A 288358-nucleotide genomic window follows, 5' to 3' on the forward strand; every position below is an offset into this window, starting at 1 on the left:
CTCAGATTACTTCAAGAGTGTGCCCAGACAAAATGCTATTCTAGTCACACTTAATTTTTTTAAAAAAATTATACCCAAAAGGATCAAACTATTTCCAGATAATTTATGTACTAAAACACAGTTCAAAAATATTTATAAGGCTTTCCAACTAGGGCCCGGCAGAATGGCTCCCACAAAGAAGGGTGGTGAGAAGAAGAAGGGCCGTTCTGCCATCAACGAGGTAGTGACCAGAGAATACACCATCAACATTCACAAACATATCCATGGAGTGGGTTTCAAGAAGCGTGCCCCTCGGGCACTCAAAGAGATCCGGAAATTTGCCATGAAGGAGATGGGAACTCCAATTGTGCGCATTGACACCAGGCTCAACAAAGCTGTCTGGGCCAAAGGAATAAGGAATGTTCCATACCGTATCCGTGTGCAGTTGTCCAGAAAATGTAATGAGGATGAAGATTCACCAAACAAGCTCTACACGCTGGTTACCTATGTACCTGTCACCACTTTCAAAAATCTAGACTGTTAATGTGGATGTTAATCGCTGATTGTAAAATAAAAGTATAAAACTGCAAAAAAATATATATTTATAAGAATACACAAATATCCAGCACCCCAACAAATAAAACCCACCATGACAAGATCTAATTATAGAAGCTAGAGAATACAACCCCTAATAAGTAAGAAAAATCAAATTTAAACTAACCTATAACTAGCACAAATGTTATAATTAGCAATCAATAACATTAAAATATTATAGGGCCACCTAGATGATGCAGTCAGTTAAGCATCCAATTCTTGGTTTCAGCTCTGGTGGTAATCTCAGGCTCATGAGATCAAGCCCTGCATTGAGCTCTGGGTTCATTGTGGCATTTCCCTGTGATCCTCTCTCTCTCTCTCCCTCTCCCCTTCCTCCCCCACTCCTGCTCTCTCACTCTCTCTCCTAAATAAATAAATAATTTTAAAAATAAAATAGTTATTATAACAAGTAGAAAATCCTGACATAATAGAAAAAGCAACTACAGGAAGAGTCTGAAAGGTAGAAAGAATACTAGGACTCCAGATACAACACAGCAGTGAGTTCTCTGGGTTTTCTTTTTGTCTTCCATGTATCCCAGAGGGTGCTGGAGAAGCCTGGAACCCAGAACTCCAAGCAGGCACAAAGCTCCAAGAAAAGCTTAATCTCTACTTAAAGGATGGGGGAAAGATCAGCTTAAGAGAACAGAAAATATTTTTGACAATACTCACACTACTCCAGCCAAACACTAATGGAAAAATGCACTATGGTATCTGTGGAGCCAAGAAGGGAGTTAGTCATCCAGCCTTACCCATAAAAGAAGCCAGTGGTACTCCAATTCCCCTGCCAAGCTGCTGATAGCAGGACCCACTGGGGAGCTGGGCTTACATGTCCATGCATCAGCAACAAGGAGGTACAAATTCTTGCTTCATTTTCTTCAATGAGACATCAGCAGGGCCCAACCAGAAGCTTAACACATACCACACTCCTGTGCAATGAGGCAGTGCAAGTCAGTACTTCTGTTTTGTCAGGGTAGTGTCACCAGGGCCTCTTAGGGAACTACACATTCACTCCCAACCTGGATCTATACACTGTACTTAAACAAGATGAGTGCCATTTAGAAAAAGAAGAAGATTAAATAGGATCCTGAGTCTCACAACATAATACCAAAAATGTCTAGGATACAGGTGAAACCATGCCTGATGCCAAGAATTAGGACAATCACAAACTGATTGAGAAGACAATCAGTAGATACCAACACTAGGATGAGTCAGATGTTGGAGTCATCTGACAAGAATTTTAAAACTGTCATCATAAAACTCTTCAATTAGCAATGATAAGCACTCTTAAAACAAATGAAAAATAGAAAATCTCAGGAAAGAGAAGATATTTAAAAAAACAAAGAAAAAATGTAGAGATGAAGAATACAATAGCCATAATAAAAAAAAAATCATCTCAAACAGGCTCAAAAGTAGACTGGAGCCAAGAGAGAAAGAATGCATGAACCTTAAGATAGATTAACAGAAATTACTCAATACAAACAGCAGAGAGAAAGGATAATGGTGGGGGGGGGGGGATGAAGACAGCCTATGGACATCTGGGACAATAACAAAAGATCTAACATCTACATCTGTCTATACAGAAAGAGAGGAAAGAGCTAGAGGTGAAAAAAAAATTCAGAGATACAATGGCTGAAAAATTTCTAAGTTTAGTGAAAGGCATAACCTACTAATTCATGAAGATAAGTGAGCCCTAAACAGAATGAAGCCAAAGAAATTCACACCAAGACATATCGTAATCAAACTTCTTATTACCAAAGACAAAGAAAAACTTTTAAAAGAAGTTAGTCTTGTCTACAGGGAACAAAAACTTTTCAAATGACAGCATATTTCTCATTGAAAGCCTGGAAGCCAGGGAAGTGGCATAAAAGAGGTACAACATTTTTCAAACTCTGAAAGAAAAGAACTGTCAACACTGAATTCTGTATCCAGTGAACATATCCTTCAGCAATGAAGGGAAAATAAAGTCATTCTCAGAATAAATAAAGCTAAGAGACTTTTTGCCTCTTAATGATCAAAGGGACTTCTTTAAACAGAAAGGAAGTGATAACAGACTAGAAGGAGACATGAAGGTAAGAAAGAACAAGAGAAGGGGTAAAAATAAGCACAAATAGAATAGAATCTCCTTTCTTCCCATCATGAGTTTTTTATATTATATGTGATAGACGAACCAAAAATTATAACATCCTCTGGTATGGTGCTCAGTGTACACAGAGGAGATACTAAGCAACCTGTATGTCTTAAAAATAGGAAATATAAAGGACCCAAATGGAAGTAAGATTTTCACATGTAACTCAAAGTAATAAAATGTTGATACAAGTAGAATATATTATGTTACTTGTGTATATATGATAAATTATACAATGTTGTACTGAATAACAGTAGAAGTAAGTGAAACTAGAATTCTAAAAATGTTCAAGTTATAAGAGAGTAAGAAAAGGTATACGGAGGAACAAGAAAAAGAATGAACAAACTGAAAAGATACCATAAAATAGCAAATATAGGAACTAACATTTTAAAAAGTTAACTGTATTCCAGACGTTCAAAGAAGAAAAATAAGTAGCACAATGAATGATAAGAATAAAGGTCCAACAAATATCTAAAGTTGAAAATTACAATGTTTGAGGAGAAAGAAAAATACATAGTGTGTATCTAGTGGTAGATTAGCCATTGCAGATAGAAGCTTAGTGAAGCTGAAGACACAGAAATAAAAACTACCCAAAAGGAAACAGAACAAGAATAAAAGTAAAAAAACTTAAAAAGGCATCAGTGAGCTATGGGACAAGCAATCTAATAAATGTGTAATTGGAATCCTTAGTGAGGGGGGCAAAAAAAAATATTTAAAGAAATAATGACCAAAACTTCCAAAACCTGATAAAAACTATAAACTAACAGATCCAAGAATCTGAACAAATCCCAAGCAGAACATAAAGAAAATTAAACCAAGGGATATAATCAATGTTCTCAAAAGTGGTGATAAAAGAAAAATACTTGCCCTGACCTCAGTGGAATTAAATCATAAGTAAAAGAAGGATATCTAGAAACTCCTCCAACATCTGTGAAAGAAATAATATACTTCTAAATAACCCATGAATTAAAAGAAATCAAGGAAGAAATTAGAATATATTTTGAAGTGAATAAAAATGAAAAAGTAACATATCAAATTCTGTGTGATATAACTAGAGCAGTACATAAAAATTGATAATACCAGTCACCTATATGGAAAAGAGCAGGAAAAAAAAAAATGAAGCCTCAAATGAATGGCCTCAGCTTCCATCTTAAGACATTATAAAAAGAAGAATTAATAAAACACAGTGTAAGCAGAAGCAAGGAAATATTAAATATTGGAATGAAAATCAATGAAAGTTATGAATTCTGATATCTGAGAAGTACAATGGGTCCCAAGCAAGACAAAACAAAGAAATAAATCCATACTAGACAGCTCCTAGTGAACCTACGGACTATAACCGAGAAAGAAAAATCCCAACTGCTACCAGAGAGAAGTGACTGTTTCTCTAAGAAGGAATGACAGACTAATAACATAGATTTTTATAAGCAATAACAGTTGCCATAAAACCAAAGATTAATATCTTCAAAGGAGTATGGAATTTAACATCAGCCTAGATTTTGACAGGGAGCTAAATAATCACTCAAAAGCAAAGTGCTAAATAAAAATATTTCCATAAATACAAAAACCGCAAGTGCTAACTATTTACAAATCCTGAATGAAGGAACTATATGAGAGATATACTTGCGCAAGAAGAAAAATGAGCCGAAGAGAAACAGAATGTAAGAAGCAAGAAAGAAGATGGTAAACACTGTGGAAGCAGAAATATGTATCGCAGATTAAAAAAAAAAAGAAAGGCAAAGATAAGGATGAAACTTCAGAGGATGTTTCAAAGGTGAAAAGACACTAATTAATTTTAACCTTTTCTGGGTAAACATACTTGTTTAAAATGTAAAAGAAACCACCAGAAGTAAAAAATTACATGGATAACATCTGAAGCAGTAGAAATAAAAAGAGAAATTTAAAATCTCATTCATTCTAACAGAAGTCAGAAATGGAGCAGGGGAAGAAGAAAAAAAAGGAGAATGCTATCTACTTAGGATTGAGGAGTCAGAGAAAGTGTCTCTCCAGGAAGTGATAATTGGGTTGAGATCTGAATGACACGTTACCAGGCCTGCAAAAATCCAAGAGAGAACAAACCACGTTGGCTGAGTTAAGAGCTGTAGTAAAACAAGACAAGAGTGAGCTTGACTATTTCTGGGACAAGAGCCTCCTCGAACATGGCAGGAATGTGCAGGAAAATTATGTCAAAGAAGGCAGAGACTTGGGATCTCTTTCTTTTTCCCCTTAGAAGGAATCAGTAAGGTTTGGTGGAGGAGATGGCAGTAGGATCTGGTGATGCTGCATGGGTTGGTGGTAGGCGCCACCCAGGCAAAAGGAAGAAAGGGAAACAGCTCCAAAGATAAGCTAAGTCTAATTCTGGAGCACACTCAATGTCAGCTGAGATCAGAAAATACCTTATCTCTATTGGTGGAGCATCCTTTCTAGGACTTGGACTCCCCATTTGTTCTGTGTGTTCTTATGAGTGTTTGCCCAACCCCAAATTTCTTGGTGTGAAGGACAGAAGAAAATCCTAGTTTTTTTCCTTCTCTCTAAAACTAAATGTGAAACACCATCTTCTGGGCTGATTGTTACCAGACTTCCTAGGACCCTCTTCTTGACACCTGAGGAGGCTCTAACTGTCCTTCACTCATTTTTCTTCAACCTTACCAACCCAGGTTTTTGCTTCATTATTATTTTTTTGTGAGTTTGTATGTAGTATTCCAAAGTCATTCTCCTATTTACCTTACAGAATTACAAATGCTTTAAAACAGGACTTGAGAGGGCTCCTGGGTGGCCCAGTCAGTTAGCATCTGCCTTCAGCTCAGGTCATGATTCCAGGGTCATGAGATCAAGCCCCACATCGGGCTCCTCGCTCAGCTGGGAGTCTGCTTCTCCCTCTCACTCTGTGTGCACACTCGCTCTCTCTGTCTCTTTCTCAAATAAATAAATAAAATATTTTAAAAACAAATCTTAAAAAGTAAAAACCAAACAGGATTGAGTAGTACTTATCCCAAGGAAGAATGAGTTCTCTATTTCTGACCTCAGTATATGTGAAGACCCACAAAAGTCCCCAGTAATAACATCCATGTAGAGTAAATGAGCTTCAGAAAAACTCTGCCTGCATGCAATCTGCAGTCATCTAACAGACCCATAGAACATTCAAACTATGTGCAAACTTAGAAACAAACCAATTCAACTTCTTTGTATTTACACATGAGAAAACTGATGCTTAGAGAGGAAACTGTCTTTCCTATCTAGAAGCAGAGCCTGCCTTGAAACCCACATGCTTCTTTAACATGCAGATGCCATAAGAAGGAAGAGAAGAAATAAGTTTTCATGTTAGCACCAGATAGTTTTAAAATAGGTCCAAAACAGTAAGTCCTTTAGAGAGAATTTAAGACAAACAACAGACTGGGGGGAAATATTTGCAGAAAGACATATTTGATAAAGGACATATATCCAAAATACACAAAGAACTCTTGAAACTCAACAGGAAAAAGACAATCCAATTTTTTAAATGGGCAAACAATCTGTATAGACAACTCACCAAAGAAAATAGCACATGGCAAATAAACATGGAAGATGCTCGACCACAGATTAAAACAATGAGATACTACTACAGTCCCGTGAGAATGGCTAAAATTCAAAATACTGACAAAACCAAATGCCGACAAGGATATGAAACATCAGGAGCTCTCATTCATGCCGGTGGGGGTGCCAAGTGGTACAGCCGCTCTGGAAGACACTTAGGCAATTTCTTACAAAGCTAAAGATACATCTTTGTGATCCAGCAATTGTACTCCCAGGTATCTACCAAATTATTTGAAAACATATGTCTTCAAATAAAAAACTTGCACACGAGTGATCATAGTAGCTATATTTTCAGTGGCCAAAATTGGAAGCAATCAAGATGTCATTCAATAGGTGAATGGGTAAACAGACTGGTATATCCATGTCATGGAATATTATTTGGTAATAATAATAATAATAATAAAAAACAAAGAGCTCCCAGCCACGAAAAGACATGGAGGATATCCTACACACATACTACTAAGTGAAAGAAGTCGTTCTGAAAAGGCCACGTACAATGATTCCAATTACATGACCTTCTGGAAAAGGCAAAATTATAACAACAGTAAAAAAAAGAAGAAAAAAACCCCACCATATATAGATCAAATCAGGGGTGATCAGGGTTGGGGCATGGGGGAAGGAGGAATGAATTGATGGAGCACAGAGTAGTTCTAGGGTGGTAAAACTATCCTGTATGATGTTATGGTGGAAACATGACACTGTACATTTGTGAAAATCTGCAGAATTCTATGATACAACGAGTGAACCCTAACTATGGCCTTTAGTTAAGAATAATGTTTATCGGTATTGTTTCCTCAGTTATAACAAATACATCACACGAATGCAAGGTGTTAATAATAAGGAAAAGTAGCAGGAAGAGAGAGATCTGGGAACTACCTGCATTTTTTTAAATATTTTTTTTCTTTATTTATTTATGATAGTCACAGAGAGAGAGAGAGAGAGAGAGAGAAAGAGGTAGAGACATAGGCAGAGGGAGAAGCAGGCTCCATGCACCTGGAGCCCGATGTGGGATTCGATCCCGGGTCTCCAGGATCGCGCCCTGGGCCAAAGGCAGGCGCCAAACCACTGTGCCACCCAGGGATCCCTACCTGCATTTTCTGAGCAGGTTTTCTGTAATCATAAAATATACTTCAAAAAATAACTATTAAATAGCAAAAATTAAAAAATTAAAAAATTAAAAAATAAGGTTACTCATTAATAAGCAAATCTCAATAACAACCAGGGCAGATATATTTATCATGCAAAGTATCAACAGAGATCACAGTACAGCAAGTAAGACTAAACCCCAGCACATGGCCAGTGTTTTCACTTGGGCCCCGGGGTGGCAGGAACAGGCCTCCCAGACATCACCTCACAAACCTGAGCCTCCCCAGCAGCCCCGGCCCACCCCGGCTTCCCGCATGATGTGGGCACATGTGTCAGGCAGGAAGTTACCTACACCTGTCTGGGGCCTGTTTGTAAAAAAAAAAAAAAAAAAAAAAAAAAGGTTAAACCTTTTTAACTTTATAAAGTTAACATTTTTTAAAAGAGTATTTAGAATAGAGGGACACCCCGCAGGGAGCCTGCTTCTCCCTCTGCCTATGTCTCTGCCTCTCTCTGTGTGTCTCTCATGAATAAATAAATAAAATCTTAAAAAGAAGAATATTTAGAGTAGAAAGAGTATTAATCAAACGAAAGAAGCTGGAATTCCAACACGGTTACGGCATCCCTTGGATATCTGTGATTCAAAGAGAATGAAGTTTCAAGATGGAATTTCTCCTTGTAAGCTCTTCTGCATCATTATTACCCAAATCTTATCCAGGTGGTAGGAGTTTCTTTTGGAAGTTTTCTTTTAATGGCTTATCTTTGTCTCTATCCAGTCCACATTTTGTCTGGGGTATCATATTTATCTTCTTGACACCTATCTTGATTTTAGTCCTGTAAGCCGAAGTTTAAAAAAAATAATAAAAAAAAGCAACGATCCAATCTTCAGAAATTTATAATCATGCTGTCTCCAAAACGGACAGGAATTCCCTGTTCAGATCTGCACCTCGATACTAACCACGTTAAATCACAGCTGAGCCGAGAGGAATTGAGGAAGACCCCAGAACCTAGAAAGAGGCTTTCTTTTGGGGTTTATAAGGAGAAAAAGCCCTTTCAGGCCTGTTTTCCTGACCGACCCTCTGGTGCGCAGCGCCATCTAGTGGGGGCGCCTTGTAACTAGTCTCGGTTTTCCCAGCCATGAGGTCGAGGGTCTTGGAGGCCTTCCTCTGCCTTGGCCTTCGCCTGCAGAGAACTGGAAATGGGGGGGGGGGGGGGGGGGGTGCTGCTCTGTGATGATATTGGGGTGATAAGTACAAAGTCACCAAAGCCTTGGAGTCTCTGTCATAAGTTCACAGCTTCGCCTCAAAGAGGAAAGCTCAATTTTGCTCTCAGACTCACAGAAGGCGGGGCCCTCAAGGCCTTGTGAATTTAGGGAAATGTGGCCAAAATCTATTTGTTTTCTCTCCTGCCGGGACTGTGGCACACAGCTACCTAATTAGCGCGTCTGAAAATTTATGAAGTGAGTGTTCAGAGCCCAGTAACCTTTACGCGGCCTGTGGCCCACACCAGACAATTATATGGGGTAGCAATCTTGGGGAAACCTCACAGGAGGCCAGGAAGGGGACCTGGCCCTCAGTGAGGAAGCAGACAAAACCAAATGTGGACTTCTACCCAGCACAGGACCCTGCGGCTGGGGGGTGCTCGGGCTGAGGCGCTCTAATTGGCTTTTCTTGCCTCTGGGCTTCCTTTGTCACCTCCTCTCTCATTTATATTCAAGAGCATGTGCAGAAGCCTTGAAAGATATGCAAAGTGTTTCTTAAATGTAGACAATTGAAATATAAATGTTCCTCCCCTGTGCTATTAATTATTTTACAGCTTTCCCCAAGCACCTCTTGTATAGACAGTGACTTCAGTGGTGACCATAAAATGTGAAGAGAATTTTTGCCCAGTTTTTCTGCCCCTGCATCTCAGCAGCCTCTTCCATCTACACCCATCCCTCCCCTCTCCCCTCTCAGATTTCAAGAAGGAAGAACTACATCAAAATACAATATACTTTCCTCCCTTCCTCCTTTCCTTTCCTTTCCTTTCCTTTCCTTTCCTTTCCTTTCCTTTCCTTTCCTTTCCTTTCCTTTCCTTTCCTTTCCTTCCATCCTCCCTCCCTCCTTCCTCTTTTTTTTCTTTTTCTTTTTTCTTTTCTTTCCTTCTTTAGTGAGATTGTAAAGAGCCAGAAGAACTTTCAGTATAATCCTTGCTGCTAATCACTCCTGGGACCCTAGTTAAGCTGCCTATGACTTACCTTCATCTTTGACATGAAAATAATGGTAGCTGCCTCGTGAAAAGCATCAGGCCTGCTGGGCACATCATAAGTGCTTATGAAATATTTTAAACAGCTGGGGAGGGAGAATTTTAAAAATATAAAGTGTGGCCAGTTTGCAGGTAAGGGAGAATGAGTTCAATCCAGAAGATCTATCTGTGCTCTCCAAGGAGAGAAACTCTGGAAGATTCTATGGAAGAACCTTTGACTCTAAACAATTTACTGACTTTTGTCACTGACCCCATTGCATAGCAAACGGTGCCTAATATATAGTAAGTTCTTAGTGGACATTATGGCATCAACAATGAATGTGCGTGCCATTTTGGGGGATACAATCCTCTATGGGTCTTTGTTGTATCTTATAAGACAGAGGGATGGACTCTATTTATTCTGAACTATCTTTATAAGGGTGTTTGTAAAGTAAAGACTCTGAGAAGACCTCTCTCCAAAGCCAAGGTCAGGCCTATTTCCTGTATAGTATAATAAAGATCATGAATTCTGAGGCCAAAGTTGGAGAGTTTTGCTTGCAGTCCATTATAAAATATTGGAGTGCCTACATTTGGGGTTTCTCAGATGTGCTACAAACTACTATGTACACAGCATCTCCTTGAACTGCCCATGTCTTTTCAGACTTAAGGGCCAAAGGAAACTGACATTGAGGCTCATGCTGTTTGTTGTGCCATGAGCAATGAGTCCTTTGTTTCTGACTTGAGAGACATGTGTCCTTCCCCAGTGTTCATGAAACTGGTCATTTGGTTAGCATGCATGTAGCATGTGGGATAAAAATATCAGACCCTTCAGGGCGTTGACATCATTGCTTCAAGTTTGTTTTCTAGGCCCCAAAATGAGTCTTCCAAATGGGCATCTAAGATAGGCAGGCAAGTGAGAGAACTCAGTGAGACTCTATCTCCACTTAAAAACCAGTTTGGAAAACCCAAACGTGACTGCCTCAACTAGCTATTTCATAACGGAAAAGTAATTCCTTATCTAAATTAAACAAGTGTTCTGTGTGTGGACACTTGTATATTTACCCTGAAATATTCTCGTGTGAGTCTTCCCCATCCCCCCAAAAGAGGAAAGTAAGTGTGAGGTATTTATAATCAGAAATATCAAGTCTCATGTATTCACTCTAAGTCAGGGACATTAGAGGCACATCTCAAATTCTCACAGTCTTCAGGGTCTTTCCATTTTACAGAATGTCATACTGGGGTTCAGAGATGTTCAGTACTTTGTAACGAGCACACAGAGAGCAAGTTGCAGAGCTGGATTAGGAACGGCTTTCTGCCCGACTCCATGTAGGTTCTGTTCTACCAAATTATCCATTGGATTGAGGCAGAAGAGAGGACCATCCTCAAGAGTATGAGTAGGCTTCTCTATCCAAAAACTCTCTCTTCCTCTTCCATCCTATCACCTGAAACTTCATTATTAGAGAAGACAGGCAGTGCTGTGTCATTGGAAAAAGTACTTGTGAGATTCAATGAATTCTCTTATCTTCAGGCTAAGGCTTACTGTGACTTTAAATCTCTTACCTCTCTAAATATCAGTTTTAGCATCTGTGAAATATACATAATAAAATCTGTCCTTCCTATTGAATAGGGCTTCTGTAATTTAGAAAGAAAAAGCAGAATAAGATATATGCAAAAACACTCTTTCAACTAGATTTGCTTTCATTGTTGAAATTCTTAAAGCATTCTGTTTTTTTTATCTTAGATACTTTGGTTCTTCAAGAATGCCCATTTAAAACGCAATAGAAGGAAAGTGTTTTAAATGATAACTAGTGAACATCAGAGCTCAGAAGAGACCTTTCAGAATTAAGACACACTACAGGCCTGTAGGTAGGTGGTAACAAAAGACAAGGCAGTGGGAGAGGGCCTTATGCACTAATTTGCCCTACACTCAGCATTAACCCCAAAAGGTCAAACATCCCAAGTGCACAAAGTACCTAAGACTGACAGTGAGTCAGATCCCCTGAGCTTTTCATCTTCATTTCAAATATTAATTCATTTTCCAAAGAGAAACTGGAACACTAAATCAGCTAAGAGCATCCATCTGATAAAAGATATGCAAATATCTTTATAAATATACAGTATCATCTATAATGTTGACAGGTCAGATAAAGGCACCAACTTTCCCTTAAAACTTTAAATTCCAAATTCGGGATGGAAATATGGAGATTTTATACATACACACACATACACACATAGTCTATTTTATGTGCAGTTCTACAGATGGTTACGAACTGCATATATTATTCATACACTTCCCAATCCCAACCCACCTTCACATACAAACCAGATTCAAAAGTTGGAGGAACCTCCAATGCCAAGACTTGAATTTTTAAAAAACCAACAGATTATCAGAATTGTCAAGAAACGTTCTGGAAATCAGGGAACATATCATTTCTGGATGTGTTCAGTAACAACAACCAAAAACATTTGAACAAAATAAATCTGGTTGAACATTCACCAAGCATAGCCTATTCCTACGGCTGGAACCATGGGTTCCAGCAACCATTCCTCTGTGTCTCCTTGACAAGTAACTGGGCCATGAAACCCCCCAAAGGCAGTGTTGAGGGCCCTCCTGGGGAAGGCAGGGTGACTGCACAGAGGTGGCCCTAGGAAGGTCTGACAAGTGACTGCCTCACAGCTCTCACTTGGTTCAAGCTGGCCCTGAGCCAGGAGTCCTGGAAGATGACGGATGGTTCCTCAGTTTCCTAACCAAAGTGTCTGTGAAGAGAGGCCCCAATTTGCAGTTCTTTTGTTCTTGTGTTTTTGTGAGCACCGACCTCCTCCTCCCTCCTCCTTGACTCCTTCCTCCCCTCCTCCCCCTGGCTCTCCTTGTCCACATACTTCTATAATGCTAAGAGAAAATCAGAACAAAAAGAAAGAATAATCAGGGTCGAAAGACCAGAGGGCCCATCTCTGATCTGTCCTGTGTGGTTGACAAGGCCACAGGCTCCAGAATATCTGACAAGACATCGATGAAATCAATGTGGCTAAATTAAAACATGCAGAACATCCTGTGTCTTACATGCAGCTCTGGGGAGAGAGGAGACACAGCCAGCAGGATCCGCAGGTACATGTAATGGTTGAACTGGTCAACACGGCTCCTGAAACTGGCAGACCGGGAGGCCAGGAGGAGCCGATGAGAACCTAAGCGTGCAAATACGCAGAAAGTACAATCAAAGCAGGTGGATGTTGATCACAGTGCTTATTAGTTCAGGTTAGAGAGACCTTTTAGGAAACTGTAAAGAAATGTGTTGATTTTACAAAATCTGGAAAACCCCTAAAGGGCCCCTAAAACAAGGTAGGGCATGTCGAATGGATGAATGGACCCAGGTAGCCCAGTGAATGGTCAACATCCAAGCACATTTACTGAGCTCTCACTACCAGAACTTACCTGTGTTTGGTACGCATGCTTTGCACCTCTCAGTAACCTAAGAACACAGAAGATGCTAGCAACTCAATGCCTAAAATGGACAATAACTGCTGACAGGAAGATAGTGACTGCCCAGGGGCTAATGAGTTGGTATCTTGATTGTTATTGGGCTTCAGAGTCCCTCCGAAATCTTAGCCGAAGCATTCAGATGCTGTTTGAAGAATAACTGGGATTTAAATGTTTACCTAGGTCACTGAGTGACAAATTAATTATTGTATATATTTAACAAGGCAGTATGTCCTGTCAAGTGTTTTTCCAATCCAGCCACATGCAAAGTTTTAATATCTCACTGTTTGGTTATTCAGCATTTTCTCTTCATGAAGCCTAGCTCAAAGAAATTTCAATAATACTGTTTTTAATTAGCTACTTCCTACCCAGTAAATAAACCTCATGTGCGTAGGTCCTCTCCTCCTAGTTCCACATCTCCTGTTCAAGACTAATCCTCTTGCTTTTCCCACCCCTACCTGCACCCCTCTGCCACAAGCACACAGAATGAGAGGGAAGAACCAGACGGTTCATCCACATGGCATTGTAATTATGATAATAGCTGATACTTACATGGCAATTACTATGTGCCAGGATCTGTTGTAAGTGCTTTATACACATTAACTCATTTAACCTTCACACAACCTATGATGTAGGAACTATTATTATCCTCATTTTACACAGCAAGAGGGCCTCTAGAGTTGCCCTGCTCACAGAGGGAACCGTAGGCTAAGGAAAAGAGAAGAAACTCTCAGTTCAAGGACATTTACTCAGGACTGAAAGGAAGAAGAGATGCAGACCCTAGCCATATTTTGCACTCAGCTCCTCCAGTGGTTCAGCTTCTCCTATGGTCCAGCTTCTCTTGTAGTCCAGAATCTCCTGTGGTCCAGCTTCTCCTGTGGTCCAGCTTCTCCTCTGGTCCAACTTCTCCTCTGGTCCAGCTTCTCCTGTGGTTCAGTTTCTCCTGTGGTCCAGCTTCTCCTGTGGTCCAGCCCTGTAACTAAGTGTTAAAAAGGAGACTACAAGTGAAAACTCTGTGAGTCCCCTGCAGTAAGGAATAGGACACAGTGGACTGGTGGCCAACTCTAGTCTAGGGAATACAGAAGACAAGAGATGGCTGGTGCCCAGCTTTGGAGGGAAAGGAAAAGAGAGTCACTGCTTTGTTGGGCCAAAATTGCCTAAGAGTTTCTCATGGACCAGATGTGATCCAAACAGGAGAGGGACCTGGCCAGCAGCCATGACAAGTCCCACACAAGAAAACTGCCAGGAAGGATGACGGGTTCCAGCAGACAGCGTATCTTTGAAACAAATTGCCAAAAAAAGAAAGGCTGAGAGCGGAGCAGCCAGCTGGAAGAAGTTACTGGCAGTGTGGTCCCTCAAGGAGCCTCTGAGAAGCCCACTAAAGCACACACCTGAGAAAGAGATGCTGACAACACCTCCTGGACCCAAACACTGCAAAGCTAGCTCAGGCCAGTACCACTCAAGGAATAACTTTCCAGGCCCCCTGCTCACCTCCTTCCCCATCTCCCTCCCCTTAGTCAGAACCCTACCTGAGCGATTTGGGATAGCTCAGGAATCGAGAGAAGATGGATGATGATCCCCCTAAGCAGCCCCTTCACTGGAAGAGGGCTCTTGCCTGCATCAGGCTACCATGGGATGCCTATTACAGCCAAGCTAACACAGCCACAGAACATCTGCATTAGGGAGAAGGGGAGGGAAGGATCTAGAGGGAATGGGGGGGATGAAGGAAAGGAGGAGGGGAGAACTATGCTACATCCCACCACCACAGCCAGCACTCTGCCAAGCACCGCGGAAGGAACAAACCCTTCCGAGAAATGAACTGAGAGAATCAGCGCCTCAGGGCTGCTTCTAGCAAGGGTAAGAGTCCCTAAGGCAACAAGCAGGCTCCTAAAAGCATCATGGGCTGCAAAGGGAAACATCTAAACACAACCAAAACCCTTCCATCAGCCACTCCTGTTGAGGGTTTTCACCCCTTCCCTGAAGCTCTCCTTATAATTTCTTACATATCAACTATGTACCCGCAGAAAGGAAGGTGCAGACAGGCCACTCTGCAGAGTGCAGGTGCAGGTGTCCCCAAAACATCTCCTGGCCAAACTAGAGAGTGTCTCTAGGATTATTACACAGGGAGAGCCAGTTTGGTCCCCACCAAACCAGCAGATTTAAGGTTCTCTGTGACATTCTTACAGTATCATGCTGGGTGTTACAGACTGGTTCCAGTAGGTGCAGGTGCAAACAGCCAGGTGGGAGGGGTCAATCTTGCACCCCGGGAAGTAGACAGGTGAAGCCCTGACTCCACAATTTTGTCTTTGAGATGTGACAGGCAGATAAGAGGTGGAGAAAGGAACAGGTGCTTTTCTACCCCAGCAAGGACTCCAGAAGGCAACCTGACCTAGGTCATGGGAAGCTCCTGATTTACTTCAGAGAGAACAGGAAGTGCTGCTACTGAGCATTAACTGTCCCCTGGCAGCCAGCAAACAACAGCAGCCTGATGGGGCAAGTATTCAGAGCGTGACAACGGATGTCACAGCAAGAGCACTCTTGTCAGCTGTGTGCAGGTCTCCTGTTGTAGAGGAAGAATGAGGGCCAAGGTCTGGGCAGCCAGCAGGGAACCTCATCTGCTCGCTGGGCTGCAATGAGTGGGACCCTGACTACAGGTGTCCCTTGATGGAAACAGCAGCCCTGACAACAATGTCTGAAGAGGGCAAATGAGTAGGACATACACTGTCCCCCAGCCAGGGGTACAAAGATGAGCAGCTGGACTCAAACTGGAGGCATAGAAAATGAAGGGGTGGGAAAGCACCCAGAAGACAGAGGGTGGGGGCTCTGGGGTCCCATCAGAGAGCTGCATTGATTCCAACCTCATTAACTCACTAACTTAGCCTTCTCATGACCATGTTAAGACAAAGAAATGGGATCTCTTCTCACTTAGTAGTCTGATGTCATAAACACTTCACTTAAAACTTCTGAACCTCAAATTTCGTCTTCTCTTCCCCTAAGGAGTACCCACTAGGGGTACTCTTACTGTACCTCTAACCCAGGATTAGAGAGATGACCCCAAAGGAAACCCTCTATGAAACTTGGCCCGTGGAATAATCTGCAGATTTTAGAACAAGGTTCACACAATCACCAGTTCTAAAGGAAATTCGTTCAAAGGCTGTTCCAATGTTTTAAGCTTTTAGTTTTCTTGTTTTTTTTTAATCTTCCCCAGAGAACTTCATTGCCAAGACTTCAATTCTCCCCGTCACTGTTAGCTTGTTCTGATTCAGTCTATAGAAAGTTGTCGCTGCTAATTTGTCTTTTTTGTGTATTTGAACATTCTAAGAAGCAAGCTCAAAATATCTATCTACGGTTTTTTTTTTTCTGTATTCAGCAACATTAAGCAGCTTATTTAGATTCACAAACCTCTGCTAACTCTTGCTTTTTGATTCTTTCCATCAGTCATATTCAAAGAGAAATGCTTCTTCTCCAGTCACCCAACTAATTTTTCACATTCCTGGAGACATGGCAATTGATATCTCTTGTCCTAATGAATCCCTGGCAGTTCCTCCTCCTCTTTCATTGCTGCTTCTGGTTTTCACACTCTCGTTCCAAGTGATTTGTTTCATATTGTCACTGTTTTGAATTTCTCTCAAAGTCAACAGCAAAGGGACAAAGGCAGTGGCCTCCATCCAAGAGGTAACATCCACTTCAGCCTATGAGCTCTTCTTGTAAACTGAATGAAGTCATGGGATCTTCCCTGCCCATGTGTGCTAACCCATCATCAACATATTTGAGGTCCAAAATAACCAGAGATGTTGAAACAGACTTTAAAAGTCATACATATATATGATATATATCTGATATTTATATATATATATATTTTTTTTTTTTTTAATTTGGCTTTCCGATATTTTTCCTTTCTAAGCCCAAGGCAGGGCTTTTTTTACTGACATCTCCTTATTTACAATTTCCTTTCAAAACAAAATTCACCTTGCTAAATTCTGATGACACAAAGCAGGTACAACAGAAAAAGCCCTCCTCGTTCCATTCCCTTTCTCCTAAACCCCCAGGACAAGATGCCATCCCCCCATTCCCACAACTCTGCTTGTGCCATTTCCACTTCCATCAAGATGTCCATTTCCCTTCCATTAACCCAGGCCTTCCCACTTGCTGTGTGTTGGTTATGTTCAGATTTCTTAGATTCTTATATTTTTAATGCTTAAGTTTCTCTTATTATTTTCTTATTAGAAAAATTATGCATGCTTACTACAGAAATATCAGAGAGGAAAAATAATATGAGGAATATTCATGATACTCTCTACCCAGAGTCACCTGCTGGTAATACACTGGTATATATCCTATAAATCTTTATATCTGTCTACATAGATATATAGATATAGATATCGTTATAAACCTTTCAATATGCACATGTTTTATTTTATTCAAAAGTAGGACAATATCATCCATTATGTTTCACAACCTACTTTATTTAACAAATGCATCAGTGGTTGGGCCATTAGTACACCAGATTTCTCCATTACAAATAGCATGAAATAAGAAAGACTCATTTAAAAGCAAAAACAAAGAAAAAAGCTACACAAATCCCAAGCAGAAAGAAATGCTTAAAAAGTTATTAAATTACTCCATGGTGCACCACAGTTACCAATACTAGAAAATCCTTGCTAAAGAGATATTCTTCTTCCCACCCCCAACCAAATCTTCATTTTGGCCACGTTGTTTCCAGCTCTAATTGTTTGGAACCTCAGTGTCCCGGGGACCTTCCCCAGATTTTCCAGCTATTTTGACTCTCCACTTCTACAAATCATGAGTCTTAAGGTTGGTGTGTTGACCTTATCATGTTCTGACTTGCTCCCTAGCTTCATTTTTTACCTGTCCTCAGTTTTCCTTCCCCTATTACCTGTCCTCAGTTTCCCTTCCCCTAGGGGTGCTTTGCATATGGAAAATGCTCAGTTAATGAACATAACTAAGGATCATGTCCAGTATTACCTACTATCCTTGGGATTTATTTTGAAGCTTTTTCTTGACCCAGTTTCAATTCTCCTATTGGGTAAAGGTAATTGTATTAGTCAGGAGTCTTTCATCTAAAGGATAGAAAACCAGGGAATCCCTGGGTGGCGCAGCGGTTTGGCGCCTGCCTTCGGCCCAGGGCGCGATCCTGGAGACCCGGGATCGAATCCCACATCAGGCTCCCGGTGCATGGAGCCTGCTTCTCCCTCTGCCTGTTGTGTCTCTGCCCCTCTCTCTCTCTCTCTCTCTCTCTGTATGACTATCATAAATAAAAAAAAAAAATGTTTTAAAAAAAAAAAAGGATAGAAAACCAATTCAAATTAGCTTAAGCAAAAAAAAAAAAAAAGAGTAATTTCTTGCTTCACATAATTGGAAGGAGCAAGAAGACACTGTGGACAGAGATAAGGCCAGGATTCAAATGAGTGCCCCTGCCCCTTCCCTGTCCTCAACGGCCCTTTCTCTCTTCTGTCAAATTTCCTTTATATTAGGGGGTTGGGAGCTAGGGTCGGGGTTGGGGCTACAGACCTACAGGGAGCTCCAGGCTTACGTCATCCCAGCTGGTAACCCCACAGCAAAGACTTCTTAACTGTCTCTCCCAGTGACAGCACCTAAAATCCCATTTGGATATAACACGACACATGAGTACTGTGATTGGGGCAGGCAGGAGTCACACAGCCACCTCTCTTGCTGGGGATGCATAACTGAAAGAACTACACAGAATGATACAAAAATGTAAAGCACTTTTGTATTATTATTTCAAAGAAAAAAACAACTGAAATTTGCGATGGTGTCAAAAGCCCCATTTAGCACCTTCTTCTCCGGCCATTCACATTCCTTCTTATCTAAACTCAGAGACCAGGATCATTTTGTTTTCTAGCCAGGTGAATCCTAGAGTTTTAATTCAATGCCTACCTTTGATAGATGAGAAAATGGGATCTCATCCATCTTCATTGAACCAACCAGCATACGGAAGGTCATACAGGTACTTCACCACAGGAAAGAGGAGCTAGTTTGGGAGCTAGGAAATCAACCTCCAGTCTTAGCCCCGCATGCATTCACCTGTGACTCAGAGCACTTACCTTCTCAGGCCTCAGGTGCTTCCATAAAATAAGGAGTTTAAAATCTGATTTCTAAGCATTTTATGATTTTAGGCATTGCCATTATGAGTTATAAAGATTCATTTTTTTTTGCTGTTTCCAATTATTGCCATCTTATCAAATCTTATAAAAAGAAAATTGTACTTTTTATATATTTCCCAAAACAATGAACATTCTACCCTGCATTCCATGGAAAATGGTGGAAACCTCCATTCACGTGTAAAGTTGAAGATTCATAGTTATAAGCAACATGAGCAAAACTGTTTGCCCTGGTATTTGCATTATTCTCAAGAGCCAAGGTACTTGTGATTTTTAAAAATGTAAAATCCCACAATTGCTATATATAAAAATCTATATGGAAATGCTTTCATAACATGATACATTTCAACGGCAACGTTCATTTTTAGTTCACCGCTAAGTATTCTCAACTAAGCAGAAACATGTAGAAGTGGGAATTCCATGTCGGGTAACTTTAGGAAGACTGTGAGAATGGGGAGGGTGAGCAGGCTGTCCTTTCTATCATCAGATCCCCAACAAAGCACATATGAACTTTTATTCTGAAGTCAAAAGGGAAATTAGGATGTAGGAACAGGAGTACCATGTATGCAAACCACATTTACAGCTCCTTTCTTTTTCACAAGAATGGGTAGGAGCGCGGTTGCAAAATGAGGTCATTAGAGAAGGTGAATAAAGAACAAGTTGGCATTTCCTTGCTAAGCTCAATTCTGTATGTGCCAAGAAAATGCCGTGGCTGAGACCTTAAGCAGAACTGCTTTGTGATTGGGCTGAAATGTTGAAGAGGGCCGACTACCCTAGTTGAACATCTGAACTACCGAGGGTAGTAAAATTAACAATGTTTGAAAAAGAAGAAGGAATGCTTGATCATCAGAGGTAGCCTTCAGATTGTCCCACATGCCACACAGAAAGAACCTGTGTCTCTTCTAAGCAGCCTGCATCCCCCCAGAGGAGAGTTTGGGAATTTGCTCAAGGGCCTTGATTTGGATTCAGGGAACGTAGGCTTCAAGCAACAATCTCCTGACCCCAGAATTCAGAAATCCTTCAATCCTGAAGACTTCAATGACACATATCCTAAAACAAAGCTACCAAGAGTTTTCACTCCAAGACATTCTTGGTTCATTATCTTCCAGGAAAATGTTAAAGTCTGGAAGGCAAAGAAGTCAAACAAATCTAACCAATGATAAGAAAAAGAACTACAAAATTAATACATATAATGAATCTGGGCAGGTGTGGTGATGTCAACACTACAGAAAAATTTAACCTTACCTTCAGTTCCTAATGGTGAGTCATAAAGCATTTGTTGATGTACAACCCACAAACTTAACAAACACAAGAGAATTGTGCATATGATATATATTAAGTCACCATATAGTGTATATTACTACTCTACAGTTTGTTATAGCTGGAGCTCTGTGAGGGCCAGAACTATAGCTTGTGCACCAGACCTTGCAGTGCCAGCACATTCCTGATACAAAGTATGCAAGGACTAAGAATTTGTCAAAGAAATAAATGAATAAATTGGAATAATACAGAACTAAAGAGGATGAAAGAACAACAAAGTGTCCTTTCTTAAATATGGATTAATAAAACTGTCCCACGAAGAAAACCTTCAAGATTTCTCTTTAGACAGATGTCGCAACTTGCTCTCCATTCAAGTCACACTGAGGTGTCACCATAAAGAAGATTTTGAGAGAACGGGCCCACTACAGCCATAAGTAGTTTAGAAGACCACCATTTTCACCCTCCTTTATATGCACACAGACAGTCCATACAATGCCCAGGCCTCTCAACTAAATACATTTTACCTTTTTTCTCAACTCTTTCTCAGCTATACATTCACACTGCCTCATTCTGCATATACCATGTCAACATCAGAAATTCCATTATCTACAAAATTTCAGCTTCAACTGTTCCACTTGGTGACTATCACCACCTACCTTTCTATCTTACCTGATCACTCATGCCCACTACATTTTCAATCTCCTAGAGACCTCCAATGAATGCACTGACTCCACCACTTTCACAATCTACTCCCTCTCCCATTTTCACATCCTTTTTTGAGGAGAATGGGTGACATGCTTCATCAATGCAAGAATTCTCTAAAAAAGCCCTGAATTCTCTTTCTCTGCTGTATTTTCTTCACCTTTCTGGGGCCAAACCCAAGCTCTGGATACCTCCAATAACTTGGCTTTTCCATGCTTGCAACTGAAGATTGTAGGAAAGAGAAATTACCCAACTCTCTTCATTTCATTTCATCATCACAACCTTGAAATGGACCAACAGCACTGTCAATTACTTACTGGGGTAACCAGGTAACCTCCTAGCCAGAGCATCGAACAAGAAAAATAAATTAAAAAGTTCTGAAGTAGAAAGAAAGAAGCAAAACTGTCTCTGTTTACAGATGACATGATCTTATATATAAAGAATCCTAAAGTCTCCACCAAAGAACCGTTAGAGCTAATAGGCAAATTCAGTGAAGCTGCAAGATACAAATTCAGCATACAGAAATCAGTTGTATTTCTAAATACTAATAACAAATTATCTGAAAAAGAAATAAAACAATATAATTTACAATAGCATCAAAAACAACAAAATACTTAAAAATAAATTTAACCAAAGAAGTAAAAGATCTGTATACTGAGAACTATAAAACATTCATAAGAAAAATTGAAGAAGGGCACCTGAGGGCTCAGGCAATTAAGCTCAGTCTGCCTTCAGCTCAGGTCATCGTCCCAGGGTCCTGGGATCAAGTCCTGTATTGGGATCCCTGCTCAGTGGGGAATCTGCTTCTCCCTTCTCCCACTGCCACCCACCCCCAACTTGTGCTCTCTCTCTCTCACTCTCTCTCTTAAATAATTCTTTTAAAAGAAAACTTGAAGAAGACACAAATAAATAGACAACCTGTTTTCAAGAATTAGAAGAGTTCATATTTAAACTACCCATGCTATCCAAAGCCATCTACAGATTCAGTGTCATCCCTATCAAAAATCCAACAACATTTTTCTCAGGAATAGAAAAAAAAAATCCTAAAATTCATATCAAGCCACAAAAGATCAATAGCTAAAGAAATCTTGAGGAAGAATGTAACTGGTGGCATCACACTTCCTGACTTCAAACTATAGTACAAAACTATGATAATTAAAATACCATGGTACTGGCATAAAAACACATAAACGAATGGAACAAAATCAGGAGCCCAGAAATAAACCGATGCATATATGCTCAACAAATATTTGACAAGAGAGTCAAGAATACTCAATGGAGAAAAGGCAATCTGTACAGTAAATGATGCTGGGGAAACTGGATATTCGCATGCAAAAGAATGAAACTGGACCCCCATCTGTATCACTCATAAAAATTAGAATGGATTAAAGATTAAATGTAAAACCTGAAGCCATAAAACTCCTAGAAGAAAATATAGGGAAAAAACTCCTTGACATTGGTCTTGGCACTGATTTTTTGGATTGGACCCAAAGTGTAAGCAACACAAGCAAAAATAAATAAGTGGGGCTACATATAATAAACTGAAAACCTTCACAGAAAAAGAAATGATCAAAAAATTAAAAAGGCAACCTACAAAGTGGGAGAAATACTTGCAAATCACAATCTGATTAATAAAACTAATTAATGAAATATTTAATGGCTAAATTTATTAATTATTATGTTAGGTAAATAATACGGATGGAAATTAATTTAATTAAGGCATTAATAGGCAAAACATATTGAGAACTCATATAATAGCAAAACAACAAATACTCTCATTTTACAGAGGAAAAAAGACCTGAACAGACATTTTCCCAAAGATCTCCAGATGGCCAATGGACACATGAAAAGATGCTCAACATCACTCATCATCAGGGAAATGTAAATCAAAGTCACAATGAGATATCTCCTCACAGCTGTTACAAAGGCTGTTATCCAAAAGACAAGAGACAGTCCTGGCAGGGATGTGGAGAAAAGGAAACTCTTGTGCACACAGAAACCCTTGTGCTGAGAATGTAAATTGATGCAGCTACCACGGAAAACAGTAAGGACATTCCTCAAAAAATTAAAACTAGAACTAGAACTAATAACACAATCCAGCAATTCCACTTCTGAGTATATATCCAAATCAAGTGAAATCACTTTCTTTCTTTTTTTTTATTGGAGTTCAATTTGCCAACATATAGCATAAAACCCAGTGCTCATCTCATCAAGTGCCCCCACCAGTGCCTGTCACCCAGTCACCCCCACCCCCTGCCCACCTCCCTTCCCACCGCCCCTTGTTCATTTCCCAGAGTTAGGAGTCTCTCATGTTCTGTCACCCTCTCTGATATTTCCCACTCATTTTCTCTCCTTTCCCCTTTATTCCCTTTCACTATCTTTTATATTCCCCAAATGAATGAGACCATATAATGTTTGTCCTTCTCCGATTGACTTACTTCACTCAGCATAATACCCTCCAGTTCCATCCACGTTGAAGCAAATGGTGGGTATTTGTCGTTTCTAATGGCTGAGTAATATTCCATTGTATACATAAACCACATCTTCTTTATCCATTCATCTTTGGATGGACACCGAGGCTCCTTCCACAGTTTGGCTATTGTGGCCATTGCTGCTATAAATATCGGGGTGCAGGTGTCCCGGCATTTCATTGCATCTGTATCTTTGGGGTAAATCCCCAACAGTGCAATTGCTGGGTCGTAGGGCAGGTCTATTTTTAACTCTTTGAGGAACCTCCACACAGTTTTCCAGAGTAGCTACACCAGTGCACATTCCCACCAAAGTGCAGGAGGGTTCCCTTTCTCCACATCCTCTCCAACATTTGTTTCCTGCCTTGTTAATTTTCCCCATTCTCACTGGTGTGAGGTGGGATCTCATTGTGGTTTTGATATTTATTTCCCTGATGGCAAGTGATGTGGAGCATTTTCTCATGTGCATGTTGGCCATGTCTATGTCTTCCTCTGTGAGATTTCTCTTCATGTCTTTTGCCCATTTCATGATTGGATTGTTTGTTTCTTTGGTGTTGAGTTTAAGAAGTTCTTTATAGATCTTGGATACCAGACCTTTATCTGATAGGTCATTTGCAAATATCTTCTCCCATTCTGTAGGTTGTCTTTTAGTTTTGTTAACTGTTTCTTTTGCTGTGCAAAAGCTTCTTATCTTGATGAAGTCCCAATAGTTCATCTTTGCTTTTGTTCCTTTTGCCTTCGTGGATGGATCTTGCAAGAAGTTATTGTGGCTGAGTTCAAAAAGGATGTTGCCTGTGTTCTCCTCTAGGATTTTGATGGAATCTTGTCTCACATTTAGATCTTTCATCCATTTTGAGTTTATCTCTGTGTATGGTGAAAGAGAGTGGTCTAGTTTCATTCTTCCGCATGTGGATGTCCAATTTTCCCAGCAACATTTATTGAAGAGACTGTCTTTTTTTCCAGTGGATAGTCTTTCCTGCTATGTCGAATGTTAGTTGACCATAGAGTTGAGGGTCCACTTCTGGATTCTCTATTCTGTTCCATTGATCTTTGTGTCTGTTTTTGTGCCAGTATCACACTGTCTTGATGACCACAGCTTTGTAGTACAACCTGAAATCTGGCATTGTGATGCCCCAGATATGGTTTTCTTTTTTAATATTCCCCTGGCTATTCGGGGTCTTTTCTGATTCCACACAAATCGTTTTTTTTTTTATTTTTTTATTTATTTATGATAGTCACAGAGAGAGAAAGAGAGAGAGGCAGAGACATAGGCAGAGGGAGAAGCAGGCTCCATGCACCGGGAGCCCGACGTGGGATTTGATCCGGAGTCTCCAGGATCACGCCCTGGGCCAAAGGCAGGCGCCAAACCGCTGCGCCACCCAGGGATCCCTACACACAAATCTTAAGATGATTTGTTCCAACTCTCCGAAGAAAGTCCATGGTATTTTGATAGGGATTGCATTAAATGTGTACATTTCCCTGGGTAGCATTGACATTTTCACAATATTAATTCTTCCAATCCACAAGCATGGAATATTTTTCCATCTCTTTGTGTCTTCCTCAATTTCTTTCAGAAATGTTCTATAGTTTTTAGGGTATAGATCCTTTACCTCTTTGGTGAGGTTTATTCCTAGGTATCTTATGCTTTTGGGTGCAATTGTAAATGGGATTGACTCCTTAATTTCTCTTTCTTCAGTCTCATTGTTAGTGTATAGAAATGCCACTGACTTCTGGCATTGATTTTGTATCCTGCCACACTGCCGAATTGCTGTATGAGTTCTAGCAATCTTGGGGTGGAGTCTTTTGGGTTTTCTAGGTAGAGTATCATGTCATCTGCAAAGAGGGAGAGTTTGACTTCTTTGCGAATTTGAATGCCTTTTATTTCTTTTTGTTGCCTGATTGCTGAGGCTAGGACTTCCAGTACTATGCTGAATAGCAGTGGTGAGAGTGGACATCCCTGTCTTGTTCCTGATCTTAGGGAAAAGGCTCCCAGTGCTTCCCCATTGAGAATGATATTTGCTGTGGGCTTTAAGTAGATGGCTTTTAAGATGTTGAGGAATGTTCCCTCTATCCCTACACTCTGAAGAGTTTTGATCAGGAATGGATGCTGTATTTTGTCAAATGCTTTCTCTGCATCTATTGAGAGGATCATATGGTTCTTGTTTTTTCTCTTGTTGATATGATCAATCACATTGATTGCTTTATAAGTGTTGAAACAGCCTTGCATCCTGGGGATAAATCCCACTTGGTCATGGTGGATAATCTTCTTAATGTATTGTTGGATCCTATTGGCTAGTATCTTGTTGAGAATTTTTGCATCCATGTTCATCAGGGATATTGGTCTGTAATTCTCCTTTTTGGTGGGGTCTTTGTCTGGCTTTGGAATTAAGGTGATGCTTGCCTCATAAAACGAATTTGGAAGTACTCCATCTCTATCTTTCCGAACAGCTTTAGGAGAATAGGTATGATTTCTTCTTTAAACGTTTGATAGAATTCCCCTGGGAAGCCATCTGGCCCTGGACTTTTGTGTCTTGGGAGGTTTTTGATGACTGCTTCAATTTCCTCCCTGGTTATTGGCCTGTTCAGGTTTTCTATTTCTTCCAGTTCCAGTTTGGTAGTTCATGGTTTTCCAGAAATGTGTCCATTTCTTCTAGATTGCCTAATTTATTGGTGTAAAGCTGCTCATAATAAGTTTTTAAGATCGTTTGTATTTCCTTGGTATTGGTGATGATCTCTCTTTTCTCATTCATGATTTTATTAATTTGAGTCTTTTCTCTCTTCTTTTTAATAAGGCTGGCTAATGGTTTATCTATCTTATTAATTCTTTCAAAGAACCAACTCCTGGTTCTGTTGATCTGTTCCACAGTTCTTCTGGTCTCGATTTCATTGAGTTCTGCTTGAATCTTTATTAACTCTCATCTTCTGCTGGGTGTAGGATCTATTTGCTGTTTTTTCTCCATCCCCTTTAGGTGCAAGGTTAGCTTTTGTATTTGAGTTCTTTCCAGTTTTTGGATGGATTCTTGTATCGCGATGTATTTTCCCCTCAGAACTGCTTTTGCTGTATCCCAAAGATTTTGAACAATTGTATCTTCATTCTCATTAATTTCCATGAATCTTTTTAATTCTTCTCTAATTTCCTGGTTGACTCTTTCATCTTTTAGCAGGATGGTCCTTAACTTCCACCTGTTTGAAATCCTCCCAAACTTCTTCTTGTGATTTAGTTCTAATTTCAAAGCGTTATGGTCTGAGAACATGCAGGGGACGATCCCAATCTTTTGGTATCGGTTAAGACCTGATTTGTGACCCAGTACGTGGTCTATTCTGGAGAAAGTTCCATGTGCACTTGAGAAGATGAAATCACTTTCTTATAGAGAGATCTTTACCCGCATGTTCCCTGCAGCATTATTTACAACATGGGACCAATGTACCATGGATGGATAAATGTATAAAGAAAATGACACACACACACACACACACACACACACTTACACTGGAATATTATTCAGCCGTAAAAAGAATGAAATATTACCATTTGCAACAACATGGATGGACCTTGAAGGGCATCATGCTAAGTGAAATAAGTCAGAAAAAAGACAACTACTGTATGATCTCACTTACATGTGGAATCTAAAAAAACAAAACATAACAAAAAACAACAACAACAAAAAATCCCCAAACTCCTAGAAACAGGGAATAGATGTGTGGTTGCTAGAGGTGAGGGAGCCCATGAAGTTAATCAACAGATACAAACTCCAGGTTATAAGATGACTAAGTTCTAGGAATGCAACATAGTGACTATAGTTAACAATACTGAATACTTGAAAGTTGCTAAGAGAGTAGATGTTACAAGTTCTCAACACACACATACAAACCTGTGATTGTGCAAGGTGATGAATATGTTAAGAAACCTTATTGTAGTATTCATTTCTCAATATAATCTCTCCCATCGAGCCTCCTACTTTCCTCTTAGATTGCTCTCACCTAATAACTTTTCCTATTGCATTATATAGCTGAAAATTCAAATGAAAACTCTCTCATATGTATTAACCTTCTTGTATCTCCCCAGCCCCGGCCACTGCCTCCTGCCCCCTACGGTGAGAAAATCGTTTTCTCTGCCATCTAAAACCAATTTCTCCATTTGCCTGTGGGATGACGTCCCTCTTCACTTTCCCGGGAACTTTACTCTTTCATTTACAGCCTCCTTTTCGCTATCAGCTTTCCTTCCTTGGATTCATCACCATCTTCTTATGGCTCTATTAATCTAGTTCTGTGTGTTTTTCTGAGAAAAATCAGCCCTTTGCCCAATATCCTCTTCCATCTGCCCCCTCACCTACCTGCTCCATCAATACTCCAAAAGAATTGTCTACAATTTTTGCTTTTGGTCCTTCAACTGCCATTCACTCTGCAACCCACTCCAGTGGGCTCTGTCTATGCTGCCCCATACAAACTGATAGTCTTATCAACCTGCCTTCAAGGGAATGATGGTCTAATAGGAGATAAACACAGTGCTTCTTTACCAAGTATGGTGGCCATTTCCTCATATTCAACTTGGTAGCCTCAGTAATATTTCCGTCCACCGCTGCTTTGTTGCTAAGACACTCTTCTAATTGGCCTGTGTCACCCCATACATGTATTTCTCTTCTTCTTGGGCCATTCCATCTCAGCCTCCTTGGCCTCCTCCCCTCTCCAATCTCTGAACATGGAAGTTCCCCACCAGTCAGTCTGTGTACTTTCTATTATCTTTTTTCCCCCAACACTTTCTCCCTAGGTAATTTCAACAATTTTTATACCTGTTTTATTGAAATATAACTCACATACCACAATACAGAGTTGTACAATCATGACCACTACCTAACTTTGAAGTATTTTCATCATTCACAAAAGAAATCCCATACCAGCTGGCACTCACTCCCCATTCCCTCCTCCTCCCATCCCTGGGCAACCAGTAATCTGTTTTCTGTTTCTAGATTTGCCTCCTCTGAATATTTCATAGAAATGGAACCATACATACAGTATGCGGTTTTGTGGCTGGCTTCTTTCATCTAGCATGTTCTCAAGGTTTATCCCTGTTGTAGCATGTATCAGAATGTCATTCTTTTTTATGGAGAGATAATTCCCACTGAACTATATACCTCAATGATTTATCCATTCATCAGTTCGTGGGTATTTGAATTGTTTTCACTTTTGGGCTGTCATCCATAATACTGTTATGAACATTTGTGTACAATTTCTGTGTGGACATATGTTTTCATTTATCTTGGATATATCTAGGAATAGAATTGCTAGGTCATACGGTAACTTTGTGCAACATTTTGAGGAACTGCTAAACTTTTCCAAAGCTGCCTGAACTATTTTACAATCTTACCACCAATGTATGAGGGCTCCAGTCTTTCTACATCCTCATCTACAATTGTTATTGTCTATATGTATTCTTATAGCTATCCTAGCAGCTTTGAAGTGGCATCTCCTCAATGACTAATAATGTTGACCATCTTTTCATGTGCTCATTGGCCATTTTCCTATATTCTTTGGGGGAAATGTCTCTTCAGATCCTTTCCCATTTTTCAATTATTTGCCTTTTTATTGCTCAATTGTTAAGTGTTCTTTGTATTTATTTACACTTTAGATATAAGGCAATCATCAAATATATGATCTGCAAATATTTTCTACCATTAAGTGGATTACATTTTCATTTTTCAGTGGAATATTTATAAGCACAAAAGTTTTTCATTTTTATTTAGTCCAATTTATTTTTTCTTTTGTTGTTTATGGTTTTGGTGTCATAGCTAAAAAGCCATTGCCTAACTCATGGTTACAAAGATCTCCTCCTACATTTTTTTTTCTAAGCATTTTAAATAGGTTTAGCTTAGCATTAAGATCTATGATCCATTTTGAGTTAATTTTTATGTATAATGTAAGGGACAGCTACAACTTCATTGTTTTGCATAGGCTATCTAATTGTCACAGCAGCATCTATTGAAAAGACTATTCTCCTCAGCCCCCATCACCAATTGGATTTTCTTGTCAAAAATCAATTGACCATAAATTAATGATTAATCTCTGTATCTTCAATTATATTCCATTGATCCCTATGTCTATCATTATGCCAATACCATATTGTCTTGATTAGTATAACTTTGTGGTAAGTTTTGAAACCAGGAAGCTTGATTCTTCTAATTTGTTCTTTTTCAAGATTGTTCTGGGCATTTTTGGTCACTTGCACTTCATTAATTCTTATCCTCTAATTACCTCTTACTAACAGAAAGCTCATGAGATTAAATCTCCCAAATCCTTTTCTGCAGCTGTGACTCCTATTGAAACTTGCCTTTAATTGGCAGTCCTAGTTTACTATCTCATAGCTATCTCAAAGTGTCCAAACTAAACTGAAAATTCATCCTCATAACTCCCCCCAAAATCCTATTTCTTCTTCTGTCTCTTATGCTTAATCATGGCAACTGTTCCCACTCCATTGCTCATGCCAGAAACCTGGAGCCAGTCTTTATCCCCAGCCCCTCTTCCCTTCCAGGAACACTATCATTAAGTCCCATCCATTCTTCCTACAAATCAAACTTCAAATTCATTCACTTGTCTCTATATTCACTTTCAAAACCTTAATCCAAACCACAATAATTATCTCCTAGATGACTAATTGCTCTCCCTGATTTTACCCTAAAGGTCCATTTTTTTTATACCAGAAACAAAGTAATAATTTAATAACTTAAAGCAGATCATTTTGGTCCCCTTCTTAAAAGTGATAACTTATGGTCTTTACACTTAAAATGAAATCTCAAATCTTCTCCATGGCTTATAATGTACTGAAGGATTTGATTTCACTTGCTTCTCCTGCCCTATCTTTTGAGGTTCTAGACATACCAGCTTTCAGGTTCTTGCACAAAGCAACCTTTTCTCCTGGTTTGAAGTCTTTGCACATGCTGTTCCTTCTGACTATAATGTCCCTCCTGCCCTGTTAATGTCATACTCTTCTATGCATAGCTCCTTTGATCCACCTTTTCTTGGCTTAAGCATCATCTCAGAGAACTCTTCTTTGGTGACTATATCTAAATTAGGCCTCTCTCCTGTATCCTCTTTCACTGCACACAGTGGGTTTTTTCCAAATATGTATTCAATTTTATAGTTATTAATTTAATTAATAAATTAAAATAAGTTATATGCTTGCTTATTGTCTGTCTCTAAGATCCATGCAGGTAGGAACTATGTTCTGTTCAGTGGCCGATCTTCAGTGCTAGGTATACAATAAATACTGGTTAAATCATCACTTAAATATCTCTTTTTTAGCCATTTTGGAAAAATTAATAATAGAGAATAGTTTCATAATGCTTAGTATAGACCAGGCACTGCACACAACCTTTACATAGAATAATTTTATTAACTCTCACATTTAAATCTCACAACTTTATGAGGAAATTCCATTCTATTATTTTAGAGCAAGAGAGGGGTACAAGGAGGAGAAGGGAGAGAATCTTAAGCAGGCTCCACGCTCAGCCTGAAGCCTGATGTGGGGCTTGATCTCACAGACCAAGTCAGATCATGACCTGAGCTGAAGTCAAGAGTTGGATGCTTAACCAACTAAGCCACCCAAGCACCCAACGGTAATTCTATCTCTTTTTTTGTTTGTTTGTTTTTTGTTTTATTTTGTTTTTTAGAAAAGGCAAGAGTGGCACAGAGAAGATAAGCAACTTCCTCAATGTCACCCAAGAAGATAAAAGCAACCCTGGAATTAGAATCCAGGCACTCCGGCTCTAGCACCTATGTTCATAACCACCATGCTATACTCAAGAAGGCATGAGTCTTCTGGAAAAGGAGGGAGTGGGCTTTTGGTTTGACTTAGGGAAGGAAGTGAGTTAACATCTTCCCCCTGACTGCAGACTTTGGGAGACAGGATAGAACTACCTGCATGACAATCTCAAAAGACTGTGAGGTAGAAGAAAAACACCTTGTGGCAACTCTGAAATTCTAGGTTCTAGGACTCAGGGAGTATTATGGGATGGAAATAGGTGCCTCCCAAGAGCCCCACGATGACAGGGAAGTAGCAAGCACCTCAGAGTAAAATAGGCCTGAGGAAATCTAAAGTATAGGCTGGTGATCTAGGATCACTGCACAACACAGGACAGGTGGCTGAAACTGTAAGCTTTTTCAGGCAAAGTTGTTGGTCTTAGTGAAAAGCAATTAAGCCCAGGAGTATGTGAAATTAAGAGTTGCAGGTGAATCGAAACCACAATTAAGTACTACCTCACACCTGCTGGATGGCTTTTATCAAAAAGACACAAGATAACAAATGTTGGTGAGCATGTGGGAAAAGGGGAACCATGGAATGGGAAGGTAAATTGGTACAGCCATTATGGAAAGTATGACAGTTCCTCAAACACTTAAAAATTGAACTACCATATGATCCAATAATCCCATTTCTGGGTATTTATCCAAAGGAACTGAAATGAATATCTTGAAGGGATATCTGCACATCCATGTTCGTGCAGCCAAGATATAGACAAGATCTGGACACACATTATTCACAACAGCCCAGGTAGGGAAACAACCTAAGTGTCTGACAACTGATGAATAGATAAAGAAAACATGCTGTGTGTGTGTGTGTGTATATATATATATATATATATATATACACACAATGGAACACTATTCAGCCTTAAAAGGAAGGAAATAGGGATCCCTGGGTGGCGCAGCGGTTTGGCGCCTGCCTTTGGCCCACGGCACGATCCTGGAGACCCGGGATCGAATCCCACGTCGGGCTCCCAGTGCATGGAGCCTGCTTCTCCCTCTGCCTGTGTCTCTGCTCCCCCCCACCCCGTCTCTCTCTCTCTGTGTGACTATCATAAATAAATAAAAAAAAAAAAAAGGAAGGAAATATGGTCATTTACAACAACATGGATCCACCTGGAGGGTATTATGCTAAGATAAGTCAAATGAAGGAGTAATATTATATAATATCATTTTTTGGTGGAATGTATAAAAAGGGGGGGGATTGATAAAAATGGGTTAGAATGGTGATTGCCAGAGGCTTGGGTGTGGGGCATTTGGGAAGATAGTGCTTAAGGGTATAAACTGATAACTGTTAGACAAGTTAAGTTGGGAAGGGAGAGAAAATCTTCACCTGAAGTGAGAAAAGAGTTACAGTAGTCCCCAAATACCAATTTGGATTTCTCCTCTCATTACTTAAGAAGCATAGATTTACAGGGGTGCCTGGGTGGCTCAGTCTGTGAAGCCTCTGACTCCTGGTTGGCTCAGGTCCTGATCTCAAGGTGGTGAGATGGAGCGCCCCCACCAGGCTGTACTCTCAGCGGGGAGTCTGCTTGAGATTCTCTCCCTCTCCCTCTGCCCCTCCTCTCTCTCTCTCTCTTTCTCACTCTCAATAAATAAATAAATCTTAAAAAAAAAAAAAAAAGGAAAAAGCAATTTGCAGAACTGGGGCTACCACTACCACGCTCGTTGTATATAAAAGTACTAAAGGGGTTACCTTTTTGAATGGAGCGCGGGGCGCAAAGAGAGGTCATCCTCCTCCCTGGGCCCAAGGAGGTGGTGCTTCCTTGCTCCAGGCCCCCACGGAACTGCCCGGACTTTCGCAGGTGTCCAAACTTCTGCTCCGATTCTCCAGTCTCCAGCATTTTCTGAATTGCAGACTCCAGCTCTCAAAGAGTGTATAGACTTAGGTGAAGCACCATGGTGTCTTTCGGGGTCTAAGTCTTCATAGCAAACGGAATTTGTCGCGGTGCGTGGGGCTGGGCCAATGTGCAGGGACGTGGCGACCGTCCTCAACCGCCCCCCTCGGCGGGGCCTCCCTTAGCAGCCTCCACGCTGGAAAAGCTGGAAGCGCATCGCGCGGGTTTCCGTGACTGTGACTCGGAAAGAGGTGGCGTGGCCAGGCTCGCGCACGCTCGGGCCCCGCAGGCGCAGCGGGGGTGAAGGGAGACCCAGGCGAGGCGGCCAGGGGCGGCGTGGACGCGGCGGCCCGGGGAGGGGCGGGGGCGCAGGTGCGCAGGTGCATAGGTGCACAGGTGCGCAGGCCACCAGGCCTCCGGGGCCTGCCTGCGTCCCCCGCCCCATCTGCCTTCCTGGGAGCCCGCGAGCCTGCGTCTCCTTGCCTCAGACCTTGAGCTGCTTCGGATCTCTTTTCCTGCCACCGGCTTTCCTGAGATACAACGTACAGAACAACATGGTTGTGCAGCCATCACCGAAATCGGGTTGGAAGTTTCTATTGCACGGCCTCTGCCTCAGGGTCCCCGGGTCTGCACCCCCAGGGCCTGGAAACCTCTGATCTGCTTTCTGCCTCTGAAGATTTGCTGTTTCTGGAAATGGGAAACTCATGCCATGTGGTGTTTTGTGGCTGGTTTCTTTCATTTAACGTAACACTTCGGAGGGTCGTCGGGATTGTTGCAGCGTTAAGTGGAGTCTTTGTTGCTTAATAGTATATTCTCTTGTATGATTGTATCACATTCTGTTTAGACATTCACCAGCTGAGGGCATTTGAATGGTTGCACTTTGGGGGTCATGATAGTCATGCTAGGAACATGGTACGAGTCTTTGGGTGCACATGTTCTCAATTCTCCTGTAGGTATCTAAGGGGGATTGCAGTTTTGTAAGCTAAATTTATGTCCAGGTTTTTTTTTTTTTTTAAATGCCAAATACAGATTTCTTTGTATTAGGCTTAAAAGAGATTGTTAGATCAAGAATCCAACTTAATGAAATTAAAGTTAGGGATGGAAGTTCTAATTATTATCCTGAGAATCAACTGAGAATTATTTTACCCACTTTTGAAACACTGAGCTAGATCTAGACAGACACTCTACTAACCACTCAGTATTCAGTACAGTTAACTAAACATGACTTTTCTTTGATGACTGGTAATCTCAGAAGGGATCATGATTATGAGCCTAAGTCATTGTTCAGTGCTGTGTAAAAAGAATGAAGCTGAAGGTGTAGAGGCATTAGGAGAGATTTTTTTTTTTAGTTGACTTTTTACTAAATTCCTGAAACCAATTTGGTTTACTGTTTTTCTTCTAAAAGAGAAAAAAATATATATGAGCAGTACCTAGTTATATAGCACAGAAGGTAAACTTTGATGCTCATAGATTTATTGTTGATGGCCCAAGGAAGTTGAGGTTTGGGAAATGGGGGTTGTACAAAGCTGTATGGAAATGAAAGACTTGGGTGGAAGGAATGACTTAGGTCTGAGTCTCTTGTGGTGACTAACATAAACAGACATAAAGGGCATAATAATAAGACTACGCCTTATTATTGGTTTCAAGGCAGATCATGGTGGTAATGATCTAAAGCTGAGAACTGAACATACAGCTAAACTTAAGTTAAATTCTATGGCTTATTCACTTATGGATTACTCTATTTTGAGCTTATTTATATCCATATCCCCCTGTTCAGACTCCAGAGCTTTAGAATGGTGATACTGGAATGCTAAATTAACTTCTATTTTAGAAAAATCAGATACTTTATTTGGGGAGTTATCTGCTAAAATCAGACCAGGAAAGAACCAAGACTCCTTGGAGAAATGGCTGACTCCAGGGCTGAGGCAGAGAAAGTCGATGATGAGCTTGGAACATCTTGTACAAAAAGTAAAAAGGGGCTCAAAGAATACTAGGGTATGTCAGCAGACACAGGCACCAGCTTGAAGACAAGTCAGTTCTGGGGTAACTTTACCATCAAAATAAATGATAATAGGATGTAGTGTATAATAAAGTAAAAATCCATATTAATATAAGCAAATGAAAAATTATTTGGCTTCCACCATAGTAATAACTGATTCAGGCAAGAATCCTCAATCCATGCTAAAATTGGGGTGTAAAAGTGTGGTAAAGAATAGGATATTTACACAGTTTCAAAGTGTCTCCTCATAAAACTTATGAATTACTTAGTGTAAGTATCAAATATGAATTAACTTCAGAATGGAGAAAGCTGGAAACCAGCTTATTCAAGTAATAAAAGTTAACCACCACCAGGAATAAGACATCTTGTGCCTGCTGGGAAGATGCCTTGAGAACACCACAGCATTATTTAAGTATTCTTACAAAAAATGAATCAACCTTGAGGAAACTTAATACAAACCAAAAGTATCTAACTGCTTTGTACTTTTAAAAATGTCAAGGTCAAAAATGACAGGAGAGGGTGGAGGACTAACTTCAGGTGGAAGATTGCCTTCTGAGGCAGTTCAGCTTCTCTAAGTGCTCACCCAGGTGGGACATGCACTACCCTCTGAGGTTACTCATTCTTTTTTTTTTTTTTTTTTTTAAACTAGGACTTTAGAGTCCTTTAGTTTTTAGCTAATGTCCTTTTTTCTTTTCCAGGATCCCATCCAGGTAGTATGTATTCTGTATGGTTAATAGATCAAGTTATTCATTTTGGTATTCCAGTATATTTTCTGTATTTAATTATAGATACTCCATGTTGTTTCTGCAATTTTTTTTAAATCCTTCTAAGTCTCAATCTGATTTTTTTTTTTTTAATAACAACATTAGGTCTATGTGCAAAGATACAAAGTACATGATAGCAGGTTAACAGTTACATGGATAAGATTTATTTTAACCTGTATGTTTTTACTGAATGATTTATGTCAACGCAAATATGAATATGTGGTATGATGATACAACTCCAATTCTTACAGATCTGAAGTTTAATTTGCTTTCATAGGGATTTTTAATTTACTTTATTGATTACTGCCCAAACCTTTGGTAATCCTGCTCATGAGAATCAACAAATCAATAAATGCATGAACAAATAAATGCAATTTTGTTTTGGGGGGGAATCCAAGTTTAATGGACCACATACACACACATGCACATCCTAGAGGACAGGACTATCACGACTGGCTTAGTGAGAAATGATGGCCAGGAAAATCTGATGGCCAAGACTGTGGTCACTGGATCTGAATAGTTCAACTTCAGATCCCAACTCTGCTCTCACTTGCAACCTAACTTTGGGTAGATGGTTCAAATGCCTTAAAATTCTGGAAAATGAGGACACAATTTTACCTCTTAGGACCATTATACAGAATAATGAGATAAAGCATATGAAGTAATTAGCAGGGTCCTAATATATAACAGTAAGCCCTTATAAGTAACGGAGACTGCTGTTATGATAATACATACCCAACTGAGAACTCTATAATACATAGAGCTGGGGATTATCTAACCCTAGTGTATAGAGATTAGCAAAAATCTGGTTGTATTAACACTTTATTTAGGAATATGAATCACACTCTACTTCTTTCCTCACTTTGGCAGCCCTACTCTCAGTGGCTGCCATCAAACATTTTCTCTCCCTCATTCAGAAATCTCACTCTAATACTTGCAGTACATGATCATTGTACCTGCACTTTTTAATGAAGCACTGTGTCCTCACAAACACATTTCTCAAATTCAGAACAAACACTGATAGAATATGAAAGGCAATGGCAATAAAGAAACATACAAATCACACCGCAAAGAAAGATCTCTGAACAACGAAAACAATGGAGTTTGGGGGACAGAGGAGCAAAGAGGTTGCTCTGAGCAATAGAAATTGAGAATGATAAATCAGTTTTCTTTCTCATGTAGGCTCACCACCTACCGCCAAAACACTCTCAGCAAAACCATGGCTACTGTCTATCTTTGAAGATGCTCTTTCCTCACCCAGCACCCATATTTCTTCTTAGAAAGCTTTGTCTCCCTTATAATTCTTACCAAGTTTCCACTGGATGCAAGGTTATTCATGATTAACTCAACGGTTGTCAATGTTGGCCCTTAGAGAATTTCATATTAGACCAAGATAATTCATAGAGACCTACTATAAACATACTACTATCTATGCAAAGTGTAGTGTTCATAAAGATGAGTAAGATGACAGTTTTTACCTTACACTTAGTTCAAATGGGTCAACAGATTAAGGCCTGAGAGTCAAATCTGGCCAAGCCCATTTGCTTACTGGTCTCTGGCTGCTTTTGTTCCTCGAACAGTAGAGTTGTCATTGTTGTGATGAAGATATATGTTTTCCAAAAAGTTTACATATTCACTATCTTGTCCCTTTACAGAAGAATCTTGCCAAACCTCTGAAATGGGAGCTGAGGTATAACAAAACTGCCCACCTTTACTAAATGTCAATTAAAAAACTATAAATAAAGAATTATAAGAGGGGCACCTGGGTGGCACAGTCAGTTGGGCATTGGTTTTGGCTTAGGTTGTGATCTCAGAGTACTGAAATCGAGCCCCACTTCAGGCTCCATGCTCAGCACAGAGTCTACTTGGGACTCTCTCTCCCTCTGAAAGCTACCTGCTCACACGCATGAGTGCGCTCTTTCTCTCTCAAATAAAAATAAAGAAATCTTTAAAAAATAATTATAAGAGTTCAGAAGGATCATTTCAAGAAAATTTTTTGAAGTCAATAGAAATGGGACTCAAAGAATGAGAATGCAAACAAGTTCAGAACTTCTTGGTAACAGAAAGTAGTATCAACATGTCAAGTACAGAAAAAGCAAGACAGAGGACTGAGCTTCCAGCTCATTTGGGCATCAACTCTCTTATGATTTGCACAAGTCCTTTCATCTTTTCTGGTTTTCAAACAACATGTATGTTTTACACAAACCACACTCCATGTGCGTCTGGGTCATCTCCAAATTAACTGCTTGCTATCCGGCGGATAACACCACTCTACAGGGGCAAACTCACAGATACAAGGATAGGGTGACAAACACTGTAATTAATGGCATTCTCTGAAACTGTGCCACAAATGTAACCTTCTAATCCTTTCTGTCATTTGATATTTAAAATTTATTCAGGACCAAGAGAATGTGATACTGTTTTTCTTCCAAAACAATGGCACATGACAGTGTAACACGTTAATTTGTAAAGATTATTATTGTGTTGCTCTTCTATTTTCGTATGTGCCCTTTTCCCAAAGTTCCATGAAGCAAAAAAGCTAGATGGATGGGCAGGACTTTGTCTTAAAAGACAAAAAATTATTTTGCTTAAATCAGAAAGGATGTATTACATTAACAGATCTGGTAGAGATATTTCAAAAACATTTTGAAAAGTAAGTTTGCATCAAAAATGTATTTATTGCAGAAAGACAATTTATGCTTACATGTATATGTAAAAATATCTGGGGCTAACACTAAAAGCTGCTGTTATTCTGATCTTTCGGCCAGTAATTCAGATTGGTACATTTGCATATCCTGCTTTATTGACTACAAGCTAGGAGAACTGTGGACTAACCACAGTTTTCAAATAAGGTATTCTTTAAAAGTGAGAAAAAATGACTGTGTTATTGAAGACAATTACTGAACTGTAAAAGAATGAGTCACAATTTGAAAAACTTTAAGTATTTATAGCTTAGGCAAAAACAAACATGATTGGGGGAAGAAAGAGAGAGGAGGGGAGGGAGAGACAAAACAAAAAAGCCTTCTTGACTGAGACAATCCAAATTCATAACTACTATACTGATGTGAAGAGATGATAAAAAAATAAAAGGACATTTCAAACTCGACTAAAATGTTTTACTTTTCCAACATAAAATTCTTCCAAAACTCTGATAATATGTACATGATCCTGGAATAAATTTTTCACTTCTTAGTTTATTAACAATGTATACATTTGAAAATAAATATTTACAATATTTCAAAACAAACCCTTCAAGACCGTATTTAAGCAATGACATCCAAAGAAAATGAATTCAGGCACCATGTAACATTTATGATATATAGTATCTTGAAGGTTCTCTTGTTACTCTGAAGTCTTCCTTATACAGAGGTTGCTTCTAAAGTAGTTTTCTTACAAAGCCAAACATCCTGATGTGCCCAATCCAGTTTCATTTTCTCCAGTACTACAAAAATTAAAAACAAGCAGAAAGTAATTAACTTCAATTTCACAAGGAAATTTCAACAAACAACAGAGTCCACAGTTTTAAAACATGTTTAGTTGCTGACATGACATTTTGATAGTGAAAAGCTGTAGCTTCATCCAGAGTGCACCCACTTCATTCCAGAACTGGTCTGGAATCAAATCAAAGAAGTCCTGAAAGAACAAGGAAGCCCAGTCAAGAGTTGTGTGTGGGCCAACACATTCACGGTGTTTGATATTAAAATCTCAAGTAGAAATAAAAGAAACCAACACTTTTAGTACCTATTTTGTGCGAGGCACCATCACATTTATCTCAGGTATAGCTTATGAAGAGATCTGTGTCTGCACCTCTTCATCATCTCCCCAAATTAGCACTCAGTGAAACTGAGAGAATGCTACTCAGTACTTCTGAGAACTAGCTAATACGAAAATAATCTGCAACCGTTATTGGCTGTCTTTAAAGATGTACAGATGCCACCTGTCACCACTTTCTCAGTACGGACAACTCTGATTGTTTGGGTGAACATACAATGAGTCATCCATAACTCATGTGCCATCTTGTTCAACAAAATATATGCTGGCAATATCTTAAGAGGAAATAACAATGTTGTAGGTGGGTAAAATAATTTTGTTTCTGTGAAATTCACCTCATTATTATTCTGAGAAAAAAATATGAAGGGGGGAACCTCACTGACAAATATTTGTGGATGTGTGTGTACTTTCATGGATATGGGTAAAAATGTGGAAGATGCTCACTGATTTTAATCTGATACAATTTAAAGTGGCAATTCTAGGAAGAATATGGTAAGATTCAGGTTTAATACTTTTAAGAGGAATGTAATTTCTGATTTAAGCTGTTTAGGGGCCCTAGAGTGGCTCAGCGGTTGAGCGTCTGCCTTTGGCTGAGGTTGTGATCCCAGGGTTCTGGGATCGAGTCCTGTAGCAGGCTCCCTGTGGGGAGCCTGCTCCTCCCTCTGCCTATGTGTCTGCCTCGCTCTCTGTGTCTCATGGAGAAACAAGTAAAATCTTAAAAAAAAAAAAAAAAAAAAAAAGCTGTTTAAATATTTTCTAGAAGACAATATCAGAGAAAATAAAAATAAACTTCTCAAATGGTCTTCGGCACTTATATAAAATCACACAAATTTATTTGGTGCCTGCTCTGTGGATGGCTCAGGTTCTGTGGGAGTCCCCAAGTTACTCAAGATAAAAAAAAGCCTAAAGACAAAATGCTTATATACAGAGTCCCCATTCACACACACACACACACACACACACACACACACACACACAAACACACCCAAAAGATAGGCAATGGGTAGGGAACTCATTCCAGGCAAAGAGCAAAGGATGAGTAGGTAGGGGGGCTTGTGGGGGAAATACTGGGTTGGAGACATTGCCATGGGGGTAAATCAGCAGATCTACACAGAAGGCTCTTTCTGAAGGTTGGTTGAAGATGATTAAAGTTGAAAGTGTGGATTAGAAAGAAACTGCGGAGGGTCCTCACAGACATGCGAGGAAGTCTAAATATCCTGGAAACGATGAAAACCCACACATGTGGATATATATGTCTGTATGTGTGGGAGAAACACTGCTACTGAACAGACAGACCATCTAAGTACTACAGAGCATCTCTGTCTGTGGGGAAATAAATCAGTAATACTACATAGCAGACTCAGTCCCAAAATGTTCAACTCCACATACAGTTGAGGAATTTATGTAAAACGGCTTGATGTAACAAAGGGGCAGGAAAACAAGAGTATGACAACTGACCTTCCAAAAAGCAGTTAATGAAGCAGAGAGAGAAACACTACTACGAATTACACTCAAGTGTTTGAAACCTTGCCCCGCAGAAGACAAGGAAAATAAATTTCTACAGATGGAAAAATAAACTGCAGGGCATTTTAGCTGAAAATTATGGGGCCTTCTGCTGACATTGCTATCAGTAATTACTCTTAAGACTTTAAAACTTTTGTAATGTCCCAAGTGCCTACATTATATTTTTAAACATCGTGGGTTCTAACAGCTGCTGGTGCAGCAGTGCTGACCGCAGAGCAACCTGAGAACACGTGGGGGTCAATACAATGCAAGACTGCTTTGTGGCCAATGTGCAAAACAAATGCTAGCCCACATTTATCATATTTATCTAGGATTAACTGTTCCCAATGACTCCCTTTTTTAAATCACACTCTATTGGCTGTTTGCACAGCTGATTATGTTTTCTTTTGAGGAGAAGATGAAACATTAAGGAGAGAAAAGTTAAAAGATCATTTACAAGAATTTTTTTTAAAACTCACTACTCACAACAAAATCCATTCATTTCTAATAAATTGAAGCTTAAATGTATATATCAAGAAAAACATGATTTAGAAAATACTGTCTACTTCTACAACCTAGGGTTTGGGTTTAAATCTGGCCTTTTGTTCCCTATTAGCCCTGAGACCATGACTTATTTAATCTCAGACTTGGTTTTCTCTTCTGTAAAACATGCCTGGTGATACACCCATTTCACAGGTGTGAGGATTAAATAAGGTGATGCCAAGAAAGCTCTTTATGTAATTTCTGGCACATCTAAGTGTTCAATAGGCTGTAATTATTACTATTACTATTCTTTCTTTGTTGTTGCCAATTTTTATTCCTCTTAGATCTGAGAATTCAGGTAAATTAGGAAGAGATCTGGGACATAAAATGATACAAAATAGTTTTGTATGATATACTGGTATTATGATACTTATTTAAGCCACTGGCCTGGGAATCATCTAAATCTTTAGAAAATTATTTGCTAAAAAAGAAAAAAAAAAGCTTGGTTTTTGAGAAAAATTTCTCTTTGGCTAAAGAACTGAATATTTTTTTGTTTTGTTCAATTAAATATTTTACATTGCTGTTCTTTACTCCTAATGGTAAAATAAGGACCATAAAAAATAAACTCAGAAATAAGGCTCTATTCTCTTCTCCTAGTGCATTTTTTGCATCTATGTGCTCTCAAAGTAGATCAGAGCAGAGAAGTCACAGTGCAAACATCCCATGCTGGGTTTAGGTGCTAGGGTCAGCACATAATGGTAAAACAGGAACATAAATAAAATTACTCGAGAAAGTCCTCAGAAGGCAACATATTACATATAACCATCTCTCCAAAATCTCAGGACAGGGGTTTTTCCCTTAATACCTAGGCAAAAAAACTTGGTTTTTCTTAGCAGCAGACGGGGCAAATGGATGGCCTGCACCTAGAAGCCCTGCTGTACAAAAGACCCAAGAACCTTCAATACTGGAATCACATTCAGCATGGCATGACGTCATATCATGGAAGACACTGGGATCTGAAGCATCCCTGAAGGAGCTCCTCTCACATTTATTAGGACACAGACTGTTCAGGAAAAGTATCAGAATAACCATATTGTTTTTCTTTCATTGTTTTTTTTTTTTTCTTTCTTAAATCACCACAAGTATATATAGTTGAGTTCTCTTCAGTTAAAGGCATATAATATACAGCCACACATTCATGTGCCCTTCTGTTTGGACCTGTGCTTTTCCCCCTGCTTGAACACCACAGGGAATAATCAAAGATTCTTGCCAAATGTTAATAGTAATGTGTTCTCAGTATCTTGATCTGGAATGTAGGTAAACTTTCTGAATGCAATCTGTTCTGTTTTACTCCCAGTCAACAAAAAATACATCTCCAACCCTGGTTTATCTGCCAAGATTCAGTTAATTACATTAATACACATTAAGATGAATGGAAACCACACCTCACCCTCTAGCCTTCTATCATCAATCAGTGAGTGAAGAGACTGACAGAAGAAGAAAGCAGAAACAGCAAAGAAATGGGCTACTGTGTGAGAGATTACCATCCAAAGGCCTACTTTTCGAGCAGAGTGACCCAAACTAGGTGACCTCTACCCTTCTGTGCAGACAAGACTAGAAAGCCCTTTAAAGATCATTTCAGTGGAGACAAGAGTTCTGATGATGCAATTTCAAAAACAATGATCTAAATAAATGTTTTTCAGTGGAAAATTTGTATCACTAACAGGTGGGTGTTGCTAGGCAACAAATATTGCAGTGTTTAATCTCTACCCTTCCTAGGGAATGGTATGATGGAAGAAAATAAGCCTTTTCAGCATTGCAACATAATAGTTGTATGTGGCAATTCTGTAGTCTTCTTTTAGACCATAATTTCTTTTATGCTGAAATAACTATAATTTTTGTTAACATGTATCAATCAGTTTACCTCCAGTTTTAGAAAACTGTTTTACAATCCAGTGATTAATAAGAATGCACTAAAACTGGCCTAAATCAATTAGCAGTATATATCCTTATAATAAATGCTATGAGTGACCAAAAAAACAGATGTAGGTCATCTGGAATTGCACCTGCATGTCATTTCTTCAAGTAACACTACTTAGAAAATATACAGCATTTAGAAGTGTGAGTTTCAAAGAGAAAATAAACTCCAGAGATTAGTTAAGAAATAGCTACGCTTCAGGGTACCTGGATGGCTCAGTGGTTAATGACTCAACTCTTGATTTTTGCTCAGGTCATGATTTCAAGGCCCTGGAATCGAGCCCTGCGTTGGGCTCTATGCTTAGCATGGAATCGACGTGTCCCTCTCCCTCTGCCCCTCCCCCTATGCTTGCTTGCTATCTCTAAAATAAAATAATAAAATCTTAAAAGAAATAGCTATTTTCTGTAATTTTGTAATTTGAAAAGACTTATGAGCAGTTAGAACCTTATTTATTATCTCTTGTATGCTTTAATGCCCAAACAAATGCCAATGAAATTGGTTACTTAGGTAATTCTTTGATACTGTCTTAGCTGCACAAGAATATAGGCTCAGGTGATGAGTATAGTCAGAGGTGACATGTTTAAGGAAACCTAAGATAGCATGAGCATTTTCAAGTTCATTTCTTAGGATGTAGAATATGGGATATTCTAAAAAAAAAAAAAAAAAAAAAAAAAAAGAATATGGGATATTCTGGTAAAGACCTGAATTTGATTAGCTAGGTAACAACTTTTTATGTGGCTCAGCCCTTTCTTTTTTTTTTTTTTTTTTTTTTGGCTCAGCCCTTTCATCTATAAAAGGGGAGAATGTTAAAACTCACTTTTGTGGTTATAGTAAAGATTATATAATGTTAAAAAATAGTGAAGCACTGTATGAAATACAAAGTTCAAGTAAGTAATATTATTGTTGTCCCAAACACTTACCTCTCATTATAAAGTGGGAATGCTGAGATACCTAAAAAATTTTGTCTACATAGATATTCATGCTGTACTAAGCCATCCTAGACTTTTACCTGTCTAGGATGACACTGGTGATCTTTACATTGCTGGGATCATCCAGATATTTACTGTTAATTCATATTCATGTTGCTATGGCCTTGCTTTTAGATAATAATACTATTCTGTTATCAAGTATCTACCTTAGTCCAAGAGAGTTTGTAAAACAAAGGCCAAAGTAACTTAAAATAACTAGGATTTTTACATCTTATCTTCCATTTTACTAAAGAACTAAGAAACAGAAACCTAAGACCTAATATTTCTTTCCAAGAAATATAATCCTATCAGTTCATGCTTATAAAATTATCTTTCTCTATATCTAAATTAAGAGAACACCCACCTCTACTACCAATTTATTGGCCATATTCATATTTTCTCTCTGAATAGAAAAAGTATGTGCATTAACTCTTGATTTTGAACAACTTTTGTAATTTAACCATTGGTGTGTTGAGGGTTTCTTTTAGTCTTTGCAATAGTCAATATAAACTTTATATATGGAAAGCAATTAACCTTTATGTATCTCTAACAATAGATTTAATTTATATTAGTTTTTATCTCAATAGCAATCACTTTACAGATGTGGAAACCGAGTCCCCAGAGACACTGGTAAACGAAGGTCCCTCTGTTACTACTTCCCCCAAATAATAGTGTGGTCCCTTCTTTATCTAGCCTTTTCTCTCCTCTATTTTTAATACAGAGAGAAAGAAAAACGGTGCTTCTAGGGTGCCTGGGTTGCTCGGTCGGTTAAGTGGTTGGTCTGACTTTGTTTCAGCTCAGATCATGGTCTCGAGGTCTTGAGATCAAGCCCCATGTTGGGCTCCCTGCTGAGGAGCAGGGATCTCAAGGAAGGAATCTGCTTGAGATTCTCTCTCTCCCTCTCCCTCCACCAGCCCCATGCACTCTCTCTCTCTGTAAAATAAATATATAAAATCTTAAAAAAAAAAAAAAAAGAACCATAGTTCCTTCTATTCTTAGATTCAGTGAGCAATGCAAAAAGCATGTTATATAAACTGACTACACAATTTCAAACCAAAGTATACCACTAGTTCAGGGGCACCTGGGTGGCTCAGTCGGTTAAGCATCTGCCTTCAGCTCAGGTCATGATTTCAGGGTTCTGGGATCCAACCCCATGCTGGGTTCCTGGCTCAGTGGCGAGTGTGTTTCGCTTTCTCCCCACCCCACCCCACTCATGCTCTCTCTCTCTCTCACTCATTCTCTCTAGCAATAAAAACTTTAAAACTAAATAAATAAAGTATACCAAAGTTCATTTATACCACAAGTTCATTTACAAAACTTGAAGGCTCCAACTTTAAGTTCGACTGTATTAGATGAGTGGCAGTTAAGTCTTGAAAGATGCCAAATTCAATCCCTCTCTTGCAGAGTATACACTGTCTCCTGTCCCTGAGAAGCAGGGCTGGCTGGCTGACTTGCTCTAAGAGGCCTGCTGCTTTGGCTTTCGCATTCCTTTGGGGCAGCCACTGCCATGTAGGAGAACAGCAGCCCTGACGAGAGAGCTGAACAAAGCTGCATGAATGAACCCACCTGACATAACAGAAAACAAAACAGCCATGTGGCTGGGCTCTCGCTGAAATTCTGACTGGAAAACTGTAAGTAGTAGTAAATCATTGTTTTTTAAGCTAGTGAGTTCAGGGTTGTCATACAACTACAGATAATCTGAAATGAGGTGTAAGGCAGCAGCATTAATTTTAACTGTGGGGTTTCAGCTCTATTACATACGGTGAAAATAAAGGAGAAAAATAAGGAAATTCAAGTATGCAAGAAGGAAAACTCATGAAGGAGAAAAATTTGTAAAGTTGTAGATAAGAATAGAGCAGAATAGGGACGCCTGGGTGGCTCAGCGATTGAGCGTCTACCTTTGGCTCAGGGTGTGATCCTGGGTCTGGGTATCAAGTCCGACATTGGGCTCCCCAAGGGAAGCCTGCTTCTCCCTCTGCCTAGGTCTCTGCCTCTCTCGGTGTCTCGAATGAATGAATGAATGAATGAATAAATAAATAAATAAATCTTTAAAAAAAAAGATAGAGCAGAATGAAATATAAATAACCAACTCGGATGGAAATGCAGACACAGAAGTTAAAAGTTTCTAACTTCAAGCATGTTACAACTATTTGAGATTTAAAATAGAAAAAAAAGTGTATATACAAAAAAGGAGAGAGAAAAATAACTGGATTGTGAGGGCTATGCCAGAGAAAGTTTCAGTAACTCATGACATAGTGATAAGTAAGACACTGGCAAGAGAATGAGTTTCAAAAATACTGGATATGAGAGTTAAAAAATTGGGGTTCAAGTCTTGGTTCTGTCTCTTGTTAGTCACACTAAGTTAACTAAGTTATTGTCCCATTCTGGGCTTCTATCCCCTATTGCTCTAAAATGCCCTCTTATGCTTTATGTAGACTCAGATCTACCATTAGCTAGACAAATCACTTACATACCATCTGAAACACAGTTTTTTCTCTTGAGAAGTGACTGGTTAGGATTAATAACCTATGAGCAGAACTTGAGTTGGCCCTTCTAATAAAATAAGATTCAAATTCGTGTTCTTGGAGAAGAAACTCCTTTATGTTCCTTAGATATTTTTTAAGTAGATAAGGTAGTGTGCCTATAATAGGTGAGTAAGAGATAGAGCCCCACTACCTTCAAGATGTTTGTATTTTAGGAATTATAAGTACCCAAGTATCTGTAACAGAAAGCAAAATAGAAGTGCAACTCGTAATAAAGGTAGAAGTACTGTAAATATCCAGAGGAAAATCAATCAAAGTGGCATTAAGATTAGATCTTAGAGGACAGCTTGGATTTGGTAAGTTTACCAAAGATTCATTGTTAAGAAGATGGATGTTCTATGCTAAAAAAAAAATGGTAGCTGCAATGTAATCACAGTGACAGAAAGGTACAAAATATTCAGAGAAAGAGTATCAGGGAAACACCTTGGAAAGTAGCCTGGCATACAATATTCTGGAAGGCTGTGAGCTACCAAAGATTGGATTTCACTGTTAGGCAATGGGGAAATATTGTACACACTGAAATTAAAAAGAAAAAAAAAAGGACAAAATAAAACATTATTTTGTGAAAATATATCTGACTGGGATATTTAGAAGGATAAAAAATGCTTAGAGAAAAAAAATAAAAGAATTGTTAAAGGTTTTAACTATACAATGTATCGTAACGTAAAGAACAAAAAATGGATTAGTAGTCAGAAAATGATAGAAAAGGATAAAGAAATGTTAAACTAAAAAGAATAAAGAAAAAATAGTTAAACAAGGCTTGGGGACAGTGGTACTGGGTGAAGGAGAAGGCAAAGCATACAGGCTTTGAGCTTGAGTGATTAGTAAAATTATTAATATGCAAAGTCAGGAAGGAGTGTGCAAGGAGAAGACTGTGAGTGTGTGGGAGGGAAAGAGGCCTAATTTTTCTGTTTGCTCACCATTTTCATAATCATCATTATGAAATTCATTATTAAACCAGATTTTAAACTGAGGTTTACCATCACAGGCTAGTGTGAAAAGGTTTCCCTCGGGTATTTGCATGCAAGATTCTACTAACAGTAAGTCTACAGATAGACCTTTTCAGTGTGTGGTATGCACCGTTTTTATCAGCTTCTAAACTCTTTCTTAGCACTTCACTATTTGTCAAAACCCAACAAGTATTCAAGTCTCACATGCCAACGGCCCGCATTAGACCCAATATTGTTCTCAAGAAAGATTTATCATCACCACTGACTACAAAGGACAAATATACCTATGTTGATACTCCACAATTTAGTTAACAACTAAGAAAATTTAAGTGGCATATTTTAGAATGAATAATATATGCAACATATTTGCATCAGCTGGCTGATAAAATGGCAAAAAACTCGACAAAGAAAACAGCAGAAAAGACATCATTAGCAGGAGAAAAGCGTGACTCTCTGAGGACTCCAGGGTAGTATGCAGAGAGGCTGAGATAAATTGCACTGCCTTTGGAGCACTTACCTGGGCAAACTTGTGAATCTGCTCTACCACTGCAGCAAAGAGAGCATGAACACTTTCGTCAATCAGACTCTGCATGTAATGCACCGCCTCTTCATCAGACAGGTCTAGTCGGAATTTATCCTGAACCTACAAGGTCACACAGTAGGTTAGTCTTTTGAATGAAAAATTAAAAAAAAAAAAGAACTCACTTTGAAGAGACCGATCAAATTGATAGAGATGTTGTTACAATACATTATGACCTATTTCTATGACAAAGAAGTGATTCATAACTTACAAGAAGTTTTGAATATTATTCTCTTGAATGAAGCTTATTGTTTTTGCTATATGTTCTTTATCACTCTTTTCTTGTTGGTTGTTAGGTGTTTTTTTTTTTTTTTTTTTTTTTTTTTTTTTTTTTTTTTTTTTTTTAATTTTTATTTATTTATGATAGTCACAGAGAGAGAGAGAGAGAGGCAGAGACATAGGCAGAGGGAGAAGCAGGCTCCATGCACCGGGAGCCTGATGTGGGATTCGATCCGGGGTCTCCAGGATCGCGCCCTGGGCCAAAGGCAGGCGCCAAACCGCTGCGCCACCCAGGGATCCCTGTTAGGTGTTTTTTAAGAAAAAATAAACAGGGGCACCTGGGTGGCTCAGTGGTTTGAGTGTCTGCCTTTGGATCAGGTTATGTTCCTGGGGGTCCCAGGATCAAGTCCTGCATCAGGCTCCTCAGAAACAGGAAACTGTTTCTGTCTCTGCCTCTCTCTGAGTGTCTCTCATGAATAAATAAATAAAATCTTTAAAAAAAAGAAAAAAGAAAAAAAGAAATAAACATGATTCTGTTAGATATTGCAAATATAAAAAATTAAAACATAAATTGTTCCTTTTAACTCAAAAGTGCACTTTGGTTTTTTTGCCTTTCTTTTTTTCTAAAGTTTTATTTATTTAAGTAATCTCCATACTCCACATGGGACTTGAACCCAGGACCCTGAGATCAAGAGTCACTCGCTCTTCTGACTGACCCAGCCAGCCACCCCTATTTTTCTGCATTTCGAAGCTAGAACTACTATATAAAATTTATTTTAAAATGTGGCATATTTATTAATAATCTCCCACATTGTCTCAATGCCTGTAAAGAACAGGAACCATGCCAATAACTGGCAAAATTACATCTTTCAAAATGTCTCCTTTCCTATAGTGATTCCTCATACTTCTGCAAAGAACTACTTCAATTGGTCTGTAATTTTCAGAGGGGAATTTTTCTTTACTTCATATTTAAAGTTACAGTTGATTCCCAATAACAATAAGGTTTAGAAAAATTAGTAGAGATATTCATGAGAATGGTTCCTAAAAACTAAAAGCCAATATTATTGAATGACTACTCTGTGCAAAACACTTTATATGCAGTATTTCACCTGACTCTGAGATTAGCACTGAGGTAAACAGTATCTCTACCTCTACATATAGACACTGAGGCAAAGAGAATTTATGAAGCCAATCAACCCAGAGATCCTTAACTCATGCTTCCAGACAATCTCATGCCACTGCACACAACCTTTATAACTCTACTCCTTTCTCCCCTTGTAAGTGACCCAAATATACTTCTGGGGAAGCAGGCAAGAAAATGTTTCCAATTAAATAAAAAAGTGGTCACATTTAGTATTTCCTTTTAAGCATAGAAAACCAAGAAGGAAGAGTACAACAAGCCATGGCCCTGGATCCGCACTAATCTCTTCACTAGATTGGAGGTATACCCAATGATCCAACAGCTCTGCAGCTTCAGGATGGGGAGGTATAAGAGAGGAGGATATAAAAAGTGAAGGACAGTTCTGTGGAGAGACATCTGAAGGAATATCTTGAATGAACTAGCTCTCTCATTTCTGAATCCCAATTAATGGCAGATCTGTTCCTTGAGTTTAATCCTTTATTTTCTCTGACTTAAAAAGATGTCTGACAGGTTTGGAACTATTTTTAAGGACATCAAAAAACTATAGGGCAGGAGAATAAAAACTTTAGCTAAATTTATCAAAACTTACATGCTTGTATAAGTGTTGAAACACAAAATATATGTATTTGGCATATAAATGTTATTTAACAACTATGAAAAAAAAAATCATCCTTAACTGCATATAAATGGCTGATCTGGCATCATATATACTGAGCAGGCTACTTGTTATTGTTCTGTAGGTCCTCAAGCTTCTAATCCTTTTTCTACAAGCTGCATTCTCTCTGCTCTTCAGGTTATAGATGTAAGCTCTAATCACGTGTGCGTGCGTGCACACACACACATTCTCTAATATTCCAATTAGTTCTAAATATTAAGTTTTGTCTTTAATCACATTTCGATGTACACTCTTCTTGCATCCACATTCTCAGGTGTGTAGAACTATTCCCCACACAAAACCCTGTAACACATTTCTAGACTAAACTACACTGTCTTCCTTAAGGAGCACAGTGACTTCATTTATACCTTATCTTTACCCTTTTCTTTCAAAGCTCAAAATACATCATTACAAGACTAATTAATATTCATTAATAAGGAAGACTTCTACTTAAAATAATTTAGTGTTTAGCATCTCTGAAATAAGAGTAACTTTTATTAAAATAATAAAAGCAGACATTCCCTATTAAATATTTTTAATCTAAATTATTAGAGCTTAAAAAAAGTTTTTCCTTGTACTCATTTCCTAAGAATTTAATCACAGAAGTGATTACAACAAAGGAAAATTTTTCACTCATCAGAGTGAAAGGAAGAGTTTTAATGTAAACAGTATTTCCTTGCTGAGTTCATTTGATTATCTGAGCTGCATTAGAATAAAAAAAAAATTCCCTTACTTGAATAAAAACCAAAATTTAAAATAAAGAGTAATTAAAAAGTAAAGTGATAAAAACTGAGCCCTCATCCAAATAACTGCTAAAAGAGAATCAATGCTATAATTGTTTGTAATAAGACACAGGATTACTAGAGAAAAATAAAACCTACATTACCAAAATTCAATTCAATCAGAGTGGATGTTATGGCTTGTATGTTTTAATAAACCCTATAGGCACCAAAGGTAATTTAATTATACAGGTCATTTGAAATAGATCTTCAGACAATTTGTAGCTTCTTATAATATATAGATACATATATTTCATTTTCTTAAAGATTTATTTATTTTTAGAAAGAGAGAGAGCAAGCATGGGGAGGGGCACAGGGAAAGACTCTTAAGTAGACTCCCCACTGAGTGCCGAGCCTGACATGGGCTCGATCTCAAGACCCTGAGATCATGACCTGAACTGAAATCAAGAGTCAGATGCTCAACTGACTGAAGCACACAGGCTTCAGCACACACACACATACACACACACACACACACACATTTGTATACTAAAAGACAATGCCACTAAGGTAGCTGTAACAAACGGGCACTGTCCTTAAACAATAAAATCAGTGATTTTCTAAAAAAGAAACAGAAACAGAACAAAATATCTAGTAAGAGCAAGAATGACATAATTAGCAGAAGAAACTGGAAGACTCAGTTTAACAAATACCATTAAGAGAACTTTTATAATTAACTTCTGAACAGGAGTGAAATCAGGAAAAAGTGCCTATATGACCAGAGGTAAACAGATTGAAAGTACACAAGTTCTGAATATATCATTACAAAAAAAAAAAAAAAAGAAGAAGAAGAAAGAAGAAGAAGAGAAAAGAAAGAAAGAAAAGAAAAGAAAAGAAAAGAAAAGAAAAGAAAAGAAAAGAAAAGAAAAGAAGGCAACAATGTTTAGTATCTAGTGCACCCATCAATTACATTACAGCCAAGGAAATTTTCATCAATCAATTACATTGTTTGATGAATGAGCTTTAGTCAATAAATTAAAAAATAAATGACAAAAAATAAGTCATGCCAAAAACCAGTGTGGTAACTAGTCTATTTCCTATGGAGAGAAGGGAGTTTACTGAAACAATGCTTGCTGGATAAAATAATAAACGAAGTCTTAATAAGACTAATTTTCTTAAATGGTTAAACAATAAAGTATTTACATTAAAAACCTCTCGTTATTTGTGATAGACTCAAAACTAGGTAGAAGAGATTCTTATTTATGTTTGCAATGGTATGGATATTTGTGCCCCTCTCTTCCTAAAATCTATGTTGAAATACCAATGCCCAGGGAATCCCTGGGTGGCTCAGCAGTTTAGCATCTGCCTTTGGCCCAGGGCGTGATCCTGGAGTCCCGGGATTGAGTCCCGCATTGGGCTCCCTGGATGGGGCCTGCCTCTCCCTCTGCCTTTATCTCTGCCTCTCTCTCTCTGTCTCATGAATAAATACATAAAATCTTAAAAAAAAAAAAAAAGAAAGAAAGAAATACCAATGCCCAAAAGTGAAAGATACTAGGGTAGTGCCTTTGGGAGGTGCTTAGGTCAGGAGAGTGGAACCCTCATGAATGGCATTAGTGCTCTTATAGAAGAGATCCCACAGAACTCCCTAGCTCTTCCACCAGATGAAGATATAAGAAGTCTTCAACTCAAAGAGGGCACTCACCTGACCAAACTGGCACCCTGATCTTGGACTTCCAGACTCCAAAACTATGAGAAATAAATTTGTTGTTTATAAGACATCCATTCTCTGGTACTTTGTCATAGAAGGCCAAATGAATGAGACAATGTTCAATCCAGAGGAATCTTTCTTTTTGTTTTTTTTTTTTTCTTAAAGATTTTATTTATTTGGTCATGAGAATACACAGAGAGGAGAGAGAGAGAGAGGCAGAGACACAGGCAGAGGGAGAAGCAGGCTCCATGCAGGGAGCCCAATGCGGGACTCGATCCTGGGTCTCCAGGATCACACTTTGGACTGAAGGCGGTGCTAAACCGCTGAGCCACCCAGGCTGTCCAAAGGAATCTTTCTAATAATGTTCAGAATCAGTTATGTCAAACCTTGCAGCTTTTGGGTTCCAATTATTATTTTCATCCCTCACAGAGTCTCCATCTCTAAGACGGCTACTGTCCATTAGTAATTATATACTTCCGCAAGGCAAAAAGCTATGCTAGCCTTCAAGTTCAATACTGATAATCACCTTGATATTGAAAATCATCTTATCTTTGGATTTTTTTAAAAAGTGCTTTCTATATACCACCTCCAACTCCCGCCCCTGCCAAATCAGAGAATCAGACCGTAATTCAGACAAAAATCTTCAAATCCGCTACCCTTTCTCCCATCTCTTGTTAGAATTCATGGTATGACAACTCTGAATCACTGTTCACCTACATGAAGACTATCCTTTTTTCTTTTCCTTGCAGGCTGAGTTGAAAGGCAGGTCTCTACTCTGCTGACACAGTAAGAAACCCCTGTAACTAAGGATATGGATGGGAAGGATTAAGAATGGCTCTTTTCTCCCAGTTAGGATTATAATAGTTTGCCTCTGATCTTTAGCATGCATAGCCTGGAAGTGCCAGGAACCAGATATTCTATCAGGAATATTAAAGAAGAGCTAAAAAATCTAGAAAAAAGAGCAAGGGTAATAGTAGTAAGCTTTCTCTCTAGATACAATGACCTAGTCACGTGACTGTGGGTATTATCAGAACTGGCTACAGGGACTGGAGAGGCTATTGCATTCTGAAAGGTGAAAAAATTATACAAAAGGTCTCTTTCTTAATTTATGTTACTTAAGACTCTAAAATCAGGAACATCAAGGGGAAATGGATAATTAAAACCTTAACATCCTTTATATATGAAAAGTAGACTATAATACCTGACAATGTATAAAAATTACCTTTTTCACAGTTTTATCTGGTTCAAGAGCAATATCTGGAATGTTTGCATCCACCATCAGGGAAAATAAATTCAAAATCAGGTTAGAATACCTAAAGGAGAGTGGAAAAGAAAAAAAATAGCAACATGTTAGAATTTTGCAATTCTTTCTCCTGTCAAGAATACTCCTAGAAGTAGTCATACTTGGATCTTTATTATTACTTCTACAAAAAATAGATTGTGCATAGAATGTGCCATTACCAGCTGTCTCAATGAAAAAGTAAGTTTGAATAATGATCTTATTCTGAGGTCTTGATAAAAGGCCCTTTCTAAGTCCCACACTATGGGATAAACTTTTGGAGTAGCCATCCAATGACATTCTTTTCATTCTTACAGTGAGGATAATTTCTCTAGAAGAAATCTAAGGAGAATCCATTTTATACCTAATTAGCATTTACTAAACACTGCTAGATGATGTCCAAGAATCTGCTACCTTAAGACTACCTCAATGTGTCAGAGATAAAGGAATGAAAAAGAGATGCTGTCATCCTACTGATCATTCAGGAACATCCCCTCAGGGATATAAATCACCATTTTAGGAACTATAGCAACTTGTCTGGATATAAGCAATCCTAAATGAAGGAGAAAACAGGTAATACTCTACTATATTAAGGATAGGCTAGATATATAAATAATATCATCTTTGGACTATGCTGGCCCCTATAGGAACTAAAGGTTTATTTTCACCAAACCTCAAACTCTCCTCTTCCTCTCCCTCTAGAAAGAATGGTACTATTCCAAATGTGCATTTTCAGAAGTGGAGCCTTGTGGGGAAAGGTATAAGTATATACTGGGTTTCTGCTCCAGAACACTCTCTCCTTGGGCAGTTATAATTTTTCTGGAGGGCTCCTTTTTAGCACTGCAGTAATAAAAGAAGTTCAAGTTTGACTCTGGGGGATGGATAAGAATAAAGGACGCTTTGGTTTTAGGCAATAAAGGCTTTTTAACTGATCTCAGTAATGTATCAACAAGTACCTTGCATGTTTTCTCTGAAGGTCAGACATTAGGTGATGCAGAATCTTTATTCCAGCCATCTACTTATCCATAATATAAAAAAGCACAACTTGTTACCTAAAAACTGGCTATTATTGAACTATCATGATAATGGAACTTGTAGACAAAAATGACTGTTCATATAAACCTCAAATTACCTATTTTATCATTTTTGAATTTTTATATTGTCCATGAAAATCAAGAGGGACCATAATTGGAAAAAAAAAAAAGGGACTACAATGAAAACTTATACCTTGAAGTCATCTAATCAAATTAGGCCCTAACTCACTTATATAGTAACAGCTAATCAGCTGTAACCTAGCTTTAAGTTACTAATTTTCTTGAGAGAATGGATTTTTCAAAAAAGTATCACAGATGTTATTCCATTTCTACTCATATAGTAATTGTATTTATTCAACCAACAAATACTCTATACATTGTTCTAGGCACAAGGACTACAGTGGTGAATTGAGCAAACAGGGTCCCTACATTCATGAAGTGGACATTCTGCAAGGGAATGGGGCAAGGGGATGGGAACTCACAAAATACAATGATAACATAATTTCAAACCTGGCTGACTGATAGAAAGATTTAAGAAAAAGAAAAACAAAAAATAGGGAAATGGGTCAGAGATTGATGGGGTAGGGAAAGGAACCATCAACCATCTTAGGCAGGTCTGATTTTATTCTAACTGTGCTGGGAAGCAGCAATTGAGTTTAAAGTGTGGAGCAACACACTCGGATATACATTTTTGTTTTACCCTTTTCAAGGGAAGTGCGAACACAGTCCCTCGCTAGCACAAATTATGCAGTTGAGTTTTCCACATTTGGGGAAATTGCAGGGTTAGGCACCTTTGGAGTACAATGAAGAAGGCTCACCCTTGGAAAACTACCTTCATGATCACGGTATCTCCCCTACCAGGTGAGTAGGAGATACACACATTTCAAAAGGAATGGAGTCAGGGAAACTATCTGACTGATGTCTAGGTAGGAAAGAAACAATAAAGATGTTCTCAGGCTGTAGTTTAGAGATGGAGGGGCAGACAGTGCTGATGGGTTTCAACGAAGTAGGGGGGAGAAGGCAGAGGAACTGAATGTCAAGGATTGAGCCTAAGCAATGGGAAACTATGGTTGTTCACCACAATAAGAAACAGAATGAGCAAAGAGCAGGACTTGGGACAGGGAAGCAGTAATGTTCTGTTTTAGACACACTGAATTTAAATGCCTACCAGATTCTTAGTCAAGATGTCAAGCAGACAGAGAACTCAGAGGGGATATCTGGGCTGATGGCATCAGTTCAAAACATCAGCATTTGGATCCTAATTAAAGTCACAGGTCTGGATGAAAATGCAGGGGAGGGGAGGGGACAATCCAGAACTAAATGCTTTATACTGACAATGAAACTTCTAGACAGTTCAGTACGTAAAGGTCAGACAGCAGAGTGAAGAAATCAGCAAAGCAGCAAAAGTAGCCAGCAAGGCAAAAAGGAAACAGAGGAGTGGGTTACACCAAATCTTAAGAAAGGTTTTCAGGGACAAAGGAGTGCTCAACTGTGTCAAAGATGCTAGGAATCCATGAGATTTCATATAGGTAACTGTTTATCTTGATAAAATTAGTTTTAATAGCAGAGTAGGGCTGGAAGACTTACTGGAGAAGGTTGAAGGCAGAAGAAGAAGCAAGTTAGTGGAGACAGTGAGAACAGACCTTTTTAAAAGGAGATGGGCTATGAAAGAGAATAAAGAACTAGGGCAAGAATGCAGTATCTTACTAGACTTCTACTTACTAGACTTCTTCCCACTAGAGGTCAGTGGCACTCACCTCATTGTGACAACAAAACTGTCTCTGGACATTGCAAAACGTGCTCTGGGGGAAAGAAGAGTGCAAAATAGCTCCAATGGTGAGAACACCATGGCTGTTGGCTTTACTTCAGTAACATACAGTTGCTGCACTGTACACATGAAATAGGAAGGCACACTGTTCTGATGAGAAATGAAGTAGCAGAAGGTAAGGTTATAGGATTGGATAAAAATGTGTAAGAAAGTTTAGAGAGAAAAGCAATGATAGTTTGAAGCCATAAAATTCAGTGGAGAAAAGAGAAAAGTAGGAATATCACGTAGATTTTATATGGTGGAATGCTGACAAGACTGGATATATCAATGAGGTTACAGACTTCTAAGGAATGAGTATAATGCAAAAATAAGCTGTAAGGATAGAAAACGCTGGTCAGAGAATGAAAAGCCTGAAACTGAGATTTTGGAGGGCTAAATTAATGGTACTGATGAAAGGGAGTGGACAAGGCTGGCTCTACATTGAGAAGGTGGCACTCAGATATCGGTTGTGGTTGGAGCATTCAACACATGAATGCTGAGGGCACAGCAGCAGTTGTGAAGAAGGCAACACAAGTTTTCAAAGAACAGAGCATGATGGTAGCAATGGGGAGGATATCTATTGGTGTGATCCCATGATGTCTGTGCCTCTGCTTCTCTTCTTTAAGCAAGCAAGGAAACGCAATAGGGAGCAACGAGGGCACCAAGCTTTGAGCTATGTAGGATATGGAAACAAAGAAGATCCACTTGAGAGGGCTGTAAGACCATGGTCTTAGCAGAGTACAGCCAGCTGCTAGGTCATTAAAAAAACATGCTCTTTCAATGAACCCTCAATTATTCACACTCTGCTCTGTTGACTAGACACTTTTTCCCAATCTTGCCATAAGGGAATATCAGAATATATCACAGGGTAGATTCCCAGAGTAACACAGGGAGGGAAATGCAAGGCTCAATTTTGAAAGGGCTATTTCAGAGGTTCTCAAAGCTGCCCATTAGATTCACCTGGGAGCTTCTTAAAAATATTAACGCCTGAGCCCAAGCCCAGACCAAGTAAATCTGACTGGCCCCCAAACTATTTTTCTCCCTAAAGTTCCCCCAGGTAATTCTAATGGACAGCCAGGATCTATGTTAAAATGTTTGCCTTCATGGAAGCATATGTGTGCTTCTCTTTTAAAAGGAAAATATTAATGTTTTCTGGAACATCTGTTGTTTTTAATTTAGCCACCCATGCTTCTATTATTGTAGCAAAAGAAAACAAAATGTAAATAAATATAAAATAGGATATTCTATAAGTTTAAACACCCAACTACATTATAGAAAATCTATCACTACATTAACTGTATTAATCTTTTACCTCTGTTGCTATGAACCTGCATTTTTCCATTTAAGATAGGGCATGTGACCCTAACAGAAAGTATATATTAAACAGACTAGTCATTCAATATCCTACCCAAAAAAAATAGATTTAAAGATTACTGGACATCTTTAAAAACATTACCAAAATAAAATAAAAAGTCACGTCTAAATTGTTCAGTGAAAACCTTCAACATTAGAAATAGAAATGCATTTAACTGTATCATGTGAGGTTTCCTACAGTGTTCCAGAGGTCTATTTCCCCTACAGTATATTCACTTTGCATCCAACAAATATCAAAAAAGAATCCTATTTTTTTAAAAAAAGATTTATTTAATAAGTATACTACTTGAAGGAGGGAGAACAGTGAAGCTAATGATGAAAGGAAGTATGATCAATATAACATCATGGCCATTTGGTAATTATGCAAACATTCTCAATGTAAAAACTTTCGAATGCATTCCCAATTTCAGAATTTTTACTGAAAAATTTAGGCCATCTCTGTATCCTAAGTGTCTATTAATGTTTGGCATAGACATGGGTTAAGAGAAAGAGTTATGTTTCCCTTGGACATTTAAAATATTTTAGCATTACTCTTACCATGAGACAGCATTCAAAAACCAAATTTACCAACTAATTACTGGTGTAGTGGATACTGATTCATCATGTATTTTGTTACAAGAAAATCATAACGACACCATAACATGTGTTCTGTCATCTACACAACTGCAATCATTCATTACTTAGTTCAAAAAGGACTGCTGTGTTTACACAGTCCAATGTTAGTGAATGGTTTCTTGCTGCAGAAAACGATCAGCCATTAACAAAAACCATGAAAGAAGGTGGTCTGTCATTACTACAAACCCTAATTTTAAAAAGTGCCAAATAATCTTAGCTCTAAACACAACTTCTAAGTATCAGGTTCATTCTTATGTCATAAAGCCAATTTTTTTTACTAACAAAACCATATTCTAAAATATAACAAAATATAAATATTGGGGGAACCTGGCAAATCAGTTGGTTAAGCATCTCATTCTTAGGTTCCACTCAGGTCACGGTGTCAGGGTCATGAGGCTGAGCCCTGCCATCAGCTCTCTGTGTTCAGCACAGAGTCTGCTTGAGACTCTCTCCCTCTCCATCTGCCCCTCCCCACTATACTCTCTCTCTCTTCAAAATAAATAAGTAAAATCTTTAAAAATATTAAAAATTAAAAAAAGAAATGCTGATCAAAAGATTAGGGTCCAACTTAACTATAGTGAAATTTTAAAAAACAAAAAATAAAGTTTTCATGAAGACTTAACATAAACTTACTTAGATTCATCTTAGTGATTTTTCTTAGTAGTGATAAAAGTTAACTTTGGCTCCACATTAATAACCTGCCTGTTTTCTCATTCTACTGAATTGCTACTAATCCATTATCAATGACAGTTTATAAAGCACATTGTTTTCCTTCTGCTTTCAGTAAGATAGAGCACCTGTGACATTTCTCTAGTTATCATTTCATATCATTCCATCTGCCTCGTCACTGAGATGCCATGGTTCCATCTAGTTTTTGGTAGGCTTTGACTATTTTAAATTAAAAATCCCAGATATTAAAGTGGAACTCTCATCTCATCTCTCTGAAAGTGCTTCTGTATCACCAGACAAATCAAAGAGCACTGATCTTCTCATTATTCTTCTAGCATTATTCTTTTAGCATTTCTGGTCAGTAAAACTGAGTCACTCTGCCACCTAAAGGATAGTGTGGCTATTTGTAAAATGTACGGCATAGTTTGTGACACATGGTACAGACTGAGTTAACAATGAAGGCCTAATGAGTCACTGCAAAGATGAAATCTGATTAACAGAGTACAGCCATTCTCCTAGGACCAGCAGCATCGACATCACCCAGGAACATGGTCTCATCTCAGATACGAAGCAGAAGTTCTGGAGGTTCTCATATAGATACCAAAGGTTCTCATTTAATAAACATACAGAATGTCTATGTTCTAACCACTGTATGAGTAGCCGAGGTTACAAAGACAAGACAGAGCCCACATGCATAGGCAACTTATTATGTGTCGGTTATATTTTCACTGGGAAAAGGTGAAAGAAGGTACGTCTCCTGGGCTAGGGGTTTCTGCAAAGTTAAGCTAGGTCAAATGATCCTGTCATTTTTTACTAACCATCACAACAAACATTATTTTTTTTCCCTGATGATATATGATGTTAAGTCCTAAGTAAACTAGGATGAAGAAAGCGGAAATAGAATGGTATTGGAGAAAGAAGAAGGGATAGAGAAAAATCAACTGTCTTATAGCAGGATAACTGATGAGGTGCTAAAAAGAGACAAAATTATATGTAACATTTATTCTTCCATCATTTAACAAACTTCTCAGAGCTCCTGAAGAGCCACCAAAACTAAGGCTGATAATGTTGCTACAGAATAAAAATGAATGGATTAGTATCACTTTAAACCAGCTAAATGCTTCATTCTTTGATAAAGAAGAAGGAAATGAGCTTGGGAGACGGAAAAGAACTTAATATCGTGATTATAATCCTTCAAGACTGGCTTCAGGGAGATGTGAATGGTTACGAAGCTGCTTAATCTTTTCTCTCTCCCAGCACTGGCAAAGCACACAGAACATATTTTATTAAAATGATTTTAACCCACTGATTTTGAAACCTCCATGTTCACCTAATCTTATATAATGCCAGCTTCCTATTTGGTGGGATTTAGTAATCATATAATTAGTGGGAAAGCAAGAAATTCTTTTTTCTTTTGCTATCAGACTGTTCATCAAAATAAACATTAAATGTGCATTAAGAAATACTGTTCCCTGTGTCATTCTGGAAAAGAGTGATGCTAAAGAATGTATACATTTAAACAACTCTTCTTGCTCTACAAAATGAAATTATCAAAATTCTTTACATCAAGCAAATTAACTTACCTTCGAAGGTGAAGAAAAGCTGTGTAACACTGTTTGCGGAACTCTTGGTACTGCTCACTCTGGGTGCCCCCCATTCCTTCTACCATTTCTTTATTCAGCTTCATTGGAGGAGGAAGAGGCTTTGGATCGCGACCCAAAATATATCCGAAGTCTATGTGGAAAAGTTTGCCTGGATGTTGATGAGAAACTCATTTGTTTCCAGAATTATCTTTAAAAACTAAGACGGGGATAGGTCATATAATTGGCATAAGCAGTCTCCATAAAAAATAGTAATTCATGATGAAGTCTATTAAATTGTTTAATCATCTAACTCAGGCTTGGGAGTGATCTTCAGAGTATACTACAGTTCATTTTAACTTACATTTATTCAGATGAAACTGCAGTTAAAATAATCTCAGAGTAATATTAATTTATATTCCACTTTCAGATCTCCAGAATCAAAGACAGCTGGAGGCTAGATAACTTTTTAAGGTATTAGCAGAAATTAGTATCTTATAGCAAATTTCTCATGCTAAAAGTTTACACAAACTCCATTCAAAAGCAGAAGATCTTGTCTTTTAAGTATTCCTGAGATGAATCCTTTAACTTATCACTATTCCCCTTGCCAAAACAAAATCCCCCAAATTTCAAATTACATTCTTAGCTTCATCTGAACCACTTTCAACTAATCCATGTTACTCAGTAGCTTCAGAGTAGGAAGTCACAATATTTATGTCTGTCGAGAGCTGAAGACAGCTGCAGTGCTATGACAACAAACCCTAGGACAGTTACCTAAACTCATAGACAAGATAGGTAAGAATGTGACTGATCATTCACTTTAGAGAATGATTCACCATTGAATTCATAAAGCATCTTCTGACTTACAAGTAGTATAAAAAAGTCATACATTTTAACAAAAAAAGTAGCCGCCAGGATCCCACAACCCAAGTTCCCCCCAAAGAAGACATTTATGCTCATTTTATGTACTGCTGTATCCCCAGCCTCAGAATAGTTTCTGGCAGTCAGTAAGCACTCACTATCAAATGAAGAAATTAATTCATTTAAAAAGCTATCCAAAAATCTCCCTAGTGCAATCTGCCCACTCTTGTTTGTCTTAGAATATATAACCTGTTTTATGTGAAAACCTATCCTTCACCATTGTATTTGGGAAGCTTAGGTACCCCAACCCATCATCCCCTTCAAGGGCAGCAGCCAAAAACTTTCCTTCTTCAAGTACATGTATTGACTTTGGATATACTTTTGCCATCTTGTAAAATATTTTTATACATCAATTCTATCCACTAACACATTAACTAAAACCTCTACTCTTTCTCTGAGCATTATTACTGTTACTTGTAAATGTTATCCTCCAACATTTAGTCACTGTTGGAAATATAAAACAATGATGGGCACAGAACTGACTCTAGATGTGGCCCTGGAGTCCCAAGTGAACAGTAATGTATGGCGGGCCCTCTGAGTCAGCAGTGTAACTGCTCTTGAGTACAACTGACACCTTGTTTCACTTGATCAGGTATCAGGAAACAGTCTAAATGTCTACTGTTACGGCAATTATTTCCAACTAAGCTATAGAGGAGTGTGTCAAGCAAAATAACTAAAAAACTTCGTTTAAGTCAAGAATAGTTACATCCATAGCCTTGTCCCATTTTAGAAGCTATGTCCCTAAGAGGAAAAAATCATTTTAGTCTGAATGCAAAACCAAATCAAGCTATTTAATATCTAATGACCAGATCTCTTAAAGATACTTACAAATGTTTAACTTCAATACTTCAATCACCATTTTTTAAAAAAATTAAAATGCTGAACTCTGTTCAAAAATAAACATTAATAACTACCATTTTAAAGATGTTTAAAATATACTGAACTGGTATTTACGTCTCTTATATCTGAGATCACAAGTGCGAGGAATTAAAGGGATAAGCAGTCTTATTATTTGCCACTCCTCCCAGGCATTGTTCTTACAATGAAAAACTAAATAATACAGTAAGTTGGAAATCCTATACAACTGTGAAAATGAGAAAGAACTTCAGATTGTCAAGGCCAGATAATTTTAAAAGTCCAAATTTAAGGAAAATTTAAGGCAATAATGATATTAAATTTAAGTAAAATTCAAAGTAGATACTGGTACTGTTTTCAAACAACAGCAAAGAAAACTACACTGAAAATTGTCTGGAGTAGACAGTGGACATTGTACTACATCTATGATATAAAGTTCATATGTAAAGAGAAACAACAGCTTACACATGAATGAGTATCCAAAGGTTTAAACACTATCATCATCTGGTTATAGAATAAGTGGCCATTATCAATGTAACCACTCTACTGAAAACCAGTTTTCCATTTATCCACATCATCTCCTTGTCTTTTTTTTTTTTTTAAAGCTTATACCAGGATTAAAATGTTCTGTTCAAATTGGAAAACTGATGGAAGTCTCTAAAGAACTTTTTAAACGAATGTGTATATCAAGTAGAGTAAATGACAGCTGGGGGAGGTGAGGGATAAAGAATTATAATTAGATATAGAGAGCAAGGAACCAGAAGAGAATTGAAAAAGGGCTTTGTCAACCCCCAACCTCAAACCCTCCTCCACCCCAGCCTTGCTCTCAAAATAAAAAGTAACAGCTTAGTGAAATGGTTTCTCTAGCTCACACCAGGGCAACCTACATCAGCATCCATCTGGTAAAGAGTTACTAGTGAGGCTCCTACCCCACCTATTCATATCAAAACACTTCAGCCAAGTGTGTAATGAAACTATTTCTTCATTTAGCTTTCTCCCCCAGGTTAAACTCTTCCTGAACCATTTAGTCTTATAATCAAGAATCTTGCTTTATTTTTGTATAGTACTGAAACCTAGGATAAGGCCTAGCATTCAGAAGCACTTAGTTGGACTATTTTGCACTATTCTGATAACCACTGTTATCTCAAATTCACATTTACAGCTTAGACTTTAAAAACATTAATACAAGAAATTTCCTTCTAGAAAACAGTTCTTATGGGAAGTTGTTTTGTTTTAAAATTTTTGTATGTTTATTTCCATGAAGATCTATAATAAAATTACCAGATGCTGAGTCTGGATCACCTAGATCCTTATTACTTAGTACTACCTTGTGATTTCAGTGTTTTGGACTGGGTTAGTATTAAACAACAAGGCTACTTCAATTACTTCAGGCTAACACTAACAGAAGCACAATTGGTTATACCTTGAAATTACATGACAACATCCTGAACAAATGAAGGTTATAAAGTAGTTCAAGTAGAGAAAAGTAGTTTAAGAATATTCACATGGGATATATTAATTAACAGCACTCTGAACCCATACTATACTATCTATACCATACTCATACTACAAATGACAATTTCGTGTCAATATTATTTCATCTGTCACGTTAATGTTGTTGGATTACATTTTGCTAATCTGTAACATGATTTAATTCATAAACCTGTTTTTACTTTATAGTTATAGAAGAGTAGATGCATAAGAAGTCAACATCAGGTTTTATATTATATATACTTAAGATTATAAAATGTAACGTCAATACAATGGATCTCACTTCTATTTAAAACAATTCTGTGTATTACTCATGATTGAAAAACACCATTTCAGAATTCCAAAATGGGCTTCACAGGTCCCTAGCCACAATAAAATTGATTTTGGGGGGAAATCCATAGACTCCACCAAATTCCCCAGGGAAAGTCCATGATTCCAAAAAAGATGAGAAACAATTTTTAGAATAAGGAGTTTGATAACTGTAGTGCTTACAAGGGAAGCATTGTCTCCTAATTCTTTAAAAGTTCAAGGGAGTATAAAATCACTGAATTTTCCATGAGTTGGTAAAAAGTCCCTAATCAAATTCTGTTAAGGATTTCACTGACTTCAACAATACATGTATTCTCTGTTCAGCTAAGCTAAGCACTTCATTTTGTGCTTTACTCTCACTCTAAGGTCCCACTTGTTAGACGAATACCATTCTACTCTTCAAGAGGAAAAGAGATGAGAAGCTTACAATATTATAGGTAGAGGTAAACTTTCCTTGGTTTTGTTTAATTCTTTAAATAATTTTTTGTTTTGGGGCACCTGGGTGGCTCGGTCAGTTAAGCATCTGACTCTTGGTTTTGGCTCAGGCCATGATCTCAGGGTCATGGGATCCAGCTCCATGTTGGGCTTTGTGCTCAGTGGGGAGTCTGCTTGACAATTCTCTCCCCCTGTCCCTCCCCCAACTCGTACAAGCCCTCTCTCTGTGAAATAAATGAATCTTCAAAACAAAATGTTTTGTTTCATTACCAATATATGTTTCTAATGATACATAGCACTTGAGCAGATAACCTATCTGACCCATCTTTGATTCAAAACTGATTTTTAAAAATAAATCATACTATCCTACTATCAAACTGTATCAGCCATCATACATGCCTTACTTAATGGGCTCCATCCTTTAATAGGAAACTTAGCTCCACTTTTCTCCATTTCACTACACCCATTACTGGAATTCCAATGTCAGCTCTGCATCATTGCTTGCAAATGGAGAGTATATTTCTAACCTTCTTGTAAGAAAACTCTCAAAGAACAGGATTACTCCTTAATTCTAAGGCATAAAAGATTCAATATCTAACAATGAAACCATTATTATGTTTTGCAAGTTCAAAGAGTCATGTATTCTGAAAAGAGGCTATTAATGTTTTAAGAAAATTCATCCGCGTTGATACCAAACGGAATGGTTCTTTAAAAGTTAATGTCTAAAATGAAACTTGTAATGATTTAAAACATGCACTTCATGAAATAAAAAAATGCTTAATCAAGATATTCAGGAGGTATGGGCTTATTCAAATCTATTAACAAATCTATTAACAGTCAAGAGTTAAAGTGTACATAAAACAAACTGAATGCTGGTTGTAATTGCCTTTTGTCCCTGACTTGCAGTACAAAGGGAATAAGAGGTGCTAATTAAATTTTCTTGTCATTTGAGTAAGTGACATTAACTTATCTCTAAAATTGTAGTCCAGAGTGTAGTTCTTGGGTTAAAGAGAATAGACACTGCTGAAGTAAATAGTATTTCATAGTAGAGGTTATTTTTTTTAATTTCCCTTTGTCTATCTAATAATTATATATGACCAACCTCAAAGCTGTACTTACTACATTTTTTTACACCTAAGCTTAATTCTTCTCTTTGACTCTCTTTTCTCCATAATACACTCTATTTTTTGGAAAATCCCACACAATCCAAAATTCAAATATTCTTCCCTGCCACTCTACTCTACTCTATTAACTTAAGTTTCCCACTCTTCAGTTTCTTTGCAAACAACCTGACATTTTACTATTTTTCCACAAAATGCCTGTGTTACATAAATGTTGTATTTTTCTTATGTTTTCTTATGTGGATATTGAAGTTGTCTTACCATGAAACCTAGAAACAGAGAAGATGGGGAACAACTACTTATTGATACAATGGAACCTCTATTTTTGGAATTAAAAATACTCCCTAAGATACACTCCCAATGCTCCCAATACTTATTAGTTAGTTAAGCCTTAGAATATACTTGGTTAAAGCTATTTTCACTTATAGCTAAAAGCACAGTAACAAAATGTTTTTCAGTAATAATTTTTGAGTAATGAAGAACAGTAAGACATACCTAATTATAGACTAGTATAGACATTCCAATTATCTGCTAAATATTTCATATAATTTTTTTCACATTCAACTGTTAAGATCTTAGGTTTCTTAAGAATAGGCACAAAAGAAAGCTAACTAATGAAAAGGAGGCAAACCACATTTTAGTATATGCGATTCTATGGTCCATTTCTATTCTAGAAAAACACATTTTTAAATCTTCTATGTTTTCATTTTTCCTACAATCATTAAAGCCAATGTAGGTTTTGTTCCTTTAAGTATTCTTTTCTTCTGGAGAACTATTTTAATGTCTAAAGCAGAACAGAAACCCTTTGAAGATAAACAACAACAAAAAAAATGGCCTTTGATAATGAATTCTCAAACTTTTTGTCTCAGGGACCTTTTATACTCTTAAAAACCAGTAAAGATCCAACATAAGCCTTAGTTGGGCTACCTCTATTGATATTTACTGCATTTAAAATGAAAACTGAGACCTTTTAGAGATATGAATCTAAAAATAATAAATCAACAAAATTAAAACATTTTTTTCCTGATTAATAACTATTTTCTTTTTTTTTTAATAACTATTTTCTAATACAAAAAAAAAGAACTGGTGAGATGAGTGGCACTCCTTAGATTTTTCAAATCTCTTTAATGTCTGGCTTAATAGACAGCTGGATTCTCATATTTGCTCTATTTATTATGATATATTGTTTTAAGTAAGAGAATCTTGCCTCCAAATAGATAAGGACTTTTAAGAAGGAAGGACAATTTTAATAATCTTTTCAAGTAATTATGGGTAGTTTTCTTTGCTACAGAAATAAATTCTCAAACCCTATCATATGTACTGAATCAGAAATTGAGCCTGAGGCCCAGCAATCTGTATTAACTTGCTCTCTAGATGATACTGATATAAGCCAAAGCTTGAGGACTTCTCACAGACTTTTTTACTGACAAACAGAACTCTCAACTGCAGTTAGGTCACTGCAGGGGGGGCAGGGCGGGGGGGGGGAACGGGGGACGGACACTGGCAAAGTGAATCATCTCAATGAATTAAAACTCATATTCAATACTAATAGTTACAGTTTCCCTGTGTTGTACAACCTCATTACTTTAAAATTTGACACATTTTTTGTTCAAAGGGTCACTATAAAAATGTAGTAATTTTTTACTAATCTAATTTATGGTTGCTAGTCCATGGTGGAACTTGAATGCTTTAAAGTATATCAAAATCTAATTCCTTCCAAAATTATTTATTGCAAAAGAAAACAAATACAGTGTCTACTCAGCTTTAAGAAATAGGTCACCTGATAAGAAAACTTAAAAAAAAAAAAAGTAGTATCCAATCTAGTTTTACTACAATAATTGAATTAAGCTTTGCCATATAAAAGGTGATACAAAAGGACGTAAACTGATTTGTCTCTACAATGTGACCTTAAACTAATCCAACCAACCTATATATTACTTGCAAAGGCACTGTTTATTTCAGCTTCTGAGTATTTTTACCAGAATGTGTGCTTTTTTTCCACTTGTCTGAAACCCACAGAAACCCATACATTCTTCATGACTCAAACTAAGTTACTTTCTCCATGAAGTAAGTAATTTCCAGCTCCTTAGGCACAAAGAGTAGATAGCACTTTATCATTTTTTCATTACTTCTAATGAAAATAAATAATGTTTTTTAAAACAAACTTAAAAAAAAAAAAAAAAGAAAACCTGAACCCTTTATAGAAACTATTAACATTTTCTTTATGGTAGGTTTCAGTAAACATAAGAAGACTGACTTTCTGATACTGAATATTCAAGAAACTTTCAAAAGCTCAGATTTTAAATAATGTCTAAAAAAAAAACTATTCACATGAAGGTAAGTCCTTCTCATTACCTAAGCATCTACAGTAATGATTAATAAAGACTAAAAAAGTATTTATGGATTAAAAGGGGTGGTCTTATGTGCCTGGTTCTCTTTTGCATACATCAATTGAGAAAAACCAATCAAACTGGCAAATAATACTAACATTCACGGTCTATAGGAAAAATAAATTTAGGTAGGAAACATTTTTCTAGAAAAGCTAAAGATGGGTGAAAATAACATGAAAAACTTAGTTCATTTATTCCTTTTAAAAGATTTACTGGGTGCCTAATAATTGCATAAAACTTTTTATGCTCCCTTTTCTCAAGTTCCAGGGAATAAATAAATACAGAAAGTTAATCTATAAGTTATATTTTAGAGTATATTTTACCTACCAAACTAATTAACTTAAATACAGATAGCTTAGGAAGCATCACCATTTGAATAGTAAATAAATTCTATTTTAGATTTTGAACTACTGTGCTTCCCCGAGGAAAAAAGAAACATGTTTCTTTTCAAAATATCAAGTTTAGGGATCCCTGGGTGGCGCAGCGGTTTGGCGCCTGCCTTTGGCCCAGGGCGCGATCCTGGAGACCCAGGATCGAATCCCACATCAGGCTCCCGGTGCATGGAGCCTGCTTCTCCCTCTGCCTATGTCTCTGCCTCTCTCTCTGTATGACTATCATAAATAAAATAAAAATTAAAAAAAATATATCAAGTTTACTTTAAAATACAGTAAGAATAAGATGAAATCAATAATCAAATTGACTGTGTCTCTTTTATAAGCTTTCTTATACTGGGGGATCTGGGGCACTCGGTAGGTTAAGCATCCAACTCTTGATTTCAGCTCAGGTCATGATCTCAGGGTGATGAGATTAAGCCTTACGTCAGGGTTCCACACTAGGCCTGGAGCCTACTTAAGATTCTGTTTCCCTCTCTCTTTCCCTCTGCCTGACCCCACCTCAAAAATAAATTAATTAATAAATTAATTAATAAACCTTCTTATACTACTAAAATAAAGAGCCACTTGAGACAAAAGGGAATTTCTGAAATGTGTTATTTTTTATGTCTAAAACCATGATTTCAAAAAAAACCTACATAAGCCAAAAAAGGAAAGCATTCTTAGTTTCTGGTAGTAAAACAAAACAACCATAACAGTTAGCCAGCCTTAAGGAATGTTTACTATATGCTCAGTACATACAAAAACTCTACCATATTATCTCATTCAACCTTCACACTATCACAAGAGAGGTTCGGTTATTATCTGCACAGTCAGAAAAGAGACTGAGTCACAGATATAAACAACTTACCCAAAATTACCCAATGGTGGAGGGGAAACTTAAACCCAAAAATTTTTACTTTAGAGCCTGAATATTAACTCCTATATGAGGCTGTTCCTCAGAACTAAACAAGGAAGTGAATTTCACATAAAATTAAAGAATGATACAGAAAAGTGCCCAATTATGATAACAATGACTTTCTCAACTTCAAGCTTTCTGACAAAAGGTTCAAACAGTATTTATTACTCTAAAGTGCTATAAGACAGATAAAAAGCCACCACTCGGGGTCCCTGGGTGGTGCAGCAGTTTGGCGCCTGCCTTTGGCCCAGGGCGCGATCCTGGAGACCCGGGATCGAATCCTACGTCGGGCTCCCTGCATGGAGCCTGCTTCTCCCTCTGCCTGTGTCTCTGTCTCTCTCTCTCTGTGACTATCATGAATAAATAAATAAAATCTTTAAAAAAAAAAAAAAGCCACCACTCTTCTAACTACAAAAAATGGACAACTCCATATTTGTAAGAACCATCCTTAGGACCTATACAGAACTTTCCCATTACTAGAGACACCTAGCTTCTTGTTTTCATGTGTGAATGTTTTTAAGTTACTTATAAACTAATATTAAATGTTCACCCTATTGTAAAGTCTGTATATCATAAACAATAGTTTTTCACTTATACTGGTCCTTTTTTTTCCTGAAATTTTAAAAAATAGAAACAAAAACAAAAAACTTCCCCTAGAACTGAGATAAACTCAAATCATGTTCCATTTGAGCCCTTCCACAATTGAATTACCCTGGATAAACTTGTAAAAGTCTCCTCAACAAAATAAAAGTAAGTAAGTAAGTAAGTAAGTAAGTAAGTAAATAAATAAATAAATAAATAAATGCAAACTTCCTCAAAGGACACCAACTCTGAAAAAAAAATTGCATGTTTTCCAATCCCATTCTAGAGCTTAAATTTTTAATGTCTTGCCCAGAAAATGCTATATCACTACATTAATAAGTGAAACACCATTCACTCCAAATCTGCTTCAGGAAAACAATGTTATAAGTGATCACATGGCAATACACTGACAAAGGAATTTCCTGACTTTCACATTTATGGTGGATACACATTGCCCTCTGGTGGACAAGCTGAGGATACTTCCACCAAGCTGAAGTATCTACAGCTCAATAAATACTGGCAAAAGTTTCTGGGAAATCTGGAATCGAGACTTCTATTTTGCACTTTTTCACACTATTGTTGTATACATTTTACAATTCTTTCTATGCAGTGAAACATTTTCCTTCACACACTCCTCAAATTATCAATCTAATTCTTTTGTGTCCCACCTAAATTTATAGGTAGAAGAATGTGTTGTGGGCAAATCCCCAAGAGATCCTCAATAAAATGAAATTTAGGTATCTTCTTCCTCTCTGTTCCATCTCACATACCTAGGAACTGGACATACAGGGAATGAGTGGAACTCTGATTACCATTCTAAACCACTTTCATCCCAAAGCAGAGTCATAAACACTAAATCTACTCAAACTGGCAAAACAGAAGACCAAAGGTATTTTACTTTGAAAAATGGGAGAAATGTTATTTATTATTAAGAAAATTGCTCCACTAAGACTGAGATTGGAATGTTATATAAACCAGTCTAAAATTTTAACATGTTATCGTCTGGGTTGAAGGCATAACAGATCCAAAATATACAACGGAAGGGCTTCATGATATTTGAGGCATTTTTAACTACAAATACTGAAGTGTATTTCCTGCAATGAACCTCATTCAAAAATCACTTTAAATATATAACAGTTGTCTATACTATACAAAGTCTAATTACACTGTACATAATATAACTTAAAACCTCTTTAAATATACTTTCATTTAAAAATAACTATAAACAAAAAATTAAAAAATAAATCATTATAAATTTTTAGAAGTTAAGGAATGCATTATACTTGTTTGTCTTCACATAATTGGTGTTTCCTTACATAATCTAATTTCATTCAAACTGAACTTGAAAATTAAAAACATTTATCCTAGTAAGACTTAAAATTATAACTGTATGACATAAATGGATGAAATAACTAAATAACTAGTTAAGAAAAAATAACTAAAAGGAATGTTTCAAAAGAAAGAGAATATATCTCTCACCTAGCAGTTTTAGATTTTTAAAAAGAATTTTGGAGCACCCTCTAGTGGAAAACTGGTGACAAGACACTTAAAACTTCCTGTTTCTGAAATTTTATATTTCCATTTCCATTTAGCCTGGACCACAGAAGTATATTAAATAGACTCCACTTTCCAAATCTTATTCTTAAAATATCCCTGGTCAACACACACATACACACATACGACAAAGCAATTTTCAAAGTCCAAAAGAAAAAGGTCTGTTACTTATCAATTTCAAAAGGAAAGACAAAATATGTGAAAATCACATTATAAATGTAATGCCACTCTATACAACGAACAATTCCATTGTAATTATAAAATGATTACAACACAAAAACAAATGGAATCACTTTGGTACTTTGATTCTTGTGGTTAAAAATTTAACTGAAGATGAAGAGTTAAGGAAGAATACGGGAAAACTTTTCCCAATTTACATTCTCTCTCCAAACACACTGTAATGTTTTATAAATATCCTTTGCTAAATTGGCAAATTTGGCAAGAAGCTCCATGGCATTCCTTGGTTCTCGTTACCAAAGGGACTGCCTGGCCTTGACAGAGACAGACATGTTCCCACATGCAATTTCTACCACAGATAATTTTTCACACTAATTAAAACTGAATATATTAAATTCCAGATGATGTGAATTATTAGGGTTAAGTATATATTAATAATTAGACACATCTGATGTATTGTTACATTTGATGTGTTAAATTCTTGGTATCATAACCTGCAAGAATATTAACAAAACAAAAATGTTCTTACCTGAGAGACCATTTTAAGAGTAATTTCAAATCTATTTTCTGTGGAAGGCTAAAGAAATTTGAATTATTTAGCCCAGAGAAGAAAAGACTACACAGAGAGCAGAAATATTTACTCATTCATTAAGTTAATAGTGATTTACGAATCACTTTAGCTAGGTGTTGTTCAAGGCTCTGGAGGCATGGTAACAACCTGGATGGACAAGGCCTGTGCTCTCATGGAACCTGCATCCCGAATGGGAGGAGGTGATGATGATTAGAAGTCAACAAGCTTCACAGGGACCTAGATTTGTATCTGTTCTGTTCTTTTTAGTATTCCCTAAACCTAGAACAATACCTGACACATAGTAGGTGCTCAATAAATATTTGTTAAATTTTAAATTATCTGAAAAAGAGAGCTTTGGCTAGTAAAGAAAACAAAATAACAGAGTAATGGAGAAGGGTGGTATGGCAAGCATACCATTTCAGACCAGAGTTAGAAAAGGCTATTCTAAGGATATGTCACTTGAATTTAGATTGAATAACAAAGTTGGACATGCAACGATCTGAGATAAGAGCTTTCCAGAGAGAAAAACAAGGACATTTGCCTGAGGCAAGAGTGGTCTGACATTCACACATTCAAACTGGTCAGTGTGGGCAAGCCATAACTTTATCACAGTAAAGAGTTTGGATTTTATTCAAATAGTTGGGCAAAAGATGTTGATGGCTTCAAATGGGGTCAAAGCAGTGGAAATGAAGAGAGTTGAGTAACTTCAGAATCCATTTTGGAGAAGAGTAGACCAGATTCTGCTCATAGATTTGATATGTGAGATGACACCAAAAGTAGAATTAAAACTGACTCCTTGGTGGGGCTCCCTGGGTGGCTCAGTGATTTAGTGCCTGCCTTTGGCCCAGGGCGTGATCCTGGAGTCCTGGGATTGAGTCCAACATCAGGTTCCCTGCATGGAGCCTGCTTCTCCCTCGGCCTGTCTCTGCCTCTCTCTCTCTCTCTCTCATGAATAAATAAAATCTTAAAAAAAAAAAAAAAAAAAGACTCCTGAGCCTGGGGCTTGAACAACTGGATGGATGATGCTGCAATTTACTGAGATGGAAAAAATGAAGTGAGCAGCAGGTATTATTACACAGGTAGTGGAAGAAGGGAACAATTTTTATAACTGGCCACATAATTGGGATACCAAGTAAGTGGTAAGAAATGGACTGAAGTACACAGAGCTGTAAGTTTGGAAGTTGTTTGCTTAGAGATAGTGTTAAAGCCAAGGGGCTCAACAGTTAACAGGAAGAGGGGGATGAGAACGATTATTCCATGAAACTCCAAGGGGAAAAACAAATAAAGACGGGGTTAATGTGAGTTAAGTACGGTTTGGTAAGAGAAAGAACATTCTAATGCTCTAGCTGTACAGTAAGAGACTCGACTCCTTGCATACATTATGGGCTTTACATGAAAGGAGGCATTTTCAGAAGTAAGGACGAGATGACCATCTGTAGTTACTACTAAAGTGATTCTTGTAAGGGATGGGAGTATCCTTCAAAGATACCATATAAAGGGACTTTTAAGACCTATACAATTTATCTTCACTTATGCAACTTGTTTTGTTACTAAACAGATTCCAGAGTAAACATCATTGGCATATAAAATGTATATACCTGCTAATAGCCATTATTTGTTACCTGTTTTTGTTAGCAAAAGGTTATCCAGGTGTCTGTCTCCAACTCCAAGTATGTATGTAATCACACAATATCCAGCTGCAAATAACAGTTCAGAAAAAGTAGTGAAAAACACATGCAAACCATATACAAATGAATATAAAAGAAGTCTGTGTTACTTTAATTTCAATTTGACTACTTTTTGGTTTCTCACTTAAATTCTCAAATGTGTTATCTTCTTTGAGTCAATGAAGAGTTTACCACTTAAAATTCAATATAAATTGCTATTTGCATGAGAAATAATAACCTGTAGAATTTTGTCAAATTATAAAAATCACTTATATCAAAAGTTAATTCAGGCTTCAGAAACCTTAACTATAACATGATTCTCCCACTTCTCATTTCAAATTGGACACTTGTTACAGATGACAGCAAATAAAAAGAAGTATCTACAAAAATACACATAATGAAGCAAACTATCCCACAACCCTATTATCTATAAGATAACAAAAGTAAATGCAGGGTTTAAAAGAAAAATCTTTAGATAGAGAAACAATCATGAAGTACCAGCAGACAGAAAAACAACTGAATTCACGTTGAGTGGTAATAGCACTTAAGAAGTTCACAGCACAATCTTCTAAAGTATTAAGAAAAATTACATGAGCAGGGCTAGGGGCAGAGTCACTGGCTCTAGCTTTATTCTTTTATCTTTCTCTCCTAAAAAGTCTAGAAACCTGCCATGTGTTAAAAATGATCAAACAAAATTTAGCAAATGACACCTTTTTGAAGAGTACTTTTTTCCATTCTATTGCTCCTGTTAGTAACCTGACAAGAAATAATTTGCAAACTTACAATGACTACATCAGTATTTACAAAAACATGTTTATTTCAGTTACGATACAGACGAAAGACTGAACCACCTATTAATGACCACATTAATTTCACTGGGTTAATCTTTAATTATTAATCACAGTAACAACTTATTGAAGGTTACTTAGCTTGGCACATTGCATTCATCATCTCTAACCTTTGTAATAATGCTAGTTAAGTATTATAACTACCCTTCAAATGAAAACACCTCAGGCTCCATAAGTTAACAAGATTGTCCAAGGTCACTGAACTTGGATGTGAAACTAACTATGATCCTAAAGTCCTTGTTCATGCCACTTATGTACTGTATATAGGCCCTGTTCCCCAAAGTGGCTGTTTAGATAGAAGTAACACTCAACAAAATATTTAAGCTCAAATATATTTGTTTAGAAGAACTAATCATATTCTAATTGTAGATAAAATTCTATATTATATATATTTCAAAATATATCCATATATACAGATTATAGGAAAGCATACTATCATTCCAAAAAATGCTTCTACTAACAATTTCACTTAACTGTAACAAATCAGTTACTCTCAAAATACCTGTAGTGTGACAGAACTTGTCATTTACCTATATACTGTCCTATCTGCTTCCTTAAAACAAAACCAGGATGTGGGGAGTGAGACTGTGCCTAGGAAAGAGAAGGTGCTTCCCAGCCTCGTCTGCACTTAGGCTTGGCCAGGGAACTATAGGCAAATGTAGTTTTGTAATCATTTTGAAAGATGGGGCAGACTGAGCTGGGGAGTGAGCCCTTTAGGTTATTTCCCCCAGGCTGGCTAGACTGCAAACATGAGGACTGCAAATTTGAGGACTCCATTGGCAACAGTCATTAACGACCACAGGGAAAAGGCCAAGAGAATCACAAAGATCTTGGCTGGCTCTAACCCCTGTAAGCATTTGAAATGACTGCAGTGGCATTGACACTGAGGAACTAGAGGTCATTGAAATAAATGATGAGCAAATACAGCTTGATGACCAAAACTGGGTATGTTCAATGGTCACTTCAATTGATGTTTTTTGAAGTCAAGCGAGATAGCATATGATCCTCTCTCTTTCACATTTATATAAATGGTGGAGATGTGAATTCAGGGTTAATCCTCAGAAGTTTTTAGGACACAGATAATAGATTTAGAACAGTCTGAGATGGCATAGAGTAGATCAGGGGATTTTTAGAGGAACCAAAGCTATTTGACTTCAGCAGAAATACTATACCTGTCAAAAGGATTCTGTCCATTAGTATTCTGACCCCATGTGAAATATAGAATATCGTCAAATTGGTTTTATAATGCAACTTTGATTTAAAGTAAAATACAGAGAAATATTAGACAACTAAACGACTTTCCCTTTACTTAGTAAAGATATGCGTGTAAGAATAATTAGTGTCCTCACATTTACTTGCATGATATAGACTTGACACCTTGCATAATCTGGAAAAAAATGTCACCATAACTATTATCACTTTCTTCTTACACTCTACCCAAAACTTAAAACTTTACTTTCTAAAACAAAAGTTACACATACATCTATATGATAATGTCCGACAATCAGATTCTAGGGCAAAGTGGCTAGCAGCTTATTAATCACTAACTCCTCTAATGAAAAATTCAATTGGCTTTCAACCTTCAATATAATGCTAGCCATTTTATATATAACCAATATAACAAACTCACTGAAATACAAGTGATTTTGTAACACAGCCTATTATAGACGGAAACAAAGGGCTATTCAAAATAAGATGAAGAGAAGGCCTGCCATCAAATCAATTATCAGGGATTTTATCAGGGAATAAATGTGTAATATTGGGGAACAAGAGAGGAACAAGATCCAATTTGAATTTAAGTGTCCAAGAGGTATAATTTAAATGGCTATTTTTTTACATGAAAAATCCAGTCACATTTTCATTAGGTCTTGGAAAAAAATGGAACATTATATAAAAAGTGATTTTATTAAAATTTTCAAATTGTAGTCAATATTCATAAATGATTTATGTGTGTACATATTTCAACTAGAAAAAGTTAGCATTCCTTTATTAAATAGACTTACAATGTAAAAAAGTTTAAAGTAACTAAAACTTCAGTGAAAGACACAAAATAATTAATTGTTGGAGGGCATTTGAAATATTTCATATAACAAGATATTGTGAACTAGGATAAAGATAAAAACCACAAACATCCTTTAACACCCTTTTTTATTCAAGGTGGGAACTAAAGTCCCTCCCTTTGGATCCAGGCAGGGAGGATCTGCTTTGACCAAAAGAGTATGATAGAAATGACAAATGAACAGCTTTCCAGTCCAGGCCTTCAGAAACCAATAATTTCTATTTCCGTCTCTTAGAATATTGGAACCCAGCTCTGAGATGCCCAAGCCACAGAAAGGCCATATACAGGAGACCTGGTTGACAAGCTTTGTTATAAAAGACAGTATGAGGTGTCATGTGAGCGATCTTAGATGTCCATCTTTAGATGATATGTAATTTTTTCAGAATGTAGAAAACAGTTGAAGGTCTGAAAAAACATGAAAGGAGAAAAAGGGTAAAAGGAAAGAAGAAAAGAATGAAAATAAGGCAGGGAGGAGAGAAAGACAAGAAAAATACAGAGTGTGAGAGCAAGGGGAAGTAAAAGAAAGTACATTTTCTCCGGAATGTTTCAATCAATTTTTTTTTTTAGTTCTTAAATCTACACTGTATGTGGTCATTTTTATGGATAAACATAGTTACATGTAATACATGTTATATTCTTTCAGTAAAAAATAAGGTAAAAACTCTAAAGGATTTTAATATACACATACATATTTTATTTTCATAATTTTAAAGTTCTCAGGAATATTACATTTTCTTTACACTTTCAGCAAAAAGTGCATCATCAAGTATAAATTTGGTAAGAAACTATGTTGTCTAAAATAATCTGGAATACAACCTCACAGGAACATTGTGAAAAATTTTTTAATGTCATGTATAAGAAGCAGTTTATAAGACATAAAATGATATGAAAGTTTAAATACAATTGTTCTATGTCTATAAAGCCCCTTATTTGCTTCTCCCTAACTTAAGTAATACATACAAATGGGAACAGAAGCATAAAACTTACATAAATAAGAATAACTTATTACATACTATATCCCATCCAGGGCTCAATTCTAGTGTTAACTCCTTTATTAACCCTCCCTTAAACAATATAGTTATTAAAAACAAACAAAGCAAAAACAAAAAACAAAAATAGAACCTCTTAAAATTTAAAAATAATCCTCTAGAATACAAACTTCATGAGGATAGGTAGGCATTAAGTAGTCAAAACATATGAATTCCTATGGCATTCTACCACTCACTTATTTCCAAGAAGGGATCATAAAATAAAATACCATAAGAGGCATCCTCCTAACACAGTTCTTAAGATTTATCTAAAGCATAATTATTGGCAGACTTTTCCCAGAGTCTACTTAATTGTACTTACTCAAACATAAGGAAAATCTAGGGGAAAATTAACAGCTTCCAAGAAGAGATAACTTGTAATTATAACACAGTTAAGTGATTACAAAGATACACTCATTAAAGACTAAATAGAATTTATACCTGTTACCACTCTTATGTCAAAACATTAGTGACTTCTTTTATCAGGATTTTATATCTTTTAATCATCTTCTTATAGAGCATATAAATCTGCTATGATCTGAATATCTGTCCTCCCAAAATTCACATGTTGAAATCCTACCACCCAATGTGATGATATTAGGTGCTTACATCATGAGGGTAGACGCTTCATGAATGGGCTTAGTGCTCTAAAAAATGAGAGTCCATGGAGCTTCCTAGCCCATTTGGACAGATGAAAATACAACAAAAAAAAGGGCCCTTACCTGACCATGTTGGTACCTTATCTTGGACTTGCAGTCTATAAGTCACCCTCTGGTATTTTGTTAGAGCAGCCCAAAAGGACTAAGATAAAATCCTACAATGTGCTAACTGTAAATCTGTATGAATATGGCAACATTGGGATAGCCTATTTCCTTCAGTCCAATGTGTCAGTGGAAAGTACAGCTTGAAAAACTTACCACAGCTTTTAACATATGTGTCCATAACTTCAGCACTGATCCCATTTGGCCCATTCTCACTTGGTGCATATTTTCTAAAGAAGTTCTGAAAAGATATAATTTACATGTTTACAAATTCAATACAATCCTTAAACAAATCAGACATTTTGAAATCATAAGAAATGACCAAGTGTCTAAAGTTTAGTCAATAATTATAAAATGTGGACTTTAAAAAGCATAGTCCGAGAATCAGTCAGTCTTATTACTATGCTTACAGTTAAGATAAAAAAAAAAAAGTATACTACTTTTATACTTTAGGGAAAACATTACATAAAATAAAATAAATTTACTGCTATTTCTCTATGCTCAATCTATCACTTTTTTACCTTTCTTCTGAATGTAAACAATGAGGGATTTGTTTTGGATCATTCTCCTTAAAGTGAACATGATTTATTAAAATTATCTTTTAAGTATAGTTACTGTTACCATTAACAAACCTCCAGTTATAAAACAAATGAGTCAAGGGGATGGAAAGTACAGCACAGGAAATAGAGTCAATAATATTCTTAATAACTTTGTATGGTAACAGACAGTAACTAGATTTATGATGATTATTTTGTAATGTATATAATTGTCAAACACCTCAAAGTAAGTTAATATTGTATGTCAACTATACATCAATAAAAAAAAGCTCAATTAAATTGCATCCAAATTTATAAATTAATTGTAATACAAGTGCTAATAATTCTTAGGGGAAATTAATGGAAAGATAAATATAAGAGAGATGTGAACTGAACAAAAGAATTACAGGGGAAAAATGAGTGCACTAGAGTATCCAAAGAGTCTGGAAACAGTGGGGAAAACAGTGTTTTCTTTTGTTTTTGACTACCAACTGGAACTATTACCTTACATATTAGATTTAGTTAAAGAAAAACAGTATATCTTATTTGAAAATACAAGTTACATGCTGTTAAAAAAAAAAAGTTCATCATGTTTCATCTTTTCTAAACATCCTGTAAGTTTGACAAGGAATCTATGCCTAGAATGTATAAAGAATTCCTATAAATCAATAAAAACCCAAAAGGAAAATGAACAAAAGCTGTAAAGAAGCACATCACAGAAGTAAATAGCCTATACATATATTTTTAAATTCTCAACCTTACGGGTAATTAGGGAAATGCAAACTAAACCACAACAAAATACCAAAATATAAAAAGTCTGATAATACAAAAAAAAATTTTAAAGTCTGACAATACCAAAATTATGCAAAGATGTATAGCGATGAGAAACAGTTTTTTCCAAAAACAATTATTTTGGAAAGCATTTTTTAATTATCTACTGAAGTTGAACATGAGAATAACCTATGACTCAGCAAAACTATTTACAGAGATCATACATGAAAACCAAATATCAGTATACAAACTGCCACTATACTTATTTTACAAATCATAATTGCACAGAGCAACATAATAATTGACAACTCCATTACACAATTACTTTAGTTAGAAACTATGTTAAAACTCTACATACACTTTACATCATCTTCAGAACAATCCTAGAGGTAGGTATTATTATCCAGATTTTACAGATGCAGAAACTGAGACCTGAAGGGTATGTTAGTGGGTCAAGGCCTCCTACAAGTTTGATGTGTTAGATGGAATTACAGAATCAACATACGGTTGTACCACAGCTGACCCTTATTGAAGCAAAAGTATACACAGGAGGTTCAGCGTAGGAAAAATACACGGGCAAAGTCTGGAGAAACCCATGTGTAAGCCTTCTGGCTCTCTTTTCTAAGAAGATACACTAAGCCTATTTGCTATTTTTCACCAATAATTTAAAATAAAAAAGGCAGTAATGTGGGTGCAATGTTTCTGTCCAGGGAGGCCTTTGTTAGACACTCATCACTCAAAGTTTTACTGGAAGCTGGTCATATAGACGCCCTCTAGCAACTGCCAAAATTCTAGAGGGAAAGCAAGTTGTTTGCTATAAATTACACATCACAAACTATCTAGGCACATTGAACCATCTTTATGTAGGTTAGGGGACAGAGGATCAACACACTGAAGGCCAAGTTCCCAGGTATCAGTCAAAGGCTAACCTAGCAAGCAGGGCTTTCTAAAAGAAAGAGCTTCAAGTCAGCTATGTTAACTCTACCTTGCACAAAGGGTTAATAAGCTATTCAAGGTTTACAGTTGAAAAGCTATTTGAAAAAATTCAACCCCAGGCAGTTCAATGTTCTGAGCACAAGCTATTTTCTTTTCTTTTTCTTTTATTTTGCCATCTCCCTTCCCACCCACCTTCCCTCTGGTAACCATCTGTTTGTTTTCTATAGGTAAAGTCTGTTTTTTTTTTTAATTTGTTTCTTTTCCTTTGTTCACTTGTTTTGTTTCTTAAATTCTACATATGAATGAAATCATATGGTGTTTGTCCTTCTCTGACTGGCTTATTTTACTTATCATTGTATTTCTCTAGATCCATCCATGTTGTTGCAAACGGCAAGATTTCGTTCTTTTTTACAGTTAATTGGTTGAGTAATATTCCATTGCGCATGGTGTGTGTGTGTGTGTGTGTGTGTGTGTATCCCACCTCTTCTTTATCTATTATTCATCTATTGATAGACACTTGGGCTGCTTCCATAATTTAGCTATTGTAAATAATACTCCAATAAACAAAGGGGTGCATATATCCCTTCAATTTAGTGTTTTCGTATTATTTGGTTAAATACACAGTAGTGTAATTATTGGATCATAGGGTAGTTTTAATTTTCTGAGGAACCTCCATACTGTCTTCCACAGTGGCTGCACCAGTTTGCATTCTCACCAACAGTGTTTGAGGGCTCCGTTTTCTCTAATTCCTCGCCAATACTTGAGTCTCTTTATTTTAGACATTTTGACAGGTGTGAAGTGATAACTCACTGTGGTTTGGTTTGCATTTCCCTGATGATGACTGATGTTGAGCATCTTTTCATGTGTCTGTTGGCCATATGGATGTTTTCTTTGGATAAATGTCTGTTCATTCATGTCTTATGCCCATTTTTTAACTGGATTATTTGGTTTTAGGGTGTTGGATTGTATAGTTCTTTATATATTCTGGATACTAACCCTTTATCAGATGTCATTTGCGAACATCATCTCCCATTCAGTACACTGTCTTTTAGTTTTGTTGCTTGTTTCCTTTGCTATGAAGAAGCTTTTTATTTTGATATAGTCCCAATAGTTTATTTTTGCTTTTGTTTCCCTTGTCTCAGGAGACCTCTCTAAAAGGATGTTGCTACAGCTGGTATCAGAGAAATTACTGCCTGTGTTCTATTGTAGGATTTTTATGTTTTTAGGTCTCACATTTAGGTCCTTAATCCATTTTGAGTTTCTTTTTCTGTATGGTGTAAGAAAGTGGTCCACTTTCATTCTTTTGCATGCAGCCGTCCAGTTTCCCCAACTCCATTTGTTGAAAAGACTTTTTCCCATTGCATATTCTTGCCTCTTTTGTCAAAGATTAATTGACCATGTAACTGTGGGTTTATTTATGGGCTTTCTATTCTGTTCCATTGACCTGTGTGTCTATTTTTGTACCAGTACAAAATTGATTATTACATTTGTAATATAGTCTAAGGTCTGGAATTATGATACCTCTAGTTTTGTTTTTCTTCTTCAAGATTGCTTTGGTTATTTGAGGTCTTTTGTGGTTCCATACAAATTTGAGGAGTGTACTTATTCTGTGAAAAATGCTGTTGGTATTTTGATAGGGATTGCACTAAATGTGTTTATTGCTTTGGGTAGTATAGACATTTTAACAATATTTGTTCTTTTAATCCACGAACATGGAGTGTCTTTCCATTTCTTTGTGTCGTCTTCAACTTCTTTCATCAGTGTGTTATAGCTTCCAGAGTACAGGTCTTTCACCTCTCTTATCCCTGGGTTTATTATTTTATTATTTTTGGTGCAATTGTAAATAGGACTGTTTTCCTAACTTCTCTTCCTGCTGCTTCATTATTAGCGTATAGGAATGCAACAGATCTTTACACTGATTTTCTGTCCTATAACTTTACTGAATTCATTTGTCAATTCTAGGAGCTCAGTATCTCTCATTAACATGGATGCAAAAATCCTTAAAAAAATAATAGTAAATTGAATCCAAGAATACATTAGAAAAATCATTCACCACAATCAAGTGTGATTTATTACTGGGATGCAAGGGTGGTTGAATACTTGAAAATCAATGTGATATGTCATATCAATAACAGAAAGGATGAGGATCATTAAGAAATAAAAGATCATTTCAATAGATGCACAAAAAGCATTCGACAAAGTACAACATCCATTCATGATTAAAAACAAAACAAAACAAAACAACCCTCAACAATATAGGTTTAGAAGGAACATACCTCAACATAATAAAGACCATTTGTGACAAACCCACAGCTCACATCATACTCAATGGGGAAAACTGAGAGCCTTTTCCCTAAGGCCAGAAATAAGACCACCCTTATTCAATACAATAGAAGTCCTAGCCACAGCAGTTATACAACAAAAAGAAATAAAAGGCATCTGAATTGGTAAGGAAGAAGTAAAACTTTCACCTATTTGCAGATGACATACTATATGTATATAGAAAACCCTAAGACTCCAGTAAGCCTGAGCTTTTAACCATTGCATGTGACTATTCCCTAAACCAAAAAACAGAATAACCACTTGCTTTCCCAAGAAATCAGAATAATGCTTTTCTGCAAATCTAAACTCCATACTGAATTACTGCAACATGTTAGACTGGGAAAGACAAAAAACACACTGTAGCACATATTCTCTGTCAAGTCCTTCTCTGTATTATCTTTCATCTCAGGTAAACAGGTTTTCTCTGTAAATTATATATATTTTTCTTACATAGGAAAAAAGAAAAATCATATTTAAAAAATAACAAAAGTAAACTATTAAGATGCAATAAGAACTAATCCATGTGTTTAAAGTGTAAAAAATTACAAAGATACACATGGTATAATCCTAGGCATGCTCGCCTTTTCTTATATTAAAGCAGAGTGACAAGTTTGGAGAGGAAGACAGGGGTCTTAAAAACAAAGGTACGTATGAGCAAGAGTATGTAGCACTGTTCTGAATAACAACAAAAATTGGAAATAATCAAATGTTCATTTAGGGTTAAACAAATTACAGAATTTCCATAATTTGGAGTATTATATAACTATAAACTAACAAATTTTTAATTTAATTAATTCCTGCTTCCCTATTATATGCCAGGCACTGTTTCAGGAGTTAAGCATCCGTATGCACTAACATGGAAGAATTTCCAAATGTTAGCACTGTTTACTTTGAAGGAAAGAAAAATAATGTGAGGGAAGAAGGATGGTAAAAAGAGACATTCATTTTTAAGTCTATATATACTTTTGATAAAGATTGAAAATTTTACAGTAATATAGTCATAAACTGTATAACTCATTTAAAATTGGTTCTGTACCTGAATGCTTCCCTCTGTATCAAGAACTTCAGCAACAGGAACTGACTGGATAAACTGCATGAAGCCTACACAGAAATATATGCATTGCATTAAGTACAACTATTGGTTAAGCAATAAAAATAATGGTTCTACCAAGAATAACCTTCATTTTCAAATACATACATACATCACATACCTGACCAACTTAAAGAGGTCTGTAAATAATATATTTAGACTGGCATTTAAGTCACAGGAAGTATAAGAAAACTTTTCTTCCAATTAAGCTGATTTATCAGTGTATTTCTCCAGGTCAGTTACTATTACTGTATACAAGGAAGAGAAAGTAATAACTAAGCTTCTTAAATCTGGCACAAAAATTTCTTCTTTCTGTACTTTTATAAGATATATCAATTAAAAATATTCCAAATTTAAAATCACTTTAAGAAATCTGAAATTATGTAATATCAATCACCTGCACCTAAAAGTATATTATGTTCACTGGCTTTTTTTGTCTAATATTCCATCTTCTGCCACTTCCTGGAAATGATAGGAGAAGAAAGTATAAATCCCTCAAACTACCAAAAAGAATGGGAAGAGGACATTATATGGGAGAAGAATGAGAAAAGTCTAGTAAGTCTAGACACAATAGTAGTATAAAACAATAAATCTACGAAAAAATCAAAGTTGAATTAAGGAAACTACTATATACTCCTTTAGAGTAAGAAATGCCTCATTCACTACTGTATCACAAATGGAATATTCTGCATTAATTCATTTAAAAGATACTTATTGTCTTTCTACCATGTAATAAGAATTTTGCCATTTTAAAACAAACAAACAAACAAACAAAACCAGAGCTTTGACCTTGCCTTTATAAACTATACAAGCCTGCAAATCTTCCTGGGATAAATATTACGAAGAAAAGGGTACCAGGAAAGAGAAAAGTGTAAGCAGACCTAAATCACCACAGAGAGGTGTGGAGGAAAGGATGCTAAAGAGAATAACCAAAGCATGCATTAAGACCATAAGGCTGAAAATAACATGGTGTGTCTGAGCAAACAGAAGGTGGCCCATGTGGCCAATGCCTGGGAAGCAAGGGGGACACTGGCAAAAGAGAGTCTTGAGAACAGGCACAGGAATGTGTCACAGCATGTCAGAACTTGTAGAACAAGCTAAGGCTTTTGTGTTTGTCCGAAGAGCACGTAGAAGTGAGTTAATCAATTTATGCAGGATAGTCAAAGAGCGTACGGGCATTTTTAACAAGATCATTCTGAGAGAAAAATGAGAAGAGGAATGACACCACCAAAAACCTTTGAGGGTGACCAGGGAAAGAGCAGGAAACCTAAAACAGATATTTTATTCTTCCCAGGTATCCAAGGGTGAAAAGCTCCAAGAGTAACAAGACTATGGAATTTACAATAGGCATTAGGCAAGTATTCTTAGGGAATCATCTATCAGATTTCCAGCAGTTATTCCACCTTAGAAAAAACTTAGATGCTATCGATCTATACATTAAAAACATGAGTCAATAAGGCAACATCATTTGCTGAGTGGCTTTTTTAAGCAGAGCACAATACAAAGCCACTCTGGGTCATAGTAACTCTCAAATAATGATTCAGGACCCAAATTACTATGTACGAAACTACTGTGAATTGTAACCAGTTTTGAATGCAAATAAATACAGTATAAAGGTGTTGATTTTTCTCACAGACATGCCATTTAATGAGTTCCAGAGGAAGGGAGGGAGAAAATGTGGGAGGCCCAATTGGGCTTCAGTGCTACAAAGGAGTTTGATCTCTATTCTTAACTTTCAGTTAGAGGGGAAGAAGTATAGTCACTGGACACTGAAATAAAGCACAGCATGACATGAACTCACCATGTTTTGTACTGGTGGCTAATACCTTGTAGGGTGTCAACTTCAAATCCAGATTTTCTTTCCGTAGCAGCTTTTGATCAAAAGATAAAATATGTTAACCAAATATAAAGATTGTTCTGAAATAGTTTTGTAGGCAAGTACCCTGATAGCTGAATAGAAGAGATCTAGGGGGTAAATCTAAGTCGAAGTTTAACTAAATTAGTTAATTTTACTTTGATCATCAAAATAAATTAAATTTATTAAGCACTTACTTGATGGTATACCGATTTTTTTTTTATCTTATCCTAAACCACTGTCAATAGTATTCAATAAATAGTAGGGTTCCTCCAACTCATTTGTGCAGTTCTTTCTAGTCACCAAGAATTTTAGAACTCAGAAAAAAAGGAGACGAGGGCAAATATGTTCCTTTCAAAGCCAGGGGCAGGGATACAATTTAAAGAAGAAGATCTAGTTGACTAAGAGGAAGGGAATTACTAAACCTGACATGGAGAGAACGGAACTGAGAAAAAAGTTTTAATAAAAAGAAATGCGTGCAATTTCATTTTGTATTCATACCAAGAGTCACTCTGCAGTGTACAAAAACAACTACACTTGTTCAAGGTCAAGTGGAGACCGCTGAGCTTCCTAGGATTGTACCTGAATGTTAAAAATACTTCTGGGTCCATACACAGCATATACACCAAACCACAATTTTACAAAATTAAAAAATGTTCCCTGCCAACATAAGGTTATAGTCACCTTGTCCATGAGTGAAATGATTTGAAGAATAAGTTGATCTTGGCGTAAATCATCCCCATGCTTAAATATAACTGGGTATTTGCCTCCATCTTCTGTCTTAAAGAATAACTGTGCAGGCATAAGAGCACTCTGGAAATAAAAATATGGTTTTCAAATCTGGATGTAAATGAATGCACAAAGATTTACTATATACAGGAGTAAATGCTGACCTGTACGGTAAACAAATAAGTAAACAGAACCTAAAGAAACAAGATGCACCGGCAGTAAGATGCAATTAGATACCTTGGAGAGAACAAGCTAGCTAGCTAATGGTCAGAAGATTACACGACATGAAGAGCAAGTGCTCTAGAGTCAGTGACAGATATGAATCGAGGCTCCACCAGGTACTAGCTGGGTGATCTCATACATGTTCTTTAACCTGTCTCCTCACCTGTAAAATAAAGATAACTTTTCCTCTGCACAGATGCTAAAGCGATTAGAAACCAGAGAGGATCGGGGCCCCTGGGTGGCTCAGTGGTTGAGCATCTACCTTTGTCTCAGGGCGTGATCCTGGGGTCCTGGGATCAAGTCCCACATCAGGCTCCGCACAGGGAGCCTGCTTCTCCCTCTGCCTGTATCTCTGCCTCTCTCTCTGTGTCTCTTATGAATAAATAAATAAAATCTTTAAAAGAAATAAATAAATAAATAAACAAACAAAAAAAACCGAAGAGAAACCAGAGAGGATCAAGAGTGCAGTACCATGCCTGTTACAGAGCAGACATGCTATCTATGTTTGCCATCATCACTTTATTACTAAAAACATACTGAAACAAATGAGATAAAACTACAGCATAAAAATGCACCAGACAGGGCAGGCCGGGTTGCTCAGTGGTTTAGCATGGCCTTCAGCCAAGGGCGTGATCCTGGAGTCCCGGGACAAGTCCCGTGTTGGGCTCCCTGCGTGGAGCCTGCTTCTCCCTCTGCCTGTGTCTCTGCCTCTCTCTCTCTCTCTCAATCTGTGTTTCTCTCATGAATATATAAAATTAAAAAAAAAAAAATGCACCAGATAGAAAGTCAACAGCTATGGTCACTAAGTACAGGAATATGGTTAGTTGTGCAACTTTGAGACTCAAATTCCTCTTCTACAAAATGAGAGGAGATCTTAAATATCTGTATCTTTTATTCTGGAGTAATTTTATTTTTGCCTTGAATCCTTCCCTTAACTAGATGAAATCTCTAGTTTAGTTTATATATGTGTCCAAAACAACAAACAATGAAATTAAATTCTCTTTAGGAACAAAATCTCATGAAGATAGAGTAGCACATAGACACCACTACCTGGAGAGACAAGATCAGAAAACTGTTCAGAAAACAAAAACAAAAACAAAAACAAAACAAAAAAACCTGTTCTGAGAAAGATGCCTTACTGGTTTTGATCTCTGGAAGAAATCATCTAACACCAAAATTTGGAGAATTTAGACAGGTGATGAGAAATAACAGAAAAAAAACTATCAGAAGGGTAAACAGACATGTATTAGAGCAAATACAGTAAAATGTTAAGAAGAGTCAACAGTAGGTACCCAGTTGTTCACTGTATAATTCTTTAAACTTTGTTATATGCTTGAAAACTCTCCTATAAAATGATGGGGTAAAAGGCATCAAAAATGCCTAAGTGAATATATACTTAGAACTTATAATCTCTTTTGGAGTAAAACTCTGAATTTTAAATTATCCTAAATTTGGAGTATCCTTTTATCACCCCAAGTAAAACTACATTTTGTAAATTACCTGAAACGCGTTTGTGTCCCAAAAATGATTAAGGATTACTATGACAGAGTTATGTAGTAAATGCCCTAGAACTATTAATCCTAAACTCCAACTCAGAATTTTTAAGAATGCTCATACTTTAAGAGTTGGAAGAAAAAGAAACTAAGACTGAGTATCATATCATAGTCTTATGATATTTTAGTGACCATCCACTTTGTGCATTTAAGATAAAATATAATATTGTGCACCAAGACTATAACCACATAACTTATGAACTGAATGGGTAATAGAAGTGTCGCAATTTGAAAGTTTTTTTAAAAAGCTTACCTGGAAAAAAAGTAGGCATGGCTCTAATAAAAAGTTCAAAGAATTAAAGATTAGAAACAACCCAGAGATAAAAAAAAAATATTTGACAAATTTCACATAAAAATACCTACTGGTGACAGATCTTAAATTGTAATCAATCTTAAAAGACACAATGATAAACAAAAGGTAATTTTTTAATCTAACATTTACTAGATCAAACAAAATTATACATATTATCTGCACTGCAATCATTTTTGAAGGGAGTGTCTCTGTTTTTGCTTTACAGAATTAGGTTCCAATCATATGCATTAGAGATCCAACACAATTACCTTAAATAGTGTAGCTGTTTCTGGGATTATTCCTCTAATTTTCACCTGGGGCTCTAAAGGCAATGGAATAAGTTCCACATCTGACAAGTTCATCTTTTCATTGTCTCCAAGCAATGCCTGTAGTCTCTCATTCTAAGAGAACAAATCGGAAAGAACTGACTGGGCTAAAATGTAAAAGTAGTTTATAAAACATACGGTAAGGACATAAAGACTAATTCTATTAACTTTAAAATATTTCCAAAGCACGATAAAAGTATGTGCAAAGTAAAATAAAGGAGATGGTGCACATGTAAGAGACAAGCACTGCAATTCGCCTGACAAGAGTAGTGGCATAGCGTAAAAGGAGCAATCCCTTGATGGTGAAAGCTGTATTTATACACGGTTACAGAACACGTTTCTCTTGCTGTAGTTGACAACAAGGGATACACTCATGCTGGATTTAAAGACTCCATTTCTGTCGTCAAAGGATGTATGAAGCCACAAAGAGAAACCTAATTCATTTGAAACTTAATTTTGTATGATCAAATATTAAGCATGAATTTCAGCATATTTCTCCAGTCCATGTTTTGGGTTTAAAAAGTGAACAATTCACTTGGAGGAACTGAAAGCCTACCTTTTATTGTTCACTTTTCCTAAGGTATTATCATTTATCTTCTGCAGCTCACATGCATACTGCCATTGAGCCAAGAACTCAGAAACAAAAAAAATCAAGTCACAGCAAAACAGCTTTGTCATTTAGCAGCATCTATACTGTTTGGATCAAGCCCTCCCATTCAATTTCAAAAGAACAATCTGCCTGAAAGCTTGGAGAGTCTTGCATTTTTTTTTTTTTAACAGGTGTGCTTATTCTTTAAGGGAGAAAACTTGACCTGCCAATCTTAGCATAAAGCACTTCCACTGTAATGCTTACTAAGAAGATGTAGCATCACAGACAAGAATTCTGGAATTAGTAAGGGGGAAGTTCAGAAAAACAGTGTTTCAAGGACCACTAAGATATAAAGTTAGATTTTTCTTCTACAGTATGATTGCAGTTCTCCCTCTGAATTATATATAGAAAGTGCATGTAAAGGTTAACTGAAAACTGGTATAAACTTCCACATAACCCTCATAAAAATTAGTAAGTCTACTCCCTAACCAAATACAATCAGACATACAAGTATGAAGAAATGTCAATTAACCTGAATTTCAAGTTATCCTATTATAACCAATTTCTAACTGATGTACCAATAAACAATAAAATAACCAGAAAGCAGATAAAAGAGGGGTGAGAAATGCAGCCACTTCTCACCACATCCACTGCTGTAAGCCCTGGGTTCCAAGCTGCTCTCACTTCTCAGCTGGATAACTGCAGTAGCCTCCTGACTGCTCTTCTTCAACTTTGTCTCTTACAATCTTTTACCAAAAAAAAAAAAAAAAAAACAAAAACAACAGAGCACTGCTGCTAAAACCAAAGTCAAGTCGTGTCACTCTCCTGTCCAAAATCCCCAACAACTTTTATGCTAATTCAGGGCTTAAGTCAAAGTCCTTGTAATGACTTGTGAAGATATATTCCATCTGCTTCCCTCTTATCTCTGTCCTTTGTCCTCCCCTCCTATTCCTCCTCTCCTCCACTCTCTGCTCCAAATACACCTGGCTTCCTCCTATTTCACAAATATGTCACCACCATCCCCACATACGTGCTCTCACATCAGGCTTTTGTACTTGCTGTTCCTCCGGCTGGAAAAGTCTTCTCTAGATATTGCCATGGTTTGTTCCATTACCTGCTTCAGGTCTTTGTCCAAATGGTAACTTCCTAGCAATGCCTTCCTGACTATGCTATTGAGAAGTGAAACACTGCCTTACTACTCAAACCCAGCACTTTCTATTTCCTTTTCCTGCTTTATTTTTCTGCATAGCATACATTATCTACTATATATTTCACTTATTTATTCTATTTACTTTCTCCTCCAAAGGTCCATAAGAATAGAATTTTTATATTCACTGCAGTTTCTCCAGAATCCAAAAAAGTATTTGGCATGCAGCAGGCATGCAATACATTTTGATAGAACAAATAAGTGAATGTTATCACGTACAGAATCAAAAAGGAAAAGAGAGTATTTAACAACATTCAAAATGAAAGCTTTGAGAGGCACCTGAGTGGTTCAGGGTTAAGCATATGCCTTTGGCTCAGGTTGTGATCCCAGGGTCCTGGGATCAAGTCCCGTATCGGGCTCCCCATAAGGAGCCTGCTTCTCCCTCTGCCTATGTCCCTGCCTCTCTGTGTCTCTCATGAATAAATAAATATTAAAAAAAAAAAAAGGAAAAAAAAGCTTGATTAAATTTTAAGACTTTTTTTTTTTTGAGAGAGTGAGCAAGAGCAAATGCATTGATGAAAATGTATTTTTATTTGAACTCTAATATCTAAACTTGGAGACCTCTTTCAACAGAATTCTTCCTAAACTAGAGGTCAACACAGGAAAACAATATTGCAAAAACCTTATCATTTGTTTTACCAATTTTACTAATAACTCACAGATAATGTTCCTACATATCTAACACTGCTGCATTCACCATGACATATTTCTCTCAAAACTCATTATGGAAATGGAGAGATGGAAAAGTGCTACATATAATTTTAAATTATTAGCAGTAGTTATTTCATTGTTACTAATAATAATACAAATAATGGTAGTAAAGAGCCATCTTGGCATTTCTCTATGGTGACAGGGCTTGTTCTAGTCAAACTACATTAATAAAATTGTTTGTTTTTTAACACATCATAAGAAAATGTCTAAAAAAGATTTTTGGCCAATATTGAGACTATATTCAGGATTGTCTAAACAAAATTCATTTTGGGTAGCTTTAAGTAATGCCTCGATTAGGTACACAGTTATCTTCCAGAATAGCTACAACTTAGCTGGACTCATGTGCATGACAAATAGAAGAACATGTTACACAGAGAAGAAATGGTTTAAATACATGCCCACAATGACAGTTGCAAGCACTGACACTCCTGCAGGTGGGTATGTCATCACACTTCTTCCTCACACAGCCACCTCTGGGGGGGGGGGGGGGGATGGGCTCCAGAAGGAATAGTAGTAGGGATTCAGTTATTTAACCAGTTTGTGATTTCTCACAGCAATAACCAAAAAAAAAAAAAAAAAAAAGTCATATCAATAAAAATGTGTTTCTCTTCAGCCTATTTTCTCCTTCTTAACCTTGTGAACATTATTCCTTGCACATATATCTACTAGCATTTCTCTATAAACCTGTTCCCTGCCTTTGAACTCCTGACTCCCATTTTCTACCTTTTCCTTTCTCCACTTCCCTCTCACAAGTCTGGAGAACAATAAAATGTGTTCTTTTACAAAGGTCACAAAGAAAGACTGGCCTGTAGATGGATTAGGTAAAGAGAAACTATCAAATGAATCCTTCACATCATTTGGGCTAATGATGAGGGAAAATGACTTGTGAAGAACAGATACTCATCTATTGTCATCAAGTAGAAGCCTTACATGAGAGAAAGATGTATGTACTAGCCATGAGAACAGATGCAAAGCCAATGTGTGCTGTTACTAATAACTAATTTTGTAACCCTGGTCAAGTCACAGAGGACTTTCATTTTCTCAGAGTAATTCCAGTCTCCATGATCTGTAGAGGTCCTTTGCACATCAAACAGATTATATTCTAGGATGCTAATATTCTAAAATGAGACCCAATAGAGCACTGTAAATTAAAAATATGGACTTAAAATGCCTGGGAACAAACCCCAACTGTAATACTTACTAGCTGAGGATGCTGGACAAATTACTTAAACCCTCGAACGCTCACACACTGTTGGTAGGAATGCAAACTGGTGCAGCCACTCTGGAAAAGTGTGGAGTTTCCTCAACAAGTTAAAAACAGAGTTACCCTATGACCCAGCAATTGCACTACTAGGTATTTATCCAAAGGATACAAACAGAGTGATTTGAAGGGACACATGCATCCCAATATTTATTACAGCAATGTCCACAATAGCCAAACTATCCAAAGAGCCCAAGTGTCCACTGATAGATAAATGGATAAAAATTAGGTGGTATATAAATAGAATGGAATATTACCCAGCCATCAAAAAAGAATGAAATCTTGCCATTTGCAACAATGTGGATGGAACTAGAGGGTATTATGCCAAGCGAAGTCAGTCAGTCAATTACCTTATAATTTCACTCATACGTGGAATTTAAGAAACAAAACAGATGAACATGGGAAAAAGAAGGAAAAATAAAATACAGAGGGAGGGAAGCTGTAAGAGATGTGTAACTCTAGGAAAGAAACTGAGGGTCTCTGGAAGAGAGGTAGTTTGGGGGAAGGGGTACATTAGGTGATGGCCATTAAGGAGGACACGTGATGTAATGAGCAGTGGGTATTATATGCAACTGAGGAATCACTAAATTCACCCCTAAAACTAATAATACAGTCTATGTTAACTACAATGAATTTAAATAAATTTTTTAATTACTTAACCTCTCTACTGACACTTTTTTTTTATAAGTGAGGTAATAACAGCATCTAACTTATAGAGCTGTTGTGAGGATGTGTGTGTATGTATATAAATTCATAAAACAGGATCCTGTACATAATCAGTGCTTATAAATCTTCCTATTACTATAATTACCTAAGAATTTCATAAAATATATCAACCTAGAGAGACTGTACCAGAATTCAGTATTTTGTGATACCAAGACTTCAATAGTCATAAACAAAAAGCAAAGCCCATAGGTTTACCTTTTTCTTACGATTTCCACTTTCACGCTGCACTGCCTTCATTAGATGCACCAGCCGATCTACAAATGTCTGCTGTGCAGCCAGCAAAGAACGCATAACTCTGACAGACTTATCACCCTGAAGGGATTCAAAGGGAAAGAAAATTAGTTCTGTGTAGCATAATGATCAGGGTTTCTTTAATAGCATGGGTGATCTTTATTTATTCTTCTAATAGCTACAAACTTCAATACAAAGTGAAATTGAAAAAGATTAATTATCTTGATTCAGAGATAATGAGAAAGCTGCTAGCTTATTTAAACACTGCCAATCCTTCCATAGTTGAAAATTATCTGAGTCTTCAATGAATACTAATCTATCAAAAACAGCACTTTTTTTTTCACATACAACCATGTGATAAAAGAGAGAATTCATTCACCCAAAATGCATTTACTCTTTGACTCAATAAATATCTGGAGGCCTATGATGTCTTCAGAAATGCATTGCATTTCTGCATATGGCAGAAACAGTATCATCTTCAAGGACCTAAAAATCTACTGAAAAAAAGAAAAGAAAAGAAAAGAAAAGAAAAGAAAAGAAAAGAAAAGAAAAGAAAAGCACTCAAATAGCAACATAATGCATGCTTGCTTAGTAAAATATGTCATAAAAATTAAATGCCATAAAGTCTTATGTAGTGAATTCCCAGTTCATAAAATATTATAAAATACATTTTCTCATTTAATCTTCCCATTTACAATGACAAGGGTGGCTAGGCAACTGTTATCATCCTCATTTTGAAGGTGAGGAATTTTAAGCTTGGAGAAAGTGAAATTTCTTCACAGGATGACAAAAGCTTTAAGTGACAGAACTAAGGTTAGCAGAGAAGACCAACTACTTTATCTGCCAATAAGTTAAAGGAGAGAAGCTCTGAGCTCTGAGAACTATAAAAAAGTTTAGTCTCCAAGAGCTCAGTAAGACGAGATTCAAATTTGTAAGAACATAAAACATGAAACTGCAGATAAAAGATGCTATGAAATTAACTATTTCTGTAGCAAATCACAGATGGATGCTGTAAGGGTCCTCACTGCCCCACACACCCTCTGCTGGCTGAACTGTGCCATAGCACTTTAAGAACCACAATACAGCAAAGGATACAGTCAACAAAACTAAACAACAACCTACAGAATGGGAGAAGATATTTGCAAATGACGTATCAGATAAAGGGCTAGTTTCCAAGATCTATAAAGAACTTATTAAACTCAACACCAAAGAAACAAACAATCCAATCATGAAATGGGCAAAAGACATGAACAGAAATCTCACAGAGGAAGACAGACATGGCCATCACGCTCATGAGAAAATGCTCTGCATCACTTGCCATCAGGGAAATACAAATCAAAACCACAATGAGATACCACCTCACACCAGTGAGAATGGGGAAAATTAACAAGGCAGGAAACCACAAATGTTGGAGAGGATGCGGAGAAAAGGGAACCCTCTTACACTGTTGGTGGGAATGTGAACTGGTGCAGCCACTCTGGAAAACTGTGTGGAGGTTCCTCAAAGAGTTAAAAATAGACCTGCTCTATGACCCAGCAATTGCACTGCTGGGGATTTACCCCAAAGATACAGATGCAGTGAAACGCTGGGACACCTGCACCCTGATGTTTCTAGCAGCAATGTCCACAATAGCCAAATTGTGGAAGGAGCCTCGGTGTCCATGGAAAGATGAGTGGATAAAGAAGATGTGGTTTATGTATACAATAGAATATTACTCAGCCATTAGAAACGACAAATACCCACCATTTGCTTCAACGTGGATGGAACTGGAGGGTATTATGCTGAGTGAAATAAGTCAATCGGAGAAGGACAAACATTATATGTTCTCATTCATTTGGGGAATATAAATAATAGTGAGAGGGAATATAAGGGAAGGGAGAAGAAATGTGTGGGAAATATCAGAAAGGGAGACAGAACATAAAGACTCCTAACTCTGGGAAACGAACTAGGGGTGGTGGAAGGGGAGGAGAGTGGGGGGTGGGGGTGAATGGGTGACGGGCACTGAGGAGGGCACTTGACGGGATGAGCACTGGGTGTTATTCTGTATGTTGGCAAATTGAACACCAATAAAAAATAAATTTATTATTATTTAAAAAAAAAAGAACCACAATACCAAAGAGGAGAAAATGTTTTTACAAAGATTCTAAAAACTGTTTAAGAAGCAAAAATATGAGTTACGTAGTAAGTACTTGCAATATGAACATGGTCAGATTTCTGTAAATGTATCTAGTCTTGATAAACAAAATTAAAGAAAGGGAAATAAAAGAGCAACATTAAATAAAGTCAATGAACTTCCTATAAAGGGCCAAGGAATAAATACTTTAGGTCTTGCTAGCCATACAGTTTCCATTTCAACTATTCAACTGCTATTGCAGTGCAAAAATGGCCATAAACATATGAAAACAAATGAACATGACCATGTTCCAGAAATATTTGATGTAGGAACACTGAAATTTGACTTTCACATAATTTTCATTTGTCACAAGATACTATTCTTCTATTTTTTTCCATCATTTAAAAACAAAAACTACTCTTAGCTCATGGGACATACCAAAGCAGACAACCAGCCAGATATGGCCCATGCCCAGTGTTTTTCCCAACCCCCACATGAAATGGTTACCTTCAACAATGCTTGGCTGAATCGTCTCATTACATTCAAGTACATCTCATGGGTCTTTGGATCTCTTTGTTGAGTGTCTTGATCTTCACACTCCACTATCACATACCTTAAAAATATGTTAAGTCATTCATAAGGGGCGAAATGAGATTCATTTTGTAAATATCTCTACTTTCTACTTGAACAGTTTGTATTTGCAAAAATAAATAAACAGAAATAATGAAACACATTTTTCATCACTCTTTCAAAAGTAGAAAATTAGGGCACATACACAGCTGTTTATCAAAAGTCAATTAATAATAATAATGCCTTAATTTATATAGTATCCTAGATTTTCTATAAATTTTAGCATCAAAAGAAGCATTTTTCTCCTAATCCTTTCTGAGGTACATATAGCATCACCATCTTCAGAAATCAGCGAAGCTCACTAATCTACCAAGTAACTTACAAACAATATTTTCATAACCTATGTAATCCTTTTGGTAGTAAATATGGCTCTCTTATTCCAAAAATTTCTCTGAAGCTACTTTTCATTAACATACCTCTGCAAAATGAATACAATTTTCTATTTATTTTTCCCACCCAATCTTCTCATTTCTCAAAAGTCCACATATAATCTTCCATTTGTTTATCATAAAATTGTGGTTTTAGAGGATTAAAGAAATTTTAAATAAACCCAAACTGCTTATACAATTACCAAATCTTATAACCAATGATCTAGATTAGATCACAGAGGCCAATGTTTTGTGACTGTTGATGGGAACAAGCCATACTAGACACACATTTTATATCACAATTCAGGACACTGCAGCCGCATGTGTGCACATAGGTACCTCAAAACGAAAAAGTTTCACAAAGCAATATTCTATGTTAATATTTGCTATTCTGTTCTATTTCATTTTTCTTTGAATAACAAATACTAGATTGTGAGCCTTTAGACTGATTTCAGGGAGTCATGACATGTAGTTTGAAAAACACAGATCTATTCTGACCAACTTGCTTGTTTCATCAATAGTCAAACTTAAGAGGAGTTATGTCTTACAAATGCCATTACTATTTGATTGCAGACCTGAAATCAGAGCCCAGGACTTTGGGCTCCTGGGGCAGAACCCTTTCTGTCATACTAAGCTTATACTCTCACACTTTTATCTTTAAAAATCATATAAAACTTTTCAACTTTCTAATCTGATAGTGTTTTTTCAATCTCAAGTCACAGCCACTTATTTTCTTTTATATTATTTCTGGGAAAAAGTATAGTTTGCCAACAGAAGGTGAACTTCCTGAGAGCAGAAAGCTTATCTGTCTTGATTACACTATACCCTCCGCACTTCCAGGCCTGGCTCAAAAAACTCAATAGGTTATTGCTGAATGAATGAATGACTCAAATCTCACAAATCTAACAATTATCTCAATGCTGATAATTCTCCAATATGAACCCAAAACTCTGATTTTGCATTTCTTTAAATGTCCTTTTACATTCATCCACCCTAATTTTTAAGCAGCACATTCCTTTTTAAGACACTGTCATTTTTAACAAACATATGTAAAACTGAATCTATCACACTAAATGAGTTACTTTTCTATTTTTATTGAATCTACCAATATTCCAGTCATTTGGGCTAAAAATTCCATTGTAGCTGGGTTTTCTCAAAAATTAGGCAGGAAACATAAAGTGTTTGAATCGCTTGAATACAAGAAAATAGAAGTGAGCAGTAGCCAGAGCAGAGAACATAAGTGCTAAAATCATCATTGGCGGGGATCCCTGGGTGGCTCAGCGGTTTAGCGCCTGCCTTCAGCCCAGGGTGTGATCTTGGAGTCCAGGGATCGAGTCCCACATCAGGTTCCATGCCTAGAGCCTGCTTCTCCCTCTGCCTGTGTCTCTGCCTCTCTCTGTGAGTCTCTCATGAATAAATAAATAAAATCTTCGGAAAAAAATCATTATTGGCACCTTAATTTGTGATCCATGCACATAGAGCCAAACCTAGCTCCCATTTCTCTGCCTCAAACATCTATACTCAATTAGTCACTAGACTTAATTTTTTTTTCCCTATAAAATGCCTCTTAACCATGCTTCTAGCTAGCCCCACCTAGAATCAACCAGCAGATACCTATTACCTGGCTTCTCCAACTCTGAAAAGAAACCCATTATTGCTCAATACAATCATCCTAAATTTTTCTTCTTTAAACTGTCTTCATAATGTGCTACCTCTACTAACAAAAAATCAATGGTTCCCTCTTATCTACCAGTTTAACATAGATCTGGTGGCCCCACCATCTGGTTCAAATGTCCACTATCCCCAATTTATGAATGCACATTGCAGTCAAGTCAGTCCCCTAATCATTCCTCCTATATGCACCCACTTGGTACTTTTGCTCATGCTGCAATAATGTCCAGAAATACTTCCCATCTCCATCTTTCCATATGCTACTCACCCTTCAAGTAAAGAAGACATTGTATCTCTTTCAGGAAGCCTTCATAGACCCTGACAAGTCCCTCCTCCTTGACTTCCTAGAATAGGCCTGGCCTCTGGAACTTGTGCTGTTACAACTGTTTCACATATTTAACTCTTAGTTCCCTTTATTGATTATTAAGAATTTGATGCTACAGGCCACATCTTAAAACTTTTCAGTAGCTCCTAACATATTTATAATAGTCTTATACACAGAAATATTTTAAGGGCTCTAAAAAAGTAAAAGCCTTCCTCTCCTGACTTCCCAGTGCAATGGTTTATCATGATAATAGCAGCTGTTCTAAAGTCTTAGAGCTATATAACCTAGAATTCTCAGAAAAGTGGAATGAAGAACTGAACCATGACGGTATTTCCATCATATCATGTTCCCAACAGGAATTCTAGACCAAAATTCAAGGTATTCTTGAATCTTGAATCAAGAAAGACTTCTAGAGGGACACCTGGGTGGCTCAGCTGGTTAAGCACCCAGCTCTTGATTTCAGCTCAGGTCATAATCTCAGGGTTGTGAAATCAAGCCCTGTATTGGGCTCCACACTGGGCATGGAGCCTGCTTAAGATTCTCATTTCTCTCCCTGCCCTCTCTCTCTAAAAGCAAGCAAGCAAGAAAGCCTTCTAGAGTTACAAGATACATACAACTATTTAAAATAAAATTAAAAATTCAATTTTCAGTCACATACTCTATATTTCAGGTGCTCAACAGCCATATGTGCAGTATTATGGATAGTTTCCATCACTGTAGAAAGCTTCACTGGGTAGCTCTATTCTAGACAAATAAGCTAAGAACAGTTTAAGATAAACTCTTATTTCCTATTTGCAGTATTCCAGAATGTTTGGTCATTTCAGGATATCACATAGAAATGTTAAATAGTGATTCTAAACTATAACATTGATAATATACAATCCTATTCAAATCCTATCCAGACCTTTCCACCCTTTAAATTCCTTGACTATCTCCATTACCTTAGTATATAATTGTCTTTTTCTGGGTCTTTACACAGAAATTCATTTCCAAATGAGTAATACCGTAATACAGATGACCAGAACATATAGGCTCCATCATTTTGTTCAGGTCTCCCTGACCACCAAGTAAACTCCATGGTCACAGCTATTTTCTATAACTGAGCGTCCACACTGATGCTCATGATAAAGGTCAAAAAATCTTCCAAGCCAAAGTTCTGTTGCAAAAAGACAAGTCTAAAACAAAAATGACAGCATCATCTCCAAATATGAAGGGCAAATTCAGATCAAGACTAAAAGATCTAGATCTGAATCATTTCTGAATTCTCAGTTCACAGCGGTAAGTAGATTGTACAAAGCACTCTAAGGTATTCCCTCGAAACCTATCATCTTCAAGTAGAAATGCAGACAAAACTGTCCAGGTACTCATTGTAAGATGACATCAGTGGGTTACCTACTTCCTGGCAATTTCATTTTGTAGGGTAAATAACCTTTATTACCTTGTAAGGTCTTAAAAGTTATAGAAAAACATGTCAAAGCATCCAAAGTTTACTTTCAATTTCAACATTAGCTATAAAAATAAAAAAACAGAACGATTTATAGATCTTGATGCCCAGCACTTTACAGATTGGAGACTATAACTCCCCTCTGTGGCTTAAAAGGTTGACACTATTCATTTTAAAAGGATTGTCTGCACAACGATAAGCCCCTAAGGATTCAGCTATACCAGGAATTCCATTTAAATCGCTGGAAAGGGACAAATGAAAAAGGAAATTCAAAAGGTTTGAAAGGAAATAGCACAATCAATTAAAATTTTTATCTTAATATATTTGCTACAATAGGAGTATGCTTAGAGTGAGAGGCCTTTAAATTGTTATACTTGATTAATATTTTTATACTACCCTGTCCATGTTCAAGGAAGAGAATGATCATTTTAAACCAATTACTGAAATTATTTCCATATTTTCACCCAACAATCAAAAAAGCAGTGCCTACCAATGCCAGAAGCCTACATCAACAGCTTTTTTCTCCCCATGAGTATCTCTGAATACGTAATATGCAGACTGTAAATACAGGAAAAACAACTACTCCTCAGAGAAGGAGCAGACATAGCACATGCTATTGCTTCAATGAATCAGAGATATAGCAAGAAAACACAAATCAAATCTAAGTTTGATGGAATGCTTATAAGACTGGGAGTTGGAGTTGCATTTGTTTATTGTCTATGGAGAAAACAAAGCATTCTTTCTGAATGGAAACTGTTGCCTTGCTGGAAATTGCTCATCTAATAGGTTTCCTACTGCTTAGATGCTTGCAGAATGGTCTGAAAACTCTTCCTACTTGAAATAAGAGAACAAAGGTTCTATCACAACTAATTTCAGATTCTACAATGAAATCTGGTCTATAGTCAAATCTGAAGAGTAATTTTAAAACACCACAAAATCAATATATGCACACATAGCTCTTATAATAGTGACGACTCTAGACTATAAATTCTTAGCCAGAGAAAACTTTTCATGAATATTGCAATAAAAATATCTATAAAAGAATTCTCAGTAAATGATTTAAAAAAATATAAAATCTTAATTTTAAAATACTCAAGCAGCTTATAAGTACTTACCCAAAAACTTGGCAAATTTCTGAGTGCTATGTTTTTTTTAATTTCCTTTTAAATATTTACTTAGATGTTCATGAGGAAATTTTCCGTAACACCAGTGAACAGACATACACTTAAGAATTCAGATTGGAAAATGGAGAACATTAGGAAGCAAGAGATTACATTAAAAAGGAAATAATAGCTATTGGTATTATGAGAATTGCCAAGTAAACTTTTTAAAGTAAAAATGGTGATAAACAACTAGCCAAAACATTCTGTAGGTATTTTTCAAGGACATACTGAAATTTACTGTGAGAGAAATGTAGTTTTATGAATATTATATTAAACTGCTAAAAGAGGTTATTTTTCTTTCCATTATTAGGACCAAAAGGAAAAAAAAATTACAGGTTCTAAAGGGGCAGGGGGGAAAATGACAGATTTAATTACGATTAAAGGGGACCATAAAGGTTGAGACTAAACAATTATTTACTGTATATGTACATAATGGACAACTCTTTTGGTTTTGAAAGAGCCTTCTGATTTAGTTGCATATTTCTTGGCTACAAGGGCAGTATCCAGAATAAGGTTATGTTTGGAGAGTAGGAGAATAAAATTCAGGCTTAATTTGAACTACAGGACAGTTTTCCAAACTCAGTCTAGAACAAGACAGTATTTTGTTTACTTTCTTCATGGAAAGCAAAATGCCTTATCCTTCAAAAATAATGAGCTTTCAAAATGGTATCTATTCACTTCTACTGTTTAAGTAATAAACCCAATTAATCAAGCAGTATTTTAGATCAGAAATAATTTCCACAGTTAAATATTATCAAGTATGTCAATAAGTTTAAAAATGTTTCTAAATGTACAGAGATTTCAGGTAGTGGTTGCCCAGCTGGCTCGGCCTTTTGTTTGCTAAGGCTCTCTTGTCTTGTGTTTCATCTTAGTGCTTTCTTTTATTGAACCAAAATATTGCTCATTGTGGCTTAAGTTAGTTGTCCTCTATACTTTATTATTCTGTGACAGATAAAGGGAGCCAGGCTTTATATTACTTGTGTCCCAGGAAGTCAGTTAGTTCTTCCATGGCCTTAGTTGCTCTTTCCTTCACCTCATTCAGGAAACCTTTCTCATAGATACACTTCTACTTGCCCCATTTAACTTCTTGGGGAAGAGTGAGAAAAGGTCACTGAAAGCACTCTGTAAATACCAAAGTGCTAAATAAGCCTAGAGGTCCCTCACCTGCATTTGGAGACCCTCCGTAAGGTCTCTGCTGATCTTAGTGTCTCCTGAAGAACAGAGCTCTAAATGCATGTAGACCCCCAAGAATTAGTTGCAGCTCTGCCTCCAGCCTGCAGAGAGCTATCACCACGTTCACCTTCTATGGGGTGTGGCTTCACAAGGGGAGGCATGCAGACTTTGTCTCCCTCTGTGTGGCTCGCCCTTGTTGGGTGGACTGTGCTGAGCCCTCATGTGGAGGGCAAGGGACCCCAGGGAAGGGGGGACCTTACGTAGAGACCAACGTGAGATATCCCATGAAACATGTTTTCCTGATGAATTTCTCCCTGACTGGCCTCTTAAGAAATAAAAAATTAAAAAAATCCCTATTAAAAAAACAAACAAACAAACAAAAACCCTCTGAGGTTAGAAAAAAACCCTCTAACTAATAAGGTTCCACCAAGTTCACCTACATCTTGCTTCTGCCCCAGTTTCCTCATCCACAAGAGAGGTACCTTCAAATTCCAGCTTCCTGTTTTTGCGTGATTACCAATGCCGTGGTTATAATGTGAAAATACACACTCCTGAAGGACTGTGAGGGACCATACTTACACTACTTAAAATAGCATAAAAAGCAAATAAATATCAAACTGCAAAACCTACTACCTTACCCCGTTTTATCTTACGTCCTGAAAAGTCAGTGAAAGGAAGAGAAACAGTAGTGCTAATAAGTACTTCCTTGAACACAGTTGTAAAGAAATACAGCCAGGAAACATAAATACTATATTTAGGCTTTTGATGACTTCTCATATCTTATTTCAAACTGCCTTTACATTTACAGTGTGGGGAAAAAAATAGTCCTAACTTGTAATCAGAAAATAAAAAGAAAGCTATTTCACATACCAATATAAATAATTAGCCAGTGTTGAGTTTTTGCAGGCTCTTGATATCAAGAAGGTGCAGAGATCTTGCTGAAAGAATTAAAAGAAATGTAAATTTATTACCATCTGCTATTAACAAGGGGAAAAGAAGAGAGTCTACATTTGTCTATCAGTTTTCATCTATATATCTCTGTCACAGATCAGATTTTTACATATCCATCTATTCCTCCATCCTTCCATCCAATATTTATTCTAAATCAGGCAATATATGAGAGGCTAATGACACCATGGTTCACAGAGTTACTTGTCCTACTGAAGTTTAACATTTAGTGGAGAAGAGAGACATCAAAGAAACTCAGAAATAATTTAGATCGGGAGGTCACAAAAGGCAGCGACAGGGATGTGATACTAGGCGAGACCAAAATGACACTATGGACAGAGGCCCTAAACTTGACTGTTCAAGAAATTTTAAAAAGGCCCAGTGTAGCTAAAATACGGTGAACATGAAAGTAAAGGAAGCTGAAAAGATAGGCAAAGCCCAATTGTGCAAGACCTTTAAGGTCACACTATTAAGTATAGATTTTGTTTGCAAAGCAGTGGATATTGAACAAAAGATCTTAAGCAGGAAGGTGAGATGATCTGATTTCCATTATATGAAAATGACTCCAGCTGCTCTGAGAAGTAGAAGCCTGAGATCAGTTAGGATGTTATTATAGGAGTCTACAAGAGTGAACTGTGGGAGCAGAGATGGAAAGAAATAGATTTTTAAAGCATTTGGTAAGTATAATTAATAAGACTTGCTGATGGAAAAGGAGGAGGAAGGAAAGAAAGGAATTGACATTAACTCCCAAATTTATGGATTTAGCAAATGAGTTGATTGGCTACATCACAGATGGAAATTCCAACTGAGGAACAACAGGCTGAAGTGTTGTATTCAGGAGAGAGAGTTGTACTTTGAAATATTAACTTGAAATGCCTGTCAGATATACAATGGAGATCAAGTAGGGTTTGGGATATACGAATTTAAAACTCAGATGAGAGAAATGTGCAAGACATATAAATTTGAGTTTATCAGTACAGCCTGGGGCAAGAGTATAAATTGAGAATAGAAGAGAACCTTGAGGAACATTAAGATGTCAGGCAGCAGAGAAAGTGCTGACAAAGGAAACTAAGAAGGAACAGTCAGAGAGGTGGGGGGAAAACATGGGCTGTACAGTATCATTTAAACCCTGAGAAGAATCCTTCAAGAAGGGAGCTATTTGGGGCACCAGGGTGGCTCGATGGTTGAGCGTCTGCCTTTGGCTCAGGTCGTGATCCCTGGGCCCTGGGATGCGTCCTGCATCACACTCCCTGCCAGGAGCCTACTTCTGCCTCTGCCTGTGTCTCTGCCTCTCTCTCTGTGTCTCTCATGAACAAATAAATAAAATCTTAAAAACAAAAAAAAAAGGGAGCCATTTACTTTGCTGAATACTGCAAATAGGAACTGAGAAGTATACATAATCACAAACATTCAAGTTATTTACTACTTTAGCAAAGGAAGTTTTGAATTAACAATGGGAAGCAAAGGCCAGAATGATGTGGATTAAAAACTGGGGAGAAAGAAAAAAGGAAGAAGAGTCAATATTTACAAAAAACTCCTTTTAGAAGGGAAACTCCCTTTAATACTTTTAGAAGCTTGATCTTATTTAAAGGGAAATAAGAAAATAAGGTGTGGTTTCAAAGGACGGTGGCAAGGAAGAGTTTTTGTTTTGTTTCATTTCTGAATTTTTTATTTTTTTATTTTTTGTAGATTTTATTATGGGAGTTCAATTTGCCAACATATAGTATACACCCAGTGCTCATCCCGTCAAGTGCCCCCCTCAGTGCCCATCACCCAGTCACCCCATCCTCCCGCCTACCTCCCCTTCCACTACCTCTTGTTTTTTTTTCCCCAGAGTTAGGAGTCTCTCATGTTCTGTCACCCTTTCTGATATTTCCCACTTATTTTCTCTCCTTTCCCCTATAATCGTTTCTGAATTTTTTAGATGGGAGATACTGACATATTTGAATATTTCTACCAGGAAAAGAAGAGAGCATATCTTTGAATGGAGCTGTATTTTGTCTGTGTAGGAAAACAAGGAAAGCATGAAAAAGGATTACCTCTGTAAATCTGGTGATGGGAAATTGAGACCATTCTTACCCAGAGACTTCTATTTTTTTCCATTAAGTGTGAGGCAGAGCACGAAGAAGAAAGTAGAGAAAGTATGAAATAGGCACTGCAGAGCAGGGAAAGCAACCCACCCAGAAAAATGTAAGATGGCAGATGTTGAGTGTCCATCTGATGTCTGTGATCATGAATTTACAGGGATGCCAACATGCTAGGCCATGTGCTTCTTCAGCAATATTAAGGCTTAGAGCAATTAGGTAATTAATTAGGCTTATCAAGGGTTGAGATTTTACCAAGGGAACTGAAAGTACTAATAAAAGAATGATTAAAATGCTGAGCCATGGGATAAAAGATATATTCAGAGGAAAGCAAATATTGAAGGAGGCTGATGAACAAATAAAGAAGTACAGATCAATGGATTAGAAGTTTCTATGTGGTAGGGGTATTTTGGAAAGTAAGCTAAAGTAATAAAAGGTTATTATCACAAAGCAGATATGCCAGTGCTTTCAGAGGTGGCAAGAACCTTATCTCTAATTTTAGAGCTAAAACCTTAGCACTAGATTTTAAATGTGCAACATTTAAAAGCCCAGTAGGGAAACACCTCAATCAGAAAGTCATAATACCAAATCCATGAATTTAACAGGTAGAATCTAAGCCTAAAGTTTATCTTTGACTTGAGGAGAAGGATATTACATTTTTATATAATTTTATATACACACATATATATAAAAATAAACACACACACAATTTTATATATATATATATATATAGAAAACACAGATTTCATTTGACAGTATACTTTTTTTTTTCATTAAAATACTATTGACAGAGCATAGATTGATTGGAAAGAATTAAATTTAAAAACATTTGTGAGGAGTGCCTGGGTGGCTCAGTCGGTTGAGCATCTGCCTTTATTTAGCTCAGGTCATGATCTCAGGGTCCTGGGATAGAACCTCACCATTGGGCTCCCCACTCAGCAAGGAGTCTGTTTCTTCCTCTACCTTTGTCCTTCCCCCTGGCTCATGCTCTTTCTCTAATAAATAAAATCTTAAAACAAAAAAATAAATAAATAAAAACATGTGAAACAAGAAACCTGTACTATAAATTTTTAAACTCAATTTAGGTAATTAAAAAAATTTTTAAGACTACAAGAAAAAAATGTGCTTTAGGAAAAAAAAGTGATTTCATATTGAAGTTCAGAGATATAAGAAGAAATCGTAAATATATCTAAATAGTTACTGATTGTATACAATGATAGTATTATCTAATTAGGGAGTTAAATAAGAAAGAACTACATCACTGGATAAAAGTGACATACAAGTAAAGAGGCATACTGTTTTGGAGAAGGATAATACTTTTTATGCCAAACTTAAAGGATGGATGTTAAAATATCTAGCCAGCAAAAGAAATGAGAGACAATATAACCTCCAAGCTGAGGACAGAGACAAATGATAGGAAGAGGATCCAGCCAAATATAGGTAAGGGAAAAATATATAAGGATAGAAAGTATCACCACTTAAGATGATGAAATAAATCAAAATATAGCTCTAATCACAATAAAGATGGAGGAAAAGTTCTAGTTAAAAGACAATAGTGTTAAACTGGATTAACAAATGAAATCTAGCTATAGGATATTTTCCAGAGATAAACCTAAATATAAGGCCCCAGAAATACTGAAATGAAAAGGACTCAAAAGTATACCAGTGAATACTAACCAAGACAAAGTACTATTTCAATCAGACAAAACAGACTTTAAAGCAAAATATATCACTCAACATAATGTAGTAGTAATAACAGTGATAAAAGATTCAATTTACTTGAATACACCTAATAAAATAGTTTCAAAATATTTAAAGCAAACATCAACAGAAAAAGAAGGAGAAACTGACAATTACACCATTATGCATAATGGGGGGGGGGGGGATTTTACCCTAAATCTTAAGATATCAAGCACAGGAAAATATCAGGAAAGGGTTCATTAACACAATGAATGAGCTTGTTCTAGTGACATTCATGTAATGGTATTCCCAACGATTGGGGAATATATCTTCTCTTCAAGAATCCAGAGAATTAATGGAAAATTACCATATTTCAACAATGAGAGTAAGTGTCTATTTTCTAACATTTGGCCACACATACATAGTGCTCTCCTAAAACTCCAAGAACAGGTAAAGGAAAGGGGAAGAAAGCAAGAGATTCCTCAGGTGTCAGAGAGGAAACAAGGATGTTGGTATGTGCAGTGATAAGCAATGAATTTCAGTTTGGCTGGATACCACCTGACATCTCTAAACACTGAATTGTTTACGAGTCTCTTAAAGGTGATGACTGCTTATATAGTATTATTACTCTGCTGGAGGGAACAAGAGGGAGAAAGTACTCAAAAGGAGTCCCAGTGCTTTCTGGGATAGCTTGAATAAGCTAAACCCTTTACAAACTATTCAGCTGAGAAAAAAATGGGTTTAATCATTGAGTAATAACAGGTAGGTCTAACAGTTACAAGAGAAATATGAGAAATATATATAAACTATTTTTATTTTTAGTCTAAAAGTTCTGAGTCATAATGTGTAAAACTATTCTGAATATAACATTCAGAATCCAATCACTTCACACAATCTTCAATGTAAACTACCCTAGTTCAAGCCACCAACAAGTCTAATGCAGATTATTTTCAATAGCTTCCAAGTAAAAGTTATTTGATAACATGGCCTGCTTGATTCCTGCTCTTTTTCTGACTCCTTCTTTTACTATGCTCCCTTCTGCTCACTCCCCAGAGCCAGGATCCTCTGGTGTTCCTCTTACACTTATGCTCTGGTCCTCAAGCCCCTATATTTGCTGTTCCCTCTGCCTGATAAATACTCTCCCCAGACCACTTGCATGGTTACTCCCTCACTATATCACCTTTACAAGATGTCACTTTCCCAGGGAGGCACTCCCTGACCACTTTTCAAAATTGCAACTGTCTAACCTCACCCCAATACCTCCTCTATCATCCTACTCTGATTTATTTTTCTCCTTAGAAAGTAGATATCATTATTTCTTCTACTGTATATAAATATTATTGACTACCATCAGTACAAACACTACAATATAAGCTCCATGAAGACAAAGATTTTGACCTCATCATCCCCAGCACCTTGAATATTTCTGGTATGTGATTAAGAGCTCAAAAAATATGTGTGAAAGAATGAATTACTGAACCAATATATCTGTATCTTAGATTTGAAAAAGCAAAACAATTAAACTGGTGCTAAATGGTTTCTTAAAGGGCTCCCTTAAGGATTCTATGATCCTGTAATTTAAAATTTTTTTTTTTTTTCAATATTTTCTCTTGTATCAAGAGGTAGGCAGATATCAAACTCTGGTTAACAGTTAGTAATAAAAACAGGAGTCATTCAGTCTTCAACACTACTACTAAAATTCGACTAAAGGCAATATATACATATGTTAAAAAAAAAATCAAGTAAACTTCCTAGTATCAAAGTCCATATTATTTGTTTTTAACATCAGAGATGCGAAATGTTCTCAAATTAGAAGTCTTAGGGAGAAATTCAACAACACACTACATCAACTTCTGCAAATATACTTCCAAATGTACTTTCAGAGTAGTCGTAGGCTTTTTGGCCTATTTTACCTCAAAAATCAGTCTATTTATTTAGGAAGATTTCACTTAATTTTTCTGTAAAAGAACAGCTACTTAGTATATAAGTATCAAAGTCATACATTTCTACAATGTAATCACAATACCAACAATTACAGTAATGTTCACAAATATGTTCACAATAAATATTTTGAGTTTCCTTAATAAAATATTTAAGCTCAGTTTATTTTCATATTGCATATTAATCCATTTATATGCCCAAAGCACCAATAAAAATGCCTTGAATTGAAGATTTTCTGGCACTTTTTTGCTGAGAGGAAAAGTCATAAACATGCATCATAAAACAAGTTATTTAATAAAGTTGTAATATTTAGTTTATTAATCAAAATCAATGCTTTAAAGACCAACATAAAATATTTATCTGGAAAGATAGCTCCCGTAGGAAACTTGAAAAGCTTTGTACCTACCTCTAGATTTTCACCATCTGAACTGTCTTTTGTTTTAGATGCAGGAGGAGGGGAAGACACTGGAGGAAGAGGGCTGTTTATAATTTGGGAGCTGAAAAAATAACAGGAGATATCACTGACATGTAAAAATTCTGTAAGAGAAAATACTTCACCTTCTCTTAGACTTTTTTAGCACAGTTTTTTTTTTTTTTAAGCACAGTTTTGTCTGGTTAAAGCACCATTTCTAAATCATGTTCTGTGCAACACTAGAGTCATAGTATGTCCTGAGAAAAGCCTACAGTAAAAAAAATATGGATAACAGCCTCTTGGGAGATTTTTGTGCAAGCTGATATATTAAAGGTTTTTGATAAATACTATAGTTTTTTTTTTTAAGTGTATTTTAATTTAAACGAGCATTTCCCAAACATATCTGAACACAAGACCATCCCATCTCTTTTTTATCTTTTTAAAATCATATAAATTAGTAACCAGCAGACCATAATTTGGGAAATACTGGATTACATTTTACATCTTGTCATAAAATCTTAATAGACTTCTAGTAAAAGATTTTAAGTGAACTAAGGGAGGAGGCAGGTATATAAATAAACATGACTGGAGACTGAAGGCCTTTAATATATGGTGGGAGACAAAGTAAGAGGGTCCTGTCTCTTCTCTTAAAAATAGAAAAATATAAAGCAGCCAGGACAAGAAAAAAAAATATTTTTCCCATTTTTGAGTTCTTCTTCAAATGAAACACAGAAGATAAAGAACACCAGTATCATAATCACAATGAAAAATTTAGAAATACAATCTTGAGTTCATGTGAAAATTGCAATAATTGGACTAATTCAGGAAATCTGAACTCTAGACCTCATCTGTCATTAACAAATCTCATGACCTTCACAAAATAACTGTTTAATGACTGGGTTTCTCACCCAAAGGTTCCTATTCATCTCAACTTTTAAGACTTCATGAAAAGCAAAATGGCAAAGGAAAAACAACATGGGCTTTGGGCTTTGAAGTCAACTCTACCATTTGCAGGATAAAAGCCTCTGGACAATTAACTTCTTGTTCAGTCCATCTCTAAATTAGGGATAGGAACACGTACTTCAGAGGACTATTAAAATGAGTTAAGTCTGTGGACCACCTTGCAGTGTCTGCTACAGAGATGGGAGTTCTTGTTAATATTGTTAACAGCTTTTAATTCAAGTACCATACTTTTGTTGTTGTTGTTATAACTACTAAAGAGGTGAAAAGCGGCCAATAAAACATACCATAAAATATTTGAGTTCACTAACATGCCCCATCTTTCACTTTATTTTTTCATGAACAGCAGTAGTCTCTAATCCTTACTGAGCACTATCCTAAATGCTTTATGTATATTATTAACTCATTTAATCTTCCAACAGCCCTCAAAGATTAGTTACTATTATTATATCCCCATTTTTAAGATGAGAAACTGGGGCCACACAGAGAATATGCACCTTCCACAAGCTTACACAGCTAGTAAGTGGCAGAGCAGAGATTTTCACTCAGGTATTCTGACTCCACAGCTTGCAAAACGCAGCTCTGTAACACAGTAATGTGTGCTCTGTGAGTGCATAAGCTACAATCATTGATACAACTTTAAACTTAGTACAAACTAAGGTTCAGTATATCTGGGGGAAAAGAAAAAGAGAAGAAGTCTGAATGGGGGGAAGACTATTATATTTGAAAATAAGCCCTCCCTGGATAGTCATACCTATCTATTTCTGTAGAATTTATTCCAGAATTTGACACACTCTCTGACACTGAACCCTGACTATCCTTCTTGGTAGGTTCTAATCCATTCTTTATGTCATCAAAATTTTCATATTTGAGAGCTTGGACCAGCTGTAATAGGTACATCAACAAATCCTGGAAAACAAACAAAAAATAAGCTAATATTAGAAAAACAAATGCAATATGATTACAGACATCATTTATTCCTAAATATCAAGTGAACAGTTTAGTTTCATCTACCACTTAGCAGCTGTGTTGCCTTTGACAAGTTACTAAGCTATTTTAGTTCTCGGTGCCTCACTGGGTCCTCATCTGTAAAATGGACATAATCACATATATCTAAAGATGAGTTGTGAGGATTAAATCAGTTAATAGAAGAAAGTCACAGAACAGTGTCTGGCACAGAGTAAATGACCAATAAATGCCTTGTTGAAAGCAGTACCCAAAAAACAAAGCAAAAAACAAAAACAAGGATTAAGATGGTTCACATAAAACTAAAAAATTAAGGAAGGATCCTTTTCTCAGCAATAGATCAGATAATGGCATTTTAGGTCTACGATTTCATAAGAAACTCCAAATTTTCAAGTTCTAAAAGAATTTCTGTTTCATGAGCTTTTCTGCTTAGGATTTTTTCTGAATCTTGAGTTCCTTGAAAGGTCAAGTTTTAGAGAATTTGAATTTGGGTGGCTTCTTAAATGAAAAATCCTATAAAACAGACATTTTAATTGTAACCCTCTTGGTTAAGAGAAAAGCTTACTTTCCTACCAACTAGCAATAATAGCTTAAAGAAAACAAATACCTAAGCCTAAATTTCCCATACTGCTATTGACAACCAAAGGATAATTAGGACTCAGCGTGTCAACAAAGTAGTCTCCTGAGTTTTCCTTTAACATAAAAAGACTCTTTAGGTTTAATGTTAAGGATGGAAATGTTTCCTGTCATACTCTCTATAAATATCATACTCTCTTGGCCCTTCTCAATGGCTGTGAAGAAAACTCCAAAACTCTCCTTTTAAAAAGAATTACAGTCTGAAAAAATTCACAAAACTCAAACACTTCTTAAAAGTATCATTATCTTCAAGGTCCAGCTGACACTCACCCAGTTAGCTCCTCAAAAGTCATAATTAGATGATGGTTGAAACTTGGTGACCGCCACCTCAATCTCAGTCTCCTCTTTATTAGGCCCACAAGCCAAGTGAAATCCCCTACAAAACTTCAGAGCACACAGTTTCCTTCCCTATTTGTAACAACTATAGAATCTGTACTTAATTGCTAAACTATTATCTCCACAATTTATTACAAACATCGTGAAGACAAAGATCACTTCCAACAACCTATTTTCTTTCACTTAATACATACAACTCTATATTTTTTCATAACTTTTTTCTTACATTGACATAGTCAACATTTTTATCATTATTCTAAATACTGACAAAGAATAATACACAAGAATTCACCACTAAATATGATTTTGTTACAAAAAAATTAAATGAAAACTTAAAGGCTTATTCATTCACATTCAAATGTTGATATCAGTGGCCAGAGAAAACAAATGACTGTATCAAAGCACCTCTATAAGTGTTCTGCTTCTAAAAACCATTTTTTTTAATTGGAGCAAGAAACATCTGATTTTCTACTATTCTTTGGAGACTTATGACATCTAATAGCAACAGGCATGCTTTTTCTAAGGAAAAAAAGGTGAATTACATAACAGAAAGTTGATTAATATATTTAAAGAGAAGTATCTTTCTCAGAAGGTAACTAAGTAACTAAGTTTCACTGCTAGCCTTCCTTACTAAGGCATGCTTCAAAAATGCTGTTGAATATATCACCTGTTATGTTTTCCCCATTATAGAAGACTTACCACGTGAAATCAAAAAGGCTGTATTGGTAAATTCCCAGGAAGGAGGAATTCAGAAGAAAACCTTCCTCTTTTTAAGTCACTCATTACTATCTGACTTGTTGGGCGGGTAGTCTATAGTCAAACTGTACTTTCCTTCATTTGTACAAAGTCAGTTTGCTCATTATTTAGCCACATCTTGAAACACATAAAATTCCTCCAAGCATGAAGGACATAAGCATCCGAGTAAAACAAAAGAAAAAAAAAAAAAAAGAAAAAAAAAAAATCAGGTTTTCAACTGAGACAATTCAGTAAAATTTCCCCAAGAGCTATGGAGTATTATCTAGATAGTTATCACCATTCCTCTTAATAACAAGTTAATTCTAATGTTTTAGAGTGCACAGGCCAAGTTCCATGTCAAAAATCACTCAACGACTGCCCATTTCTTATTGAATGAAGAGTAATTCTTCATATAGGCATTTACAGTTAGAAAGACATGGGTTCTGATCTTACTTCCTGAACAGCTAGCTACACTCAACCCACATTCCTGTTAAAGTGAAATACTTTCTATTTTTTCTTACACTTTTCAGTCTCCTTGCCTTTGCTCATACTGGTCTCTCCATTTAAAATGTAAAGTCATGTCCAACTGTGAAAATTTACTCTTCCTTCAACATCTCAAATGTAACTTCCTCCTCAAATTCTATGGGGCATCTCCCCTTTTGAGCCATACAGCAATAAGAAATATGGCTTTTAAAAAAATTCCCATATGGAATATTAGCAAATTCAATTCTGAAAGGTATTCAAAGATTGGGAAGACTTATTTTACAAATGTGTGGCTACATTAGGAAATTCACCAGCACAGATTTCACATATAGCACATATTATATGCTGATGTTTTCCATACAGCACAATGCTATATCCACAAAATATAGCAAAACACACCTAACATTATAACAAGAGAAATCACCAAAGTGATTAGATAAAACATAAATATTAAAACATAGCTTTTTATTTAACTAACTAAAAGAAGTAAGAGATAAAAGGGGTGAGGTAGTTCATAACAGTAACAACTGTCAGGGAATAAATCTATTTTTAAAATGTATAAAATTTTTCTAACAGGAAGACTTCAATGAATACAAAAATCATGTCTCCAGAAGCAAAGGTTTAATATTATAAAGTTGTCAATATTTTCTAACATAATATATAAATTTAATGTAATTCCACTTAAGATTCTGGTGGAGTTTTAAGAAAATGAAAAAGTTATCTTAAAATTCTTAGAAAGAATAAACGTATAAAAATTATACAGAAAATTACAAAAAAGAAAAAAGAGGGGAAGAATTTGTCCAATTATGTTTAATGTTCTTGTGAAGCAACTGTAATTTTTTTAAAGTATGATACAAGTCCCAAAATAAAAAATTCATAGAGCATTATCAGCAAAATGTAAGAGGAATGTATCTCTTGGCCTAACAATTCCAATTTAAGCTACTTACTTAACAATATAGAAATATATATACATAAGTCTGTTCACTAAAATATAGTATAGGAAAAGCTATATAACTATCAAAAGAAGCTGACTGGTTAAATAAATTATAAATTAAACTTGCAGTAAAATACTATGCTGCTGTTTAAAAAAAATAAGGTAGGGATCCCTCAGTGGCTCAGTGGTTTGGCGCCTGCCTTCGCCCAGGGCATGACCCCAGGATACCAGGGTTGGGTCCCGCATCAGGCTCCTTGCGTGGGGTCTGCTTCTCCCTCTACCTGTGTCTCTGCCTCTCTCTCTCTGTGTCTCCCATGAGTAAATAAATAAAATCTTTAAAAAAAATAAATAAGATAAAAATTTGAAAAATTAAGAAATTTTAAAAAATAAGGTAGATCTGCAGGTACCTATATAGTCTAGAAACATAGTGTTTTTTCACAGATTAAAGATGCCCTTCACTTGATGGGATGAGCACTGGGTGTTATACTATATGTTGACAAATTGACTTTAAATTTAAAAATGTAAAAAAATATATAAAAATAAAATAAACATGCCCTTGACATCACTTGCCTTGATATTCATTTGCCTATGTTTCCAGACTTCATGGAAACAAATGTGTTGATAATAAGAAATTGTCCAAGATTATACTGTTCAATTAAGAAGTTTTTAATGATATGATTATTTTAATATAAAATTTACATAATATAAATGTTCAATCTTTCTGCAATCTTTCATAACTATGCCCCACATAATCTTTCCCCATAGCTGGCCTTTCCCAATGGCTGGGGACATAAGCAGCAATTAGCACTACTTTTGAGGATAGGAAACAGAGGTAAGAATAATATATAGTGTTCCCAAAGACATATATATATATCGGTACATAGAGTCAGAGAGAAGAAAAAATTCATCTTAATATATATCTGAAGAATCAGTATTAACTGATTAATTAAAATTAAAAGGCCTTTTTTTAGCTGTGTATATACAATTTATCACTAAACTAAGTTCAGAGAAAGAAAAATCAAGAGATAACCATCATACTATTTATGCTCTCTAGGTATCTAAAACCTCACGGGAAGCCTGGGTGGCTCAGTCAGTTAAGCGTCTGACTCCTGATTTCGGCTCAGATCCTCATCTCAGGGTCATGAGGTTGAGGCCTGCCCCCCTTGACCTGCTCCACTCAGCCAGGACTCTGCTTCTCTCCTTCTCCTTCTGCCCCTCCCACCACTCATGCACCCACACACACTCTAAAATAAATAAATAAATCTTTAAAAAAAAATAAAACCTCAAGGAAACCTACCATATTTTGCAGTTTAAAATGTACACGATGTTTCTACCATTATCCTCTACAGTGTAACAAAAATTGTAAGATGGTCTAGAAATTCATGCAGTACCTGCATGAATATATGACTATCACCAGAGACCATAAATATTCAGCTTTCAATTAAGATTGTGAGGGAACTAAAGTGAGACAATCAAAATGATAACTTAAAAAAGAAAAAAAAAATGATAACTTATAATTTTTCTACTTAAATTCTAAACCCACATCAGGAGGCTGTCTTGAGTACAGCCCAGAGGCCTTTAGCCAAACTCTATGACTCATGTGAAACATGGGGAATTAATGATTTAAGTTAAATTTCTAGTGAATTTTGAAATAAGTATTTCAGTATTTCCACATTTCAATTTTTATTTTATTGCTTTTTTTTTAAAAAGATTTATTTTTTTATTTATTCATGAGAGACACAGAGAGAGAGAGAGAGAGAGAGAGAGAGAGAGAGGCAGAGACACAGGCAGAGAGAGAAGCAGGCTTCATGCAGAGCACAACATGGGACTCAATCCCGGGTCTCCAGGATCAGGCCCTGGGCTGAAGGCGGCGCTAAACTGCTGAGCCACCAGGGCTGCCCCACATTTCATTGTCTTTACTGTAATACAATAAAGACAATGAGAAAGAAAGAAAATATACTGAATCAAAATACTTAGGATTGCTTTTTAACAGGAAAGTGAAAAACACCCTATACTAATAAAATCATACAATATCTGAGAGCTGCCTCCAAATAATCTGGTGGAGGGCAGGGAATCCCGAAGAAGAAATAAGTGGTATTACAGATGAAACAAGACCAGCTATGAGCTGCCAACTGCTGAAGATGAGTAAATTATATGTGAGCATTCACTACACTATTTACTGTTTACATTTTACTATAATTAAATACAGACATACATTGACCTTATCGACCTTAGTAAATGCTGTTTTGCCACTACGGATTTAAAATGATTTTTTTTAAAGATCTTCAATATTAGTTGTTCTATGGGATCAACATTCCTCTATATATCAAGGCTTGAGAAGAGTTATCCCATATCCCATAAGCTCTGCAGGCTAGCTATAAACTATTAAGTTATGTTTGGAAAAGACATCCACTCTATAAAAATTAATAAGTAAAAAAAAATTGCTGGATTACTCTATTTTATTAAAAATTACTAAAATTCAAAATCCAGCAATGCTTTGTGTTGACATAGAGTGTTCCTCCTTCCCTGGTGGCTTTAAATGTAATATAAATAGCCAGCACACAGTTTGCAGTATTTGGTTTCCAGAGGATTCAAAACCACCTTCAGAAAATCTACATATACATATAATTGTCAGCAGCTGAAAGTTTAAAGGAGAAGTTTGAAGGAGAATAAGATGACCATGCATCTCTATGCTTTAAAGGCCCCAAGGGCTTTTCAAGGCTGCAATTAAATGTAGCTTGTTGTATACTGACTGATAGAGGGGATCTGAATTATTCCCTAGCTGGTGCTGCATTAAACCATTTTTCATTAGAATTCCTTTTTCCAGACAGAGCAATACAAGCTCTGCTGCCAGGTAAATGTCCTGGGAGAGATTGTCCTATCATGTAACAGATCAGGAAGTAAATTTTCATTTCACAGAAGAGTCCTTGGAGGAATATTTTAATTTTACTTCTGAAAACACACCTAGTATATCCTCTTCCCTTCTAAAAATCTCTCTCCCCATGCCTGCCCACCCCTCACCTCCTTTTGCTCTCTCTCTCTCTCTCTCTCTCACACACACACACACACACACACAGGCACACATACAGGGTGGTGGTGGAGTGAGCCTATAATCAGGCTCTAGTATAAAATGTACCCAGTCTGGGGCACCTGGGTGGCTCAGTCAGTTGAGCACCCTACTCTTGATCTCGGCTCGGGTCTTAATCTCAGGGTCATGAGTTCAAGCCCCACACTGGGACTCCCAGCATGGAGCCTACTTAAAAAAAAAAAAAAAAGTACCCAAAGAGGAGTAATGAATAATAATGTACCTCATCATCTGCCTGTCGTAACCGGGCAACGGCATAACGCCTCACTGTTGGATTGGTGTAATGGGAAGATAACAGCTCCAAGGAGTCCTCTACATCCATTGGCTTCCATTTTCCTAGAAGTTCCAAAGCTTGTTTGGCCTCCTGAGGTAGATCCCAATTCACACATTTCAAGAATTTTGTCAAAGCCTAAAATCCGAAAAATTTTAAAATTAGAAACAACAGTATATTACCTGGGGTGAGAGAGGTCAAGGATGACTAGGCCAAGTTTCACTTGGTGCTAATGGCAGAGTCAGTCACAGAGTTGATGACAGACTCCTTCTATAACCACTAAACATAGTTATACATGCGATCCTAGAAAAATACACCAGAACAGAGGAAACACGGAAATGGGTACCCTGTACCTCTACATTTTTCAAGTTAAACCACTTACAAAGCACTATGAATTTTTAAGTTTTCTTTGGCTTTTCATTTTCCTTTTCTATTTTAAAAATAATGCAGGCCTCAAGGCATGGAAATAAAGAGATGAGGCATATTCTCACAAGACGTGTTAAAGATAACCTTCATTTTACAACATAAAATATTGCAGCCAATGAATGAAGAGTCAAGCGAGGGTAGAATCCCCACCACTAACCTCACTCTCAAACACCTCAGGGTCTTTGGGTTTCCTAAATACTCTCACATGAGAGCTCAAACTAAATTAAGTATGTACTGCTCTTACACAGAGAATTAACTATTTAAAAAGACAGACAATCAAACATAAACTCCACAGAAACAAGCATATAGATAAATACAGAAGCAGCAGCAAATATTCTATGATTCAGCTGCCTGTTCATAGTGTCTTTCTGGAACCTCACTTCTTTAGACAGGCAGCTTACCCATCTAAAGTTTTCACAGTATTATTCGGGTAAGTAAATGACCTTGGAGCATATCACTCATGGTTGCATACATTAATAAAAGCTCCTTTAACAAGGTTGTATACTTGTTTTCCAGTAAAAACAAAACAAAACAAAAAACAAAAAAACTATATTGTCACATCTTCCTACTGGGAACACTTTACAGACTGATCTCATTTTCTTCTTTCTCCATGATTTCATCTTTTGAACAAAGATAACTTTAAAAATTTAAATTAAAAAAATGTAAAAAAAATTTTTTTTTAATTTAAATCGCGGGGATCCCTGGGTGGCTCAGCGGTTTAGCGCCTGCCTTCAGCTCAGGGCATGATCCTGGAGTCCTGGGATCGAGTCCCACATCAGGCTCCCTGCATAGAGCTTGCTTCTCCCTCTGCCTGTGCTCTCTGCGCCTCTCTCTCTCTCTCTCTCTCTCTCTCTCGAATAAATAAATAAATAAAAATCTTTAAAAAAAATTTAAATTGCTACTAAAATCTCTTCATTAGTAAACTAATCAAGTTCTCAAGAAAATGTCCTTTTGGATAACAAAACACAATTTACTGGTTGGTATAACATAAAATGAGCCTTGATGCCCACCTCTTAACTTATTCTTGATTTAACTAAATTAAGCAAAAAAGCACAATAGAGATTATCTGGTCCACTGCTCAAACTGTATATAATCTCAGTGAACATAAGTGCTTGCCCATCACCTCAAAATGGTGGACAAGCTACACCCAAAATCCAGGTCCGCTAATTCTCTCAGTCCATGCATCTTCCACCAGATGGTTCCCCCTTATCATTAAGACACTGCCGTCTCCTAATTAGCTAAACCTATGCCCCTTAGAGCCATTATTCCACCAACACCCATCTCCTAAATCCATTCCCAATTCCAAACCATTATTTTTAGCAATATTTCCTGCATTTCCCCTCAAGTTGATTTTCAATATACTACACATCGAGAGTTTGGCACAGCCTTCTAGCTAAGAGCCTTAATACCAGTTTCTCTTCTAATCACTTCATACAAACTCTCAGAAGCTCAAGTTGGAAGTGATGTTAGAATGAATCTCCACCTGTCAACAGAAATTCATCTTTAACATCCCTGACAAAAAGAGACCTAATATTTAAGTAATTCCTAATATTTAAGTAATTACTTAAATTAATATTTAAGTAATGACTACTTTCCAAAGGTCCCATGGTTTTCATAGACAGTGAAGACATTGTTACTGTTGTGAAACTGTAAGGTACTGAAAGACAAATGTGTTTTCATGCAATTTCTTCCCACTGGTCAGTTTTAATGGAGAGAATGAGAATAAATTTAACCCCACCACATGGACAATTTTTCCAATAGTTGATGATAACCACCATAGTTTTAGAGGGTGGTTTCTCAGTAGATGATAGGATCAAATTTATAAAAATTTCATTCTCCCTCTATGCTTCAACCAAGTTAGCCTATTTTATACATGACTTTGTCTAACTTCTGTCTACAAGCTCTTCACCCAAACAGAAGCATCAACTTCAAAGGCCAGCTTATCAAAGACTCAATTTTTCCAGTAAGTTTTCAGCAACTCAGAGCTTTTCATTTAGTAGTTGCCTTAATTTTACTCTTTCCATTCAAATGATGCTCTTCTAACTGCCAAGTGCTTTTGTGGGCATTCTTATCTCTACAACTGGGAGTCTGCGTTCTGCAAAATTAGCTATCCATTTCTTTTGTATCTCCCCGGTGCCATTTAGCACGGTGCTCCCTTTCTGTGTGACAACACATACCACCCTTTTAACTTATTCCATGAATTTATTTTTCACTTTTAAAATGTATTTCTATGCTGAATGTTGAAGCAAAGCAACACTTCTTAAATAACTACAGTGAAAACTTTTCCATTTCACAGTACATCAGCAGTCTTAATACAAATGTGTGGAAATGTACTTATAAGCAAATCTTACAGCATGCTGGTGTTCTCAATTCAATAACTGAAACAATCTAACTCCCAGATTCTCAGATTTACGGATTTACTAGTAAGATTTATAGACCTTGCTGCTGCCAAGGAACTTAAATACAAAAAAGTTCACAACTTTATAGTGCTAAATGTCACCAACACAAAGAGGTAGTAGAAAGAAGAAGGAAACAAGGAGAAGAGAGACAAGAAAAGTAGAAAGTATAAGAATTTGAACCAATAATAATGTTGATATCTAATTTCTGGCCCTCAGAAGATCTGGCTGTATTGATGTATGTCAAAGTACAGGATTCAAATGATGTAATTTTATCCTTAGAGTGTCCACAGGTAACTGGTGAGTACATGCTTTAGAGCCAGAGTGTTCGGGGGCAAACCCTAAGTCCCAGCTCCATCAATTATTAGCTGAGTCACGAGGGGCACATTATTTAACTTTAAATCACTTATAAGGTTCTGGTATGGGACGCCTGGATGGCTTCAGGAGTCGAGCATCTGCCTTTGGCTCAGGGCGTGATCCCAGGGTCCTGGAATCAAGTCCTGCATTGAGCTCCCTGCATGGAGCCTGCTTCTCCCTCTGCCTATGTCTCTGCCTCTCTCTGTGTGTCAATCATGAATAAATAAACAAAATATTTTTTTAAAAAGGTTGTAGTAATAGTTACTGAATAGTAAATGTTTAGAAGAGTACTTTGTATATAATGAATATAAGCTAATTATTTTATCATGATATTGTTTTTCTATTTCTGATGTTGAGTCCAACATCAAATGTTAACATTACCATATTTATTGCCACATTTTATACTAAGAGCAATAATTTATTAACCTTCCTTCTGATCTTAGAACCTCCCCACTATTATCTCCTACTCCTAGAATTATCTCCTACTCTCACCATCACTTCAGAGCTGAAAAAAATATGTTCACCATATATAGCCCTATTTTTAACTTCTACCAAGTTAAGTTATTGGGAGTTTCTCATTTGTTGCTAAAGAGAAATCCATTTTTCTACTCTAGACACTTGACAACACATGTGTGGTTTTCCATACCAAACAATTCCTTAAATCTCTGAGGACACCAACTAGGTGTCTCACAATCTAATTCAATTTTAAACTACCTGGAGTTACTGAAGATTCCATTGGTTAAAAGGTCAGTCTTACAAAACTGCTTCGCATTTCAGATGCCAATTGCAAATTTGGGGTCCCCAGGTTGCCCACACTTCTATTTGACTTGGCTACAAATCAAATGTTACCAACAACACCTTCCTCAGGTTCAGTAATTTGCTATAACAGCTCACAAAACTCAGAGAAATACTTTATTTATTATTGCCAGTTTATTATAGAGCAAACAAAATGAATAACCAAACAAAAAGATACAAGGGGCAAGGTCTGGAAGAGTCCCACGCCAAGGAGCTTCTGTCCCTATAAAAGTCTGGATGTGCCACTCTTCTGTCACATGGATGCATTCGCCAACCCAGAAGTTCTACAAACCCTGTCATTTTGGTTTTTATGGAGGTTTTGTTAAACATAGGTATGATTTATTACATTTCTGGCCGGTGGTGATGAATGCAATTCCTAGTGCCCCTCCCAGAGGTTAAGGGGCAGGGCTGAAAATTCCAACCCTCTAGTCACTTGGTTGGTTCCTCTAGCAACCAGTCCCATCGGCAAGAGTCAATTCATTAGCGTAAACGCAGGTGATGTTGAAAGCGGCTTATTACGAATAACAAAAGACACTCTTCTCATCCCTACCAGTCAGGAGGTTCCCAGGGCTTTAGAAACTGAGCCAGAAACAAAAACTAAATACATATTTCTTACTATATTACAAAATTACATTTGTGCTTCTAATACTTCCAACTCAAAAATATCTCCTCACCCTGCTCCTTCCATTTGCCCTATTTCCTTATTTCAGGCACTCAAGCCTAACTCCTGGGAGATGTCACCAAGTTTTTTTATGCATTCTCCTCTCCTTACCTAGCCCTCCAATATCACTATCAAAATCATACACGAGCCTCCTAATTAGGTCTTTTTTCATTCTCAGATATACTCCAATCCACCTTGGTTTGACTTCCTTAAAACATTACTTCTTAAGACACATTCTGTTTTTAGTGGTTTCGTATCACCAGTGAAATCCAACTCCCAAGTATAGAATTCAAGGCTCGATCTGACTCCATCTTTTCCGTTTCATAACCAATCAGACAAATCTTTGTCTCTGAACCTAACAACACACTGCCTTACTCATGCTTCTTCCCCATGAAAAATGATCATCAAATAAAAAATATCATCGAAGCTTATTCAAACTTAAGACCAATCTTTGCTCTGTGAAACTTCCTCCATATCACAACACACTGACCTTGTTCTACTCTACATTATTATACTAATTACCTAAATGTTTATTGAGAGTAACCTTTAATCAACTACATGCTTATGTTTCTCCATTTTGATTGTATACAAATAGCCTTTCCCTAAAACAGTTTTTAATTTACATGAAGACAGAGAAATGGTATCTGGACACCCAGAGTCTTGAATAATATGAAGGCAAAGAGTGGTAACCAATTCTTGCTGAACTGAATTTATTTCTGCTATGCCTCCATCATCAACTTCTTGACAGGAAGCACATATACGATATTGTCCTAATGTCACTGTCTCAGTAGCTACATCAGAAACAGCCTCACAGAACATTCAGTGCATCACTATTATCTTCACCACATGTGACTCTTCCTACTGCTCTTTTTCCCCCAAAGATAAGGCCTAGAATGACATTAGAAAGTTATTTTCAAATAACATTTTTATAAGAAGCCATTTACCATTTACTGGGTTGGAAAGTTAAAATATTCACGCTTTGAGTTTCATAAAAATAAGTTCCTTCCTACATAGTATGAACCACAAATTTGAAAATTATTCCTAAATTTCACTGGTTTGGCTAGACAAAGTGGTTACTGTGAACTTTTTAGGTGCAACATCAAATCTAGACTAGAGGGTTTTCATCCAAAGTACTTAAGACAGGTCATTTAGAAAAATAGGTGAAAAGACCAAATTTAATTAAAAAGTAAATAAGAAGTATAACTTTGTAAGAACTAATTTCTACCAATTTGTTTTCTGAGTACTGTTTTCTCTCCAAGAAATCTTTTCAGCCTCCGGGCCCAAACACCAAATAACCTAAATCAGTTTCTGAGAAACTGACACTGAAAGAATTCCTCTGTGTAAATAAATGAAGGGACAGGGGTACAAGAATATTTGTTTTCTATAAAACCCATTTAAATTATTACAAAGATACAAATGTTGCTGTGTGAATAATTCCTCTGGTCACTTCAAGGCCAATATATATATATTTGGTTTACTGGAAAGTGCTTCCCAAACATTAAAAAATATCTTTTGCTCTAACTCTAGTGATCATAAGAATCCTACAATATGTCCAGAGAATTGAAGTTTCATCACCCACCTTTCGAAAACTTGAAATCAACTAGGTAAATGAAACTTGTCACACACTTTATATCACTTCAGCATTTTATTTCTTTTGCACATATCTAGAAGTAATTGAATTTCAGTGGGAAGTGACTACTTGTTTAAACAAACAATTTGTCTTGCAAGCCTTTCTATCTAAGGCAGTTCTGCTCTGTAAATCTTTTCTATGCTTCTTGAACCCATACATTCTAACAGGTTTAATTCAATATTTCACTGTGTATTTTAGAAAAAAAACTGTGCTACATTCAAGATGCAATTTCTGTGACAAAGGTTATTCTTCATTTAACAAAGTATCATGTACCAGCTCAATCTTCTTAAAAAAACACAGAAACCGGAGTTTCTACTGATGAATATTTCTTCTTTTGATGTGATGAAGAGAATAACACTCAAAGCTATGGTAAATTTAAAATTCTTCTCTTACCCTTGTTAACAATGTAAAGGAGAGTTAATATGATTCATCTACAAAGAATTTCCCAAGGCATCAATAAAAGATAAAAAAGAAAAGGTAAGAGAGTTAAGATGAGCTGCAACTGAATTTTTATATTTACTTTAGAAAATATAAAAATTTTCTCTTCTATTTCTTTTTATATTTACTTTATTTTCTTTTAAAATGCAACTGTTTCAGGGATCCCTGGGTGGCGCAGCGGTTTGGCGCCTGCCTTTGGCCCAGGGCGCGATCCTGGAGACCCGGGATCGAATCCCACGTCGGGCTCCTGGTGCATGGAGCCTGCTTCTCCCTCTGCCTGTGTCTCTGCCTCTCTCTCTCTCTCTCTCTCTGTGTGACTATCATAAATAAATAAAATTTAAAAAAAAAAAAAAAAAAAAAAAAAAAAAAAATGCAACTGTTTCAGAAAAACAAGTAACAAAAGTAGCCAAAGACTATCTCAGGAGTTTGTAAAACATATTCATTAATTCTCATATAATTATATAATAGCTTTCTGACAGATACTAATTTTCCTGACACTTCAGTTTTGTCCCCAACCCATTTCAAAATTCCTGCTGAGGCATGTGTGTGATGTTGCAAATATTTTCTACACAATCCACTTTTCTATGACTTCACTGACCACGTTCCCTTCTAACTCAGAGATGTGAGCACATCAAGAGGTACTTCTATGCTCTTGCAAAGGTTTCCTCACCTTTGCTCTCTAAGTACTAAAAGAGACTTAACCTCACTAAGTACTAAAAGAGACTTAACATTAACAATCATTTAATCAACTCATATTAAATATGAAAAACTAAGATTCACACCGGTGAAGTGATTAACCAGAAGTCAAAAATTTTCTCAGTGGCAAAAGGAAGACTCAGAACCAAGTCTCCAGACCCAAATCCAGTGCTGACGAATTTATCAAAATTCCCTCTCCAGAAACTTCATCAACTCCACTGTTTCATTAAGAAAAACAAATGTCGGGATCCCTGGGTGGCGCAGCGGTTTGGCACCTGCCTTTGGCCCAGGGCGTGATCCTGGAGACCCGGGATAGAATCCCATGTCGGGCTCCCGGTGCGTGGAGCCTGCTTCTCCCTCTGCCTATGTCTCTGCCTCTCTCTCTCTCTCTGTGACTATCATAAATAAATAAAAAAAAAAAAAAAAAAAGAAAAACAAATGTCTAGGGGCACCTGGGCGGCGCAGTTGGTTAAGCAGCTGACTCTTAATTTCGGCTCAGACCATGATCTCAGGTTGTGAGATCAAGCCCCACATTGGGCTCCATACTCAACACAGAATCTGCTTGAGGTTCTCTCTCTCCCTTTCCCTCAGCCCCTCCTCTCTGCTCACACATGCGTGCTCTCTCTCAAATAAGTAAATAAATCTTGAAAAAAAGAGAGATAAAAAAAGAAAGTAAAGAAAAGCAAATGTCTAGTTCTGACCTTGCCTCTATCCTGCATGCCAAGATGGATGCCACTCCACAAACTCATTAAACATTTCAAATTTCATTTCTCATACTCCCTTTCTAGCCACATCTCCTCCAAAATTCTATAGTCTTTTTTTTTTAAGATTTTATTTATTCATTCATGACAGACACACACACACACACACACACACAGAGAGAGAGAGAGAGAGGCAGAGACACAGGCAGAGGAGGGAGAAGCAGGCTCCATGTAGGGAACCTAATGTGGGACTCGATCCCAGGTCTCCAGGATCGCACCCCGGCCAGAAGGCGGTGCTAAACTGCTGAGCCACCAGGACTGCCCTATAGTCTTTTTAATAACATAAATAATTTGCTAGTCATCCAGGTTCAAAGACGTGAGAACAATGAAGACAGAAGTGAATCAATATTTACTCTGCATCTACTAAGTGCCAGGTATTTGGCCAGGTTATTCATCAGTATTATCTCACCTGTGAATGAAGAACTAGTATCCTTAGAAAACTGAGGAAACCAAGCCTCCAAAGTAATTCTCCTAACCTTACCTAGAAAAAAATAACCAGAAGTGCCAGAAACTGAACCCAAATCTCTCTGCCTTCCCCCATTCAAACTATGCACCTATGTATAATCTGTGCATCTACAAACTGGTACCTGTATCTTTGTGTGTATACCCTTAGTAATATGTAAAAAATGAAGTTTCACACATATTGCCCTATAACATGTTTTTTAATTTGACAGTAACACTCTATTTTTCCATGGCAGTTTACCTTCATCTTATTCATTAGCAACAAAGTTTGCAGATAAATCTCATACAGGAAAATATTCAAGATACTCACTTTCTCTTGATTAGTAAGATAATATCTAAACTTCCAAACAAGATCTTGTTCTTCATATGTAAGTTGCTTGGTTGGTGGATAACTCACAATAATCTACAACAAAGAAAAAAAAGAACTGCTTTTGTCAAATATATTCTTCCTATTTATTTCCATTTCATTTAAAATTTTTCATTTATTTAAATGTTTCTATAATAGAATTATCATAGAAGTAGGGAGAATGTATATGCAGCAGAGTAAAACTTAATTTGGTGGACTTATCAGTCTCAAAAGGATATTACTGGAGTGTAGAGGGAGAAGAGTAGATTTAAAAAGTCACACTCCATATAAAAATCTGTAACTACAGAGTTCATTTCATTCAACCAAAACCAAACTAAATTAAAATAACAAAAGTCCCCTTTCTTTCCAAAAGGAAAAAGAAAATAATAAACATCTCCCCTATCAAGTAAACACACATAATGCATGTGTGCATACCAAGGCTTCTCTCAGACAATACCTTAAAGCCAGTTTCTAAGACTGCTAAACCAAGGGAAGTATATATTTGCAGCTCTGCCTCCAGGGTTAATATATTTTCTCAAAGCCTCAAAATGATTAAACAAACAAACAAACAAAAAAACTACAGGAAAAGCAAAATTGTCAAAATTACATAGATTTCATGGACCTGTGAAAAACATGCATTTGAATCACTCTCAAATGAAGTAGTTATCATATCAGTTGCAACCAAAGTACATATTTCTTTATGTTAATCATTTTTAAATTCTCTTACATTTAGTTGATCTCTTGTGGCAGCGTTAGGTTTGAGATCATGGTCAGAAGGCCCACTTCTTAAACTCCGGGCAAGCTTGTGGTGTTTGCTCTCAACTAAATTCTCCTATAAAATATTTATAAATATTAACCAATAATGTAAACTTCATCAAAAGGAAGTCTCAACAGCCAATTAGAAATGCAAAAGTAAATAGTTGCTTACTTGAGACCATTTTATAATACTTAACATTTTATTCTTATTACAACTTTAGTGCCCTATGTATTTTTTTTTAAATATCACCATTTTCTTCATCTCAGGTTATAATTTCATGGGTCCTGAGATCAAGCCCCACAGCAGGCTCCACCCTCAGTAGGGAGTTTACTTGAAGATTCTCTCCTTCTGCCCCTCCCCCCATTCTCTCTCTAAAATAAATAAATCTTAAAAGAAAAAGAACAGAAATTAAATTGGGGGAAAAAAACCACCATTTTGAGATAGGGAAACTAAATATGCCCTATGCTTCACTACTGCCAAAATATGCACTTACCATTCCAGCTTCTTAAAACATCTCATAATACCCCTCATTCTCCATATATCCCCTACCTATTCAGATAAAACCTTCACTCTAAAATCTTCCCTGACAACCAGGACTAAAGCATTCCCTCTTCCTATGAGCTACTAGTGACCTGTGGATATCATGGTACTATTATCTTAGCAGTTTAACTGCCAGTAGTGACTGAGGACCGGGACGATGACCATAATGCTTGAATATATACATATTTGGTATGAACTACTTTACCTATGGCCAAAATCATTAGTTTTCAACATACTGTCTTTATTTAAAGAGATTTATTTTATTTTCACATGTGTGAACTGTCTTCTTGTGTCTTTTTCCTTTCTATTAATTGGGTTTTTTTGCTCCTTTTGACAAAGTTTTTAAGAATTCTCTATATATTATTCATCCCTTTGTGATGTATGTCAAGAAGAGTTTCTTCCAGTTTGTCCACTGTTTTTTGTGATGGTGTTTTGCCATGCAATATTTTTAATGTAGTCAAATTTATCAATCATTTCCTTTATTGCCTCTGGATTTTGAGTCATTGTTAATAAAAACATATATACAACAACAACAAAAAAAGTTTTTCCTTCCACTGAAAGTAAAGTACTAGTAAGGCTTCGTTTTTTATTACTTAAATCCTTGATTTATTTCGAATATTTCTTTATGGATGACGTGAGGTACGGGTCTGATTTAATTTTACTTTCTCCAAATAGCTACTCAGTTCCCTAGCACTATGTTCCAGTGATGAAATGTCACCTTTATCATATTTAGGATGTTTTTTTATTTTCCCAAAAGATTCCCAAGTGGCCTTTTTTTCCCCCTAATTTTGTATACTCTTTTTCCTCTATCTCTTCCTTTGATGTTGGGCCACTGATCATTACTTCCTGCTTTAATAACCTGTATTTACCTCCATCATCATGCTTTATCTTCTTTTTTTTTTTATGCTTTTATCTTCTAATATGCTACTTTAAATTTACTTGGTCTGCTTAGGAAGTAACTAATCCAATTAGAAATGTAAAAAGTAAGAATAAAATGGTTCAGAGTGATATAATCAGTTGTAAGTATGAGTATCATGTTATCAATTATGCTACTAAAAAGATTTTTTGCCTGAAACGTTCTAAATTTAAAGTCACCTAATTAAAATTCTGTTGTAAAGTTACAATTCTTCATGTTTCATATTCCAAAACTATCATCTCAAAAATTGCATAGATAGGTATCTCAAAACCATTCAAGTCACCAGGATCCAAATTAGATAGTTCTAGTAGCTACAACAATCTTCTAGATTTTTCAACAAAATCAGTCTCCCTAAAATTCTTATCCATTGAACCCAGTGTCACATCCTGCTATATGATGACAATGTTTCAAATACCTGGTTCCCCAAGTTCTCACTTCCAGACTACATTCCCTAATTCTTCCAATAATTTAAATAAATGGTTCCCCAACACTACACTATTCTGACCATATGGCCATATTTTTAGATGTTGATATTGTAAAAGTTCTACTTGAACCTGATTCCAGATAGCTAAAATGGACTTATGAGTCACTTTCAAATAACTAAGTTAGTTACAGATACACTTTTTAAAAAGAAACTCTATGATGTGGATCCAAGTCATAATCACTCTGGAGAAAAGCACTTCATAAAAAATTTGGCAATAACTCACCATAGACATCTGAGGGTCAGGAACTTTTACTATCTCAAAGCTTGTTAAAATTGGAGATGACTCATCACCATCCTGGATTATAGCATAGTAAGTTAAAAAAATAAACAGAGTTTAACCAGATGATAAGAATACATGATAATATACACTCCAATGTATTCTCCTTCTATCTAATGAACATCATTCCTCCCTTTTAAAAAAGTATCTTCTTTCGGGCAGCCTGGGTGGCGCAGTGGTTTAGTGCCGCTTGCAGCCCGGGGTGTGATCCTTGGAGACCCGGGATCGAGTCCCACATGGGGTTCCCTGCATGGAGCCTGCTTCTCCCTCTGCCTGTGTCTCTGCCTCTCTCTCTCTCTCTCTGTGTCTCTCATGAATAAATAAATAAAATCTTTAAAAAAAAAAAGTATCTTTCAACTGTATTTTAAAATACATATCCATTTTTTAACTGTTGTTGCTAATGACATATTTGGGGAAAAATAAAATCTAACAATAAAAATTTGTTACAGTTTTTGGACATAGGAGGTCTAGAAATTAGTAGATTGCTTTTGTCAGTTATTTTTAACTCTGTTTAAAATGCTAGTAGTCAAAAATAGAATGTCCTTATTTTCAAACTTAGAATAAGAAGCCACAAAGTATAATTAAATTATGACAGAAGGGACATGTTGCATCATTTGCAAAAACTACTAAGCAGATGTTGGTAACTTTTCAAGATATCACAACTGAGTTCCATTCAAAAAAGTTGGATTTTAAGCATGGAGCTAATGTTACTGTTATTTATACACAGCTAGACACTCAGCAGCATTGCTTCTACTCAAAACAATGCAAACTTGCATAAGAATTAATCCATCAATTCTTAATAAAGCTGTCCTATTTTGTTGATATTATCATTTTTGATAAGCATTGGCTTTTATTTTTATCCAAATCAGGCAAGAGAGGTAATTCAACATGATAAATGTCACTGCATACATACTGGAAAAGGCTAAACTAATTAAGGTCAAAATTCATTTCCTCACTACTGTACATCTCACATCAACCTTTTCTGTCAATTTCCAAATGCTAGTATTTCCAATGTTAGACATATGCAACCAAATCAGAATAGACTGAAGAGGGGAAGTACTGGGACTTGACTTTAGTTCAGTAATTGAGTCTTACAGAAAACCACAAATTCCCACAGCCGTTGTTTAACAGGCTGGTTCTCAGTCACAACACCAGAAAACACATTTATCAGCCCAACTGTGACAAGTAATCTTCACTAAGGCTATCTGTCACAAATGACAGGTGACAAGAAAGTCTATTTCCATTAGATTCAATACACTGGCCCAGCAATCTTTACACTAAGTGGAAATATGACAGGGTAGGTAGACAGGCATTAATTTATGAGCAATTTTCAAGAAGCCATAGAAAGGGGTTAAGAACCTTTTCAAAAATACTTGAAATTCTTCTAATTTTTATTCTGTTATTATTTCATCTATTATCAAAGCTGTCTTTCAAAAGATTCTTCACATCTCTTATGTTTGAAAGTACTAATCCCATTAGCATGTTTTTGCAATATAAATCCCATATGGTCAAAAAATAATGCTTTTAGTTACACAGAGTATAAAATGTAAAACATGATTTTATTAAAGTGTATTGGTGACAAAATGATTTCACTCACCTATATTTCCCATTTTTTCAATGTAATTTTTCTAATCAATTAATAAGCAATGTTAAGTCATCTATCCTCTTAACTTCTTTTTACCAAAGACTATCATATTAAAAAAAAAAAAAAAATGAAACAGGTTAACTTTTCCTAACCTTTTACTAAAGAGAAGGGATAGAAGCTAAAGAGAAAAAAATTATGTGTTAATTTGAGAAGTACCAGAAAAATGATCATAAATTAACTACACAAACCCTAAAACTCCATTATGAAAACTTCTTTTAAATACTTAGTTATTAAAAAAATGTATATTTTAAAAAATCACTGTGACAGCTTTAATAACTAACACCAAGGCATAAATATAATTTAGAAGTGTTGCTTCTAATAAAGATACTGCATATAAGCTTAGCTATATACTAGAAGAAATATTATTCTATTATGCCACATATCAAGTCTGTCCTCACTCAAACTGATTTAAGCACCTAAGTATTTCCACAATAATACCTGGTTTATGTAGTTCTGAACTACTTATGCAATTATTTCTATAGTGCTTAAATTAAGACCCTTCAACAACCATTTAAAGCACAGATATTTTTCAAGTAGCTACATATTAAACACACTACTTTCTTTTGCATAATGAGCAGACCAGACCAGAGCCAATCCATAAGTGCATACTTGTTATCACTCAGCCTATTGATAACATGGTTTTTAAATTCTGCATTTATTATATAAATAAATACATATTTAGGAAGTCTTTCATAAGCATACTTATGTCAGGGTCACACATCATATATACAAACTCAAATAATAAATATACCCTTAACTTTCAACAGCTTATCACTTAAAACCTGATTCCCTTTTTATTTTTCAAATGAATAATAATTGTTAATAAAGCTATTGCTTTAACGTCCTACTTGCCAATTTGCAGAACAATTAATCAAAAAGTTTTTCATCTGTTACATATTTATTGAATTCTGGAACCCAGAACTGCATTACATGAGTGATCGGCTTTTGTAATCTTGTTGTAGCTATATGATCTGATTTGTGTATATACAAACAGCTGCTGCTGACAGCTGTCTGCTGCTATCCTGCAACCAAATAATTCATCTCAGCAGGTACAACAGTAATTTTTTTTTAATGTTTCCCCTCCCCTCTACTTCAGAGACTATAAACAGTTCCAAAGCAAATACCTTTTCATAATAAACAATACCATATTCCTTATCATCACACTTGACACACCGAAACTCAACCATCAAGTACATGAAATTAGAACTTCGTTTCTCACTCTAAAAAAAAGAAAAAAAAAAGATTTTTATGAAAAATAATGATCTTCAACATTCCTTTAAAGGATCAGTATGTATCATTATTTCCAAGTCACTAATACATGATCTATCAACTTAAAATGCAATAAATTTTTATTTCATTATTATAAACACACTATTTTTTATAGTACTACAATTTTTATTACATATAGCACTATTGTTTTATCCAGTAGTGTCTACTATTCACCTATAACTCTCTTCTCAAAGTTAATGACATATCTGATTTATTCTAGTTTGGATTTTATTATATAAATTTTTGAAGATATTTTTTATTCATTTCCATGAAAACTTTTATTTCAAAAATAACGATATCTCCTACTTATAACAACCTTAAGCAAAGAACAGTTTACCCTTAAACCTTATGTCTAATCTAACTATGGAAGTATAAGAAAAACAAAAGTAAAGTATGTAACTAAAGACAGAAGCCATTTGAGTAAACAGATATAACTCTCACAAGTTTTTCACAATTTATAAATGGTCTTAAGATAATTAGCAATCATTTGTAAATTTTTATCGATATACTTTAAATATACTGAGGGACAGTTACTTTTTCTCCAACTTAACAACATGTCCCCTTAAAAAAAAGAAAAGGAAAACACTAGGACAATAATAAAGTGAAAATAAATGAAAGTCTAAAAGGGTGGTAAGTTTTAAAACAGTTTTTAAAACGGCTTTAAATCTTTATGTGTAAAATCATAAAGGTCTAAAGAAGTTACTTAAATTGTTCAGCTTTATGACACATATTATATAGTCTAATTATAGTAATGGCAATGTTCTCCTATCTTTTAAAGAGTGGGGGTGAAAAAGGTGAGCATGGGTAGACAAAGTAAGCCCTACCACTGCCTTTTCTACCAAAGGCTATCTATGTTGAAGAACAGAAAAATATAAGTAAATATTCTGACTTAGCTATTTTAGGAAGGTGACTATTATAAACATTCAAAAAAGTAAACTTGTTTTCAGTTGAAATACATGAGTGTATTATGAATAAATTTAGAAAAAATGCCCAGTTTATTCATACTGAATATAAACATTGTTAAACACAACTAATTTTCTTTTTTTAAAATGAACAATAGAATTTAAGTGTTCATTGTAAAATTAAAAATATCTCTCTTTCAACCCACTATATTCTCTTTCAGAGAATATAAAATAAGTCAGTTATGCCCTGTGGTGATCACAATAAGGTAGGCATCACAAAAACTGACATTTCTCTCTCCTAATGTGATTAAAATAATTGTTCTTTCTATCTTCGTGACAGAATTTTAGGCCACACATCTAGTATTTCAGTGCAAATATAGAAAAAAGAAAAGAAAATCTTAAAAAAAAAAAAAAAAAAAAAAAAAAAGAAAATCTTGTTCCAGCTTTTGGAAAGAGTTTCATAGAAGCCATCTTTTAATTAAACATATTCTGGATCAAAAAACAAGATCAAGAAACAAAGTTCGTTGAAACCATGCAACTTTACTAAGGGTGCAGAGTCTTACATGTAATATAGCACATAAAACACACATATTTTAATTGGGGAGAGCAAGTACTAACAATGACTTAAGGTAATTGAAGGAAAACAGCAGCATTGTGTTGAAAGAATCCAATACTGAATTGAATCTAAACATAAGCTGCCAAATAGAGAACACACAAGTGAGGCATTCAGCTTAACCAGGCTTTACTTGTATAACACTTATGTATACATAAGTATACTTATGATGTCCACTGCCTACTTCATGGTTCAATATAACATTAAAACATAAGAAAAACAGATATTCCAAGTTTTCCGCTTATTAACACAAAACTCACAACTACAAGTAATCCTCAATGTTCTCACATTTGTGAGATAACCTGGCAATAAGCAATGCTTCTCAAAAAGTCCTGACCTAGATATCTGGAAAAAATATTTTGGGGGGTTAAAAAAAGAGGGATATAACCCACCTCATTTATCATTTCTATTTCTCTAAATGTCAATCTATCCAGCCAATCCACTTTCACCATGTGTCCTTGTCGGTGAGCTTTGGTGAGCTGCAGAATAAATAAAATGAAGAAAATTTTAACATGATTTCGTAGAAAAGAGGATAAAAATTGTAATTATCATCAACATGGTTAATTAGAAGTACCAACTAATGCAATAAGACAATAAAAAGGAAATAAACGGTATACAATGGTGAAGAAAGAAGTAAAACTGTCTTTATTTGCAGATGACACGATCATCTCTGTAGACATAAACAAAGAAAAGTAAAAAAAAAACAAAAACAAAACAAAACAAAAACAAAAAACCTCCAGGGGGGGAAAAAAGCGAACAAACCTCCAGGAACTAGTAAGCATTTAGAGCAAAGCTGTAGGATACAAGGTTAACAAATGAAAGTCAATCTCTTTCCTATATACCAACAATAAACAAGTCAAATTTTAAATTAAAAACACAGTATCATTTACATTACCACCCTAAAAATGAAACTGGTATAAATATAACACCATCTCTATGAAGAAAACTACAAAAATATGTGGAACAAAATCAAAGAACAAAATAAATGGAGAGATATATTCTGTTCACAGATAGACTTGAAATTGTCAAGATGTCAGTACTTCCCAACTTGATCTATAGACTTAGTAAAATCTCAGTCAAAATCTCAGGCAGGTTATACATATCAACAAGCTGATTCTAAAGTCAATATGGAAGGGCAAACGGCCAAGAATTATGAACACAATTTTGAAGAACAACAGTTCTCGAACTGTTGTTAGTATCCAATTTCAAGACTTAATAAAGAGCTACAATAATCAAGATATTTGATTTTGAGAAAAGAAGAAACAAACAGATGAATAGAGCAGAAGAGAGAATCCAGAAATAGACCCCTTAAAGAGTCACCTAATCTTTGGCAAAGAAGCAGAGGCAATATAACAGAACAAAGACTTTCAACAAATGGTTTGGAACAATTGGTGCTCCACATGCAAAAAAAATGCATCTAGACACAGAACTTGAAACACAAAAATGAAGTCAAAATAGATCACCTAGGGATGCCTGGGTGGCTCAGTTAAGCATCTGCCTTCGGCTCAGGGCATGATCCTGGAGTCCCAGGATCGAGTCCCACATTGGGCTCCCTGAATGCAGCCTGCTTCTCCCTCTGCCTAAGTCTCTGCCTCTCTCTCTCTCTCTGTGTGTCTCTCGTGAATAAATAAATAAAATCTTAAAAAAAAAAAATAGATCACCGAAATGCAAAATTATAAAACCCCTAGAAGATAACATAGAATAAAATCTAGATGAACGTGGGTATGGAAATGACTTCTTTTTTTTTTTTTTTTAATTTTTATTTATTTATGATAGTCACAGAGAGAGAGAGAGGCAGAGACATAGGCAGAGGGAGAAGCAGGCTCCATGCACCGGGAGCCCGATGTGGGATTCGATCCCGGGTCTCCAGGATCGCGCCCTGGGCCAAAGGCAGGCGCCAAACCGCTGCGCCACCCAGGGATCCCTGGAAATGACTTCTTAAATGCAACACAAAAGCACAATCCATGAAAGAAAATAACTGACAACCTGGACTTATTAAAATTAAAAACTTCTGCTCTATGAAAGACATCATCAAGAAAATGAGAAGCTACACCACAGAGTAGGAGAAAATATTTGCAAAAGACATGCCTGATAAAGGACAGTCATCCAAAACATACAAAGAACTCTTAAAATATAGTATGAAAATAAGCAACCTGGTTAAGAAAAGTGTGCCAAAGAACCTTAATGGACAGCTCATCAAAGAAGACACATAGATGGCAAATGAACAATATGTCAGGGAAATGCAAATCAAAACAAGATACCACTAAACACCTATTAAAATGGCCACAATCTGTAAACACCTATAACACCAAACGCAGATGAGGATGTGGAGCAACAGGAAGTCTCATTTATGCTGGGAATTCATTGCTACATTGGGGGAAAAAAAATAGTACAGCCACTTTGGAAGACAGTGTGGCAGTTCTTACAAAGTAAATATACTCTTACCATACGATCCAGGAATTGCATTCCTTGGTATTCACCCAAATAAGCTGAAAACATGTCCACACAAAAGCCTGCACATGGATATTTATAGCAGATTTATTCAGAATTGCCAATACTTGAAAGAATGAAGATGTCCTTCACAGGTGAATGGACAAATGTGGTACATTCAGACAATGGAGCATTATTCAGTGCTGAAAAGAAAGGAGCTATCAAACCATAAAAAGATACAGAAGAACCTAAAGTGCATACTACCACGTGAAAGAAGCCAACCTGGAAATACTATATACTGTATGATTCCAACTACATGACATTCTGGAAAAGATAAAACTAAAGAGACAATAATAATATAAACAGTTGCCTGGGGTTAGCAGGGGAAGAAAAATAAATAGGTCGAAGAGAGAACTTTTAGGGCAGTGAAGCTAGCTGTATAATAATATAATGATGGATAAGTACCATTATATGTCTGTCCAAGCCCACAGAAAGTACAACACCAAGAGTGAACCCTGAGGAAAACTAAGAACTATGCGGGATTATGATGTGTCAATGCAGATTCATCAATTATAATAAATGTACCACTATGGTGGGGGGATACTGATAATGGGGGTCACTATGCAGGTATGGGAACAGAGGGCATATAAGAACTCTCTGTATCTTCCTCTTAATATTACTATGAACCTAGAACTGCTCTATAAAAATTAAATCTTTGCAAGTCTAAAAAAGGGGTAGGGTTAATGTCACCTTCTCATTTGAAACATTTTTACATATAACAGAAACCATACACAACTATCAAGATAAGAAATGCACTTGGCTAGACACTAATCATTATATTTTTTAGAAAAAATAGCTTTAAAAATTTTGTTTAAAGGTCCACAATCTGCCATTTAAACATGTTAAAAAATAATGAAGTCTTTCCTAAAAGTATCTCCATGTTCTATATTTCTTATATTTTGATTATAAAGAGAGAAATTTATAGTAAGAACAGTTTCTCAAATGGGAAATAAACTACTTTGTCTATTTCCTTCCCATCTCTCAATCTAAAGAAATTATAAAAACTAAGTTACATACAGTTAGGCATTTCTCTGAGGTCTATAATTTAATATTCCAAGATTTAAGGGCATACATGTGCAAGTGTGTTTTAATTTTAAGAAGCAGTGATTAAAGGATTAACAGTAAAAAAGAACTGGCAGTAAGAAAATAATTTCTGGAGTTGCAGTTGACAGAGCCCTATGAAGATCTTACATATCAATCTACCCTTGGTTTCAGAAATTAAATAATGCATTGATACTTCAAATCCACAGAGAATGAGACAATTTCCAAGGTCCTCAAATTGGAACAAGATTTTATTAGAAAGTGTAATTTAAACAGCAATATTCATGTTTCAAAACCTCTCTTTCTGGGGATCCCTGGGTGGCGCAGCGGTTTAGCGCCTGCCTTTGGCCCAGGGCACGATCCTGGAGACCCAGGATCGAATCCCACGTCGGGCTCCCGGTGCATGGAGCCTGCTTCTCCCTCTGCCTGTGTCTCTGCCTCTCTCTCTCTCTCTGTGTGTGACTATCATAAATAAATAAAAAATTAAAAAAAAACAAAACAAAACAAAACAAAAAAAAAAACCTCTCTTTCTTTTTAACAAACTCATAGCATAAAGCAAAACTGGGCAGCAAAGCCCTACAGAATGGTTTGTATTTCGTTTCCATCATATATGTTATGATGGTATTCCTACAAGGATGCCAACACTTCTAACAATTATTAGCTCTCAAGGAACTAAAAACCTTCTTTAATATTCTTTATCTTCTTCAACTAAGGAATTCTCAGCATAACTACGTGGCCATACTATTTCAGAAGTAAAAACAGTAACTTCATACAAAAATTTTGAGGACCATTGTAATATAAAAATATCACCTTAGCTTTCTTCCAAATAACAAATTCCTTTTTACCCGAGGTAATATCTAAATAAAAATGGATAAGGCAATATCAGTGCTTAGCGTAATTCCTCATATAAGACAGGGACTAAGCATTTTGTTGAAGTTTAAGCAAATACACTATGATCGTGGAAAGAGACCAAGAATTAGTCACAAGGAAACCAAAGAACACTAGGCAATGTGACCTAAAGGGAGTACTAGAGTTGGAGCCAGAAGACCTGGGTTCTAAACCTAGCACTCCATTTTCCAACTCTCATTTTTTAATTGAACTATTCTTGATGTACAGCATTACATTAGGTTCAAGTGTACAACATAGTGATTAAACAAGTCTACACATTATGCTATGCTCACCACAGTATGCTATGCTATGCTAACAATTTAAGTCTGTCATGTTTGAACCCATATCTACAAAATAAAAGTATTAACTTCTATTCCTATTCCCAAAATTCAAAGAAGATAACTGATGGAAAATATAACAGTAGTTATTATTTCCCATAGTCCATCAAGATTTTTATTCTTGCTCACTTTGCAACATGTTCCAAACTAGTTTTTGAAATCAATGAAAATATAAAGGGTCCATATTATAGGATTTGCTTTTATGAACAAAAGTTAACACTAAAAATCAGTAATTAGACTTTATATGATTAGACATAATATAGCAAGAAAGAAAAGAAAAATAACACTTATTTCACATGCCAAATTTTTGGTACTTTTTATAACCTAACCACACTATAAAGTAGATAGTTCTGACCCCAATTTGCAGGTGATTATCAACTACTACAAGGAAGTGGCAGAACGAGGATTTAAATCCCAGGTCTATGTGATTCTATAGTCCATGCTCCTTCCACCAGTTTTGCTGCCCTCTTTACTGATGCACTCTTTAGGAAGATATTTAGTTAAACTAATTTCTGTAATGTATTGAACACTAGTTTCCTATGCATGATATAGTATATCAGCGTAGGTGATTCTACGCTGGTTACCTCTGAGGCAAGAATCAGGAATAGCAAATTAAGTTTAGGTGCGGGAGAATGTAGTAGGGCTTTCTTTCCCTTACTATATCATCAGACAGGTCATAAATTTTCTGAGGTCATTTTCACTAGTTCCAGAATTCATGTTTTCTGCTAATACATATTATTTCTTACGTAGCATATAACCAGCTTCTCCATTTGAATACTATAGATGACCATTCTCAACCATACAGATAGCCACCAAAGAATGAGTGGTCAGGATGGCAGTACCATAAATTGGTAAAGTCACAAGTTTAAATTATCCTAGATAAATTCACATTTGTGCATCATTATTCACAATACGGAAAATTTAGACATAAAGAATATAAATGTCCACTGAACTGTATGGTACACATACACTATGGAATACTGTATACCCTGATGCAGAAAAATTATTGCTTCTGTTGAATGCACAAGTGACTACAAAAGGAGAGGTACCACTTATACTATGACTCTTTACAAGTTTATCTCCTGACCAGACTCTGAGATTGAGAGAATTGCTAGATATTTCTCCTTGATTTAGTTTTTATAATTTCTACAGAATTGGAAAGTTGTCACTCAAAATGTCCACTAGCCACCTGCACTATTTATCTATTTACTGTGTTACAAATCACCCCAAAACTGAATACCTTAAAACAATAATCAGTTTATTATTTCTCATGATTCTTGGAGAAGTCAAGAAGCCATCTTCTTGTGGGACATCTAGATTATTTTTTCTATTGGCCTAAGAGTCTCTCGTGAGACTACTGTCATTTTGGTGGCTGGAGCTAGAATGTCCAAGATAGCTTCACTCACATTTACAATAACTTTGTGGGATAAGATGGGCTCAGCTGGTAAACCAGGGTGGTTGGGCCTCTCTATTTATGCATGTATGCTCAGAGTTACTCCCTCTCCAGATGGTCTTTCAGCACAGGAAGTCCAACAGGATACCCAGACTTCTTACATATGGCTCATTGTTCCCAAAAGTGCAAAAACAGAAGCTATCCACTTGTCTTAAGGTTTAGGCCTGGAACAGGCACAGCCTCACTTCAGATGGATTGTATTAATTAAAAAAAAGTGGGATCCCTGGGTGGCGCAGCGGTTTGGCGCCTGCCTTTGGCCCAGGGCGCGATCCTGGAGACCCGGGATCGAATCCCACGTCGGGCTCCCGGTGCATGGAGCCTGCTTCTCCCTCTGCCTGTGTCTCTGCCTCTCTCTCTCTCACTGTGTGCCTATCATAAATAAAAAAAAAAAAAAAAAAAAAAAATTAAAAAAAAGTCACAGAGCCACTACAAACCAGCAATTGCACTCATAACAGACTCTCCTACAAAGATACAAATGTAGTGATCCAAAGGGGCATCTGTACCCCAATATTCATAGCAGCAATGTCCACAATAGCCAAACTATACAAAGAGCCCAGATGAATGGACTCTATCCATCAACAGATAAATGAATAAAGATTTGGTATATATATAATAATGGAATATTATTCAGCCATCAAAAAAATGAAATCTTGGGGCACCTGGGTGACTCAGTGGTTGAGCATCTGCCTTTGGCTCAGGTAGTCATCCTGGGGTCCTGGGATCGAGTCCTGCATTGGACTCCTGCAGGGAACCTGCTTCTCCCTCTGCCTATGTCTTTGTCTCTCTCTCTGTTTCTCTCAAGAATAAAAAAAATAAAATCTTAAAAAAAAAAAAAGGAAAGAAAGAAATCTTGCCACTTGCAACAATGTGGATGGAACTAGAGGGTACTCTGCTAAGCGAAGTCAGTCAGTCAGGGAAAGATAATTATCATTTGATCTCACTCATATGTGGAATTTAAGAAACAAAACAAAGAAGCATAGGGGAAGGGAGGGAAAAATAAAACAGGGAGACAAACCATAAGAGACTCTTAATCATAGGAAACAAATTGAGGGTCACTGGAGGGGAGGGGTGGGAGGATGGGATAATTGGGTTATAGGCATTAGACAAGGCACTTGATGTAATGAGCACTGGTTAATATACAACTGAAGAATCACTGAACTCTACTTCTGAAACTACTAATAATATGCTATACGTTAATCAACTGGATTTAAATTTTTTAAGGTATAAAAAAATAAAATAAAAATAAAGTCACAGAGCTAGAGCATATCCCAAAATGGAATGGAAGAGTGAGTATCAAGAGGCATGTTTCACTGAGGGTCATCTTTGGAGACTAGCTAGTATAGCACTTATTGAAAAGGCCAAACATGTAATACAGTTGACTGCTCAATTGCAAAAGGCCTGTGGGAGAGAATCTGCAGATGGCAGTCAGCTCTTGACTGGACTTCAAGCAATAGGGAGATCTAGAATTAGCTATCACAATTCCTAAATGATTAGCCCTGCCTTCCTCTCCAAAACAATCTCCCACAACTTTCCAACTGGCATTCTATACATAAGGCATTTTACATTGAAGACTCAATACAGATGAAATGATTAAACACTGGATAAAAACTTTTTACTAAAAAACTTGGAAAATGTTACAAAATTATAAAGCACTTATGCACTTTATAAGCAGGTGTCATAATTAGATCATAATCTATGTTACTTCATTTCTTGTAGGTGCTAATAACAATGGAGATGGCCTTGGTGGTTTTCACCAGTCCAAAGCAGCTGCTGGTTGTCTCCAGCCTGGGCACTTCCACAGTAACTAAAAAACAAAAATGAACTTTAACAATGTATATTTCATTTTGGGTCTGAAACGTCAGTGACCTAGATCTTTCAAAAGACAAAATCTGCATTCTGTTAAACAGCAGGATAAAACTAGTACAATCTGTTTCAAATTGCTTGTGAAGAAATAATCCTCACAAGGGTGCCCATCATAGGAAGGAGATAGGTCAAGAAAGCAATAAGAGTGTCAATCTCCCTTTTTAAGGAACACAGGTTTCCACAGAATTCACAAGAAGACACACAGAACTCAGAAGAGAAGTTCACTGTCACAGAAATAATAGAATTATTGAGTTCTAACGTCAAAACTTACAGCAATGGGTCATTAAAGGCCATTTAAATAAAAGAAACTGTTAAGACAGTATGTTCAGGAAACTGCTTGGAGTACCAACCATGTACTGTCAGCCTTAATAGGAAGACAGAAACAAGGTCTCATATTCCTCGGTGTTGAATACAAGTGCTGCACTTAATATAAACTAAGCATAGCTGGGAAAACAAATGTCAAAGCCATCCCTAGGAATATGACTTCCATGATCACCACAACTCACAGTTCATCTCTCCTTACCTGTCTTACTAGATAGATTCATATTCTACTACAAGCTTCTTGAGTGCTAGAGCTATGATGGTTGATGGAATCCAGCACTTACCAATTCAATGAATATATTTGCAAAGGACTTCTCATGTAAAAGGGTGACAGATGGAAAAAAAATGTTTGTACACTTCAGAATTCTACTTCAGAGGTTTGGAGAATGGATGGGAAACATGGTGTCAGGGCAGGACAGGTACATTCAAAAAAATCTGGAGAGAAGAATGATTCAGGTCCTTGGGTCACTTTTCCCTAGTATTTATATATTCTTAGTGTAAGTGTATGTTACTTGATTGCTACTGAAAGCTGCAAACTTTCATTGGGTCCTCTGCACTAGAGGTAAGCACAGAATGTTAAACTACAGAACCAAGTTCCCTGCCCTCACAGAACTTAAGGGTAGGAAGAGATGAGTCTCTTAGATTTATACCCTTATGTGTATCTACAGATTAAAGCAGTAATATGAAAGTACTGAACAGGATGCTATGACAGAAAATAATGGGGGATCTTGAGAAGGCCTCTCAGGCAGGTAATAGTCAAGCAGAGACTAGAAGGATAAAAGAATCAGCCAAACAAACAGAATGATACCACCCAGGCAAAGGAAATAGGTTGTCTGTGGGCACAACAGTAACTTTCATGTGCCTAGGGATTAACAAAAGACCAGATGGTAGTCCTCAGTAAATATTAAATTAAATAAATCAAGTTCTCTTTAAGGTGGAGGGTAGGAGGGAGCCCAGGTGGCTCAGCGGTTTAGCACCTGGAGACCCGAGATCAAGTCCCACATCAGGTTCCCTGTATGGAGCCTGCTTCTCCCTCTGCCTGTGTCGCTGCCTCTTTCTCTCTCTCTCGTCCCCCCCCCCCCCCCCCCCCCCGGTCTCTCATGAATAAATAAAATCTTAAAAAAAAAAAAAAAAAGGTAGAGGGTAGAAGATCTACATACACATAAGATGCTTACTGAGAATCAGCTTTCTTGAGGCTCATCATCATCTAGATTTTTCCTTAGACACTATACTTAAAGCCTGAAGAAGGAAAGGGAAGAGTAAGGACTGAAAAATAATGTCTTTTTATTTCAAGTCTGCCCAGAAATCTGTAGTGAGACAAATGGGGAGAAGAGGTGTGGAGAGGGAAGAAGACATTCACTGACTCAAAAGGAAACTAGAGAGAAATGATTTCTGCCTTTCAAATTATCCTTGGCTGATTTCTTCTGTATTCATACACCTATCTTTATGAAAGAAATCAATCATCATGTATTTATCAAATAATACCAGACACGTAGCCCCAGTTCACAGATGCTATGCAAGGGGTTACTCTTGTTTATTAAGAGACGATATAATTCCATAAGGAGTTTAGTGACTAGCGGTGAAAACAAGATGAACACATAAGACAATATATAAAAGAACTCAAAGATGCATACCAAATTTTAATCCTGATTTTAAGCACTCACACATACCTTATACCTTATCATTACACCTGCTAACCTGGAAATATAGTATATGAGCGAATCAAATAAGCCATCTAAAAACAACTCAAAACAATACTCCTTTCTTATTTTCAAACCAACAGAAAATTTAGAATGAATAATGGCTTTACAACACCACAGAATGGCAAACATTTTAAATATTCAACCAGAGGACTGCTGAAATTCATCATGGCGCAGCCATTCACACCAGGCAAAGACCTACAGTTTTTACAAATCATATTGTAGAAGTATCTTTTTTTTTTCAAAGACTTTATTTATTTATTCATGAGAGACACAGAAAGAGAAAGGCAGAGACACAGGGAGAGAAGCACGCTCCATGCAGGGAGCCCAATGTGGGACTCAATCCTCAACTCCAGGATCACACCCTGAACTGAAAGCAGACGCTTAACCACTGAGCAACCCAGGCATCCCTCATATTGCAGAAGTATCTTAAATGACCTGGAACAATTCTGAAACACGATTAAGTGTAAAAACAGGATTCAACTAAACACATATACAATATCATCCCAATTTAAGAATACGTATACACTTACGTAACATGTATATTTATTTGATTACTGAAAACATATCAACAAAAATATTAATGATGGCTATTTCTGGGCAAAAGGTTAGAGGAGATTTTTATAGTCTTTGTGTTTTACCAATTTTCTTTTAAATATCTTTTACTTCAAAAAATAATGTTATTTAAAAATTAAAGTGATTTTAAAAACAATTAAGTGTGAGGAAATCTCTGCTGAGAAAGCCACTAAAGATCAGCATTAATCAAGATGATGCTATAATGAAGTTACTTCACCTCATAATAAAAACTAAAAAAAAGACCTGATTAATTTAATTTGAGCATCTAAAATGGAAACCAGGCATTAACATAATTGTTCTCTCTCAAATTATTTCTTCCAAAAGCCTTTCAACAAGGTCTTACTAAAGAACTGTATAAATTAAAAACCACCATTTTTCAATATACAGTTACCAAAAACTCCTATACAGAGAAATTTATAGGCTTTATGTATCAAACCTTACTCATGTCAAGGAGCTTTATGAGGAAATTTACAAGATAAATAAATTTTCCCTCCAAAGAAGTAGCTATATGATACCTGGGCCAGATACACATATGCTTTCTTAGGGAATCGAAGAGGGGAAAAATGACAAGTTGTATTCTTTACCCTGTCACTGGAATATTAAATGAAAAAACTCAGTCCGCTCTGTCACCAGAAAGAAAACTTTCAGATTCACAGAGTCTATGTGAAAGTTCAAAATTTCTCTCTTGAAACATGTAAGAATACTGACCAATAAAAGTGCTTGCTATTACTACATACAAGACTATTTTTCTTCAGCATGATTATATAAGTGGTATTTAATTCAACTACCTCATTATCTTCTTCCTCTTAATTCCCTCAAGTTAAAGGCCAAAGCATAATTCTTTCAACTGTAACACTTCCCTGAACCTAGACTGGAACTGAGCTAAATTAATAAATGTTAGTTGAAGAGACTACATTGTAGGTCAGCTAACGCATTCACAAGATGCACTATGGCTCATAAAATTCTATTATTAAAATGTACAATTCTTCAATAAACATACGACAATGAATCTTACTTGTATCAAATCAAATACAAGCCATACAGGAATTTATAATTCAAGAACAAATATAGCTGTATGTAAGAATTCACTTGGAACTGCTAAAATTAAAAAAGGATTTGTGTGTGTGTGTTAGAGACTTTGTACACGCACTTATGTATTTATTTCTTAGGAAGCATAGGAGTTTCTTCTATCTTGCTGATTAACGAAGTCTTAACTACAAATCTTCAATTTTACTTTGAAACTTAACATGTAAATCTTATTCAGGAAGAGTGGTTTCTGCATCATAAAAGTTTCATTCAGTTAAACTTCTTAGCGATTAATCTAGTCTTAAAAGCATGTTACTTCCTATTTTTCTGGCAGAGACTATAGTTGTAAAGACAGGCAATAGATTTATAGAACATCAATCAATATTATTTTAAGGCTCAATCTTAAAAATGACAAAAACTAATTTAGTCTACTTGCTACCATTGTTTTCAAGACAAATCTAAAAGCTTTGACAGTCTTAGACAACAGTAAGCAAACCAAAGTGATTGATAAAGAAGATTCTACTATGTATCATTAGGAATAAATTTATAAGAGATTCCCAAATCTTTCTTTTATAACAAAAAAGAACTGCAACACGGAATCAAATCAAATAAGCTATGTTTATAAAAATTACACCTATTATTTATATAAGACCTGTAGCTAAGAGGTGTTTTTGATGATGTCAGTGGTGCCACTGAACAAATTTCATACCTCTGAATGATTTCAGCAGCTGTCATCATAATTCTGTTGTTTATTACTGTCATTTACAAAAGATCTGAGGAAGGAAATATACCAAAGTGAGATGCTTCTGCCTATCTCAAATTTTATAGCAGGATTCTGTTCTTTTATTTTTAAAGTAACAAATCTCTCCATTAACACTTCTGATCACTGCTTTCATTCCCCTAAAACGTAGACATTTAAAAAACAGGAGTTTTTGGTGTTGTTGTTGTTGGTTTCTTGTCACTAAAGTACATTAATGACAGACAAAATACATAAATGAGGTTCTCATTTTTTGAGACCATGACATAATTTCTACTGTACTCATTACTATTTGTCTTTCATCGTGATGCTGTTGATGCTAATGTCATTTTTTACGATTCCTATTACAAAAATAGAGTCCGAATGACCACCTTTTTTTTTTCTTTTGAAGATTTTACTTAGGGATCCCTGGGTGGCGCAGCGGTTTAGCGCCTGCCTTTGGCCCAGGGCATGATCCTGGAGACCCGGGATCGAATCCCACGTTGGGCTCCCGGTGCATGGAGCCTGCTTCTCCCTCTGCCTATGTCTCTGCCTCTCTCTCTCTCTCTCTCTCTCTCTGTGTGTGACTATCATAAATAAAATTTTAAAAAAAATTTAAAAAAAAAGATTTTACTTATTCATTTGAGAGAGAGAGAGTATGCACACAGGCAGGGGGAGGGGCAGAGGAAGAGGGAGAAGCAGGCTCCCCACTGAGCAGGGAGCCCAATGCTGGGCTAGATGCTGAGCTCCCTGGATCCCAGGACCCTGGGATCGTGACTTGAGCCAAAAGCAGAATGATTAACCAACTGAGCCATCTAGATACCCCCAATTGACCGCTTTTATCAATGAAAAATCACCATAAATACAGAAATAGCTGGTTATGAAATGAGCCACTGTGAGAGCTATAATGAGGAGTTTTGACTGCCAGTCTTTCTATCTAGTCATAATGTATCTCATTACAATTTAAATCTTCCACCAGTTTTGGTAGTTCTATTAATTTTAAAAACATAAAATAAAAGATAATGCCTTCATTTTTTGAAACATCTCCTTGGATAATTCCATATGTCTCATATGTCTAAAACCTAATCAGAAAATATCATTATGCAAAGTACACATTTAAGTCATCAATTTGGGGGTGCAAGGGTGGCTCAGATGGTTAAGTGTCTGCCTTTGGCTCAGGTCATGATCTCTTGGTCCTGAGATGGAGCCCCACATCAAGCTCCCAACTCGGGGCAGTCTGCTTCTCCCTCTCCCTCTGCCTCTGCCCCTGCTTGTGCTCTCTCAAATGAATAAACAAAAAAACTTTAAAAACAATCTTTTAAAAAGTCATCAATTTGGTAACCTGTCCTAGAATTTGTAACCAAAAATGATGTCCAACTTATAACAAAACTCATTTCTTAAATTATATTTCTAAAAACCAAAACATTTGCCAATCTTAGTTTTCCAATATATGTTCTCTAGATCCATCTAACATCAAGAGCAAATAAGCAAATAACATTGGGTTTAAGCTCCAATTTCGATAATATGGAAGACTAAGATAAAGTAAAAATCCTCACACGACAAACACCTAAAACATATGAAGTAATAGTAAAATAGGTATAACAACTTAGAAAGTCTCACACCAGATAAGTTTCCAATCTACAATTACAATCCAATGAAAGCTAAAGTCAATAGTCATAACAAACAAATGGAATACATCTCATATGGATATCTCATTATCCATATGAGATAATACTGGAAATAAAATAACTATTTCAAAATAAAACAATAACATAAAAACATTAAATACAAATCAAGGAATCAAAACACAAAAGAACAAGACATTATCTATGACTAGAGATATATGTACACCTTAATATTGGGTACAGTAATTCTTCCCATTGTATTCCCCTTTTTCAAACTCAAGTAGTTTTACAATATGGATCAACAAAACTGCTGAGATCAATATGACCATGATATTAAAATTAGAGAAGTAAAGTCAAAGAAAGGAAAGTAATAGGACATTCTTATTTATAAATATATACAAAATTTAAGCAGAAAATTAGCAAACTGAATCAAACAATTAAAAAACAAAATAGGGAAACCTGGGTGGATCAGTGGTTGAGAGTCTGCCTTTGGCTCAGGGCATGATCCCAGAGTTCTGGGATCTAGTTCTGCACTGGGCTTCCTGCATGGAGCCTGCTTTTCCCTCTGCCTGTGTCTCTGCCTCTCTCTGTGTGTCTCTCATGAATAAATTAATAACATCTTTAAAAAAAATAATAACGTATGGGGGCGCCTGGGTGGCTCAGTCAAGTTGAGCATCTGAATCTTGATTTTGATTCAGGTTATGATCTCAGGGCTATGAGATCAAGCCCCATATCAGGCTCCACTCACAGTGGACTCTGCTTGTCCTTCTCTCTCTACTCCTCCCCCTGCTTGAGTGTGTACTCTCTCTTACTCTCTCTCAAATAAATAAATATTTAAATAGAACATATCATAATGCAACAAGATTTATTCGAAGAACGTGAGGACAATTTAAGACAGAATACCTATTAATGTAATCCTTTACATAATTAGGTGTATCAGGGGTCGCCAAATGAGTACACAAACTCACAGGACTCCGAGGCAGCTGTAATCACAGCTAAGATTTATAATAGCAACACAATAAGAATATACAGTTAGATGGTTCAGTAAGGGAAAAAAGACAGAGGGTCTGGAAAAATCCATACATAGGCTTCTATACTTTTCCCCCTCCACCCAAAAAAGAAACATACTTGAGTATGCTTTTTTCTCTAGGAAGAAAAATGCAGCCTAAGAAGGCCCATTTGAGATTAGAGGTTTTTATCAGGGGCTGGTCACACTCTGTTCCCTGAATTCTCTGCTCTCAACTACCTAAGTTCTAGACTCCCAGGAAGAAAGCAGGTATTTGCTATCAATCACAATGTATAATAGCCTAGGCACCATCAAACATCTATACCAGACAGCCTAGCGATTTAGCACTGCCTTCAGCCCAGGGTGTGATCCTGGAGACCCGGGATCGAGTCCCACATCAGGCTCCCCACACGGAGCCTGCTTCGCCCTCTGCCTGTCTCTGCCCCTCTTTCTGTCTCTAATAAATAAAATCTTAAAAAAAAAAAAAATGTTGCTGATACTCTGAAAGGTGGAAAGATCTGACGCCCATCTCACTGCTAGACTTCCCATTATAAAAAAAAAAAAAGATCTATATCAAAGATCTATATCAAGTTCTCAAACATCAACTGAGGGCCATCCCTGCAAGCAGGACCTCCTAGAGATGGCAGCCTCAGGCCTGTTAAGTTAACTGTTTTAAAGAAAGAAAAAAAGAATCTCCAAAATATTTTGGTAATTTTCAATCCTCGTGCATCATATAAAGTTTTAGTAATATAAAAGAGGACTTTCTTGACCATACACACACACACACACACACACAGAAGTACAAGCCAACATCTTATTAAATGGTTAAATGTAAAAAATATTTTCTTTAAAGTCAGGAACACACAAGGATGCCTCCACTACTGTTTCTGTTAGACACTACATCAGAGTTTCATGTCTCAGCCACAGAAGAAAAACATAAATGAAAGAAATAAAAATTATTTTCAGGTCATTATCACATAGAAAAGTCAAAAGAATCATTAGATAAACTATTTGAAACAATGAATTCAGACAGAAATGTTGCTGAATGTAAGATTAATAAACAGAAATCAATATTATTCCAAAATTCCTATTTTTTTTTACCAATCTAAAAATACAATCTTTAGAAGACATACAATACCAACAAAAACTACTTGAGATTTAGAAATAAATGCAACAGAAAATGTATAGATGCTAATCTTTGAAATCCAACAATTTCACTCCTAGATTTCTACACTAAAGAAATCACTTGTGGATATACGGTGCAATATGAAACAGTGTAATACGAAATGGCATTCACTTCAGCCCTGTAAATAACAGAAAAAGCTGAAATTGTTGGGAGAATAAATAAATTTACTCACCAATGGAATACTATAGAATAGTTAAATGAAAGCAATCAAGCTACATATATTGACATGGATAACTATCAAGAATAGCATTAAGTTTAAAAGAGTAGGGCAGCCCCGGTGGCGCAGCGGTTTAGCGCCGCCTGCAGCCTGGGGTGTGATCCTGGAGACCCGGGATGGAGTCCCACGCCAGGCTCCCTGCATGGAGCCTGCTTCTCCCTCTGCCTGTGTCTCTGCCTCTCTCTCTCTCTCTCTCTCTCTCTCTGAATAAATAAATAAATCTTTAAAAAAAATTAAAAAATAAAAGTAAATTACAAAACAAAAAAATGAGGGAAGTTTTAACAAATATCTGTGATTTTTTAAAATCTTTTTTAAAACAGTAAGAAACAAGGCAAAATGTTAAATGTCCAATCTTGACAATGAATACATGGATGTCTATTACATTATTTTATGTTTTTTGTTTAAATTTATAACATAAATTAAAAAACTTAACTGTACACATACATAATTTTAAAATCCAGGCATTCAGGGAGCCTGGGTGGTTTAGACAGTTGTGGGTCTGCCTTGGGCTCAGGTCATGATCCCAAGATCCTGGGTTCAAGCCCTGCATCGGGGTGCCCTGCATCGGGCTCCCTCTGCCACTCCCTCTGCTTGTACTCTCTCCCTCTATCAAATAAATAAAACATTAAATTAAATTAGATACAAAAATAATAATTTAACTCGCAAGGACTGGGAAAACTGAATGAACCTATAGTCTGTGAGTGCCTTCTTAACTACCTTGTCTCACCAATCTTGGGGTTCAATTACCACTTAACTGATTTGGTTAACTCCTTTAGGCTGAAGAACACTTTGATGAAGAAGATAAAACTCAACTAATTCAATTAGGTTGTCTCACATAGACCTATTTCTCCAATGTTCTTCTAGTGCCTTCAAAACAAAATAAAATTTATATTTAAAATACAAATATTTTGTGATCCTTAGGGATTTTTCTTCTAAATGTCAGACAATTCTTGTCATAAATACTTATGTCCACCCCAAATAATCTCTTGAGAATCACTGTTTCTCTTGGGCTGTCTTCCGTTTTAGATTCTCAAATCAGGGACGCCTGGGTGGCTCAGCAGTTGAGAGTCTGCCTTTGACTTGGGGCGTGATCCCAGTTCATGGATGGAGTCCACATCAGGCTCCTTGTGAGGAGCCTGCTTCTCCCTCTGCCTGTGTCTCTACCTCTCTCTTTGTCTCTCATGAATAAATAAACAAAATCTTTTAAAAGGTAAATTCTCAAATCAATGGAATGTCTTGTTGATTCCACTCTTGTTGAAACTGTTTTCTTAGAGTCCAAGACTAACCCCAAACTTGATCAATTACTGCATTCCCTGGCTACAACTGGAATCCTAATGTATAATGTGACACCCTTCACATGCCTTAAATCTTAAAAAAGTCAAATACTTATCTTTGGAAAAATTTACATGAAGAATTTAAAGACCTGAATTTAGGTCCTGGTTCAACTGACTGAACATGACACCTTAAATAAATCACTTAACTTCTCTAAGTTTCCATCTTTTCAAGAGTTTAAAATAATGTATGTGTTACAAGTCTAATCATTACACTCATTAGAATCAAATGAAAGTACATAAGATAAAGTAACAACAGCTAACATTTGTTAGTGCTCAGTGATGCCTCACAATATGAAATCCTTTAAGTAGTTTATCTCATTTATATGTAGTCTTCACAATAATGCAAAAAAGTAGATGCTAACTATTATTACTATCATACAGATGATGGCTTAGGAAGAGTGAAGTAGCTAACCTAAGATCACAATTAAACAAATGACAACTGAAATCTGAATGAAAAACTATGTTCAAAGTTATGATTTTAAACACTTCTCTATTTTAGTTCTTAATCTATACGAAAAGCCTTTTAGATATTAAAACACCTTATCATGCAAGATGATTATGATTATTAGTTATTATTCATAATGGCACTAATAATGACACCATTTACCTAGTAATACCCTTTTGTCTCCAACATACAGAAGTGTGCCTTCATTAGAGCTGGTGATGATGGTGGTGACAAAGAGGAATATTACTGTAATAACTGTACAGTGACAGATGGTAATGACACTTATCATGGTGAGCATTTCATAAAATATATAAATGTCAAATCACCACGTTGTACACCTGAAATCAATATAACATTGCATATCAACCAAAATATTTACTTATGTTCCCAAATTTTATTTTGCGAAGTAAAATCATTTTTTAAATGCTACTGTCAAATGAGACATTTTAATACTCAAAAGCACAAGAATCTTAGACTAAAGTCCCTTTAACATTGAATAAATTTTTAAGAAAACGTTAACAAAAGAGGACTTTTCCACATATTTAAAATCAAAATCTCAGTAAGCTACTCTAATTAATGTCTTTAGACTAGTACCCACTCAATGTAATGTATTCAATGTAAAATACTTTTTTTCAAGGGCAAATGTTTCAGCAGGTCAAAGAGTACTATAAAGTAATTTAAAATTAATAGCCTCAATCCCACTTCACAAAATTTCGTCACCAAAAAATTTCTTGTTACCTTAATCTCAATTTTAAACGATTATTTTGTCAATGTTTATTCAAAAGATATAGTATAGAAAGCATATTCAAGTAATGCTCTAAAAAGACAATGTCAAGAGAGAAAGTCCTTTGCAGATTTCCCCAAATTGAAATATCTCACAGCATTTTCTAGTTCCTTCAGGCTAGCTCCTTCGTGGCTCGCTAAGAAATCAACAATCTCCTGAAGACTAATTTAATTTTCAAGGTACCTTAAGAAACAGTGTTCTGGTAGCAGACACAAATAACACAGTTACCCAAAACATAATAATATGGTCACTAACCCATTACAAATTAGTAAATTGGCACTCTAGACCAGTGCTATCCAACAGACCGTTTGGTAATAATGGAAATACTCCATATCTGCACTGGCCAATAGCTGCTAGTCACATGTGGCAATTGAGCATTTGAAATGTGATTATGATAACAGAGCAACTGAATTTTTAATCTTATTTAACTTTAATTAACTTAAATTGCCACATGCGAATTACAGCTATTATTTTAGACACTACAGCTCTAGATTATAAATAACCCTTCAAACTGATTGGCGTTGAGCCTGTTCTCAAGATACTAATTATTCCCGGATGAACTAAAAACATCCAGTTTCTATTGCTATAAACCTGAAGTCTGGATCCTGGACCCTGGACTTAGAATGAACCCGTGCAGACAATATGAGGGTCAGCCTGAAACATCATCTCATCTTACCATAACTTCACTGTCGCAGTGTTCTCCTATACACTCAACTTTCCCCAACATATCTGTGTCACACAGACCACAAAGCATTTTTCATCTAGTCGTTACTTTCTCTTTGCTTCCTCTTAATCAAATTGACAGAAACTAAAGCACATTCCAAAGGCATCAAGCAGAGCTGCTAAAATGAAAAGGAGACAGCGGAGAAGCATGCTTTTGCACTAACCTTTCATGTCTAAAGACATGGATTCAAATATAAATCAAACACTGAAGCTTGGTAGTCACATCCAAAACCCCAGGTGGATATGCATCCTAGTCATAAAATTCTTACAATATGACAAGCTGAAAAACGGAGCAGATGGGAACAATGGGTAAATTTGCTCAAGTAAGGCCCACAATCATTAAAAGGCTAGGTCATGGACAATGAAAGTAGAGTGTATGTTGCAGAGGTCTGGCCTTTGATTATTTTCACAAATCAATTCAAACAGAAAGATGCTACATTTGTAAATATTAATTAGCAAAATTTAGAGCTGGGGAAAAAAGATAATGAGGAAAAACTGGAAGGGGGGTGAGTACATTTTATTGCATTCATTTATTCCCATTCCCTACTAAGTCTAAGAAATCCAACTTACAAAAAATAAAAACCAAACTGAAGGCTCGCATTTGTTTCCTTTTTTCACACTTGTTTCCTCAAAGGAAAACTAGGCATGTTCACAGAATGATGTAAAGTAATCAAAGAGGTTAATTCCACTAAAATTCTTCTGAAAGGGTTTGACTTTGAAAAATACCCAACCTAGAAATCGGGCTTTTAAACTTCAGTTATTCATACTGCAGTCATAATTCAACTTTCATAGCTGAGCAAGCAATAAGTCAGAATAAGAACAGTTAGTCCAGCTTGAGTTTGAGGTTCTTTGCTTAATAATTATCTAATGCCATCTTTCCACAAGCCATTTAAATAGTTCATCTTCATTTCACAGTCCTTTTGTCCCATTATCCCCAGGCAGCCAAGACTAAAGCACTTCTATAACTGAATAAACTTTCTTACATGACAGTTTGAAAACTCACTGTGCTATTTATTTTGGCTCATGGGTACAACGCACAGTAAATATGCTTCGCTATTATTAAGATTTATGTACACCTATCTACTCGAGTCCAACTGCCTTCTCAACAATTAGAAACAATCATAGTAAATTCACTGGCTTGAAAATCAAAGTACAAAAAATAAACCATTCAGTTCTAACCACATCAGCCTCTTCTGTTGAAGACTCATTTATTTTCTTAAAATGGCAGTGTGAGAAATAAGAGTATTACATCTAAAATCTGTTCCCTTTGTATAAAAATGGAAACACAGAATATACTTTCCCAGTTTTTAAAAAATGTACCAAAGACAATTTCAAAGTGTTTTGAGGAAGAGGATGACAACCTAATTGAACAAACTTTTTAATGTGGAACCAGAAAAATGAGAGAGAGAGGAGGAGGAGAGGAAAAGAGAGCTACTGTGGTGCAATTTTTTTTTTTTTTTTTTTTTTTTTTTACTGTGGCGCAATTTTAACAACAAAACAAATATGAAAGTATAGTGTTAAGTTCAGACATAACAAGTATCAAAGTGCACTTTCTCTGATACAAGGCAAGGGAAACATACTCAGAAAGCCAGTCTGAAAACCTGAACTAAAGAAGCAGGTACTAATCAAACAACAAAAACCAAATCAAAGAGCAGAGCCACATCACTCTCATTAGGCAGTCCTGAATACTCTAGGCATACAGACCGCAGAAAGAAAGGAATGAGATGAACACAGCACATTCACAGCTGCAAACAGATCACATGTTTATTCTCTACTAAGATGATAACTATAAAATCCAGGTAGATAAATAATCCTGATTATTTGCTATTTTAATACTTTTTAAAAAAATATTTACTTATTTGAGAGAGAGAGAGAGTGCACACCAGTGGGGGGGGTAGAACAGAGGGAGAGAGAGAATCTTCAGGCAGTCTTGCCACTGAGCACAGAGCCCAACACAGGGCTCGAACCCAGGACCCCACAATCATGAACTGAACCGAAATCAAGAGCAGGAGGCCTAATCGACTGAGCCACCCCAATGCCCCACTATTTCAGTACTTTGAAAATAACAGGATATGAATGGTGACACAGGACCTCAGCAATTATCCATTCTAAACTTCTGACTTCACAAGCTCAGAAACTATTTTCTGTGAGTCAGTGGGATGGCCAAGTCTCTGACTCATACTACAGTGCTCTTCCCACTGAAAAGTGTTTCCAGGTGCCCAAGCTTCCAATTTCATCAAACCTAAGACATCATTTTTAAAAGCATTCTTCCTCCACAGCAGCAGGGATACAATGGGTTGTGAAACTTCAAACAATATGACCAATTGCTACACAGAAAAGAATGAAGCACATCAATTCAAAGTGCCCAGAAAGAGAGCTGACATAAAAGGGGGAGCAGTTCCTTCAACAATGTTACAAACATGATGTATTTTTCCATGTAAGAAAGTAATTAGTTTTGGGTTTTTGGTTTTTTTTTTTTCTTTTTTAAAATTTTGGGATCCCTGGGTGGCTCAGCGGTTAAGCACCTGCCTTCAGCCCAGGGCATGATCCTGGAGACCCGGGATCAAATCCCACATCAGGCTCCCTGCAAGGAGCCTGCTTCTCCCTCTACCTGTGTCTCTGCCTCTCTGTGTCTCTCATGAATAAATAAATAAAATCTTTATTTTTTATTTTTATTTTTTTAAAGATTTTATTTATTTATTCATGGAGAGAGAGAGAGAGAGAGAGGCAGAGACATAGGCAGAAGGAGAAGCAGGCTCCATGCAGAGAGCCCGACGTGGGACTTGATCCTGGGACTCTAGGATCACGCCCTGGGCCGAAGGCAGGCGCTAAACCGCTGAGCCACCCAGGGATCCCTGTAATTACTGGTTTTAATGGTTTCTCTTTAGTCTCTGGGAGACATGAGGTTAACACCAAAGCAAGATGTCGCAGCATGGCAAGCTCTGAGGTAAAAAGTACAATTCTAATAGGAGCAAAGAACTTTGAAAAGAGTTGATCTCCAATTAGCCTCAGAAAAGCTGTAAGAAAAAAAAAAAAAAAAAAAAGCTGTAAGATGCTCATTCTCATTACTTTGTATTCTCATTTTAAAGATTTATAAATTAATGAACAGGCTTATTTGAAAACTGTTAGCTACTCTGGAGAATACAGACAACATATAAATTTTAACACCACTTAAAAAAATTGGTACCCAACTTGCATACTCTTCAATTTATATAAAGAATTGAGATTGTGGAGACGCCTGGGTGGCTCAGCATTTGAGTGTCTGCCTTCGGCCCAGGGATCTAAAATACTACAAAAAAAAGAATTGAGACTGCGGATGATTCTTACCAATTAACAAACATGTTAAGAAAGCTTCTTCCCAACACCCCATTTAGCTCTGCATATGCTTAGACATCATTTCTAGGGCTCCAAATGTGTACTAATAACCAAAAGAATAAATATGAATCCAAAAAACCCTAAAAGGGGTTATTGTTTTGATCATAAAGTTGATCATCATCAAGTCGTATCTTTTTTCCTACCATAAAATTCAAAGATAAAAATGAGAAATGCAAAAAAAAAAAAAAAAGAGAGAGAGAGAGAGAAATGCATAACAGCATGCTACCTTAAAAATCCAGAAGTCCATTTCAAACAAATTCTAATTCTGTACATACTGATGTCTGAAAAACAGCATAGTCAGTTGTTATAAAAACGTTTCCATCAAAAATAAATGGGGAAAAAATTAGGAATATATGAAGGAAGCATAAATAATGTTTAAAAGAGAACCAAAGTAGATGTACTGTATAATTAACTATACAGCTTATTTCTTGCTTCTGCCTATTATCCTTCAAATCTGGAATTCTATCCATAATATGAATCATAGCGCTATCTGAAAAAAAAAAATTAAGAGCTTTACTTTTTCAATAGACGCTACACTATTCCTCCATTTGAGATTTAACCTTTTGTGACCCACGGGCTATAAATGAGCAGCTTCTGGTAAGATTTCTAGAACTTGTAAAAGTCACAGAGTAGCATAAAGTTCATCACTAAGATAAACCCTTAGAAAATACACACATGAAAAGCTTGAGAACTTTCCTATATTCCATGTAAGAATGTAAACAAAATCTCAGAATGAGTAGCGTATTGAAAATTAAACTATGATACCATTTTTCCATAAAAAAGCAATACAAAAAGATACAGAATAAACGAGGCAACAAGAATTTTATGTTGAAGAACAAGCCAAGCCAATTCAAGTACTTATTCTTTATAATTAACATTTCTTCCATATATAGGTTGATGCAGTAAGGTATAAAATGCTTGGCATCAAAACTTTCTCCAGACATTAAAAAATCATTCATATAAATAAATTGCAAAGAAAATTTACATGTAAGAATTAAAAGAGAGTGTTTTAGAAGAATTGTAAAAGGATCTTTAAACAGTATCTAACATAGTGCTTTGTGACAAATACTCACAAAATAAGTTGTATCGTTGTGATTTAAGCCCAGAATTGAACCTGTTTTTTTTTTCTAGATGAAAACAATACATTAAGACAATTTTCTTTTTTTTTTATTATTTTATTTATTTATTTGACAGAAAGAGAGAGAGCACAAGCAAGGGGAACAGCAGGCAGAGGGGGAAAGAAAGGGAGAAGTAGGGTCCTGCCTAGCAGGGAGCCCCATACAAGCCTCATACAGGACCCTGGAATCATGACCTGAACCGAAGGCAGATGCTTAATGGACTGAGCCACCCAAGTGCCCCTAAAACAATAAAAAGGTAACAATTCAATCTGCTTACAAAAAAAGAGGTAAGGGAAGTGTGAGAATAATTTAGACCAGCTAATAACATAAGGAATCTTTACTTCCAAGCAACATTAAGAATCTCTAGCATGTAATATTTGCATCTTTAAGACTATGTCAACAAAAAAGGTAGATGGTCATCTTGAAAATATCACCAAAAGCTCTATATTTTCAAATCTGACAGAATTACAAAAGGCCATATATTGAATAATTCCATTTGTATGAAATTCCATTGTGTCCACTTGGGAATAATTCCATTTGTATGAAATGTCCACAATAGGAAAATCCAGAGATAGAAAGAAAATTAATAGTTGCCAGGAGCTAGAGAGCACAGGGAATGAGGACTACCAGTAACAGGTGAGTATATAGTGACATTTTTTTTTTTTTTTTTTTTATTCATGATAGTCACACAGAGAGAGAGAGAGAGAGGCAAAGACACAGGCGGAGGGAGAAGCAGGCTCCATGCACCGGGAGCCCGACGTGGGATTCGATCCTAGGTCTCCAGGATCACGTCCTGGGCCAAAGGCAGGCGCCAAACTGCTGCGCCACCCAGGGATCCCTATAGTGACATTTTTGATAAAAATGTTCAAAAATTAAAGAGTGGCATGAATATACAATTTAACTTTCAGTAAATTCACTAAAAAAATCACTTTACCCACTTTCCAAGAGTGCATCTTATGGTATATGAATTATTATTCCAATAAAATTATTATTAAAAAATTAAATTTAAATCAAAAAATAATCTGACTGAAACCATAATGTCAATTTATACTACAACAGACATCACTCAGAGCTTTCCACCTGTTCCAATAGTTTTTTACCTTGGCAAGGCGGCTCATCTGATCTTCTGAAAGAGTACTGCTTGTTCTGCCAGGAGTTTTTGTGGGTTCTGATCCATCTGCTTCTACATTAGGCCAGACTTTCAAGTCGTGCATCCCTTGGCGAAACATGCTAGGTGAAAAGAGAATGTTCAGGGTAGATGTAAATTAATGCAGTTCTTTATAGGACATTTAGGTTCCCAAACACAGAGAATTCCACATAGGAAAATGCATGACTCTCTTGCCAAGCTTGAAGCCTCCAGTGGGTTGTAAAGCAATTATCTAAGCAACTAAAATCCATGTAACAGTTTTTTTTACATGTCATTCTTTACTCCTCCTCTACACAGAACTATTACAGAAATTCTAAAGGCAGAGTAGAAACAGAAAGCTCAGTAATGGACCACACATACTTCATCACTTCAGTGGAGACCTTAGAAATAATAGAGACCAAATTCCTACCCAATGAAAGAATGTCACATTTACAATGACTGAAACCAAAATTTAAATAATTATGTAACTCTCCACTGTAAGTCACAATTCAGCATAGTAGTCTGTAAAGTCAAAATGCTGAGATCTGAATCCCAGCTAGGCCATCATCCATTAACCATGTGACCTTGGGTAAATTACCTAACCTGTATGCCTCAGTTTTCTCATCTATAAAATAAGATTATAAAGAGTAACTGCATCTCACAGAGTTGTTAAAAAAATTACACAGACTTGCAGAAGTAAAAAGTACTTGGAACAATACCTGCAACATAGTAAGTATTCAATAAATGTTAGCTACTGTTATCCTTTCACCACTGTAGGCTGATTTCTCTCCTCTCTTCTTTAGCACAAGAGATATGTCTAACACAGAATATGATTACAGATTCACGTAAGAAAAAGTTCCGATGTCTACAAATCAGAGACTTAACATATGGTCAAAAATCAGTCTGGGCATGGAGATCTTGCTTTAAAGTGAAAAACTGTATGACTGTTGACTGTCAAATTTCCTTCAAAAAGCTACCAAGAAGATCTAAGTAAAGGTTGAGCAAACTCGTAAAGGAGCCTTAGACAACTTTTTAGATATGCTACTGCTAAGTGTCTGAGTGTTGTTGTTTTTTTTTTTACTCAGAAAGATGTTCTTCTGAGATCAGAGATGTTCTTCTGTTCTTCTATTACTGTTCTTTTTTTTTTAAACAAGACCTTTCAAATATAAATTCTATTCAAAGAGCATCCTCCCAAAGCTCAAAAAGCAAGCTACTAATTGCAATGGTAAGAATAAGACGGGAAGTGTGTGTAGATGAGTAGGCAAGTCCAGAGCATTTTGCACACTCTCATATTTAATAAATTTTTAAATAAGGTACATGTTTGATACAATATGGTTTTTAACTGTAAAAAATTTACATAAAATTTTAAACCATTACTATCATGTTCTGACTAATGGAAAATTTCTTCACAGATTTTCCTAATAGAGGATTTTCACTGATTATGTAATGTATATAAGCAATGATGCCATAAACAATTAGAATGGGAAGGATAAGTGATCGCTACAAGCTTATGAGCACAATAAGGTTAAGGTATAACCATACTTTTATAAGGTCTCTAAGGCTGGCAATAAACAGGTAGTATTTAGCAACCATATCTGCAAAAGCTTACCTTAGAGGCCCAATAAAAAATTACTCCGACTGGCTGGGGAAAATCAAAGCTCTCAATATTTATTTATCATATTAAAGATAAAAATGTTACATTACAAAAAAACACACGCAAGCCTTTTATAAAGTTCACTTTCTTTCAACTCAGGTACAGATTCAACATCAAGTACATCTGTTTAATCTCTAGAAAACTGGGTACAGTGAAGCAGTAGTGCCACTTTAGAGGAATATCCTTAAACGTACCTTGAGAAGCAGAAGGCCTGCCTTCTTTCTTTCTACCTCTGCATCCTCCAGTGAATACTGTGACTGGCTGAATGTAACTAAATCAAAAATAAGTACATTTGGCGAGAAGTCAGTTTACTAAATGATTTAGGTGCCTTGGGATGGATCTGGAAAGAAGATTTAAAGATACAGGATGTGGAGGGTAGGGGTGATGCCGAGTGACTCAAATGATCAAGTGAACATATTACTTTCTTTTGACACTAATGGAACCTTTGCAGAGAGTTACACAGCCTCCAAGTGGCGAGCCAGAAGATGCTCAGAGCATTGTGTCCACTTGGGAAATTAAGCCAAACAGGCAAGACAAAAGAAACAGCATAGCAGGATCTCCTTCAGACTCCAGCAGAGGCCCCAGCAACAGCTGCTGCCAGTGCTCCTACTCCCAGTGCCAAGCTACTACAGCAGCCACTGCCCTGACTTCCAAATTCACACTTGGAAAAACATCTGCAAGAAAAGTCTGCAGCTTGCCCATGGTTCTTTGCCAATTCAACCTAATAACCAATCCATCCTTACGCTACTTAGAAATCTCACAGCTAAACTTTCAAAATGAAGACAATTAGTTATTCTAGCTGTATCTTAAGAGATCGGTCTTTCAATTATTAATTATATAATACTCCAAGAAGTACTGCTTCACATGGACTCAAGTATACAAAACAGACATTCGCAACTACAAGAGTTGTAATACTGTAAGACAACTATTTCACACTCTAAGGACCACTTTTTAAAAACTCTTAAGTCCACACCGCTACTATTTAGGGAAAAAGGTGGGGGAGCAGCTGGGGTTACATCACTGTTCAAGAAACATCTGAAGAAACCACAGTCTTAAGCATGGATATCCCTAGGTCACAAAAACTGTGGAGGCATGTAATATGATTTTTAATGGTCAGTGGAAGAAAATTTGCACAGGCTCCCTGCTAAGGACAGCCTGAAGACAGCCTGAAGACTGATGTTTCTCTCTCCCCCTGAATATCAGCAGCAGCATGTGGAGAAGCAGCTGTGAGCCAGCGGTACAAGTGGGACATCCTGAATGGCTGCATGCAGAGCAGCAGTACCAAAAGCTGCACACAAAGTCCAGTACCATGCTGGGGAATTTTGGGGCTTGTATCCACCACGACTCACTTCACCCTCAAGGAAAGGACTCCCGATACACAAAGAAAAAGGAGTTATTTTAATGTCATAAAGTTTTGTATGCTTTTTTCTGAGGTGAAGGTCAGTATAAAGGGACCAGGGTCAGCCCAGAGGGACCAGGAACAAGGGATCCAGCTTTTCTGTATACCTACCCCACTGTTCAAAGTATTCAGAAACCTCTATTAAACCTGATGTTATCATCTGGCTAACTGACATACAACCACGTAAAATTTGGACTAACAAAGAAAATATTGATGTAAAACCTTATCTTTTACCTTCAATTAAGCGATGGTGAGCTGCATATCTGACGAGGCACAAAAAGAACAATTCTAACTAAAGGACTTTCAAATACATTTTCTATCATTTATATTTCACTGCAGTTTTTTTTTCCTTCAATTTCTAAAACCTAATAACATAGTTATTCTTGTATTTATTTTTATCATCACCCATCAATATTAAATAATACTTGTTTTTCATGTATATTAGGGATACTAAGTTTTTGTTTTAAACTAAATTTAAGTTAAAAAAAGAAGTGAGCTGGTTCAAATAAAAAATCAAGTACATAAGAGTGCACCTAGTATGGAGATAAGGCAGGAAGTCTGAAAGCAGTAGGTCAACAATTCCTATTTGAGAAACCCTGCTCTAAGCAAGAGAATGTCAGAGAATCAGAACTGCTCTCCAACATGTTTCTTTTTTTTAAGATTTATTCATAAGAGACACAGAGAGAGAGAGAGAAAGAGAGAGAGAGGCAGAGACATAGGCAAAGGGAGAAGCAGGCTCCCCATAAGGAGCCTGATGTGGGACTCGATCCCAGACCCCAGGATCACACCCTGAGCCAAAAGCAGATGCTCAACTGCTTAGCCACCTACGCATCCCTTCAACATGTTTCATTTGCATCCAACATCTCATGTGCTCAGGACATGGAAGGACAGCAAGACCTATTGTCCAGTTAAGAGAAACAGATGACTCTCCAAACTTCAAAGTCTTAATTTACTTAATAGTAAAAAAAAAAATGAATTGAAATTTAACTTCTGCTTACTGCTACTACCTTCACTGGAAATACCTGGGGTTTAATTACTTTATAAAGTAGAACAAATACTACTGACTTCTCTTTCAGGCACATTTCCAGCATGGTTTGGATGGAAAGTAAAGTATTTTGTCTTTTACTGGGATTCATACAGAAATACAAATTAACAAGCAACAGGATGAAGTCAAGGAAGAAACTTTGAAAACAACTGCAAGCCTAAGTCCTAGAAGTAGACTACTATGAAAAGGCTAATGCAGTATTTTTGAAAACTGTGATCCATAGGTCTGGAGAATCACTCAGGATGCTTACTAAAAAATCACTTGGGCCCCATCACACTCCTACCAAATTAATGAGAACACAGGAAGATGCTTGTCTAGTGAGCTTACCAGGTGCTTCTTGTTCATAGGGTGAATACTACTGACTTCGTATACTTTTCAAAACCTTGCCAAAAGTCAAGTCAAACTGAGTCATATATATTAATCTGAGAAAGAGTTTGTCTGGCTTTAGGCAGTTCATTTCACTGCACTTTGGTGGAAATGTCAGCTGTCTCACACTTACCATCTAGTCAGTGTCTCCTGAAACTATACCCTAAGGTCATCTAAAATGCATAGGTGTACTAAAAGAGGTACTTTTGAGAGACCCTTCAGCTGATTATTCCAGAAGGTAAATCATTTATAATGAGGCCAAAAGAAAAAACCAAGAGGTCTGATTGTCCTCAAGAACACCTAACCACTAACTATATAGTAAGACTAATAAACTCTTCCCATTTTTCTTCTGTGTAGCTAACAAACCCCACTCTCATAAAGTAAAAAGGAATAAACATTCTGGAAAAGGAACAATACTGACTTAATATGTCTATTCTACTATAACATGCTATTTTACCCAAATTATATCTAATGTGTCAGACTATGTCTAAATTTGCTCTTACATGTATTTCAATAATAAATACCTAATAGTTACATTAAAATACCCTCATTAATAGTTACATTAAACTAAAATACCTTGATATTACTAAGCAACCAAGCTATTCTAAATGAAATTACATCTAGGTTTTATTCATGAGTTGAAGCCTTTCTGACACACACTATTCCTGAATGGAAAAATTCAACAGTATAAAGGTATCAATTCTCTCCTGAATTAACATACATAATTCTATATGATTTCCTAACAAAATAACAATGAGAATTTTTATTTGAGGAAATAATAAAATTTATCTAACAAAATAGAATATCGAGAAAAATTATAAAAGGAAGGCAAATAAGAAAGATCATCTCTATCTAGTTTTAAAACATTTTATAATAGTATTCAAAACTAACAGAACAGCTCAGAAAAAAATGATAGCTAATATTTACTGAATGCTCATTAACTATGTGTTTATCATCATAAATCATTCTGTGAGATAAATATTATTGTTATATCATTTTACAGATGAGGAAACTGAGGCCTAAGGAGACTAAATAACTTGCCTAATGGTACACAGATATTAAATGAGTCAGCATGTGAACACATATAACCTAGTTCTACATCTTGTGTCCCTAACCACCACCATATCACGTACTACACTGTTTCTCTTAGACTTCAATATATGATGAACTGAATATATAAGAGTATTATTTCAAAATATTTGGAAACAATGGCTAATTTAATAGTGTTAAGACAAATCACTCACCATTTGTTCGTATTTTTTTTTAAGTTGATTCCCAATTCTCCTTTCATAGAAGTGATTTTAAAGATTGATTGATTGATTGATTGATTGATTGATTTTAGAGTGAGCAAGCAAAAGCATAAGCCGGAGGGGCAGAGGGAGAGAGAATCTCAAGCAGACTCTGCACTGAGCTCAATACCCAGATGCCCCTCACAAAAGTGATTCTAGATGAATCAAGTGCTTAAATGTAAAGGATTAAAATCATAAGAAGAAATGTTTTTAAAAACGAAAAAAGAAAAGGGCTTATTAAAACATTAAATTCACAGACCATAAAAATAAGAGCTAATCAATTCAACATAATTTAAGATGCATGAATAGGAAGCAAAGATATAAATATATACTAATATTTAAAAAGTCAAACAGGAAAAACAGTACTTGTAAGATATAACATGCAAAAGGCTAATTTCATTAATCTACAAAGACCCCCATACATTAATAAGAAAAATGATAGCACACATAAAAAAAAAAACAGAATTTTATGGCATGTGAATTGTATTTCAATTTTTGAAAGAAATGTACAAAGGACATTAAAAAGCAATTCACAGAACATATACACAAATGGTAAATGAACATATCAGAACAAGATCAACTTCATTTACATTTAATGATGTAAAAATTAATTCAGGCAAAAACATTTTCCAACTTTAAAATGGACAAAAATTAATAAATTTGATAATACCTAGATTACATTCTCTACCATTACACACTGCAAAGAACTAGGGCCTCTTTTAGAGATTTGAATTCTGGGGTGGAAAATTGCCAAACGAGCCTGAAATAGTTCGTCTACCAAAAAGCAAAGTGGCTACTAATGACAACTGGAATACTGTCAAAAAAAAAATACATGGGATCAACTTGAAGGGACTCTTACTGAACAAAAATGGGAGTTTTTGAGCATTCCATAAAGACAGCAATTAATTGAAACATTTCAAAAATATTTAAGACTAAAAGTTCCTGACAAAACCTACAAGAAAAAGAAAAAAAAAAAATCCATCATCAAATATGCAAGTTACCAAGACACCAACTCATTCTTAACATTGGTAAAGGAGGAAAAAACTGAACATTCCTCTACCTTTCCTATATGAACTGTATACCAAGGTAACACAATACCTGATGAAAGACCATGTTCTTCTGAGGAAAACTCCTATTAATAAACATAGGAAAGAATAATAAAATATCACCAATTCTCTAAAGGTATTGATCCTTCTGTTCCAGGTGAAAAAGAGAAAAAATACCCTGCAAGATCATGCTTTTGTTTCTTTCAAAATTAGCCTCTATTATCTGTAAATTTTTAAAAACTGAGTTGACAACTTTTCTATTATAATCATTATCGTTATTAACAAATTTGTGCTTTTTAACCCCACTATTGTCCTCTCACTATTTGGAGAAAGCAAAAAAATTCTATTAACAATGAATTTACAGTATACACCAAATAGCCTCTTTTTCTAGCAAGATTCTAATTTCTAATGACTATTTTCAAATAGAAATCACATTACCAATCACTAACAGTAAGTTTCTTAATTAATCTATCTGCATATCCTGTAGGAAATACATGTCAAATTCAGTCTCAAGAATGAAGGAATCATATGTACCAAACAGGTGTTCACTACCTACGACATAGAGAACCAGACTGTATATAAACTACTAAAACTCTCCCAAAAAGAAAAGCTGTCCCAACACTCCTATAGAGAAAATGAGAATGCTTACCCATATTTTCCAAAGAGTGAAACCGTTGTTCCTCCCACAGGCACTGCCTTCCCTGGTCCATACACGTCCCATATAGTGAGGGCCACCTGGGCATTCCTGGGCAGGTCAGGGTACTTTACAGGCAGTTTCAGCCATTCATTCCAGCTATGGAAATAAAGTCAACATAAACATAACACTAAAGAAACAGAATGTGTGTGTACGCACGTGTTGTGTGTGTGTGTGTGTGTGTGTGTGCGCGCTTAAACTCCTTTTTAAATCAACAAACCATAGAAGATATGTGCAAAGAAAATGTTCCAAAAGATTAGGTTAATACTATAAAAAATGTGGCACTTACTTCAATTCTGATGTAGGCAACTTCAAGTTTAAATACAGAACACATGAAAAAAATTAACACTGGTAAATTCTTTAATCAAGAAATTCAGACAGTATCACTAAGACACAAGGAATGTAATAACGGCTAATAGAAATCTGGGAAAACACAAACCTATCAGAACCAAACTTGTTTTGAACCAAACTGTGATTATCTATAAGCATTCTCCAAAATACAGTTTTATATTATGAAGAGAAAAAAACTCAGAATGACTCAAAATTCTGCTAGGGATAATATCATTCTATAACATACAACATTACCTCAACAAAGTAGAAAACAACCACCAAAACCTTTTAAAAGAGGTCAAAGTAGTCTATACACTACCTTCACAACATGAGGATGTTAGCAGACTGCCTTGAACAGACATGTAACAATTTTTAACATGAGACTGTTCTGTTCTTCGAGTTATTTCATTAATACTGATAATGCTTAACTATCAGTTTTTTATGCTTCTAAAGCATAGCTGTGTATATGATTTCACTAAGGAATGTTCATTCTTAATCATTTAGTCATGACAACACAGCTCTTTTAAATTCTCTATTCATCTCTGCAAATTTTCTTCTGCATTCAAACTTCGTACTGAATCTATTTGATAATTTCAACTCCCTTAAACAACAGATGGGCTTTTAAAATCCCAAAAGAGAACTATGCACACAATACACAAAGCAATACCCAGAAGACGCACAGAATTGCTTCTCTGTGTTTACTCAAAATTATTCTGTTTACTCAAAATTATTACTATCAAAGGGGCAAATCCCAGTCTAGGTCAAATACATCTGCATTGGTAAGAAGTTGAACAGTATTTTCATAAAATTAAAGGACAAATTATTTACACTCACCATATAAATTCAAGGACCTATAGGAAAATTAGACACAACTACCAATAAACGTGAATCGAAGTCATTAAATCCTTTTCTTCTATGAATTTTTTTTAAAGATTTTATTTATTTATTCATGCGAGACACAGAGAGAGAGAGAGAGGCAGAGACATAGGCCGAGGGAGAAGCAGGCTCCGTGCAGGGAGCCTGATGCGGAACTCGATCCCAGGACTCCAGGATCACACCCTGGGCAAAGGCGGAGCTAAACCGCTGAGCCAAGGAGGGATCCCCCTCTTCTATGAAATTCTTAAAAAAAAAAAAAAATTGTATGTTCAAAAGAGCCATTCTCCACTACAGATAAGCTTGAGAAAATAAATGAATTTATTTAATTATTATCCATACAGTGGGCCAGATTAAAAAGGTAAATACTAAGCAGCAGCATCTTGTGACAAGGAAAAAACCAGGTATCATTTAATACAAGCTAAAGTTAGAAAAATCAGCAACAATATCCAAAATGAACTATGAAAAGTCTTACCTCTATGAAAATTCTTACCTCTATATTCTGCCCTCTGATTAGAAGACAATGCTTATAAACAAGAAATCATCTGCCTCAAATCTTTTGCCATCCAAAACCATGCTCCTACACCTTTTTAAAATCAAAGCAACTACACTTTAACTTGTTTTATACCAGACTTTTGTAGAAGAGTTCTTTTGAAGAAAATGAATCTGTAGCTACAAAATAGTTTCAAAACTACCCTAGAGATTCTAGAGATTATGTAAAGATCCAATCAGACACCAGAAAGCTGTGACTTCTGAACACCATTTTGTTCTGTCCCTCCCCGTGCATCATCCCTTCCACTCTGTCCTCAATAAGCTTAAGACTAAATCCACCTGGCCCCAGTGGCTCAGTTGGTTAAGCATCTGCCTTCAGCTCAGGTCATAATCCCAATGGTCTTAGGACAGAGCCCCAAATTGGGCTCCCTTCTGCTTCTCCCTCTCTCTTTGCCCTCCTCCCCCCATAACTGGAAATTTGCTTTTTCTCTAGTTTTCTTTATTGCCAAGGCATAGAACAAAACCACTATGCAATTTCCCTTACCAAGAAAAGTGGAAATCACCATAAATGTTGACTATCTAGACCTAAATTTGTAGTTTTAGGTCTTTTTTTTTTTTTTTTTTTTTGAAGTCACAAGCCACTTCAAAAAAATCTAATAAAAACTTTGAGTTGTCCCTGTAAAAATGCACAAGATACAAAATTCTGTATACAATTTCAGGTTTCTACTGAAATTTCCTGATTCTACTTTAAAAACCTGATACAATTAAGGAATCCTGGTGCTTTGTTTTAGATTTATTATGGAAAAATAGTTTTCTTTAAAAAAGTAATATATAGAAATACAGTTAAAATGATATAATATTTGGAATCTGCTTCAAAATAACTGTGGGTATGGATGAAATATGATTGGCTTTTAGTTAGTAATTATCGAAGCTAGGAACAGGGCCTCGAAAGTTCATTATATTATTCTCTCTACATTTACAAGATTCGAAATTTTCCAAAATATTAAGTATATACCTATACATACTTGGGTGTGTTAGTATGTGTTTATAGCTATCTACAATAAGACTATTAAAGAAATTACATCACTAAAATAGTAGTTGGTTTTGAATTAGCCATATCACTAGAGCTCAGGCTTCTGCTCTCTGAAAAACCCTTTTCAGACGACTAGACCACACTTGGTAAACACAGGGCTGTACCCTCAACACACAACCTGGTAGGCTATTTGGTCACATCTTATCTTCATTAACACTGTGGGCATGAGTTCCTTCCTTAAGAGGCACACGACCTGCATTGAGCCTCCAGGGTGCTGAATAACACTCACTGAAGGAACAATGAAACTGTACCACATAATCTATCAAATAAGACAAGACTTTAAAATCAGAACCCACAAGAGTGTTCTGAAAAAACAGGAACTTCATGTTCATTATATTTATCTTGCATCTCAACAATGGTTTGCTAATATACCATGCTCAATAAGCCACAAACTTTAAAAAAAAAAGTTAGTTTCATATTTAAAATAATAATAAAAATCTGATCAGAACAGATGACAACATATATATTTATCTGTGTCTGAGAGATCTCATCAAATCTGAGCACCAAACATCAAATTGGACGACACTTCAGATTATCCAGGGCATGTGTTCTGGGCATAGAGTGGTAGAAAATGTAAAGACATTATGTGTTATTTTTGGTTTCGGTCAGTTTGTGAATCAGTCAAATTCTTATAAAAAGATGTCAATATACTGAATACAAACATAAATTCACTTCTACTTAAATTGCACTTATAATATTAATATATATAATACTGTTTTCCGCCTGAGTAGGTTACTGCTTGAAACTCTTGGATCAATGCTTATAAGTAGTAAATATAATTTTTAAAAATTTCCTCTGTAGTCCCTATCAAATCACACTTGCAACGCCTTTAAAGAAATGGGAGAACCATCTGGAACCCATTCCATGCAAGACAACAACTTACTTCCATCTTGTACTAAATGCTTTGTAGGATGTTCTCACTGGCAAGGCCAGAGGCTTCCCTTCTGCAAAAACTTGACAAGTAACATAAAGGTCAGAGCATGTCTCTTGATACAGTCCTGAAAACTTCAACATTGGGTCTTCTAGAACGGCTTTATAACTCTTCTGTTCTCTCTTCCCTTCCAAACTTCCTCTGGAAGTATAAGAACAATAATATTTAGACATATTTTTTAGGCACATACACAACAAATACTAAGAATAGTTTATGGTTGTATCACAGTAACCTTCTGCTACCTCAACATTCTCTTGTATATAAAATTAAAGTCACTTTTACATCTAATAAAGGTCTCTTAAAATCCCAACATACCTAATATCATTCCAATCTTCACTAACATATTTCTCTATTTTAGGCTTTTACTTAATTTTAAATCCTGTCACCAACCCTTGATCTATCTTCTAGACATCATCAGTTTTCCAGGCCTTAGTTTCCCTTTATTAATTTCAAGCTGAGCACTTATTCATGTATTCATTCAACAAACATTCACTGTACTGGGCACAGAGGTTCAAAAATGAAGGATGAGAGAAACAATACAGTGTTACAAAAAAATGTTAAATCTGTGCTTCCATTTACTTTTAACTGAATATTCTTTTATTACTTTTTCAAATTTTGTTACTATGTAGATATACTATCTGATCAGTTCTTTAACTTAAAAAATACAATGTTGTAAATCATAAAAGATATGTGCAAAACATTAAAAAATAGTAACAACGTTGCTTGGACATCAAGATTATGTCAAATATTGTGCCAGGCATTTTACATACTCTTTATTACTTTTCACCGTTTTCTCACTTTATAAGAAATGAACCAGAGACTCAACAATCAAGCTTATTATTCAAGACAACAAAGTAAGTAACAGAACCGAGAATAAAAACCAGGGCAAGGACCCTGGGTGGCTCAGTGGTTTAGCGCCACCTTCAGCCCAGGGCCTGATCTTGGAGACCCGGGATCGAGTACCACGTCGGGGTCCCTGTGTGGGGCCTGCTTCTCCCTCTGTGTCTCTGCCTCTCTCTCTCTCTGCCCTACCCCCACCTCACCCCCCCCCCAGTCTCTCATGAATAAAAAAAAAAAAAAAAAAAAAAAAAAACAGGGCAAAAGAGGCCAAAGTGGGGAGCCTGGGTGGTTCAGTTGGTTAGATGTCTGCCTTCAGCTCAGGACCTGATCCCAGGGTCCTACGATCGAGCCCCATGTCCGGCTCTCTGTTCAGGGAGAGTCTGTTTCTCCCTCTCTCTCTGCCCCTCTTCCTGCTTATGCATGCACATGCTCTCACTCTCTCAAATAAATAAACTAATAAAATCTATTTTAAAAAAAAAAAAAAAGAAGAGGCTAAAGCCAATGTCCTTCCTACTACATACAGAAAAACATACTAAAAAGTCTCAGAAGCACATAAACTTGCTTGGGAACAAGAGCTTAGTATTCCAGATAGATGCCTGAAATGGGCCCAATAATCCCAATAATATATGGGAGATGAGAGCCAAAAAGGTAGGGAGTCATCCCAGAGGAAAAGAACACCATATACAAATGCAAGAAGCAAGAAGGTAGGTCTGGGAAACTATAAGTTGTTTGGTATAGCTAAAGCATAAAGTGCATGGGGTGAAGAAGCCAGAGAATGCAAAGTAGGTAGAAAATGAAACCAGGCAGCTACCGTATTCAGCATAGTGCCTGACACAAAGCAAACACTCAAAAATCTGTTAAATAAATTATCTGAAGTGAGAGTAATATAATCAGATTTGTTTTTGAAGGAGTATAAGAACATAATGGAAAGGAGAGGCTAAAAGCAAGTTCAGTCTACATTAAAAAGGATAAAGGTAGACTATGGCTAGGGTTGAGGGCAAAAAGGGGGCATGAATCAAAGATACGATGAAGGTAGATACAAGACCATTTGTGAATGATTAAACAGAAAAGGTAAGAGAGGCGTGTGTGCAGAATTCAAAGTTTCCTGTCTTAACCAACTTGATGAATGATGCAAAAAATCAGCGAAATCAGAAGCCAAGTCAATAATGTGCCAGTCTCAGACAAGCTGCTTTTTTTTTTAATGATTTTATTTATCCATTCATGAGAGAGAGAGAGAAAGAGAAAGAGAGAGAGAGAGAGAGAGGCAGAGACACAGTACAGAGAGAAGCAGGCTCCATGCAGGGAGCCTGACGTGGGACTCGATCCCGGGTCTCCAGGATCATGCCCTGGGCTGGAGGCAGGTGCTAAACTGCTGGGCCACCCGGGCTGCCCAGACAAGCTGCTTTTAAAGTGCTTTGGCACATCCAAAATGACCGTTTTGTGAGCACTTTGATATCCGATTACAGTACTAAGAAAAGAGACATCAAAGTACAACTGGTTATTAAAAATGTTGTAATGAACTAAAAGCCTGGGGAGAATAAATTGAATATTCTCTCATTATACTATTCTAAATTGATACTTCCTGCCCCACCCCCAACCTCGCAACGATCAACAATGGGAGTCTCAGAAGCTAAAAGATGGTTAGTACTGAATTTTGTCAAATTCTAATTTATGCTTTTATCTTTTCCTCAAAATACCCAATATGTGGTGTCTGTTAATGACAGACCAGTGTTTTTTACTTTTCTTCTTTCCTTCTAAGGTTTGAAAGTCTCACCAAAAAAAAAAAAAAAATCATTCATATATTCAAGAAACACTGAGAGGAATGAGCCTGAAAGAAAACCGCGTAGCAAATGACAGCAATAGGGTCCTGTATAGGCATCCAGCGCCACGTGCTCCAGAAATTCCCTGAAATGGGTGAGCAAATCATCATTTTACAAAAGGTTTGTTTGTTGAAATATTAGTTTTACTACCACCACAAAATGGAGAGTAAAATATTAAAGAGTCTGAAGACAGTAACTCCTGAAGATCAAAAACAATCCTTCAAAGGTGCATTTGACAACTGAGAAAATGTATTCACTGCATGTACGAGGCCCTTTGTCAGAGGCACATTAGGCGACTAGCGACTGAACATACTGTAAACGACGATATGATTCGTAATTTGTGATCGCTTTCACGTGTGAAAATATTTCTGTGAGGCTGACTTAAAATGGACATGATTTCCAGTGCAGTCCTACCCATCCCCGATATCGGTTCCATCAATCTCATCTCAAGCCAGCCTTTGCTGCTTACTGTAGAAAGTGAGTACCCGGTAAACTCTCTGTTCTCCAGTAAGCAGAGGGATAATTTATTTGTCGATGTAATGATTCGTGTTGTTACTTGGCTGTCATGCCCCCTGGCCTTCACTTCCACTGTGATGCTCCAAGAGTTTTCTGCAAGGCCCTTTTCTCGCATCTTCCGGCCCCTCTGCCACTGGCACCCTCATCTTTGACGGACTCCCAACTTCCCAGGCTGAACAATGGCAGGCGGTCCGAAGACTCAACCGCAGCCCTGCCACCTCCCGTGCTTCCAACGCTTACCCAGGTGCTCATCTGATTCTCAACTACAAGATTTGCCTGTGTGTCTCTCTCTCTCTCTCTTTCTCCATAGTTTCTGTAGCCTCCATTCCACCGGCCAGCCCCGTTCTAAAGATCTTCCAACTCTTACCGGAGGGAGGACGACTTTACCGAGCCTAGATTTCTTCCTCTGTAAAATGCAAAAACCCTCAAATGACTGCCCTCGACAGAAAAATGCTTCCTCAAGAAAGTAAAACACGGTAGGACCTGAGGGCATATTCCTCCCGCTACCCTTCTCCCAGAGGCCTAGCCCCCTCCCTCGCCTCACAAGGCGCCTCCCCCGCCGCCCCCAGGACGGCCCGCAGGCTCATAGCCATCTTCTCCCCACCAGCCCACAGGGCCCAGCCTCAGCGTCCGCAAGCCTCGGCAACCCCAGTCACTGTCCCGACTCTCTTACATCTTAAGCTGCACGTTGATGTCCAGGTCACAACTGTAGATATAGTGAAACTTCTCCGCTTCCCCCATGGCGCCCCCCGCAAAGGCCGCACCGACGGCGAGAAGCGAGGCGCTGGAAAGACGCCGGGAGCGATCAGGCTGCGCTCCACAACACGGCCGCTTCCGGTTCCGCCTCCCACACCGGGCGCCACCAATCCCTGCCCGGAGCGCGACCCATCGCAGCGGAAATCCCCGCCCAACTTTCCCTCCTGCGCATGTGCAAAAGGAGCCCAGCGGCTTGCTTAAGGGTGGAATTCCGGAAGTACAGTGTATCTGGTTACATTCCAGACTTCCTGTGTTTTTCTTGTCTTAACATTTTTTTTTTTTTTTTTTTAGAAAAGCTGTCGTGTGAGCTTGAGCTGTTCCTAAAATCAAAAGGAAATTCAACTCAAAAAGAACGTTAACAAACTTCACTGGTTGCAGTCTAAACAGAGAGCGATTACCCAAGAATTAGAATTTTGCCAAGTTTTATTTCCAGTGGCCTTTCTGAAGATTGCAGATCTATTTATTATTTATTTGTTTGTTTGTTTGTTTGTTTATTTATTTATTTATTTATTATTTTAAGATTGCAGATTTAATCACTAATTTGCTATCTCAAGCAAAGATTTCCTCTTTGTGCTTCAAAGAGTGGAGAAAGGACCAGGCAAAGGACAAAGAAACCTGGGTTCCAGTTTGGCCCCACCGATATTTTTGCTACTATGGGCAAAGTATTTGGTACATGTTTACCTCTGGTAATACTCAGACCCAGTGTAGCTTTCAAGACAACTCTAGTTAGAACCCAGAAACATCCAGTAACGATCAAGAACTGTTTTCTGAATCGTCTGATATTTTTATAATATTTAATATTATCTAAACTTGTAATCTTTGTTTCCAACTAGACTCAAAACATTGGAAGGCAAGAATAGTGTGCCACTTATTTCTGTATCTGCCCCCATTAGTGTTCAATACATTGTTGAGTTTAATAATTCCTGTTTTTGTTATTGGTGAGATTGAATAAAATTCTCCATTTTGTGTGTTTATTTTTAAGTGCCATATTGTGACATCATAGCTAGAGTTTGTATAAATTAGAGCAATGGACGGCGGGGGGGGGGGGGGAATGTTTTAAAGAAAGATTAGAAGGAGTGTAACTGTTTAAGCTGTAAAGGCAAAACATAGCCTAAGTAAGTTCTCAAAAATATTTGTGAAAGCAAGACTATGGAAAAAACATGATAGTTGTTATCCTACAACTTAAAGTTCCCACAAAAAAAGAAAACAAAGTATACATTCTTAAATATAATACCAATGGTTGGAACTTACAGGAAATGTAATATCAGCAAAATTAAACTTTCCAGTCATCAGAACTAACAGTAAAACAAATAGTTACAAGGTTCTTGTCTGTGGGATAATTCCAGCAATGCGTGTGAAGTTTGATGTAAAACAGGTTTATCAAAATTGAATAAAATAATGAGTTTGTGAAGGAAAGATTCTCAGATCCCAGTGCTGCCTTAAATTACTTTTATTATATTATTTAATGCATAGAATTTATATCCATAAATATACATACATATATGTAATTTATAATTCTAACAATTTTTTTAAATAGATTTTTTTTTTTAATTTATGATAGTCACACAGAGAGAGAGAGAGAGAGAGAGAGGCAGAGACATATGCAGAGGGAGAAGCAGGCTCCATGCACCAGGAGCCTGACGTGGAATTCGATCCCTGGTCTCTAGGATCACGCCCTGGGCCAAAGGCAGGCGCTAAACCGCTGCGCCACCCAGGGATCCCACAATTTTTTTTTTTAATTTACAAATTAAATACTAGGGGCAGCCCCGGTGGCTTAGCCATTTATTGCCACCTTCAGCCCAGGGCCTGATCTGGAGACCTGGAATCGAGTCCCACATCAGGCTCCCTGCGTGGGGCCTGCTTCTCCCTCTGCTTCTCTCTCTCTCTCTCTCTCTCTCTCTCTATGAATAAATAAATAAAATCTTTAAAAAAATTAAATACCAAAAACTTCAAATTAGCAACCTTAATATAATACATAGTCTTTTTGCTGAATCTATTACCCACAACATACATGGACTCCTCTTACAGGACTGGTTCTTTGAAATTCAGCATGTCTGTACTGCTGTATATATACAACACAGCAATACAATGTTCTTATCTCCCTTTTTATTCAAATTCCCATGAAACTTCATGAGCATAAGAACCATAATGGAATTTGGCCTTTCCTTGGCCCCCCAAAGCATTTTTTTGGTCTTAAGTCTATCTTAGGTATATCTTAAAGTAATACTAACTGATCCCAACCCAGTTACAAACACAACACAAACAAAGGCATAAAAATGAAGTGTCAGTTCTTGTTCTAAGGTATTCATCTATAGAATCCAGGATAGACCTATATTAACTTTTTAAAAATAATCATCAAGAAAAAAATGCATCAAAATTTATTATAGGAAATTTTAGAGACTGTAATTGTTAACAACATTAATGAAACAACAATAACAACAACAAAGGAGAAGGAGGAGGATTTTGGTAGGTCATGGAAGCATGATAAAAGTCACAGAAACCAAAACTGGCAGTGTCTTTTCCAGACCAACCTTGAATCAGGAAGATGTTGGTTCATAGATCTGCATATCACAGTCCAGTTGGCAAGGCCATATTCATACAGGAAATGGAAGCCTTAGGCATCAAACTCTGAAAGGAAAAGCATGATTTATTTTTCCCATGTGATCTTCCACAACTCGTAAATATAACACTTATATTATGGAACACAATTTGTATTTCAAGAATCCACCATTCTATAGATCACTGCCTACTGCCTGTCTGTAGGGAAATATTTTTTATGCATAGGTATTTTTCTTTGTATGGTTGGCTACTTCATGGTTACTTGAGCCTATATTTAATTTACCTCTGCAGTTACAGTTTGGATTTTGCATTTCTTTTGCTATCCTTTTTGATCTCATGTTTAATTATTCAAACAACAGATTTTAATAACTCTTAATTCCTTCAAGTTGACCAGGACTTAGGTATGTTTCTGTCAGTTCCTGTCACCATATTTCTTCCCTTTTGCTTGTAATAAAAAATTGGACTTGTAGCTTAAAAAAAAAAGGAACCATGTTATTAAACTTTTATCAAGAAAGAAATGACTATGATATGAGATTAAAATCACTTCGTTATTACCTTTTCCCCAGTTTAAAAAAAAAAGTGCCATTAACTCCAGGTGTTTTAGAACCTAATTACATGATAGAGCAAATAGTGTCAGGAAACTTGAAAACTCCTACCTCATAAGCCAAGACTCTTGGCCTGTTAGCAAGTTACAGTGTGAGAAACGATGGGCTTGAGAAAGTCGGCTAGTGATCCTGAGCAGGAAGTAAGGCCTAAGTAGTTCTATTCAAGAAGGTAATTTCTATCAGATACTAAAGGGGAAAAAAACAAACAAACATGAGGTATTCTGGGAAATAATAAACACATATCTTGCATGTGTGCTCCTTTGTAATATTTCTATTTTTTTGTAATATTTCTATTATGTAATAGAAAAAGCTCCTCTTTCTGTGTTACAATTGAGAAAAGAAAACTTGTAGTGAATGATATCCCTGTGAAGAATCTCAGCTATAAAAGAGGAATAATGTCCTGTCTCCCCTAGAAACTATGATTAGATCAAGCCCAAGGAACATTGTTGTGGGGGGAACTCTGTGTCTCTTCACCTCTCTCACTCAATCTAAGAGTGATCTCTTATGCAGATCTTGGAAAGGAGAACTGAAAAACAGTGTGAGAAAATCTGATTGATTGTTATTTATTGTCTTTTGAGTCAAGATCTTAAAAGATTTTGGGGACACCTGAGTGGCTCAGTTGGTTGAAATCTGACTCTTGGTTTTGGCTTGGGTGGAGATCTCGGGGTTGTGGAGTCAAGCCCCCATGTTGGGCTCTGCACTGGATGCAGAGTCTGCTTGAGATTCTCTCTCTCCCTTTCCCTCGTACTCATTCATGTGGTTCCCAACCCCTTCAAATAAATAAAATATATAGAAAACAAGAATTTTTTAATTTAATTCCCATCAACTCTGGGCTTTTACAAAATCATGGTGGATACTGGAAGCATGGATCCCACCCTTGCCAAAGGAGCTTCTGTCAGGTCTTTGCACTGCAAGCCTAAACTGGTGTCCTCAGAGAGAAATCCCCTGATCTCCTCTTCCTCAGAAAACAGTGATTAAGTTATCTCACTCAAAAATCTATCCCTCTTTGTATTCATCTTTCACAGCATTTTCAAGAGTTTCTATCATACTAATTTGGTTAATGGCTGTCTTCGAAGCCCCACTAGGCTACAAGCTCTGCAAGGGAAGAGTTGTACATATATTTTATTTAGCACTGCATCCTACTTCAGTTCATGACACAGGGAAGATATTGTATAAGCAAAGTAGGGGAGAAATTAGCACTAGAAAACCTGCTATATGTCAGATAATAGGTTAGGCTACTTCATGTATATTATTTTATTTAATTAGTTCAACATATTAGCAAAGTAGGTAGGTATTGTTATCCTATTTTACAGAAAAGTAGGTAGATGATTTGTATATAATTAATAATACATTGCAGAGCTAGGTATATCTGGCTCCAAAAGGCATGATATTTTTACCAAACTATAAGAAAATATTCCAGAACTATTCCTGAGCTTACTTTGCAACAAAAAATAAATTATTGATGGCTGTATCTTTAGCATCCTCAATATTAGTTATTTAGCACTGCCATTGATCCTCCTGCCTCTCTGTAGATTATATTCTAAGGTAAACATGTTGATTTATTACAGTTTAACTCCATGGAAGGAGGAGATTTTGGTCCACTTAGCATCTTTGCAAGTCATCCGTTTATGTAATAAATATTTACTGAGTGCTTAAAATGTGCCACAAACCACACCAAGCATTATATTAGACATTGGCTTCTCAAGTTTCACCAAGGAGAAAATGTTATTCCCCATCTGCATGTGATGCCACCACTGGCATCCCTCAGTGTCTGTTCCCTATGTCATCATGCAGCCTGTCCTGTAAGATCACAGGGCACAAAGAGCTTTATTTCATTTGTTCTGTGGATATTGTGGGATGACAATGACTTTAGATTTCTTGAGAATTCACTGTTGTTAGGAAACTCATTGCAATGAGTACATTCTCGGCCCACGTTATGTTTGATCTGCAATTCTGGTCTGTGTTCATCCTTAATTTGTGCTTCTATAAGTTCCACAGGGCAGAGATACTGCTGTTATTTTTGGCACTTCTTATTGCCTTGCCTGTGTGCATTTGTGTTTGTGCATGAATATTTAATCACAGAAAGGTTGCTGACCCAACACTCAGGCTTGCTTCTCTGAGACAGAAGGAAGAGGAGTAATCAGGGTCTGAGTCCATAGACGATAATTAGTGACACAAGTAATTTCTCCTGATCTCTTGAGTCATTTTAAGTCACTTTGCCACCTACCCAGATGCTGTAAATGCACAGGGAACGAGTAACAGAGATTCTAAAAAAAGGGAAGACCCTCACTGTGTTGTAGGAATTTATCTTCTAATAAGAAACAAAACAAAAAGCTTATGTAAACACTAAAAGAAATCCTGGAATGAAAAAGAAAGGGGGAAAGAAGGAGATTCGTCCACTTGAGAGTCTGCTTGGATTTGAGCCATGCATTAGTGTAAGAGCTCCAAAAGTTAATACTCTTTCCAGAATGAGAGGGATACTTGTCAGGCTCGAGGGGGATTTGATAAGGGAACAGACATAAGACTCAAAGGAGAGAATGTGAGAAATAAAACACTGGGACTCCCATCTTCTCAGAGAAACCAAGTCTAACAAAGATGCATGGATAAAACTGTCTCTTTTTCCGTCTTAAAAACTGTAGAGGAGGTCATGGATAGGATGTGACACCCGTTTGACCCTGAAGCCGGCTCCAGGCAGTCACAAGCTCGGCACCCCCTCCCCTGTCTTGTACTGTACATTGTGCCCACCATTCCCATAGTGGGAACCGTTTTAAGGATTTGGCCTTGTTGAGCAACTTGGTGTTGAGACCCTCTGGACGGCACATGTAACTAAGCCCTGTAAAGCCCTCCAGGCTCTCTGGTTTAGGGCAGGGGAAAGAAGTTTCAGATTTCCCCTGGAAACTCCCCAGTCTGGGAACCAACAAAGACAAAACAACACAAAAGCGCTGCTCAGTACAGGGGCTCTTCCCAGCATTTAAAAAAAAAAAACAGAGGCTTTCCCAACCTCATAGACCATTTAGAATTGGAAGTAAGTTTTAGTTGTTCTGTGAAACGGTAATTTTCTGTTTGTCTCTCAATGTTTGCTTAAAGACATCAGTTTTGAATAATATCTTTTCTATTATTCTATATTCAGAGTTTACCTTTATATTCACCCAGTAGGGGTGGTGCACTGATTCTTGTTATTCACAGTAACTATATTCTGTGAGGTCACAGGGCACTGAATTAGTGAATATTGAAATACTGCTCTTAGGGGAAATACAGGGTTATGTTCCTCCAGGCCTCTGATCATAACATTTTCATCAAACGATGAGTATTTAACCTCGCTTAATGTATGCTTCTGCTTAAACACACCTTACTTTATATATATATATATACATATATATGTATATATATATATATATATATATATGTATATATAGTTGATTTGTTAACACTGAACTCATGGCCAAAGCACTCTAACTCACACCTAACGGAAGCTTACCTACCACATGTGTTTTCTCTATGAGACACATCACATTCTTCTTGTGTTAGAAACACCAGAGGGCACTTCAGCACTGACTTGGGGGCCATTTTAAACAGTGTAATCACCACTGCAGAAAACAAACAAACAAACCACAACATGGCCCTAAATGACTGCAGAAAGACTGTTTGTTTACATTATGAGAAGTGAAACAAAAAAAGAGCATTGCCTTGTTTGATCTCAGCTGGGAATGTATATATTGGGTGACTCAGACTTTTCGCTGCTCTGTGCCTTTCTGTAATGGCTGCGAATATTGATTTTCAGGTTCCAGATAATCTTAATGAGCAAGCAAATTCGTAAATATGGAATCTGTGAATAATAAGAATTGACTACATTTGTTCCCTAAATATAATGAAAGGCCTCCCTAGACCAGTGTGCAAATGATGCACCAGGGAGTCTTACTAAAATGGGGATTCTGATTCTGTGAATGTGGGCTGTGGGGCCTGAGAGTCTTCATTTCTAATGAGTTACCCTAAACTAAGACTGTATTGAGTAGTATTAATCTGTACCACCCATTCCTCTTCATTTAGAGACACAGAAATTGAGTCCTGTAGGGATTAAAGCAAATTGCTGAGGTCAAGATAATTACAGAGTTAGAACTAGAGTACAGCATGTCAGAAGACTCCTCAGAGAAGATTGACCTCTGGTGATCCTAACAGGCACAAAATTAAATTTATGTTTAGGGCTTCCTAGGAAGCGATGATTTACTTTGGTGGCTCTCTGCTTCTCCTCTTCTGCATTCTTTTCCCAAATCTTTTTGCATTTCTTGAAGGCCAACTCTATCCTATGGAGGGTCTTCTTGATAATCTTAAGGAGAACAAAAGTTTTGGGGCACCTGAGTGGCTCAATTGGTTAAGCATCTGCTTTTGGTCATGACCCAGGACTCTGGGATGGAGCCCTCCCTGCTCCCGTCATGCTCCCTGCTCAGTGGAGAGTCTGCTTCACACTCTCCCTTTGCCCCTCCCACTACTCATGTTCTCTCTTGCTCACTCACTATTTCTCTCTCAAATAAATAATCTTAAAAAAAAAACAAAAAACTTTCTAATAGGATTTCTATAAACCTAGAGAAGGGTCCTTCCATTTTTTAACACCATGCTTACATTTTATTATATATCAGTTTTTCCTTCCCCTGCTCAAAACCCCTCAATGGCTGGCTCATCATTTTAATGGAATAAAAATCAAGTCTACCTGGGCCTGCTTTATCTTCTACATTCTTACTTCAGCCTCCTTTTTGTTTTTTTGTTTTTTGTTTTTTTTTTTTTAATTTTATTTATTTATGATAGTCACACAGAGAGAGAGAGAGAGAGGCAGAGACACAGGCAGAGGGAGAAGCAGGCTCCATGCACCGGGAGCCTGACGTGGGATTCGATCCCTGGTTTCCAGGATCGCGCCCTGGGCCAAAGGCAGGCGCCAAACCGCTGCGCCACCCAGGGATCCCCAGCCTCCTTTTTGTATGTTGTTTTCCACAGCATCTAAAGGTGGAGTCTCTCTTAGACTCTATCCAACTGCAGGCTTTGCACAACCCATTTGCCCACATATTGTTTGGTTATACTATGTCTTCTCCAAAAAAAAGATTCTTTCTTTCTTCATTGTGCCATTTACTTCAAGAACATTTAGCCTCCTTGATCTTCAGACACAACTTTTTCAAACTTCCAGACATCTTTGAAATGCCCATAGTTATTGGTAAGGATAGGTAGGTACACTTGTTATCCTGTGTAAGTATCCTGGAGCCAAAATTATTTTATCATTGTATTTTACACAGTACAATAGCAGGAACATTTATTATTGCACCTGCTATTCATTCATTCTTTCAGCAAATATTTATTGAGCATCTATTGAGCATAGACATTGGAGAGGAAATAAACATAGCAGGTATAGCCTCTGTTCTCTCTGAGTTACAGTGTTGTGGGGAAAGCAAAAACTAAATAAGTACCATAATCCTTATTATTCACAGGGTTCCTATTTACAAACCTACCTATGGTCACTAAAATTCGTCTTTAATATTTAGAGTGTTTTTGTGGTCATTCACAGACGTGTGGAGCAGAAAAAAAAATTGAGCTGTCTAATGTGTACATTCCCAGTTGAGATAAAGCAAGGCAGTGCTCTGCTTTCTTGTTTCAGCTCTTATCTTGTAAAATATTATTCCTTTTCAGTTCACTTAGTGCCATGTTGTTTTGCATGTTTGTACTTTTTATCAGTGACTTCATCGTTTAAAATGGCCCTCATAGGGACACCTGGGTGGCTCAGTGGTTGAGCATTTGCCTTTGGCCCAGGGCGTGATCCTGGAGTCCTGGGATCGAGTCCCGCATCAGGCTTCCTGCATGGAGCCTGCTTCTCCCTCTGCCGCTCTCTGTGTCTTTCATGAATAATAATAATAAAAAAAAATGGCCCTCATATGTAGTGCTGAAGTGAGGCCTATAGTGTACGTCTTCAAACAGAAACATACATAAAACAAGATTATGTATTGATTGATGAAAGTGTTGTGACCAGAGATACACAGGCACTGAACTCTACATTTCTCCCAGGACCAAGAGTTCAGTATTCACTAATTCAGCGTTCATGGCTACCTTACAGAACATAGCTACTGCAAATAACCAAATTTGACTGTAATTAGTTATGAAAAGTATAAAAAGTGATAAAATGTTCCATGGGAACACATCAGAATGCTTCTTTACATTTTGAGGGTGCAGGTAAGACAAGAAAGAGTTTGTAGAGGAAGAAAGGAAGAAGCAGAGATCTGAGGGATGAGTAGGAGTTGGCCAGGTGACTCGGGAGAAGCATATATGGGAAGAAAGGAAGAAAAGTGTTCCAGGCAGAGGAAATAGCCTGGGTTTCTTGGGGGATGAATTGAAAGCAGCACAGAACACAGTGGGAAGGGAGTATACTACTTTGCCAGGGCACCCATAACAAAGTACCATAAACTGAATGACAAAGATATCAGAAATTTATTGTCTCATACTTCCAGAGGGCTAGAAGTCTAAGATCAAGGCATCGGCAAGATTGATTTTTTTCTGCAGGCAATAAGAGATAATCTGGTTCAAGTCTCTCTTCTGGCTTCTGGTGGTTTGCTAGTCTTTTGTGTTCTTTCATTTGTAGAAGCCTCTCTGCCTTCACCATCACATGGCTTTCTTCCCAAATGCATGTAGGTGTTCCAATTTTCCTTTTTTATAGGGACCCCACTCATATTGATATGAGCTCATCTTAACTAATTTACATCTGCAATGAATCTATTTCCAAATAAAGTCACATTTACTAACAGAGGAATTTTAAGAGGATATAATTCAACACATAACAAAAAGGAAAATCAATGAAAGAGAGTGAGTGGTAGGAGGAACCAGGGCCTGGAAGAGAACATTATACATTGGAAACATTTGGAAAAAACTTTTTGCCTTGATTTGCATACTCACATCAATAGCTATCAAGAATAGTCTTTGTGGCAAGATTGAGAATGGCAATGGTGAACTTTATTTGAGCCCAGTGTTCCTGGAAAATAGAGATGGTTAAAAACAAAACAAAACAAAACAAAACAAAACAAAACAAAAAGACCTATTCTTTGTGATCAAGGAAAATGGTTTACTCCAAAGAACCACCCTTCTTCCTATGAATTAGATAAAATTTACTAATGGACCTCTTTTTATTTATTATAGGACCAGACACAGACCCTCCAAATTTCCATTCTTTGTCTCATAAATGCTTAACTGAATTGTCTGTTGTCCAAAAATTAGCTACACACACAGAGAAATATTTCCTGTTTAAGTGACTGAGAATCCCTCTGATTATAGATACAATCCCCACTGTAAAACCATCCCACTTATAACTTGTTTCCTTCACCCTATGAAGTCTAAGATGAAACCATCCTGCTAAGACTCTGATCTACCTATCTGGGGTGTTCTCCCTATGGTAATAGCCTGAATAAAAGTAATATCCTTCCTTGTTTGGTTTTTGTCTTTGACAACGACCAATCTCAGGTTCCAAGTGCCTCCAAAGAGCCCTGAAATTGGAATGAAATCCAGAATTTAATAGACAACTTGTAGGTTCACTGAAATTATTATTTTCTCTTCAACCTGAGGTCTAATGTCAAGTCTGTTTGCCATCCCTTTTCCCATTCCACAGCTGGAGTCTCCTCCTGCAGTTTTTGCATCTATTGTTTGAACACATTGCTGTGAGACCCTCTATGAGAGAGCTGACTTTTCTCTACACAGTAATCTCTTAACAAAAGTTTAAAAAGCTTCTTATTGGATTCAATTACTTATAATTAAATTAAAACAATTAAAATTTGTATGAAGAAAGAGAAGGAAAAATTCTGAAGGTAAAACTATCTAATATGCTATTTTGTCTTTACTGATACTTAAAGCATGAGGTTATTTAGTACCACTCGAACATTTGATGATATGCATTTTAGTGCTCACATTCCCAGCTGATTTGAGGATTATTTTCCGTGAAAGACACAGACACTATGGATTCCCCTTTCCTGTAGAAGGCACTCTGTTAAAACACAAGCTTTTCTTACACTGATGTTAAAAGTTCTGTTGTGACTTAGAATCTTTCAGGGGTTTGTCATTTTTTATTGTGATTAACCTCACAAGTCATCTTCATCATAAAGGAAAAAAGATCTCACCCTTTAACATTTCATTCAAACTAGATGATTTGCACATTATATGAATGAGGTGACCAGCATGATGAAAGAGCATAATGTATTTACAGGTCAGTGTTACCAAACAGAAAATGTAAGCTTTATTTCTACCTGTGTGGAAAACCTAGAATGTGTAAGGTAGATGCTATTGCCTATTGGTATACTTTTTTAATTAGTATGCTTTTTGTTTGCTATTTTTTCATGTGTTTTGTTTGTTTCTTCACCCCACACTGACCAACCTGGAATATGACCTTTATTATCTTATACTTACCAAAGGCCCCAGAACAGAGCCAGTCAGATATTGGCATTCCAAAGGAAAAAAAAAAAACTATTGATGTTAAATTGATTATCTTTTGAGTAATTCCTTCTAGGTAAGTGACGGTGAGCATTTGCAAATCCCTGTCCTATTAATACTCTAAGCTTTTAAATACTGAGACAAATAGTAGACAAAATAACCTTGGGGCATCCCAGTGGAAGAAATTTAGGTAAAACTTTCCATAAAAGTGAACCAGGATGTTCAGTTTTGCTCAAGTTCCCGGAGAAGTGTAGTGATTAAAACAAAGGAGACTCTCCATTTCTGTTTTCTTTTATGAAAGAAGAAAGGAATGGTGAGGTTCCATTGTGCAAGTTCTTAGGTCGTCAAGTGAGTAAATGCAGATGTGGAGAAAAGGGGGAGCAAGCAAAACAACAACACACAGTGCTGATCTCTGTCTCTCCCGGTTTTATGCCTATGGAGACTGGCAGGGCCCCTGACGTGATGTGAATCTTAGAGCGAATTCATAAACTCTCTCTGGTCTTTTCCTTCCTTCCTCACACCCCATCAATCAGAGATTATATCTGCACAGAGGTAGTCTCCATCATTATGAAGCTGGGCTGTTTCCTGATGTAAATCTGTATTTTTAACAAAGAGAGAAAAAGGGAAGTAGAGAAAGATGCCTGGGGCAGGGTCATTCTCTGACCCCAGGCAATCGCCCTTCCCCACAGAGCAGTCCCAGGACCCAGCCCAGGCTAAAACAAACACATCTGCCCCGTCAGCTGCTACCTTGCCTCCTGCCTTTTGAAGAAGAGGCTTTCTCCTGCGCTTGCCTAATGAGCGCTGCCTGCCACTCTCAGGCTGGTTTTTACAGCGTGAAGAGCCCTCTGCACACACATGGAGCCCTTCTCTCTCTTCTTTTGCACTTCAAGAACTTAGCAAGCTTCAGGGGAAATAAGGATTCAGGATTTTTATTCTTCCTCCATTGTGATGAGCATTTGCTTTCCCTACAGGACAGGATGCCAGGATGCTCTGAAGCACCTTGAAACTCAGTGCCAGCTTTCAGGACAGGGGCACTCAGAGGCTGATGGTGTGTGGTCTACGGAATGAGGACTGGGGCACTAGGAGATATTTCCAGCACCCAGACATGAGCATCCCCACCTGCCATCCCACCTTTGGCTCACCCAGCCCTGCTATGTAAATGAGAGAGACTGAGGCTACAAAGAGGGAGCAAAGGATTGCTGGAAGACCCAGAATGGTTGGCTGTATTGTCCTCAGCCTCAATTGCTATTCGCAGTTTTCACCAAGCCTGCCAAGGCCCTCTGCTTGCTGATTCAATCCCTCCCCAAGCCCTGTCCTTGGCTCTGTCCCTTTCCTTAGTCTTCACCCTCACATACCCACCAAAATACCCACATACTATCTCCAGTCCGGTGGGAAGGCTGATCTAGAAGTACAGCCTCTCGCCTTACTGCCTCAGTGTGCACTTAGGTCAACTCTGGATATTGGAATTTGGATGGAGAGGAAAGTGGTGTAGACTGGAGCTCAGATCCTCAGTTTAGAAGGACAGAACCCTGGTCCTTAGATGGATTAGCAGGAGAGTAGAAATGACAGACCTTGAGAGCAGAAACTTGAAAAAAGCTAGGGGTTTAAATCAGGACTAAGTTATGACTTATCTGGACCCTAGGCATATTAGCCCCTTCCTTCATAAAAAAATACTAAAGGGTATATTTTATAATCGCTTTAGTAAAAGATGAATGCAATTAGGGTTAGATTATATTCATTTTCTTCTTCTAATTTTAAATGAAATTGAAATATTTTCCTAGACCCCTAAAAGTAGCACAGGGTCTGTGTCTACTGTGCCCAGTAAGCCTGATGGATAAGTTAAACTTAGTGTGAAAGAGGATGAAGGGGAAATGGCTGGAAGCAGCAGTGTGGATAAGGTGAGTATCTAACCTACCTTCTGACCCTAAGGAGGTACTGCAGAAGAGGGAAAAGAAACAGCAGCCTCCATTTGAAAAGGGATCTGGGGTCCTCAAGAGACACACATTTGGCATAGGCATAGAGTTGAGGAATTTTTCAGAAATGGAGCTGAGGCCACACTCTGATTGTAAAAGATTGTTCCAGAAGGTCCAGGGAAAGGATTCGGAGAGAAAAGATGGAATTGAGTCAGATTAGGGGTGGTATGGCCAAATAGGAGTGAGAATTCAGGTGATGATGGACTGCCTGGACTGCTGGTGGAAGAGGACCAATATGAATGCAAGGCCTGATGTGCTCAGAGTGGTCCTGAGTGGTTCAGAAGGTGGATGGACAGTCTGTCCATGAGAGCTCTGCTTGGGGATTCGGCTTCCTGACATGCTTATGTTAACCTCAGAGTGATAGTGCCTTCTGCTATGATCACCTGCAGAATGACCGACAGGGTACAGACTGCATTCAAAGCACTTTTTATGCTTTATCTCCTTTAATCCTCACAACAACCCATTTTATGGAGGAGACAACAGAGAAATAGAGAGGTAGATTCTTGCCTAGGGACACTCCTCAGTAATGATTCTCTGTGCCGTGTGTGTATACGCATGTGTGTGCGTGCTTTGTGCATATGCATGTATGTCAGAGGTATATATAATTACAAAAGGGTGTGTGTGTACAGAAGTACGTATGTATATGCAGAAGTGCACATGTATACACATACACATATATATACTGATGCATATATCACATGTTCCTGCTGTAGTTTTAAGTGTAAATTGAAAAGTGAGGCCCCCTAAGTAGTATTTTATGGTCCATTAATGTATAGGGTAATGCTGTTATTCTTCAGGCTGTATGTCTTTTATGTATCTGTGCCTCCCACAATGTGATTGCCTTAGATTCTCTCTTCCTGGAAGGCAGGAACCATTTCTGTGGCAATCTCAGTATATGTAAGTGCTAAATAGTGTTTTGATGGTAGTGAAAAGATAGATTTTTCAGTTTCTTATATTAAAATATTGCTGTTTATAGTCACAGTTATCACAGTGAGGCGAGAGAAAGGGAGCTTCCCATATTCATCTAACAAATGAGTGAGGCATTACTGCTTGTCAGAAGCCTAACTCCTAGGGCTAGACTTGCCCCCACTAGATGGTAACCCTGGACAATTTCCTCCATTCCTTTAAATCTGTTTATTATCCATATAAGATTATTTAGTGTAATTCCTGAGAGTCAGTACTTGCTCAATAAATATTAATTATTGTCAAATGCCTACTACCAGCTAGGTACTTTGTAAGGTTTTAGGGATTCAGGGGTACTTTCAAGGAATTCGTAATCAAAAATTTAACACTAAAACATTACCCCTCGCCTTACACACACACACACACACACACACACACACACTTTATGCAAGTGTGTGTCTCTCTGTAACAGAGATAGGCATAATGGACTTTGAAATTAGAGCAAAAGTAACTAAATACCAAAAGGAACCAGAGAAGTCAGGATGAGGTGGTGAGCATGTGGTTCATCTGTGTGTTGGGTCAGGGGCAGTTACTCTGAGGACATCTGCTTTTTTTTTTTTTTTTTTTTTTTTTTGTTAAAGATTTTATTTATTTATTCATGATAGTCACAGAGAGAGAGAGAGGCAGAGACACAGGCAGAGGGAGAAGCAGGCTCCATGCACCGGGAGCCCGATGTGGGATTCGATCCCGGGTCTCCAGGATCGTGCCCTGGGCCAAAGGCAGGCGCCAAACCGCTGCGCCACCCAGGGATCCCAACATCTGCTTTTTTTAACGTGAGCCGCTTAAGGTTCCCTGTTCAGTCCCAAACCGACAAGGAAGACTTAATTGAGTAAAAGTGGTGTCTGCCATTTATATTCTTCTCTGGATGAGCAAAGCAGCATGCAGGGGGAAGCAATAGCCCAGAAGCTTGAAGTTTTTGTCCTGTCCCTGTGTCTGTCCAAGTTCTCTGCACCCCTTCCTTCCATCAGCACTCATCCTGAGTGGATGACGGGCTCCTGGGTCACAAGGCATGCAGGTGAACACAAAGTTTTCTCTTTGTGGCTCCCTTTTTTCTTTCAAGATTTTATTTATTTATTCATGAGAGAGACACACACAGAGAGAGAGAGAGAGAGAGAGGCAGAGACACAGGCAGGAGAAGCAGGCTCCATGCTGAGCTACCCAGGGATCCCTTAGCTTCTTTCTTTCTTTTCTTTTTTCTTTCCTTTTCTTTTCTTTTCTTTTCTTTTCTTTCTTTTCTTTTCTTTTCTTTCTTTTTTTCTTTCTTTCTTTCTTTCTTTTTTTTTGTTTTTAAATTTTTATGTATTTATGATAGTCACATCAGAGAGAGAGAGAGAGGCAGAGACACAGGCAGAGGGAGAAGCAGGCTCCATGCACCGGGAGCCCGACGTGGGATTCAATTCCGGGTCTCCAGGATCGCACCCTGGGCCAAAGGCAGGCGCTAAACCGCTGCGCCACCCAGGGATCCCTCTTTCTTTCTTTCTTTCTTTCTTTCTTTCTTTCTTTCTTTCTTTCTTTCTTTCTTTCTTTCCTTCTTTCTTCTCCTTCTTCTTCTCCTTCTTCTTCTCCTTCTTCTTCTCCTTCTTCTTCTCCTTCTTCTTCTTCTTCTTCTTCTTCTTCTTCTTCTTCTTCTGTCACTTTATTTTTTCTAAGTGAGTGGCAAGAATCCCAAACTTACTGTTTCTCAGATTCAACAGGAAAGAGCCCTGCACTGCTGATAATGTTTGGAGTTTTCTCTCTCTGGAATTATAGGCCTTTTCACAATGCTGATGCACGGTTTTTAGCTATGTTAGTTCTGTAATGTTAGTTCTGAATGTTTTCATAATATTCCCCTGATAGTTAGAAGCAAGGAAAGATTTATTTTAAAGGGAAAAAAAGAGATCATTATTTCAGCCCCAGAGTCACAAGTTAAGAAAGGAAACTTGGAATGTATAAATGCAATACTCCCAGCTCAAACTCCAAACCACCTCGGGTTTTGCCCAGCTCCGTTTATTTATCATGTCAATTACAGAAGCGATCCATTGCTACAAAGAACCAGATTGTGTCTATTTTCTAAAGAAGAAAAAGCAATTTAAGGCAATTTAATCTTTAAACTCTTTTATGTGAATATTTTTTCTCCTGTTGAGTGTTTCAGGAAATGAAGGACTTTACCTATAACCAGCTTCCTTTCATCTGCAAATTATCTGAACTCAATTTGTTTTTCATCTTTGGTGATATTCCTTGTATCCTTTTCTACTGAAGGTTAATTATGTGCTTTATAATGATAAACAGATATTACTTATTTTAAAATTTGTATGATTCTGTTAAGCCAAAGGTCTCTAAAATTCCCACTGATTTACATACCTGCGGTTATTCTCAAACTGTGTGTTTAACAATGTTTTTCCTAAACAACATTCAAGAAAAATTAATATATTTTTCTCATAATACCATAAAGACCTAAAAAGCACGTTGTGTTCAGGTATATTTTAAAGATACGTTTAGTATTTCAAAGTAGAATGCAATCTTCACACTTCACTGGGAAAATCAGTGTCATGTAAGAACCACTCATCGCTAACTCAGTATAATTAAGGAGACCATTGAAAATATCACAAACTCTATTAAAGCATCTAATAACAAAAATGTAAATACATATTAGAAACATGGAGCTCTCATTTTCCATAGACATATCCGCATATTGTGTACATTTTTAAAAATTGAAGTACAGTTGATATACAATGTTACATTAGTTTCAAGTGTACAACATAGTGATTCAACATCTCTATACCTTATATCATGCTCACCACAAGGATAACTGCAATCTGTCACCATACAATACTATCACAGTACCGTAGACCATATTCCCCATGCTGTAACTTTCATCCCTGTGACTTGTTCATTGCATAACGAGAAGCTTGTACCTTCCACTGTTCTTCACCCATTTAGCCCATCCTTCTACTCCCCACCTCTGGCACCTGCCAGTTTGTTCTCTGTATTTAAGAGTCTGTTTCTGCTTTTTTGTCTGTTCTTGTTTTGTTTTTGAGATACTACATATAAATGAAATCATATGGTATCTATCCTTTCTCTGTCTGACTTATTTCACTTAGGAGAATACCCTCTAGGCCCATCCATGTTGTTGCAAATGGCAAGGTGTCATCCTTTTGTAAGACTAATATTCCATTTTCCTTATCCATTAAGCTATTGATGGACACTTAGATTGCTTTCTTATCTTGGTTATTTTAAGTAATGTTGCAATAAACATAGGGGTGCATATGTCCTTTTGAATCAGTGTATTCGTATCCAGTAGTGGGATTACTGGATCATATGGTAGTTCTATTTTTCATGTTTTGAGAAACCTCCATACTATTTTTCACAGTGGCTGCACCACTTTGCATTACTGACAGTGTACAAGAGTTCCTTTTTTTCTCTGTGTCCTAACCACTTGTTATTTCTTTTTGATATTAACCATTCAGACTGGGGTAAGGTGACTGTTTTACTGTTTTTTTTTTATTTGCATTTCCCTGATGATTAGTGATGTTGAGCATCTTTTTTTCTTTTTAAGATTCTATTATATATTTAAAAAAAGATTTTATTTATTTATTTTTGAGAGAGAGAACATGAGCAGGAGTGGGGGGTGCAGAGGGAAAGAGAGAAGCAGACTCCCCATTGAGCAGAGAGCCCCACACAGGGCTCAATCCCAGGATCAATCATGACCTGAGCCCAAGGTAGACACTTAACTGACTGAGTCATCCAGGCATTCATGTTGAGCATCTTTTCATGTGTCTGTTGGCCATCTGAATGTCTTCTTTGGAAAAATGTCTATTCAGATCCTCTATTCATTTTTTAAAATCAGATATTTTGTGTGTGTGTGTGTTGAGTACTGTGTATATTTTTATACCATATTGAAAAGTCCAAAACTAGGATCTTAACTATTTCTCCACCTTTACTGAATAGACCAAAATACTATTATTAATCTTATGGGATGGATTTGCTCTTCAAAATAAAGATTGAAGACAACAAATCTGTCCTAAGGAAATAATCACAATTCTATAAAGATGAACATTTATTTAAAAAATTATACTTTGCAGCTCAATTTATAGCAGCAAAAAATAAACAATCTAAATATTCAACAAAAGAGGATTATCCAAAGAAATCCAGACTGATCTCTAAGATGGGAAACTCCATTGCCATTAAAATACCTTTCCCAATAATTTTAGTATCATAAGAAAATGGTCAAGAAAGTGTTAGATAAAAAAAAAAAAAGGAGGATTTAAAGTTGTATGTACCATATGAATCCAATTAATGCATCTAAATAGATACATACACAAAAAGACTGGAAAGAAATACTCCAAAATATTAAGTTAGTAAGATTAAAGGTATTTTTAGTTTCTCCTTTAAACTTCTTATATTTTGAGGTTTTCCATAATAAGCATGTGCTACTTTTCTAATAAAAACAAAAATGAGCTTTACAAAAGTTAAAGTAAAAAGACCTAAAAATCAGATTTGAAGATAAGCTCAGGCTTAGATTAAAAATGAAGTATGTAGGGCAGCCCAGGTGGCTCAGTGGTTTAGCACGACCTTTAGCCCAGGGCATGATCCTGGAGACTTGGGATTGAGTCCCGCGTGGGGCTACCTGCATGGAGCCTGTTTCTCCCTCTGCCTTTCTCTCTCTCTCTCATTGTCACTCATGAATAAATAAATAAAAATCTTTTAAAAAAATGAAGTATTTATTCTTTAAAATCTTGAAATATACACAAATAGAGTGTTTTTATGTTAATTTGTCTAATTGAGTAAAATGTCTCTTTTTTGTGTTAGAGTGAAAATAAAGCGTGGTTATATTAAATCATATGAAAATAGATGACAGGAACTCCTGGATGGCTCAGCGGTTGAGCATCTGCCTTCCGCTCAGGGCCTGATCCTGGAGTTCTGGGATTGAGTCCCACCTGAGGCTCCCTGCAGGGAGCCTGCTTCTCCCTCTGCCTGTGTCTCTGCCTCTCTCTGTGTCTTTCATGAATAAATAAGTAAAATCTAAAAAAAAAAAAAAAGAAAGAAAGAAAGAAAATAGATGACAGCTGGACCTTCTCTTCAAATCACATGGCAATGGCTACAATTTTTAGAATATACGATATTCATTCATTCATTTCTCCAAAGTATTTTTGCCTAGGGAGATTTCTGGTTGGGTTGACTCTTGCCTGAGATTCTAGGGAATATCTCAATTGTCTGAATCAAAGTATCATACCCCAAACTTCTGGTTCTGACCAAATTAAAGGTCAACCAAAAAACCCTGAACATAAGAGAACAAATAAACTTTAAAAAAACTCTGAAAGGTGGAAAGAAATGGACTGCTTAGGAACCTAAGGGCTTGGGCAGTTACAGGTCTGTGGGTCCCGTAGGTGTTCTGATTGCCTCTCATATATTCCCAGATTGGGACTAACTGGTAGAACCTTCCAACTTGGAATTACCAATAGGCACAGACCAAAAAGCTCCAAGAAAGGCTTTTCTTTTAGCCAAAGAATACGGGAAAATGTGACCCAACAGGAAAACTAGCACACACTCCTGCTGTGGTTTCAATAAAGCTGAATGGGGAATGCTCTTCCATTCCTTCCTTCTCCCGTAAAGCAGGTTCCCTCTGACAGGGCAGTTGGCAGCAGGGTCCTCTATGGAGCTGAGCCTCCACTCTCAGCAGACAGCAACACAACTTAAAGAGATGGTGCAAGGTAGGCAGGTGCAGGGGACTTCTGGGGGTTAGGGTGGTTCAGTGCCAGTGTATTTCAATCCTCTTCAGTCCAGCTCCTGTCAATGAGATTTACTGGTGAGCTGAACCACCACACCCACATGGTTGTCATGAGGCTGAATGAGGCAGTGCAAAGCAACGAGCTAGTCTACACTCCAGTCACCCTTCACCTCCCCTCGACATCCCATCCCATCTCTTGTCTCAAAAGCAAGACCAGGTAGGGAGACAGTCTCCATCCACACATGGAATCTAACAAGTCAGAGTGAGCTGCTAGGAAGCAGGGCTAGTTAAACAATTAACTCTCCTCTTTTGCTCTCTCCTCTTTTGATATCAGTGGAAGGTCCAGCTTGGAGCTGAGTTTATACTCCCATGAGAGGCAATGTTGGGATGCTAATGTTGCCAGCCAGGCCAAAGTGGGAGATGAACTTCTACTCCATACATCTACAAAGAGGTAATAGGAATAAGGCTCCACTTTTGCAGGGTGGTGTAGGAAGTAGGGCATGGTGAAGCAGAAAACAACGCCTACCTGACCCTCTCACTACACTTTAACAGGCATACTGACTGCTAAAAGAAGATTAAATAGGATCCAGAGTGTCCTAGTATAATATCGAAAATATCCAGGATACATTCAAAAATTACTCATCATATCAAGAACCAGGAAAATCATAAGTGAGAAAAGACAACATGTGCCAACACCAAGATGAATGATATATTGCAATTATCTGACAAAGATTTTAAAGCAGCCATCACTGTATGGTTCAACAAACAATTATACATTCTATTGAAATAAATGAAAAAAGAATAAAATCTTTGTATAAAAATAGAAGTCATTAAAAAAAAAAGAAAACACACCAGATAGAGATTAGTAGAACTGGAAAAAACTTGCTTGATGGGCTCAGTAGTAGAGCAGAAATGACAGAGATGGTCAGTGAACTTGAATAAAGATCAATAGAATTTACATTATCTGATCAATAAAGACAAAATGGACAAAAAAAAAATGAACAGTGTCTCAGGGACTTGAGCTAACATTTGTGTCATTAAAGTCCCCCAAACAGGGGAGAAAATGGAACTTGAAACTTATTCAAAGAAAAATTAGCTGAAATGTTCCCAAATGTGGTGAAAGACATAATGCTTTAAAGAGCTGTGTGAATATCAAATACAAGAAATCCAAAGAATCGTACCCCTTCTGATTATACATATTAGCTAAGAAGGGCAAAAACATTTGGGCTACAGAGAAAGGGCACATCATATTGCTTAATGAGTCCTCCTATTCCTTTTGAAAAAACAAAACAAAACAAAAACAAAGAAACAACACTCCCTAGGTCAGGTGGAACTTTATAAAGATCTCATTACTCATTTACATCTTACTTTTCAAATTTTTGCTTTTCTTCCTCCCTTCATTCCTTTCTTTTGGATGTTAGTTTTATAAGGAAATAGTTTGTGTGTTCTTTGTCCAAAATATGTATTGAACATCTACTATATTCTGTTTTATTCTGATTCCAGACACTGTTAAAGATCCAGGAAACACAAAAGGGAAAAAGGCAAAGTATCTTCACCCTAGGGTTTAAGAGTTTGATGCAGGACACCGACATTGGTATGACCATGTGATAAGAGATGCCAGTAGAAGTTGTGCCAATTGGAGTCATCCTTACACTAATGTAGGTTTGGTTTTTATAGAATAACATATATTTATTTGAAAACATGAGTGCTAAACCTATTATCAAGTGATGGCAGCAAAGACTACCTAGATCACATGTGCCTTTCTATTTGTTGGCGGGTAGTAATACACACTACTGGGAACAGGAAACATAGATCAGTAAATAATTAAGGGTTGGCTTTATGAAAAGATAAACTTCCCACAAGGTGGCTTTGTGCAGAGCTGCTAGTATTCAGCATCCCAGAACAGCTGTACCCGAATTCAGAGTCTGGTGTCTATGCTCAGACTATGTTCCCATCCTCCACAGTGCAAAGCACCACAGGAAGGGAGTAGCAGCAGAAGGCAAGATCCTTTTCTTGGAGCCCAATCTCATGGTGGGATCAGTGCTACTCAGCTAATTACATTGCTTCACAAGATGGCATGAGAGCAGGGAAGACATACATGTGCCAACCTCCTGTCTTTGGTGTCCAGCCTGGACAGAATGATGCTTTCTAGTGTTGCTCAAAATCCTGTTTGTTAATTATGTTTAAAAATCAATACCTGTGTGAGGCGAGAAAGACTCAGATTGTTTAAATCCTTTGTTCAAGGACTCCAATCCAAGAGAGGCGGAATTATGATTTCAGAGCAGGTATTCTAACAATCAGGCCCTTTCTACCTCATCAAACTATCATTTCTTGTAGGATTGAATCAGAAGGGGATATAAATTCTGAATGAAAAAATATATGAGAAAATATATTATTCATAGCTTGAAAAGTTAAACAGAAAACTCTTCTGACTTAAATGTTTAAAGATAGGGGAGATTCCCATTATTGACCAGATAGAAGGCATCAATGTTTCATTTACTAATGTTATGAGGTCTGTGTGTATTTATCTTTAAAATTTGAGGAACTTGCTTGATTGGATCCATTAAAAAATACTTTTTTCATGTTACATATGCCTCAAACTGAATAAGAAAGAGGTTGTTCACACAGTATTCAGGTTCTATAATTTCAAACAAGAAGCGATCATTATTGTTGATATAATTGAATTTTCCTGCATTTTTATTTTAAGATGACAATTAATTTTACTAGGTTACATGCTTCTTTATCTATTGTGTCTCTGATCTATGTTGATCTTGATCTAGTCTGCTTTCATCACATTATTTGCCTTTTCATTGTTACATAGTATATCATATGTTAATTCACCTACATTCTGCAGTAAGCAAGTAGGCAGCAAGGCCAACCCATTAGGCCATGACCCTTCTGGAGACTCTTGATTCATAGAATGAGCTCCCAGCATCCCTGTATGTATGTATGATTGTATGTATGATACAATCCTCCTTTCTGGCTATAGCTGATTGGGTCAGTGGGGGACATCTGATTTATACAGCACCCAAAGGTCATCTTTCCTGGGATGTGACGTTGCAACGTAGAAATGACCAGTCTGTGTCTGAAACTACAACATGTAAATAGAAGATGAGAAAGTGAGTCTGCAGAGTGAGTGAGAGAGGAGAATGAAAAAGACATGCCAAAGGAATTAGAGGTGAGATGGTCAGAGAAAGTACTCCAACCAGCTTTCCCTGATCTCATTCTCAACCTTTTCTGTCCTTGGAAGTATTTGTCCATTTGAGTTACTTTAAACTCCTCCATATCATTTTAGTACTTTCCTCTACTTGTCTGAGGCTAGCTCAAATAGTTTGTTTATTGCGGTTGAAGCACTTTACATAATGCATTGGGTTCAAAGACTATGAGATCTGGTCTCATACACTATAGCTAACCATACTGTGTAATGTGTTCTTTTCTTTTTTTTTTTTTTTAACATTTTATTTATTTATTCATGAGAGATACACAGAGAGAGGCAGAGACATAGGCAGAGGGAGAAGTAGGCTCTATGTGGGGACTCAATCCCAGGACCCCAGGAACATGACCTGAGCCAAAGGTGGATGCTCAACCACTGAGCCACCTGGGTACCTCCCTGTCTAATGTTTTTTAATGCTTTCTATACATTTGTCCACTTACACTCAATTGGACCTCACACCTCTGCTTTAGGTCAAATTGCATATCCTAGCCTAGAATGCTTTTTTTCTTTCCAAATAACAACCATTCTTGAAAAAGCTCAAGCTGAACAACTTTTTACATAGATTTGCTCCATGAAAGACTATATTACTCAGGATTGGGAGATTATATAGTGGCGATGAATATTGGACTTAGAATATCAGTCATTTAACAAACTTCATTTCTTATTCATGCTACATTTCTAATAAAGATCATCACAGATTTTTCTTTCACACAATCACTTAGAGATCAATACCTGAAAAAAATAGCTGTACCATCTGGAACACACAGTAACCTTAATTATTGAAATTAGATTTGTTCCTTCCAAATAATTTCTGGGATATAATATCCCATTTATTTAGAAATAAGATTTCAGATACATTCAACCCTGTAGCATATCTGTGGACGAATAGATAAGTGAACAGGGACTCTGAGATTCCAAAATATCTCTTGTAATATTTTAGAATTCAACAATCTAATTATTTTCTAACCATGCAAATGCAAAGGCTATTAAAGTTTTGTTTGTAATTATGTAACACTAAGAGTTGGGAAGACAAAAGAAGGAAAACAGGTGGCAGCCAGTTTGGGAGAAATTTTTTTCTGCAGATATTTTTCTCTTTCCGCTAGGAAAGAAAACAGAAGCCAAACCTATGTCAATACTCAGGGTTCAATGATGAAAAATGGTACATCATAAAAAATAATCCTATTTGGTCAACATGTAGCCAGAGGAATGTGTTATTTAAGTTGTATCTTTAAGTAAGATTAAGAAGCTAATACTATGATAATTAATTCCTATTCTTCTGCTTATATCTTAGAAGGAAATAAGTTACTAAAAGATCCCTGCTCTTGCTTCCTTCAGGCCCCTTAATCTTCTAAAATTCCCCCATATTCTCCTATCTTACCATCTTTTTAATTTTTTTTATTTTAAATATTTATTTATTTATTATTTATGATAGACATAGAGAGAGAGAGAGAGAGAGAGAGAGAGAGAGAGACAGGAGGAGGGAGAAGCAGGCTCCATGTCAGGAGCCTGACGCGGGACTCAATCCCAGGACTCCAGGATCGCGCCCTGGGCCAAAGGCAGGCGCTAAACCACTGAGCCACCCAGGGATTCCCCCTATCTTACCATCTTTAGGGAGAGGAAATTAATGAGAATGGAAAGAAGGTGGGAGAAGGGATCCTAGTGACAAAATGGGGCTGCTGGGAGTAACATTATATCTATTTTACAGGGTGAAGTCCTGGTACCCATCCCAACTCCCCTGGATCTCTTTGGGCCTCAAAAAAGATGGTGATCCATCCATTCTTTCACAGTCTACCATAGGCCATCAGTGCTTAAAGGAAGAATGGCTGGACTCAAGAGCTTCAATTCTGTCAGTCAAGCGGGGATGCGATTGAATTACGGGAGTAAAGAACAATTATCCTTCATTTTTCATTCTCTCTTTATGTAAAGGTCCCTTTTTTCCCCCCCTCTAAAAGTGACTGATGTTAAAGACTTTGTTTGAAACATGAAGGAGGGCTTGGGAGAAATGAAATAATTCCTCTCTAAACCTTCATGGAAGGCGTTCTGGGAGGAGAGCAGAAGTGACTGTTGACAGTCTGGCAGGATAGGATACTCAAAACCAGCACAGAACATGACAGTGCATAATAGTATATTATAGGGAGTGGACATTCATAATGCTTACTCCACCACATGAGGAAAAAGTGAGTATAGTCACTAGTCTCTGTTTCAGAAGTCAGGGAAACAAAGCACTTTTGAGATATTTCCATCAAGCGTGATTTAGTAAAACACAATATGGGACTTGGCTGTAGGTAAGTTTCAGTTATTTTGTAATATTTACCTATATGGAACAATTTTTTCTTAATGATGACAGGTGAATATAGTATCATTGAATTTTGATTTCCACAAAGGGTTTTCCTCAAATCTGATGAGAAAGAGAATATATTTTGTATTTAGAAATAAAACCTAAGAGAGAAACAGAAGGAAAATCAATATTTGGTAACAGGTGTCTTAGGTTCATTATTGAGTAAAACTGAAAGAAATCTCATAAAATTCTCTGAGCCAAACTCATGTCTTCAGATTTAAAAAATTTCTAAAAACATCACGATAGTTTATAACGCATTTTCTTCTAGGACCCCTCCTCAATAATGCGCACATAGTTTCTGAGAGCTTTCTAAAGAATTCTAATAATTTTTATAATTATGATAAGATATTCTTTGAAAATCTAACTCCAAATTTTTCCCCTTAAATTTAATAACAGCTTTATTGAGATATAAATTACATACTATGACATTATCCTTTTAGAGTGTACTATTCAGTGGGTTTCAGGGTATTCTGAGTTCTGCATCCACCACCACTAATTTTAATACATTTTTATCACCTCAAAAAGAAACCCTGAACCCATCAGCAGTCACTTCCTACTTTCCCTTCCCTTATCCTTTGGCAATCATTAATCTACTCTCTGTTTCTATGAGTTTGCCTATTCTGGGCATTTCACATGAATGGAATTATACAATATGTGACCTTTTCAGTTTGGCTCCTCTCACCCAACATGTTTTCAAAGTTTATCCATGTTGTAGTACATGTCATTACTTTAATCCTTTTTAGGGCCAAATGATATTCCACCGTATGGCTATACCACACATGTTTATCCATTCATTAGTTGATAGTCATTTGGATTATTTCTACTCTTGGGCTATTATGGCTAATACTGCTATGAACATTTGTATACAAGCTTTTGTATGGACATATCCTTTCAGTTCTTTCGAGTATAAGTCTAGGAGTGGAATTGCTAGGTAATATGGGTAATTCTAACTTAAATTCTTTCTTTTTAAAACATTTATTTATTTATTTATTTATTTATTTGAGAAAGAGAGAGAGAGCATGCATACAAGCATGAGAGTGAGAGGAGCAGAGGGAGAGAATCTTCAAGCAGACTCCCTGCTGAGCATGGAGCCCAAGGCAGGGCTTGATCCCAAGACCCATAAGATCTTGACCTGAGGCAAAACCAAGTCAGATGCTCAACTGATTGAGCCACTTAAGTGGCTCCCCCCAATCTTTAACTCTTTGGAGAATGTCCAAACTATTTTCCAAAGTGGTTGCACCCGTTTACATCCCCAGTAGCAAAACATGAGGGTTTCACTTTCTCCACATTCTTACCAACACTTGATATTATCTTTTTGATTATAGACATCCTAGTGGGTGTGAAGGGGTATCTCATTGTGGTTTTACTTGAATTTCTCTAGTGGTATCAAATATATTTTCTTGTGTTTATTGCTCCTTTGAGTATTATTTGTATATTTGTATGTCTATTCAAATCCCTTGGTTATTTAAAAATAGGATCTTTCTATTGTTGATTTGTAAGAATTCTTGATATATTCTTGATATGAGAATTATTATACATTTAATTTGAAGATTATTTTTCTCCCACTCCGTGAGTTTCTTTTTACTTCTTGATGGTATCCTTTGAAACACAAAAGTTATTAATTTTGATGAATCTAATTTACCTATTTTTCTTTTGTCTCTTGTGCTTTTACTGTCATATCTAGAAAAACATTGCCTAATCCAAAGTCATACAGATTCCTATTTTTTCTAAGAATTTTATAGTTTTTAGTGTCAATGAAATATTTTGAACTAATTTTGTGTATGGTGTGATGTCCACTTCATTCTTTTGCATGTAAATATCTAATTGTTTTAATACAATTTGTTGAAAAGACTATTCTTGCCTCTTTGAATGGTCTTGGCACCCTTGTTGAAAACTGATGGACTTCTGTTGGTTTACTTCTGTTCTCTCAATTCTATTCCATTAATCTATATGTTTAGGATATGCCTTATGCCAGTACCACCATGTTTTGATTTACTGTAGTTTTCTAGTATTTTTTCTTAAGTTTAACACAAATTCCTCTTCCTATGCCAGAGAAAACAACTTGACTGGACCACTCCATCATTATAGTTCCTTCTTTTCACAGCTATGATATATCTCAGCTGGAAGAGAACATGGTAATTAGCTGGACCAGTCACTTCATTTTATAAATGACAACTCTAAGCCCCCAAAGGTTTGTCTACAGGATGTGATTATGTGCACCTTTCTACATACATTGTACCAAGTTTAAGAAATTTCATCTATTTGTTCAGACTGTTTTTTTAAGATTTTATTTATATATTTTAGAGAGAGAGAAAGTGTGCAAATGGGAGGAGGTACAGAGGGACAAACAGACTCCAAGCTGAGCATGGAGCCTGATACAGGGACTGATCTCACAACCCTGAGATTGTGACCTGAGCTGAAATCAAGAGTCAGATGCTTAGCCAAATGCACCACCCAGGCACCCCTTGCTTCAGATTTTTAAAAAAGAAATAAAACACCACAGACTCTCTACTCCTGCCTGATTCTTTTTTTTTTTTTAAAGATTTTATTTATTCATTCATGACAGACACACACAGAGAAAGAGGCAGAGACACAGGCAGAGGGAGAAGCAGGCTCCATACAGGGAGCCCAACATGGGACTCTATCTCAGGTCTCCAGGATCACATCCCAGGCTGAAGGTGGCGTTAAACCACTGAACCACCCGGGCTGCCCTCTTGCCTGATTCTATTCTTCCCACTCTCATCCGTGGAAAAACCTCCACCCTGAATCTAGTGTGTATCATTTCATGTTTTTATACTTTTCCAGGACCAATGCAAGGTAGTATAATATTTTTTAATTATCTAGAACTTTCTTTTCTCATTTTAGCATTGTTCTGTTAGGTTTATCCAGGTTGGTAGATGCAACTTTGATTCAGTCATCTTAAATGGTCTCTCATATTCCATTTAACAAAGATCTTCTATATATCCACTGTTCTGTTGAGAGACATTTATATTTTCTTCCCTTTTTTCACTACTGTAAGTAATACTTATGCATCTCGCTTTACATTCAGATATGAGTGTCTCCAGTGGAGAAATACCACTGGAGAGCAGCAGAGGACCTGCAGCTTTTTAACTAGATATTGCAAATTGCTTTCCCAAGTGCATCTCATAGCTCCTACTTCTCACATCCTCACTTGTATTTGATATTGTCACACTTTTTAATTTTTGCCAATCTGATGTGTGCATAATAGTATCACATTATTTAATTTGCATTTCCCTGATCACTAGTAAAATTGAACTTTCTTTTTATATGTTTATTGGCCACTTGTTTTTCCCCTTCTATTACATGCTTAAAAAATACATTTCAGAACCCTGTTTTTTTTCCCCTCCAGTATGAAATTGCTGCTTTGTATTTAGCCTGTAGTTACATACGACTCCCCAAAGCCTAGTCTACTGTTACTGCTACTGCTGCCTTACTTCTGCTGCTGCTGCTGCTGCTGCCACCACTAATACCTCACTGCTGCTCTTTACTGTGTGGCTAGTCTGAGCCTGGATTATTTACTATTCTAATTCTCACATGACACTTGCAGATAATTATTGTAATTTCCATTTTGAAGATAAGAAAACTGGGTTTAGAGAGGCTAAGTAATGTATATATAGTTATATAGCTAAGAAGTGATTGGGTTTTATCCACATTCAAATTTGTTTTCTTAAAAAGCCCCTTTTGCCCCCAAAGATTTTTCTTCCAATCTAGTTCTTTTTTATTTTCTCTAAATATGTCTCCTTATCCCATTGATTTTTGTACTACTTAAAGGCAATTTGCCAAATTTATCAGGAATGCTTCTGTCTTCCAACACTTACTTGGTGACATATTGAAATTTTGTAACTACAGTGTTGATTTAAAGGATTAGTCATTGTTTTCAACAAATAGATTGGATAGAATGGATGCTAAAGATATGTCATTTGGGCCACCATTTGAAATTGCCAGTTGAAAATTCAATCATTTCTAACTAATTCTAAAAAATATGTATCTATGTGATCTGTGCTTTATCATAGGAGGAAAGGAAACTAGTCTAAAATGTTATGTTCTTCTGGAGAACATGTTGATGCTTGCATATTTTATGCACCAAATAAGTGCTACTTGATTGATGACTTGCTCTGCTATTTCAGGTGCAGATGGCAATCTGGCCTAATCTGTCTTTATTCATTCATTCTTTTCAACAAATACATATCTAGTTCCAATTATGGGGTGGGTACCATGCTTGGCTGTGGGGATAATAATCCTCTATCTAATACTATAGAGTGTCTCCTATTCGTGAGGCATGGGCATAAATGCTTTATATGCTGCTCATCTCATTTAATTTTCCCCAGACACTTACAGGACTATTGACCCAGTTTTACAAATGAAAAAAACTGAGGCTTAAGAAATTAATCGACTGGGGATCCCTGAGTGGCTCAGCAGTTAGAGCCTGCCTTCTGCCTAGGGCATGATCCTGGAGTCCCGGGATCGAGTCCCGTATCGGGCTCCTTGCATGGAGCCTGGTTCTCCCTCTGTCTCTGCCTCTCTCTCTCTCTCTCTTTCTCTGTGACTCTCATGTATAAATAAATAAAATCTTAAAAAAAAAAGAAAAGAAATTAAGCAACTTGCCCAATGTCACCAAACTTGTAAGTGGTGAACCTTTGATCGATACACATATTACTTAGTTGACTTATACATTAGGCAATTCCCAATCAGGGAAAATCCCTGTTTGCTGACCTATTTCAGAGTCTTGAGAGAAAGGGATGAGAAAAGTAAGTATTGGCAGAGAGGAAGATAGAAGGCAAATGCTAAGGTATAACTTGAAGCATCTGAGTGTGGGCTCCTGGGAAGGTACCAAACATCAGGAGGATGCTGGGACTTGGCTTTCACGGAAGTAAAAGGTAAGCATCAGTAGTTTATTTAAAATTTTGCATGTGATGAGAGCTGTTGTTACTTTTAGTTGTTGGAGATCGGTGAAGTAGAGAACAAAGGACTGTCTCCTGCAATAAAAATGAGTAATGTATATATCCCTTTTTAATTATTTGTTTATTTTTTCTATTAATTAACCAGAGACTTTGTTTACAATAACTGATTTCTCACAAAGAGCAGCACAGTGGTCCAGAAACAATTACTTTCAGACTCACTTGTTGGAAGCCATCCTCTGACCTACATTGCTTTGCAATGTGTTCTGAATGTGGTACAAATGGATTTAATCATTATTAGCATCACTATTTTTATTAAAGGTGAAATATGACAAAGAAGATTCATGCTTGTCAACAAGGCTACTTAGCACTTCATGGTTTTCTTTTTCAAATGTGCTTTTGCAAATATTAAACAGACAAATGATTTTACTGTGATGTGAATAGAAGCCACACAGCTGTAACTCCACGGACTCTGTGAATATGTTCCCTGCAATGTCAATTAATTTTGCTTCCTGAAGCATATTCTTTCATGTATAGTTTCATCCATGCTGTGTGTTCTGCCTAGAATGATTAGAGGCCTGCTAAAGTGGATAAAAATAACAAATTAAAAACAGAAAAAAACAACAAAACATAATAGCTTTTCAGGAGTGAGGCCAGAACTCAGAGACTGTTTTCTTTCCATTTTCTATGTTTTAATTTATAGTGTAAATTAATCGCCTTTCTCCCACCCCTTGATAAGAATGGTCTTTTGCACTCTATTAACCCCAGGTTCTAGAGAGAGGCAATTTCCTAACAGGTGAATTAACACTAGATAACATTACCTCAAATGCCAAGTCATTTAATGTGTAATTGAAAAAAAAAAAATTTTAGGAGGAAGTAAAGCAGTGTCTTAACTTTAAAAAAAAAAAAGCGTTATAAAGAGTCTTTACAAACTAACTATGGACTCCCTACCTCCCATGAGTGATTTGCCTATTAACAAAGCACAAGAACAACTCCCACTACCAGTACACGAAGAATACCCCCAATTTCCAATTACTTTTGCCGCTGACAGTTCACTGGACTGTTAAGATGCATTCGGCACCATTGTGTGGATGTGGTGAAGCCAGGCAGCCGTGTGCGCCTCTCTTTTTGATTATGCAGTAATTAGACTGTTCCACTAATGGAAGGAGGGAAAAAAGTTTCTAGAGAAAATGACATCTAGTGAAGCTCGCTTTGAAAAAAATCACAGGCACAAAAGAATAAAGAGTAACCTTTTTGTCATGAACACTGTGAAAGGTTTTATGCGTTAACTAAGCTGCATTAAAAATGAAAAGTTGGAATCTCAAATTAGCTCAGACATAATTGTATGTTTGCTTGCAAATAATAAAGCAAATAGGTGATTCAGACAAGCTCATTAGTCAATAATAAGGCTTTTCAGAGATGTACACAAGAGACTTTCTGGACGCAGACAAGCATCTCTAAGAATTCCAGATTCTGTGTCTCTGCTCCATGAATTCATTGAAGATCCCCTGACAGTGCTCGGAGAGTGGGAGCTTGCCCTTCTGTCCTTGAACTGGCTTCACCTGAGAGCTCAGCTCTTCCTGTAGGTTATTAATGTATTAGTCATCCTATAAAATTCCCTTGATTTATTTTTCTAGTGGAGAATTTAATTCCTTCTCCTCTTAAAATTAAAAACTCAATTCAGTCCCTGCTCTTTCAGTCTGGACCCAACACCCACAGCCGTCTTTTCCCTTTTCTCCTTTTCTTCCCACTTTTTTTTTTCTCAACCAACTTTGTATTTTTAGTATTTTGTGCGAATGTGACATTTCCCTTTTTACCTATAGAAGTTCCCCATTCTCTCTCCCCAGTGTGAATTGAAAACGGCAATTCTTTATTCAGTGCACTGCAAATGACTGGCAATCTCTTACAGGTACGAATATAACCAAATGTCTCCCTTTTTGGTCTTATAAATTCTTAGAGGCTTGGATGCCCTTTGCAGTTTCTTCTCTCTCTCTCTCTCTCTCTCTCTCTCTCTTTTGCTAACAGACATAGTAAAAAGAGTTTGGAGATGGAAAATGCTGAAATTATCAGTTAAATGCATTGCTCTGATGAAAGAGAATTTTTATTTATATGGGTTTTCATGTATTACTGGTTTATACCTGATTAAATATCTGTATAACAGTTCTCTGGTTCTGTTTCCCTTTTATATGGCAATTAACAAACATTATATTTTTAGCAGATTGCCATGGTGACCATATTTTTTTAAACAAAGATTCAAGATTCAGAATTTGACAAAAGACTTTTGTGCCAATTCTGCCATTGAGAAACACATTGTTAGATTTAGATTGTGAGATTGTGACAGACTTGAATCCTAGGATCTTTCCTTGGTTATGGGATGACAAGGCATTTAAAATGAGAATCTATGAAGGTTTTCAGCATATGGCTTGATATGGACAAAATAGAAGGGTATTATGTACAATTTATAACATACTAGTTATATCATTGTTTTTTTCCTCTCTCAGGAGAGCATATTTGAAAGAAAATGTGTGAAAGTGACATTGTTCATGGTAGAGCCTCAAAGGTACTCTGTTTTGTTAAAAATCACATTTTAAAGTATTTTCCCTATTAATATCTCATTACTTACATCATACACAGAGATCGATTTTGAAGCACTCCACAGCTGTTAGGAACAAATGAGTATGTCATGACACCTTGTTTGAGAACTGGTAATTTAAGTTATGGTTCCCTGTGTCAAGGAACATAATGTAGTTTGAAATTATTTCTGATTCTCTACCTATTATTGTCAATGGAGAAAGGGGAAAAAAATAAAAGGAAGAGATGATGATTTAAAAGGGCCCATTTCAAAGATGAGATTTTTCATTTTGGCAGTCTTGACTACCTCTCCCATCAACATTATTATTGTCATTAACATCATTAGTATGATCACCGCCTTCATCAGACTCTGCAAATCTGGAACTAACAAAAAAAGGACACCATGTGTCTCTGCTCTTGAGGGCCTCTGTTGTTGCCTGACATTAAAAATCAAAATCAAAAACAAAACACCCAAAATTTAAAAATAAAAACAAAGAAACTCTTTCAATGAGTACTTGGAAAATGTATTTTCAAATTAGTTAAATTACCTTAAATGTTCTCAGACTTCTCTAGTATGTATTTTATACTGCATACTTCATTCATTAGGACATATATAAACTGAAGTCAGAAAAGCAGAATTTCATCACCACCAACAAAAAATAGAACTGCTTCTCTTTATGAAATATTGGTATGTCTTAAATTTTTATAAGTAGAAGAGCATTTTAATTGAAACATGCTTTTACATGAACTGGACTACTCATTTTTAAATTAACCTTGCAGCAAGTTATCTATTAAATAGGACACATTTTTTGGCAATAGAAATAATTGCTTCCCCATCTTTTTAATATGTGTTTTAGAATTTTTTATCCATATTTCATACATTGGACATTTGAATTGGAAGTTAATGAAAATATGATATGGAATGTACAGAATATAGTTAAAATTGTGCTATGAAGATATTATACATTACTTTTGGCAATATAAATCGTACAAATTTGTAGAAAAACACAATTTACCAAACCAACACAACAAGAAACAGAAAAAGTGCTATACTATTATATAAATTAAGGTTGAAATTAAAAACCTTCGCACAAAGAAATCCCTAGATTTTGCTGATTTCACTGAATTTGTTCCAGATGCTGAAAAAATAATATCAATTTAACAAAATCTTTTCCAGTGAGTGGAAAAGGGAGAAAATACCTTCAACTCTATTTATGAAGTCAGCATAATCCTGATGCTCAATCTGAAAAGAATGATACCATCATAATAATTATAGACCAATTCATCTCATAAATAAAAATGTAGGGATCCCTGGGTGGCGCAGCGGTTTGGCGCCTGCCTTTGGCCCAGGGCGCGATCTTGGAGATCCGGGATCGAATCCCACGTCGGGCTCTCAGTGCATGGAGCCTGCTTCTCCCTCTGCCTATGTCTCTGCCTCTCTCTCTCTCTCTCTCTCTCTGTGACTATCATAAATAAATAAAAATTAAAAAAAAATGTAAGAAGGCTAATCAGAATATTAGCAAATTTTTTTATTTTACATTTTTATTTTATTTAAAATCAATTAATTACCATATAATGTATTATTGGTTTCAGAGGTAGAAGTTAGTGAATCATCAGTCTTATATAATACCCAGGGCTCATTACATCACATGCCCTCATTAATGCCTATCACTCATTTACCTCAACCCCAACCCCCTTCCCTCCAGCGACCCTCAGTTTGTTTCCTATAAAGAGTCCCTTAAGGTTTGTCTCCCTCTCTGATTTTGTCTTGTTTCATTTTTTCCTCTCTTCCCCTATATCCTGTTTTGTTTCTTAAATTCCACATGATCAAGATCATATGATAATCATTTTTCTTTGATTGACTTATTTCACTTAGCATAATATCCTCTAGTTCCATCCACATCATTGCAAATGGCAAGATTTCATTTTTTGATGGCTGAGTAATATTCCATTATATATAATATATATATATATATTTCATATCTTCTTTATCCATTCATTTGTTGATGGACATCTGGGCTCTTTCCATAGTTTGTCTATTGTGGACATTGCTGTTATAAACAGCAGATGCCCCTTCAGATCCTTACATCTGTATCTTTGGGGTAAATACCCAGTAGTGCAATTGCTGGTTTGTAGGGTAGCTCTATTTTCAACTTTTTGAAGAACCTCCATACTGTTTTCCAGAGTGGCTGCACCAGTTTTCATTCCCACCAATAGTGTAAGAGGGTTCGCCTTTCTCCACATCCTCACCGACATCTGTTGCCCCCTGACTTGTTAATTTTAGCCATTCTTACTGGTGTTAGGTGGTATCTCAGTGTGGTTTTGATTTGTATTTCCCTGATGCTGAGTGATATTGAACATTTTTTCATGTACCTGTTGGCCATTTGTATGTCTTCTTTGGAGAAATGTCTATTCATTTATGCCTTTAGGATATCGAAGTATGTTCTCTCTATCCCTACATGGTGGAGAAATTTATCAAGAAAGGATGCTGTATTTTGTCAAATGCTTTTTCTGCACAAATTCAGAGGATCATAGCGTTCTTGTCCTTTCTTTTATTAATGTGGTGTAACACGATTTATTTGTGGCTGTTGAACCACCCTTGCAGCCCAGGAATAAATCCTGTGTGATCATGGTGAGTAAACCTTTTAATGTACTGCTGGATCCTGGATAATTAGCTATTATCTTGGTGAGAATTTTTGCATCCATATTCATCAGAGATATTGGTGTGAAATTCTCCTTTTTTACTGGGGTCTTTGCCTGGTTTTGGGTTCAACATAATGCTGGCCACATTGAATGACTTTGGAAGTTTTCATTCCATTTCTAATTTTTGGAAGTGTTTCAGTGGAATAGGTGTTAATTCTTTCTTAAAATTTGGTAGAATTCCCCTAGGCAGCCATTGAGCCCTGGACTCTTGTTTGTTGGGATAATTTGATTACTAGAATTTACTAGCTTTAGGATGGAATGTTCTGAATATATCTGTGAAATCCATCTAGTCCAGTGTGTCACTCAAAGTCTGTTTCCTTGTTGATCTTCTGCTTAAATGATCTGTCCATTGCAGTAAGTGGTATGTTAAAGTCTCCTACTATTATTATATTATTATTGATGTGTTTCTTTAATTTTGTTATTAATTGGCTTATATAACTGGCTGCTCCCATGTTAGAGGCATAAATATTTACAATTGTTAGATCTTGTTGGATAGATACTTTAATTATGATATAATGTCCTTCATCTCTTATTACAGTCTTTGGCTTAACATCTAATTTGTCTGATATAAGGATTTCCACCCCAGCTTTCTTTTGATGTACATTAGCATGATAAATGGTTTTCCACCCCCTTACTTTAAATCTGTCTCTAGGTCTAAAATGAATCTCTTGTGGACAGCATATTGATGTGTCTTGCTTTTTTATCCAATCTGATACCCTGTGTTTTTTGAGTGGGGCATTTAGTCCATTTACATTCAGAGTAACTATTGAAATATATGAATTTAGTGCCATTGTATCACCTGTAAAGTCACTCTTTCTGTATATCGACTCTGTTCCTTTCTGGTCTATGTTACTTTTGGGCTCTTTCTTAGCTTAAAGGATCCCTCTTCATAGTTCTTATAGGGCTGCTTTGGTGATCACAAATTCTTTTAATTTCTGTTTGTCCTGGAAGCTTTTTATCTTTCCTTCTATTTTGAATAACATCCTAACTGGATAAAGTATTCTTGGCTTCATATTTTTCTCATTTAGCACCCTGAATATATCATGCCAGTCTTTTCTGGCCTGCCAGGTCTCTGGGGATAGGTCTGCTGCCAGTCTAATGTTTCCACCCTTTTAGGTTATGGACCTCTTGTCCAGAGCTGCTTTCAAGATTTTCTCTTTGTCTCTTGAGATTTGTAAGTTTCACTATTATATGTTGGAGTACTGACCTATTTTTATTGACTTTAAGGAAGGATTCTCTGTGCATCCTGAACTTGGATGCCTGTTTCCCAGATTAGGGAAGTTATCCAGTGTAATTTGCTCCAATATGCCTTCTTTTTTTTTAAGATTTTATTTATTTATTCATGAGAGACACACACACACAGAGGCACACACACACAGGCAGAGGGAAAAGCAAGCTTCATGAAAGGAGCCTGATGTGGGACTCGATCCTGAGACTCCAGGATCATGACCTGAGCCAAAGGCAGATGCTCAACCACTGAGCCACCCAGGTGTCCCTCCAATATACCTTCTGCACCTCTCTATCCTTCCTCTTCTTCTGAGATCCCAATTATTCTAATATTGTTTTGCTTTATGGTATCATTTATCTCTCAAATTCTCCCTTCATGATCCAGTAGTTGTTTATCTCTCTTTTTACTCAGCTTCTTTATTCTCCATCATTCTGTCTTCTATATCACTAATTCCCTCTTCTGCCTCATTTCCTAGTAGTTAGAGCCTCCATTTTTTATTGCATCTCATTAATAGCCTTTTTTATTTAAACTTGTTTAGATTTTAGTTCTTTTATTTCTCCAGAAAGGAATTCTCTAGTGTCTTTTATGCTTTCTTCAGGTCCAGTTAGTATCTTTTAATCATTATTTTGAACTCTAGTTCTGACATCTTACTTATATCCATACTGATTAGGTTGCTGGCAGTCAGTATGACCTTTTAATCTTTTTTTTTTTTTTTTGAGGTGAGTTTTTCCATATTGTCATTCTGTGCAGAGAGAAATAGATGAAGGAGAGAACAAAATACTAAAATGGTAACAATGACCCCAGTGAAATATACACTAAACAAATCAGAAGATACTCAAAAGCAAAAAAAGAAAGAATTTAAAAAAATAAGAGAATATAATCATGTGAACAGAATAGAGCAATACACTGGATCCTATGTGTATTTTTGGTATATTTGTTAGAAAACTAGATCCAAAAATTATATCAAATGAAAAACATATATGTACAAAAAATTAAATACATTGAAAGGATAGAATGTAACTGTAAAATTGAAAATTAAAAAATAAAAATTAAAATAAAGAAGGAATATAGACAGGCAAGTGAATGGAACAGAGCAATACACTATATCCTGAGTGTATTTTGTTAGGTTTGTGAGAAGAAACTACATCTCAAAATTGTAAAGAAAGAATATATATATATGTACAAAAATAAAATTAAATACATTGAATAGATAGAATATAACTATAAAGATGAAAATTAAAAAAAGACTAACAAAACTAAAAATTAAACAAAAAGAAGAAAAAGAAAAAAGTGAGTATTATCAGATAGGTGATAGATTCTGGATGTATTTTGGTTTGGTAGAAGAAAGAAAAACTTATGTTATACAAAAATAAAATTAAATACAATGAAAGAATAGAATATAACTGTAAAAATGAAAATTAAAAAAGATTAAAAAAAAGCATTGATGAAACAAGAAATTGGTTGAAAAACAAAAGAGAAAAATAAATAAAAATTGAAAGACTAAAGAATCATGGGGGAAAAAAAACCATGAATTCCCCTAGCACTGGAGTTATGTAGTTCTCAATGATCAATGAGGCTTACTTTATCATTACTAGATTGAGTTTGGCTGGATGTTCTTGCTGACCTTTTGGGGGGAGGGGCCGATTGCACTGATTCTCAGGTGTCTTTGCCCCAGGCCTAATTGCATGGCCCTTGCCAGGGCACCAACCAGGCTAACTAATCTGCTCCAGATGGCTCTACATCACTTTTGTTCCCTGAAGGCTTTCCACATAGCTTTAATGGATGAGAATGAAAATGGTGGCCTCTTTGGGGCCCCACTCTTCTGTGTGCCTCAGGGTCTGCCTGGCTGCCTGGTCTCCATGTGAACCCTGTGCTCACTCGGCCTGTGACAGACTGTTTCTATCTCAGGTACATGACCCTGACTGGAGTCTCCAAATCCCACAGCCTCCTACAGCATGGTCTTGTGCTGTTCCTCCCCAGGGAGGAAGGGGGGCAGGTCTCATGATTGTAGCCGGCTTCACCCCTCTGATGCCTGGGAGCTCAGCCTAAATACACCCCCAGTCTTCCTGTGACCTCAGGGATCCTGAGATCACACTGTCCCACCTAGGATTCTGTTCCTACTTCACTGCCTGAGCATCTTTCAGACAGGGATGTCCCTCAACCAGAACAGACTTCTAAAAGTTCTGATCTTGAGCTCTGTGGCTCTATCACTTCCCGGTAGCCGTCGCTGAAGGCTCCCTCCCACCATGGTTTATCTTCCCATGTATTGCCTCAGATTCACTTCACACCTCTTACCTTGCAGAAAGTGGTCGCTTTTCTATTTGTAGAGTTGCAGCTATTCTTTTCTTAGATGGCCAGTTGAGTTCCTGGTGTTCAGAATGATTTAATAGCTATCTAGCTGAGTTCTTGGGCCCAGATGAAACTAAGGTCTCTTACTCCTCTGCCATCTTGGGCTCTCTCTTAACATTGTGGGGTTCTTTTACTTTCTCACTAAGCACTATCTATTAAAGACCCATTCATTTTGCTGTGAATCCCCATTGGATTTAAAAGTTAGGAAGGAAGGAGCTGGCAAGCAAGCAGCCTTCACTCTACTACAGAGTAAGAGAAATGTGGGAACTGGAATATGGAAGCAGGTATGGATTAGAATCCCAGATTGATCCATAAAACATACAAAAGTGTCATTATAGAATATCATTAAATACACAAATATGAAGTACATGGTAATATTTGGTAAAATTTCAGAGGGGGAATCTGTAAGGGATGGAGAAGTATAAGAAATCAAGAAATGGAAGTACCCAAGATTTGAAAATGCAGCAGGGAAAGAGATTCAGGTATTGCAAATGGGGTGAGGGGAGAGGAGTGACAGAAGAGCAATGTAAGTGAAGGGATGAACTTGGAGGCTGCAGGATAGAGAGAAGTGAGAAATTAAATTGATTGATTTAAATTAAATTAAATTAAATTGATGCATTATAGATTTATAGCAAGATTGGAAAATTGGTTATTCTATGGACTTGCTGTGCCTTTTATGGGTTGCCTCTGTCCTTGCTAGTATAGACAGGTTCCCTTATATGGTTGGGGAAGATAGTGAGAATAGCCCCAGCCCACATCCTCCATACAAATGGTGATCTAAGGAGAGGATGTTTTCTTATCAAGAGTCTATTCATATCTAAATTCATGAATATATAACTCCTAGTTCTTGGATGTCTATTTTTTGGACCCATTGTTGAAAGGCATGAGAATGGAATACCACAATTGATCAGGCCTTTACCACATGACCAAGTCTGAGATAAGAAGCAAGCAGGTCCCTATGATGGACAGTCCCACAGGAGACATGTAGATGGAGAATGGGCACAGTTCCTCCAAGGAAAGAAGGAATCAGGCAGACAAGAGCAACAGATGTAAAGTTTCCCACATGATCCTTGCAACAGTTCCAAGAGGCAGCAGGTAGGACAGGAGTTCCCATTATCACTACTAGATGGAGACAAAATGGCTGACCCAAAGTCAAATAGTTTGTAAGTAGTTGAGCAAGAACTTGAGTAAAATTCACTGAAGATTTTAGAGTAGGGAAGTGAAATGATCAAAGTGATATTTAAGAAAGACTAACAGTATAGAGAAAAGCCCCAAAAGTTAACATTTTATTTTTGAACATTATTTCCTTCCATTCTTTAAGTTTGCTTTTTTCCTATAACTTGGAACCTATGAATCCTATAATAATAGGTCTTTGAGGATAAAATTCAGAAATCAATGCCAAAACCTTTTCATTTTAGAAAAATGTATCTAGGTCTTAATCATGTGGGTGTGCATACGCACACACACACCCTCTGTTTCACACAGACACAGTCCTGTTATGTTTATTGAGAGTCTATTTTGTACCAGGTACCTCTTACATGTCTTACCCATATTATCTCACTTAACCCTAACACAATTATCTTAGAATGCTGGCCTTACTGTTATTCACATTTTACAGAGTCGCATAGAGGTTAAATGATTTGCCCAAGTTCATATAGGTAGATGGTAAAGCCAAAATTCATACATAGCCTGATTGCCAAAACAAATATTCTTATCCACCAACCCATACAGCTAACTAATGTATGCCTATGTAGAAAACATCATATATATGTTTTACTCTATAGGTATATTTTACATTATTTGTAATTTCTAATGCCAAACAATCAGTAATTAGCATAAACCACACGTTTATTCCTTCGGAACTCAAAAAATTCCTTGATTTAGTTTTATTCATTAGCATAAATGGACATATAAGTCTGGACCGATGTAAGTTTAATTGCCAAGAGATGACCAATTTCTATTCTTCCTAAATACATGAAGCCCAAATTAGTCATGAGGGAAAATTTCAGATGTCAAATAGTCACAAGTACACTGCCCTATATATCATTCTGTGACTATATCTGTTATACAAAAACCTCTGCCAAGACCAAAATCTTACTAAATGTACTTTTCTTATTTCATCCTGAATATACTTATTCTTGAGTTATACTATAAAAAAACAGCACTTAGAAGCTGGAAAATAACATTTTGATGGTAGCTGAAATTTGGGGAAAAAAATATCATGGATCCTGTCAATATTCAGCTGACAGAGGCTACTCCTGCGTGTTTCAGGGGAAGATTTTCAATCTGTCTGCAACTAGCTGCCAAAACTTTTAGATGAATAGGGAGGAATACAGTCAATCACCCAGATGTTCCACCTGCAGGAGGCCATGCACCCAGCTATTTAGAAACAATCAGGTGCCTGGAACATGAAGACAACACATCTGGAGGGTGTGTGTGTATATGTGTGTGTGTGTGTGTCTGTGTGGTTGTATGAACTTTTTGAGGAGATATATTGATGTCATGTAGAATCAATTGTTAACCCCTCTTGCACCCAATTTTGAGATAGAGCATTTAAGATATAGTTTAGAGGAATGTTTAAGTATAGTACATGTTACATGTTGGTCTTATTGACAAGATATGAATAATTCTATCTCAGCATATGTCTGAATGCTGATTACTTAATGCCTAACCCTATTTGGATATTGCATATAGAATACTTCATCTGAGTAATGGTTAATTAAACAGTATAACCACCTCTAGTTTTTCTTGGCTTCCCCCATCTCCATCTAACTTCCAACACTTCATCAAGTTTATGTAGTCCTGAATGAACTCAAATGAATGACAAATACAGGAAAACATGCTCAACCTCTTTACTAACACAGGAAATGTGAATTTAAATAACAAGATACATTGTAGGAATTTCAAACAGGGCAGGATATGTTCAGAATGTTTTTCTTCTTTCTTCTCCAGAAGAAGAAGAGAAGAGCCAGTGAGAGGACACAGGGCTGAGGCATTACAGATGAAGTAGCCAGTTGAAAAAAAAAAAAATCCCTGATGTGGCTTAAAAGAAATTGAAAGAGCAAGGCTAACACTCATTTTTTGAAGTTGTTTGCAATTCTATAATTTGACCTTCCCTCTCTCCCAAACCATTGATAACATCTGACTGGATTTTTAGAGGGAACTGAGGAAGGGGCTTAGCTTCATACGTGGGTTGATATGGTGTAGAAAGCAGTGTGTACCTGTCAAGGTGAGAAGTTAAGACCTCCAAGCAAGAGGTCATCATTAAGACATCCCATCCAACCCATGTTCATAACAATTTGGAGAAAATCTGGTAATGGCTTTTGATTTCCACAGGACATTGAATAGAGTTTGAGCCAATCAAGTAAGTTCTAGATATAGATTCTAAAGAGGGAGCCATAAGCTGACAGCTAGGCTACTTTGTAGGTCTGGAGCTCTATTCTCTTCTTGTTAAAATAATAAATGATTTTTCTCCTTTAAGAAATAGATTTAATGCAACAGCTGAGCACTGTGATAAATTGTCTGAAACTAGTGTGGACCATCTGGCTGTCATGAATAGTCTTAAATAAATCGAACCCAAAGTAAGAAATCTAAGGAGACAGTAGATTCCATCTTAAGAGAATGTACAAGTTTTGAAAAACATGCTCTGGTTTTCAAAGGCTTGTTCATGACAATGTGGAACATTGGCTAGTCATAGTTGACAATGATACCATGGCTAGTTCTAGATAGTTGAAGCAGAAATAGGATTATAAAAGAACTCAAAAATCTCAGAATACCAGAGAGACTCTCCAGATGACTAATTATTCTGTCCCTATAAATTTGTACCCAGAGACTCAGTGTTTATTTGGCATTAATGAAAACTTAGTGATATTAGAACCACTGTCTCCTGATGATTTCTTTTTCTTATAGGCCCAAATTTAAAAGCATCCGTTTATTTATTTATTCATCCATGCTCAAGCATTTAGTGAATATTCCCTTTATGTCAGACACTGTAGCACAGTACCAAGAATACACAGATCAATAAAATGTGGTCCCTATTCTTAGGAGCACAGAGTCTTTTTTTTCTAAGATTTTATTTATTTATTTATGAGAGAGAGAGAGAAGGAGAGAGATCACAAGCAGGGGTAAAGGGCAGAGGGAGAAGCAGGCTTCCCACTGAGTAGGGAGCCTGATGCAGGACCTGGTCCCAGGACCCTGGGATCATGACTTGAGCTAAAGGCATATGCTTAACCAACTGAGCCACCTAGATGCCCAGAGCACAGAGGCTAATGAAAGGATATCAGGTAATTTTAATGGAATTACAAGGCATGAAGCCTAGATAAGGTTTCAGTAGGAGCAGTAGAGAGAGTTAGTGACTGGCTGGGGAAGATGGAAAGGACTTCAAAGAGGTTGCACAATAAAGCACAATATGACCAGAATCAAGGACTTCAGATTTCTCCTAGGAAATAAAATATGTTTCTTGAACTGAAATGAAGCATAGGCATACAGAAAGCTTAATTTTATTAGTGGCCATTATATTTCTCCCCATTACTCTAACCACAGAAAAACAGTCAATTTGGATGAAGACACATACCTTAAAATCCTATCTACCATCAATAAGTTGCAATTATACTAGTTAATGTAAGCTCAGCTGTTGTAACGGATAGACCCTAAATTCAATGGCTTCAGGAACATTTTATTTCTTGCTTATGTAATTCCAGTGCAGGTATTCTAAGGTCAGAAGGCAGCTCTTCTCTGCACAGAGATTCAGGGAACCAGGCTCCTCCTGCTTATAGCTCTGTCATACCCAAAGACTGTTTGGCAACAGTATAGTTAAGTACAGTCAACAGTTAAGGTGAATCATCATGTTTAGGTTTAAGAGTAGAAAGGAAAGAGGATGCAGTAGGTACGATGCTGCCTTAAAGTCCCCTAAGGTAGTATAAACTCTGTTTACTCACACTGAGTTGGCTGGGAATCCGTCTCAGAAATGCATCTAACTACACAAGGGGCTGAGAAATGAAATCCAGTCATGCCCTCAGGAAGGAGAGACTAGGTTTTGGTGACCTGCAAGTATTCTCTGGCACAGATGTAAAATTAAAGTTGATAAAAATTTAAATACTCTGGATCATTCTAAATTGGTATAAACCAATAAGATATTTTTTTAGTATAGTATATAAATTCCTTCATTTAACCTAAAAAAATTGCACAAGTGCAGAATAGGAAAGCCAAATTAACAATATTCATATAGGAAAACGTTGGAGATGTTTCTTGAACACTGATTCAATATAAGCCCGTGGTTTGATGTGGTTCCTGAAAAACAAGCAAACACAACTGCAAATAAAAAAAAGAGAATACAATTGTAGGTTGCATCAAAACAAGTACAGAGGAAAGATATGAATTCTAATCCAGAAAGATTTAATTCAGCATCTTTTAATAGCATTCTGGTGCTATTTTTAAGAGGCACAGATAGTAAACAGAAAGAGTCTAGGATGATAAGGTGACATGGATCTAAAAACTATGTTATTTGAGGATGAGTAGTGAAAAAGTCAGGTTCTGCCCTAGAGAAGAAATGAAGGAAGGGTGTGGGTACAAGTAGGGAAGAGTATGGATTAAAGTAGTCTTTTAAATTCAACAAATTTAAAGATTTTGAAGATATAATGCTTGGAGATTAGCCTGTGGAAGAGCAAGTAGATTCATTCTCTCTGCATCATGAAACCAAGGAAGCAATCTTTGGGCTTAACATGATAAAGATCTGAGTAGTAATTGAAGCTATCTAAAAATGGTAGAATGGGCTGCTAGAGAACTGTAGAGACTCGTGTCACTAGAAGCATTTGATCAGAAGCTGAATGACCTTGTGTCAAGCCTGCTAAAGAGAAAATTTTCTCACAGAGTGGACTACATGATGTCTAAAATATTTTCTAGTTCTATGATTCCCTAAATTTGGCATTATTACTATGACTCTTCTGGATGATTCAAGCCAAAATAAAATTCCTGTTGAGACACATGAGTGAAGGCTACCACTGTTAACTTGGCCAAGAAGCACAGACAATGTGGCCAACATTATAGACACTCTTTTTCCCATTTGAAAAACACTTTTGAAATCATGTAACTAGCAGCTTTTTTCATGAGACACCATTTTGCTTGAAATCAAACACTGACAGACAAATTATGGTTATTCAGACTTGAGAATTTGGCAGACATTTTTTGAAAATGAACAATGTGAATCTGTCACTTCAAGAAAACAATGAAAAATATTGATTGCCAATGAAAACAGTTCAGCTTTTAAGCAATAATTGGCAGTATGGACCTCTTGTATTTGCTACGTGACCATGATAGCTTCCCAATACTCAAGGAATTTTCTGATGAAGTCAGTGGTGATATTATTAAAGAATGTGGGGATTTTATATAATGAAATTGTTATTGCGTAATGAACTATGTCAACATTTGGATGATCTATATAACTCAGTTAGCCAGTATTTTCCAAATGATGAATACATAATGTTAGAAAATCATGCATGGATAAAAGATCCACTCAGAGTATAAAATAAAGCAATAGATTTTTTTATGTAACAGAGTACAAATATCATTGATAAGGTTTTGGATTTCATGTTGTAACTAATTTTAAAAAAATGACCACTTGCTGAGTTTTGGTTTAGTATCAAAGAAGAGTACCAAAATGATCTGAAATTGCTAATAAAATACTCCTCCCCTTTTCAACTACATACCTATTTGAGGCCAGATTTCCTTCATCTCCTATAACCAAGATCACAGATTGCAGTATCAATGCAGAAACAGATATAAGAATCTAGCTGTCTTCTATTAGGGCAGACCTAAAAAAACTGTAAAAAATGAAAAGCAATGCCACCTATCTCCCTGAATTATCTTGCTTTGGAAAATAGTTATTTTTCATGCAAATATATTACTTATATAAACAGGTAATGGGTTTATTATTGTTATTATAAGTGAATTAATAAATGTTTTAAAAATATTTTAATTTCTAAAACAATAAATAATAATTTTTCCTTTGTATTATCTCATCTAATACTTTAAATAATCACAGACCTACATATTATTATCATATTTTACTTTTGGTGAAAGGAAGAAAATAGAGGGCCAGAGAGCATATGGGACATGCTCAATGTCATATAGTAAATTAAAATTTCAATTCATATTCTTTTTTTTTTTTCAATTCATATTCTTTAGCTCTAGATAGATTTTACAATTTCTTTTAAGAAAAGCCTGAATCGGGATCCCTGGGTGGCGCAGCAGTTTAGCGCCTGCCTTTGGCCCAGGGCGCGATCCTGGAGACCCGGGATCAAATCCCACGTCGGGCTCCCGGTGGATGGAGCCTGCTTCTCCCTCTGCCTAAGTCTCTGCCTCTCTCTCTCTCTCTCTGTGACTATCATAAATAAATAAAAATTAAAAAAAGAAAAAAAGAAAAGCCTGAATCAATGTGATGTAATGAACAGTGGGTATTATATAAGACTGATGAGTCACTGACCTCTACCTGTGAAACCAATAATACATTGTATATTAATTAATTGAATTTAAAGAAAAAAAATTTTAAACATAGTAAAAAAAGAAAAAAAAGAAAAAAAAAAAAAAGAAAAGCCCAAATCAATCCAGAGAAGGAAAAGAGGACAGTGGCTGAAGAGGCACCAGGGACAGCTGAACTAAACAGAAAATTTGAGGAAATCATTACACTGAATTTGCAACACTCAAGAGGTGTAATTAGAAAACAGTTTGATTTATTTCTCCATCATCCCTTCAAACATGTGCTGCAGGACTAATATTTGCCTTACCTTTTGAATGAAAACCAAGGCATGGTCCAAGACTCCTGGTAAATCTGAAGCTATAAAAGTGGTTCCAACCCAGGATTATTATGTCCAGTGTGACAATAAAAAGGTAGAACCTCACTTGAAATGACAGCTTCTCTGCTTCTCTAACTCAAGATTAGGTCTTGTGAAGAGGGAAGGATCTTTCTCCCTCACTTAGTACTCCTGCTCTCTGTTCATCTTTCTTAATATGAATTATCTTGGTGGGTTGAAGGTTGAGGAGGAGACAAAGGAGAGTCAGTGGCAGCAGGAAAATTCTTACTTGATTGGTGGGATCACTGTGATCTGGGTTTCCCGTACCAAAGACTGATTCTTTGTCTCATAAGGGTTGTATCTGTGTCTCTTTAGAACCCTGCCTCCTCCCCTCTCCCAAACTAAGCATCTCTAATCATCAGGTCCCTCACAATGGGTAATTTTACTTCTTTTCCAACTGGTCACTTGACTTCCATGCATCCCATGGTACACATTCTGCTTCCTTTTGCTTGAGTCCTCGTCATGGCCCTCTAGATGGGGATCTAAGACAACCTTGTATCATCTCTCTAAAACTCTTGGTTCACATCTATTCCTTAGGAAGCCTTGCACTTGCGACCCATCATTGGTGGGAGTGCAGTGATTTCACAAACTACAGTGTTCTATCCAGCTGTCCTTACTTTATATTTATCTGGATTGAGTCAGGCAGCAATTCATGGCATTCTCCATATTTTAGGAAACACATTTCAAGCTCTTTAAGAAGGCTCACTGAATTACCTCTTTGTAGACTTAGTTTAGGGCAGGCACTTGTTACCCTTTATTTTGGTGTGTGTATGTAGGAGGGAGTGTTAGTTATATTCAAAGCACAGCACCCTACTTGATCCCTAATTCTTGATGAGAGCGGGGATTTAGGAACTGTAAACCCAGTTTCAGATAATCCCTTTAAAGTTCTACAGAGGGGCTTTCATGTCTCTGTGAAATATAAATCTATGGGGACCTTGAGATAGGCTGATTGCTAAAATGGCCCTTTTTCTTCATTTCTTTGGTATTTATATCCTGTGCAAAGTGACTTTTTAATTTATCCTATCAGGAGGCAGAGTCTATTTTTCTTTTCTTTTCTTTTCTTTTCTTTTCTTTTCTTTTCTTTTCTTTTCTTTTCTTTTCTTTTCTTTTCTTTCTTTCTTTCTTTCTTTCTTTCTTTCTTTCTTTCTTTCTTTTCTTTTTCTTTCTTTCTTTCTCTTCTTCTTTCAGATTTATTTACTTATTTTAAAGAGAGAGAGAGACAGAGTACCTGAGTGAGGGGAGGGGCAGAGGGAAATGGAGAGAATCTCAAGCAGACTTCTGGTTGAGTGGCTGAGTGGGGAGACCAAGGTGGGCCTCAACCCCACCACTGAGACCATAACCTGAGCTGAAATCAAGAGTTGGACACTCAGCTGACTGAGCCACTCAGGTGCCCCAGGAAGTGGAGTGTATTTCTTTGTAATTTGTATTGATATTGTGATTTTCTTTGGTCAACTGATTGTAGTGGAAGTGTCAGAATGCTAGTTCCAAGTCTGGGCCTCAAGAAGTCGTGAATGGTTCTGCTCTCTCTGGGTACCTTGTTCCATCCACCCTGTGAGCAAATGCACCCAGCCTACTGGAGTATGAGACAACACAGGGAGAATAGTCCAGTTATCACAGCTGTGACCATCTTAACTAATTAAAGAGGAAATTATTTTCCTATACTCTTCTCACAACATTTCTAACATCAAACGTATGGGATTTTTTTTCTCTAATTGATTCCTCAAATCTCTGGATACCAACTGCATGTCCTACAATTTAATTATGACATGAGGTACCTAGAATTAGTTCAGATCCCACAGGTTAATGGTTTAGTCCCACAAGACTGCTCTCTACTTCAAACATCAGTTGCAAGTCCCATGACAGTTGTCATCTGTACCTCTGACCAACCGGCTGTAAATTGGTGGTTCCCACAATCCTATTCTTGGGTTTGATAATTTACTTTAAGGGCCCATAGAATGCAGAGAAACACTTACTTACATTTACTGGTTATTATAAAGGGCACAGATGAACAGTCATGTGAAGAGATACATACATACATACTCTGGGTTATGGTCCTGAGCACAGAACCCTTTGTACCTATGGAGTTGAGGTATGCCACTCTGCCAGTACGTGGATGTATTCACCAACCCAGAAGCTCTCCAAACCTAGTAGTTCAGGGATTTTTATGGAGGCTTCATCACATAGGCATGAATGATTATTAATTCAATCTCCAGGCTAATCATGGTTTTGTCTTCCTGGTGACTAGCCCTCATCCTGAAGCTATCCAGAAGCCCACCAAGAGTTGTCTCCTGTAAATAAAAGACTCTCCTATCACCCAGGAAATTCCAATGGGTTTAGGAATTCTGTATCAGAACCAAGACAAAGACCAAATATTAGAACAAAAGATGCTCCTAGGACTCCTTTCACTCACTTAATTCCAAGGGTTTTAGGAGCCCTGTGTCAGGAGCTAGAAACAATAACCAAATATGTATTTCTTATAATGTCAAATAAACATACATGTAAAAGAGCTGGACCAAGAATAGTAGAGCTGCCCCCATGGCCCACCACGAGCACAGGTACATGAATAAGCTTAGTTGAGACTGCAAAATCCCCAGCTAACTCACAGAGTTGTGAACAATAATTAATGTCTAGTTTAAAGCTGCGGAGGTTTGGGGTTATTTGGTATGCAGCAATAACTGATACAGATTTCAGTGAGAAACAAGACTAAAAAAAAGCTCCATTTTGGTATCTATTACAATAATATATAACTTGAAGAACAAATAGGATTAGGTAAACAGGGAGAGGAGGGAAAGAATATCACTAGGGAGAAGGGGCAATAGTAAGAAAATGAGAGGCTAAAATACATATTCATTCAGGAGTCAATGGGTAGGCTAACGTGGAGATCAAACTTTATACTACGGTGAAGAGGAGAAAGAGGCTAGAAAAGTGAGTTTGAATCAGACTTCAGAGATTTTGATTTTGGGGTGGTAGCTTCTGTTGTTATCCTTTCTGCAATGGGGAGCCAATGAAGGTGTTGACTGTTGTTGGATCCATCCCCATTTTTTGCTGTTCTCTTTCATTCTAGCCACCGTTCATTCCTGATGCATTTGCTAAAGCAGAGTACAGTGTCAACAGAAGCACCTCAGTTTTATTCCGCAGAGTACTGACTGGTGATAAAAGGAGACATTCTCAATGTGTTTCCTTGTGAATAAACCCCAGCCTACATTTTCATGGCTCAAAGCACTTTTTGATAGAAAATGAGCCAAGATGCTTCTATCACAACCAAAGAGAAACAGATGGAAGAAATAATTCCTTTAAGAAAGAAGGCAAATACAGAAAACTCATCCTGTTTAAGTAAAAAAGAAAAAAAAAAAACCACTTGGTTATTCATGAAAGGCTTTAAGTCTTTCTTTTCTAAGGAGCCATGTTAATTTACTGATAACCACTAGATGGCACTTGTGTACAGCATTTGAAATTGATTCCAGTCAAAACAAGAGTACCTCTGGGGCTGTCAGTATCGAATTAGGTTTTGCTCTTAAAGCAGCCCACTTCCTCCCCTCCTCCCCCCTGCAACCCTGAGTCAAGAGGGGTGCAGAAGAAAGGGTCCTAAATCTCTTCTGCGCTTTTCTGACTTATAAAGAAAAATGAACATGGCAGAAGTGTTCCTGATTAGATTGGGAGAAAAAGGATGATGCATTCTTGCTGGATGAATCAGGAGAGATGATGCTCTGTCATTCTTTAGATATAGACCTGAAATACTAACTTTAAATTTATGGTTGCTGGTAGAAGCCATGGTTCACTGTTTATCCAGTTGGTGCATTTGGGTGAAGCATGAATAGTGTGTCTTCCAATTGGTTACTTTATCACATTGATGATTTCAGAAAATATAATAACTCTTACCCTTTTGGGTGAAAAACATGGATCTCACAAATCTTATCAGATCACCATAGTTTGATTCATCTTTATGAGAGCTGGCTGCCTGGTTGTTCACTGCTGCCTCCAACTCATCTGGACATTTTCAGATGATGCAAAGGGTGATAGCAAATGTGAACATCATCCACAACTGTATCAAGGCCAGTGTAGGACACCTCTTCACACAAAAAAAGAAAGGAAAGCACAGAGGCAGGCAAGCAAAGCCCCCGATAAAGCAAGACATCCCAGTGAAGGGCCAGAGGAATTGACAATCTTGCCTGAACTGTGCCCCTCATTTCTCTGGGCCTGGAGCTATATCAATATTTAAAACCATCTAGTAAACAGGACTTCTTTTTTGGAACATACGAGCTGGCAATCTGCCTGTTAGAGCTCTGCTGGCCCCATTCACTTGTCACCACTGTGCTGATGCTGATCCCTTCTGGGTCTCATCTAATAGGGCCTTTCAGTAGCCTCCGCTTCCTACTGTTTAGCCTACACTGCTGTCAGTGCATGTTTTGAAGCATCCCCAGATATGATACAAAAGAGATATCTGTTCTAAGGAAGATTAGGGAGGGGTCAGGGTGTCCCAATAAGGCAAGAAGAAAACAGCAGATTGGTCGTTTGAGTAAAGGGAAATCATAAACAGAAATGTATGTGCTGGGGAAGTGCAGCACCAGAGACAGGAGTCCTCTTTAATGTCTGCAGTTCTGTGCTTTTGACCTCTAGGATGGCATCTCTCGGTCCTCATTTGGGTTAGCTGTAGCTTTTATGTTCTTTTATTCTCTTGGAAAGAGGATTGATTAACTCAAATTGAAAACTGCCATTTTAACAGGAGACAAGGATTTAATGAAACAATGGAATCAGATTCCAATGGTAGAAATGCAGCAAGCAACATTAGAAATACCTCCTTCCTGCTGATGAAGCCACCATTAAGGCTTATTACTTTTTGTGGGTTTTTTTTTTTTTTTTTTTGACAAAACTATCCCTGACTACATATATTAATGCATGCCTGGAAACCTACTTAGCTTCTTGGTTTTGACAGCACCAAATATGCTCTATTTGATTAGGAAATAAATAGGGGCTAAATTATTGGTGAAGTGCCAGAGTTGTAATTTGGGGAGGGACATATATAGGAATGTGAAAAAGCAAATACAAAGAAAATTATGCATGAGAAGCTCAAGGATCATGTGAAGGTAGAGACAACAAAGGACCTTGGGGCCTGGCTATGAAAGGTGCAAAAACTCAGTGAAGCAAAGAGATAGGGCTCATGGAAGGTTAAGGCAAGAAGTCATTGGTCGCCAAGGCATTCAGCTCCCAGAGCTGACAAAGTCCAAGTTAAGACAGCCTCAGTGATGGCAGGCACTGTCAGGCATGATGAACTGTCCCAAGAACAGAGGCTTGTTTGCTCACTGCTCTGTTAGTCTTTCTTATTTTCATGGTGCCCTGAACCTGTAGGCATTAATCATGGTCAGAAGAAAGTTTGAAGATTTGGGTGATGCATACTACTATTGTCGGGGGCAAACAAAGAGATGACCAGAAAATTCCTAAGTAGAGTGAAGTGGATTTTTATCATCCAAAGGCCGTGTTCAAGGGCCAATGGCTTCTTGTGCTGGATATATATATTTTTTAATCTGCTCAGCATACCTTTCCTCTTTCTTCTAGTATAAATATGTCCCTTCTTTTGCACACCTGACCATGAGGTACATTTGACTCTGCCAAACACAGTATCTCAATCTTCTGGTTAAGCGTGTTATTGAACCTCATTAATCATAGTATCTGATATGTAACTGGCTTGTGATCCAAAACTGACTGACCAGACTTCTTCCCTGTGATTTTGTATGTGAAAAAAATGCTATCTCTGTCTCTTGAGTAGCAAAGCTGGGATGATGTAACTGGAACTTTTGGTGGCCTTAGTTCATCTTTCCCTGAATATAGGGAGCAGGACTGTCTGAAGTCACAAAGAATGAGACTAACGTGGAGAGAGAGGTGGAGGTGTGAACTGAGCAAAGGGAGAGATGATAAAATAGCTGTATCTAACATCCTCCCAGTTAAGTGACCCAATGCAGTTCCTTTTCAGCTTAAACTATTTGAGCTGGGTATCTGTTTTGGCTGCCATGAGAATCTTGACTAATATGTTCTCCCAACTAATCCAATTAAGTCTTCTAAGATGGCATGTATGTTGCTACTAGGAATTTTGAAATTAAATTATTTTTTATCTCTGGCTCAGCTGCCATCTGATTCTAAGAAAGACAACAAGCAATATCTTTAGAAGAAAATATAACTATAATTCAAATTTTGTTCATCTTGACTCATGATCATTTTATGACCTGAAGAGCAAGTATTTAGCTATCCTCACAAGGGGTGTTATTTAGGACAGAACAAATAACATTTGCAACAATTTACCACATTTTTATAGGTGAACTTAGAGTGAATGTATTTTTCATCAACTCCTAGGCTTAAAAAGAAAATACTGAGATGACTGGCAGTGTGCTGAGCTGACCAACATTTTTCCTTTATGTCTTCTCTTAACAAGGGCCAAAAGTAGAATACAAGAAAGATTTGTTGAGGTTCTGAGGCAGTTTAAGCCTAATAACAACAAGATTAGAGGAAGGAAATGCACACATCAGCAGGAACTAGAATGTAACCTATTGCTTTGGTCCCATAGGCTATTACCCTTACCCTCCACCCCTCCACAGTAGAAATGCAGGGACCTCAGTCCAACTCCCGTATTTTGTAGAAGAGAAGACCTAAGAGATTAATGGAATCATCTAGCCAATGTCACAAAGCATGTTCATGAAGAATCAAGACTCTTCCATTCTCTTCATATACTAAATTGCACGTAAATACTTGCTTTAAGAGAAACTATTTCATTATCACTTATGGTTATTTTTGAGTTTTTGAAATCTGTGCCAATATTTTTGTTGTTTGCATGTCTTGGAATAGCTGTCCTATCGCAGTCTGGTTCAACACACAAGCAGTGAGCACCTTTTTTGTGCCAGACACTCTCAACACTGGTGCTGTGTGACAGAAACAGAGTGTAAGCCACATATGAGATTTTACATTTTCTAGTAGCCACCTTAAAAAGATGGAACAGTAGAAATTAGTTTAATAATGTATCCTATTTAACCCAATATATCCAAACTATTATCATTTCAACATGTAGCTGATGTCAAAAATTGTTAATGGGATATTTTAAATTATTTTCTTTGTACTATGTCATCTAAATCTGTATACATTTTACACTTACAGTATACCTCAGTTTTGACTAGCCATATCTCAAGTGCTTAATTGCCACTGGCTACCATACTGGGCAGTGTAGATGAAGAGTCTCAGAAGAGACTCATAGTATAGCTAAATCTTACTGCTTTCTCAAGGTCTAAATCAAGCTTCATTGTCCCACTGTAATTTTTCCTTTCTTTTGTAGAGCAAAAGAATTTCCTAGTATTTTAACTTAGCTAGTATTTCTGTAATTGTGAAAATTCCCTGTTGCCATGAGTACCAACAAAGAGTGAGGCATCATGTTAGATCTTAGGAAGGTCTCTCATTATTCCTTGAGTTGTTGGAACACTTTGCTGGTATTTCTTGGTGTGCTAATATAATGTTATATTTCATCCTATGTGTTTCCTTCACTAATGCACTTTACTAGAGTGGAAGGCAACCTGCCTGCAGGAGCTATCTCTTACTTACACCTGTGTATTCCATCCTATCTCATCTGTGGTAGACCATTAATACAAGGGTGTTGAATTGTAGGGGCACTTGGCGGGCTCAGTTGGAAGAGCATGGGATTCTTGATCTTGGGGTTATGAGTTTGTGCCCCACATTGGATGTAGTGATTACTAAAAAAAGGGGAGGTGTTGAATTGTATAGATGGGTTAGAATCAAACCGTGTATATTATGTCTTCCCACTCTTGAGGGAAGAGTCCATATCTTAGTTTTCTCTGTGTACACTCAGAAACTCATAAAAAATATTTGTACCAAAACTATACTTGCTAAGTATTTACTGATTGATTTTTTAAAGACTTATTTATTTATATGAGAGAGAGAAGGGGGGGGGGTAGACGTGGAGTGAAAGGGAAAAAGAGTCCCAAGCAGACTATATGCTGAGCACAAGCCTGATGTGTGGCTCGATCTCATGACCCTGAGATCAGGACCTGAACTTAAATGAAGAGACAGATGCTCAACTCACTGCACATCCAGGTACCTCTATTGATTTCCACCTAGGGTAAAGGCAGGTGTTTTCCTATCCTGAAGCATGGTATAGGTGAAAGGAGATGAAGGCCCAATTCTCAGTAGATGTTTGCCAAATAGGCCTAGTTACCAAACACCCTATGTATCTGCCTAAGATGATTAATTTCCTAGAAAACTTTTTTTAAAGCCAGAATTTATTTCTATTTATTCATTCGTTTATTTTCTAAAATGTTCAAGAGGCTGTAAAAGGCCCAAAGCTGTCTGGATATAAGATTATACTGAGGTGGTGTCTGTTGTTTCCTCTGTTGCTGAGTTTTAAAACTTTTTTGTCTTATAAAATTAGATTTGTATGGCATACAGACTTAGTGATAAGAATATGGGCTTCAAGTTGAGGAAGAACTGGATTCTAATATTGGCTTTGTGGCCTTCAATTTATGTAGCTTGGTTTAGTTATTTCATTTTTTTAAATCTCTTATTTCACATCTGTAAAATGGGATTCATAGTATTTATGTTAGTTGTTCTAATGATGACATGATCTCATGGTTTCAATCAATGCTATGTTTTTTTACTTATTTGTTGCCAGAAGAAACACAATTAGTAAATGATAAGCTGGGGTTACAAAGTCAGTCTAAGCTCTGATGGTATATTATTTCTTGTGACTTCCTATGTGGCCTCAGGCAATAGTGCAGCTACAAGATTAATGACCATTAAACTGGAGGTGAGTCTTTTGGAGCAGGTCTCAGGGCTCTGTCCAGGACTTAATCCAATGACTTATTGAAGACCTGGATAAGGATAGTGAGAGAATGCTGATAAAATTTGTAAGTGACACAAAGCTAGGCTGAATATCTAATATGTCAGAGGTCAGAATCAAGGCTCAAAGAGGTCTTTAGATGCTGGTGTAATGGCCTAAACCCAATAAGACAAAATTTACAGGGAATAATGTGAGGTCTTGCACTTCAGTCTGAAAACTCAATTGGGGGAGATCTAGCTTAATAATAGATCTGTGAAAAAATCTCAGGGGGTTCTTAGCTGACTGTAAACTTGTATGAATGTATGAATCCATTGTAACAGGATTGTTCAAAAAGAGAAATCAGTCTTAGGTTGCATTTCTGGATGTTTAGCATCCAAGATGGGAGTAGTGATCACTCTGGTTCTCTATTCTTGCTGGACAATCCCCAGAGTTTTACATTCTATTTTGGGTGCCACAATTGAAGAAGAAAGGAGATAAATGGGGTATGTCCCTCATAAGACAAAAGCATTTGGAACTATTTGTTCTTTCCCATACTCATTCAGTATATCTTTACCGAGTGCCTACTGTGTTCTACTGTGTTTTTTTTTTTTTTTGTAGTTTTATGGTTTTATTAACACAAATATGACACGCACATAAGCTATCTATTCATTTTCTTCGCTATGCAGTCTGGCATTGGGATTGGTGACTGATGGCCAGCTGGGCTGCCCTTTCCACAATGGCTTTGTGGTTCTTGCAGGATACATTGTGAGCAATCTCTGCACAATAAGATTTGTTGCACATCAGCAGCACTTCAAGCTCCTTGATGTTGTGGACTAGGAACTTCTGGAAGCCACTGGGCAGCATGTGCAGCATGGCACTTCCCTTGGCTCTGGGGATACAAGAGTAAACAAGGCAGAGAAGTAACCCCTGGGGGAGCTCAGGAAATTTAGTCTGTAAAAGGGAAAATTTAGCAAATATGTGCCATCTATTTCCCAATATTTAATGGGCATAGCATCCTTCTGGATGATCACAGAGCTCATACTAATGTATGTATGTGAAAATATAGTAGTGTCTGGGCCATGACTCCACCAACTAAAAGCATTTGCTAATGAAATGGGTTGCTTTGCAACTGAGGTATATTGCTTTAAGCTGATTGAGCTCTTATAGGCCATAAGAGGGAGTCAAATATAGTAAAAATCTGTGACAATGAGCCCCATGCTAATAGGGATTTTAATATAATGTACTTGAAAATTGGCGTCGTTGTCCATTTTCTTCTTCTAGAGAGGTTGGCTATATTTTTTATCTTCTTAAGGGTTAAGGGAATGGAGGGATCATTGGGATGTGAAAAAGGGAGGAAGTTTAAGTAGGGAAATAGCAGGCAATTCCATCTAGGGAAGCAGGCCTGTGTTCTATCCTAATCTCTTCTGACCAGGCCTACAGAACAGGTGTCATTTCATTAAATGATTCCTGTAACTGCTACATCTTAGAATCTTAGAAGTCCCAAAGCTCTGACTGGTCCTCATCAATATTAATCTGGAATAGATAACTACCATCAGGTGGCACCAAACCATAACTGGGATCTGGGTAGATCTAAATTATACCACCAAATAAAATGCCACATTTGTCATTTCATTAACTTCATAATAATCAACCTAAAAATTTTATGTGATTAAAAATTTTGAGTCCACTTTTCAAATGATGGAGGGATTTGTATCAAAAGCACTGCTGGACCACATCACCAACAAACTTCCATCCAGCCCTCTATTTATCTAACTGTCCTAATTTTGTAGTGACCCACTCATCATTCGGGGCCCAGTTCTAATGTTATGTTGTAATGTCTAGTCTGATTCCTCCAGTCAGAAATGATTTTTCTTTATTTGTATTTCTTTTGAATTCTTTCATGTTTACCCTCAAACAGTTATTAAATTGCATTACAATTCTCCAGCCCCAATACATTCATCAGTAAATATTTGCCAAGCACCTGCTCTTGCCTAAGCACAAGGAGAAGAAATTGCTCCTGATTTTAAAGGGCTTTCAGGACTTTTTGGCAGATCAGAACAGCATGGGCCCTTAGATAGCATTGCTGGGCCAAACTCCATGGTATGGCACTGAGATTGTGCATTGCTCAGAGATGGGAGAGGTGTGGGGACAGAGGAGACAGGAAGGCCCCCAGGGGTGCCAGACAGGACTCATCACTGCTCAGATTACTGTGCTTGGGGATGCCCAAATCTTTCATAGCATTATTCCATCCCATGACTTGATTTCTCCAAGGTTAACAATGGACCAAAGTCATGTCAGATGAGAATATATGTATTTCAACATTTCAGGCTATGAGGTCAAGTTTTCAGGGCAATGCCACAAAGTCATCATATGTTCTATCTTAGCTACTATAGTTCCATTCCAAACCAAAACTCAAGTATTATCTTGATAGTTAGAGAAAAGAGCCAGAAAATCACTGTCAACATAGCTGCCCCTAAACAAAGAATTCGAAACAGGATCATTTTGCCCACACGTTTTGCCCTTTAAAAACAATTTCAAGGCTTTGTCTTTGTCTTTTTATATTAATTTATTAACTGTGTATGTCTAAGACATTTTATCCCTCTGAGTTTCAGAGTCATCACATGTAAATTATTATCCTACCTTTCAGGGTTATCAAGAATGTCAAATGTAATGCTTAATGTAAAATTACAGAATAAATCCTCTTCTATGGGTATTTGCTATGCCAGGCAATTACTGCCTCAGTTGCCCATTTTCTCAGTGCTTATTTCCTTGCTTTTGGCCTGCCATTGACTTTGCTTGATGAAGTTTAATTGCTGTTTTCCACAATCAATTGCTGTTGCAAATCTCTCCAAACACCTCATTTCTTTTTTCCATCAATAAATAAGGGATTAAAATTATTTCATTGAGTGCAGAGCAGTGTATTGGTCTTTGGGAGGGTTTTAGATGATCTAAAGAAGACTCGGTCCTTGCCCTCCAGAAGTCAATAGTCTTAAGGATGTATTAACCAAGACACAAAATTTTCTATAAATACATATATTAAGCTCTGTGTTCTGTCCACCTAAAATTTATTCTAGCAAGGCATAAAAGAAGAGGCTGTGGGAGCCTCCAGCTCTTCTCAGAGTTAAGGAGTTAGGAACATTTTCCAAATACTCTGATTCTTTTCAAGAACACCTTTAGATCTATTATCTATGAATTCATATCAACTGCTTTTGAGCTATTTTTAAATTTATAGCTGGTGTTACAACTTGTGAGATACCATGACAATTGTGAAAATGTATTATTTATTATGTTTTACTATACTATGTGCTTCACAGGCGTTGTCTGGTTTCATCCTTATAGCAACCTTGAGAGGGGTGATACTCTGATAACCCCCATTTTACAGATGATCACATTGAGACTTTATGGAAGGTTATTTGCCTTAGGACATAGAGTAAAAGTGAAAGAGCTGGAATTCTGCAGAATTTGCATGACAGTTTTGCTAAACTGCTTTAATAACAACTTTATTCATTTTAAAATTGCTCTTTCAATTTTTAAATGTCTCTCCACTCTGCCTAACCCAATTCTGACATTGTGCAATGTCATAAACCCTCTCTCTTCCATCCTTCCAAACCTTCCATGAGAAAAGAGTTGTAGTGCAATGGAACCACATTGAGTTAAGGATTAGAAGGCCCTCTAATTTTGGCTCTACTAACATTTATCTAGATAAATACGAGAAACTCACAACTCCTCTGACTTTACTTCTGCCTCTGAGAAATAGAGATGAATAATGTCTTCTGGGTGGAGAACAAATCTTTACAGTGTTGGCTGTAAAAAGCACTAACAACATACATGAAACTATGTGGTAAACTGTAATAGACAAAAGTAATATATAATTAAAAGCACAATTGATTTCAACTCTATATTGTCAGTTCTTGCATTTCTTTTGGATCTTTATAGTTTGATATTATAGAGGAACTCTTCATTTTCTTAAATATCTTCAATGTCTTTTCTGGATCTTTCAGAACATGAAGAACTTCAGAGGTACATGTATTAAGGAAAAGATACTGTTTTTTCATTTACTATCTTAAAAATGTGCTTTTTTTCATTCCTCAAGAAGATTCTGAGATGGGCTGAATAAGTGCTAAGACACAGAAGGGTGATATTTCCATAGTAGTGAAAGATGGGAGTCATTTGGGTTGCCTTATAAATGGCTGTTGAGGGTCTCATAGGCAGTGCTGGAAGCAAGAATCAACTGGCTGTTTGTGAGATACAGGTCAGTGATGACCCAATAAAATCATCTCCTTTCCTGCGTACAATTATTGTGCTCTCCAGAAAGAATTCCAAAGGGTATTAGGATTGGACAATAAGGGCTCCTGTTGCTGCTTAGACCTTCAGGGATACTTTTGTATGAGGAATAAATGGATATTCCAGAAACAGAAGCATTCATAGTCTAGCCCTAGTGCTGAAATTCTTAAGCAAGCAGTGTGTAAATGGCAATTTCTATATAAGGAGATGAAGGTTCACTGATTTTGTCTGGGCCAGGATGATGATTCATTTGGATGACAAAGAATGGTTTTAACACTGTATCATTTTAAACTTGTGTATATTGTTGTCTCCACAAGAATCTAAGTCCTGCATCCATTCTTTGCTAGCTATGCATAGTACCTATGAAATAAGGAGTGAAGAGAGGGAAGGATGTGGGAGTGAGAGGTAGGAGGGGTTTTACAACCTTTTTGTTGACAGGGATTCTAAATCAGAGATTTTATGATGGCATTTTCCATGAGTTTATGATGTCTGGGAAACTGACTTAACATTTTGAGTTCTCTGTTCAGTAGGAAAAACAGACTCAGATCATGGGATAGTATGTTACTATGTCATGCACCCCCACTGCCATGGGTACATACTTTTTACTACCTACAGCATCATCTTGGAGAGTGCTGGAAACATTGTTTATGAGAATGAATTGCTGTGAGTGAAAATTATAAAGTAGAAAGTTATTGTATTAGAGTATAATATCAATGTATCATAAAGCATAAGTTTCCCTACTTACTGTAAGCTGCTGAAGATTATGACAGGGGAGGGCATTAACAAAAATGTTAAGAGTAAGTTGAGGGTTGATGTGATAACCCAGAGAAAACTCATCCATAACATGAAGAACCATTTACCAAGGCAGAGGGTCATGTTTTGAATATAGGTGGGGAGGCTGACTGTTGAAGAGGAAACACCCCTACTCTCTGCTGCTCTCAGATGGGGGATACAACCTGACCCAAGGTTCCATGTTTCAGGTAATTACTTATTATAATATACCCAATGGAAAAGACAAGAATATAAAAAAACAACAAACTTCTCAAAGATGGAGAAGCATCCATGTCAAAATTCTGAGAGGAATTGCTATGTGAGCAACTGCCCAAGGGCACAGTGGCCTTTCCTGTCACCCAGGGCGGTAAGAGAGTGCCTTATTTTATCAGCAGAAGAGAGCCAAGAGCTAGTGAAGGAACTATATACATCAACAAACCATTCTTCTTTATGTGGCCTTGTCTTGCCTTTTCTCTTTTTCTTTTTTTTTTTTTTTTCTGTCTGTTCTTTCTCTCTCTCTCTCTCATGTTAATTTTTTTTTTTTTTTTTTCTGGGTGGAGAACAAACCTTTATAAAGTTAAGGAATACAGCTTTGAAATTCAAATCCAAGATAAGGGGTCTGTTCCAAGTCCTGTGCTATGGGAATACCCAGGAGGTAGCTTGGAAAGTTGGGATGGAGACAGGGGATTCTCTCAGAGTAGATGATACTTGAGGGGGGGTCCAAAAAGATGAGCTCTGTGTTTAGTGACATCATATTAACAGCTTAAAATTAACCATGATAGGTATATTTTCACCATGGAAATCAGCAGACAGTACAGATCAGGGCTTGATTTATTGTTTTGTTGATTGTCTAGACTCCAAAAGTGATGGAAATGATGCTAATTATACAGATTAAACCTAAAACCAATAGTTGTTACATTGTAAATATGATAACATTTGAGGAAATGTTCTTCTAGTATTCAAAGATTTTATTTTATTTGTTTTTACAAGATATTGAGCATGAGCATGAGCACGACCAAGAGAGAGGGGTAGAGGGAGAAGCAGACTCTGTACTGAGCAGGGAGCCCAATATAGGACTCAATCTGGGACTTGATCCCAGGACCCCAGGACCATAATCGAAGCCAAAGGCAGACACTTAACTAAGTCACTCAGGCACCCCTGTTCTTCTAGTATTTAATACTATTGTTAAGCAAAGAAGTCTCTCATGTCACTGACCAGTGAGTGAAGTTCCAACATCTTCATTGTTTCAGTTTCATCTTACTCATTGACATTTAATTAATTTTTTCCCTAGAAAACCAAAAGGTTAACCTATATCAGAACTTTGCTGCTCTCAGGCTATCATTCACCAGGAAAGACACTCTCAGAGGACACAGAGGTTGGGGGCATGAGGAATGTTGATGAGTTAGTTTTATACATTCAGGCATAGAAAGTAGGCAGTTAGAAATGTGACCCTTGAACACATGGCATGATAAGTTTAATAAGGGAGATAGAAAATGCTGGCGGTGGTGGTGGGGGTCAATGTAAAAAACAATCATTGTTAACTGAAGCAAGTAGGGCAAAGTTTATGGACATTTTCATTGAGGCACACAAAAAAGAATGGCCTTTTGATGGAGATGATAGGAAATCTTCAGATTGAAAGAGCAGCAATAGCAAAAGCATTTGGTTAGGAATATAGGATGATTTTAGGACACAGTTAAAGGTCAAATTGGCCCGGAAATTAGGGTAGATATAATAGGTAAATTGTGGGAGATCTTATTAGAAAGGTAGACTAGGGTAATAATAGGGCATTGATCCGCAATATAAGGAGCCTACTGAAGAAATATTAGATGAGATAAATCACAAGTAAGGTATTTTTCTGTGAAATGAAATATGGACAGTTTCAGAGAATCTTGAATATTTACAATTTTAGAGCTGGAAGAAATATTCATTCAATCCTATTCCCTAATTTTTTTATATGAAAAATAAAAATATACATAGATTTTTAAAGTCAGATTCAAATTCAGAACCTCAGCCCTCTGGTATAGCATACCACAGTGCCCCCAAGTGAGTTTTGCAGGTTTATAAACTCTGTTTGCCTTTGTGTTATTTGTTTACATGGAATGCCTACAATCTTACTGGCATCCAGCACCCTGCTTGGCATAGCAGGGGCTCCATAAATATATTAGCTGAATAATTGCATGAATATCATGGAAATGAGTGAAGATATATTTATATACATTGGAGAGCTAGGGAAACCATCACCAAAAAAATAAAAAGAACTTTTGGAGAACTGATAAAGGTAAATCAAAAGGTTATTCCTCTAGTCTGGTAACTGGTAAAAAGTGAAAGAAGCACAAGAAAAAAAAATTAAAGAAGGAAGAAATGATCTTGCTAGCATTAAAAATAGTGGTTTGGACACCAGAAAGAAGCCATCAAAATAAATAATACATACATACATATAAGCATACATACATATAAACATACAGACATACATGGCCTGATACAAATTTACTGTTGTCTAGGTAAGATTGCTCTGTTGAGTGAGCCTGTGAGGAGTCAGAGAATGTTCAAGAAAGCCTTGAGGGGTGGGAGTTTATTCAAAACTGTCATGGTGGCATGTCCTGACTCCTCATAATAGAGGCTGTCAAATCCCATATATATAAGACTCAGGAGACTGACTCTATGCCAACCAGAAGCCACTTCATCAATTTGTTCAAGATGAGCACAGAAACGGTAATTTAGTGTCAAATACTCTATAAAAGGCTTTCCAAATTGAGATTACAGTTTGCCTGTAGATTACTAGAAAGGATTTAGTGGAATAACTTGATTTGTAATTAGACAGTAATAGAAGCAAAGATGGAACCTCTCAGAGTATAAATATATATATATATGTGTATATATATATATATACATTAACATATAAATATATATACATTTTCTCAATGGGATTTTCCAGATTGCTGACACAGGCATATGAATAGGGGGACAGAACTCCTCTTGAGAGATTTTTCCATGAGTCATAATATAATATGTATTTCAATATATTTTGTTTAAATTTCATTAAATAAACTTTCTAACCTATAGCAAGGTGGCCTTCCACATTATGTTATTTCATTACCCGTTTCCTAATACATTTTAAAATATCTGCTTACAGGGGGATCCCTGGGTGGCTCAGCGGTTTAGTGCCTGCCTTTGGCCCAGGGCGCGATCCTGGAGTCCCGGGATCAAGTCCCGCATCGGGCTCCCGGCATGGAGCCTGCTTCTCCCTCCTCCTGTGTCTGTCTCTCTCTCTCTCTCTCTCTATGTCTATCATAAATAAATAAATAAATCTTTAAAAAAAATATCTACTTACAGTATGTTAGATGTTGTGTTTAGGTGCTGGGGAACTGAAGATGAACATTATGATGTTGGCTGAAACTAATTTTTTGTTTTTGTTTCTCTTGTTTGCTGAGTTGAGTAGTAGAAGGCAGGGTTTTAGAATCAGTACAGGGTTTTATTTATTTATTCATTCATTCATTCATTCATGAGAGACACACAGAGAGAGAGGCAGAGACACAGGCAGAGGGAGAAGCAGGCTCTATGCAGGGACCCCGATGTGAGACTCAATCCCGGGTCTCAGGATCAGGCCCTGAGCTGAAGGCGGCACTAAACCACTGATCCACCTGGGCTGCCCTAGTACAGGGTTTTAGAATCAGGTATGGTATGGCCTTGGGAAAGTCATTTCATTTATCTGTCACTACTCTGTCTCCTTCTTCCCCTGCCTCTAACAATGTGACCTATTTCCTGGTGGTAAGGATGCTCCATCTCCATGCCTTTGCACCTACTGTTTTTCTCCCTTCCACAAGCACAAACCATGTCCTCCAAAACTAGGCTCCATGCCACTCGATTTCCTGATTTTCCTGTAGGGAACAATTTCTTCCTTCTCCCTGATTTTCCACAACAAAGTACATGAAAGTCTTTTAGGGCACTTATGTGTTGGTTTATGGAATTGGATTAGTTTGTTTACTTGTAAGCTGATCTTCCAGATAGTCATATTCAGCTGAGGGGTCTGATGTTGAGAGGTGGTGCTTGAGGTATGTCAATGAATTAATATTTCTCAGAATAATATTATATTAACCTGTTCATTTTTTAATCCCTGTTTTTACTTCTTCACATTTCTAGGCACTTCTCTGGTTTTATATTTCAAGATAGGACAGATAGACAAATAATCGGACAGACAAATAATAATGAAAGCAATCAACAGTTTCTGAGCACTTAGCATGAATAGTCAGGCACTGTCTAAATGCTTTTCTTTTATCTCATTTAATCCTCAAGATAAATTTGTGAGGTAGGTGCTATTATTGTCTTCAGTTTTACACCTGACATTACTGATTCAAGTAATAAGGATCCAAGTCTCCTTCTGCTTCTGCCACTTTTGACACATTGATTTTGAGAATAAAACAAACTTCTTACCATCCCCTCCTCCTCAATTTCCTATCCTTATAATTACATAGCACATGTGACCTGTCTCCCTAGTTGGTTCTCTGGTCAATAGTTCTTGCTTCAAGTGCTTTGTGAAATGTCTTGATCTTTTGTCTTTGTATGCATTTTATAATCCTAAATCCAGTGATTAGTATCATTGTTGCTTTCTCTGGTTTGTGAGCCAATCAATCATTAAGTATTTATTGGATTTGTACATACCTTTTGACCTTGGTCTCTGCTGGAGATATTTTAGGTTTTGTTTTGTATTTGTTTGTTTGAGGGAAGAAGTTACTTTTAATTTCCAAGTGGTCATAGGGAGTTGTGTTAGTCAGGATTCTGTAGAAAAATAGAACCAGTAGAATGTGTGTGTGTGTGCATGTGTGCGCACACTTGTGCATGTATGAAGATATTTAATATAAGGAATTGGTTCCTGCAATTATAGAGGTTGGCAAGTCCCAAGATTTGCAAAGTGGGCCCTCAAGTTGGAGACCCAGGAGAGACAGTGTTCCAGTTCAAGTCTGAAGGCCATCTGCTTTAGATCCAGGAAGAGCCAATGTTGTAGATGAAGTTCAAAGGCAGTCTGCTGGTGAATTCTTTCTTACTCAAGGGAGGCTGGTCTTTTTGTTCTATTCAGGCATTCAACTGATGGATGAAGCCCATTCATATCATGGATGGCAATCTGCCTTATTTGAAGTCCACTGATTTAAAAGCAAATCTCATCCAAAGGCACCCTCACAGAAATAGCCAGAATAATGTTTGACCAAATGTCTGGGCACCCTGTGGCTCAGCCAAGTTGACACATTAAATTAACCATCATGGGAGTGCTCTGAATCATTTGAACTAAAGTTTGTAGAATGTTGAGGGCTCCTAGCAGAAAGAAATGAGGGAGACTGATCCAGTAGTTTCACAGGGCATGTTGACTATGGTAGCTCCATATGGCCTCTATCTTTCTGGGGGGAGTCAGAAATAGAAAATATCAGGTATAAAAAGCAGAGTTAACTCAAATTCAATTCAAGCTGATGTCAGTACACAAAAAAGATCATTTAATATCAGTTGAAAAATGACATTACTTCATTGTGTACTTATTTGTTATCCACCTCCTCTACTGTGCATATTAAATTTTCTTTGTATGAATATTACAGTATCATCGGTGACTAGTACACAGTAATACTCAGTAATTTTTATTGCTGTTGGAAGATGGGGGTATGGTGGAAAGTAAGGGCTTCTTAGTAGCAGCAGATTGCAGTTTCTGGCTCAAGGCTGTAGTTCAAAGAGGACTGTCCAAGTTAGCACAAGGGAACTGACTGAGCCACCCAGGCACCATAGGGGGAAGACATAGGGTAAAGTTCTGGGAGAAAGGGCCAGGCAGAAAGGAGTACAGACACTCATGACCCCAGTTGGCCACTTGGGAGTTTATAGCAAGGCTTCATTCTTAGCATAGGTATAAGCAAGAAACCAGGCTAGAAGGCCAATCAGATGGATAAATAATTGATTTTATATAGTGAGTGTTTACTAAGAGAAACTATAATGTGATACAATAGGCATTGCTAGTTTCTTAACAAAAAGAACCCCAGACCTACAGCAGCATTCTATGTCCTGACTTATTCATTAGACACGTTTGCCTATTGAGCACTATACAACTTCTCAAACTTTGGAATTAGACTAGACACCTCCACTCTTACTTCTTCTTCCACATTTATTTCCATGTTGCCTTTCTTATCACAGTAATAACTGAAAACAGCATCACAATGATGTCATTGAATAAATGTGTGATTTAATGTTGAAATTGCGGTGTCTGATTGGAGTATTGCTGCTTCCCACAAAAATAAAAAAAAATGTGGGGTGCCTGGGTGGCTCAGTCAGTTAAGCATCTGCCTTTGGCTCAGGTCATGATCCCAGGATCTTGGGATCCAGACTCTTGTCAGGCTCCCGGCTCCCTGCTGAGCAGGGAATCTACTTCTTCCTCTTCTCTGCCCTTCCCTCCCACTTGTGCTCTCTTGCTCTCTCTCTCTTTTTCTCTCTTGCTCATTGTCTCTCTCTCAAATAAATAAAACCTTAAAAAAAAGTATCAGAACATTCTTTTGAGTTTTTAATGGAGTACATTTCAAGAATTGTGAAAAGAAGGATTTCCAACAGGGCATTCCATTCACATGACAAGTCTATGTTGTGAAGAAACCACTGGCCTGTGGATTGGTCAGAATCAAAAGTGGAATTCGGGAGACGAGTTTAGAACCTCTTGGAATAGAAGAGGTAAAATGATGGAGGCTTAGTCTAGCATTGTGTTACTAGAAATGAAGAAGTATATGTGAATATTATTTAAAAGCCATCAAAACACCAGGCTTGGAACTAAAGTAAAGGCAGGGAAAACAAAGCATTTGGATCTAGGATTATTTATTTGGGATATAAAGTTTTTTTTTTTTTTTTAATTTTATTTATTTATGATAGTCACAGAGAGAGAGAGAGAGAGAGAGGGAGGCAGAGACACAGGCAGAGGGAGAAGCAGGCTCCATGCACCGGGAGCCTGATGTGGGATTCGATCCTGGGTCTCCAGGATCGCACCCTGGGCCAAAGGCAGGCGCCAAACCACTGCGCCACCCAGGGATCCCTTGGGATATAAAGTTTTTGAAATACATTCTGTTGTAACAAACTCTGTCTGACCCAGGTGTAGTGATATACTCTTTAGCTGTCTCATGTTTCAGACAAATAATTTGCTAATCTTTTGTGCATAAAAATTGTCTGTAACTCTTGGTTTCCCAAGACCCCTGCAGTGGGATAAGTCAGGATTCATGGGTTATGTAGTGAGGCCTCTGGGTAGTCTCCAGCCCCATGGTGGCTACATGTGTGATACCCTCTGCCAGAGGAATGGACTATATTTTCCACTTGCCTTTCTTCCTAGCATCACTAAGAATTCAATTAAGGTTGTAGAACAGGCCAGGGAGTCTCAGGCTGTAGGGTCTTTCATCCTGACTACCTGGGCTCAATTTTCCAAACAAATCTGTGTTGGTCTTCTCCTTTATTTCCTTGCTGAGCTAGAGCTCTTGCCAAAATGTCTCAGCTTCAGTAACAGGGCTGTAGGTCACTCTTACTGTGACAGTTCTTTCAGCTTGTGGTGGATAATGAGGGTTCTAATTCCAGCTCTTTAGATCCCTGAAAGTTGGTTTTGATCTTCAAGGTTATTGCTCCCTCTCTCAAGGCACATAGGAAGGAGATTCTTCACTCTAAGAATTCTGTTTATGACTGGGACCCAGGCAGGGCCATGATCTAGAATATCTTCCCTTGGGCCACATGGCTACTTTCCTGGGCATTCATGCCTGTGATTGGGGACCTTCACATCCTTCTCTTTTGTGTAAATGTCTTAGTCCTGTGGTCTAGTGACCTAATTATAAGATCCCAAGTCTTTATGGCTTTCTGCAGAGGGTCTGAGAGGCTATCTCAGTGTCTCATAAACCCTAGGAGGAGGGTAGGGATTATACTGCTTTACCATATCCTTCCTAAAAGTTTAAGGAAAGTGCAAATTTATCTCACCTCTCCCAGAAGACAGATTTTCCAAGCCCTGTGCCAAATATACCTCCTGGTGCTTCTATTTCCTTCTTTATTCATGCTTAGGGACTTATTTTCTTTGGATATTTGTGGCTAGAAGTTGGAACATCACAAACATAGCGATCTAAATGGAATGAAACATTCAGGGACTGATAATAACTATCTCCAAACACCAAATCACCCTTAATGAGAAAAGTTCCTAAATCTATCCTAAATCCATAGTGCTAACATGAGCTGGACCTGTACCCCTATATATGGGGTTATGTATACAAACATAACAAACAGATCCCAACATGTGTATATAACAATTTCCCTGCAAATGCACGTCCATGTGCAACCTTTTAACTGTGATACTTTTTCTTTCTTCATTCAACATCAGAGTTAGGATGGCAGTCTCACCATGTAGTGTCCTTTGCAAGAGTCTGCTTGTGGTCAAACACAGCTCTTTTGAGAGATCCTTGGCTCTGAAGCATAAGGAATCTGAAATGGTATTTGCAAGATGGAAGCAATCAACAGATCAGCATTTGTGAGGTGCAGGAAAGATGACTTCAAGCTGCAAAGCTGGGCCCTGACAGACGGATTTAGCACCATTAGCAGTGGCTTGTTGAAAAACAAAAATGACTTCAAAACTCTTCCCTCTGAACCAGAATGTTACATTCATCTCTTCGTTAAAACATCCGTTATTTGCTGACTTGTTTTCTGTCGCGCCCCCCCACCCCCCAGCCTCTCACTCTTTTGTGTTGGAGCTAATGTTCCCAGCGTCTACACTGCGTAGGCCCTGATTATTTGTGAGACAGAGTGAGTTAATGCAGATTTGCAAGCTGTTCCCATTTGTTAAATGTCAGAAAAACACATGCAAGTCACTGGCTTTAGCACTTAGCTGCCAGCTGGCTCTTCTGGAGGCAGGGGACAAATGACAGTCTATCACACAGCATGCTTTCAAAGAAAGAGGGGACCTATTCCAGAACCGCAGCACTGGAGCGGCTTTTAACAACATAAGCAAAATAAGAAGCCAACATCAGTTTTTTCCTCCCTTATTTCTCCCCCTGTTGTTGAATGAATGGCAGCACAACATTTGGGAGCTTTTTAAAGCCTTGGGAATATCGATTCCACTGCCCACCATCTGAGAGAGTGATGGGATAATGGGAGCTTGCCAGAAGTGCCGCACACTCTCTGGTGAGTGACGGCAGAGATACTCTTCATGCCTTGAGGGAGAGAGTGCACCCCTCCTCACTCTGTGGTTGTAGCTTCCACCTTCCTACTGCCAACCTCTCTGTAGGTGTCTGGATTAAAGTTGAATTTCTGCCCCTGTCTTCCTATCGGCATCATGCTGCATTCCTTGTCTGATCTTAGCCTCTGTCAGTCAGAGCCCCCCATCCCACTCCTTAAGAAGGTAAAAGTTATAGGGTGGGAGTAATGCAGGATTTTTAAAAAATTCATTCACTCATCTATCCATCAGTTTTTTTTGTTTTTTTTTTATATCCATCAGGTATTTACTGAGTAGCTAGTATATGTCAGGTATTGTGGAGGATGAACATAAGTAGGAGATTCTTGTATACAAGAATCTAGTAGGGTTGTTGGTGATTAAAAAAAAAAAACACCCCAGAAAGTACAAATGGGTGCAAGTGACTGCAGAGGAGGATGAAATCATAATTCTCTGGTATCAAAGGAAGAATTCATGAAATGAACGGTAATGGACTGGACTGGGAAAGATATGAAAGATTCTAACACCCTGAAGGAAACAAAGGGTGCCTGAGCTGGGGATGATGCTAGAAGGAGGAATGAGCCTATAAAGGTGGGTATTTGTGTTGGCTGTGAATATATCAGTCTGTTTAAGGTAGAAGGTTGGTGGAGAGTATGGTAGAAGAAAAATAAAAAGCCAAATTGAAACCAGGCTAAGGAATATGGACTTTTGATGGAAGGTTTTGTGTCTGAGAGTGTGCCATTTTATGGTGGTGTTTCCGTTGATTTTTACCTACTTGACCCATGTGAAATCAAACTCTGATATATCTCATTGATTTATGCACAAAACCAAATTAGGTTTTCTCCATGGTAAGCCCTAAAGGACATGTGATAGAGAACAATTCCATGATTTGGTTAGAACACTTTTTGGGGGCATTGAACAATGTCCTTGATAGAAATCTGATTTCACCCAAAGCTATCATCACCCTTATTCTAGTAGGACTGCTTATCATCCAAAAGGTTGTCAGTGTTTTGTTAATTCTTTGTTGCTGTTTCCAGATCATAACTCTTAAACTATCATGGAAAAGAATGCAGCTGGGTGGCTACCCTTTACTATCTCTTTTCATTTGGGACTTTGATTCCTGCCTAAACTTATTTGCTCTTCTCTCTAAAGCCCTAATTGATTTTAATATCTATGTAGACAGCCTAGGCAAGAGGTGGCAAAAACTTGTCTGTTTCTACTTTTATTCATTCAGCAGTTATTACTTATTGTTTATGGCACCCTTTTCTATTAAGCCTTAGTGAACCCCTAGAATCCTTATCAACACAGCACTTCATGAGACAAAACATATTTGACCTTCTTACTTCAGCCTTAATACTTAAAATAATATTTATCCTTCTACCTCAGGCTAATAATTCCAAGAGATCATACCTTGGGTTTTACTTCTTTTAAGCAACTAAAACTTAAGCTGGCTCAATGGTCTCTGACTCTTCTTCCATCCTTCCTGATGTGTGGATTTCCAATTCTCTCCTTTTTTTTTTTTTTTTTTTCCCTAGGCTGCTACCTGGCATGATTTCATCTCCTTCCCTGGCCAACCTACCTCTATGGTGCGGGTTGGCATCTCTACAAAGGTAAGGCCGAGTCTTGTCATTCCTGAAGCTCTAATGTCCTAAAGGGTCATTTCATCATGTCCCTAAAATTCCCAGCTTCTAGTATGTCCCTGTCACATCAGGTGACCTTCCCTTTTACTTTCTGAGAAATGTCTATGTTTACCCAGGCTCCCCACCTGGGGAGGAAGGAACAAGTGAATCCCACCAGTGCTGCTCATGATGCATCCCACACTTCTCACCTCAGATCTTGTCATTTTTCTGCCTCTCTTTTTTTCATTTCTAACCTTTCTCTCTTTATTGGTTCTTTTTCTTTATCCTATAAATATGCTAAAGCCTCTTCTATCTTAAAAAAAAAATCCTCAAAACAGTCTCTGTATTCCACACTCCTCTCTAGAAACCATTTCCCTCTCTTCTCTGGATGAGTGTCAAGCTTCTTGACCTCACATTTCAGGCTTCATACCACTGCCCTCTGATTTCTATCACTGCACTTCTCTTCAGTATTTCTGGCAGAGAGCATGAAGGAACGTCTGAGACTCAGTCTGTAAGTCTTTTCTGGCCCTTCCTACATGACCTCTCAGGAATGTTTAACCTTATTGAATATGCCTGAGGACAAATGCCAAGATTTCATCTATTTCCTTATAATGCTGATGATTATGGGCTGGGGCTGTTATGGTAACAGGAGTGACTTGCAAAAGCTGCCTGAGTGTGAAGATTGGCTTAGTTCATATAGCTTTTTGAAAAGTGTACTCTTTGGACTGGACTTGAGATGTGATCTTATTTACTTCCTTGATGTTTGTGTACATCACATAGGTGTTCAGTAAATATAGGTTCAATAAATGAATGAGGTCAGCAGAGAATCTACATAATGGATAAACTCCTCAGACTTATTCTGCCTTGATGATCTTCACTCTAGTGGTTTTCAGAGGCTACCAATACTGAATGTTGGCTGATGGGTGTGGAGTCTGGCATGACTAGAAAAGAAGAGCATGGGACTCAGATTGGTGGTACCTGACACTGAAATTGACTCTTGGAGGACAAATAAAAGTAAGTCAGGCAAAAAAGGTTATAAGGGCAATCCACAGAGGTAAAGTATGATGTGTAGAAGGCATGTTTTATGTGACATCACTGTTTCCTAATTCCCTTCTTACTTCATCCTTCTCAATATCTGCAGGTTCCTCTTCTACCTGCTTTTTGAATTTTATAATAATGAAAATAGCAACATTGATGGAATACTTATTCTATAATTTGCATGCATTATATCATTTAATCATCAAATCATTAATCTGTTGAACAAATATTGACCATCCAGCATATATCTGACATTGCCTTTGGTTCTACAATGCAAAAATGGAAAGACATAGACTAGACCATTCACCAAGTTCATCGTCTAAAACTCAGGCACATATACATATGCACAATGTGATGCAGCTAATATGATACCTAGAACATAGTAGGTACTCAATCAATGTTTGTTAACTAAATTATTAATAGAACTCAAATATTTAGAAATTGTCAAACTGGCTTCCATTTTATTCTTTTCAAAGCTTATTTTAAAACATAGTTTTTTTTTACATTATGAATTATTTTCCATATTTATTAAGAATATTCTTATTTTAGTACTTTACCTCCCACTTCTTGTCCTTAAATAGCTTCCATTTCACCCCAATTTATTCTTTTTGGACCCTTGAAACTGGCTTATACTTTTCAGCCTTTTCATATACCACCTAATGTGCAATACTTATTTTTTCCTTTCTATTTCCCAAATTCTTACAAACATGGCTTCCATTTTTCATCCCAATCCCTGCTCCCATGGCAGATTCATTTCTCTCTGGATATTAGATATGTATAAATATGAACTCTAAATGAATAAATGAAGATGAAACTTGAGGAAAGAGTTTTTGCCTAAGCTCTTTTTCTTAGTCAGACATGGCTGAACCTTTACTTGCTCCAGCCAGCATTCTGACAGTGGTGCAAATGATTCTATCTTTTCTATCAATTGCTGTCCAACATACAAAAAATATACCACCTCTTTGAGTAAGCCCATTCTAATGAAAGACACACGTTATTTAATCGCCCATACAGAACTAAAAGGAGCACAGAGTCTTACCAGAAGTCATTGGGAAAAAGGAGATCGGAACAAGGCAGTATAAATGGCCTTGGTAATCTCAGATTGCAGACATTCTATCTCTATCTCTTCTCTACCTCAACCTACACCTATATCCACATCTGTATCTATTTATATATACTTATATATCTAAATCCATATCCACATATATCTAACTATATATTCCTTTTAATGTGGCTTGTTTTTATAAATTACTCTGTATGTCTCACCTTGACTCCTAAAGAATCAAGAGGGCTTGATAATTCTTTTGACATATGGCATATGTTTTCTATGCTTTCTATAAGTACAAAATAACTTTTCAAATGCAACTGAAGAAAACATTCTAAGGTTTTCTCTTCTGTATCATGCACGCAACAGCACACTAGGCCAAGAAAAAGTTACGGTAAGGAATATAAGAAATAGACAAACAAAAGCTCAGAATGGTGTGAGGGAGAAGAAAGAGTATCTAATTGAATTATTTTCCAGAGATAAGAGATCAGGAGAGGAGAAAAATTGCAATCTATACATACAGTCAATTCTATTGGTCTTTCTAAAAGGATAATGTCATCATGACAAATGCTGGATAGATGGTCCTAGTGCTCAAGTCTGGAGATGATTCAGAGTACATGGGCAATGCTGGTAGCCACTGGGCTGCTTTCTCTGTGCTTGTAAACAGGGTACTCTTTAGGGGAACATAATCTGTGGAGCAGCTCTTATGAGGGAAGCTAATGTGTGATGGTATTTAATAATGATGACAAGGATGTTTGGTCAGCATTTTATTCTTTTCAAAGCTTATTTTAAAAGTTTTCTTTTTTTTTACATTACAAATTATATTCTGTATTTATTAAGAATGTTCTTATTTTTGTACTTTACCTTCTACTTCTTATCCTATCAATAGCTTCCATTTCACCCCAAACTATTCTTTTTTGACCCTTGGAACTGGCTTATACTTTCAGCCTTTTTATATACCATCTTATGTGCAATGCCTCTTTTCTCCTTTCTATCTTCCCAAATTCTTACAAGTGTGGCTCAAGCTCTATCTTCTCTGGAAAGTCTTACTTTGACCTTCTACCCTGAGCTCCCATAGCTCTTGTTATCTGTATATCTCACTTGGCAGGTGTCTCTACATATTAGTTAGCTTTCTTTCAGTTATAAGTGATAGAAACCCAACTCAAACTATCTTAACTTAAAAAAAGAGATCTGTTTTTGGGAGGTCACAGAACAGATAAATTAAAAATGTGGATGTAGCTTTAGGAGCAGCTGAATTTAGAGATTCAATGACATCTCCAGGACCCCTGCAGTCTCTACTTCTCTCATCCTGGCTTCTTTCTCAGACAGGCTCTCTCTATGTGTTGGGTAAATTGCCATTGGCAGCCCGTGGACCTCATTCTCCAAGTTTAGGAAGTGTAAGACTTCCTGGTGGTAGAGGAGGATTTTCTTAAAAGGACCTCTTGCATAAAATTCCTGGAAAGGACCCTAATTTACAAACTTAGATCACAGATCATTTCTACATTAATTGCTGTGGCTGCTGGTATGAGTTATTGTGGGGTCAGTTCTATCTGAACCACAGTGAGAATGTTCCTTATTGGAAAAGAAAAATGAAGGGAGGCAAACCCAAAGGACATCCCCAGCATCTAGTAGGATAATGTTTTCATATATTTAATGGTTTTCTCTTTACCAAAGAACGTAAAACTTCAAGGCTTGAGACTATGCCTCAGTCATTTGTTTCCCTAATTATTCTTTACCTATACATAGTGTTAAAAATATATTAAAATGATTTTGAAGTAATCATGTTATATGTCTACAGCTGGTTATTTTAATTGGTTATAGTGTGGTTTTAAAGAGACCAAATCATGGAGCATTGCCCACACAAAGGCTAGTTTCCTGTATGTTTATTTCTGGGGCACAGAATACTCCTAAGACTTCAGAAAGCTGTCTTACAAATACAGCCATTGGATTGGGGTGGGGGTGGGGTGCAGATGAGAGCCTGGAAATGGATCACTGCAAATCTAATCCCTTTGTTGGAAAAGCAATTCCGTGTGCACATTCTGATGGTGTATTATCTTCACAAGAGAAAAACATGATTAATAGTAGAACATAATATATGACGCTAGGGTGGCTGGAAAAAAAAAGCCAATTTTCGTTCGGCACTTGGACCCCCTTGGAAGTAAGTTGTATTGTAAATTCAAAAGAGTCTTGTATAAATCTGGTAAAATTTCTATTGGAATAGATGACCTATTTAGTCTATTACATCTCTAGTTTCTACAATTCTGAGATTCCTTGGGGCGTGTGCAGAATGGAGCAATCGAAGAACAGCAAATTTCACAGTATGGTCCACCATCTGTATAGGAACAGCAAGAAAACTGATGGGATTTCTCTCCCTGGCAGATATTTATTTCTCAAGTGCCTTTAAAACAGGAGGTCTGCAAAATTCTTCATGAGCGGTTAAAACATGAAGATTGATTTACAAATGTATATTTACTAGGAAGAAATATTTCACAATGTGCCTGAAATTTCCATTAAAAAATCTAACCAAATATTTCTAGCTTCTCCCCAGACTGCTTAGCTCCCACAACTTTAATAAATCAAGGAACATTTGTAAGTGCTAAATGTTAAATGGTTATTCACAGTTAATTTTTAATCAACTAACAACAGTTATGTGTTAATTGAATGCCATTAACAAACCATAACTTGATGCATTAGCTCTTTTGTTATGCAAAGAAACTTTTCCCTACAGTTTTTATATATTGTCTGACTTCCTTCTAAATAGAACATCAATATCTACAGACTGTGAATTTAGAAAATGTGTTTCTTGACAGGTGCGTATAAGTGTATGTGTCCCTGTACCCATTTAAAACAAATCAGAATGTGCTGAAGTACTGAAAATGAAAGAGAAATCCAAATTTAGTCCCATGAAAGGAACTAGATAAGTAACAGCCAAAGTAGAAGCCAATTTGACATTTTGGAATTTTAATCTAAACTCATTGTTTTTATTTTGAGTATCTGAGTAAGTTGTTTAATATTTCTTTGGCTGCTGCTTGCTTTCTTTCTTTCTTTCTTTCTTTCTTTCTTTCTTTCTATTTTGCTTCTATTTTTAAGACTTACTTTTGGAAACATAGATTGATTTTGATAGGGGATATTTCCTCATCAGAGATTAAAACAGAAAATTAACACATCCTTACAACTAAAAGGACTAATACATTGCCTTTATTGTCTTTTTTTTTAAACATTTTTATTATTATTTATTTAGGATAGTCATACAGAGAGAGAGAGAGAGAAGCAGAGACACAGGCAGAGGGAGAAGCAGGCTCCATGCAGGGAGCCTGATGTGGGATTCGATCCCGGGTCTCCAGGATCGCGCCCTGGGCCAAAGGCAGGCGCCAAACTGCTGCGCCACCCAGGGATCCCTGCCTTTATTGTCTTCGTCTATTTCTGAAAATGTAGCATAGCTTTGTGATCAAAAGACGGTATAGCCTGGTCACAGATGGCAATCTATCATGACTCCAGTGGAATAGGCTGGAATCATACCAGGGCCATAAGAACAAGGTCCAGTGGGAGATGAAGAAACAGTAGCTGCAAGGTTAGCCCAGTTCTCATGCATCTTGTCTAAAGAGCTATGTTACAAATATAGCCATGGTCAACTCAAGCCAAAACACACCATTGAAAGGTACTAAATAGTGAAGCCTTTTCTTTTCCTATGTTTATTTTTTCTACTCACACCTATGCTCTATTGTCCCATCAGATTTACTTATAAAACACAAAGTTCAAAGATAAGATTATTAAGAATAATAACAAGGGCATTAAACTACTTGTGATACTTGTAAGGCCTTTCTAAATGTGGGAACTTGTGTGATTGCCTGCAAAGCATGACTACAACCCTGGCCTCTCATGGGTTCTAAAGATGTATTGGAAGTCTGCAGATAATGGTATTTCTTAAGAAGAGTTGGGATGGGGCCCGTTAAGGGAACAAGAGGCATTTACATTGAAACTGAACATATTGTTAGCTTGATCCTTTGGAATATCCTTATAATAAATTTAAAATCTGCACAGTTATTACCAGTCAATGTTATTTAATTGACCAGCCTTAAGATTCTCTTTATAGCTGCATTTGAGGTCTTTGAAGCACATGTAAAGGAGAATAAAATGCACTGCACTTTGTATTTATGTTATAATTAGGAAATACATTAATTGTATTGACGTATAAAGGAGTTCTAATCCATCAGAAGTATATAAAAATATTTCTTGGTTGTTCTTTCTGAAAGCATTTGCTGTATTGTGTCTATCTAAATACTTCTTGAAGGGTCAGGGTGACCTCCCACCCCTACTAAATACTGTGCAACTAACTTTCACACTGCTTGGAAAGTGTGCACACTGAGCCAGAAGCCAGATGCCCCTCATAAATGTACTAGCTCTTAATTTCCAATTTTAGGTAAATATTTATTTTTCTGGACTATAAGGTCTTTTCAGAACAGAATAATTTAATTATGTGTCCTGCCCTAGTGCTAAGCAGCTTCCACCAAGCATGCTGGGGGCACTTCCATAATAATGATGATAATGAATATTTATATAGCTTTGTCTAGGATACTCTTAAACCCAGGTGGCTTGGCGGTTTAGCGCCACCTTCAGCCCAGGGCCTGATCCTGGAGACCCGGGATCAAGTCCCACATCAGGCTCCCTGCCTGGAGCCTGCTTCTCCCTCTGCATGTGTCTCTATGCTTCTCTCTCTCTCTCTCTCTCTCACTGCATGTGTTTCTCATGAATACATAAATAAAACCTTAAAAAAAAAAAACCAAACCTTATCTAATTTGGTTCTCATAACCCTTTCAACCCAGTAGTAAAAATTACCCCATTTTATAGATGGGGAAATAAGCTAAGGGAGGTTACAAGATTTGCCCAAGTCACTCACATGTTAAATGATGAAATCAGTTCCTGGAGTTGGGTCTAATTCTCTCTACAACTTTAGAGAATTAGGCTGGGGATTCAAAGGCCCTACAAAGTTTCCTCTTATTTCTTGATGCCTAAAAAGTGGAAAAAGGACAAAATCTCCAAGGCCATGTAAGACCCACCTCCTAAGTTCTCACTTGTTTTCTTCATCTCCATCAAGACTGCTCACAGTCCTGCAAACATACATTGTGTATCTGCTTCTGTGGCCTCCTTTAATGCATCATCCCTCATCTGCAACTACTAGGTCTACCTTCCCTTCAAGTGAAGGTTCAGATTTAGTGACACATTTACAATGAAGACTGTCTCCAGTAGAATTAATGTCCCTCTTCTCACTCCAAACACATACCTAGGGCTTAGAGATTCTGCTTAGACTAACTGCCTGGACCTTATCTCCCATCCTAATAGCAAGGCCATGTTGTGAACCAAGGCCATGTTCTCTTAAGTCTTGTGTACCAAGACTTCCCTTATACCCAACTTGCTGCTTTGGGTTTATCAGGGTTCAATGAATGTTGGTTGGTTGCACTTCTAAAGCACAGCCATTGTGTTTCTTCAGTTAAGAATTCTGTCAATCTTGTCTCTATCCATTTGCTGTCTCTTTAAGGAAAGAAACATATGGGGTGTCTGGGTGGCTCAGTTAAGCTGCAGACCTTGATTTTTGCCTAAGGTCATATTTTGGGGCCATGATATGGATCCCTGCATAGCCTGCATAAGGCTCTGTGCTTAGTGGGTAGTCTGCTTGAGATTCTCTCTCTCCCTCTCCCTCTAATCTCCCTCCCCTCCAATAAATAATCTTTTTTTTAAAGACCACTTATTTTAATAAATGTCTATTTCACCTTTTTTACAGTAGAATAAATGTCTTGATGACTGTAGATACATAAGGCTGTTTGGTAGCATTCAGAACCACCACAACAATGGTGGTCTTCCTGACGGGTGTGTAGTCTTCAGTAATTACAAGGGATTGCTTGTCTGAAACTGCTGTTAAACCAGCAGGACTGCATTTATGCACCCATCATTTTCAGGATTGTTGGTAACCCGGGCATATTTTCCCCAAATAACTTTGCCTCCTTGTGTCACAAGGCCCAACTCACTCACGTTCACTTCAATGACAGTACCTTTGGTAATAACACCCAAAGTTGTATATAGTGGGGATGAGGGATTCTTTTTTACACCGAGTATTGGCAAGCAAAAGGTGGCTTTCAATTCAGGATGTGTTACATGGGCCTTTTTGAAACGTAAGCCCATTGGCCTAATGAATCTTTCCTGTTTAGGTGGTTTTCTTGTAAAGCTGTCTCCAACAAAGCAGACTTTAGTGACCATCCTCTTCCATGCTTTCTTTTTTTCTCTTTCCTGTTCGAATGACTTTTATTTTTTTATTTTATTTATTTTTAATTTTTATTTATTTATGATAGTCACAGAGAGAGAGAGAGAGAGGCAGAGACTTAGGCAGAGGGAGAAGCAGGCTCCATGCCACCGGGAGCCCGACGTGGGATTCGATCCTGGGTCTCCAGGATCGCGCCCTGGGCCAAAGGCAGGCACTAAACCGCTGCGCCACCCAGGGATCCCTCGAATGACTTTTAATACTTCTGTTTCTCCCTGAGCACGAACTTTGGGTAAAGGAACTTCCCACTTTCCCGCTTTCTCTTTTCGCTTTTGTGTAATCATACTGGAAAGTACTTTAGCTCGGGACTGCCCCTCCCTGTCCAGTAGATATGCAGGTACTGCTCTCTGTGGAGTCTTTTCATCATTCTTTGGTTTGGTGTTTCTCTTTTCATGCATCTTGATAGTCTTTTTCATTTGTATTTTCTCAGCATGCCGTGGTTTATGGTAGAGCTTAGCTTTCAGACCAATCATCTTTTTTGCTTTTTTTGAACATTCATGAGCCTCTTGACCTTCTTTCTTTCTCTTTTTCTCATGGTAATCCAAACTATAGCCATAGCGCTTCCGGTGTAACTCAATATATTCATTTTGTGGCCTGGTGACGGCCGCTGGGCCGACGCGTACAGCCGCCGGGGGGCCAAGAGGCTCTCTAGCTTCAGGCTCCCGGCCCGCGAGCTCGCTCCACGCCAGCTGCGACCAATAATCTTTTTTTTTTTTTTTAAAGTAAAAAACACATACCTTAAGTTCTCTTCTGCATTTCTCAGCAGAATTTAACACAGAATAGGTGTACAATTAATACTTGCTGAATGAGTTATTAAGTTTATGTTAGCCTATGCTTTTCTTGGGGATCATCTGAAGTCAACCATAGTTCAAATTATGAAGTAAGGTAGCTCATTTCTGGTTTCCTTCTTTATTTTTTTCCTCTCAGTAATTCAGCTACTTGCTCTCCTCAAGTTGTAATCTGGCTTTATTAGGACTTACCTTTACGTTACCTTTATATTCACCTTCCCCAGGCAGCACCCATGGCTTCAGCCTCTATTCTTCCAAGCATGGATCGTATGTACCATTTCTTCAGGGTCCTTCTATGCCCATGCATTAATGACTGCTGCCTGATTCATGTGTAAGCCTTCCTACAAATAGCGTTAGTTTTCTGAAGACAAAATGCTTTACATTTTAGTGGTTTTGGAATAATGTTCTAATGGTGAGAACTTTAGACATCATGATAGGCAAATGATAGAGAGGTTTCAATGCACAAAAGTACTTTAGTTCTCATAAATTGCATATCACAGATATTTGCCAAAGTATAAATATGACACAGCCATCATTCCTGCCTTTTAAAGAAAAATAGGAGGATGTAGAAGGAGAGATTCCCTGTAGCCAAGTTTACCATGGGAAATGGGGTTTTTATATCCAGTTGAAATCCTTTATGGAGACAGACTGCTTCTTTTTCTAAGTTGGCTGGAATGTGGGAGAGTGTTTCCCAGGAGGCAGTAAAAGAGGGAGTAGGAAGAGATATGCCTCCGAGACTAGGGTCTAGCTGTGACTCTGGATCACTATTTTGCCCAAATTCTCTCAGTTGTACTGTTTAAGGTTCTAACAGTCCCTGTCATTAACATTTTACCTAATCCGTGCAACAAAATCTTGCTTTGGCTTTGTCCCAGGAAGGGGTTGGATTGCTGATCTTTAAGACCTCCTCCAGCAATAAACTTATATATTTTTTGAAGACAAATATTAATTGCCCTTTCATTTTCTCTGGCTTTATCATTTGGGGATTAATTCTAGGGATTAAAAAAATTGTTTCTTTGTTTAAAATATTTATGAAAATATTTCTAATTGAGTACTTTTCAAGCCATTAATTACTAAACTAAAGATGAAATATTTAGGCCTCTCAAACTCGAAATGTCTCTTTAAATTGCTTTTTCCTCTTGCACAGCTAGATCCACATCTGTAAATGTCTGACTCGTGCTGCCAGCCAATCTTGCCTACAGCTACTTGATTCTGGGAGAGCCTTCCATAAAACTGATTATAGCATTTCCCTGCCACACAGTGAAAAAACAATGTAGTGTGATATGATAAAGTAAGGATTGAATATGGGGAATATGAAAGTGTCTGTCATTAGATTGGAAGGGGCAACAAGAATGGCTTTCTTCTTTCTCTGGGGTGAGGTAGGGAGGAGAATTGCATAGATATTCATTGAGATAAACTCCCTGGTCCTTCCTGAGAAATCATTTTGTTATCAGAGCTTTGCCCCCTCTCAGCTGTCAGTGAATATTGTCAGCTTTCTAGAGGTGTGTGTGTGGGGGTGGGGGGTGGTGGTGATAGAGAACAGAAAAAATGAAAGAGGATTAGTGTTTGCTAACTATTAATTTACTGATTATTTTTATATATGTTAATTGAGAACCTGCCTAGAGTCTTGATAAGCGTCTGGCATCTAGTAGGTGCTCGATTAAATTATTGGATGAATAAAAACATGTTTTTAATTCAGTGAAACAAAATTTAAGATAAATGAATATTTTATTTGGGGGTGAAATAACAATGCATTGACTGGGATTGAGGTTCTGTGAATGGAAGGAGCAGGGGCCAGGTCATTTTCCTCAGGGAGATTATAATCTCATTAAATAAAGAGGTTTGTATAAGGTCTAATAACAGGTTGAGAGAGTAATTAAAATGACAATAAAAAACCTGTTTTAAGACAATGAATTCTACATGTTGACTGGTGGGTGTGGCAGTAAAGTGGGAATTCTGAGTAGAGAGCTGTTCCTGGAAGGGCCGGGATAGGTGAATGCAGGACTAGACACAAAGGTGGATATATTTAAATAAAAACATGTATTTTGTAGCTACTTTAGACCAGGCACTCTGTTAGGTCCTGGGCATATAACAATGAGATTTAGGTCATAGGAAAACTCAAAATTTAAATTAATGGTTCTGAAACTTTCAGTGACTTAAAATTCAGTGGGGATACCTGTGAAAATGCAGGTTTCCATAACCCATCCCAAAAGAAGTCTATATAGTGAATTCAGAGTGGGGCTTTAGAAGCTGCATTCTGATGATACCTTAAGATGACTGGGTACAGACTGTCTGGGGACTATGTTTTGGGAAACACTGATATAGGGCATTACTCAAGGCATGGTCCCCAGACCAGCAGCAACACCTGATGATGTGTTAGAAATGCAAATCCTGAGGATTCACCTTAGACCAACTGAGCCAGAATCTATGAGATGGGCTCAGCAATTTGTGATCTGATGTTTATTGAAGTGTGGGAACTAGGTCTAAGGGCTGTAGTAGGACTGGAGATAAATTCTGCCTCCTTCCTAAATGCTCTGGCCACATCAGTGAATAATGTTTATCCCTCAAATACATGTTTGTATTATTCAGGTCAATCCAAAAGCACATCGTGGTGTCAAAAATCCAAGTCTGCATGAGATTAAAACTAGCTTAGATTAAAAAAATAAGCTTAACTGGAAAGAACTTCATAACACCAAGTATGTGTTCATTTGTTGGTAAAAAGCAGATCAGATGTTAATTAAAGCACAGGAGAGCTCAGCCAGCAAGGACAGTCATTTTTTCTTGAACTGCCTTCCACATTTGTATATTTCCCTATGTGGGTATGTTTTTCCTCTCACCCCTACTGTCAGAGGGACAGTGTGATAGACGGTGAGTATGAGACTTGAGAGAGAATGCCTGAAGTACATGGCCTTTACTAGCTCTGCCACCTTTTGCAACTAATCAAATGTTTCTCTGCCCCACTTTTCTCTTTAATGTATAAATAATGTGTGCCTTATCTACCTCGCAGGGTGGTTGTAAAGATGATAATAGGAATAGCTAACATTTACTGAGGGCTTACTCTGTGCCAGACACTGTGCTATAAGTGCTTTACATGAATTATCTCTTTTAATCTTCCCAAGAACCCTATTATCATTGCTGTACAAATGAGGAAATTGAGGCTTGGCAAGATTAAGCAAATTGCCTGAGGTCACACAGCTGGAAAGTGGTAAAGCTGGGATTTAAATTTAGACTGTGGCTCAGAGCTCAAGCATGTAACAGCCATACTGGACTATAATGTTCCAAATGAGATAACATATAAACTGTAAAGTGTAGTTCACATAGAGGAAAAGGAAAGTGTCCATGTACTTTACTCTGCTTATTCACAATATCATCCAAAATATTGTGCACATAATAGGATCTCAATAAAAACCAGTTGATAGATGACAATTTTGTGTTTTTTACCTTTTATTTTTCTAACCAGAAGGTATTATCTGATTATGTTCTCAATGTTATGTAACAGGCTATAATTGGGAATGAAATAAGAAGCTTAGAACAGTAACATAGGCATGGAGGATGTTCTCTGAAGTTTCTGCCCAGCTATAGGGTTTTACCATCTTGCACATATGTCTGGGGCAGATTGGGATATATGTGGTATGGTTCTACCTCTTTAACATATTAGAGATCTGTGGGTTAATCTTTAACATCTAGGCTTTTATACCTATTGAATAATCATCAGTAAATCTGTTAAGCAACACTGATTGTTTCCATATACCCAGAACTGTGCTAAGCCCCATGGGATGTGAAAGAAGTTTATGTCTCGGAACTATGGAACTATCCTAGGACTTTATAACCTATTGCACAGATGGGGTAGAGGATAAGGCATGCAAAATGGAACTATAATGAATAATGCAGTCTATAATGGTATCTTATAATAACAGAATAAACAGGGAAATATAGTTACAATTATTTTCAGAGGCAGTGAAAATAATTCTAAAAAACAATCTATTTAGTAGGAGCTTAATGTTTGTTGAATAAATAAATAGGTGGACAGCTAAGAATTAGACTTGAACTCTAGTTATGCTTATTGTTATTTGTAAGATTTAGAAGTTACTTCCTCCTTTGAGGCCTCAGTTTTCTCATTTGCAAAATAAAGTGTATGATGATAATTAATACACAGCAGTACTTTGTAACGAGAATAAAATACAATATTAAATTGTTTGCAATTTTAAATGTTTACATAAATATTTGAAAATATTTTAGATCACTGTTTTAAAATGTGCTACATATGCAATAATGATAAAATATAAAAATAAAAGAAGTAGAGCTCTGTGATAGATTCAATGTGCTTCTTGACTGAGAATGGACTTGAAGAAGTAGCAATGGTTCCTTGCGCAGAGCCTGACTTCTGCTTCCTCGCTGCCTAAGGGAACCAAGGCTCACGTCTATGTCTATATCAGAATTTAGGTACCATTTCAATATAATCTCAGAGTCAGGAGTCCAGTATCTTTTGTCCAGGAACTGTTTTTAAAGAGTCATCTTTTAATGCAAAGCAGACAGAAACCATAACCATCTAACCATCTAAAACTCTTTGTTTTAACTTTAGGAATTTAATATATATATATATATTTTTCCCTTTCTATAAATAATTATACAAGTGGTTTATGAATTTTAATTCTTTTCAAAGAGAAAAATTAGAATAGTAAGAGAAAGCTTTTTGTCCACCATTTTCAATTCTGGTCCTTTTTCCTCCTTACCACGTGGAACCACTATTGTGAATTTGATTGGTATATCCTCGGTTCATTTTAAAAAGAACTTGTTTGTATGTCTTTAACATCCACATAAATAGCAAATAGTACATACTGTCCCCCCCGCCCCCGACACTTTTTTTTTAACTCTCTGATTTGTTTTTCATTTCTAGTCAGTGGAAATAAAAATTGTTAGCTAATTTTCCTTAACTAGATAATTACTTATTAAAAATACATTTTAAAACCCTGTCTGATTTCTATCCTGCCACCTCCGTCACCACCCCCCCCCCTCCCCAACAGGCTCACTTCATTTAAGAAAAGAACACTTTTAGCAGAGCTCCAGGACGTACTGCATCCTATTTCCAATAGGACAGGCAGAGCCTGACCAAAAAGGTGAAGAACTACTAAGGATGATTTGTAATCAATATCATGAAACAGAATTCAAACAATGGACTGCTTCTGAGAGCCACTGTTCAGTTGACCTGAAAATAATCTCTCTGCCACTCCAAGCCCGTACTCTGTTCTCTGCCCATTCGTCCCCTCCCCAGAGACTTGTGTGCTGAATCCAAATGAATTGAGTTTGAGCTCTAACTGCCCTCTCAAGAGTATTATTATTTTCCCCCCTTTAAACTTAAGGGTGCTAATTAATGTTGGAAAAGTTATATGCCAAGTTTGCTTTGCCTGTGGTTTCCTTAGATTAAAGGCTACTGGCAACTCCAGCTCTGTCAGAAGGGCCGGTGCTGTATTCTTATCCCCTGAAGGAGGCTTCAGCTCTGCTGACTCAAGAAGACTTCAGCTTTTGATTTGGAGTTATTGGATATTGACCCATCACTCACAGCAGAGTTATGGGCTTGCCGCCCTGGATCCAGGGAACTGGGCTTTCTGGCTTTGCCTACAGCATCCTCCACCCCTCCCTTTTCAGCTTCTGTTGAACCTAAGCCTGCAAATGTCAATTTCATTTTGTAAAGGCCAGGCAGTTGTCAGTTCTTCCAGGGGATTCGGGGAGAAGGAGCTCAGGATGATGCCCTCAGCAACATTTTACAGTATTTTACAGCAGCTTCCAACTACTGCCTCTCTTTCCTTCCTTCCCGGCCCTAGCCTCACCCAACCCACCACCATATTCCCTCACTTGGAGACCATCAGCTTTTCATTTGGCCTGACTGCAGATATAACCAGTTTCAAACTGCTCTAATGTCTGGCAGATCTGTTGTCATACAATTTTAGCACAAAGCAAATTTTAATACAAAGAAAGCTAAGTTGTTTAGAAACAACTTCCTCCTTGTAAGAGACTGCTCTTGATTTAAAAGGAAAAAAAAAAAAAGATCTTAGTTGACCAAACAATGAGATTCACCAAGAATGGCAATTCTGATCATCTCAAATGAAAGAAAATTCTTTTAAGTTAAATTTTAGCTTCACAACTAATCCACAGTTATTTCTCTTCAATTCTGATCCTGGTAAGATCCCAGTTCAAGATGAGATTCCTACATGTCTATGCCTATCAAACAACTGGATTTGAGGACATGCCAGCATGAATTAGTGAAAGCTAAGCAGTCTCTTAGCAGAAAACTCATGTTAAGGGATGAAGAAACTAGGCATTAAAACCTTGACAAAGCCTTGTATTTGGAATGATGCTTGGGGTCAAAAATAAAAGACAGAAAGAGTGGGTCCATCTGAATCCCTGTAACACAGATCATATGAAACCCCACTAACAGACTTTGGCACAAGAATGGAATAGAAGTCTAGAAGCCTTCTTTCTCTTTCTAGACCCCTTCTCTCTATCAACCCCTCACCCCAAGTATTTTGGTTCCTTAAATAATCCATGTGCCAGTAAAGGTACCTGATAGGAAGTGCAGGCAATAGAAGGGCAGCCATAGAGACAATGACCTCTGAACAGTGGCTATAGAGACAATGACCTCTGAACAGTGGTCCAGCCTTGTGGAAGGTACTTTTTAGACTTGTCCACAATGTACACCAAAGGTGGGCACTATAGCAAGGAGTAATGGAACCCAGCCAAAGCTGCCTCAGTGCCTACTAGTTATAGTGAGACTCAGCAGCTACACCTTCCAGTGGGGAATAGGGTGGCATCACAGAAGCAGTAGCATTGCCCAGTGTAAGCAGATGCCAGAGTGAACCAAGTATCAAACACCATGTGCCATTGTCTTCTATAGCATGCACAGCCATGGGCTATGCCACTGGCATGGGCTGGTGGTATTCTTTATGCTATGAAGGGCTCAGTGGAAGATATCACCTAACAGGGCTAGAACAGGAGAAGAGGCCAGTGCTGAAGGCCACCCTCCCATGTGAAGTGGACCCTTTTGGAGTATCGAGCTTCCAGTGTCCTCCTATTCCCCAAATTTTGGTCAACAATGACTCACTTCTCTCCCCTTTATATAACTGTTGTTTAAATTGGGAGTGATCACCTGACCTAGGTCAAACTAATTAGTCCTCATTATCTGTGAATTTGCAATTGGGCTCCAAGGAGTGATTATTTTTTCCTGGTAGCTAGATTTGTGTATTTCACTCTCCCAGGCTGTCAGGTCTCAGATGGACTGAGGAAACAAAGAATGAGGAACTGCAAAGAAACCAATGAGGAAGATGCATGGATGGAGAGAAGCCCAGCACAATTCAAGCCTTGGGTTCTGTGAGACATTTCTTTGTTCTCCTAGCATATTCTTCTAATTTTTCTTTCACAAGGTAGATTGAGATGGTTTTTGTTATTGTAACAAACAAAATGGTTTTGTTATTTGTAAACAGAAGAGTCTTAAATCCTGGAGGATTTGAGGTCAAGTAGTGAGGAGTCCTGAAAATGGAGAAGGATCCCTGGACATCAGTGAGAAAGGGCTCAGGAAACCAGAACAAAGCAGAATCTCCCAAAACCTTAGCTAGGACATTGGGAATTTATGCCTGGGAAGACTAGCAGTAAGGGTAGGGTGTGCAACTGGAAGTGCTTGGTTAGCTTGGTGCAGATGGCCCTAGGAACTGGGGAGGAGAGGCGAAGTATATGGGAAGGAATGGTGGAGAGAGTCAAAAGGCCAGCAGTGGGAGTGAGGAGAAAGGCCAAGACTGACTGGCACACCATGAACAGTTGAAATCTGACACTTAGTGAATGTCTATTATATGCTTCACGTATTTACATACAAGGCTTTTCACCTAATTGTGATGCAATAAAATTTCCAAGTCCTTATTCATTTTCTGTAAAGACCAAGCCACCAGGAATCTTTTGTCCCAGCTCTGAGAACAAATGTATTCTCAAAACACAAGATTATGTCAGCTTTTCTACCATTAGAGCATTGTGGCCTATATCTATAAGTGATTAAAAGGCATCATTTTAATTTTAGATAGGTCTAGTTGATTGTGGGCATATTTAAAATATTTTTAAAGCATACAATTTTAGAATTTAAAGATAATAAGAGTAAGCATGAGCATAATAGTAACACCTTATTTCTTCGCAACACTTCTTTTTTTTACATTGTAGAAATTTCTGTTTTAATGAATATTTCATTTAATCCTTATAATAATCCTGCAGGGAAGGCAGGATAGAGGTTTTTCTCTTCCTCATTTTGAAGATGAACTCACAGAGAATTTGAATGACTTGTTAGAAGTCACTTAGCAAGTTAGTGTTAGAGGCAGACTAGATTGCAGTCCCCTGAGAGAAGGGAGACGTGATCCAACTTCTGTCCTCTACGGACCACACATCTACATGTGACTTTACTTGTTCCCTGCAACAATGCTGCAAGGCAAGATTTATTATTCCTTTTTACAGGTGAGGAAACTGTCAATGAGATATAGCAATTTATGATTATCCAACTACTTAGGGTGCAAAGGTGAGTTAAACTTAGATTGATCTTTCTAGCTTGAAAGCTACCCTCTTTTTCCTGTCCTCTTGGTTTTCGGCTGTCCCAAAAGCTGAATGAGGAAACACTCATGTATTACAGCTCTAACACTATAGGGGATTCCCTTGAAGGGTCTGGGATGCTGGTGAAGCAGAACTGGAATTCAGTGGAGCAGAGCTATCTATAAAAAAATACCAATAGGTTTAAGTTTGTAAGGGAAGCTGGCAGGAGCAGGGATGTAAAGTATGGTTTGTGAGCAAATTTAGGAGCTGAGGGGATGCGGGGACACCCCTGAGATGGTGACCTCAGACCATGCCTGGATGGGGACAGAAGGGTTGTTAGCACTAAGCACTTACCCAGTTGTACAATTCGGAGCCTGGAAAAGTTCCCTACTGATCTAGGATCGGCTTAAGCCCCGAAGCATGAAATGTGAATACCTTTTGCTCAGCATCCATTAAATAAATGTTATTCTTCTTCCTGGCAGAAAACACAAATTTCTCTGTTCAGAGCCATGGTGTAGCAGGAGGAACAGAATTTACAATATCCCTCTTTACGATAATGGCTCTCACCTTCCAAGGAAATGAGCTTGGAGGAAAGGAGCACCATTGAGTGCCCAGTGACAAGTTGGCTGGGCTTGCTGCTGCTGCTAATTATCTGGCAGGGAGGAAAGGCTGTGTCCCTGGAATACGGAGAAGGGTCTGTGAACTTTGGAGAATGGGCAAGATACTTTGGTGTCTGTGTCATGCAAACTGGAGAATGGCCCCCACCGTGTTGTGTCTGACCTTTACCTCTGTTTCACTACTGAGCAGACATTTTTGCCAATTATGATCCCAAACACACTGAAAAGTACCCTTGGCCACTGACAGTTTGCAGGGGAGAAGCAATGCCTCTAGAATAATACCATGCCCAGGACAAAGAGGAAGGGTAAACAAAGCATCACTTTGTGTTGCAAATAGATGGCTTTGTTAAGTACTGGAGAAATCCCCTTGGTGTCCACCTTATACGGCTCTGATAAAAATGCATTTGCAATATGCTCAGTGTCAAGAAATCACATCTTACTGGGCCAGGGAGGTTAAGAGCATCTCCCCATCTACAGAATAAAAATCATTAAAAGAGTCTTTCCAGCAGGAGAAGGCCCAGTTTGCTGCTTTCTCTACACCCTCCCCTTTTTTCTTTTCAACTTAATGTACCGCAGAAATAGAGACATGATCAAAACAGCATAGTCCACATTTCTATTAAAAATAATAAGCTTGATAACAATGGGAAAAAATAATGGTAAACAGCATTAGAAAACACAGCAGAGGCAGAAGTTAACTTAACAGAACATACTTGACCGGCAGGTAACACATTAAAATGCTATTTCAGCAGACAGAATTGATAGCAGACTTGCTGAAAGAAAATCCACTCGGAAATGTCGACAAATACAATTGTAATCCCCCTTTTTCCTGCCACATGCTGCAGATGAGTGAAACCCCGGGGGGAACTTCTTATTATAGCAAATAGGTGTGAGTCCAGAGGAAAAATTAAGTCAAGTAGACAATTTACAAATTTCCTTTCAAACATGAAGGGGAACTGAAAAACAGGTTATTTATTTATTTTTTTAAAATCCCAAGCCTGGTGTTTGGTACCTGTTAATATGGCTGATTGAGAATAGAGGTAGAGGAAGGGGTCATTACCAACTCAGGAGTCATCTCCCAGAAATAAAGCTAGAGTGAAATAACCTTTGTTAGATAAGTGATATTAGAAAATCTAATGTTGGGAAGAGACATTTTTCCTGCTGCCTGGTGGGTATTGACAGACTGGCCGCTTGGGTTTAGTTAAGGTACCTCTGATGGGAATCAGAGGGGCAAAGCACAGAGTCTCTGGACAGTTAATACAGGATTGTCTAAGGATCTGGGTAGAGTCCTGGTATTCATATGGGCTTCTGTTGATCTTGCATAGCAGGTATCTTTGCTTATCCAAGGAGAGGCACCTTCAACCCTTAGTAAATTCTCTGAGTCAATGGAATATCACAGATGTGATGGAGTCCAAGCCCCAAAATGGGCCAGCTAGAATATGGAGATAGGAAAGAAGTAGAAGAGAAAGGTATAATACATACATACTTTTAGCTTGTTTCTGAGAAATAAGGATGAACATGGACCCAAAGTGAAATGAATTTGAATCACAACAGGCTGTGATGTGAGTCAGTGAAGAAGTCTGGGGCTTGAACTTCTAGTCCCGTTCTTTGATATTTCTAGGCTCTCTCTCTTAAATGTTAACTTTCTTTGTGATGTAGATAATTCCTTTATAACTAGGGTGAACATATATTACTGTATGCCCTGGTTTATATCTAATGTGACTATCAATAATCCCCCTTTATTCTCATTTTGGATGGAAAATTATATGATCACTCTACTTATAAGCTCTCTGCTGCTTATTTACCATATTTGAAAATAAAGATATTATTCTAGGAAATTCTACCCTCACACATACACAAGCATTTCTTTGGTTTCACTATGTTAACTATCCTCTCAATCAGTTAGTATAATTGATAATGGCCAACAAGTAAGCTACACTGGATTAGGATATTGCCTCTATGAAGGGTATTTGCCTTTTAGTGGGGACTTTTGAAAACAAAGGTTTTGTAACTCAAAATACTGAATCTTTAATGGTGAAATTTTGGCTACCTTAGCTCACCTCAGCTGTTTTGTCCTCAAGAATCACAAAGCACTGAGTGGGTGACCTTCAGTGAATAGTCCAGGAGATCTAAAAATCAGTTCTGGAAAGGCTGTATCCAAATAACCTGGTAAATTAAAACAAAAACATGTTCTTGGACCCTAATGCTCAAGATTTTAGTGAGGCCCCCAATTTAGATCTTTTAAAAGCTCCCTGAGTATTTCATATACACAGCTGGCTTTTGGGTCATAGGTCTGTCTTCATTTTGCAGACTGAAGGATTGAGATCCAGAAGCCAGAGCAAAAACAATAGCAATTGGTTTAGTTTCTTTCAATTATCAAGTTAATCAGTGAGCAGTATTTCATTTAATCCTTATGAAGTTTGAAATATTAGCACCATTTTATAAGGGACAAAATAAAAGAATGTGCTCAAAGTCATATAACTAGTTATTGGCAGAATCAGAATTAGTGTTTGTGTCTCTCAATTCCCATTCTGGGTCTACTTCTGTTACCCCATAACAACTTAGGTTGTTTGGGAAAAGCTTGCCTTTCCTTAACTAAAGTGCTAGCTCACTTTCTTTCCTTGTTTTCCAGAGAGATACACATTTAGGAGGTGGTTGTTTTCTCCCTGATTTTTTTTTTTTTGGATGAGCATTTAATTCTGCTCCCCTCTTCCTGTGTGTGTGTAGTGGGATGCCTGGCAGAGATGGCAGGAGATGTTTTCATGTGCAGTCAAGGGCGTAGATGCATTGACTGCCAGCCTCAGGCAGAGACACAGACTTGTCTCCCACCAGCAGAGCGATGATGCGTTTCCCCAAAATGTTCCAAAAATGGCCTGGAATGTGACTAGACAAGGTCCATGCGGCCCCATGAATGACTTCACACTGCACCAGCTAGAAAACAAACACAACAGTAATTCTTGGATTAGCATGAAAACACTTTCAAAGGGGGCTCAAAGACAGCCTTTTGTCCCTTTCCTATAAGAGAAGATATCAGGTGTGACAAATGGCCTGTTGGATGGCTTTCTGTGCCAGCAGAGGTCATCTTGGAAGGGCACTACAGACACAGTTAGTTTGATAGAGAAGAAACGGACTCAAAGATCAAAGACAAAGAACATTTCAGAAGAGACAGGGTGGTGTCTGCAGAAGACAATTTAAATTAAAATAGGAAAAGGAGATAGCATGACTCACATTTTATTTTATTTTTTTATAAACCCACTGTCTTTTGCATTGAGACACGGTTCATATAGTGCCAACAACATGGGAGTTTGTAGTCAGAAGACAGGTATTCTAACCTTAGTCTAGATAGCCAAGATAATCTGAAGTTTTGGGCTTTAGTTTTTGCATCTATATAAAAAGGTTAATATTATCTACTTTGCCTGGTTGCTGTGTGGATGAAATGAGGTAGGAAATCAGGAGGACTGCTGACGAGAACAGTGCTGGGACATGGATGACTTAGGGCTGGGATCCTTGTTTTGCAGGGACTATGTAATATGGGCCAAGTTATTTTGTCTGAATGGCTCTCAAATTTTTAAAGGTTTTTCAGTGTGTCTTTGGAACCAGAGATTAGCATAATAATTCTTAAGCAAAATCCCAACATATAAAACAGACATGGAGCTGGCCCATTTGAAGCACTGGAAGGTTGGGAGAGATGTCTAGTCTTCTCCACACCCCCATCTCCTTCTCCTATTTCTTCCTGTGACAATGCCGGAAATGGCTCTTCCATTCCCCTGCTCTGGGAATTGGCTGCTGCTTGCTTCTGCTGCCTTTCTGGATCTTCCCAGCATGAATCGGGAAATAATTCAAAACCTCTCACTAAATCTTCTGAAACTTCAGTAGAGTGGCCAAATTTCCTCATCATTGATGATTGTAAAAACAAATGGAAAAAGCAGATCCAGGTAAATGAATATCTTGATGAGAGTTAAACGCCTCTGACTGACTTAGTTCTGCTTCTCAGAGCATGGGATTTAAAAGGCATCTCCAGATTCACAGACACAAGATCATTGTTATTGTTCAAAATGCTTACTTATTTTTAGTAGAAAGAGGAATAAGAGCTCATGTAAATATCATAGCTAGGGGATCACTTTGAATGTCAGGTGACCTAAAGTGGCTCTGTAAATGACGAATCCCAAACTAAGGTCAATAGTGCTATGTAAAAAATAAATGCAATTTTTAGCCTTTCATTTTCATAGTATGGCCTATCACATGTTGCCTTTCTGTCAATTCACATTGATATGTGCATGCACATGCATTTGTTTGCATGCACACATATGCGCATGCACACATATCACCACAGCAAACTCTCTAGCAGGATCAGAAGCGCCAAGCCAGATTTCATAAAATTTGAATGAACCCGTCAAAAGTTCTTACAATGTCAATGCCACTTCAAAAGCATTTTCTTTGTGTCTGCTTTAGGATCTATCTATGTCTTTATGGAGATTAGATAAAACTTCAAAGCTTTGAAGACAGAGAAGGAGAATTATTTATTTGGAGCCATTACAAGAAAAATAAAGGACCCCTACTCTTTGCATCATATTAAATAAATGTGTCTTAATCCTGTCATGAGTCCTGGTTCTACCATTCTTTTACCATTACTGGGTAGTTACTTTGAATCAGTGACTCAGTAATTCTCATCTATAAAATGGGGATAAATAATGCCTTGTGAGGATCAAATGAGACAATATATGTTAGGTTTTTTTTTTTTTTAAATTGAAGTGTAGTTGGCATACAATATTAGTTTTAGGTGTACAACACAGTGATTCAATTTTTATATACATTAGGAAGTGATCACTATGATAAATCCAGCTGCCATATACCACCATACAAAGTTGTTATAAGAGGGCAGCCTGGGTGGTTCAGCGGTTTAGCGCCACCTTCAGCCCAGGGCGTGATCCTGGAGACCTGGGATCGAGTCCCACGTCGGGCTCCCTGAATGGAGCCTGCTTCTCCCTCTGCCTGTGTCTCTGCCTCTCTCTCTCTCTGTGTCTCTCAAGAATGGATAAATAAAATCTTAAAACAAAACAACACAACGTTGTTATATAAGAGTTGTTATAAGAGTATCAACTATATTCCCCATGCTGTACATTGCAACTGGTATTTTTTTTATTTTATAACTGGGAGTTTGTACCTTTCAATCCCTTTTCCCACTTTACCCATGCCCTCATCTCCCTCCCTTCTCACCATCAGATTGTTTTCCATTATCTATGAATCTGTTTTTTTGTTATGTTTGTTCATTTGTTTTGCTTTTTAGATTTTACATATAAATGAAATCATGTGTTTATCTTTTTCTGTTAGGTTATGAAAGATATAAAAATGCTAGTCAAATATAATCTTTAGGTTAAAAAATATAAAATATTATTGTTGTTATTACTTGGGTAATATTTTTTAAAAATAAAGATATAAAGGGAGACCTATTCCTCCTTCTGGTAATAACTTCAGCAGCATAAACTCATAACTAGTAATAAATGGAGTCATTGATTTTCAGCACATGTGGGATTTCATTTAAGATTAGAGTATTTACCCGAAGTGGCTTGGAATGTAAGCACAATGTTCTGTTGTTTGGTAGAGTTCTCTGAGAACTCTCTTGTTAATGCCTGGTTGGATCCAGGGGACTCTGAGCTAGTCAACTGGAGTTATATTCTGTAGCAGTTGCCTTGTGATATCTGGTGGGAAGTGTGGGGCCTCTCTAGTTGTGAGCTCTCACAAGCCTCTTGGGCTATATAATAATAGAAACTTCTCAGCACCAGCTTCAAACAAAAGAAAGGTGTATACTTGGGGTTCTGATTCCTAGTTCCAATCCTACCTTCATTGTGCTTGCCTTCCTGATGCTCCTATTTCTCTTCACTGGGAAAAAAGCAATTTGATAAATTCACTTACTGTGTAGGGTTTGCAGCTAAATGTGAATCTAAAAGGAGGATGCAGGGGCATCTGGGTGGCTCAGTGGTTGAGCGTTTACCTTCAGCTCAGGTCATGATCCTGGAGTTCTGGGATCGAGTCCCACCATAGGCTTCTCACAGGGAGCCTGCCTCTCCCTCCTATGTCTCTGCTCCTCTCTCTGTATCTCTCATGAATAAATAAATAAAACCTATTTAAAAAAAAGGAGGGGGATTCATGGGACTGACAGTGAGACCAAATCCAGCTGAACCACATGGCTAATAGGAGACACAGCAATGACTCAAAGGGAATTGAGGTAGGTACCATTCCGGAAGCAGAATGGCTGCTGAGCAGTCTCACAAAACCAAATACTGTCTCTGGTTTGTTTGGATACAAGAACTCCTAATTTTTATTTTTATTTTTATTTTTGGCTTTCTGGTGCCATTGTGAGCTGGTCTGAGAAGCAGCATTACTGTCAGAGTATTTCAGAGTCAGGAGACAGGGGCTCTGGTTCTCACAGGTCACTGATGAGCCAAATGACCTTGGACAGTGTCATTTTACCTCTCTGGCTCTGGCTTTCCCTTTTTGTTAAATGAGCTTGGAATTAGAGATGTTTCAAGGTGCCTTCCAGCTCTAAATACTGTAATTACTTTATTTTCTATCTACTGAGTTCCGTAGATGGTGTGCAGCTTAATTGTGATATGTTGGTTACTACTCAAAATAATGGGAAGAGGAAAAGTGCTGCAATGGAAGGTGACCACTGTGTGTGTCCTTCATCTGTTTCTTTTCACCCCCAACACGGGAGTGCAGGAGTGATGTATTTGGTGTGTTGCACAGATGAATATCTAGTATCTGATTCTTGATCGTTTTAAGTGATGTTCATATCAGGAGCACTAAGGGGAGCGTAGGATATAACTGGGAGAGAAACGTTATTGCTCTGGGATCTATCTTCTCTCTTTTAATTGAGTGAAAACAACTCCACTCCAGAAATGTAAATTGAGGGAGTTGACTATTTTCCTTCTTAAATGGCTTTGGTGGCAGCTTCAACCAGAGGATGGAAGGGTTGACCTCTGAGCATCCTGTCTTAGTCCCTCCATTCTCCAAAATGCTGGCCCTGAAGGAAGAGTGTCACACATCCTCTCACATGTCCTGTCTCACACTGAGTAATGTTGCCCCTCTGCCCCCAGCGGAGCGTTTTAATGATAACGGCTGTCTTCAGGGACAGATCGTGACTTGTCTTTTAAAGGAAGATGAAATCTATTAAGACAGTGAGGACAAAAAGGAAAAGTGATGTCCCTGAGAGGAGAGCTCTAAAGGAGAGCATGGTTAGTTCTTTTCTTGCTCCCTCCCTCCATCTCTTTTGTTAGAGTGTACCCTTCAACTGCTCTGTTTTGTGTCTGGATTATTGTGGTTGTTGGTGTATAAAATTGCTGCTGGTGTGTATAATTTATAAGCTCTAAAAAATGATAAATAGTCTCAAGTAAGAAGAGTGATTTGTGTTAAAGTCCTCAGGGTACTTTTGTAAAGGAATTTAATTTCTTGGGGGAAATTGTCTATAACTTCGTGTGGAATGTTAGTTAACTGGTTCATAGCTGGGATTTATTTTCTGTCATCTTTTTTCTTTTTTTTTTTTTCCTTCTCATTATTGGTTTGGATAGGTTTACCTGGGCAAATGAGATTATATAGCAAAGTCTTGATGAACTGGGAAGCTTAGGGAAATACAGAGGGTAGTTCATTTATTTTCTTGGGTTATTTTTTTTTTTCAAACTTATTGTTAAAATCCTGAGATTTTGTGCTGTGGTCCAGTGCTTCTCAACCAGGGACAATTCTGCCATCCAGAGATACTTGGTACTATCTGGAGATATTTTTGGATTTCACAACGAGGGGGTTAAGAGTGACATCTAGTAGGTAGAGGTCATGGATGCTGCTATACATCCTCTGATACACAGAATAGCCCTCTGCCCCAGCCCCAACAAAGAATTATTAGGCCCACAATGCTAATAGTGTCAAGGTTAGAAATTCTAAGGTTGTCAATAGGCTCTAGGGAACATAATTCAGTATTCTTTTACCAAGAAATTTCTACAGAATCTCACTATTCTTTTTCTCAACTGTAATTCTCATCACCAAGGATGGAGATAGGTAACAAGAAGATGCTGGATCTGGGCTAAATGTAATGAGTCCCACAGTATATAGAGTCCAGTTGCTTTTTCTTTTTTTCTTTTTTTAAGTAGAAAAAAAAAAAAAAAAAAAGCCTAACATGGAGCCCAACATGGAGCCCGACATGGGGCTTGAACTTACAACCTGAGATCAAGACCTGAGCTGAGATCAAGAGTCAGATGCTTAGCTGACTGAGCCACCCGGGCACCATCTCTTTTTCTTTTTTTTAAAGAAATATGTGATCACATATAGTATACTATTAGTGTTTTGAATTTCCTTAATATTTAAATTCAATTGCTTGATTGCAATAAAAAAAAACTGGCTAATTTATGTAACTAGTGAAATGGATTTCAGTTACTTATTACTATGATAGACTTCTGGCAAATACTTCTCAACAAAAAATGGTCAAGCACTGAGACCTGTGGCCTTATCTATGTACTGTATATGTACAAATATGATGATTCAGATCAAAGGTTGGGCAAGAGTTATTTAGTAGTGGGGGTAGGACCTCAGGTGGAAAGATCACAAGGTCAAATATCCTTTGTACTTTGCCCAGCATTAAGCCTGGTGGTTATTGTTGAGATTCATGGATTGACTTAAAAAGCAATATGCATTATCTATATATTAGTCTTAAACTATGCAAATATGAAGAGTATTAAACTACTTAGGCTGATATTGAAGATTCTCTACCATCTGATCTGTTTACTTTTTTTTTTTTTAAAAAGATTTCATTTATTTATTCATGAGACACACACACACACACACACACACACACACACAGAGGCAGAGACAGGCAGAGGGAGAAGCAGACTCCATGCACTGAGCCTGATGTGGGACTCAATCCTGGGACTCCAGGAACACGCCCTGCCCGAAGGCAGGCACTAAACCGGTCAGCCACCCAGGGATCCCTGTTTACTTCTTATTAACTTCCTTCTTAAGTCTCCTGCTCTAGTCATATTTTTTTACCCAATGCCTCATAAACCCAACTTGCATATCCACAGATGGTCATGTACCCACACTGTTGCTTATACAATTCCTTCTCCTACTGGCCATTAACATTTCATCTATCCTTCAAAAGTGAGATAAAATTCTATCTCCTTTGCAAACCAATCAGCCAATAATACTATTCCCTCCTTCCTCCCCTCCTTCCTTCCATGAAAATATTGTAATAGTTATTTAGTATTGGTGGTTGGTGATTGTTTTGTTTTGCATTTTCTTGTATTGAAAAAAAAAGTGTACAATGAGTTAGGGGACCCCTAGTTCCAAACTCACACTGACAAAACTTGTTGTCTAACCCAGAACAAATCACTTAACCTCTATGACACTCAAGTTTTTCTACTTATAAAATAGAATAATATTTATTCTACTTCTCTTGCAAGGTAGTTTTGGATCAAATGAGACACAACACAAAAAGCCCTTTGAAAAATATAAAGAACTACATGAATGTAAGACATATTATTGTCCTCCATACACAAAACCACAAAGAATCTCACAAAGTGCTAATACTGTATATATTCTGCAAAGCACTTAGCTGTAGTCTGCACTTAATAAATGAGAGCTCACACAAGCGAATTGTTCCACAGTTAAGACAGACTGGCAGAAATAGCAGTTAGAGACGGGAGGCTGGTTAAGAGGTTACTACCTGTATTGATAGAGAAGCTATTAAAAGCAAAATGTGATTTTTAACATCTCCAGGACTATGATAGAAATGAATAAAATTTTGTGCGCTTTATCATTTGTGACCCAGAAAAGAGAACCCTGAAGGCATGAAAAGTCTTAAAATAAATTATTTGTGTGCAAAAGGAGGCAACATATTCCACCGCTTTGACAATTTCAGTTTCTCCATTAAGGATACAAATAGGAGATGAGGTCATTTAAGCAAAATGTTCCCTGATTTGCTAAAGCCTTTCCTGACTACAAATTAATAAACCTGAATTCATTTTTGTGGCTCACAACTATCTCAGTGTCCAAACTTTCCTTCTTGACTGGTGGAGGAAGGTAGAAATTGCCTGGATGGGTCTGGAGTGTGGTTTGGGAAGTGGTCAGAGCTGGCCTTTAGGTGCTCATCATGCCAGTGGAAGATCCAAGGTGGCAAGTACAGTGACAGGACTGGGGAACAGAAATAGGTGATGGCTCATAATTAGTGGGTGGTAGTGAGCTACCTAGAGGTTTGGCACTTTAACTAGTAGACATTCCCTGAGGCATAGTAGGGAGCACTTTTATAAATCACACATAGCTCACCCTTTCCCAATTTTTGGGAAAGAGCTCTTAAGGATTTCCAGTTGTAAGGACATTGAACAATAGATTAATCTATTGCCTTAGAACCAAATGTGGTTATGTTTTGGTTCAGTTAGTATGAAAGAGACAGGATAATGAGTGTGAAGAGTTTAGACCCTAAGCTAGACTGCTTCTTTTTTTTTAAATTTTTTTTAATTAAAAAAAATTTTTTTTGCAGTTTTATACCTTTATTTGACAATCAGCGATAAGCTAGACTGCTTCTGTTCAATTCCTGTCTCTGCCATGGATTAACTACTTGATGTGCCTTTGAACAAATTATTCACCCTCTCTAGGCCTCTGTCTTCTCATCTGTAAAACACAAATAATAATTCCAGAGCACCTGGGTGGTTCAGTCAGTCAGTTAAGCGCCTAACTCTTGGTTTCAGCTCAGGTCATGATCTTGGGATCCTGGGATCAAGGCCTGCTTCTGGCTCCATGCTCAGCGGGGAATCTGCTTCTTACTTTCCCCCTGCCCCTCCCCTACTCATATGCATGCTCTCTTTCTCTCTGTGTGTCTCTTCTCTTTTTAAAATAAATAAATAAATCTTTTAAAAAAAGAAATAATAATTCCTACTTCACGGGGTAGTTGTAAAGACTAAAGGAAATAATAAATGCAGTCAGTGCACGTTGCACAATGCATGGCAAAAAGAGAGTCCTCAGGAATTATTAACCGTTGTTATTGAATGGTTAATAGATTATAATAATAGAATGATAGAAGCAGGCAAAGTCTCTGCTTGTATTCCTTGCCTCCCCAGCTAAGTCTTGCTGTTTAAAGAAATACACTGTAGAGGTTTCTTTTCTAGTTTTATTGAGATAAAACTGACATATAATATTGTGCAAGTTTAAGGTGTACAATGTAATGATGTGATACATGTATATATCGTGAGATGTTTACCAAAATAAGGTTAACATCCTTTATTTTGCATAATTACCATTTTGTTGTTACAGTGAGAACACTAAAGCTCTACTCTCATAGTGACTTTTAAGTGTATAGCATAGTATTTTTAACTATAGTCATCATGCTGTAAGGGGTTTTGAGAACTAGTGCCTTGCTACTCAAAGCATGCTCCACAGACTAGCACCATTGGCACCTCCCGGGAGCTTATTAGAAATGCAGCATTTTAAGTCTCCCCAGCCAGACCTACTGAAATCAGAATCTGCATTTTAACAAGGGACCTGGTGATTCCTGTGCTGATTAAAGTTTATAAAGTACCACCCTAGAGCAATGACACAAACGGTGTTTTTTGGAAGAAAGAGAGACCAGAGGGAAGAGAGGGAGGGAGGGAAAAAGGAAGGAAGTAAGGAAAAGAAAGGGAAAAAGAAAGAAGAGAAAATAAAAGCAAAGAAAAGAAAAAAGAAAAGAAAAGAAAAAAGAAAGAAGTCATATACTAGTGAGCAGTTTGAGACTGCTGATTGGTCCTAATACACTGGAACAAACACCATTAAAGGTTAGGATGAGAGGTACACAAGCAGTCACAACTGCAGTATATTTACAATAAGAATTGGTTAAAGTTGGTATGATATACTGAGACCTAAAGAGGATACGGCATGGTAGAAAATTTTTTTGAAGTCCACTTTCTTTCTTTTATTTTTAAGATTTTATTTATTTGTTCATGAGACACACACACACACACACACACAGAGGCAGAGACACAGGCAGAGGCAAAAGCAGACTCCATGCAGGGAGCCCGATGTGGGACTCGATCCCGGGACTCCAGGATCACGCCCTGAGCACTGCCAAGTCACCCAGGCATCCCTCCACTTTCTTTAATATACAAAAAAAAAAAAAAAAAAAAGAGAAAGAACAAAAAGTAAATGAAACATTTCCACATTTGGTTACACTGCTCTCTAGCTTTTTATATTAACTTTACTATTCAAACAATGGACAGTAGATAAAACAAAACAAAAAAAAAAACAAATACTTCTACCATATTTATTCTATATTGTATATAGCTGTGCTCAGAGAGACAATTTCTTTTATTTCTCTACTGCTCAGGAATTCAGTTTTATATAAAATTGAACTTGCCTCAAAAGCTCAGGGAGACTAGAAATTACGGGTGCTTATCCTGTGGTATCATTATGCAATTCAAAGAATGGTGCAGCTACCAGCTTGTAATTTTAGAGACCACAAACAAGGCATCTTCCTGAAGTTGAACCAAAAACAACTTGTGTTCCTTAGGTTGTGTAATATCTGCAGAAATCCATGGATATCGAGGGAAATTCAAAATTTGGTATCTGTTAGTTACCAATGCAGCTATCAATGACCTGGATAGCCCAGTATCCCTGTTAAGCTTTTAATCTTTTAATGTCTTCTGGGTTAAGTTCACTTAACTTGGTAACTTAGTTGTTCCCAGCTATAGCAATAACTCATGGGCCAGTCAGTACTCATGCACAATCAGAACCCCTTCTATGATCCTGCTTTTTCCAATTTTATCAAATTCCTCATTCATGCAATGAAATCTAGTTGCAACAGAGTTGTCCTTGTAGAGGAACTTTTTTATACCAAAAGTATTATTACTAAGAGGGTACAGGTTGACGGTGCACTCTAGGGTGAGGGGCTTGGTTGGCTCAATATACTTGTTGCCAAAGTGGTTGACACCCCCACACCCTCTGCCCTTTCCTCTCCACTTGGGGACAGCCAGTCTGCAATTGCATAGCATCATGAACATGCTGGTAATCTCAGGCATTGGTGATGAGCTGAAAGGGGGAGACCAGAAACTTTCCCTGTGCTGGAAGTGGTATTCTGCGTTCTGCTCAGCAGTAGCCATCACTCTTAATATGGGAACATCAATTGTGTTTGATTATAGTAGATGCTCATCAAATATTTATTGATTTATTGATGGACTTTTGCCTGACCTAGTAATAGAGTGGTTAAAATGTTGAATTAAATAGCTACTAAGTCGGCATGAGCAATACATTATTTTCTGCTCTTCTGAAAATACTTTTTTCCTGATAATCCTTTTTTTCAGAGAAATAGTGAAATCTGCATACAGTGGTATATGCTCTTTCCTCCTGTTGGCACTTAATGACTTTCATTTGTATTTTTTTAAAATTATTTTATGGGGTATATATATCTTGTGTCTCCAACTAGATAGCAAACTCTTAGATGGTAGGAAAGTTATATTTTTGGTGGTTCCTCTAACATCTAGCATAATATTATAAATGTATATTATTAAGTTCAAATATTTATAGAACTGAATGAATATACATCTAAAAGAAAATAATTTTACATTGGAATGGCTAATGATAGGAATTCCTCTTGACAACAATAAAGATTTCAGTTTATTGAATATTTCCTGTGTGTTAGGTATTGCTAAGTGCTTTACTTATGAGGTCTCATAATTTTCTTAATGATATTATTAAATAGCTGCCTTCATTCCCTACTTTACAGAGTGGAGCTCAGAAGAGTCATGTGACTGTCTCAGGGTCACACTGTCAGGCATGTCAGACGTGAGATTCAAAGACATCTGGCAACTATGCTATTCTTCTTCTCACATAAGAAGTGGGTGGGATTCTAAGTTCACATTCTCTATTTTCCAATGCGGGTAATTCATAGGAAAGACACCAGTAGCATTAGACCCCAGCTGAAAAGATCAAAGAAAACCAGAACTCTCCTGGGAGATCCTTTGAAGAAATTTTATTTTCCTCAGTTTTTTCAATTTGGGTTACATATGATTTTCCCTATGGGCTTTGGGTGTCTTTATAAAACCTTTGAGGCCAAGACACAGCTTCCAAATGACATTGCACTAATGGTATAACAAAGTGGACATATTTCACATTAGCTAGTGAGATCAGGTCAAGGCCCATGCTTTGAACTCTACTTTTTCTAAAATACTTCCCTGACTCTGCCTGCTTTGATCTCTTACTTTCTTTCTAGTATGTTTGGTATTTATTACATATTTGACATAGACATACACTAGCCTCATATGGCTAGTTACCTAGAGAACCCATATGTCAGGTTTGGTCTCCTTTCTCCTTAAATCTAGGTTGGCCTATATTCCTGTTCCATGCCCTGCATAAAATACATTGCTCTCCCCAAGATTTTCAAGAATTCAAAATAGGTTATGTTGTAGGTTTCGGTGTCTGGCTCTAGATTCTTGCCTTCTCCGAATTCTAGATTTTCCATCTTGTGTTTTCTCCCTGTTTATTTCCATTGTGGCCTCTATCCAAGCATGGATCTTAGTCCATTTTTCTCATTTCCACAAAGATACCATTTTTTTTGTGTGTGTTTTGCAATTTGCAGACTCTACTGAAAGTTTAGGGAGAAGAGGGGAGTCTATACTCTAGCAAAGCAAAATCTCAGAATCAAATATTAGGCTATTTTTAATCAAAAGTCCTTCTCCCACTTCTGTAAGTTGCTGGGCTATTCTCTCTTCTCCTTTCTTCTACTCCTATCCCAACAAAATCCAGTATTTCCCCTCATTTTACTATGCAAAAAAATTCAGCTCTTGTCTGTCCCTATTTCTAAATTCAGGTCTTGGTCCTTTTCTGCAAAGCCAAATAGTCTCCATAGAACTCCTTATTTATCAAGTTCTTTTTTTTTTTTTTTTTAAAGATTTTATTTACTTATTCATGAGACACACACACACACACACACACACACACACACACACACACACAGGCAGAGGGAGAAGCGGGCTCCATGCAAGGAGCCCGATGTGGGACTCGATCCAGGGCCTCCAGGATCACGCCCTGGGCCAGCAGCACCAAACTGCTGAGCCACCAGGACTGCCCTTAATTATCAAGTTCTTTTGGAGAAAGGAGGGACTTCTATTTTCAGTTACTTATTATTATTTTCTTAGTTACTTATTAATACTATTATACATTTCACTCCCTATTTACAGGCGAATTTCCTTAAGCATTAGGACTACATTTTTCTTCTTTTCTACTCCTATAGAAAATTTCAAAGTTAGTTCGTTCATACTTGTTTAGCTGAATAGACAGACAAGAAAGACAAACAGGTATAGACATAAAGTTGGGGAAGGAAACAGAAAGAGAAACAAGATGGTCTCATCACTTTACCTGTTACTTGACTGAGCCTAGGGGTCCTATCCAATAGTGTCCTTCATATTTGGGTGAGGGATGATAGAGAGTAGCTTAATTCCTTTTCTGCCTCAAAATGCTTCTTGCTGTCTATCTCTCTTGTTGGATTCCTGTCTTTTCAGGTTAGTTTCTGTCATCTTTCCTGCTAAATGCTTTGCCCTTTCAATATGAATTTCTCTTCTTCTATGGGAAAGTGGAAATCTGAAGATCCAGAGTGGGAGGCCACAGAGTTATCTGAACCAAAGTGGACCAGAAGTAAGTTTTGAAGTCAGTGTATGCAACTGAGAATCCTGAAACAAAATAAACAAGGAAATACAAAGGGGTGATGCATGTGGAAGGGAGAGGCAGACATTATGGGCTCCAAGAAAGTTTTAGAACTACTATTGTTTTTCATAGGTTTGTTTTGCTTTGTTTTGGTTATGAGCAGGACAAAGGGCATTTATGTTCTAGCTGAAAGGGCACAGGGTAGGACAGATACTATTCACCCCTTTTTCTGAAGAATATAGATAAAAAATGTTTATTAAAAGCAAACTATGTCCTAGAAGTTATATCAGATTTTTGCTCTTTCTAAATTTTTAACACAAAAATATGCATACTTTTGTAAAAACTCTAAGCAGATCGTATAGATTATATGTTTATGTACAGCAGAAATGTGAAGTACAAAGTTCTTCATCTCAGTACCCTTCTATCACAATCAGTTTCCCCTATGTAGAGCCTCCACTGTGAACAATGTCACTATTGCTAAGACTCAGAATATTCCATTTGTTTGATGTTGGAAGGGACAATTTTTTTTTTCTGATCACTAGAGGGGACTTGTCTTTTGTTCTCTCATGAAATAATCTTCTCAAAGTTTCCTTTACTCATGACCTATGTTTTCAGATGACAAACATACTCAGATTCACATTTTTGAGCAGTCCTCAATATATGAAAATTGTGCATGGTCTTCCATGCTATTTTGTTTGTTGTGAAATTGCAGGTTATATATGGGTGGGACCAGGCTATTTCATACTGTACTGTTCACAAAGGGAAATATTAGGGTCATGGGAAGTTGTTCTACAGGCCAGGCAAGCCATAGCATATAAGCAGTACTCTACTGATACCTTATTATGAACTACTGACAGAGAATAAAATAAGTGATTCTTTTAATGAAGATGAAATGCATGGTTCATTGAAGAAAGCAGAAATGTCACTTGCTACTTTCAAAATTGGACCATTTGGTTGAACATTTGTGTTGCTTTATTTGCTGCTTATCAAAAGATTTAGATAGGTCTTACAAAGTTCTTACTGAATTTGTGAGTATAACCAGAGAAAAAGAAAGTTAAAACAAATAAAGAAAAAATAAAGTGAAACTTACTAGACAAATTTATATCCAGGAGTCTGTTATTTCAAGAATGGTCAAGCAGGACACATAGTTGGTGGGGGAACCAAGTAAACCTGGACTAAGAGACAAAGAAGAGCTGATTGTGTAGAACCCTAGGCCAAACACCTGTTATTCAGTCTCTACAATCTTCACATACTACTCCCTGGTATTCTTCATGTGGTTTGTCAAGGCCTAATGGCAAAGCTTTGGATTTTAGTATTTCTTGTATGCAATCAAGAAACTATGAATAAAATAATTTCACTTTCCACCCATTCTTTCTAGAGACCAAAGAAATGGGCTTGTATCACATGAGTGAATTAGGTTTACTAGGTGCTAAGCTTCTTTAGATAAGGGCTTGCACTTTATTTGTTTTTTAAAAGTCCCCTCACACTTAGCACAGTGAGGGGCACCCAAGAGACAATAACATATATTTTGTGTTTGTTTTCATTTGTTGTTGTTAAGCGTAAAGGGAATTGACTGACCATTTGATTAAGGATTCAGAGCTACTGAAAAGTAGGCAGACTCATATTAATCTGATATTGTTTAGATGGGTGCTATATGACATCTGTGGAAAGAGCCAAATGATCATTCAAACTCTTGTCTCATCTAAAGAGTTTTGTAGTCAATCTAAGTACTTATGATAAACTGTGTAATAGGAGGAAACAATCATAAAATGACCCTTTTCCAATTGCTTCAGAGACAAGCAAATTAACACTTTGTCACAGACCCATTTATTTTAATTGTTCTCTCCTAGGTAATATCAAAAAGTCAACATGAGTAGAGGAAACAGAACAAAACAAAACAAAACAAAACAATTTGTTCCTCATTAAATGTTAGAAAAGCCCAAGATAAACCTATTTAAAATTGATCTGATAAGCCCTGAGAACCGTGATGCACTGATGTGTTTTCCTCAGCTAATGGTCTTCAGCTAATATTTATCCATTGCTTTGAGTAACCATTAATCTCCTGTGTTGAGAAACTCCACAAATGCAATTTCTAGGGCATTTAACCTTTCCACGTTTGCTGTCTTTTGAGTTTGGGTGACTCGCTTGTGGTGTATACTCAATTTCATTTAGTTTTCTTGGGTCCCAATTGCCAAGATAATAGCACCAACTCCATTTAAAATTAGTCTTTCTCCTTCCACAATAACACAGTGATATGTTCCTGAGGTGTAATGAAGTTAACTTCATTTTGCCTTCCCATACTTACATTCTTATCCATTACTACTTTCTCTTCCCTGCAATGCACTCCCTGCTATTTTTCTCCTCTGTAATTTGACATCAGGAATGACCACATAGGAAACAGCTGAGCAGTGTAAATGCCTTTCTAATGATCTCAAAGCTTCACCACAAGCTTAATAATATTAATGTCCTCAGTTCAATCTTTAGTGATCTTATTTTTTGTTTGTTGCTGTTAAAAAATTTCCATAAACTTAAATATGCAGCCAACTTAAGTTCACTTTTTAACCTAAGGATGTCGGATCCACCCGTTCCCTCCTCCCTCATCTCTTTCCTCTCTCAAGTTACCTTAGTCTGGGCCTGACAAGTAAAGCTTTTGAAAAAAATGACCACAGTTCTGAACAAAGCCTGTTGTTGCAGGTAATTGTTGAAATATCAAGGGTATTGCGTCCTCCATTACTTAAGCTCTCATTTGTGGTTTTCATGGTTTTGAGGAATGTTTATAGCTGACAGTCCTTTCTTTACAGCTCTATCCTTCAAGCTCTGGCTGATACTGCTAAGAATGACCGCTTGAGTGACTGATAAAATGTCAAGATGCCATTATTTCCAAGAGAGTGTTTGGGAGCAATAAGATCTGTTTCAATTTATCTCATCCACCTGAATTTAAGTCTTAGGTTTAACTTCGTTGGCTGCTACAACCAAATTGTCTCTGGGTTTTTGAGAGAACAGCCATCATGGAATGCAGAGAGGGTTATAATGATGGTCACGCCATGACATTTGTGTTGTATTTCACTGTGCACATTGGTGCAATATTTTGGACTTAATTAATACTCTCCAGGAACCTCAGTTTATGGATGGCAATAACCATATTTTAGATCATGCGAAATACTGCAACAAAAATTCAATTCATAAGGCAGATGGCAAAGCCTAGTTTGAAGAACAACAAAACAGGAAGATTTACAGTGAGTTTCAGAACTCTTCAACTGGAATCCAGCCGCTGCCAAAGCTCTGTTATTTCACTGGAGGGTAACAATCTGTGAGGGTCATTAGTGTCCTCATAAAAACTGAGATTAAACAGTAGTCAAATGAAATGAATAAATAGTTGAGGCTTTTTCTGTGCAATAGAAGTGGAGTTGTTTAAAAAGCAAGGTTTCCAAATGTCCAAAAAAATCATTCTTGTAGTCATTTGTTTTCAACCTGGAATTTACTAAAGTAATAATTTTTAATGGAATGAGAAGGATCTTATTATATTCTCAAGTATACAGAATACAAGAAAACATTTCATTAGCAGGCATCTTTTCTGTCTCTCTCTTTCAGAGCTAAGGACTCAATGTGGAAACAGTTATGATGTAAAAGAAAGGCTAATGAACAGGATGCCAATAGCCCCACTGCCTTGGTGTTTCTGATTTTGGCACTGTCACAAGCACCATATAAAATAAAGTATGGTTCACATAGGTTTTAATCGGATGAAGCACAAAGTTCATAAACAGTTTAGATGTCTTTTAACTTTTCTGAAACTGGTAGGGAAGGCTACTGTGGTGGAGATCTGACCACACACAGACTCAGCAAGCACTGTGGCTCTGCCTAAGGACTAAAGAAAATGGTACAGTGAAATAAATCTTTAAGAATTATAGTAAATGAAAGCCACGCAACATCATAGGATTTTAATTATTTCAGAATAGACTTCTGTGACTGTTTTGTGTGTGTGCACGTGCATGAATGGAATTTGCAGCAATTATTCACATTAATATTTTTTCTATTCTAAAAATTACAATTCTGTTTAGTTATTATAAAATTTAGCAGATGAGGAGGGGAAAGGAGGATAGAGCAATGATTTAAATTTCTATTTTCTACGGCCAGAGATTTTGGAAGGATCTGAAGAGTAGAGGCATTAAGTAGTTATACAAAGGACAGCTAGACATTTCTTAGGCAACCACCATTTGTGTTTCATCAACTCTATTATGGACCATACCACTTCTAACCACTACCCCTGCCCAACTAGCCAGACAATACAAGTATCTTATGGAGAGTCACACACTCAGATGTTACTCCTATAAATCTTCTGCTTCAATGTGTGTACCCTAGACCCGAGCTCTCCCTTGATGTGTACCTTGGCAACACTGAAGTACTGTGAACAGGTTATAGGTGTGCCAAGATACTGATTCCACAGCCTTCTTGGTAGCCAAGCAGGCCTGAGGTGCCGCCGTATAGTTGCCTTTAGCTATGATTAGCCTTTATAGATAATGCCGTTGTTTCGTAAAAATGTGTTCACTTTCTATGTGGTCATCATATTCACATAGTTGTGAAGTGCTGCTCTAGACCTCAATTTCCTATGAAATGAGGGGGATTGGACAATTCTATTCCCATGGTCCATTCCATCCCTATAATTCTGCAAGCATATATCAGCCTGCAGTTAAAATACCCAGAACTCCTTGTTCCTTTAGCCCTAGTTCCTTCAGCCACAGAGGCTCATAAAAATTGAATTAAAAAACATGGAAAAATGTAGTAGAGTATATTTCATGTACTAGAAATCTACTACCTGATTTTTATTGGACTCTGTGCACAAGAGGCAAACCTTGTTTTTGTGGTAACAAAGGAGCCCAAGGAACTATAACATGATCTATTATTTAAAAATACTGTTATATTAAAGGACCTGTGACGTATCTTTGTGATCCATCCAGTCCTTTGCCTCTTCTATCTGATTTGTTGTTTTTGGCCATCCCCAGTGGTTAGCTAGATGAGCTCCCAAATTCTATGCAGAGAAGGACCTGGAAAGAGAAAGATAATTATTTGCTCTGCGGGTGAGTGTACGAGGAAAAAGAGGAAGAGGATGGAACTGGCTGACACTGAGATGTTCAATAGCAGTCTCTTTCTAAGAAATCAAACTTAATCATTTGTTGGAAATGATGCAACATTTTCTTCTAGATTTAGGGTAGTGGAGAAAATCTTTTTTGTCTTCATTTTACTTTAGTTGCATTTCAGAATTCCATGTCAGGTTTGCAATCATCTTCTGACATCTTCAAGATCCTGCTTATTCCCTTGGAGAGACATCGTTCTTTATAGATCTCATAGACAAAGACAAAGTAAAATGGTATCATTTTCACTCTACAAAACTTCACTTTAGCACACAATTACTTTTGAAGCCTTCCCTGGCTGATTAAAGTTGGTAATTCATTCCCTAATATATAGCTCCAGCATTTTTCAATTACTCTATGTTCCTTAGTATATCTTTTTCTTTCTTTCTTTTTTTTAGTATATCTTCTTCTAAGGTAAATGAAATAATACTTATGAAAGGGCTTTGCAAACCATATGACACGTTACAGACCTAAGACTTTACTATAACTATCATTTAGTTAATTAGAATATAAATACAATAAAATACTATCTTAATTTGTTCAATATTTTTTTTCATTTTGCCATCATGCCTATTTCCTTTACATGTTATTTTGTAAGTATTTCTTAAAACCTAAAAAAAAGATTTTATTTATTTACTCAAGAGAGAAAGGGAGAGCAGCAGCAGGGGAAGGAGCAGAGGGACAAGCAGACTCCTTTCTGAGCATGGAGCCCAACATGGGGCTTGATCCCAGGATCCTGAGATCATGACCTGAGACTTGTAAATCAAGAGTCCGCTGCTTATGCCGGCTGAGCTATCCAGGTGGTACCCCATTATTTTGTAATTATTTCCTGTGTCTTTATTTATAAGTACAGTAAAGGCAAGGGCAAGCTCAAGACTCT

The 288358-nt window shown here is 37.1% G+C and overlaps 2 protein-coding genes, 1 non-coding gene and 1 pseudogene across 4 annotated transcripts; all 4 read right to left on the bottom strand.

The window, feature by feature from the left end:
* Window positions 1-38678: 38678 nt before the first annotated feature.
* Window positions 38679-176357, bottom strand: PIK3C3 (phosphatidylinositol 3-kinase catalytic subunit type 3). 2 transcript variants are annotated; one of them, XM_025429020.3, is made up of 25 exons: window positions 176174-176357; window positions 172277-172465; window positions 168561-168704; window positions 161087-161216; window positions 136134-136220; window positions 134082-134177; window positions 131259-131330; window positions 129066-129170; window positions 128303-128395; window positions 119323-119508; window positions 112679-112833; window positions 110959-111049; window positions 104770-104837; window positions 97633-97738; window positions 94977-95093; window positions 90231-90362; window positions 87850-87978; window positions 87112-87181; window positions 85257-85321; window positions 79812-79896; window positions 74915-74989; window positions 61600-61768; window positions 54461-54551; window positions 48734-48859; window positions 38679-39462 (listed from the first exon to the last, which is right to left on the bottom strand). In XM_025429020.3, the coding sequence occupies exons 1-25, from the start codon at window positions 176239-176241 to the stop codon at window positions 39448-39450; spliced, it is 2664 nt and encodes an 887-aa protein (XP_025284805.1). In that variant the 5' UTR covers window positions 176242-176357; the 3' UTR covers window positions 38679-39447. The 2 variants fall into 2 exon arrangements, with proteins under 2 accessions (XP_025284805.1, XP_025284806.1); XM_025429021.3 differs by lacking the exons at window positions 38679-39462; window positions 48734-48859; window positions 54461-54551 and having other exon boundaries at window positions 61684-61816.
* LOC112648990 (U1 spliceosomal RNA) lies at window positions 56257-56420 on the bottom strand. The gene has a single exon (XR_003129425.1). It is a non-coding gene; the product is annotated as a U1 spliceosomal RNA (small nuclear RNA).
* Window positions 176358-256181: 79824 nt separating the features above from the next.
* On the bottom strand, window positions 256182-257763 carry LOC112648171 (ribosome biogenesis protein NSA2 homolog). Its single transcript, XM_049112983.1, has 3 exons — window positions 257744-257763; window positions 256910-257490; window positions 256182-256702 (listed from the first exon to the last, which is right to left on the bottom strand). The coding sequence occupies exons 1-3, from the start codon at window positions 257761-257763 to the stop codon at window positions 256341-256343; spliced, it is 963 nt and encodes a 320-aa protein (XP_048968940.1). The 3' UTR covers window positions 256182-256340.
* A 21271-nt stretch (window positions 257764-279034) lies between these two features.
* On the bottom strand, window positions 279035-279810 carry LOC112648172 (cleavage and polyadenylation specificity factor subunit 5-like; annotated as a pseudogene).
* Window positions 279811-288358: the final 8548 nt, after the last annotated feature.

This window comes from Canis lupus, chromosome 7, assembly GCF_003254725.2.
Source record: "Canis lupus dingo isolate Sandy chromosome 7, ASM325472v2, whole genome shotgun sequence".
In the NCBI taxonomy this organism is placed as follows: Eukaryota; Metazoa; Chordata; class Mammalia; order Carnivora; family Canidae; genus Canis; species Canis lupus.

What these genes read in the sequence shown, in the direction of transcription:
- PIK3C3 (XM_025429020.3), bottom strand. Translation starts at nt 176,241, where the DNA reads ATGGGGGAAGCGGAGAAGTTTCACTATATCTACAGTTGTGACCTGGAC. An exon ending in TCAGCCAAGCATTGTTGAAG is followed by an intron (nt 95,094 to 97,632) that starts GTAACCATTTCA and finishes GAATCCCTTCAG; the next exon opens with GGTGATAAGTCTGTCAGAGT. An exon ending in CACATATGTTAAAAGCTGTG is followed by an intron (nt 74,990 to 79,811) that starts GTAAGTTTTTCA and finishes TGTTATTTGCAG; the next exon opens with CTGGATATTGTGTGATTACA.
- LOC112648171 (XM_049112983.1), bottom strand. Translation starts at nt 257,763, where the DNA reads ATGGGTGCTGCCTGGGGAAG. An exon ending in ATGGGTGCTGCCTGGGGAAG is followed by an intron (nt 257,491 to 257,743) that starts GTGAATATAAAG and finishes TGAGAAATGCAG; the next exon opens with AAGAGAACTTAAGGTATGTG. An exon ending in TCGAGGGATCCCTGGGTGGC is followed by an intron (nt 256,703 to 256,909) that starts GCAGCGGTTTAG and finishes AACAGGAAAGAG; the next exon opens with AAAAAAAGAAAGCATGGAAG.